The 288,358-nt window shown below is 40.7% G+C and overlaps 3 protein-coding genes, 1 long non-coding RNA gene and 1 other non-coding gene across 10 annotated transcripts in view; 3 read left to right on the top strand and 2 right to left on the bottom strand.

Moving 5' to 3' along the window:
- SGK1 (serum/glucocorticoid regulated kinase 1) overlaps nt 1-90,532 on the top strand; it is a 111,216-nt gene extending 20,684 nt beyond the window's left edge. Inside the window, exons 2-14 of one of the 4 annotated variants that reach the window (XM_061428036.1) lie at nt 23,074-23,289; nt 62,087-62,162; nt 85,248-85,323; nt 85,766-85,841; nt 86,251-86,355; nt 86,459-86,542; nt 86,644-86,775; nt 87,040-87,152; nt 87,493-87,616; nt 88,056-88,151; nt 88,600-88,755; nt 88,859-88,948; nt 89,344-90,532. In XM_061428036.1, coding sequence (XP_061284020.1) covers nt 23,074-23,289; nt 62,087-62,162; nt 85,248-85,323; nt 85,766-85,841; nt 86,251-86,355; nt 86,459-86,542; nt 86,644-86,775; nt 87,040-87,152; nt 87,493-87,616; nt 88,056-88,151; nt 88,600-88,755; nt 88,859-88,948; nt 89,344-89,511 — 1,512 coding nt within the window. In that variant the 3' untranslated portion in view covers nt 89,512-90,532. Of the gene's footprint in view, nt 1-23,073; nt 23,290-62,086; nt 62,163-82,195; nt 82,435-82,468; nt 84,194-84,953; nt 85,103-85,247; nt 85,324-85,765; nt 85,842-86,250; nt 86,356-86,458; nt 86,543-86,643; nt 86,776-87,039; nt 87,153-87,492; nt 87,617-88,055; nt 88,152-88,599; nt 88,756-88,858; nt 88,949-89,343 lie in introns of those variants that run through there. The other 3 variants (XM_061428040.1, XM_061428037.1, XM_061428038.1) reach the window with 3 other exon arrangements.
- Nucleotides 1,850-12,315, bottom strand: LOC133254048 (uncharacterized). Its single transcript, XR_009738541.1, has 3 exons — nt 11,934-12,315; nt 11,266-11,348; nt 1,850-3,633 (listed from the first exon to the last, which is right to left on the bottom strand). It is a non-coding gene; the product is annotated as an uncharacterized LOC133254048 (long non-coding RNA).
- Nucleotides 90,533-149,523: 58,991 nt separating the features above from the next.
- Nucleotides 149,524-243,710, top strand: SLC2A12 (solute carrier family 2 member 12). Of its 2 annotated transcripts, XM_061428034.1 has the most exons (8): nt 149,524-149,603; nt 164,873-165,241; nt 171,894-172,071; nt 172,913-173,397; nt 203,938-205,278; nt 225,294-225,416; nt 229,434-229,566; nt 242,356-243,710. In XM_061428034.1, exons 4-8 carry the CDS (start codon nt 173,283-173,285, stop codon nt 242,507-242,509), a joined length of 1,866 nt encoding a protein of 621 aa, XP_061284018.1. In that variant the 5' UTR covers nt 149,524-149,603; nt 164,873-165,241; nt 171,894-172,071; nt 172,913-173,282; the 3' UTR covers nt 242,510-243,710. The 2 variants fall into 2 exon arrangements, with proteins under 2 accessions (XP_061284018.1, XP_061284019.1); XM_061428035.1 differs by lacking the exons at nt 149,524-149,603; nt 164,873-165,241 and adding an exon at nt 166,871-166,959.
- Nucleotides 224,246-224,317, top strand: TRNAS-GGA (transfer RNA serine (anticodon GGA)). Its single transcript has one exon. It is a non-coding gene; the product is annotated as a tRNA-Ser (tRNA).
- A 2,480-nt stretch (nt 243,711-246,190) lies between the features above and the next one.
- TBPL1 (TATA-box binding protein like 1) lies at nt 246,191-286,241 on the bottom strand. 2 transcript variants are annotated; one of them, XM_061428042.1, is made up of 7 exons: nt 285,954-286,241; nt 253,432-253,610; nt 251,893-251,975; nt 251,670-251,733; nt 250,011-250,114; nt 249,824-249,918; nt 246,191-246,720 (listed from the first exon to the last, which is right to left on the bottom strand). In XM_061428042.1, exons 2-7 carry the CDS (start codon nt 253,564-253,566, stop codon nt 246,641-246,643), a joined length of 561 nt encoding a protein of 186 aa, XP_061284026.1. In that variant the 5' UTR covers nt 253,567-253,610; nt 285,954-286,241; the 3' UTR covers nt 246,191-246,640. The 2 variants fall into 2 exon arrangements, with proteins under 2 accessions (XP_061284026.1, XP_061284025.1); XM_061428041.1 differs by lacking the exon at nt 285,954-286,241 and adding an exon at nt 285,006-285,278.
- Between the last annotated feature and the right edge of the window lie 2,117 nt (nt 286,242-288,358).

The raw sequence follows: 288,358 nt of genomic DNA, 5'->3' as shown, positions 1-288,358 counted from the left end.
CTGGGATTCTCCAGGCAAGAACACTGGAGTGGGTTGCCATTTCCTTCTCTAATGCATGAAAGTGAAAAGTGAAAGTGAAGTGGCTCAGTCGTGTCCAACTGTTAGCGACCCCATGGACTGCAGCCTACCAGGCTCCTCCATCCATGGGATTTTCCAGGCAAGAGTACTGGGGTGGGATGCCATTTCCTTCTCCAAAGAGGGATGAGGAGTTACTATTTAACAGGTACAGCCTTTCAGTTTAGGAAGACTGGTCTGAAGATGGATGGTGGTGGTCACACCACAATGTGAATGAACTGCACATTTTGAAATAGTTAATATGGTAAAGGTTATGTGTATTTCATCACAATTTTTCAAAAGTAAAACACACTATATTAGATGGGAAATGTGCTGGAGAAAAGTAAAGATGGGAAGTGGGAAGAAGGAAGCCCTGAGAGAAAAGAGGCTGGGAGAGGCCTCAGAAGTATGGATTTCTTGCTTGTTTTTGCTCAGCGTCTGAGCTTCAAGCACAGACCACCTCTTTGGAAGAAGATTCAGAAAGACCTGACTCTTCTATATGATCATCAGCAGTGGATACGAAAGTAGAGGTTTTTTTTTTTAACATGTGTTGCTAAGTTCCCAAGAACTGGTTGCCTTGCATTCCCCTAATGCCTTCTGGGAAAAGCATACATTCAGTGAAAGAAATCTTTAGGAAGAATATTGGCATCTCTAATTGTTACTTGGACCTACCATTTATCTTTCTCCTCCATTTTTCAGTTTGACATAAGCACTTCTCTGCCGTGCATCATCAAAGAATTATGAGACCATTTGAGGAGGTGAATAGGATTCATTTTTGAAAAATCAGATAATTATATCTGATTTATGTCTCTTGTGTCCTCATAAATCACCTTAATATCCATGCTTCTGTAAGTTTGGTTTTATACTATTTATTTTTCTAACTCACGAAGATAATCAATGGGGAGTCCAAGTCTAATTGTAGTCTTTCAGTGAGTAGATTGACTTCTGGTTTTTTTTTATTAAAATACAGGCTTTTATTCAAGTAAATACTATCAAATTTTGAGGTTTAAAGGTTTGATTTCAAAGTTTGATCTACAAAATATCAAAACAACTGGCTATAAAGTGAAACTTCTATCCAGTCAAGGTTGTTCATGCTTTGCAATATCAACCACAGAGCCTAGTTGATTTTTTTAGGATATTCTGACAAATAAATAAACACAGACCTCCTAATACTCTTGTTTGCCTCTAATGTAAAATTTCTGCCATGCAAGGACACTGCGACCAGAAAAGTCTCATGAAACATTGTATCTACTACTCCTTTATAATGTTTTCTTATTTAGTTATGAAAATTGCTTAGGAGTTCAAAAAATTACAAATCATTGTCAATGAAATAGTGAGACTTTCATACCTTACTGGAAACTGGCAAATGATGAGTCATCTTGTCTTGCCTAGATCCTAAAGTACAGATTGCCAGAGCTGAATTCTTTAAATATTAAAAATATTCCTTCCTTCTTCTTACCATCTTCTGAGACATTCAGACAAAAAACATGGAGTTGAACTGAGAACACAACCTAGAAGCAAGCAAGTTATCTAATTATAAAAATGACATGTGACTTAGAGAACAAGCTTCTGTGATCATGGTGCTACCATTAATTTCCCTCTTTGGATCATTTTTAATTCTTTCAAATAGGAACCCGTTGACATTTCAATCATTGTGAAGATGTATTAGTACCACTTCTAACATTCTTAGAAAATGGAAATATTTAAGTGACTGCTAAAATCAGAATCCTAGACTGAATATGTTATCAGCTTCAGGGTTTTAAGGCCAGCAATGTCTAGTGTCAGAAACTTTTAAAAGTCATTTCTTTTATAATTTAGATGAATTCTGAATCCTTTTCATTCTTTTATCCACTTTCTATATCTATTTAATTTAACATAAAATAATCCATTCTCTTACAACATGTAGTCTATTCCTGGGCTTTATTTTCATAATGAAATTCATTTGTGCACAGTAATGAACCCCATGGTTTCATTAAAGGAAAAGAATTTAACTTGTCTGAGTCTTGCTTTCCTCATCTGTAGAATGGCAAAAGCTCTTATCACCTTAAGAGCATGATTTGTGAAACGATTTGCTCTCTTGGTGTAGTTTGTAACCAATGCACACACCCACCACTCTCCTTCAGCACAGAGCCCGATGAATTCTCATCCGAGCTCTTTCCAAAGACTCCTCACAGGGCTCTACCCTGCCTAGCTCTCTTCACTCCACAAACTATCCCACACATGGTTGAGCTGCAGAGAAACATCTCACATGCAAGAAGCAGGTGTGAAACTGGCTTGCTCCAGAATTTATTACAAACCCTTAAACCCAAGGTCCTCAGCAGCATGTCACCATGCTTTCCCACTTGTGTGTGCGCTAAGTCATTCAGTCGTGTCCAACTCTGCAACCCCATGAGCCTGCCAGGCTCCTTTGTCCATGGGATTCTCCAAGCAACAATACTGGAGTGGGTTGTCGTTCCCTTCTCCAGGGATCAAACCTGAGTCTCTTATGTGTCCTGCAACGGCAGGCGGTTCCTTACCACCAGCGCCACCTTAACTCTCTTTCCCACTTGCCTTTCTTCTAATCCTCCTCCTCCTACTCCCTCTCCCCTTCCTCTGTCCTTCTTCCCCTTCCTCCTCCTCCTCTTTCTTATTCTTCATGTTCCCTGCAATTGTTCATTTGGTCATTCAAATATATTTACTGAGGACTGATTCTCTGAGCAATTTGTAAGGTGCTAGAAACAGTCATGAGCCAAACCAAAGAAGTTCCAGGTAGGGCACTACTTATATAAAGACCTAGGTGAGAAGAAGTGAGGAATCTACGAGAAGAGGTGTATAGGCTGAGTGGCTGGAGTAGAGAGTCTGAAAGTAGGGGCAAGTTTGTGGAATAAAGTGAAAAAAAAAAAAAAAGCAATAGAACCTCACAGACTTCCTTAACGTTTTGTGTAGCTGCATCATTATTCTGAGCACAATGAGAAACTCCATTGGTTGAACAGAGCTGCGAGTCCCTGCAATCTTCCTTCCCCAAAGTTAGTGCTTCTGCAGTTTCTGAAGTGTGGACTACACTCTTCATCTCTCCAATTCATAAGCTTATCTCGAGGACTAATTTCAATAGCCATCTCTTCCATGGAAAGGTTCCTCCTCTCCCTAAACCAGATGAACTTGTATTGAAGCCATTTAGCTCCTTATCTCTTTCAAGTACAACACTTCTAGGGTCTGATATGATAGCTACTAGCTCCATGGGGTTATCAAACACCTGAAATGTGACTAGTCTGAATTGAGAGTAAGCTGACATACATACCAGAGGTTAAAGACTTTTATGAAAATAAATAAAGAACATAAAATACTTCATTGATAACTTCATATTGACTACATTTTGAAATGATAATATTTGATTATGTTGGGTTAAATAATTATATGTTCATGCTCAGTCGCTTCAGTCATATCTGACTCTTTGTGACTCCATGGGCTGTAGCCTGCCAGGCTTCTCTCTCAGTGGGATTCTCCAGTCAAGAATACTGAAGTGCGTTGCTATGCTCTCCTCCAGGGGTTCTTCCTGACCCATGGATCAAACCCGCTTTTCTTCTTTACCACCAGTGCCACCTGGGAAGCCAAATAATTATATGATTGAAATTAATTTCCTCTTTCATTGTCCTTTTTTTAATGCAGTTAGTGGAACGTTTTAGATTATTGATACTTATGTGGTTCACATTTTATTTCTAGTAAACAATACTCTTCTAAACTGTATACTTCCTGAATGGTGAATGTTTATTCAATTATGTATTTGTTTATTCCCCTAAGGAACATGCTAGCTCGTCCATAGTAAAGACTCAGTAAATACTGTTTAAATTCATTGCCATTCTCTAAAGTATTTTTTAAAAGTACTTTGCAATTTTAATACACTTGTCATTTTTAGAGATGTGTAGCCAAAACTCCCCAGTGAAAACAATGGGTGGGGAAGGCGCACGGGTTTTTTCCCCTTGGGCCCCGAGAAGGTTGATGTACAGAACATGTGGTTTGACCATGGCAGACACAGTGGGTCATGACGGATGATTCAGAAGGTTGCTGTTTCCAAAACAAGAATTTTTATTGCAGTATGTGGAAGGAGCATTAAGACAAGAGGATCCTTGTGGTTTCTCACTGTATCTGTGGAAAAAATCTGCGGTTAAGGTTTAAATTAAACTGACATTAAAAGAGCCTTTGTAGTTACAATGCGCATTTTAACATCTGTTGCTATAGCTATACCAACACTGAATATTGTGAGTGATGGTTTAGGAGTGGTGGAATAAAAATGTGGTTTCCTGCCTATGATTTTCTAGGGTTGACTTGGTCTTTTTTAATGATGAGACATAGACTAAGGAAAATTATTAAGCGCGTAGAAAAGAAAACAGAAAGCAAAAATTATTAAGATTCCAAGCACTTCTGGTATGAGGGGAAAAGTATTTAGGACTTCCCAGCACCACAGCTGTAATTTTATGGATTCTTTTGTTTTGGGCAGTTTCAGGTTTAGAGCAGTTTTCCTTATGGTTCATGGAGGCTCTCCCATGGCAACCCTGCACACACATTCTCCTCTCTGTTAAGGGACCTTTGAGGATGAACCAAAAACTATTTTTCATCATAAAATAGTTGGGAACACCTCTTAACCAATTTGTAAAACTGACTGCAAAGATATTTTGTTTTGCGCCCTGGTTAAGATGTTTCATTTTAGACTAGTTTTCGTTCAATTGATTATGGCCAATGGGAAAAAAACCACATTATTGGATTTTCCTCTGAAGAAACAGAGGGGGAGCTGCATCCAGAATTAATAAACACCTCTCTAATATACCATCATCATATGTAGTTATGGTAATGTTGTTTCTGTTTGTTTCTCAATAAATTTGAGTAAGCTCAAAGAACTTTTGCTGAAAATAATTTAATTATGCCAAACATACTGTATATGACAAATTCTAGGATAAAAAGGTGCTTGTATATTTGTGGTGGTGGTATAGTACATTCTGTGGCAAGGCAGCAAAAACGAGTAGATAGGATTCTGAAAAACGATGGACCTGATTCTGATCTTACTTGCTCTGTGACTTTAGGCAAGTCAAGTGGCCTCTCTGAGCCTTAGTATTTTTTATATATATACATAAAATAGGGATGATGTTGGCTTTGTGGGGCATTATGCATAAGAGGTGATAACTGCACAGTCCCTGGGACACAATAGTTCTTCAGTAGTAGAAAACTGGTTTTAGTGTATTGAGACATTATTGATGGAAACATTGGTGGAAATTTGACATCATTTTTACTGAAATAGAGTTTTTACTTGAATGAATGCTGAACATTTATGAATCTAGAGTAGGGAAAAAACATCAAACTCAGGTTCTGTAACCTCAGATATTACCTCACTCACAAATCATGACATTTTACATACTCACTGTTAATATAGGGCACCAAAAATTCAATAAAAACAAACAAAAACAACCTCTCAAATAATCATTTGAATTTTAGTGTATTTGATAGCATTTTTTTCCCCTCAGAAATCTAGTCTCTGAGAGGAAAGCAAGAAATTCTATGAAAACTGACTTTAGAAGGAACAGTTAATATTTTTCTTCTTGCTCATTTATATGCAGTAACCAAAATTAGTCATTTAATCACTGTTCTGAGATGATGATTTCTTTACCAGGCTAGTATATGTAGAATTCTGAAATAAGGTCTGAAAACCCAGGTTAACTAGAAATTTAATGTCAATTACACTTAAGTTTTAGAGTAACTTCAAATTCCAAATGAATAAACTTTTCTTCTAGTCAAGGACTAAAAATATTTTTTTCACCACATGTAAAATCTGGAAAATTTTAAATATGTCTGTTAAAAACATCTTCATTTCCAGGAAAATGAGAGAAAATAATTAAGAGCAACATGGAGATTTTAAAAGGTGAAAAATAGTAGTGAAAAGTATATTCAATTCTAAGATTTATGATTTCTCTTCAGCTCATTATAAAATAATACTCTTTTAGAAATTCCTTTTTAAAATATTTCAAAGCCTACATTCTTTTGAATTAATATAATTGCATTTAATTGAATGAAGTAAATGAGAACAGAAACAAGATTATGTTAACCACTATCAGAATACATACAATATCCTTCAAGATAGCTAGATATAGGGACTTTAAACAGGCATAATTTCTGTCTAAGAACTAATGATTAGAGTTAAAAGGTGTCTCATTTTAAATGAGAAAATCCATTATATTCATCTCCAGTGGTAAGCGATGATTATTATATTATAATTATATTCTATACTGGCTCCATATCTCAGCCAAAGTTGCTGAAGAGTAGGAAAAATAATTATAGCAAGAAATTCTATGAAGTGTACATCAAGGAATGTAAAACTCGAGGGAGAAGTCTTTCATGAGAATGGCTTGCATGTTGGCATCCGGGTTGGGTACACAGGGCACACATTAAATATGTATTTTGCAGGCTGATTTCTAAGTCACCTCCTAGCGTTGAAGTTATTTTCATAAGATTCCATCAGTAGTATTGAGAGATGCAGACAGTTGCGTTAGGCATTACAACATTATAATACCATTTGTGTATTTCAAAAATAGCTTTTTAAAAAATTCTGTATTCTATGCTTATCTATATAGAATAGAATTTGTTTTTCTGGCTACACTCTCATAGAAAAATTTGTGGAAATTGTACATTGTTAAAGCCATTTGGCTGAGAGGTTACCTAGTTTGGTAAGAAAAACTCTGCTATTTAAGTTTATAAGTTTCCTAACCTTCTCCAAGTCCTGATCTGTTACAGAATGGTTGGATAACTTCTGAAAAGCATCAGCTTTATATTTTGCAAAATTAGAACCATGTGAGAAGCTTTACTCAGAGGAAGAATATGCAGCTAGGATGTTTAAGCTTAATACAATGGTCCACAAATTAGAAATATTATTTAATGAACCACAGCAAAGTCCAGTAAGAACAGTTATAACAGCAAATAAAATTCCAAAGAATAATAAAAGAGCTGTAAGGAAGAGACTCATTTAATGCCTAGAACCAAAGAAAAAATCATCATTTGGGCACTTCACAGAATGAAAGATGCTGTCCAGGATTTGTGGAAAGCAAAGTCAAGTGGGCCTTAGGAACCATCACTACAAACAAAGCTAGTGGAGGTGATGGAATTCCAGCTGAGCTATTTCAAATCCTCAAAGATGATGCTGTGAAAGTGCTACAGTCAATATGCCAGCAAATTTGGAAAACTCAACAGTGGCCACAGGACTGGAAAAGGACAGTTTTCATTCCAATCCCAAAGAAAGGCAATGCCAAAGAATGTTCAAACTACTGCACAATTGCACTCATCTCACATGATAGCAAAGTAATGCTCAAAATTCTCCAAGTTAGGCTTCAACAGTATGTGAACAGAGAGCTTCCAGATGTTCAAGCTGAATTTAGAAAAGGCAGAGGAACCAGAGATCAAATTGCCAACATCTGTTGGGTCACAGAAAAAGCAACAGAGTTCCAGAAAAACATCTACCTCTGCTTCATTGACTACACCAAAGCCTTTGACTGTATGGATCACACAAACTGGAAAATTCTTAAAGAGATGGGAATATCAGACTACCTTACCTGCCTTCTGAGAAGTCTGTATGCAGGTCAGGAAGCAACTGACATGGAACAACAGACTGGTTCCAAATAGGGAAAGGAATACATTAAGGCTGTATACTGTCACTATGCTTATTTAACTTACAAGCAGAGTACATCATGCAAAATGCCAGGCTGGATGAAGCACAAGCTGGAATTAAGATTGCAGGGAGAAATATCAATAACCTCAGATATGCAGATGACACCACCTTTATGGCAGAAAGTGAAGAGGAACTAAAGAGGCTCTTGATGAAAGTGAAAGAGAAGAGTGAAAAAACTGGCTTAAAACTCAACATTCAAAAACCAAAGATCATGGTATCTGGTCCCATCACTTCCTGGCAAATAGATGGGAAAACAATGGAAACAGTGAGAGATTTTAAGGGTCTCCAAAATCACTGCAAATGGTGACTGCAGCCATGAAATTAAAAGACGCTTGTTCCTTGGAAGAAAAGCTATGATCAACCTAAACAAAAGTGAAAGTGAAGTCACTCAGTCGTGTCTGACTCTTTGTGACCCCATGGACTGTAGCCTACCGGGCTTCTCTGTCCATGGGATTTTCCAGGCAAGAGTACCAGTTTGGGTTGTCATTTCCTTCTTCAGGGATCTTCCCGACCCAGGGATTGAACCTGGGTCTCCCGCATTGCAGGCAGACACTTTACCCTCTGAGCCACCAAGGAAGCCCAAACAGCATATTAAAAAGCATAGACATTACTTTACCAACAAAGGTCCATCTTGTCAAAGGTCTGGTTTTTCCAGTAGTCATGTATGGATGTGAGAGGTGGATCATAAAGAAAGCTGAGTGCCGAAAAACGGACGTTTTTGAACTGTGGTGTTGGAGAAGACTCTTGAGAGTCCCTTGGACAGCAAGAACATCAAACCAGTCAATCCTAAAAGAAATCAACCCTGAATATTCATTGGAAGGGCTGATGCTGAAGGTAAAGCTCTAATACTTTGGCCACCTGATGTGAAGAACTAAGTTATTGGAAAAGACCCTGATGCTGGGAAAGATTGAAGGCAGGAGGAGAAGGGGACAACAGAGGATGAGATGATTGGATGGCATCACTGTCTCAATGCACATGAGTTTGAACAAACTCTGGGAGTAGATGATGGACAGGGAAGCCTGGTGTGCTGTGGTTCATGGAGTTACAAAGAGTCAGACAGGACTAAGTGACTGAACTGAACTGAACTAATAACATGTATACTCATTTCACATACTCACAGAGGGCTCACCTGCCTTCCTGTTACCATCATTTGTTGTCTTTTAATTCTTACCACTTTTTAGATAAGTATGATCATTACCTCTTAATGGATGGGAAAATACTCAAAAGTTTATTAGCTGCTCAAAATCACACTTAAGTCCAAGAAACAATACTTGAAATCAGATCTTCTAACAGTACTAAGACAGTGAGAAAAACATCAAAACTGACAAAAGCTAAAGCTGTGAATGGATACATGGATGAAAAAGTTGGATCGAGATCATAAAAGTATGATTATGGCCTCAATTCAAGGAAGGTGGAATAGAAAATGAGACTGTGAAATTTCCAAAAACTGGATCTACTATTTCATTCAGACCCCACAGGGTGACAGATAGTTACTTAGCAACTAATACAGCAAATATTTGCTGAACTTGATGCACGCAAGACTCTGCTTGGGGTGACAAGTGAAACAAAGATCTCTAAAGTGAAATCTTTATTCTTAAAAAATTTACCATTGAGTAAATGACACAAGTTAAGAAGTTAAGTTGCTGCTATAAGGCATCTATTCACCCCTTTACCCATATATTCATCTACAAATACTTAGACATTTCTATGTACCCTCAAGACAGTCATGAATAAGATATAGGTAATAAAATGATAATAGAAAATATCCTCTGCAGGGTAGAGATGTCTTTCAACAGAGAAAAGCCTCTGGAAGACTGAATGAGGCCTCTGGAAGACTGAGACTGGGAGAAACTCTTCACCTGGGAAAGCAAAATGATCAAGAACAGAGTTGAGGATTCCTAGGAAAATGAACCGAGCACACCAACCCCACACCTTTTCATGCTGGCTCTTATATGTTTCTGGAGGAAAATGACTAGGCAGGCAACAGCTATAATGAGAAGACAGTGATAAGTAAAAATATTAAAGCCTATGAATAAAAAGCACTTGGTGGTAAAATTATAAGTAAATCACTGATCACTCCCTAAGTCAAATAAATGTCAAAATCAAATAAATGTTGTGGAAATCACTGGTCCAAGGACCTGTTAGAAGTTTTAGAGTAGTTCTCAAGGTCTCCTGCAGTCTCTTAGAAAAAGGAATGGCAACTGGCAAAGAATCAGTCTTAGAGACTGAACCCTCAGGGGAATTCTGAGTATAAATGAAGTCCTCCTAGTTCATATACCCATGACATGTCATTTTCTCCTAACCCTTCTTGTGTGATATTATGGTGAAAAATTCTGTATTTCTCATAATCCCAAGAGAGGAATATACCTCATGGTAATCATCCATGAAAATAAATACTAGCTGGAATCTTTAAAGAGTGTATGAATCATGTTGCCATACAGTATACCGACTCATGTGAGAAGTTTGAAGTAAAAATGTGGGGTTCAAGGAGGAAGATGCTTCATGGAGTTGTAATGAGCCTTCATGAAGATGGTTTTACAGCCAGGTTTTCAAGATTGGATAAGATTTGACCCTGCAAAATTGAGAAGAGATGAAGAATAAAAGTCACTCCTATTGACAAGAACATATGAGAATCCAGAAGCTCAACAGTCAAAAAATGAAGGATCTGAAGATCAAATCATCTGTTTTGGCTGGTACATGGCAGAAAGGTAGGCGAATCATGGGGAATCAGACAGTAAATGTTACTTGGGCCAGAGCATGGAGAGATTCCAGGTAATAGCTAAACAAAGTGACTTGGCACTTATTCAGTAGAAAATAAAAAGTCATTGAAGGTACTAAGTAAGGAAGTAATATAATCAACACTATGTTTTAGGAAGAAGACACCAGCAGGGAAGTGTAAGGTAAGTTGGAAAGGGGCAAAAGAGAAAGGGAAATGAGCAGGCTGCTGCGATAGTGTTTAATCACCACTTAACCTATGACTCCTGGGTTCCTAAAGAACATTCCCTATGGGACTGAGGAGAGAAAATGTTCTATTGAGCTCACTGTCTGCTGACCACAGTTCTTATTTCAGTGAACAGTGTTTCCTTAATACTCAATTCACTAGAGGCAAGCCTAGAATTCAAATTCCTTGTTTTCATATACTCTGAATTTTTGTTTTGTTTTGGTGGATTTATTACCCAAAGTACCCACCAAAATCCATTTTAAAACTTTTATTTCACATTTTTGAAAGATTCTTTCCTATTTTTTGATTAATTAGGATTAATTTCTTTTATATCAGAATGTGTGCTTAGTTGCTCAGTCGTGTCCAACTCTTTGCAACCCCATGTACTGTAGCCCGCCAGGCTCCTCTGTCCATGGGGATTCTCCAGGCAAGAATACTAGAGTGGGTTGCCATGCCCTTCTCCAGGAGATCTTCCCAAGCCAGGGATCGAACCCAGGTCTCCCACATTGCAGGCAGATTCTTTACCATCTGAGCTTGCCAGACCAAGTATTTGCCCTATATTTCTTTATGAAATAAAACTATTTACCTTATTTAATCCTGGACATGGCCAGTCAAATGATTTAACACTTTTTATTATCTTCTGGCACGTGGTGGAGGGTTGAGAGATAGCTGGATTATGGAAAGAAATGAAATTTTGGTCATTATTGATTTCGGATATAAATAAAGACCCTAAAATCCAAACTGTAAGAACAATTTGAGTTCAAGCAATTGGACAGTTTTTATGCTATATACAATCTTCATCATATAGTCTGCTCTGTCATTTGCACAAAGAATAACCTGAATTCCATCTTCTCTTTCTCCAAACAAGGGCTGATGTTCAGTTGATATGCCATTGGCAACACATACTGATTCTGAAGTACTGAAATATTTCTATAAGGGTTAGTATAGCCACTATCCAGAGCCTTCTGAGTGTTTTCTCCCTCCAACCAACCCAGCTGTTCTTGCCTGCCCCAAAGGACTCTTCAAGAACTCTCTACAATCTAAAAGCAAAGAAGTGAAATTGGAACAGTAGGAGCCCCAGACAAACCTGCCTGGGCCCTACAGACAATGTCTTGTGCTCTGTGTCCCTGCTGTTCAACTGGTGAAATATTTTGAATTATATCTACCTAAAAGCAACTTTCTTTTCCCAGGGAATTATATTCCTTGCATCTAATTACAATAAAAGTAAACAAATTTTTTTAAAAAACTGCTTACTTTATCTGGAATCTGGGTGTGATGTGTCTCTGCTTCTCAGTTCTGCCTCTCACTAGGTGGATTATTATCTCAGGCTTTTTCATGTGACAAGAGATAGGCTGCTGGTATTTCCTCAAGACACTTCCCTGCTGCTGCTGCTGCTGCTAAGTCGCTTCAGTCGTGTCTGACTCTGTGCGACCCCATAGACGGCAGCCCAACAGGCTCCCGCGTCCCTAAGATTCTCCAGGCAAGAACACTGGAGTGGGTTGCCATTTCCTTCTTCAATGCATGAAAGTGAAAGTGAAGTCGCTCAGTCGTGTCCGACTCTTCGCTACCCCATGGACTGCAGCCTACCAGGCTCCTCCGTCCCTAGCATCTGCTATCCAAAAAGAAGAAAACTCTACCTCCCAGTTTCTGTATGAAAAGATTGCAGAGAAGGATCCTGATTGGTGCTGATTGGGTCACGTGCCAACTCTTGAACCAATCACCGTGGCCAGAGGCATGAGATTTTAAACAGTTGTCTTTGCCTGAAAGTTACATATGATGCTCTCCCCATAAAGCTGAAAAGTTTGCTATTTCCTTTTGAGTTTAATGAGGACCATATTACTATAATGCATTAATATGTATTTCTGGATTATATACTCCTTTCTCATTTACTTATTTTTCCTTCAACAACACTTCAGCTGATGATGCAAAGTATTGCTATCCTTTGGCAGATAACAGCATTTCTGGAAAGGGTGGGATCTCTAGGGATAATGTTTGCTGGACTCTCTCTGATTCTAATTCTTTGTTTTAATATTATTATTAGTTTTTTTCACATCCCCAGAATTCATCTGTCCTGAAAAAAAAATGTCTTTTTCTCCTTCTCCACTTACACAGATTCATAGTAATGATTATTTTCTTCTGTCTCAATTGTCCTGAGGTCGCAGTGAGTTTTCAGATTTCAGCAGTTTTCATAGGACTTTCAAACATCTGCAATTCATTCTGAATCCCTTCTCCCATCTCCCACAGTTTCAGTACCTCACAAAATTCTTGAACATAGTAAGAGACTTACTAAATATCTATTTATTAGCTTTGACTCCCTTCTTGTTTTCAGGGAACAGTTAAATCTTAGCATTTTCTTTATAAAACATGAAGTGAGGGAAAAAATAGAATACTGAAATAGAAACCATTACCAATGCAGCACAAGCATCATTTGGAGGAAAACTGTTTTTGCATAAAATTGAAACTGACTGTACTGTGCAATTTCTTTTATAAGAAGATTCGAGGAAGAAGCAGGAACATCAGGGAGTAGTAATAAGCCCCCATTTTGGATGTTAATCATCCTCCCTTTCATTTAGCACTTGCAATTTAATTAAGGAATGTACACTGTTCAAATAATGAGACTTTCATTCAGTCTGTATCATTGCAATTTAAATGGATTCCCTAACAACTGCCCTTAAGACCATAAGATTATTTTAAGAGCCCTGTGAGGTTGTTCTTTTTTTTTTGTCTTTTTTTTCCAGTTTATCTAATGGAGGTAATACAGTTGTGGATGAATGTGACTGGATTGGCAAGCAGAGAGAAAATGTAGTGGGTAAAAATAAATGTCACTTGATCATTTGTTCATTCAACAGGCTAAGCACAGCACACTGTAGAAGTAGGAGTTCCAGACTGTCGTAGCAGAACCCAATGAAGAAATGGCCTTGAATCTGTGATGTGGCTGAAAGGCACTGTGGGGCTTACCCACTCTAAGCTCTTCATTTCACAGATAAGGGCAGTGAAATTAAGTGACTTGCTCACATGAATGCAGAGCTAGAATGGGAATCCTTTTCTCCTAAATCAGTTCATTCATTTCTGTAGAAAACCATTTTTATATTTTAAATGTTTTTTCTGTTCAGTAAACTGTTCAGTAAACTTTCTCCTTGTGAAACTCACATTCTAGTAGGAGAAACAGACAAGTAAACCAGAGTGAATGGGTGTTTCCATTTGAACAAATAAATACCCTAGTGGGTCAAGGGGTGGTGAGAAGTCAGACAATAGCCGACTGTCCCAAGTGTGTGACACTTAGCAAGGCTGACCCAGATGGACAAGATGGGTTGGAGGGAAGAGTTTGTATACAGTTAAAGACTTAAGAAACCAGTCTTTAAGACATCTGCAAATTAATGACATGGTGGAAGAACTGGATGCCCTGGGGACGTGATGGCAAAGGAGAATCCAGATCTTAGGGGAATTGGTATCCCAGGCCAAGGAGTTTAGACTTTACCATTTAGATGAGTGTTCATCAATTTGTGTGTCACCTGTTAGTGGGTGATGAATCGTCAGTGGGTTGCATCATTTAATAAGCATTTTAAATGAATACATTAGAATAGAAAATGTCAGGGCATTTCATGTGAAAAGAGTAAGTTTGGAGGTAGATCAATTGTTTCAGTTATATCTCTCTACATTATTATATACGTGTATGTGCACAGGATTTTCTTCTCTCCTTTTTTCTCTCTCAGCTGCGCCTGCAGCTTGTGGGACCCCAGTTCCCCAGCCAGGGGTTGAACCCAGGTCATGGCAGTGAAAGTGTGGCGTCCTAACCGCTAGACTACCAGGGACTCTACAGGATTTTCTTACAGCACATCCACCCTTACCAAACAGGTTTGAAAGCCACTGCTGCCATAGTGGGGAAACCATTGAAGAGTTTAAAGCTGGGACAAGATCAGCTTTTGCATTTCAAAAAATGCCATGGTTTCAGTAAGAATGGATTAAAGGGTCAAGGCTATTTAGGACTTGGCTTGAAGAAATCAGATAAAGACAATAAAATCATGTTTCTCAGATGGAGAAAAGGCTGTAGACTTGAGAGCTGCCTGATAGAGTGATTTGCTGACTCATTCCCCGTTTTCACCTGTACTGCTACTCTTCTTTTTTGGCCCTTATCATTTCTTTTCTAATCAACGACTCCTGACTCATCCAGTTACTTGTGTCCTGCTGCTGCTGCTAAGTCGCGTCAGTCGTGTCCGACTCTGAGCCACTCCATAGACGGCAGTCCACCAGGCTCTCCCGTCCCTGGGATTCTCCAGGCAAGAACACTGGAATGGGTTGCCATTTCCTTCTCCAACTTGTGTTCTAGACTGGCTCAAATCATCCTTTGTACTGCACTGAAAGATAAACTGGACCAGGCCATTCTCCTGCTTTAAATACTTCAGTGACCACTCATCACCTCACGACCCAACCTTTCTATTAAGCTTCAGTTCCTGCCTCTCCTTTTGGCCTTATTTTCAATACATCCTGTGCAGATTCTTATCTCTGTGTTTTGGCTTTTGTCATCCTCTCTGCTGGAAGTGTCCTTCTTATTTCAATTCACCTGGCTTCCTTTAACTCAGCCTTCAAGACTCAGTTTAACCATCACTTCCTCCAGGAAGCCTTCCTTGATTTCTCCCAATGGGAGAAATGGGCCAAATACCTCCCATTTTTTTCTGTCATGGCACTTTACATAAAACTCTCTCAGGGCTTGGAACCATAATTATAATATTTAATATAGTAATCATGTGTTCACCCAGTGCCAAGCACTGAGTTTACTTGCATTATCTCATCTAGTTCTCACAAAACCCTGATGAGATTGGTATTATTATTATCTTCATTTTACAGATGTAGAAACTGAGCTTTGAGAAGGCTCAATCAGTTGCCTAAGCAGGGCTTTGCAGCCAGGAAGTGTGGTTCTACAGCTCATGTTTTTAACTATTTGCTACATTAACACACACTATGATGTGATAAACCACAGGTTCCTGGGGTTGTACCCTCTGAAATGCAAGCGACCGCACTCAAAGGTCACTCAAGCAATTATATTTCTTTGTGTCTCCACCAGCCAGCATAATGCCAGGCGGAAGAGTTGAACTTTTGTTAAAACCATTAAATGCTACAGAGTTTGCCAACCAGGTTAACTACTGAGAAGGACCCATTGGATTTGGGAATGAAGTTTGTCGGCATCTCAGTAAAAACTTGTGTTAATGGAATAAGACTCTTTGTCACCTTCTTCCCTTTAGTCCCAGAAAATATAAAGTGATCTATAACATTTGTTTAACGGATAAATTGCCATGGGTTGAGGAGTAAATGAAAGGTAAAGAGATGGAGATGGTGTTTTCATGCAGCTTAGCTAAGAAGGAAAAGGGCTGCAGTGGTGGTGAAAGGGTTTTTAGAACCAGGAGGTTGGTGGGTGAAAAGGTGGTCTTATATGTTTAGTTAGTTTGATGGTTTTTTAGAGATATTGCAAGAACAATATGCTAGGAGACAGTAGCCAAGAGAGAAGTAAAAAATCCTGGAACAGAGGACTGTCAGAGGAGCCAAAGCATGTGTGGGTGGGTTAGCTGTGGCCAGGCTAGCCAGGTTCTTTCCGGGGGATCAGCCCAGCCTTGCCATTTTCGCTGAGTCTTATTTTTTCAATTCAAAAAGCAAATGGCACATACTGTTCCTTACAGATATTACTTGAAATAATTCTCTTCTACTTCTTCGTTTTTCTTTTTGTCTTTTTTCTTTTAATTTTCTCAATCCAAGAAAGACTAATTCAAACTAAAATCTCAGTCCCAGAACTTAAAGGACTGAGAAAAAGTTCACCTCCATTTCCAAAGAATGATTAGGTCAGTGAATTCTGAGCTGTTTCTATTTAAAGTTTGGTGGGTGGGATGGGGTGGGGTGGGGTCCTCAATAGGGAGGAGGAGGAAGGGGATTTACAGAGCTGAAGTGTAAGGACTGTGTTTGGTGTTGAATCCTCACAACCTCATGCTGGTAGAAAGGGGAGGGCTGGCAGCTGTAGCAGGAGACGGATCTGAGGGTGTTGGTAACAGTGTAGAACAGAACGGTGAGATGTGGGCATTCTCATTGCTGCCTCTCCCCCCTCGCCCTCCCCACCACACCACCCCTAGCCTAGACCTGGGGAAACACAGGGGGAGACCCTGAGAATCTAGAACAGGATGCAGTTACCTTGGTCAGTGCTGAGAAGAAAGGACTGGGAAGTCCCAAGGGTGATGGCATGAAAGGATGGGGAATTCCAGAAGCCACTCTGTCTTCTCATGGAGTCTGCTCTGCAGAGCTGTTGCCTTGTAAGGGAAATATGCAGAGCATATGTGATTGAGGATGGTAGCAAAGTAGTGTTAAGATGTATAAAGGAATAAATATAGTTACGGTAAAAAATAATCAAACAATTCCTGTTTCTATTGCCTACTATTTGTAAGTCCTAAGGCTGGCCTCTGTGGAATCAGAAAGAAGCCTGAGATGTTGTCCTCACCCTTATGCTCCAGTTAGACAGATGACACAGGATAACAACCAGTGAGCATAAAAGTCCCATTTTTTTTTTATTAAAAAAATATTTATTTATTTAGGATGTGCTGGATCTTCTTCGTTACTGCGCGGGCTTTTCTCTAGTTCCAGCAAGTAGGGGTTATTCTCTAGTTGTGCACAAGCTTCTCATTACAGTGGCTTCTCTTGCTGAAGAGCACAGGCTCTAGAGTGCTCGGGCTTCAGTGGTTGTGGCTCCCAGGCTTCAGAGTGCAGGCTTCACAGTTGTGACACACAGGCTTAGCTGTTCTGAGACACGTGGGATCTTCTCAGACCTGGGATCGAACCCATGTCTTCCTCATTGGCAAGCAGATTCGTTACCACTGAGTCACCAGGGAAGCACCAGAATACCACAGTTTTATATAAGCAATAAACACTACAGATGTTCAAAGAAAAGAAAGCTAGATGATGACCACAGATAGCTGAAGTGAAGAAATCAGATTAATATCACTGACCTTGTCTCACAGCACTGTTATATTTTAGGACTCATGCTGGGAAGCAGCCCCAGGCACCAAAGTGAGAGGAATTTGCCTTCCAGGATCCTTCTCCTGAATTACATTAATGTCATAACCAGCCTGTTGGCAGGCACCCCTCTGGAAAAGGAATAGGTGCGGAGATGTCTTTTCATGATCAGTTGAATTATTCAAATAATTCTACTGGAAAATTTGCTTGAATATATCTGAATTGAAGGTTATGGTGGCACCATATAAACAAAGTCAGTTTTCTATAATAAAAAACACCCCTCCGGAAATTGCCAAAATCTGTGTCCAACATCAAAGTTTTCTTAGATTTAAAGGAAAAGACAGCTCTTCACTCCCAAAAAACAAAAGGAATGATGCTGCGCTGTGAATTCCTAGATAAGTACCTGAACACTATAATGGTTCTGCATCAGTTCACATCATTATCGGCTAAACATAGTAAATTAAGAATAATATCTGTTTACTATTTTGTAATGGGAAAAAAGCACTAGTGGAAAATCCTTCAAAGCTGGCCAATCTCTTTAATCCCATCTGGTGATTTTCTAGTCAGGGATTATTGCTTGTAGAGATTTTTTTTTTTTTTTTTTTTTCAAATAAAGAAATTAACAAAACCAGGACAGACTGATTTAGCTAAGAAATTGGCTTAATATTTTGCATGCACTGTTCAGCAAGAGTAGCTGGGAGGTTAAAAGGCTTTACTCTTTGACCCTGCTGTCTGGAGAGGTAATTGCTGCTTTAAAAAATCTCGTGCAGTTTGGAGAACAGGCTTCCAGAAACCCCAAGTGAGGGAGTTCTTGATTCGTCCAGGGTCAGAAGGATGTCTCACCCCCAGTGTGTGTTTGTTTACAAGGCTAGCCACAAACGGGTGTGTGGCTCTGAATAAAACCAGGACCAGGTGGCCTAGGAGCCGGGACGGCAGCCTGTATCCGGGCATTGATTTTTCTCACACACGCAGCTGCTCCAGTTTTCCGACAGCCATTGTGACAGGTCTCTGAGGGGCTCCCCAAGCCACTCGCTGTCAGCGACTCCCTCCAGCAGTGCCATTCATCGCCTGAAGGAACACAATAGGCCGCTTGTAGCTGGAAGTCCCTCGGGGCCTGGGGAGAGGTTCTGCACTCAGCAGTTTTGGAGGGCACCTTGCCTGCGTCCAAGGCCGGAGGGAGGGCCCGTGTAACTCACCCCGGTCCAGCCGTTCTCTCAGGCTCAAGCACACGTCATCAACCGCGTCATGATCAGGCCAATAAAGACCCCTTGGGAAGCCCCCAGAGCAATGAAACGTGTAAAGGAGTAGTGTGGAGGGACAGGCGGAAGCCAGGATGAGGGCTTAGCCAGAGGAGATAAACCATTTCTAGACAAAGCAGGCGATGGCTGCCAGTCACCGTCCTGTTACAAAATGTATTACTTTGTCTATTTTTGTAACACCTTTTCCCCTAACGGCTCTGGAGAAAGGTAATAGTTATAAACTTTCCTCTCCACATTCTCTGTGGAAAGAGAGGGAGGGTCCTAGTCCCGTGTCTGTGAGACTCCAAACGGGTTAATTTGTTGAAGGTCATTTGGAATCAGAGACCTTTCTAATGAAATGTCACCCACTACCTGCCCCCAGTGCGAGGGTTAAGTCTCAAAACACTCCCTCTGAGAAGAGTTGAGAAAATCATATATTCAGTTAGTTTACTTGAAATATAATAGATTCTAATAACCAAAGCCCCAGGAATATGACACATGCATCACAAGTAGATCCTGGCAAGTCACTGGGCTTTTTCCCTGGAAGGCTTCAGCAGAATGTGGCTATTGGTTTCAAGCTTCCAAATCATTCAGCTTTACAGCTTTAATCTTTCCCCAGAAATCCCATAAAATTAAAATTGAGTCCTCCCACCCACTATGAGCCTGATCATTCTTCTCTGCTTTACTTCCCCCCTTATTATTTATTTAAATAATTTATTCCCTTAATAAATAAATTTATTCTTTTAGTCATAAGTCAAGCTCCATGAGGGTAAGTTTTGGGGGATCTGACTTGTAAATTTTCGGTGACTGGATTATGCCTGACTCGTAGCTGGTCTCCAACAGTGAGTGATAAACCCTTGAGTGGAAGTTACTGGATTCTTTTTAAGTTAGATGATACCAAATCATTTTATATCTACTTCATAGCATTCTATTTCAAACATACTCTACTTGAAAGAATAACTTCAAGGGTCAAGCAGTGATCCTTGAAGGTGTAGGATATATTTGACTAGGGTTTTATTTGGGCACCATTGTTTGCTTGGGGGTTTTATTGTTTATTTGTTCATTTTTAAAATTTAAATTTAAGAACCCTTAGCAAGCATGAGCTCCTAGTTTGCCACAATCTCCAACACTCCCTATTTTTATACCCTAGTCTTAAGGCCTTACAGGTTTCCTGTTCTTGTCAGCCTCTGAAGGCGCTGAGTTTGCCAGCTTATATCTAGTCGAAGCTAGTAGAAATTGACTTGCTTAAACTAAGATGTGTAGTTTTTCCCACCTAATAATTTACATTGTGACTTTGGGCAAATTGCTAACATCTTTGGGTCTCTTTCAACTCTCAAATTATCAACCCTGAATATTTGTTGAACTGATGCTGAAGCTGAAGCTCCAATACTGATGCAAAGAGTCAGCTCATTGGAAAAGACCCTAATGCTGGGAAAGATTAAAGGCAAGAGAAGAAGGGGGCGACAGAGGATCACATGATTGGATGGCATCACTGACTCAGTGGACATGAGTTTGAGCAAACTCTAGGAAATGCTAAAGAACAGGGAAGTGTGGAATGATGCTGTCAGAGGGGTTGAAAAAAATCAGACTTGATTGAGCAACTGAAAAACAACAATGAATGGGTTGTTTGACAGCCTATGCTCAGTCATCTAAACCATTTTGGAAATTCTTAGCTGCTATCAAATAAAATGACAATCCTTTATGTGACTCTTAATCCCTATGATTTCTAACATACAGAAGTTCACAGATCATTTGTATTCTCTGAAGTGAGATGTCTCTAAATTCTTGTCCCTTTATAAACCACCCTCCCCCTTTTTTTTTCCTATAACTTAATGGAAAGTTAGATTCCATCACATGGAAATTCTTCCACTATACATTGAGCAACTGTAAGACCGTATTGCATAAGGCTTAGTCTAGATATCATGGTCCATAAATATGAAACTTTTATTTCAATACACCTAGATTCTTAGTAAGGTCATACAGATATTTATATGATGATAAATCTGTTTAAAATTCTATTCATAGTAACCCCTAAGTTAAATCTACTTGGCAAAAGAGACATGGAAAGTCAGCCAGAATAGATTGATATTAAAACACAAGATTGGCAACTAATCAGGAATGCTTACCAAACTTCAAGCTCAAATCTCTCTGAAGAAGAATAATAAAAAATATTTTCCATCTCTAATTTAATTTAGTACTTTTTAGATTGATCAAAAACACATTTGGTACCCTCATCAGGAAGAAAGTTTCTACTGTAGTCTTTAACTTTGAGAGTTTCATTTAGACTTTCATTAGTGAATCAAACAAACACTTTGAATGCACCTACTAACGTGCTTATGGGGCCCCAGATCACAAGAAATACTGATGGAAATCTTCCCAGTGTTAACATGAGGATAGTAAATGTAAAAAGATTATTTTAAATGGCATTTAAAAGATTACCTATACATAAAACAATTAAAAGATATGTATGTAACCAAAGGAAGAAATATGGTGACTTTATTTGTTTGAGATTCTTATATACTTTAAAAGAAATTATTCTTAAAAAAAAAGTTAAAGAACAGAACACTGTAAAAAGAAGGAGAACTAAGGCATCCATGATCCTAACAGGTAACATATCAGTTTCTATTTTGCCTGTTACTTTCTTGCTTTGTCTATAGCTTTGGCTATAGATAGTACATGTATTTTTACATTTGCAATTATAGTGATTGAACAATTTTGTATTTGGTTTTTTTCGTATAATTGCATTCTAAACATTTTTCATGTTGCCACAGGGTCTTCACAATATTTATTTTTAGTGATGGCATAATATTCCATCAAATTGCTTAAACATTCTTATGCTATTGCAATTTTAGTTTATTCTCAGTATTTTTCAAAAAAAATTTAAAAATCTAGTTGTGAGCGTTACTGACTAAAATTGAGTACTATGATTTTATTTTTTTCATCCTTTTAGTATACACTATTTTCACCAATTGTTTAACTATAAAAGAATCCTCTGGAGTTTCAAAGAACATGAAAAAGACATATTAAATCAGGATAAATTTCAAACACTTGATGACAAGTCATAACGTACTCCAGCACTTGTTAAAACTGCGTGCTTGTAAAGCAGTAGACTCTGGATTCAAGATGCTGGGTCCTGCCTTTGCTTGATACCAGTATTGTGTGTTGGGGAAACTTGCTTCATTTCTCTGTGCCTCTGTCTTCTCATCTGCAAAATGGGATTAATAATAGTACCTGTCATGTAAGACTATTCTGGGGATTAAACAAAACTCCGCCTGTTAAATACCTAGAACAGTGTCTTTCGTATTTAAAGTGCTATATAAATGTTATCCTTTAAAATTATTATTTTTTAAAATTTTGACAGTGCTGGGTCTTCGTTGCAGTGCACAGGTGTTCTCTGGTTGTGTGTGGGCTTAGTTACCCCTTGGCAGGCAGGACCTTATTTCTTCAACCAGGGATTGAATCCTCATCCCCTTCATTGGAAGGCAGATTCTTAACCATTGGACCATCAGGAAAAGCCCAATATCCTTTTGATGTTAGAATAGCTTTACTTTTTTTTTTTCCCTCTACTTTACAAGAATTCTACATGAAAGTAAGGGAAGTGGTGAGTTTTAAAACTTTAAGAAAAAAAAAAGTGAGATAATTTCCTAGCCAGGAGCAACTTTGTTTATAATCAAGCTTTTACAGTAGTGAAATATGTATTAATTCATTTAGCAGCAGTTAGACCCTAAGCTCTGGCATTAGTGTTTTCTCTGGTTGGTTACAATACCTAGCAACTCACCCTAGACATTTGTGACTATCATTCTGTCAACATAAACATAATAGTAAGAGTCAACGTAAAATTGGCACCATTTACTCAACACTGTGTGCCAGGCAAAACACTTGGACATTTTCAAACAGTTTAACATCTGGCTCAACAACCTCAGAGGAAATATTATTCCCCGAATCTTACAGTTGGAGAGACAGTCTCAGTAAGTTGAAATGATCAGCCAAAAACCACACACTCTGGGTGAGTGTGAGTAGCCAGCATTGATGGATTCGGATTAAGATCTAATAGAGAAGTGGAGAGACTCCTTTCAAGAGTGTCCATCCCACCAAATTTCCCACCAGTGCCCCATTAGACATCAAAGTAGGTAAAACACACTTTTTCTTTCCTTTGCACATTGTAGGTACGAAGATGGATCAAGAGCCCAATGGTCAGTGTGGACAAGCATCAGAGCCCCAGCCTGAAGTACACAGGCCCCTCGGTGGTGCCCATGCCACCAGGGGAACCGGACTTTGAGCCTTCCTTGTGTCAGACGTGCCTGGGAGACCATGCTTTCCAAAGAGGGGTTCTCTCTCAGGAGAAGGAGTCGTGCTCGTGGGAAACTCAATCTGGGTGTGAAGTAAGTTTGCTGTGGGTCCATTCTCCTGAAAGGATTCTAGGTCTTTGTGTGTTTTTTTGTATCCGTTCCAGAGTATGCTTTGAAATTTATTTTTTTTTAATGCACATTTGTAAAGCTTCTGAAGAGAACGTAGAATTGTGGCCTGTGTTAGCTCGTTGTACTAGCTATTTTTTCAATAGACTTTACTTTTTAGAGCAATTTTCGGTTCACAGCAATGCCAAGAGGAAGGTATAAAGATTTCCCATACATTCCCTAACCCCAGACATACAGTCTCTCCCACTAGCAGCTTCCCCACCAGAGTGGAATATTACAACTGATGAACCTACATGGACACAACATCACCGGAAGTTCATAGCTTACACAAGCGTTCATTCTTGATGTTGCACATTGTATGGGTTTGAACAAATGTATAATGACGTGTATCCATCATTACAGTATCATATGGAATAGTTTCACTGCCCTAAAAACCCTCTGTGCTCCACTTAAGCATCCCTCTCTTCTCCCAACTCCTGGTCAACCATGGATATTTTTGCTATCGCCATGGTTTTGTCTTTTCCCGGATGCCATCCATTGGAATCATCCAATAGGTTATCTTCATTTTTTATGCTATTTCAAGACTTATACAGCAACGTTTTGGTCAACTAGAAGTTGCTCCTAAGTTGTTTGATCACACAGAGATCAATTCTTATATGATGCAAGAAATATAACAGTTATCTAAAGTTTGTAACCACCACTGAAATATTTTTTGCTCAACATGATTTGACCCATAACAGAGAACTTTATCCATAAGTTTTCATATATACTTATATTTTTATTTTTCTATACCACTCCCTGAGGTTTTTTTCCAGGGTGGGGACGGGGGGTGGTATAATAATTTCTCTTCTTTAAGAAAGCCAAATACCTGATTTATTTCATAGTTCTAAGATTTCTAAGATTTAATATTGTATTTTTAACTTAAAACTCAATTAGTCTTATTTATTTTGACTTTTTAAACCACCAGATTATATATTTATATTATTACCAACTTACTGACATAAAAACATAACAGTAAGAAAACAGGACATATTAATACAAAGTACAATTAATTGCAAATAATCTTCCACTATATTATTTCAAGTTAGTGCATCATAAGATGATAAATGTTAATAACTCCTCCTTCCTTTTTTTTTAAAGTCAGCAATTTGCAGAGATAAAGAAATCAATTTAGCTGCTAAAAAATAAAGATAAAAAGGCTTGAATCTGAATTCCTTTTAACCCTGAGAAAGGCAGTATCTTTGAAACTGTTACCTCATTAAAAAGTAAGACCCTTCTTTCTAGGGTTATGGGAAATATCAGATGAGATACATATATAATATTTCATAATCTATAAAGTGCCATGCAAATAGAAATCATTATTATTTATGTTTGCTGATGTACATGTTAGCTAAGCCTGTAAATCTGTAACACTGAGTTAGACTTCCATGCATAGGTTCGAAGTTTGCTGATCTACTAACATTTATCACAAGGCATTATTGTTTCCCCTCATGAAAGAAATGGCAACCCACTCTAGTATTCTTGCATAAGAAATCCCATGGACAGAGGAGCCTGGTGGGCTATAGTCCATGGGGTCGCAAAAGAATTGGACAGGACTTACCAACTAAAATAACAACAACAACAAATCTGTTGTTTAGTTAGTCACTGGTTCAACTCCATGTTAATCATAAAAGGCAATAAATTGATTTTAAATGCAAGGATTGGCAAACTTTTTCTGTAAAGATTCAGAGAGTAAATATTTTAGGCTTTGTAAGCCATACAGTCTCTGTCACTCTGCTTTAGCTCTGCCCTTGTAGGAAAAGCAGCCATAGATAACACACAAATGAATGGGCCTGACTGTGTTCGAATAAAACTTTTATTTACAAAAACATGTGGCTGCTCCACCAGTCATACTTTGCAGACTCTCAGACTTTTAATGTCTAAAAAGACTTTGCCAGCTCCTTAGAGTCTAAAGAACTATTCATGACTCAAAGGCAGAGAGAGAGCTCTGCAAATCCTCTATAGAGCCCAAATGGCTAGTCCTAAATGTTTACTGGATGGCCTACTAAAATGCCCAGCTGTTGGGAGTAGAGCTAAGTTAATGAATAAATGAAATTCCACTCAAGAAGAAACAATAAACAAAGAACTGGGAGGAATTTTTCTTTTACTTTATCCAGGATTATAGGTGACTCAGTCTCCAATTTTCAATAGATTACCTGGGTTTGACTCGGGCTTCCCTGGTGGCTCAGTGGTAAAGAATATGCCTGCCAATGCAGGAGACAACAGTGGGTTCAACCCCTGAGAAGATCACCTGGAGAAAGAAATAGCGACCTACTCCAGTATTCTTGCCTGGGAAATCCCATGGAACAAAGGAGTCTGGCGGGCTATATTGTCCATGGGGGTCACAAAAAAAGTCAAACATAACTTAGAGACTAAAGAACAACAACCTGGTTTTGACTAGGTGGGTTTTTTTCTTAAGGTCATCACAAACCAAAGAGACACTTATATTTTGACAGTCTAAAAATGAATCTAGGTACTTCCCTGGAAGTCTAGTGGCTAAGACCACGCTTTCACTCTCAGGTTCATGGGTTCAATCCCTGGTCAGGGAACTAAGAGTCTACAAAAAAATAAAAAAGGTAAAGCTATACATCGTGTCCTTTCGGAATTAAACCATGAAATAGTTCCTTGAGAAGTCACCTCTGTCCTTTTAGGAAGTGGATATGTGTGCTGAGGAGTCGGAGAGGCTGTTAGACGCAGAGGCCTGGTAGTGAATATCTCCAGTTGTCCCCAACAATTCCTGATGTGGATTATTTTAAGCAAGTCATCAATTCATCCTTCCTGCTCAATGTCCCCTCCTATGAAAACTAGGATTATTCATGCTTGTCATCAAGATTCTTCCTAGGAGTTTTTTGGTACTTTGCAGATGAAATGGGGTTTAAAAAGACTTCTGTAAACGTAAATTTACATATAGTGTTCTGGAGTCAAGCAACCCATATTCTGCTATAGCTCTGCCCCAAGGTCAATATATGAACTTGAACATGTCACAAAAGCTCTTAAACACTGTATGATTGACCTAACCTAATTAACTCTAAAGCCCTTTTTAGTCTGAAATCTTGTGGTTGGAATTTGATGACCTATAAATGAGAAAAAACAATATTTGATGGATAAAGCATAGAAATCGAGGTGAGAAGATTTCAAATAAATAAGAAAGCAAACAAAGCACAAGTCTTTTATGCATAATTGTGAGGGTTTTTTTTTTTTTTCTGACTTTAAAAATAGTACAGTCTAAATGTTACCTTTAATGGCCAAAATATCACTAAAATATATACTGCTGTTAGTTTGTGCCAGGTCTTGCCAATTGTCTAGTTCAGTTCAGTTCAGTTCAGTTCAGTCGCTCAGTTGTGTCCGACTCTTTGCAACCCCATGAATCGCAGCACACCAGGCCTCCCTGTCCATCACCAACTCCCGGAGTTCACTCAGACTCACATCCATCAAGTCAGTGATGCCATCCAGCCATCTCATCCTCTGTCGTCCCCTTCTCCTCCTGCCCGCATCAGAGTCTTTTCCAATGAGTCAATTCTTCGCATGAGGTGGCCAAAGTACTGGAGTTTCAGCCTTAGCATCATTCCTTCCAAAGAAATCCCAGGACTGATGTCCTTCAGAATGGACTGGTTGGATCTCCTTGCAGCCACCCAGCCTGGCCCACCCACATTGTCTAGTTAGTAGCCTTTAAACATGTCTCTTCCATGGAAGAAACTGGGATATACGTACTGCCAGTAAATCACTCAGAAAAACAATATCGTGATGTTACTAGTAGTGCTATCTAAAAATGGACTGTTTATTAAACAGACCTTTCTGGGAATGCGATAGAAAAATGATAACATAGAGCTATGTATGCTGTTACTGAATTATGCATGCCAGAGGAACTAAAGTTGAAGTCAACTTTTAGTTCTTAGATGGAAACTATACTAGGTTTTCAATGGGTGCATGCTGACTAAGCATATTCATAAATTCTATTCTGCACTTTCTCTCTCACAGCACCTCCAATATCCAGACCATCCTAGCTGGAAAACAAGAAAGGAGTGTTTTGGTTTAGTTTTTCTTTTACATTTATTTTTATTTATTTATTTCTTTGGCTATGATGCATCTTAGTTGTGGCATGTGGGATCTTCAATCTTCACTGCAGCATGTGGGATCTAGTTCCCCAACCAAGGATTGAACCTGGACTCCCTGCATTGTGAGCTTAGAGTCCTAGCCACTGGGCAATCAGGAAGTCCCAAAAAAGGAGTGTTTTGGAGTGGCAGAGGGGAAGGAAATCTGCTGTGAAGGAAAGCATAGGATTGGATCAAGATGGCAGCCTGAACATTTAATGTCATCTCTTCTTCCCTTAAATGACAGAAAACACTCACACACACACACACATTATAATTTATAATAGTGCTAGAAAACAAGCTATGCCATTGTATGGATAAGAATCTCTGAAAAACAGAAGGCAGGTAGGATTGATAAGAAAGAGGTTGATGAGAAACTACAGTCCAAAAGGATCACATTAAAGACATACCTAACAGATTGGAATATTGTAAGCTTTTGTATTCAAAAGAATACAGTATGTTGAAAAAAGATGTTGATCCACACAAGACATAATAAAAGGAAAGCAAGGTTTCCCTCATAGCTCAGTCAGTAAAGAATCTGCCTGCAGTGCAGGAGAGCCGGGTTCAATTCCTGGGCTGGGAAGATACCCTAGAGAAGGAAATGGCAATCCACTCCAGTATTCTTGCCTGGATAATGCCATAGTCAGAGAAGCCTAGCAGGCTACAGTCTATGGGGTTGCAAGAATTGGACACAACTTAGCGACTACACCACCACCACAGTGTTAACAATATTAATATCAGAAACAAATACAATGTAAGGCAAAAAAATTTTGAAAGGAACAAAGAGGAATATTTCACATTGATGAAAGATAGCTATTAAGAAAAGAAAACATTCACCAACCTTTATGCACTTAGTAACATAACATGGAAATATTTAAAGCAACAAATAATAGAAAAATTCATATCATAGAAGAATATTTTTTTCATACTTCTCCCAGGAATTGCCAGTTCAAGAAGACTGATAATATGTGAGGATAGAGGACCTTAATACAACAATTAACCATATCTGATTTATGCTGAGATTAGTATCCAGTAAAGAATATACTTTATTTTAAGCACACATGGAACAGTTACAAAAACTGACCAAGAATTAGATCACCAAGCGTATCTCATCAAATTCCAAAAAGCAGAAATCACACAGGCCCTACGGCTAATTACAATTTGATAAAATTAGAAACTGAAAACAATATGAGAGTCACACTGCCATTCTCAGCCAACCACCCACCTGGAACTCACAAACATTCTTCCTATAACTCTGGGCTTACAGTAGAAATAAAAAAAGAAAACTAAAACTAAAAACTATTTTAAGTGCCTACAGTTCCACCAGGGAAATGCAAATTGAAACAATGAAATCCATTTGTTTTTAATCCATCAGATTGTCAAAGGTTGGAAAATTGATAATGTCATGGTAAAAGTATAGGCCAAAACACTAGTAGTGGAAGGATTTTTTAGCAATGCTCCTCTATTAAAATTTTTTAAATCTTGTGCCTTTTAACTTACCAAATCTATATCTCTACCATTACCTTAGATATGTACTTATTTGTGCTGATATTGGGGACAGACACAGTGATAGTCAATTAGAAAAGCAAATTAAAGATGAATATGTTTATAGCATCATCACATTTTTTTTTAATTTATCGTTTCTCTCTTTGTGTCTGTGTATGTGTATGTGAATCTATGAGTGTATGAGTGTGTCTATGTAAATGCAAACAAAATGATCTGGAAGTATATATATCAAACTGAAATGGTGATTACAGCTCTCCTGGGATTCAAATGGAGAGATGAGAGAGGGGAGAGTAATCAAGGAGTTTAGCTTTGTCAATATTGGTTGAACCTTTCAAGATCATATTAGTGTATTACCTGTGAGTTTGGAGAACATTACGCTCACTAGAAAACTCATTTGTAGAGAGGAAGTTGCACTGGTTGAAATTCAGGCACCATCACAAAGATGGTTTCACACTATGAGATCATTCCATCACTACAGCACAAAGAAAGGCATTGGAGGAAAATGAAAACATACAATGTTTGTGCTCCCACAATGGCTTACTTATCCTTCTGTCTGTCAATCATTTTCCCCCTGCCCTTTGCGATGTTTGTTAGTGTGCAATCCCCGCAATTTTTAAATCTTACATGTTCATTTTCCTGTCTCCTCTCTGGGTCTTGCCTACATACTCAAAGTTAATGTGCTCTTTTTTTTTTTCCTCTTTGCCTTTATTAGCTGAAATGGAAATTTTGTTCATGGAATTTTTTTAACATGAAAAGGAGAGACTAAGAAACTGTAGTCCATGCTGGTTATAAATCACTTACATTCCAGAGACACTGCATGCCAAGGGCTCATGACTGATTCTCATTAACTTCGCCCTCTCATATGGGATAGATTTGGCTGAGTGAGGATTTTGTTAGACTTCTCTGTCTGTCTTTCGATTGAAGATAGCTCTAAAGATGCTTAGTCAGCAGCCGACAACTGAATCCAGGGCGCTGTGCACAGGTTTTCAGACCCGGTGAAGTCAGTTCCCTGGAAAGAGCTGCCAACTTGGAGAAATTATTAACCACATTACCAACCCAAGAATTAACGTTGAGCTTTTGACATGATTAAATATAAGGTCACTGCCTCTTCTTCATCCTCAGCAAATCATCACAGACAATAATAGAAGGCACTTTTAATTAAGCCAACTTGACACAGTTCTGGGAGGGCATCTGCCTCATGTGGCTTTTTCAGCGTCTGGGATGCCTTCCCTCCATCTGTTAGGCTATTGTGGCTCAGGGAGGTACACCATTACCTTTATATTTCTTCTCAAAATGGCTGAGCTGTTCCTTTGAAGCTCAGGAAGCTTGGTAGTAAAATGATCAGCTGAGGAATAGTTTCCATACTGATTTACTTTCACATGGTCTTGAGTTTTTCTCATCTTTCTTAAGAAAAGGCTATAAACAATAGACTTGAGTCAGCCAGATGGCTTAATAGATTTCTGGTTTCTTTCAAGTTAAATAATAAAAATGGGTTTTTGTGAAGGCTTATAGGCAATAAAGTAATAGTCCTTCCAATGGCCCTCTTCCCCATTTTTCTGCTCTTAGCATGACTGATCATGGTCTCTGGGGTCGGGGGGTGGGGGGGGTGGGGGGCGTGTCTGGCGATTTCTAAGCTTATCACACACAGTAGTCTTTTTCTGCACCAAATTTTAAGCCATGTCATCTTTGAGAAGGTATTTATCACAAATAGCAAAAGATTAGACTAAAAAGGCAGGGACAAGAAAATGCCCTAGGATGTGATGGAGTGGATGGCGTTCTGTCTAGAACCAGAGAAGCTGGATTCTTCATGCAGCTCTACCACTGACAGGTCACATGACCATTCACATGCAACTTGATCTCCAGACTGAAGATAAAGCAATGCTGCCCACTTCACCTAGCTGATGAGAGGATGAGAATCAAAGGAGAGAGTCTGTGCAGAAACTCCTAAAAAAAACCCTCCATAAATAGCACTTGAAACACTGTTGCTGTTGTTTAGGCACTTAGTTGTGTCTGACTGTTTGCGACTCCAGGGACTGTAGCCCTCCAGGCTCCTCTATCCATGGGATTTCCCAGATGAGAATACTGGAATGGGTTGCCATTTTTTTTCTCCAGAGGATCTTCCTGATGCAGAGATCAAACCCATGTCTTCTGCATTGGCAGGTGGGTTCTTTACCACTGAGTCACCTAGGAAGCCCCAGTTGAAATATTGATATTATTAGTTGACAAATACACTTAAAGATAATAAAAGCTAAAAAGACTTTAAAACAAGTATGTCAGTCTTTTTGTTTTTTTAGATATTTGTTTATTTGGCTGTGCTGGGCCTTAGTTCTGGTGCTCAGGATCTTTAGCTGCTGAATGTGGGATTTAGTTCCTGACCAGGGATCAAACCTGCATTGGGAGCTCAGAGTCTTAGCCACTGGACCTCCAGGGAAGTCCCCAAATCAGTCTTAAGCAAAATGTTCACACATTTCCAAACTTTCCTAATAACAATAATCATAACAACAACAACAAAGAATGCTACCTGGAAAATAATATGTTTTAGGAAACATTGAAAATGACTTAGTTACCCTCTTGGGACAGTGAAAACTCCTATGATCACTATTGCCAATATTTATCTGAATATTATTGTTCTAAGACTGAGGCAGAATTGGAAAAAATAATTAGTTTTGGTTCCCCAAAAAATTGGAGTTTGTTTTTTCCTAGAAAAGCAACTTAAAAAAAAAAAATCTATTTCAGGCAGTGGTATATAAAATAGGAGAAACTCTGCTGGTTTCTTTTGGCAGTTTTTGATTTTTTTTTTCTCCCTTTATTCTATAGTAATTTGGAGTGTCCCAAGTAACTTACAATTCAAGCATTTCTCTTTGGCTAAGAACCAGAGGAAAGATTGCCTTGCTATCCTCACTAAGAGTCACTAGTTAGCTGAAATTTCCATTTTTAGATTTTAAATGTCTTTTACTATAAATCTATCTCTTTTCTGACTTTTCCCCATGATTTTCAAAAATTAGGTAAGAATTATCATAGTAACAATATTGAGATATTTAAACATAATTCCAGTTATTGTACATGTGCCAACTCTTTTTTATTTTTCTGTGTTCTCTTTCAGTTTTCCTCCTTGGGTACCTGGTTTACCCACGATTGTTATCATAGTGTATGTATAATAGTAAAGCTGACTTTATTCTACTTAACCTTTATCGAAAACATTTTTATGTTGTAACATAAATTTAATAATTATTATGGTTAATATTGCATCAAATTGATATCATTTAATGTAACCACAGACCTACCCTTAGGCCTTTCATTTTCTTTTTTTTTTTTCTGTTTTTGATAAGCCTGCAAATGATTTTTCCCTTCAATCTGAATGACGTTAGAATAAATTGGACCTTAGTATAAATCCAAAGCAATGGAGGAGAGTTTAAAGATGATTATGGTTCTTGGCAAAATACTTTCATGACCAATTTAGAAAAAGTCAAATAAATAAAAATGCCACCAGCATTATATGAATAAACCTGCTCCACAAGGGCTTTACTTCTGAAGGTAGTGACATGTTTTAATTTTTGTTCATTTAATGAAATGACACTTCAGTGATGTGATATGCATTTCTTTCATTAACAAAAAATTTAAGGACTTTTTCTAATTTTTTAATTCATTACTCCTAAGTCTTCATGGGAACTGTTTTGTTCTATCCTTGCCTCTTTATCTGTCAGAATTCTGCATTTATTTTTGTTAATTTAAATGAATTATTTCTATGTAGTTTGACATTCTCCTTCAACTTCTTTCAAGTCTATCTGTGGCAGATTTTTTCCCCCATTCTAAGAATTGGTTATTATAGCCACATAAATGAGACAGGCTTGGTTTTTGTACTATTAGAGAGGAGGTATCTACATTTTATTGTTGTTTAGTTGTCATACAGACTCTTTTGTGACCCCATAGAAAATAGCTTGCCAGGCTCTTCTGTCCATGGGACTTCCCAGGCAAGAATACTGGAGTGGTTACCCTCTCTCTCTAAGGGATCTTCCTGATCCAGGAATCGAATTCACATCTCTGGCATTGACAGGCGGATTCTTTATCACTGAGCCACCAGGGAAGCCCAATATCTACGTTAGTCTAAAGCTAAAATAAGCACACGCTCCTCCATCCAAAAAGGTACAGAGCAAGGCCCTGTTGCCAACAGAAGGGCAGCACATGAAAGACTGCCAGGTCCTGGGTGATTATGGCTTCCTGTCTGTGCCACATGCACCTTTTATGTCTGGCTAAACAGCCTGATAACCAGGACACCGGTTTCTCCTCTTCCAGGAGTACTTCTCTGTTTCCAGTTTATGTTTCCAGGGCTCTCAGAGCCACGAGGCCACCTTCATCCAACTCAGTGATTCCAGAGGCAAGGACCGGGAATCTGCGGGGGGCGGGAGTGGGGGGGCGGCTGTGGGTGGCGGGGAGGAACGTTCTGCAGGGACTGGAATACAGGAGGAGGCAGCATGGCATCCAGGTCACCAGCTTTCCCCTCTAGGCACTGACCAAAGGACTGCTTTCTCCACAACCTGGCACACACTTCTGCTGTATTTAAGGACATGAGTTAAGTCACAAAAATTATATTTGAGAGTCAGACTTTGGAATAAAACAAGTTTATGCCTGCATTCAGAGCTCACTTCATTTTGATTACCTAAGCTCTCCTATGAGGTACATCCCACCAATATGCCTACTTCCCAGGAGATTAGTCTGGAAAGGAATAAGGGAATCCATCCAGGCTATTTAGGACATAAAATATTCCAGGAAAGTTACTCCCTGTCTTCTCTGGAAATCTCTAGCCAGTGTTACACTTACCCTTGGGTTGGAGCATATTTCATTGGCTCTTGTTGTATGTAACCAAATCTATCCTGCTTCTAATTAAACTTATTCCTTTTAGTATAGTCCTTTCCCAGAAACCATATGGCTGTTTTCCACTATAATAATATCCCTTCTTAGTAGTTTTGAGACTTTAAAATTTCTAAAAGAAGTCTTTTTACAAACTACTAAAAATCTACAAGCAAGAACAGAATTTAAGGGAAAGCAAGTTTAACTGTATGCCATTTGATTTTTTTGTGTGTCATTATTTCTTGTTCCTCAAAATTTACACCTATATTTTTTCTTGGATTATTTATTGAAATGATAGAGTTTAATTTATCAAGATGTATCCCTTTAGTGTAAACTACCCTATAAAGAACAAGCTAAACAAAAATGTGAAGAATTTTATGAACGACTTACTGATAAGTTTCTTATAATGGTATACCTTAACTCTAAATGTTACCTTTGGGGACCTAAAAAGACTCTTCTTGAAAACCTTCTAAAGACAAAGGAAATAAAAATGATGAATATCACCTTGATATTTCCTATTCACACAAAGTAAATTGCTTCTCGTTCATTCTGTTTACACAGAGAGACTGGGGTAAACACCTAAATGTGCCAAGACACATTTGTCCATGTTGTTCACAATAAATATGTCATTCTATTTTCACTTGTCTTTGTGAGCCTGTAAATAAATCAATCTATTTCTAGGCAAGATTCTAGCAAAGCTCAATTTGGTGACATCATCTCTTTAGAGAATCATGACAACCAATAGAAGTCCACTGATATGTAAGTGACTCAGCTGTGTTCCATAAGAAGATTAAACTTTTTGTATCGACCTTGAGTAGCAGACATTGGCTGAAAATGTATTAAAAACCCCCTTGAAGTCAAGCCAAACTACAGCTTGCTATCGATAATTTTAGTGTACTTTTCCAATGTCCATCAGCCTTGATAATTATAAATAAACAATTCTGTCCTCAATTCACTTTTCTTGTGCTGATAGGTGGTTTTCTTTGTGAATAGATTTTATTTTATTTTTTAAACATTTTTTTTTGTATTGGGGGTATAGCTGTTTAACAATGCTATGACAGTTTCAGGTGAACAGTGAAGGGACTCAGTCATGTATATGCATGTATCCATTTTCCCCAAAACCCCCTCTCATCCAAGCTGCCACATAATATTGAGCAGAGTTCCCTGTGCTATATAGTTGGTTATCCATTTTAAATATGGCATTGTGTATGTGTCCATCCCAAATGCCCTAACTATCCCTTCCCCTCATACTTCTTCCTGGCAACCATAAGTTCATTCTCTAAGTCTGTGAGTCTTTTTCTGTTTTGTAAGTAAATTCACTGTATCATTTCTTTTTAGATTCCACGTATAAGGGATGTCATACAATATTTCTTCTTCTCTGTCCGAGTTGAGTTTAAAAACCCTTTCAAGAGATTCATCTAGATTTCTTCATGGGGGAAAACACCTCTGGCTGGGTGGCTCCCTAGTTAAGTAACACAGGGAGCAGAAGTTTTAAATCTTTGTAGAGTAGAAAATGCTAAATGCATTAACTTGGTAGAAGAAAAAAAAAATAAGAAAAGAAACATATGAACATTACTATTCTCTACTTGGCTTAGCATTGCCGTATCAACAGCACTGAGTTATTTTTTTAAAAAGCAGTCTGATATTAGCATACAGGCAGACTTTTAAGGCAGTGACTGCCTAAGAAGGATACTAGAATGTGGAATCTCCTCTCAGCCCATGACACAGTCTTGGTTTTTTTCTCTCAACTAGTGTTTATTGACAGCTTCTATTATAGGTCAGGCAATAAGTAGTATCTCACAGAGTACCTTCCAGGAGAGGGGAAAATACTAATAATTAACCAGGCAGTTATAGTACAGTGATACATGGTACCAAAGGAGAAGGTACAGATTGTACTTAAGAGGGTCTCATAGTCCATTGTTGATGGTCAATGAAGGCTTCAGCAGAATAGAAATGTAAACAAAAAATTGAAAGACGGTGTTCGTAGCAGCACTATCCACAACAGCCAAGACATGGAAGTAACCTAAGTGTCCATTGATAGAGATTTGGATAAAGACGTGATATATATGCATGTATGTGTGTGTGTGTGTGTGTGTATAAACATACATAATCGATATTGCTCAGCCATAAAAAAAAATGAAATAGTGCCATTAGCAGCAACGTGGATGGACCTAGAGGTTATCATATTAAGTCAGACAGAGAATGACAAATATCACATGATACCACTTATATGTGGAACTTAAATAAATGACGCAAATGAACTTATTTACAAAACAGAAATAGACTCACAGATATAGAAGACAAACGTGGTTACCAAAGGGGAAAGGTGACAGAGGGGAATTTGGCATTAATAGTTACACATTATATTTAAAAGAGATAAACAAGGACCTACTACATAACACTGGAAACTATATTTAGTATATTGAATAATCTATAATGGAAAAGAATCTGAAAAAGAATGTATATGTTTTGGCTTCCCTGATAGCTCAGTTGGTAAAGAATCTACCTACCATGCAGGAGACCCAGATTCGATCGCTGGGTCGGGAAGATCCCCTGGAAAAGGAAATGGCAATCCACTCCAGTAGTCTTGCTTGGGACATCCCACCAGCAGGGGCGCCTGGCAGGCTACAGTCCATGGAGTCACAAGAGTTGGATAGGACTTAGTGACTAAACCACCGTGTATATATACCATAAAGTGATTCAGTTTATACATAAGCTATACACCTGAAACTAACACAGCATGGTAAATCATCTACACTTCAATTAAAAAAAGAAACCCAGGCAGATGGGACAAGTTACCAAAAGCCTGGAAAACTCAAGTGGCATAGAGAATTTGGAGCAAGGAAAATGAAGCTGAACTGGGACACAAAGAGTTCGTATCATTATGGCTTTTCACAAGTCATTTTAAATAATTTATGACAATCCTCAGTAAACAAAGGTCCACTGAAATATTTCTATTACAACAGTGTTATCATAAGGCATAAAGAATGGATAGGAGAGAGTCAAATTCCAGAAATTCTTCCACTGGAGATTTATGGCTTTGGATTAAGGTTTATGGCTCTGACCCTGTTGTGGATAAATATGTTTGAGAATTAAGACAATAAGCTTGATTCTTGTTTTGCAAAGAAAAACAAGGATTCCAGACTTGGAAAAGGGTAACATTAACCAAATTACTAAAAATTTCCTCATTATTAAAATAGGGAGGAGGATAAAAAAGAAGAGTCTGAAACCATGAATGAACTTTGTCATTTGCCGAGTTTGTCGTTATTTAGTGACTGAAAAGGAAAGATGAAATTAAGATGTGGAAGAATTGAAAGTTTCAAAGTTTGGTAGCTGGAGAGAGTGGGAGACAGAAAACAAGAGAGGGAATACATAATGATCACAAGCTCTAAGCCATTTTGTGTTTGACCTGAGGAATCTAACTGCGTCTTGCAGAGGCAGAGTCTACGTGGACCAGATTTAGGGAGTTCTCTCAGTTGGGAGTGATTATAAGTAAAAAGCTCTAAAAGGCCAAGGAGAGTGGATGTTTTTAAAATGCTTCTGCATCAGCGTCATCAGTCTTTGTATGGGAAGATGACACCGTTGACCTTGTATCAATGGTGAGCATGGTTTCTAGCATTAAAGACTGGATTTGTCTTGATCTGTTCATACTCTCTTGCCTAATCTCACAGAAGACTAATAGAACAAATTTTCAGTAGACTTGGAGGGTTAATCTGACTGACCTTCCCTGGGCTTAAACAAGGGCCATGGTCTTATAGCACAATGCTCTAATCAGCTATACTAATCAGATCCATGGTTTACAATACACACAAGGAGAAACAAAATAATAGCATTTGAAGAAGTAGGGGGTTTTATAGTGATTTTTTAGCCACTGAAGAATGCAAAAGTTCCAATTTTCTTCATAATTGAAATCATAACAGCTGTGGGAACTTGGTTATTTATCAAAGATGCAAGGAGGAGTCATAAGGCTTTATTTCATGGATTAAGCCTAAAAGCTGTATGTACTTTCATGAAGTCTCATAATGGATTGGTAATGGTTATTATGGAGGATAATTTTTATTTCGACAAGTCAGAAATACTAAGTACAAAAGATGTTTAAAGCACAAACAGCATAGACTGCTTCACAAATGCACAGGCTGAAATTATCTATAATTTCAGTGAATGGCATAAATTGTATGACATAAAGTTGGCTCTGGCTTTCATTTTCATGGTAAGGACAGCTTGTAAATCAGTGGCATGACTCATGGGTCTCGGGGATGGTGCATCAACCCAGCACCTGCTTTCCCAATCAGTCAAGTTACACTCATATCAAAACACAAATAACCGTAGTCTTATTAACCTCAGCCACCAAAATTAATCTTTCAGGTTAAGAGGATATGCAAGTTTAAGCTCAGAGGGTTCATTTCCTCCTGGTGGCGTATACCATACACTTAATTCATTAAAAAAAAAAAAAAGTGCTATTTTTTTCTGTAGAGCACCACAGGGGTGACTGCCATTCTGGATTCCGTGTTTGTGGATTTGTGTGGGCCATATATAGATACATTTTACAAAAGGCCACAGCACATGTGACTTTGAACCGAGGCCATGTGACAAGCAGCAGCATGCCACCCTCACCTCACTTTGGGGAAGTCCAAACTTCACAATTACCACACAGGATGTCTCATCAAAGATGGATTTTCCCCCTCTCTCTGGAGGGAACACATTGCTTCCTTGCTCTTCCTCAATTCTACAGTACAAAAATGTTCTCAAAACAGTTAGTGATTTTCCCTGTCATGAGTGACAGGGAAAGGGGTGGGGTCAGGCGGTGGGGGTAGGGAATGAGGGGTGGGTGTTGAGGGTTACGGTGTAGAAAAGGCAGTGAGAACAAGACCTCCTAAGCACTCTGTTCAGCCCACCATGTCTCTGGGCATCCTACTTGATAGTGACAGATATTTAAAAAAGAAAAAAAATTATCACCAGCTCACGTTTGTATCCAGCCTGGTTTTATTGTCAGATCTCAGTTCAAAGCCCAGTGCTGACACTTAGCAGCTGTACTCCAGCTTCCTCATCTATAATATGGATAATAATACAAACTGAGTAGGGTTGCTGTGCAGTTTCAAGAAGAGAATATATAGACATGGATTCCATTTCTCTGTACCCATTCTCCCTCAAACCCCTTCCTAGTTTCCCAAGCCTAAAAGAAATTAAACAGGTCTAATAGTGAATATCATATGGTGATTTTGAATTATGTGTCATGAGCCCAGTGTGCTGTATCTCTTTACTTTGTAATTTGTGTGCATATGCTACTACACTTATTAATCAAAGGCTATGACCTATGTCTTTTTGTTCAGTAAAAAGAGAATTAAAAGAGGAAGTAAAGGTTGCAGAACAGCTACATTATTAAACAATCTTGTGTCCAGGTCACTTTTCTAAAACAAGTGAGCTTTTGACTAGTCAAGGTATCCTGTCAACTTATTTCTGGTGTCATTTCCAAATTTCTTGAATGGAACTGGTGGGAAAACTAGAGGAAAGATCATCAAGGTTGCTTTTCTTTAGGGCAAAATTTTTAGTATTCCCATCCCTGATTCTGAAGCCTGTGTGCTATGCTTAGTCATGTCCAACTCTTTGCAACCCCATGGACTGTAGCCACCAGGCTCCTCTGTCCATGGGGATTCTCCAGGCAAGAATACTGGAGTGGGTTGCCATGCCCTCTTCCAGGGGATCTTCCCAACCCAGCGATGGAACCCAGGCCTCCCTCATTGCAGATGGATGCTTTACCATCTGAGCAACCAGGGAAGCCCATAAATACTGGAGTGGGTAGCATATCCCTTTTCCAGGAGATCTTCCCGACCCAGGAATCGAATCAGGGTCTCCTGTATTACAGGCAGTTCTTTACCAGTTGAGCTACCTAGCCCAATTCTGAAGGCTAGGTCTCTCCTGAATACCTATAATGGACAAAGCTACACAGATTATTTGCTCAACCCACAATGTGACCTGAAATATTCTCACAGAAAAATAATATCACTGACAGTTTTTTCCCATTGAATTGCAGCTCCTTCCAGAAAGTTGGATTTTCTACATAATCTCAAAATCATCTCAAGCAGGTGTGTCTTTAATTCTAGGAAATAATTACTGCCTGGAAGACTAAACTATTAGGACCTAAAATATGAATAAAACCACAGCTCCTAGAGTTTTTAGATTGTTCTTTAGAGTTTTCTCACATTCAGTTTTAACCTTATCAAGACAATTTTTTTTTTGCCCATAAAGGTAAAAATGCAATAGAATGTTTAAAACATAAATAATAATTATCTATAAATTAATAAGCAGCATCCTAAGCTTTCCGAGAACAAGCCAGACAGTAGAATTCCTTTGTGCAGGGTTAATGGATGGCATAGATTAGAAAACCACTAGCAATTTAATTTCTTCAATGATAGTAGGTTAAAACTGTAAATTAGAATGAAAATAACAAGGCCATAACTCGGTATATAATGAATTGCCCCAATTATACTTTTGTAATGTACTTTTAATTTGCCTCCATTCAGGCAGTTTAGAACTAAAACTTAATCATTATTATGTTAAAGATGGCATATATTCTTTATTATTCTCATGGTCATCCATTATTATTGATTCTACATTTCTTATACCAGAAGGCAAAAACTAAATAGGAAAACTTATCAATAACAACACTTTAAAGTATTTTTTAATTTGGAAGATTTGAGAATCTTATTAAGGATTTTTATCACCAGTTGGAATTCAGACGATCACTATATAATCTAGTTTATACTCAAGGACAGGTTACTATTTTGAAAACAAAAAATTCTAAATGCTGGAAGAGCCATAAAGCTACACTGGATAAATTTCACATATTCAAAATAGCTCCACCACTGGCCCAGGCCACCTATCTGCCTCATTTTTATCCCTGATTTCAAAGTTCCATTTCAACACTGAGTGGAAGAGACATCTGTTAGTAGATCAGCAATCCATCTGCCTGCCTTCACATTCCTCTCACTGCTCCCCTCCTTCAGCTCAGTGATGCCTGAGTCCCAGCATCACAGCAAACACTCCAGCCCTCTCAATCCCTGTCTCAGTCTTCATCCCACTCATCTCTGGCCTGTTGTTTTTCTCAATCAGCAACACCATCAACCTCCATCACTTTCCTTTTCTTCAGCATCCTCTGGGACTGTTGTCAGTAAAGGCCATCATATCATCAATCAACTTTTTCCTCAAAACCCTCTCTCCACGTTCTTACCTTGTTATGCAAGATGGCAATATGTGCCATGTACTAAATAGGGTTTGTTGCCAATCGTGCTTTGAAAAAGCCAGGTTAGATTTCTCATCACTTCCATTTGGACAGTGTGCTCTGTGAATCCCCAAGACAGAATAGCCTGAATATTATCTGGATTCACTGGACCCAAAAATCTCCTATAAAGAAACATCCTTAGGAGAGTGCTGCCTTAGTTGTGGCTTGGCTTTCTACTGGAGATGACACAGCTTCTCCCGAACTCTTGAGCAGAAATGGCCTCTTTTCCAGCTTTTTCTGCCCAGAGGCCAAAAACTGGGCAGGTGCTCTCTAACAAAACCTCTGAGAAACTTCACCACCTTTGCTCAATAACAGCCTTATCGTCATCATCTACTAACCTCTAGGACAATTCTTCCTATTCCTTAATCACTTTGGTGGCTGATTAATAATTTTCTTGTCTACTCTTTCATAAGCAATCATTCTATGCAAATTCAATATTTGCTCTATGATTCAGCTAATACTAACAATTCAGATCCATTCCCTTCCTCCCATCGCCACTATTGCTCAGTCATGCCTCATTTTTGCAACCCCATGGACTGTAGCCTGCCAGGCTCCTCTGTCCATGGAATTCTCCAGGTAAGAATACTGGAGTGGGTTGCTATTCCCTTCTCCAAAAATAACAATGGTAGTAGTTATAATCACTGATATGTTATTTTTGAATGTCTTCTGGTCACCAATGAGAATCTTTAGCAGCTGACATGTATTATCTTATTTAATGTCCACAAGCATTGTGAGTAAAAGACACGCCATTGCTTCCAATTTACTGATGAAGATAATAGTATTGAACAAGTCCAAGTTTACACAGGGCATTAAGTAGCAGAACCAGGATTCAGAGCCATATTTAGCAGATCCACAATGTTCTCCCTGCTTTATAGCTATTCAAATTCTTTCATCAAAACTCTGTACCTCCACTTCACATCACCAACAGGCATGGACATTTGCTGCATCTTATGATTACCCTATACTGTTTCTTCTCCAAGGTTTTATATTCTGCGGTTCTCTCTTGACTAAGACTTTCTGTGCCCTCCCCCATCTCCTCTCTCTCTTTTTTTTTTTTTTTGGCCATTCTAGGTCTGCATTGTGGCACACAGGCTTTCTCTGGTTTGGTGCACAGGTCCAGTAATTGGTCCATGCGGGCTTAGTTGCTCCACCTCATATGGGATCTTAGTTCCCCAACCAGGGATTGAACCCATGTACGCTGCATTGGGAGGCAGATTCTTAACCACTGGACTACCAGGGAAGCACTTCCTCCCTCAGTTTCACTGGCTGTCCTTCTCCTCATCATGCCCTCCATCATTTCTCTTATACCCCCACTCTTCATCACAGAGATCTCATTTTTATCTGCTGAAATGGCAGGTCCTCTCTCTTAACTACCAGAGATTCCTACGGTGTGTTTGATGTGAGGTGGACCCAACAAGCGGGGCATGGTTTGTAGACAGTTTTGAGCAAATATAACACGGCAAGATTATAAAACACGTTTATCATTATCTGAGAGGTCATCTTCGAGTATCACCTTCTCCCCCAGTGATCTGGTGCCACTAGGGATCAAGCTCTCCCAGAAACAGCTTCACATGCTTGCTGTCATCCCTTACTTCTCCATAGCCCCTTCTCTCTGCACCCAAAGTATAGCCTCTAAAATCACAAATTTTGGGGATGTTGAGATTAGACGGGACCATAAAGTTCATGTAGCCCAAACCCTTCATTTTACAAATAAAGAATGGAGACCTGAAGAGGCCCACAAACTGATATTATCAAAAAGAAATTGCAGAAAGATTAGATAAAGGTAACAGAATGTGCTGATGTCCTTTAAAAAAAGAGATTTGCTTCCCCGTTACATCCCTGACTATTTTTTATCTGCCATGCTGTTGTGGGTTTAGATCTAAGTCTGTTATGAATCCCCCATGCACATATATTTCTCTTGCTCACTCACTGGTTGAGAAGCTCATATGTAATCAGAGGAAGAAGGGCCCACTGCTTTTCACAGCAGCACAATGAGGCTCTTTCTGTTGGGTGGGACACTCAGTCTAGATTTCCTTTGCACCAGATGGCTGGTCCCCAGAGGCTCCAGAGCTCCTGGGATCATTAGGATTCCAGATGTGCTTGCTACTGCTGATCTGGGGTAATATAATGCCAGTTCTGTTCTTGCCAAGTATGTTTTCAGCTGTTAGACTATATTCAGATATATTGTTTGGCATTCTCTTAATACATATGATAATTTTCATTTTCTGGTTTGATCCTCAAAATAGGCATTATTTAGTATTTAAAGATATTTAGAGTTTAAGTAGTTAACAAACACTGCTGTATGAATAGCGTGTTCTAGAAATGTATTAATGAATATCTGAGACAATCTGATTCCCAGAATTCCAAGATGTCTCCTTTCTTAACACATCGAACTTGTTCTGAATTCAATTATACTCTTTCCAATTTGCAAAATAACTCATTTTTCATGTTCCTCAGTAGGATGTACTTTGATATTAGGGGGAAAAAAGTTTTTACTTTAATGTGCTGCAGATTGAAAACCCTTATTAAGGCTAGTCTGCCTTATTTCCCAGTTGTACTAATTAAAAGTACTAATTATTTCCATGCTAGTATCTCAAGACCATCTTGTGATGCATGAAAGGTATTAAAAAAAAAAAAAAAAACTGACCGACTTTGGGAATCATATGAGAGAACTGATATTCTTTAGTCTCAATTAAAAAAATTTTTTACATCAGCCCATTTGACTTTCGTTCTTCTTTGGTTTCAGGTCTGTTCTGGATTTCTGCCATGTGCCATGTGGGAAGTAGTTGCCAGAATCCTTTTTCTTTATATAGTAGTTAGTGTAATTAATGCTGAAAGGAGACTCACCTCCCTCCTGAAGCTAATAGGCTTCTGAAAAGCAGTTTTCATACCGAATTCTTTTCATTTATGAAGGAGTTAAACCAGATTTTCAGGATCCTTCTTACATCTAAAGTCAGTGATTGTCTTAGACCTTAGGGTCATTTTTCTAATTCTTAAATCAACCCATTTGTTACTCTCATGAGAAATAATCCAGGTGTGCTTAGGCAGGAAGTCAGTTATTTACTTTTCTATGCAAAAGGTGGGAGAATGGAAGAAAGATTATCTTTCCAGCTGGAAGGCAATCCTTTCCCAGAGATATATATAATCTCTTAAAAAAATTTTTTTTAGATTCCAGAACAATTATACTCTAAATAATTATTAAGGCACATAAACTGAGGGAGCCTTCATATTGGGGGGTAAGGTTTCTATTTACACATTAACAGGTACAAAATTTTGTGAGTTATGTGAATTCTCTAAAGTATATGCTATGTGTGTGCTAAGTCACTCAGTCGTGTCCAGCTGTTTGTGACCCTATGGACTGTAGCCCGCCAAGCTCCTCTGTCCATGGGATTCTCCAGGCAAGAGTGGAGTGGGTTGTCATGCCTTCCTTCAGGGGATCTTCCTGATTCAGGGATCAAACTCGTGTTTTCTGTGTCTCTCTCCTGCATTGGCAGGAGGGCTCTTTACCACCAGGGCCACCTGGAAAGCCCCTTGTCCACAGTATACTATTCTCAATGGCAAGTTTATTCTATTTTAAATTCTCTGGGTTTGCAAACATGTTAACTCACTTGCTCCCTTCAGTCTACCTTTGCTTGAGAAAAGTGAGTATTTGGGGGCAGGCTGTTTCAGTAGATTCAGACCAGACAAGCAGACATAAAATAAAGTCAAACCTTCCTAAGAAGTGAGTGCATGGATAACTGGAATTGAGTTTATTTTATAAAAATAAGGCCAATGAAAATGAATCTCACGAGTGGAATGTGTTCACTCAACAATGACTTTATTTATAAATAACACAGCAGCATTAGAGATGCTTGCTGTAGGTGCTTGTTGTTCAGCTGCAATGATGTGGGAGGTGTAGGGGAAAACAGCAGCAGTGGCTTCTACCTAAATCCCATTAGCATTTGGGAGTTAATATCCTCCTAATTTTTAAGGAGAAAACTGGAACTCAAAAGGTAGCAGACCATTCCATTCTGCAGTTAGTATAATTAATCTCAAAAACCTTTAACATTCACTAGTTACAATATAGCTATTTCGGATATTTGAGTTGCTGGCAAGCTACTGCAGAATAGTCATTTCTTAATGATTTTTTAAAAATGACTTATCTAGGGCTATTGATAGAAACAGCTAACTCTGGGGATGAACCATAGAAGCTATTATAGGAAGAGAAAATACCCAATAGTATGTAAAATATGTTGGAACTGAGTCATATGTAAATTTTTTTTTTAACTTCTTTCACTCTTAAATTCTAGTTCCTGGAATCCTCTCTTCACAACTGACTCACAATTTATTTTGGGACAAAACTGCCAGTTCTATACCCTTTCACTATACATTAGAATTCACACAGAAAAGTCAGAGACTAATGGGATAATCAGATAAGACTGACTAAGGAGCCTTTCATATATGTGGCCGTGTGTTACCATGGAACATCTGACCTCCAAGTCCAGGCTGACCTAAACTTTCTGTGTGTGTGTGTGTGTTTTTTTAATTTTACATTTAAAAAATTTTATTTATTTATTTAGTGCCCATGTACTGTGGTATGTGGGATTTTATTTCTTCCTCCTGCAGTGGAAGCAGAGTCTTAACCACTGGACTACCAGAGAAGTCAAACTCTGTTTTGAAATTAAGTTTCATCATGGTTTGTTTGGAAAAATGAGTTGATTAGAAGTACTGAGCTCATAATTTAGGTGAAACACTTGATCTTTTACTTTATTTACAATAGTTATTGTTTTCTACTTCCTTCCTGTCAAAATCTTTCTAAACCTTTTAATAATGCATTTCATGATTTTTAAGTAATCCCTTTTCTTTTTTCTAAAAGGAGTTTGAAATTACGTTTTCATCTTTACCTTAATTGTTTTCTTTCTTCTCTTTGGTTTACCGTGTTCAGCTAATTTGGCTTCAGAGTGTACAGTAATTCCCTGGCTTGAAGAAGATTCTCTTCAGGGACTAGAATCTTTGTCCTAGAAGGGATGTGAGTATGTCGCTTCCCTTCAGAAAGAGCCAACCAAAGAAGATACCACACAATAATTATTTTTATGGTTCTACAGAAGATTGCCCAACCTCAACTTGTGTCTCATTTTAACATAGAAATACTCTTACTCTGTTTCAGTTCAGTTCAGTTGCTCAGTCATGTCTGACTCTTTGCGACCCCATGACTGCAGCACAACGGGCTTCCCTGTCCATCACCAACTCCCGGAGCTTGCTCAAGCTCATGTCCATCCAGTCAGTGATACTACCCAACCATCTCATTCTCTGCCGTCCCCTTCTCCTCCTGCCTTCAATCTTTCCCAGCATCAGGGTCTTTTCCAATGAGTCAGCTCTTCACATCAGGCAGCAAAAGCATTAGAACTTCAGCTTCAGCATCAGTCCTTCCAATGAAAAAAGTCAGGACTGATTTCCTTTAGGATGGACTGGTTGGATCCCCTTGCAGTCTAAGGGACTTTCAAGAGTCTTTTCCAACCTCACAGTTCAAAAGCATCAATTCTTTGGCACTCAGTTTTCTTTATAGTCCAACTCTCACATCCATACATGACCACTGGAAAAACCATAGCTTTGACTAGATGGATCTTTGTCTTCCCAACCAAGGAATCGAACCCAGATCTCCCACATTGCAGGCAGATTTTTTACCATCTGAGCCACCAGGGAAGGCCTTACTCTGTTTAACCAAAGCCTTTATACTTCAAACCCAGCCTGTTTACTCTTGTTTTATGCATAATGCAGATAGCCCACCACCTCCTAATAAAAAAGCTCTCCATACACCAAAAAATGTGATCAATTACCATCTGGACTTCTCTTCAAGAAAATGAATAACAGTCCTGTTTACTTGAATCATCTTGCTTTCTTCCTGGTTATCTTTTAAATAATTTCTAAGTTTTCCAATTAAGTCTCCAAACACGGGTTCCAGGAGTTCATGCTTTCGGGGTTATATTAAGATCGTCTATGACTCCTTCACATCATACTCTCATTTTACATTTATTTACTTTTATATTGGTCTTTTTAAATGTCTTATTATTAAAAACATGATTTTTGAATCTAGATTCATATTTGTTTTGAATGCAACTGATTGGTTTCAAGTATGAGTGTCTACATAGAGTAGAGGTTTTAATGCAACATAACATACATAAAATTTATCCAGGAAACATCTATAGAAATTATAACTAGAGCTAAAATATCTGTATGGTTTCTCTATTTAATTTTTGTTCCCAGTATTTCTCTCCATTTAATGTTGGATGAATTTTCCAGTTCTATGTTTTTCCAGCAAGTTTCTGGCCAAAAAAAAACCCCCAGAAACTAGCTGCATAATACCAATACAATAACCAGGCCAATTTAATTTGGCGTCAGTGTGATTATGAACAAATTTAGAGCCTTTTGAAATGTTTTGAGCTATTTCTGCACGAATTATATTTGAATCTCAGGTTTATTGTTCCCCCCGCCTTTTTTTTTTGGAAATTAGGCTGAAAATGATTATAGTAGATGCAAGTATGCAATTTGTAGTCCATTAATTTTGTTAATCCCTCTGAAATTTTGGACCTTCATAACTGGTAACCTTGACTGACACTGGCATTATTCGGCGTGGATCTTTGGGAAGTTCAATAAAATGCTGCCCTGGCATGTGTATTTTCATTTACCTTGGAAGAGAATCAGGGAAAAGTAGGCAATGGAAAAAATTATTTCCATGGGAAAGTAGGCAATGGAAATAATGGAAATAAAGTCCTAGAGCTTAAAGGAAAATCTTCAGAGGGGAACTTTGACACTCCCCATCCCCTTTTTCTCCATGACATAAAATAAACCTGTTGTGAATTTGTGCTAGAGGGCCTTGTCTTTGCACAGGCCCAGAGAAATCTGAGAACACCAAACTAGAAGAGAAAACTAGAGGTGAGGTACACATACATTCATATTTATCAATAACTCTGTGCTGAAGGAAGCATGAGATTATAGCTCAAAAGGCATATCATTTGTTCATTTATTGTTTTTAAAGTAACAATTTTTATCAGGGCCTTTTTTGATCATTAGGACATTCATTCCAATACTACACTCCCTAGATATGGACAAAGTAGTTCTATTTATGTTAAGATAAGCAGATAGATAGGTAGACATTTATAGATGTAGATGCTAGATAATTTTTAAATTATGAAGACAATATGATATTACAAAAAATCAAAGAAGAAATAAAAGAAAGCATCTATAATCCCACTACAGTAAAAAAACAAACATTGCTTCATGCACTGACCTGTCTATCCTTTGTACACAGTTGAAATACAATGTTATATTGTGATTTCTTTTATTTAACATAATATAGGTAACATTTCTCCATATCATCAGAAACATTTCAGAGGCACCATGTGAATAGTGGCTATGTCTTTCTTTACTCAGTCATTTCCTCGTTAAAAATTAGGTTGCTTCCAGTGTTCTGTAATTGTGAACAATGCTAAAACAGCTCTGTGCATATAATCATATGAATTATTTATTAAGGACAAATTACCTAAAATGAAGCAAATAAAAATATCAAGGATCTTAAAATTCTTAAAATAAATTATAATAGCTTTCAGAAAGTGTTATGAAAATTAAAATGAACAGCCTATGAGAATACTAGTTTCCTAAACCCTTGCCAGCATTCAATATTGCCATTAGAAATTAATCTGAATATTATTATGAAAACAATTATCTTTTGAAACCAAATACCAAATTCTAACCAAATACCATCATTGCTAACCTTGTCTTCTTACATAGGAAAGATTCAAATAAGTCTTATTGAAAATATTTGAGCAGGCATTTTCCACTAAGCTTTCCAGTGAATAGCTTGAATTATTTGAGGAGTGTGGTGATAAACCAGTGCATAGTCTTCAATTATAGTCTACTTGAGTAATCCTTGAGGCAGATTTTCCATAACTTCAAAAGCTAAAGTCTAATTCATCTCAGGAGAGTTACATAAACCAATGTGTTCTGAATGACTTTCTTCCAGCCTTACTCAGCAGTTTTAATGCAAGGTCAGATTCTGTTAATTATCACATCGTACTCTTATGCCCTGAACTAAATGCCTTTTTGTGTACAGACTTCTTAGTGGCTTAAACTGGGAAACAAAGTACTGGTGAAAGAAGTGTTGAGTCTGGAAGGAATTGCAAAGCTTCTAAGCAAACCTTTTCCTTTTTATTTGATTTCCCCATTTCTGACCCTAAGGCCGCATTCTTGCTCTTTTCTACAGGGAGCAAAATTTAGAGATGTATGTGTAAGCATGCATGTACACACACATGCCTTCACACAGAGGACATCATTGCAAATATATATTTGTGTGCATGTGCCTGGGCCTTTTCTGGAGGACCCATGAGAAACAGTTCGTGGTGTAGGATTGGGGACAGATAATCAGGAGTAATCCTTCCCCTTAATAATCAACTTAGTTAAGAAACGGATCACTTTCGTGAATATTCAGACAGACTATTCTTCTATCGCTTTTAAAAAACTAAGCATATGTGATCAATATAAATGGTCATAGAGTAAATGTAAGAAAGTGGCGTGACTTGAGCAGATTTTGATGTAGCAGACTGTTCCAATTCATTTTTCTTTATGCACTTGAATGCTACAGGTTTCCTCTTCCTTTTTTCTTAATATTTTAAAAATATATTTTGGCCACACCACACAGCATGTGGGACATTAGTTCCCCAAACAGGGATTGAACCCACACCCCCTGCAGTATAAGCATGGAATCTAAACCATTGTTCTACCAGGGAAATCCAGCTACTGGTTTACTCTTGTTAGGTTAAAATACTCAACAGAAAGCATAAGAGTTTGAGGACCAAGTCAAGGTAACTGACAACCACAGTATACATGAAACCAAGCCTTGTCATAAATCTACCCCTCAATCTCTCTCTTCTGTGACTCCAGTGATTTGTAGCAACCAACCACAGCAGGTATAAGTCCTGAATTTTCCTTCTGTTTGTAAAGAGTGTTTGGAAATCACCATGGGAAACACTTGGGATACACAGAAAATAAAGTAACATGAGCAATCACCTGTATCTATTTGCCTAGGACACAACTCTGTTTTGAGAAAAACTGAGTAATAAGATATATTTAAAAGTAAAACCACAGTTTACCATTCCTTTATATACGAAGTTATCAGTTGATTGCCTACTAAGTTTGATGCTAGTATGCAACTATGCTATAGCACTGGAAACCCGTAAATAATTCAGAGCACAGTCTTTTTTCTACAGAGCTTATAACCTAGTAAGATCGAAATTATAAGTAATAAGCAATAGAAAAACTCCTTTTTGTTCAGGAAGGATACTTCTTGTGCTTTGTTTTGCTTCCTCTCTCTCCCTTTTTTGTTTCTATTTCCTATAAATGGAGAATTATCCTTACTTAATTTTTTAGGATTACTCTGTGAACAGGTATCATCTTTTTTGTTGTTCCATCACTAAGTCATGTCCAACTCTTCGTGCCCCCATGGACGGCAGCACGCCAGGCTCCTCTGTCCTCCACTGTCTCCTGGAGTTTGCTCAAATTCATGTCCGTTGAGTCAGTGATGTTATCTAATCATCTAATCCTCTGCTGCCCCCTTCTCACTTGGCCTTCGATCTTTCCCAGCATCAGGGTCTTTTCCAGTGAGTCAGCTTTTCGCATCATGTGGCCAAAGTATCGGAGCTTCAGCTTCGGCATCAGTCCTTTCAATGACTATTCAATATTGATTTTTTTTTTTTAGGGTAAAAAAATGTCATCTTTAATTTCCCCACAACAAATTAATGATTGAAACCATAATATATTTTATATCACCTTTGAAGAAAGTGAACACTGATGGTACTGAGAATGAATTTCATTTGTTCTTCTCTTTCAAACAGCTTAAAAAGGGAGATATAAAGCCCCAATTTCCAAAAAAAATAAATTTCAAATTTTCAAATAAGATTTTATTAATATACTCGTGTGTAATAGCTATAAGTCATTTGACTTCAAGTACCTATATATTTGAAGGCAGTGTGGTATAACAGTTAAAATGGGCTTGATAGCTGCAATTACCTTTTCCAAGGTACCTCAGTTTCCTCATCTATAAAGTGGGGATAGTGATAATAATACCTTTCTCATTGGATGCTGTAGGCATAAAGCAAGTTAGTGGATGTGAAACACATAGAACACAGTGCGTCTTCTCCTTTGGTTTAACTGTAGTCCTTTGGCCTGGAAAGCTACAGCTTATTTATCTCCTTACAAGGTTTTCCAGCAACATCTGCCATTTTTCTGAACTGGTTGGGGAATTATCGCTTTGCTTCAGCCCTTACATAACTCCCGGACAAGTTCCAAGGGACATACATTCAGCAAGCAACATACCGTCTGAGACCAGGGACTAAGAATGTGGGCTGTGGGGGCTGGGGGAATTCCGACTCTTCAAATTGTCACTAAACTGGGGTGGGGGTGGAGTACAGGCAACTAAAAACGTTACAAAGCTTTCTTATAATTTTTAACTTACTCCTTTTTGATTGTTTTATTGTTTTTGATTACAAACCTTTGACTGTTTTCCAGAGTTTTAACAAATTTAGTTGATAATTTTTGTTTACTCTTTGATGTTTCTGTCAGGGTCAGGAGCTTAGAGGTGCGTGCTCTGCCATTTGGCTGATGACACCTTCCTAGATAAAATTTTGAAGGTTAGCTTGTCCATACTTTGTTCTTTCCTGCAAAAAAGACAAGAATACCCAGAGGTTGTTCTGAGGCTAAACTGAGTAATGAGGTAATTAATGTGCCTGGCCCATTGTAAACAGTCCTTTTTTTTTTTTTTGTTAGTAATTATTATACTGAAATAAACTGACTTGAAATGCTTGATATTCTAAGTTAAGGAAAATTTCAATACCAGGTTGTAGTAACCTTTACTTCCCTTTTAAGATAGCTAAGGGTAGCACTCTTGCTTCTTCAATAGTAGTCTCTTGCCTTTAAATAACTGGAATGTCTATTTGATCCTTGGCCAAACTCTGGATCCACAACTACATTTCATAAATATTATAGGATCTCTATAAGAAATGATAAAATATGAACTCAATTCATCTAAGGATTTCCTAGAGCCCACTGAAGAATAAATAGAAAAGAAAATATAGACAGAAAGAAAAGGTAAAAGTAAAGCTACATGTGGAATACCTGCAAAGGGAAACAACTCATGCAGGATCTCCTTGGGATACTCAGACTCATGCTGTTATTCTGCTTACTTCCCAGAAGTTAGAGCTCAAGTGATCTGGCTGGGATCAGAACCTTGCATCTCTTAAAGTTGAAATTTAGTACTCAGTAAAACTATCCACTTCTCCACATGTTATATAGATGTTTTTCATTCCCTGGACATTCTCCTACTTATTTCTCCATGGGCCTAATGACCTACCCACTGAATACCGAAGAGATGTGGGATAAAGAATCATTGTCAAGATGTATGATTAACTTGGCTAAACGTTAACACAGTTTTGCAATGAAAACCTTCCATCTCTGCCATTCAAAACTTTGTAAAAGATGTATTTATGGTGGTTTTGCTTATGCAAAAACTGCATTTCATAATTGTCAGTATTATTTTTAACATGTGTTTCATATCAGATACAAGAAAGGTCAAATGAGAGCTGGAAAAAAAAAAAATGTTGGCCAAATCTGCTGTGAGTGAGTCTTCCAGCACATCTGGGAAACTCTGTAAAAAATTAACATTCTGGACTCATGGGAGGGCAAGATTATTAACTGTTTTTGCAGAAGCAGTCTATGTAAGCCAAAGCATATAAGAAATATTTTTAGATCTGTAGACCATTAAATATTGTACAGTTAGTCCACTGCATGAGAAAAACAGTGGGCACTTAAATGACGATGTCTAGTTCCATTCACAGAGGAAAAAAAAAAGAAAAAAAAAAATAAACTGTGCATTTGTTGGCAATTGCATTTGACAGTTTAGATTCTATGGTTAAAGTGTTACTAGAGAATTGAATATCAGACTTTTTTATTAAAAGAAAATTGAACATTAAGAGTTATAGCACAGAGCAAATTATAATCATATTGGCCTTGAATCTGACATAGCTTCTGTATAGAGAAGCAGTAGAAATATTTCTCCTAGAACCTCACACAAAGTCTAGATCCAAATTTCTATTTTTTCTTCCCCTCCTGTCAAATACCTTTTTGGAGGTAAGCTCAAGGAGAAAATTACTAAGAAATATATTTTCATTTGCAATGAGATATTCAAAACATTTGTTTTCCCCAGAAAGCCTAGGTGTGGATGTTTGTTCATCATTTAACTTCAGTCTGGGAATCATTCTTTATGTTACCTTTAGAATGTACAATGACCTTGAAATAAGCATATTTAGTTTCTTCCCTGTACCCAGTAGATAAATACAGCTTAATCCATGTTATTTCTGTTTGGTTGAAGTTGGTTTAAGCATGTTAGAGATCCCTGGGGAGCTTAAAATTATACTGACACTTTAGTCTCCTCTCTTCTTGCCTGCAGCTCTGACACTGGTGTTTATTTTTTAAGTTCCTCCATGACTGAAAACCACTGGAAAGCATGTGCTTAGATGGAGGAAAGAAATCTAATCAAGGGCTAGACATGGATCAGCCATGGACAAATCCAAATGATTTATCAAATGGAGTCTGAATCTATACAGATAGTTTTGAAGATTACTTTTTCCCAGCCACATAGTGTGTTATTATCACAGACAATAATCTGAAAAATGAAAAGCCAATCATTAATAATGTTTCCAACAAATATATTCAGTAATGGAGTATAGCCTATACAATTTTCTGCATTTATATGAAAAGAAAAAAAAAATGGTTTGGATGGCAATGTCAAAAACTAAATATCAGGTCAGCCTGGGCTGGGGAACAGTGTCTTTCACTCCTAATTATTTATGGGAACATCAGCTACTCTGAGTTGACCCTACTCTAAATCATTTCAGTCCCCCAACACTAAGAATTCAGAAGGGTTAAAGCGCTAGGGGAAATAAAGATACGTGTTAAACCACATTATTTTGGCATAATGACTATCTTTTTAATTTGAATAGCTTGAGTGAGATTTATAGTCCTTATTTTTAACTGTTTAGAGATTAAAAACTCAACCATTCAGCACGTGTTTGTTGAATACCTACTGTGTGCCAAGCAAACCTTTATGACTCATGAAACTTATAAGAGACCATTTTAAAAAATGAAGACAATTACATATGAAATGGTGTTAAGTGCCATGGAAAAATACAAAGCAGGAAGGGGAAAGAAGTTTTCATTTTAAACAGGGTATCAGGAAAGGCTTTGCAGAGAAGGTGATGTGTAAGCAGAAACCTGAAGGAGATTAAAGTTATGCAGATATTGAAGTAGAGAAAGTTCCAGTTTCAGTGCTCAACAATCACAGTGCCTAGAAAGAAGTATTTTTACTTTTGCCAATATTATTTGTACATAGGTAATTCAGTTAACACAGTAAACTTCTTCTATCAAAAGATTTTCTCTTCCACCCTCCACTTTAACATGATATTCCTATTAACACATTTGACTGTATAATTGTGGACAATAACTGACCAATTATTGAAACCTAGAAGAAGCTAAATCTAACCCTAATTTTAACTTTGCCAATTTTTCCAATAAGGAGACAGAGCGTAAGAGAGATTGTGTAACTTGTCCAGGGTCACGTGCACAGTCACGTGTGGGGCTGCCATGTTTCATCCAGGTCTGTCTGACTCCAAAGCCCATGATCTAAACAGCTATATCTTATTATTTCTGTCAACTTTGATCTAAAATAAATAAGACTTCCCTGGTGGTACAGTAAACAGGAATCCACCCACCAGCGTAGGGGACATGGGTTCAATCCCTGTGCCAGAAATATCCCACCTGCGGTGGAGCAGCTAAGCCCATAAGCCACAACTACTGAGCCTGAATTCTAGAGCCCACCCGTCACAAGTAATGAGGCCCATGAGCCTAGAGCCTGTGCTCCAGAACAAGAGAAGTCACCTCAATGAAAAGCGTGGCACGGCAACAAAGAGTAGCCCCCGCTCGCAGCAACTAGAGAAAGTCCACGAGCAGTAACGAAGGCCCAGCCAGCCAAAAATAAATAAAGAAATGAAAATAAACAGTAAATGCAAGGAAGCTTCTCTTAACCACAGTGGATGTATTATAAACAATATAAATAGCTTTTGTATCTTTTTCTGTAAGTCATTTTACCTCCTTCTTCAGAAAACCATTTTCCCATCTGTTTAATAAGAGGCTGAACTAAGTCATTTGTTAAATCCTTTTTACACACAAAATAATAGTATTCAGTGATATATTCACTGTGGTCATTTTAACATCTTTTGAATCCTACCAAATCTTGGAACTGGACGTGGAACAACAGACTGGTTCCAAATAGGGAAAAGAGTACGTCAAAGCTGTATATTGTCACCCTGCTTGTTTAACTTATATTCAGAGTACATCATGAGAAACGCTGGGCTGGATGAAACACAAGCTGGAATCAAGATTGCCAGGAGAAATATCAATAACCTCAGATATGCAGATGATACAATACTTATGGCAGAAAGTGAAGAAGCACTGCAGAGCCTCTTGATGAAAGTGAAAGAGGGGAGTAAAAATGTTGGCTTAAAACTCAACATTCAGAAAAGTAAGATCATGGCATCTGGTCCTATCACTTCATGGGAAATAGATGGGGAAACAGTGGAAACAGTGGCAGATTTATTTCGGGGGGCTCCAAAATCACTGCAGATGGTAACTGCAGCCATGAAATTAAAAGACTCTTACTCCTTGGAAGAAAAGTTATGACCAACCTAGACAGCTTATTAAAAAGCAGAGACATTACTTTGCCAACAAAGGTCTGTCTAGTCAAGGCTATGGTTTTCCCAGTAGTCATGTATGGATGTGCGAACTGGACTATGAAGAAAGCTGAGTGCCAAAGAATTGATACTTTTGAAATGTGGTGTTGGAGAAGACTCTTGAGAGTCCCTTGGACTGCAAGAAGATCCAACCAGTTCATCCTAAAGGAAATCAGTCCTGAATATTCATTGGGAAGACTGGTACTGAAGCTGAAACTCCAGTACTTTGGCCACCTGATGCAAAGAACTGACTCATTTGAAAAGACCCTAATGCTGGGAAAAATTGAAGATGGGAGGAGAAGGGGACAACAGAGGATGAGATGGTTGAATGGCATCACCAACTCAATGGACATGAGTTTGAGTAAACTCCAGGAGTTGGCGATGGACAGGAAGGCCTGACGTGCTGCAGTCCATGGGGTCACAAAGAGTCAGACATGACTGAACAACTGAACTGAACTGCACTGAAATCAATGGCACAGTCAATACACATGTATTGATTGCCTTTTCAGAGCTAGGCACAATCTACAAACACCATGACCCCAAATAATTTTTACTTAAGAATTTAATTATATGCTTTGGTATGGAATTTATAAAGGTTTGACCTGGATTCCAGTCAAACTAACTCTGTGTGCCTATTTTCCTTTGTGTTTTAATGCATAATTGCAGATGTGTTACTGTTTATTCTGGCAACATTATTGAAAAAAATATGTAAGAAAATGGACTACCTTAAAGCACCCCAAATAATCATATATTGCTGTGCTCCCTACTGATTTCATCTTATTTGTTACCTCCGTGATGCTCATCTCAATCACCAGCATTAGAAAATAAGTTCCACGAGGGCAGGGACACATCCATTACCCATCTGTGCATGTGGCTCGTATTATTGTACCTACTATACAATTGGTTATCCACAAATATTTATTGAATGAAGTGGGTAATTAAATTAATTTCAAAACTGAGGATAGGTCTAAGTTTTAAAAAACCTGTATCAGTTCTCCACTGAAATGTTAACAGTGGAGACTTGGACTCCAGCCCTCAATCTGTCACTAACTTAAGCTATGCAGCACAAGTACTGATCTCATGCCCTACAGCCTGAATGCTACAACTGTACTGAAGCCCACATGCCCTAGAGCCCGTGTTTTGCAACAAGAGAAGCAACTGCAGTGAGAAGCCTGCACACCACAACTAGAGAGTAGCCCCCACTGGCAGGAATTAGAGAAAACCTGAGCACAGCAATGAAGACCCAGTGGAGCCAAGAATAAATAATTAATTAATTAAATAGAAAAAAGAAACTGTGATCTCTGATGAGATTCCTCGACCAAGCTCTTGATCAGACTTCTACTGTCCTTGTCCAAACTGTCATCTTTATGAGGGTGGAGGTTCGTGATACCGGATCTGCTGGACTGTGGGATGTTTGCTGCAGTGAGACAGTGTGAGTGGATTCTAATCCTGCCCTGTGTGAGGTGGAGGATTGTAGCCCAGGGGTGGAAGCCAGAGAAACCTACCTGCTCATGACTTTGTAAGTTGAAACCTTACCACTAGATACCCAAAGGGGTTGTAGTCTGAGCAAATTAGAGATAAAGCAAGTGCTCCTAGGAGGACTGAAGACCCAGTACACACACAGGGGACCACTGGGGCTTGGCAAACCTGCCATGCATGCTAGCTTAAACACAGTGCAGATGGTCCCTTTAGCTGCCAGAGACTGTGGACAGCTGAGACCACATTTGACCATCCTCCTGGTCACCAAGTTCCGAAGTTCTGCAATGTTTTGGACTCCTCTATCTTCCCTCACATTTAGCCTCTCATCAAGCCGTCCCAAATGACCCCAGGCCCCTTCATAACTATCCCTTCCTTCCCATAGTCACAGTCCCCATTCCCAACCTGCTGTCACCCACTACCCTCTGATGGTACAACAGCCCCCTAATCTCCTCAGTTTGGGTCTTGTCTGACTCTGGCCTCTCACACAAACTGCCAAGGCTCTTGAATTTCCTCAGGGTGAAGGTCTCATTGACATTCAAAGCCTTCCACTATCTGGCTTCTACCTAGTCTCCAATCATTTCTCCCAGGAGCCTTCTACTCCCATGAAATTGTTCAACCAATTTGCTAAGACACCCCTTGTTAACTCGTGCTTCCACGCCTTTGTATGGTTCTGCCAATTTGCACACTTTTCTACTGCCTCCCCACCAATCCAATATTGCCAGTAATTTTTTTTTTTGGCCGTGCCACACGGCCTGCAGGATCTTAGTTCCCCAACCAGGAATCAAATCTGTGCCCCCTGCAGTGGAATCATGGAGTCTTAACCATTGGATCACCAGGCAAGTCCTGTCACTATTCTGAAAACATGTCAGATCTTCATCACTGAAGCCTTGTTTGACAGCTTTGCTCACGCTGTTGCCTCTTCCTTTAAACTGACCAGTTTTAATAACCATGCTACATTCTTCACATTGGGTTTGGAGGTACTTAATATCAGGCTGCATATGATTTTGTGGTTCTCTATGTGCTGTTCCCAAATCAGAACATAAAATCCAAATGATCAAGTTTCCTTTGTGTTCTTATAAACATCAGGGTTGCATCTGGGATTTAAATAAATGATTAATAAATATGCTTTGAATGTAATAAACCTACCCAAGAGAAAAAGATCAAGGAAGGGTTTTCTTCCTCCCAGATACACAGAACTGAATTCAAAATTAATGTTTGCAGGATGGTTTTACATCCTGTGGTAGTATCCAAGGGACATTTCTAAAGCCTTACAACAGCAATTTGAGAAGAAAAATGTCATTTCTCTGAATATAAAGTTTTCTTGCTTACTTTTGAACATCATGTAACCTAAGATGGGAAAGAAGGAAAAAAACCAAAGAGCCTATTGTGGATTTATCACTACTTCAGCCACTTATGACAGGTCTTGTGAAGACTCAGCAGGACTGACATCTGATATAGACTTTTCTCATTCTGTGAAGTACCTAAAACTATGGGAATCAGTTTCAGAGCATAACTTATAAGCAATTGCAGTTTATATAATTATGAATGAATTTGCATAAACGTGTGCTAAAAATATACTCCATGAACTCTATAGATACCTTGTTGTGGGTACTTTGGTGCTTGGGAATCATGAAAAATAGCATGTTCTTCTTACACAAAGAGCAAGAAGGCATTCTTGATAACTCTGAGTTTAACAGAAGCAGTGATAAAGAATTATTCATAAGTAAATGAGATTTCAAGGAATGATGTCTGACACAAACACCACAATTACAGCTGAATGCAGGAAGAATGCTCATACATGGCAATTTTCCCTAATGGGTCCATAGTTATAAAATCAATTAGAACCTTTCAAGTAAAGAAGTATCAAAGTGTGGATAAGTCACAGTGCATTCTTTACTTTCACAGTAATTTCAATTTACAGGTTCTTGGGAAACATTTTAGTTACTCACATTTGGAAATAATGCTTGTAGTCCTTCCCAAGTTGTTCCTCAAAACCAGTTCCTTATTTCTGGTGCTATTATCTGGCCCTGCCCTGAGAGCTCCTAAGGAATTAGCTCGCAGACCTGAGAGGATTTATTCTGGAGTAGAGTGATCTCAATAAAGAGACTTAAAACCATTTCATGTGGAACATTGGAAGGAAAGAGCATCAACTAACCTGAGAAGGGAAGGTTAACATGAAAAATATTATCTATTTTCCAATATTCTAGGTATTATATTATCAAAGAGAGAGTAGATCTCTTCAATGTAACTCATGGGTGAGCTAGAACCAGTGAAAAAAATTTCAGGTATCCAGATTTCAGTTCAATTTGTAAAGAATTTTCTAACAAAGGGAGAAATATTTCAGTGGAAGATGTAATTCCTTTGAAGGAATTTAGACTGGGGCTGTTTAGTGAAGTTTGAGGAGGGTTTTTGTTTTGCTGCTCAAAATGTTATCCATGGAATGCTGCTGATCTGATATTCTTTTTTTCCCCCTTGAGATTTAAATTTTAATGATAATTTTCACCATGATTTGACTTCTAAAATTATGGTTCCTATCAATTAAAAATGTACTACATTACCAGAGACGTTACTTTGCCGACAAAGGTCCCTCTAGTCAAATTTATGGTTTTTCCAGTAGTCATCTATGGATGTGAGAGTTGGACCATAAAGAAGGCTGAGCGCTAAAGAAATGATGCTTTCAAACTGTGGTTTTGGAGAAGACTCTTGAGAATCCCTTGCACAGCAAGGAGATCAAACCAGTCAATCCTAAAGGAAATCAACCCTGAATATTCATTGGAAGGACTGATGCTGAAGCTGCAACTCCGGTACTTTGGCCACCTGACTCATCGGAAAAGACCCTGATGCTGGGAAAGATTGAAGGTGGGGGGAGAAGGGGATGACAGAGGATGAGATGCCTGGATAGCATCACCCATTCGATGGACATGAGTTTGAGCAAGCTCTGGGAGATAGTGAATGACAGGGAAGCCTGGTGTGCTGCAGTTCATGGGGTTGCAAAGAGTCAGACACACAGGAGCCACTGAACAGCAACATTACCAGAAAATTCCATTAATGTAGACCATTTATGTACTTATGTATGAAATATTTTGTGTGTATATCTGATGCACTAACAGACATAGAATGATGATTTATTAGTAGATGTTTTTGTTGTGGGTGGGGTTAAGAACACAAGAGGGGTTAAGAAGTCTACCCTCTTAACAAATTTTTGTGTGAAATAATGTTAACTATAGTCACAATGTTGTTAGGCAGATCTCTAAAACTTAAACTCCTTATATAACTGCAACTTTATACACATGGTATGGCAACTCCTTATTTCCCCTTCCCCCAGACCCTGGCAATCAACATTCTACTTTCTGCTTTTACGTTTCACTACTAATGCCTCTAGTAAGTAGTATCATGCAGTATTTGTTCTGTGTCTGGCTTATTTCACATAGCACAGTGTTTTGAAGTTTCATTCATGTCATTGCATATGGCAGGATTTCCTTCTAAGTCAGAATAATATTCCATTGTATGTATATACTACATTTTCTTTATCCATTCATCTGTCCATAAGCATTTAGATTGTTTCTACCTCTTGGCTATTGTGAGTCGTGCTACAGTGAATGTGGGGGACGCAAAGAACCCTTTGAGATCCTGATTTCTACACATCCCCTGATGGTAATTCAGAACAAGAGAAAGAGTTTGTGCCAAGTTGTAAATGAACACACCGCTTCCTTCTTTGATAAAGACTTGCTCTGGAAAGAAAATGCCAACAGAACTAAACAATATAGTTAGTGACAGTCTTGCTGCAGTAGAAGGTGTATTTTGACTATCTTGAGAGTACTTTGACTATAGCTGGAATGGAAGAAATTTATCCTTTAAATAATAAACACTAGGGAATTTTCACAGTAATCAAAATATCACATTGCGATATATATATATATATATATATGTAACTTCCACTTTAACACTAAGATTTGTATTTCCCCAATTGAAAATATGTTTGAAAGCTAAACATCACAATCATAAAATCGCGCACACACACACAAAAAGTAAATAAAATGATCATTGCATGTCTGCAGTTCTCTGGTATTTATTGTAAAAAGTCTATTAGTTGAATATGCATTAGGCAGTCTTTAGGTTAAATAAATAATATATATTGCATATATGCATGTGCTACTATTTTAAATACAGATTCTGTTATAATGATAAAATAAGAATTCATTTTAAAATGCAACTGGATTAAAAGTAGCTCTTCCTTATTATGTGTTTTCCCAAGCATATATAGTGAAAGTACTATCTCTATTATATAGAAGTCCAAAATGTTTTATAAGTGATATCAGAATATACATTACATAGATACATTCGCTAATCCTGGTGGGGAGGGACTTCTGCATCCAGGCGTGCAGTTTGCATACCACAAAAGGCACAGGAAGAGGGAGAAAGTGGGAGAGGAACTCTAGTTCCCAATACGCTTTGGCAGTAAACCACATCAGGTCTGGGGTCACCATCCATCCCAGTTTGTCCAGGACTGAAGGGTTTGCCAGCATTTGAGGCTTTCAGTGCTACAAGCAGCATAGTCCTGGCCGAACCAGGAGGGTAGGTCACCTTAATCAGGGCAGAGATGTGCTGTATGTGCAAACTTCAACCTTGGAATCTTGCCCATTGATCTGTAGGCCTGAAACAGTGAAGCCATTTTTTCACATCACTTCTTTCCTCCTTATGTTTTCAAGGTGAAAGAGCCAAGTAATCACGCCAACATCCTGACCAAGCCTGACCCAAGAACCTTCTGGACTAATGATGACTCAGGTATTTTTGGAAAAGTACATTCTGGCCCTATGCTCTACAGGAAGTATGCTCTAGTAATAACCCTACATAAAGGCAAGGTTGAGGAAAAATTTTGGCTTTACTTGCTTTTTTCGTTATACCTAGTGCAACACTAGAATGTACCTCACAATCACTTTTTTAAAAGTCCCTTTATAAATCTTTTTTTTTTCAATATCTAAAGCATGTATACCATTAAATACAGCTTGATGAATTATGTATATCCAAGTGTTGAGGGAACAAAGCAACGAGTCTATTTCATGGAGTACAGGACAGAGAAATAGAACAGGGTGGGCAAATACAGGGGTTCCAGTGTCTCTTCCAGGGTGAGGAAAGATTTTAAAAACCCTAAGTGAAAGTGAAAGTCGCTCAGTCGTGTCCAACTCTTTGTGATCCCATGGACTATATAGTCCATGGAATTCTCTAGACCAGAATACTGGAGTGGGTAGCCTTTCCCTTCTCCAGGGGATCTTCCCAACCCAGGGATCGAACCCAGGTCTCCCACATTGCAATCTGATTCTGTACCAGCTGAGCCACAGGGGAAGCCCATTAAAAACCCTAAGGCAAGTCGTATTCCAAATACTCAGTGGAGGGCAGATGTGACTTGTGCTATCAATCCCAAACTATACATCTAATCAGAATCAGAGGAATGCCACTTTCTGAGTTTGGGGAATATGCTTCTGTTGTATAATTAAAAACTGCACTCCGACCAAAGGTGGAGTGTGCTTTTACAGGAAATTGAAGACGCTTTTTCATTCTTTTTCACAAACACATTGAGCCGTGAGGCCTAATGACATGAAGTAATGACACTAGAAATGAGAAAGCAGCAAAATAATTAAGACAGTGGTACTAGAGCTTTCACCTTCTCTATTTAAATAGGGCCTAATTAAATGGAGAACAGTGGTGACACCTACTATTTGTATTAGGTCTCCTGGTTTTACAAAGTATGCTCGCAAAAATCCAATTCAAGGTTTGGGCCAACCCTGTGAAATAGGAAGGGCAGCCTGTCCTTACACCCATTGTGTGAGAGATGAGATCAGGTGCTGAAAGAGGGTAGCTGACATCCAAAGCTAATGAGCAGAGAACGCCAGGGCTGGTGGTCGGATGGAGAGCCTGCATGCTCGGTTCTGCATTACTCTCCCCAGGAAGAAGTAGCTCTCCTTTGAGAAGCAGCATGAGCTAAATTGGTGCTTTAATCTTTTATTTATAAAAGATTGTCAAAGACCATGCCTATTTGCAAAAGCGGGAGGGGTTGAAGAAGAGAGTGAAAAACTCTCTGCTGTCTTTTTTTTTCAAAGACCAGGCTTATAGTCTAAACTTGTTATCAGTTTAATCTGTCAAAAAAGATGTTCTGTCTTTTATGTCTTTTGAAGAATGATGAAGAAGCATGAAAGTGAATTGGCCTGTTTATGCCATCATTGCAGTCCATTAATAATAGTATAGCCACAAAATAAACAAACCGTCCACTGGCTAATACTGCTGTTAAGATCTACAGCACTTATGTTGTAAAGAAGCTATATTGAGCAAAACATTACAATCAGAATATAAATGATTCTTAAAGTTAAGTAAAGAGAATGAGATGAGAAGAGAATCTTTACAGGCCAGATCAGAAAATGATGCTCAGGCACTTTTTGGAGATGAAGAAATTATGTTACAAGAAAAATGAATGCAGGACATGTACAGAAATGGTGATAAGAATCATTCAGAACTACTCACCTTAGAAACTCTGAAAACTGTTTGTGTCATCAGTGGGGTTACAAAGAGAGTATCCCTTCTGTAGTAGCAGGTCATCTAGTAAAGATTCTTTCCAATAATCAATTCTGAGACTCAGGTCTATGCCTAGTGCTTTGGTGGGGGGAGGTAGTTTTTCAGTTACTGAGACATGGGTATTAAAATCTCTACTTGTAGTCATAGAATGATCTTTTGCTTCTTAAAATTCAGTCAATTTTTGCTTTATCTATTTTGAAGTGCTAATATTAAGCACATACACTTTTATAATTGTTATAATTTCCTGATGAATTGTATTCCTCTTTACCTCTGGTAAATCTTCATTTGAAGTTTTTTTTTTTTTTTCCTGACATTAATATAACCAAGTCAGCCTTCTGATGCCTACTTTTCACATGGTATATATCTTTTCTATCCATTTACTTTCAACCTATCTGTGTCTTATAAAGTTCTTCTCTTACAGACCTCATATAGTTAGGTTTTCCTTTTAAAGATTATCTGACAATCTCTTCTTTTTACTTGGAAAGTTTGGACCACTTCAGTTCAGTTCAATTCAGTTGCTCAGTCGTGTCCAACTCTTTGCGATCCCATGAATTGCAGCACGCCAGGCCTCCCTGTCCATCACCAACTCCCGGACTTCACTCAAACTCACGTCCATCTACCCAAACTCATGTCCATCGAGTCAGTGATTCCATCCAGCCATCTCATCCTCTGTTGTCCCCTTTTCCTCCTGCCCCCAATCCCTCCCAGCAAGTCAACTCTTAGCATGAGGTGGCCAAAGTACTGGAGTTTCAGCTTTAGCATCAGTCTTTCCAAAGAACACCCAGGACTGATCTCCTTTAGAATGGACTGGTTGGATCTCCTTGCAGTCCATGGGACTCTCAAGAGTCTTCTCCAACACCACAGTTCAAAAGCATCAATTCTTCAGTGCTCAGCCTTCTTCACAGTCCAACTCTCACATCCACACATGAACACTGGAAAAACCATAGCCTTAACTAGACAGACCTTTGTTGGCAAAGTAATGTCTATGCTTTTTAATATGCTATCTAGGTTGGTCATATGGAGAAGGCGACGGCACCCCACTCCAGTACTCTTGCCTGGAAAACCCCATGGACGGAGGAGCCTGGTGGGCTGCAGTCCATGGGGTTGCGAAGAGTCGGACACAACTGAGCGACTTCACTTTCACTTTTCACTTTCATGCATTGGAGAAGGAAATGGCAACCCACTCCAGTGTTCTTGCCTGGAGAATCCCTATGTGTCTATGGGGTCACACGGAGTCGGACACGACTGAAGCGACTTGACAGCAGCAGCAGCAGGTTGGTCATAACTTTCCTTCCAAGGAGTAAGCTGGACCACTTAACTTAGTGTGATTGTTAGATATAACTATACCGTCTTAGTATTTGTTTTCCTCATGTTCCTTCTTTTCTTCATTTGCTGTTCTTCCTTTTATGACCTCTCCAAAATCATTTGAGTATTTTTAGAATTCAATATTAATTCATCTACTGACTTAGTGGTGGCTCTGAGGATTAATTAATAATTTTCAAAAACCATTATAGAAAACTTGCTATCCCACTCATCTTCCCATCCTTTACATTATGATTCACATATATATTACTTCTACATATGAAATTAAATCTACAGTATAATAGATTTAAAGGAAAACAAGAGGAAAACTATTTTTTGTATTTTCCAAGATATTTACTATTTCTGATGTTCTTTATTTTTTCTTGGAGATCCAGTTTTCCTTGTAAATAATTTCTTTTTAACCTGGAAAAACTTCTTTTAGCATTTCTTATGATGCAGTGATTCTCTAACAATGATATCTCTCAGTTTTCTTTTATCTTTATGATATGCCTTTATAAATGAAAATATTTTTATTTAATTCTTAAAGGATTTTTTTATAGGTATAAAATTCTGAGTTAGATGACTTTTTTTTTCCTTTTATCGTTTTGAAGATTTGGTCCATGGCCTCTGGTCTCTGTAGTTTCTGATGAGAAGTCAGTGATGATTTAAATTATTGCTATTCTGATTATAGTATGCTGTCTTTCACAGGCTGCTTTAATTTGTTTTTAATCTTTGGTTTTTATCAGTTTGTCTATGATATATCTAGACTAGAATCAATGTTCTTTAAGATGTAGATCTCTGAAGTTTAGAAAGTTAAACATTCTTCTAGTCTATTAGCAGTTTTGTTAGAATTTGGATCTGAGGCATGCAATTTTTTCAGTTGTAGTTTCTACACCATAGCGTGCCCCTTCTTTATCAGGACATCAGCACCCCAACTAAAACTTCTCCTAGATGCCTTCAATTCTGTGAGGTGTAAGCATAAGCCAAAGCAACTCTGCAGCTGTCCTTCTGCAACATGCAAATTTATGAGCCTGCAAATGGATTCTTTACAAAGACAACATTCTAGGTCCAGTATGAATTTTATTAGGGTGTATGTGTGTGTTAGTTGCTCAGTTGTGTCCAACTCTTTGCAACTCCATGGACTGTAGCTCACCAAGGCTCCTCGGTCCATGGAATTCTCCAGGCAAGAATACTGGAGTGGGTTACCATTCTCTTTTCCAGGGGATCATCCCAACCCAGGGATCAAACCCAGGTCTCCCTCATTGCAGGCAGATTTTTACCATCTGAGCCACCAAGGAAGCCCTTTATTAGGGTAACTTTTACCAATTCCTAAAATAATGGTGATGAAATGATTCCACCATTTCCTCCAGAAAATATATATCAGTGAATGGAATATTTCCATTCAAAGCCACCCATAATCAGAGAGTATTTTATTTTCATTTAATCTAATGTACAGTCTCTTGATGTACTGCTTTAAGTGGAGTTCAGTGTTGAAGATAACTAGTCAAGATGGTTTGATAGAAATAGAAGTTAAATTTAAAAATCTTTTGTTTTGAAGTAGGGAATTACTGAGGGTTAGCTTGCCTTGAAATCTGGTGAAGTGGCCTTAATTTTCATACTCAATATCTTTTTGCATGATTGCCAGAGGATGGGGCTGGTGTGCTCAGTTGCCATATACATATATGGTGATGGGAGAAACAAAAGTAATTTTTAAAAGCTTTTTTTAAAAAAACACATAATATAAAAGTAGTAGCATATGTTCATTATAGAAAAGAAATGGAAAATTCACCACCCATAATCTTCCCACCACACTTCTTTCATTCTCTCTCTCACTCATTCCCAGCATTTGTTCTGACAAAAAACAAACAGGCTGTACAAGTTTAGGCTCTTTCCTATTATCTTTGTTTTTAAGCTTTGAAACCTGATTTATTTGGTTTTGCACACCTTTGTTTTTCAATCTCTGGTCCTGCAGTATCCTGTAACATCCTCTTAAATGAGAATTTCAAAGTAGGATGAGTTTCCCGACACTTGGAATGTGTGTTTTTCCAGGTATTATTATTAACAACACAGATAATAGTCTTTACTTAGAGGAAGTCAGATAATGAAGTGGTTAAACAATAAAGTTTCTTTTGCAAGGGCCATGATTTTAGTGGGCACCTGTTTTGCCAGGTAGGAAAATATAGCTTCTTCATGTTCTCCCTGGGTTCTTCCTTGAAGTCACCTTTTAACAAAATGCAGTTCTACCTTTGGGATGTTCAAAATGTCTAGATTTCATTCAAGCAAAAGTTAAAGAGCAAATTTCATTATTATATAAATTTTTCCCAGATGGAAAATTAAATTTTCCCTTTTATTTTCAGGATTATCATTATCTCTTTCTATTTTATAGTGATTCATCACATTTTAAAATTAAGGGCAAATTTGGGGGGATGTACAAATCAAAATAAAGAGGAATATTCATATTTATTTGGGAGCAGTAATATTTTCTGCACCAAATGTAGAAGTGAAATGATTCATAGTTTAGAAACATATGGACTACAGAAATATGTCAGTGTTTCAGAGAATACATAAAATTAGATCATTGAATTAATATAAGGAGAAGGAAAACTTCATTCCACAGATCTTTTAAAATGAAGAAAACATAATTTCTAGATTGTTTTTCTTAAAAAGCATAACACTCTCATATTTAATATCTAGGAGTTGCTTCATCCCTCAAATATGGCATTATCTGATGAGAATGTTAAATAGATTCTCAAATATGAGAAAATATGAGAAAAGTTAAACACACTCTGCTACAATGGAAACCTTCTATCTGATACTTGTTGGCCAGTGTAGACTTTGTTTCTTGCTATTAGAGATAAACAATTTAATAAAAATCTGTGGATACATGAAGATCTCAGGTAGACTGACCTCATTTACTCAGTTCCTAACTAAAAAAGGTAGCTATCTCAGTGAAACTCACCTTACCCACAGCACGAAATTCCAAATAACACATAATGTCACGGATGGGAAGGGCTTTCCTGATGGCTCGGTGGGTAAAGAATCTGCCTGGAATGCAGTAGACACAGGAGACGCAGGTTTGATTCCTGGAAGATCCCCTGGAGGAGGAAATGGCAACCCATTGCAGTATTCCTGACTGAAAAATCCCATGGATAAAGGAGATTGGTGGGCTACAGTCCATGGAGCCTTAAAGAATCAAACACGACTGAGTAACCGTGCACATGTTGACTGGTGGGAGCAAGATGATGCTAGGCTTTGGAAAGGACAGGGGCATAATCATAAGAACTCTGCATTCCTGGATGCTTTTGACTTCCCCTACCTCTGCAACTCAAACTTTTCTAAATCACACTTGGTATTTATCCCTGCCCCCCCCCACCCCCCATCTTTGATAAGAAAGCCACAGTCATCCTCAGTTTCCTGAACCACATCTCTTCCAGTCAACTGGACTCACATCACAGCTGACCGGCAAACCATCTGGTCATGCCTCCCAGTGAGCCATGCGTGGATCAGCAGAAAACTGCTCAACACTTCACCTTCTGCTGTGGTTAGTGTTGTGAGCTCTTGAGGAAGGCCTCCTGAGTTTGCCACTAAGTTCAATGCTTATTACCTGTGTGACTTTGCACAAATGATTTCATGTGCAAAAATAGAATATTATAATAGGTCATAGTTTTTGTGAAGGCTAAAGGAGATAATTCAGGTAAAGTTATTAATAATTTACAGCTCTGTCAAGCATATGGTTAGTGGTCAATTTATGATGACTCTTCTTATTTGGAGAAAGAATTACGTCATTTCTACAAACCTGAAAACTCATCCCCCTGCCGTATATAAGGTCTGCAAACTATGGGTTGAAAGAAGAGTACATTTTATTTTGTCATTACTCAATATTCCATACTGTTCTCAATCCATTGCTTGTTTATTCTTTTATTTTCTTCTCCCTAAACTAAGAAGCTCATCATCCATGTTATCACACATAGCACTGATAAGCCTTCTGAAAATAAATATATGGTTGGACTGAAAAGAGCCCTCAAACTGAAAAGAACCTTAGACATTGCTTTGTCATTTATATAAAATATCACCTTTGTCAGCAAGAATCCGTATATAGCAAAAAAAAAAAACACACAAAAATGTTTAGTTTTGCATAACTTTAACCATTTACACTGATTTAGAGGGTTCTAAGTTCAAGGACTGCTTGTTTAGTACTGTAAATAAGTGAGTAACAAAATGTCATTTCAAAAGTTTTCTGTTTAAGGATACTTAGAGTCATGGGCATCTAACATTTAAGTTTGACAGCAAAATGTTATCAAATCTGATCTCATGACAGTCCTGCTCCCTGGTGTGTGAATGAATAAGGGTGTGGCTATAGACTCAGCCAGTTCAGTCCAGAGAAACCCCCTCTCTCTCCCTTGAATTGTGTCAATTAAAGTTTACAGTTAGAGCAAAGTCTGTTTCTCTCCTTGTTAAACTCATGATTTTCTCTTCCTCTTGATTATGGCCAAAATTATTATACTTGTTATTTCTGCTGTTTGACTCAAGGCTGTGCATGCTCAGCTCAGTCGTGTCTGACTCTTTGCAGTCCTTTGGACTGTAGTCTGCCAGACTTCTCTGTCTATGAAAATTTTCCAGGCAAGAATACTGGAGTGGGTTGCCATTTCCTACTCCAGGGATCTTTCCAACTCAGAGATTGAACCTGTGTCTCCTGTCTCTTGCTTTGGCAGGTGGGTTCTTTACCACTGTGCCATGTTGGAAACTCAAGGCTACACTAGCAATTTTTTCACAATGGCTAATTTTTCTGATTCCCTAACATTCTTTTAAAATATTTACACATCATAGTATTTCCTTGTGCCCATTTTATCCAAATCATTCTTTTCATGTCTAAGATCTTTGATTTCCATAGTATTAAAAGACATTACATTGTGGTCAACAGATGGAATGGTATCAGGAAATTCCCTCACTTAAAATAAATAACCAAAATAGATTAAACGCAACTTAATAATTTTAGTGAAGTTATTTTTCTCATATTTTAATAAATCTTTTCTCATTTTATAAGTTTATACCAGAGTGATGTGATAGTAGATTTTTAAAAAATCTAGTGGATTTTAGTTACAGCTAATGTTAAAATGCCCTCATGCATTTTATTATTTTAAACATGCTGAAATATTCAGCTTTTGACAGCTTTCTTTTTGCCCAAGAAAGTGTCCTGCAGTACATGATGCATAGACATGAGATAGTCGGGAGGTAATATGTATATCATAGGAAAAATAAATGAAAAAAAAAAGGTTTTTTTAAATTTTATTTTTTTATTGAAGTATGTTGATTTACTATTTTGTGTTAGTTTCATGTGTACAACAGTATGATTCAGATATATACATATGTATTCTTTTCCAGATTCTTTGCCCTTATAAACTATTAAAAAATATTGAGTGTAGTTCCCTGTGCTATATAGTAAGCCTTTGTTGGCCATATATTTCTGTCTTACTGGTGTATATGTTAATCTCAAACTCTTAATTTACCCCTCTCTCCACGCTCCCCTTTAGTAACTTTGTTTTCTGTGTCTTTGAGTCTACTTCTGTAAGTTCATTTGTATCATTTGAATAAAGGGTTTTGGACTGTTTTATCATAATAACAGAAATATTTTAGCCCCATCAAAGATAGACAAAGCTTACAAAATTTGAAGAAAAATGATTTTACAACTTTAAAATTGTACATAAGAAGAATAGGCCAATGACAATAATGAAAACGGGTTTCCCCTGGGATGAAATGGCCCACAGAGAGGGGTGGGTGCAGGATTAGGGAGTGAGGGTACAGGAAGAAAGGGGTAGGATGGATCCAGTTGAAACTAGGAAGAGGGAGGTTTATGTAAATCGGGATACTCAGAGATGAAAATAGAATTAAAATTTAGGGCAAGGAGACCCAAGCAAACTCATTTGTAAAATGAGAGTCTATTGAAGTAAATCCATTCTAAGATTCTTTCTTACTTTGAAGTTCCTTTATTCTATGAAGGTGTGAATTTGAAAATAAAAAGAAAATGCAAGAGGATTTAGGGGAAAAAATGGTTTAGACAGGGCTGGGGCCTTTGGAATAGACTTCAATGAATGTAGCACTGAGAACTCTGACCTTTTCTCCTCAGAAACATATGGCAATCAGTTCTTTATTAAAATTTTGGCTCTTAAAAGAAAATTTTATGTTAATATTTCAGCTACACTGTTCTTATAGGCATTAAATTATATAACATACTTGAGTTATCAAATTGTTCTCCCATACCTAATCTTATCTTTCCAATCACCCTGAGGGATTAACTATAATGAATGGGTGTTAACCCTGAGGACACTTAAAAGAAGTTAAGTGCTCTGCCCAAAGCTAAATATTAAGTCATACATTCTAAAACACTGAGCTGGAAACTCAGATCTCCTGGAAACTCCTCCAATTCTCTTTCTACTGCTTCAAAAGGGTAAGTGGGGAGCTTTGTTAAGGAAAGTAGTTTGAATGTGAACACAAGTGGCTGAGGAAACAGCAGTCAAGGAGGAGATTCTAAGTGACCTGTGAGCTTGCCATTGGGTGGGGCACTTGTGAAAAGGAGGAAATTAAGGCAAAGAGGGGGTTTGTTTTACAGAAATTAGATATACTGTATCTCTTTCTGCCTGGCACTCTGCTAGGACAAGGAAGAGTGCCTGTCACTCTGGACAAGGAAGCAAGAGTTTTCTGCCTTGAAAGCTTAGGTAGACAGACTAGACAGTCACTGGTAGGCTATGAATAAAATAGTGTAAACACAAGTTAAAATCATGATAGTTGCCTGCAGATGAAGGATTGGTTTTTAAAACAGAGAGGCAGATTGTTTTACTGGTTAAAAGTAGAGCTTTTGGTATCAGAACCTACACTTGCATTCTGGTTTTGTTTTTTTTTTAATTTATTTTTGGCTGTGCTGGGTCTTCAAAGCTATGCGTGGGCTTTCTCTTCATTGCTATGCTCAAGCTTCTCACTGCGGTGGCTTCTCTTGGTGCACCAGAGCACAGGCTCTAGGTGTGTGGGCTTATAGCTGTGGTGCAGGGGTTTAGTTGCCCGTGGCATGTAGGATCTTCCCTGTGCAGTGAAGTGAAAGTCACTCAGCCGTGTCCGACTCTGCGACTCCATGGACTGTCGGCTACCAGGCTCCTCAGCAGACAGTCTGTGGAGTTTTTCAGGCAAGAGTACTGGAGCGGGTTGCCGTTTCCTTCTCCAGGGGATCTTCCTGACCCAGGGGTTGAACCCGGGTCTCCCGCATTGCGGGCAGACGCTTTACCTTCTGAGCCACCAGGATCAAATATGTGTCCCTGTATTGGTAGGCAGATTCTTAACCACTGGACCACCAGGGAAGTCTCCTGGTTGTTTTGTTTTGTGGTTTTTAAAATTTTTTATTCAACTACGGCTGATTTATAATATCATGTAAATTTCAGGTATACAACACAGAGACTCATTTATACATATATATATATATATATATTCTTTTTCGGATTCTATTCAGTATATAATAGAGTATAGTTCCTTGTATTATACAGTAGGTCTGGTTTTGCCAATACTAGCTACTGTTGTTTATCTCTTTAAGCCTCAGATCTTAAGAATGAATAAGGGGTTTATAACAGTTTTTCATAAGGTCATTATGAGGATTAAATGAGAAATTGTATAGAAAGCACTAAAGCATAATATCTGCCACTTAGTATAATGTTGGCTATTATAATAAATGCCCTAAACTGTGGAAGTTACAGGGAGGAACATGTTCATTTCTGCTTATTAGTATGTTAGCATCATCTGGCTAAGTGCCTGGCTTTAGAACATGCAGGAGAACTATTCCTTAAAATAATTTATAAGGATATTTGAACATAGTCTAAGAAAAAACTCTACTAACTGATGCTAGTTGACAATGGTAGAGATAGTCTTGGAAGTAGAGGAAAGTCTAGTGAAAAAGAGAAAACTGAATAAATGGTTATTAGGAATATCATAGGGAGGTTCACAGTCCCTAGGATCCTTTTAACACCAACGGAATCTGTTCACAATTCTATGAATAGCATGAAATGAGGCTGGAGGTGCTGTTCAAATAAAAACTCCAACTTTCATATATATACACAATGGTTTCAAACTTTAAAACAAAGAGAAAAGGAGCATTTAATGTGCTGGCTATGAACTCTCCTATCCTTCCTACGCATGGCCTATGAATACAGTAGATCTAAGGTGAGTAGTGGTGGGGTTATTTTTGGAAATGGCAATGGGTCTATAATGGTCCAGACACATGCCGTCACCCAATCTCTTTGTGAGATAAACGATCAGAAAGCAGACTGTGAATATCAGAAAAAAATTGCTCTGTGAAGAAAAATAATTGGTTCATCTGGGGAGGGCAATATGTTAGACCATGTTCTAACACGACTACCTGTGTTAGAAACTTTTACTATTATTCCTGGAAGTACTCTACTTATATCTGATATATTTGTTCTTTTTTGACCTCTTTCTGGAAATGTACTTTCTAGTGTTTTTTAAATTCTAAAATTTTAACATTTAAATAATATTAATATGGCATATACTGTATATTACATATACATGTACATAATTATCTATAACTGTTTTAAGAAAAGAGATGGAAAAAGAATAGTCATTTTGGAGTATCTTATAAGGTTCCTGTTAACCTTATAGAAACTGATGATCTTAAATAATGAAAGTTGTAAGAAAAGAATATGGAGAGTGGAAAGAGATAGAAAGGAGGTACAGGAAAGTGGTAAGTGGGGCTTAGACAGAAATTACGTACATTGGGCTCCTTTCTGCTTTTTGGTTATTTGTTATAATTAAAAGGAAAGTCAGAAGGCTGTGGGCCATCAGTGTTGCTTACAAGAGCAGCTGTGGATATAAAAGTACAGTATTTACAAGGAGGTAAAGAGAAAAAAGGAAAATGCTTTTACTTTTAAAAGGTAAATTCAAAGACTTATTAAACAGAACTTGGCAAACTGGGTTTATGTTGGTACATAGAAACGACATGATTTGAAGAGTGAATTTCAAATAGGTTTCTCATGATGATCTATGTTTGTGTTCTAAGGCTTTAGATTTTTAAGGAATAGTTTATGAATTGTGAAGTAGAATCATTGTAGATATTAATGATAGTAATAGTCTGATATCTTTTAAATCTTCTATAAATGAGGATAGAATATAAGGCAGTTTTAAGCATAAAATTCTATAAACAAATAATACCATAGTAACTTCTTCAGTGACCATATTTATTTAGTGTAGAAAGGGAAGTATTATTCATGATTCCTATCTTTTGCTCACATCTGTTTAATTTCTTCTCTGTAGTTTTCTTGTGATCTTAAAAGAAAGCTTATTTTTATTCCTTTAGATGTTATTTATACCTTTTGTGAAGTAGTGATTATGAAACAACATGGAAAAATAAATAAAAGAAGTAGTTAATATACCTGAAACATCTGGCCGAACCATCAGTTTCCTTTTTTTTTTAAAGTATTTATTTATTTGATTGCGGGTCTTTGTTGGGATATGTGGGATCTTCCCTTGCAGTGGTCGCTCAGTTGATGCTGCTTAGGGGTTTAGCTGCTCCACAGCATGTGGGATCTTAGTCCCCAGAAAAGGAGTCAAACCCATGTGCCTCATGCTACAAGGCAGATTCATAACCACTGGACCACAAGGGAATTCCCAAACAGTTTTATGTCTGAGTGTGTGTGTGTGTGTGTGTGTGTGTGTGTGTGTGTGTGTATGTGAAAGAGAGACAGAGATAGAGACAGAAAAATAACTAATCTTGTTAAAAGCATTCAATAATCCCAACTCCGAAACAAATGAGTGCTATCAAAATTATCTGATGTGATGACCATATGCTCTTAGAAAATTAGGCTCCAATGGTTACCTGGAGAAGGGCATGGCAACCCATTCAGTATTCTTGCCTGGAAAATTCCATGGACAGAGGAGCCTGGCAGGTTACAGTCCATGAGGTGGCAAAGAGTTGGACACACTGAGCAACTAACACTTGTACTAATGGCTAATTGTGGATGTTCTGATCAAGGAAATAATAATAAAAATAAAAATAAATTTACTCTTATTAACAAATCTAGAATAAACATTTCTCACTGAAATGTATAATCTAAGCAAACAACTGAATATTTTAATGTCCATTGTAGGGTTTTAATCTGAGAAATAAAGATAAGTAGGAGAAATTATGTTGGGTCCAGCAAAGAGATTTATCCATCAAATATACCCAATATTTATTGAACACTGATTGTAAGCAAGGCATATGTTTGGAAGGAATGAAAGACAATTACACAAAATAATTCTGCTCTTCAGTGTCTCAAGTTACTAGAAAAATATAAACATGTACATGAATTCCTAAAATTCCTGTTCAGCTGAGGGAGCCATTGCTAGTGGTGACAAGATCAATGAGATTATTGGTCTCACAGTTGGGGATGAGCTTTAAAACTTTAAGAAAAGCTGTTGAGAAATGGGGTTCCTGCCATAACTTCTGCAATTCTAAGAACAGCCAATTACAGAGATATAATGGGCACCTCCCAAAGTAGCAGATCAAGAAGAAGTCAGGGCTTTTTAGGCATCAGAAGGTCTAAAGATGTCATACCCTGACATCTGGAGTATTTGCCTACTTCTCATTACCAAGTTGTGCTGCCATTGAGTAAAATATAATATGTACCTTAGGTGACCTTCTGAATGTCCCACAAAAATTGTGTAGTGTCAAGACAATGCCTTCCATACATTTACTCAATATTTTCCAATTATATTAAGTAGATGTCAGATAGTATAATTAGCACATCACAGTGATCTTTCTTGGAATTTTTGCTCGATGGACTGTTGCAGTGCCCAATTTTCATAGGCTTACAAAGAATATTATAAATTATTAGCTAAAAAGAGAGTGGGAGGACTACAAAACAACAGAACCCAAATAATAAAGTCAGCCAGGAATGTTTTAAAAATAATGAAACGTACCCAAATCTACCAAACACTAAGAAAAAGCAAATGGAGATGTAGAAACCTCAGGAAATAGAAATCCAGGTGCTCAGTATCGAGTCTGTGGGTTCTTGCGTTTTCGTATCACGGTGTGAGATGATTGTGCCCTACCCTCATGTGATAGAGGACGCCACAGAGTTCCTGGCAGAATCAGCGAGTCCTCAGCTTTGATCACAAAAATGGATAGCTCCAATATGATACCCCTTTTCCAGGACATAGCTGGGGGCCAGTAGTGAAGGAGAATTCTTTCTGTGTGCAGAACTTAAGAGCAGTGCTCCTGGTTCCTCGTTTTGCTTGGAAGGAGACATGGGATTATAAGATGAATTCGTGTTCAAGAAAAACAGTCAACAACCTGCAAGGACTTTGCATCCTCTTCTAAGCGAAAGGATTAGTAGGATTTGGGTATGCAGGATAGTTGCATCATGTCAGGTAGAAACATGACCTTGTCACTGTCCTTTTATAGAGATTAAGTGAGATTTAAGGAGATGAATATGGGTCCAAGTTGACAAGGGCTGGGTTGTTGGTAGTTTTATGTGTCAATTTCACTGGGCCGTAGTTTCCAGGTATGTGGTCAAACACTTCTAGATGTTTCTAAGAGACTATTTCTTGTGCGAGATTAACATTTAAATCAGTGATACTCTGCAGAAGAGATAGGTACTATCCGTGGCTCACAGAGACTACTTTTTAGTTGGGGGAGACATATAACAAATGCTCAAAAAGTCAGCTAATAAAACTAATATGCAGGTAACTGAAACAGGGTGAGTGACGCTGTGTAAGTGTTGTTGATTCTGAGAGACAAATGTCAAGAAGGATCCAGTCACGTGAGCATCCAGGGAGGGAAGCATTCCAGGTGAAGGACACGGCACAAGGTTCTCTGAGCCAGATACAAGCTTGGTCTGCAAGAACAGCTAGGCTAGATGGCACAAATCTGGAAGGGAAAGGGGAAAGAAGGATCTAATAGGTAATAGCTAGACAGAGGAGCAACATGAATTGTTTGTGTTGCCTGGTCTTCAAGGAACTCAAAGCCCAGAGAGACACCTGAGAGTTAAATAAGACCCTTGAGATTTAAATAACTAACAGCACAAAATCTTTGACAATGGAGGGAGGGGAGAGGCGTGCAAAGGATTAGCTGACTATGGAGCATTATTAAAATAAGCCACATGACATGGGCCTTCAGAAGCTCCTTTTTAGATTTATCTTTTCCTAGATATCACAGAATTGTACAGTATGAGAGTTGCAAGAAAACTTCCTGCACATTCACTTGAGAAAGTAGATAATCGAAAGGGTTCAACATGCCCAAGCCTGTATTGTAATGGCATTAAGGCATAGCAGGGCCTTAGGAAAAGCAGAAATATACATAAGCATACTTGTGCTTTTGGGAAAGTGCTACTCAAAATTTAACAATTTAAATACAGACTTCGCCCTCCCTGAGTATAGCAACACTGCTCATCTCGGGCATCCTTGTTAGATCCAGGACTTGGCACAAAAGAGGTGCTCCATGGAGGCCTGAAGGATTAAAGAACAGGCCACCATTGGCTGGAGTTTGTGCCTCTCTCTGTAACTGAAGGATAAAGCTAAACAACTAGAAGATGTATCTTTTGTGCTGCTTGTCTTCTCTCACCTGCTTTGATTGATTCTCCTTTCTCAATGGACCCATATTTATGTTCTATTATCTCCCATCCAGCTTGAGCAAGCAAAAACTCCCTTGGTTTAGCTTTTGGCTTACTCTCTGCTTTTTCCACCTTAAAATTTAGCTTTTACTTCAAACATTTGGTAGTAAGAATTTATTCTGTTATCATGGCATTTAGTTTTTTTATTGCCTACTCTGGAACATTGTGTGCATGGAGACCAAGGGAGGACAAAGGACTTTGAAAAACAAAGAGGGTAACCTTGTCAAGCCTTTGAAGGAGTTCCCATCCAGCTGCTCTGACCTTGACCCAGCAGATTAAGTGGCCCGTACCAGGTGATGCTAGTGGTAAAGAGCCTGCCAATGCAGGAGACATAAGAGACTCAGGTTACATCCCTGGGTTGGGAAGACGCCCTGGAGGAGGGCATGGCAACCCACTCCAGTATTCTTTCCTGGAGAACCCTTTGTACAGAAGAGCCTGGCAGGTTACTGTCCATAGGGTCACAAAGTCAGACGTGACTAAAGTGACTTAGCATGCACACACGCCTGCTAGATTATAACTATGCTTGTCAAAATTTTCACTCATCCGTCTTCCAACTACATAAATTTCCCCACTCTAACTTCCAGCACTTCTTTATATCTGCTTGTGTATGCAAATTTGCTCATTTTCAATGAGATGGGGTAGGGAAAAAAGCAAGTATCCTTTTAAGGAGTGAGTGATAGTTGAGTGATCAATCACATTTTGCTTTGAATTAACTTTTCAAAACACATTGTAATGTTTTGCTACTTAAAAGGGATTTTCCTTGGTGGCTTTTAGATCTATTCACAATAGGACTCAATCTACCTTTGAAGGTAATTCTGCACCTGCCCCCTACCAGGTGAAATCATGTTTACTACTGTATCTCCTGCATCTAGCACAATGTCTGATGCATAGTTCTAGAAGAATCTGTGGATGAATGAATCAATGAGTTCCACCATGCCTAGAGCTGTATCAGATAGAGAAGTGCCTCTGCAGACTAATAATCAGCACTCCTTCAAATGAATATGTTTTCTAAGACATTATTAATTCCATATTATTGGAGAGGGGTGGGGTGCAGTGAGAGGAAGAGGGGAGAGGCAGCTAAGATATTTTTTATTTCACCTGAAAGTGCTATTTTCACACTTTAGCAGTAGCAGCAAGAGGGCCATATTCATTTGCTTGTGTGTAAGGTTTGACTAAGGACCATATTTCCAAATTATGCAGAGATTCTACACAACACCTGGAAGTTTGGTGCTCACACTATTTCCTCTGCCTAGATTGACTTCTCTCTTTTGTACCTGGTTGGTCTTTCCAGTATCAAACCAAATGTCACTTCTTTGTGGAGACCTTCCTCAACAATTCTGAGTCTACTGCCCTCCCCAGTAGAAAATTCCTCTTTGTTCCATGGCAGATTTCTCAAACTCTTTTGTCTTAATAGTCATCATGTCATATCATAATTTATGTGTCTATCTCCCCACTTAGAATGAGTGCTTAGAAGTTAAATAACCATATTACTCATATTTATGTTCCTTGATCTTAATATTGGGTTAGCCAAAAGTTCATTTGGATTTTTCCGTAAGATGGTATGGAAAACCCTGAAAGAACTTTTTGGCCAAACCAGTAGTTTTGCTTACTTGATACATGCTTGCAGGAATGAATAAATGGAAAGGAAGGAGGCAGTGGGGGAGGAAGGAAGGAAGGAAGAGATGAAGGATGGATCAGTTCAACATCTCCTGTGATGATTAGCTGAGAGCAGGGCTTTACAGCAGTTGGCATTGACAGGAAGGAGATAGGAGGCAATATTTTAGACTTTGGGGGACCACAGGCTATGCCACTGCCATGGGTAGGAGGTGGAAGAGGCACAGAAGTCTACTTCAGTGACAAAGGAAGGCTACTGGAAGGAGATAAATCTTGCCTTCAAAGCAACTATTGTTACTTCACAATTGTGCCTATCATCTGTCCAACTCAGAAGTAAAAGAACTTGCTTAATCCTTAATAAGGAACAAATGCTGATAGAGGAAACAAAGTAAGGTCTGCAGACTAGACAGCTACATGTCCATTATTTAACAAAACTCTGTTCCAAGGATCTTACAGTGCATAGTCTTGTTTATTCAAAACCACTGTCTAAGGGGAAAAGATAAGCCCTGCATAAATAAAGCCTGTAGTTTTGTGGGTTTTAATAACTCAACACTATTATTCTAGATAATGTGTTCTCTTAGTTACCTGCTGTATCACATTCCTAACTCCTTTATGCATGTCAATTTTGACAATTACGAACAGGGAAGGTAATAATCACTATAGAACCTGTGTTCTATAAATAGACTTTGATTTAACCACCATTGCTAATAATTCAGTTCAGTTCAGTCGCTCAGTCCTGTCCGACTCTTTGCGACCCCATGAACCATAGCACGCCAGGCTTCCCTGTCCATCACCAACTTCCGGAGTCCACCCAAACCCATGTCCATTGAGTTGGTGATGCCATCCAACCATTATTACTATTACTATTATTGCTAGTAATAGCTATCTTGAATAGGCTCATTTGTCATCATCATTTTCTATTTGATGAATACAATAAAAAAGACATGTACTAGGTGACAACCTTCAACAAAAACTAATCCATTTTGTTGCTCTCTAGAGTAATAATTATGTTTTCTGGATGTACTCTCTTTGGTGATGTTCCAAGGAATAGATTTTCTATGCACTAACCAATAAACCAATAAATATGGGACCCTAAACTGTGCACAGGATTGTTCTAGAATTTATGACACTTTGAGCAATATGAAATAATTATATTGCTCTATTATCAATGGAAGATATTGTATCTAAGAATGAGTGATTGAAGACTAACACAGCCAATACATTAAAGAAGTAACTCAAGAGGGGAACTTAATTATTTTGCATGTTTGTAAATTGTAGTTGTATTAAAGTGGGGGAAAATACCATATCTTTTTAAATCCCTAAGATTTGTATGTTTTCATATTTAGACTTCTGAAAAGAAGATAAATCATTTTAGAAATCAATGTCTGTGTCTGAAATTTGCTAGTGAAACCATTTTTTAATTTTATATTGACATTAAAACACTTTAACAGTAAAAAAAAAAAAGTTAAGTCCTTTTATGTTTCAAAATACTTTCTCTAATATGTTGAGAAATACCAAGAATTTGTTTTCTGGGCCTTTAAATTAAATGGAAACAGTCAAATCTCAGTAAAGCTCTCAGGTTGCAGTATTTGTAATTCACCAATCAGGAAAAATTTTACTTACTAAGAAGAAAAGCTAAAATAATTTTCGTATTAAGATACACATATATTGGGAAATGTTTTGTTTCAGTGCAAACGTTACGTCTTGGTGAATAATTCCCGTTTGGGAGTTTTGATTGCAGTTTTCCCAATATGAGGAATAAATGCGACGACTGGCATGGAGGAGTGGGGAGGTGATTAGCGTATCTCATATCTAGCCTTCTATATATTTTCTTTGCGTGAGATGTTGTAGAGGAATTACCTGGAACTGATTAAGCCCCAGGAGAGAAGTGGGGGAAACGCTCCTTCGGGAGTTCTTCTCCGGGAGAACGCGAGCGCCCTCTAGACTATTTACGGACAGATTCTGGTGACGCAACCGTGGCCACTTCACCTCCACGGAGTGGGAGGGAAGGGGCCGGATTCCTCCCGGTGGGAGCACTATCTGAACCAAAGAAAGAGGCTGGCGACGGGAACGAAGAACAGATCAAGCGTCGGAACAGTGGCCACAAGACAACCTAAAGCCTGTGCAGAGTTAGGTGCGCGTCACACACAGTTTCCCCGCCTACCTCCCCCCTACCCCATCCACCCGCCGCCGTGTGTCACCTTCCTGTTCGGAAGTCTTACTAGGTTGCTGGGACAGAACAGGGGGCGCCTGCTCCACCCACCAGGTATCCGGTTGGAAGAAAAGCCAGTCTCAACAACTTGATTCTCCCCGTTAAATGATAAGTTTAGCAGACCGTCTGTCTCCAAAGGTTGTACATTAGGGGAGGGGGAGGGGTGAGCACATCAGAGGAGGCCTTTCGGTTCCAACCACAAATCATATGGTTGTGCCTCTTCTCTATTCCACTTAGAGCCCTCTGACTTAAATTCCTCGTTCCTCCTGGAATGCGGGAAAGAGCGTCTTTGAGAGAAAATGAACCCTGTGCATGTGTTTTGAATTTTTTCTGCTCTGATTTGTGATGATAATCAGTCAGGTTACATTTCTTGTGTGTCTTGCTGGGGGTGTAATAAACCCAGGACACTGATAACTATAATTTTCTGGGTGATGTTGCAATGAAGGGAATAAAGTGGCCCAGTGGTGAACTTTGTAGCTTGTTCCCTTCCTGTATGGAAATTGCCTTTATATATAGTGGGGTTCATAACAAAGCTGGGACAGTCGCCTCTGAGTCATGCTCCCTTGTTATCCCAGCTTTCAGTCTTAAGGCACATGGCAGGGAGGCTACTGTAGCCATAACTAAGCTCTACCTCCAGCCTCCAGAAAGGAATCCCCAACCTTCATATCCTACGCAACCTGAAGAATGAAAGAGGAGGCTATAAAATCCCCTTTGAAAGGTTTGTCAGCTTTTATTACTATCATTTGGATGGAATGGATAGATCAAAGATGTTGCAGAAGATGTGGGGTTACTTGGCATGGGGAGGGCACAGAAAGTGAGTCTCTGGAAGTTTCTCAATGTTTAAAAAACAAACTGGCAGAAACTTTGGTGCAGTTTGGTGTTTCTGGGCATTCTTCAAATTTTGACTTTCTCAAAGGGGGAAGGAACCTCGTGGGAGCAGGCCCCAGGCTAGACTTGTTGAGGTGCAGCATGGGCTATGGGGGCACGGGCAATCATATAGTCATGTTATATGATTAATCCATGGAAGAGGAAGCAGAAACAGGGCAGTTTCTGTGATTTGGAGTTTCCTAAAAACCTTGCTTTGGGTTGGAAGTGTCCCTTTCAGGCAGTAGTTAAGTGCTTTTTAAAGAGTCGGTGCTAAGCAAAATCTCCCAGCCAGTCTCCAGGATGTGTTGTTTTCTTCTGCCAGTTTCGGGCTGTTGTAACTGAACAAACCAAAAAGCAGCTGAAGCTACAGATCACATTCGGGCAAATGAGGTGGTTGTGCCTGCAAAACAAATTCCTACCCAAGACTAAAGAAAAACCCCTTCACAGGCTATTCTTGGTGTGACAGCTGGTATTTCGGAGTGTGTCCGATCCAGTAGGCAACTTTAAAATGGCAAGGCCGTTGGCAAGTAAGGGGTCATGGCAGGGCAGCCGCAGCAGACATCGCTGACCAGCGCCAGGCGCTCGACCCTGCGAACTTAATAGCTTGCAGCCCCCTCCCGGCTCCTGGCCCAGTCGCTATGCTCCTGGCTTCCCTGCCGGCGCTGGCGCGAGTCCTCGCACCGGCGGTCAAGCTGCAGCTCCCAGGCATCTCCGAGCGGCGGGGTTACTGAAAGGCACCGCACGGCGGTTCTGCAGCGCTCCTCTCCCTCCTTTGCTTTTTGGAGCGGAGGAGGCGCCCGGCCAATGTTTCAGGAGTCACAGTTACCAGGGACTCTAGAGAAAGAGCAAGGTGGTAAAACTCCAGGGTGTGCCCTGAATTAAACCGGAGGAGGGCTAGGGAAGACGAGTACAAACTAAGACTATGGGGTGCGACCTAGCGGAGTTTTCAGTTCGGGGAGCGGGAGAGGGAACCTTGGGAGTCGATGGTGCCCGCGGTGCCGGCTGCGCATCAATCCGGGGTCACGCCAGGTCGGTCCCCTAAGTTGCCACCTCCTCACGTGTTCTTAGCATGGTGGGGATTAAAAATGCAAGGGGAAAAATTACATGCGGAAAGGACAGAATGTTCCCAAAGATTACATTAGGAAAAAAAAAAAAAAGTGAAATGCAGATTTTTTTTTCCCCTTAGTGCAGAGACGAATTTTATTTCCGCCCCCTCCCCTCCACATTCCTGACCTCTCTCCCTCCCCCTTCCCTCTTTCTTTCCTTCCTTCCTCCTCTTCCAAGTTCTGGGATTTTTCAGCCTTGCTTGGCTTGGGCCAAAAGCACAAAAAAGGCGTTTTCGGAAGCGGCTCGGCCGTGCACAAGGGCCATTTGTTTGTTTTGGGACGCGGGGCAGGAAATCTTGCCCGGCCTGAGTCACGGCGGCTCCTTCAAGGAAACGTCAGTGTTCTCCTGTCGCCCCAGTCCTCTGCGCGCCCGGCCGCCGCTGCCCATGGGGGAGATGCAGGGCGCGCTGACCAGGGCCAGGCTCGAGTCCCTGCTTCGGCCCCGCCACAAAAAGAGGGCCGAGGCGCAGAAAAGGAGCGAGTCCTTCCTGCTGACCGGACTGGGTAAGCGCCGCTGCCGCCACGCGGGGACTTGCCTTGCGCACTCTTCCACTAGTTGCTCGGATCGGGAAAGAGGGGCTGGGTATCTGGGGCTGCACTGAGGATGGGACCAGGGAAGGAGGGCGGCGGGAGCCCGGGCACCACGCTGTCTCTGAAGATAAGGGCGTGAGGGGCCGCCCTCCCCCGGCGCTGCCGCTCTGCGCCTGAGATAACTGTTGATGGTGCGCTGCACGCCCGGCGAGGGCTCGGGAGACTGCCTTGTGAATTACGGGAGAGGATCAGAGTCGGCGCCGGGGCAAGGGGTGAATCCTAACTGAGGGTTTGAAAAACCAGAGTGGGCACAGAGCCACCCCGATCGCCGCGCACGGGGCAGAAACCGCTCTGATTTCCTGATGTGCCGCGACTCTGATTTCCTCGCAAGGCGGAATAAATGAGAAAGGTGGAAAATTACCCCGGCTGCTCCCTCCCTCCACCCCCTCCGCCTGCGTTTTTTCCCAGTCTCCGGCCCGGGAGCCAAGGGAGGCGGATAACGGTGCCCGGCCGGGCCCTCCCGGGGCGGTCCACGAGCCCCCCAACCCCTGCTCCCGGCTGGCCCTCTCGTCGGGGCGGAACCGCCCGCAGCCGACCGCTTTGCCGCCAGTCGAGCCGCGCGGCATCTGGGGGCGGGGCCGGGGGCGGGGCCGAGGGCGGGGCCGGACAGCTCTGCTTACTCGTTGTCGCGTGGGTCCCGCCCCCGCGGCGGCACAACGCTTATAAAGCAGGAGACGTGGCCTGAGCGCAGTGTTGGCTGAGCCGGTCTCCCTTTTGTAACGACTCCCCGGGCTCTCTCTCTGGCGATGACGGTGAAAACCGAGGCTGCGAGAGACACCCTCACTTACTCCAGAATGAGAGGCATGGTAGCAATTCTCATCGGTGAGTGTAGGGATACGGCTGGACTTCTAGGTTATTTCTAGGTTACGCGAAGTGGAAGTTTTTGAATGCCCCGGATCAGATTAGTGTGTGTGGCGTTGGATGTTACAAAGCCTTTGTCTAAACGTTTCTCCTCTCTAATTCACAGCTTTTATGAAACAGAGAAGGATGGGCCTGAATGACTTTATTCAGAAGATTGCCAATAACTCCTATGCATGCAAACAGTAAGTTTCGGGGGAATTGGGGAAAATAAAAATAAGTAGTGAAGTTTCCATTTACCAGCAGTAAAGATATACTTCCCATTAATATATTGATCAGGAAGCCAAAGACTTTCCACGAGTGGGGATCCCTTTTCTCTTTAAATTCTAATTATTGAAGACATTTAAAATATTAAAATTAATTTGCTGGTTTGGCTTGCACTAGAGATGCAAGATAAAATTTTCATGTTTTCCCCATTCACCTCCTCTCTCCCTTAAGAACAACCCCCATCTCTGTGTTTAACTGGGTTTATTATTTTAGCTACTGTTTTCTTTAACAGTAATTGATTAGGGTGTTTTTAGTTTAAACGCTGAATCTTCCGGAGTTGAGCCAGAAATTCACTGTTGGTGTTGTCTGCCCCCTTGTGGCGAGTTAGGATGTTCTAAGTTGTTCCTTTCCTCTCTGCAGCCCTGAAGTTCAGTCCATTTTGAAAATCTCCCCACCTCAGGAGCCTGAGCTTATGAATGCCAACCCTTCTCCTCCAGTAAGTGTTCTCTGTTCGTGATACATCAATGGAGGGATCTTAGAAATGAGTCAGTTTCCCTACGTGGATGAATTAAAATAGCATTTTAGTTAGTATCAAGGCAGGAATGCCTTGTTAGTTCATAGCAGACAACTGACATAAGCACTTAAGTATGAATCAGTGGAGCATTTTGAAAGACATATTTCATAAAAGTGTTACCTGCTAAGAACAGCACGATTGTGTATAATTTCCATACTCTGTTTTGCAATATGCACATGTATGGACGAAAGGTATTTTGAAATGTGTTTATAGATGTCTGGGGACCTGCCTAGACATTTGCAGATATCCCATCTCTTACATGGCCTGTACTTCACTCGCAATCTTCCTTTGAAGCAAGGAAAGGATTAAAGGAAAATCTTTTATTTTCCAGCCAAGTCCCTCTCAGCAAATCAACCTGGGCCCATCATCCAATCCTCATGCTAAACCGTCTGACTTTCACTTCTTGAAAGTAATTGGAAAAGGCAGTTTTGGAAAGGTAATTTCATGTCTGAAGCTTTCATTGTTTATAGTCTTTCATACGCTAATTTTACATTCTCCCTGGATGTGAACAGGAAAATGATTTTTAATTTAAATTTCAGGTTCTCCTGGCAAGACACAAAGCAGAAGAAGCATTCTATGCAGTTAAAGTTTTACAAAAGAAGGCAATCCTGAAAAAGAAGGAGGTATGAGCTGGGCTTAGAGATAAGACATTCACTAAACATTAAACTGGAATCTTGGCGCCAAGTTGAAATTTGCTACTAAATCTTCATTGTCCTTTTTCTAGGAAAAGCATATTATGTCGGAGCGGAATGTTCTCCTGAAGAACGTGAAACACCCTTTCCTGGTGGGCCTTCACTTCTCTTTCCAGACGGCCGACAAACTGTACTTCGTCCTAGACTATATTAACGGTGGAGAGGTGAGTGAAGGGGATGGGAACTGACCCCTCGGAGTCTGGGCATAGCCCACTTCATTTAATTTGAGAGGAAACTTTGTAAAAGATAGTTAGGAGAAAATTACCAGAATTAGCATTTCCCTTAACCTGCCAGCATTCAGATAGTTAATAGACTATTTAGGGCTGCTTCCTGCCATTGTCCTCTTTAGTTATATATATGTCAAGACTGATTCAATGCATTGTCCTCTGGCTTGGCAACCCAGGCTAACTCTGTTCTGTCTTCTACAGTTGTTCTACCATCTCCAGAGGGAGCGATGCTTCCTGGAACCACGGGCTCGATTCTATGCTGCTGAAATAGCCAGTGCCTTGGGTTACCTGCACTCTCTGAACATCGTTTATAGGTGAGTTGAAGAGCCCTTAAGGTGCCCTTCTGGTGTAAAGGAGACCATAGGCCAAGCTTTGACAGCACCTTAAAATAATTTGTGTTCAGGCATAATTTGTTCACCTAAAACCAAATCTCCAGCATGTGACTGGTCTTGACTCCCTTCCACTAGGCAACTAGCCAATATGGATTGTGCCTAATTCAGAATAGATTAACAGAACAAGGACTCCCTTTTAGATTTACTAACACAACTACAGTGAATATTAAGTGCTTCTAACAGCCCTAGCAATGATCTTTACAGGAATTACTCATGCAGTGAAATTAATTTATGTGACTACTTTTTTTTTTTTTTTAAACAGAGACTTAAAACCAGAGAATATTTTGCTAGATTCACAAGGACACATTGTCCTTACTGACTTTGGACTCTGCAAGGAGAACATTGAACACAATGGCACAACGTCCACCTTCTGCGGCACGCCCGAGGTAGGCACACTCTTGATTTGGTGCCTGGTCTACCCACTCCTCCAGGAAGAGATCATTGCACTAGTGCCTTTAACTACTGAAAGAGTATTCTTAGAAGTGTTCTAGTTCAGTTCAGTGCAAGTAAAATGCATTTACTCTTGGAGGCATAAGAAATTCCATAGCCTCATGTTGCTTTAATTAAAATGAGCTGTTGATAAGATCCATGGTCATAGAAGGTTTCTAAATTCTCAAGATAGCTGAGGGGTACCCACTAGCTTTCTAAATATCAGGACATATAAGTGGACGGTCAGCCTCAAAGGCATCAATTTTATCAGGAAGTAGTCTAGAGAAATATATCCTCCAAGTAGACCCAGTGTGTCTCAGCCCTTTGAAGGCGCACCCATGGTCTTGGCAGTGCCTGGTTTCAGGGGCTCTGAACTCTCTTTTCCTGGTCTTTCAGTATCTGGCGCCTGAGGTGCTTCATAAGCAGCCCTATGATAGAACCGTGGACTGGTGGTGCCTGGGGGCCGTCTTATATGAGATGCTGTATGGCCTGGTGAGTAGCCCATTGAGAATTGGGGAATATTGCCCTGGGTTGATACATTTCTCCCTCTAGATTCATCTGGGCATACAAACCCTTTTGCAGACTTGATCATCATGTCTCTCCCTTTATCAGTAAGCTTAACAAATGCTGATGTGACAGGCATATTGGTTAAATTATTGGTGTCTTAAGATAAACCCTTACCTGGTGGATTTTTCTAAGTTCACACTTTACTAGGTTTGACCACACTTAATGTATGTAATGTATGGCTTATTAGCATCTACTCCCACCCCCCATCAGGGTGGCAAAATACAGACACTGAAAAATCCAGGGCAAAGAAAACCTATCAAGTGATAGACTTTGTCAAATCCAGCTTCATGCATTACAGTCTGAGTCTTTACTGGTAATGAGTGCTCTCCAGAACTTCCAGTTGACTAGTGAGTAATCCTCCCCCTTCTTTCAGCCTCCCTTTTATAGCCGAAACACAGCTGAGATGTACGACAACATTCTGAACAAGCCCCTCCAGTTGAAGCCAAATATTACAAACTCTGCAAGACATGTCCTGGAAGGCCTCCTGCAGAAGGACAGGACAAAGAGGCTGGGTGCCAAGGATGACTTTGTGAGTCACTTTTCCTGTCCTCCTGGGCTGTCTGGGTAGAGCACTAGATCTCACTACCCTTCTTGAATTTTAGGCATCTAAATTCATGTTTCTTTCTCAACAGATGGAGATTAAGAATCATGTCTTCTTCTCCCTAATTAACTGGGAAGATCTCATTAATAAGAAGATTACTCCCCCTTTTAACCCAAATGTGGTGAGTAGCTCTCTTGGGCATATATGGAAACCCAAGGGCTTCTCTTTTAAGGCAGAGTTGATGGCACTGGTGGGGGTGGGGGGCCCCCCAAGGAATAAATTGGCAGATATTTTATTCATAAACCATTATTTTACCCACAGAAAAAGTAGAACTTCTATCTCAATGAAGCTCACATAATTTTTCAACACATTTATGAATTAAAGTAGCAAAAGACAGACAGAAAACATGACCTTCATAGTTTAAACTTTACATGGCCTGTGGGTTTTGTGCTTGAAATGGTTTGTGATGGTCTCTATATAGCTCCTAAAGCTTGCACAAGAATTTCCCTGCCTTGTCTCCACTGTGAATTCTTGACATGGAGCATGTTTTGTTTTGTTTTCCTCTTCCTGCAACAGAGCGGACCCAGCGACCTGCGACACTTTGATCCTGAGTTCACTGAAGAGCCGGTCCCCAACTCCATCGGCCGGTCCCCGGACAGCCTCCTTCTCACAGCCAGCGTCAAGGAAGCAGCTGAGGCCTTCCTGGGCTTTTCCTATGCACCTCCCATGGACTCTTTCCTCTGAACGGTCTTAGGGTTGGTTGCAAAGGATTTTTTAGTTAACCTTTTGGCAGAGCTGCCAGCTGACAGGACATCTTAAAAGAGAATTTGCACATCCCTGGAAGCTTGCACATCTTGGCAGTCTTATTGCACACTGTTTGCTGGAAGCTTTTCGAAGAGCACATCCTCCTCAGTGAGCTTGTGAGATTTTCCTCTTTATTCTTCCTTCCAATGTGGTGCTATCTCTGAAATGAGCAGTAGAGGGCCGCCCGAGACAGATGCAGTGGTCTCATTGGCAGGCGGACGCTGTTTTGAGAAGGAGCTTCTGGAGGTCTGTCCGGGCCACGATAACGAATCTTATGAAATGTGCCTTTTCTGATGAGATCGTGTTAGCTCCAAAGCTTTTCCTGTTGCCGAGTGTTTTCGTTCTCTGTTTCTCCTTGTGGACTCCCTGTGTGATCTGCCGTATGAGTGTGGTATGCTTGCTCACAGAAGGACTCAGTTATAGGCATCAATGTGACACTTGCAGGACACTACAACGTGGGACATTGTTTGTTTCTTCCATATTTGGAAGATAAATTTATGTGTAGACTGTTTTTTTTTTTTTGTAAGATATAGTTAATAACTAAAATTTATTGAAAATGGTCTTGCAATGACTTGTATCCAGATGCTTAAAGAAAGCATTGCTGCTACAAATATTTCTATTTTTAGAAAGGGTTTTTATGGACCAATGCCCCAGTTGTCAGTCAGAGCCTGGTGTTTTCATTGTTTAAAATGTCACCTATAAAATGGGCATTATTTATGTTGTGTTTTTTTTTTTTTTTGCATTCCTGGTAATTGTATGTATTGTATAAAGAAAGTCTGTACATTGGGTTATAACACTAGTATATTTAAACTTACAGGCTTATTTGTAATGTAAACCACCATTTTAATGTACTGTAATTAACATGGTTATAATATGTACAATTCTTTCTCCCCTCCCTACCACACACCTTTTTGTGTGTGTGATAAACCAACTTTGGTTTGCAATAAAACCTTGAAAAGTATTTACAGAAATTGTGTCCTGTGCATTATTTTATATATTTCAGTTCAGGGAACAATAGTAGATACATTTAAAATAAAAAACCAGGGAAATGCTGCTGTGATTGACAGTGACTCGCTTCCTCCAGAAGCATCAGCCTCTGACTCCAGAAGAGAATAGGGCAGTCTTAAAGTCTCTCTCTTTTTTTTTTTTTTTCCGGGCCACACTGTGCGGTTTGCAGAATCTTAGTTCCCCAACTAGGGATCAAACCCATGCTCCTGGCAGTGGAAACTCTTGAGTCCTAACCACTGGACCACCGGGGAATTCCCTAAAGCCAATTTCTATCTGGGGGCTTTACCAGCATTCTATGATGTCAGTCATTATCCACAAATCTATCCAAACAAATCCTTGTCCATTTAACTGCCTCAAGGACAGTCATGAAGTAATGTTCCCTATGTTTATTGCCTGCCCTGTGAAGTTGGCTATTTGTCCCGACCTTTGTCTTGTCTGAAGTAACAGGTAATTCTTTAACAAATACTTGAATGCCTTCACTGGACCAAGCTCTATTCTAAGTACTGAAGATAAAGCAAGAGAAAAGCTGACACATCTCTGCCCTTACAGAGCCTGATGGGAAAGGCAGACTTGGTCAATAAAGCAGTTTGTTGAAATGGAAATCTAGATAATAGTCTGCAAGTCTAGGAGAATGCCACTAAAGAGGATGAGGATAAGTGGCTATGTTCCCAAAATGCTGAGCCGACAGGACTCCTGGTTCCTGAGAGTAACCAGAGCCGAACTGAGTCCAGTGTCAGCTCCGAGAAGGAGCCTGAAGAGACACATCCCCGACTTGGATCAGAAGCCTCTGGAGCTGGTATGCATCCGGCATGGCGTGGGCCCACCTGTACTCGCCCCACTGGAATAGTTGCTGTGGGAGAAGGAAAAAGAGCATTGTGGGAGATCATCATCTTGTACACAAGTTGTTTGGACTTTTTCTCTTTTCTAGGCCTTCCAGAAATTCCTCCCATACACAGGATCCTCCAATAGTTGGTCTTGCGACTGTAAGCCTGCTGCACATCCTTTATCTTGACCTCTCAGTTTGCACAGGGATTTCCTTGGGGACAGTCATTTTCCCTTTTATCATGGCTCTTATATCTTGCTTAAGATATAAGATCAAGCTCTGATCAAGCTCTGCATTTGAGTTACTGCTCTTCCCTCCAGACACTAGCTGCATTTTAAACCCCTTACCTACTACAAATGCCCAAATCAACTACATGCTTGCTAAGTCACTTCAGTTACGTCCAACTCTGTGACCCCATTGACTGTAGCCCATCAGGCTCCTCTGTCCATGGGGATTCTCCAGGTAAGAATACTAGAGTGGGTTGCCATGACCTCCTCCAGGAGATCTTCCCCACCCAGGGATCAAACTTGTGACTCCTCTGTCTCCTGCATTGACAGGTGGATTCCTTATTACTAGCGCCACCTGGGAAGCTCAAAAGTCAACTACAATGATAAAGAAAATCTATAAAGTCCTAGTAAAGATTGATCCTAGTCCTGACAAAAGGCTTTCTGTGTGTCTTCCCCTCATTCTCATGATGAATAACAGTTAAGAGTCCCTCTATGAACAAAAAGTACTTAAAACATTTTTATCTGAACTTGGGTCTTTCAGTTGGCATTCTCCCATCTAATTAGACATTAGGAGCTAATCATGGATTACAAAGCATTTTAATCTTTTGAGGGTATAAATGTGGCTTCTGGCTTCAGTCAGTTGCTATGTAAGATCTGATATACATTGCTGGAGAGCAGATAAGAGCCAGAGGAGACCCGAGTGTTGTCACACAAACAGGAGGAGATTAGATCAAACACAAGTGGGTGGGAAGGGAACCGGGCCAGAATAGGGAAGTCCAGAAAGAACAAAGGATCAATATATTTAAATTTAAAAAAAAGCAAATATTTACTAAACACTATGATGTCGAGTAGTACATGTGCAGAAGTATCTTTTATCTAGGGGTGTGGGACACATCTTTGTCAGCATTTGAAACTACATTTGAGCATGATGGTGGATAAAAGGAACAATTCACTTCTCCATAGGTTTTCAGCTGTATAGCTGCTCAAATATGGATTTAGGGGGAATGTGTTCAACTAAGATTCCCACAAATTGAAGTGGGACTTTGAAACCACTGCTACCATGAAGATAACTCAAGTACCATGCTTAGGGAATTTGCCATCTACTTGGGGCACCCACCCATGGTATAAGGCTGGTGGAGAATGAGGGCTAAAGGGAACCTCATAAGTCTAGAAGTTCTCTGTGGAGTTGGCTGCCTAGGGGTTGGCTGCCTAGAGCAGGCTTCTAAACTCTCTAGGTTACTAGAATCTCCCTAGAGATTCTGTTTCTAGGGAGTCTAAAAGGATATACGCCTTAAGAATTAGACAACATGAACAGTTAATACTATAGAATTCGTACTACATGCCAGGCGTTGCTCTAAGTACTTTATACAAAATTCATTGACCCCATGATGTCAAAGTGAAGAAATTAGCACAGAAAGGTAATTTGTGGGGACATGGTGAGGTTAGAAGTCAAATCATGATAGTCTGGTCCCAAAGCCTATGCATGTAACCACTACCCTATTCTGCATAATGTCACTTCTTAAGTGACAAGAATATAGAAGCCAACACTTCTGTGCTTGTTAGTCATTTACTTCCTATTTCACTAGACTTTTATTCAGATACTTTCTAAGTGTCATGCTAAGGTAAGGACAGAAAAAAGAGAAAGTGGGGTGGGGAGGGAGAAAGAAAGAATTTTCAGTTATAGAACTTCCCTGGTGGTCCAGTGGTTAAGACTCCGTGCTTTCACTGTGAGATTATGGGTTCAATCCCTGGTCAGAGAAGTTCCGTATGCTGTGTGGTGTGACAAAAAAAAAAAAAAGAATTTGCAATTATAACATAGACATTTATAAGTTGTTGATGAAGATGAGATGCAGCTGGAAATGCATATTGCAGTGAGTATAAATCAGTACAACCATTTTGGAAAAATGTTTGGTATTTTCTACTAAATAAAGATGAATATATTTATAAATTATGACCCAGTAGCTTCACTCCATGGTATATGCACCCCAAAGAGTGCACATATATTCAATAAAAAGTTTGCAATGATATTCACAGTAGGACTATGTATATGAGCCTCAAAATGGCAACAATTCAAAATGTCTCCCAACAGCAATATAATTAGTAAAATGAATAGATATAATGTAATACCATATTATAATAAAAACAAATGGATAATTGCTATATATGATAATGGGGAATAAACCTCACAGACATAGAAACCGTACTGAATGATTTGATTTATATAAAATTTGAAAGCAGGCTAACAAAACAAAGCTGTATAGAAGTCAGGATCTGATTGCCTTTGGGGACGGGAGAATGGAGATAAAAATTAAGAGGGTAAGCGAGGGGGCTGGTCTTCTGGTTGCTTGCTGGTAATTTCTTGATCTTGGTGGTTTCAGACTTGATTTTGCTTTTTGATATATCATCAAGCTAAATACTTATGTGACTTTTCTATATGCTTGTTATATATCAATAAATATGTTTATTTAAAAATATATGGAATTTCCCTCGTGGTCCAGTGGTTAAGAATCTGCCTGCCAATGCAAGCTACAAAGGTTCCATCCCTGGTCCAGGAGGATTCCACATGCCACACGGTAACTAAAGTCAGTGTACCACAACCACCGAGCCCACACCTGGAGCGCGTGCTCTGCAGTAAGAAGAGCCACCACAGTGAGAAGCCCATGCAGCGCAACCAGAGAGGAGCCCGCACTCACCACAACTAGAGAAAGCCCGTGCTCAGCAACAAAGACCCAGCATAGCTAAAAGTAAATAAATAAAACTGAAAAACATATGATGTGATAAAAATAGGATGTTATGGGAACCCAGAGGAGGAACATCTTATCCAGTTTGGGGGTCAAGTAAAGGGGTTACATTTTCAGGGAATTTGGGACAGAGAAGATTAGGGAGATCCTGAGGGTCCAGATAGGTTGTCTTAGGAACTGACTCTTGAAGTTGAGGCAGAAAAGAGGGCATTCCAGGTCTGGAGAGTTGAGGTGGGGGTGCCAGAGGGTAAGCTGCATAAGTACAATGAATGGAATATTGGAAAAAGGGTGGGGCTCAGAAAGACCTAGGTCAGACTCCCAGCTCCCCCAACCCACTTTGTTGCACTGGACAAGTAGTAACTTGGGCAAACACCTCCTAATTTCAGTTTCTTTAGGGAGGAAACATGCATCCCCTGCCTGTTTTTTCAGTTATGCAATGAGACAAGGCCAGAAGGAACTGGAATTTTAAAATGCTAGTTAATTTCATCTTTGCCCACTCATTACTTTTCTCGATTTCCACTTCTCTTTAGCAGATTATAGGGGGGAAATGTATTAAAGAGTGGCAAGAAGTCATTTTGAATAGGGAGATGGACCTTGTGACTGATGTTCCCGAAAGTCTTGTGAAGTTTAGGTTTCACTAGGTAGTAAAATGAAACACTTGGAGGTTTTCCATGAAGAAAAGGCATGATCGAAAGGCACGTTCTGGTGATTCTTGGCAAGAGCTGTAATTGTGGGGATAGCTTTGGGATTAAAAAAATAATAAGGAAGCCACTTAGGAGACTTCTGACAATCATTCCATTGCTGGCGGGAAAAAAAGGACAGAGAGAGATTTTGAAGGCCTCAAATCAATGGAACTTCGTGAATTGATGGGAATGAAGGAAGAATAAGGATGTATTAATGTAGTTTATTTCTTTAACGTAATTGACTCCACTTATTGGAGTGGTTGTCTCAGCTGCAACAATACCATTTAGGACAAAAACCACCCACTAGTTTCTCCAATATCCCCAGGATGTGATGAATCAGCCAATAGATAATCAATCAGTGTACTTGGCAAGGCAAGATGTTACTCATTGTACTCAATCTCTACCCCATCCTGTTAAGACATTTCTCACCTCATCCATCAAAATGCTCCTAAAATCCTACTCTATATGCCTCAGGCCTTGTCCTGGGAGCAGAATGATGTTAAACCTAACCTGCTGTGAATCAGAACAACACTTCTATTAAGAAAAACACACTCACCCACATTAATTAAACCCAACTGGAGAAACCGGTTAAATGTGTTTTCACATTGCTGAAAATTGTTAACCAGTCAATAAAACTAACAAATTATTATCTCTTAGATTTCATGTGGCTGACCTAGGATCTTTCCTAGTTTGCTTTGGCCACTGCATATCTGCTCTATAAGAACACGCTTCACACACACACACACACACACACATACACACACACACATGTTTTGCTTGCGTTCCACACCTTTTCTGTGAAGGACTCTTGCAGCAAGAACAGAGTGGTCCTAGATGCTTATTCAGTGTTTACCTATAACATTATGTTTGTGTGTTTGGACAGCTTGGAAACCGTGGACGCTGACAGGCAGGGTTCTCGGTTTCCTCCTTTCGGTGTGATTTGTTCTCTGCCCCACCTACTGTACCAGAGCAGGCATGATGACGATGCTGTAACAACAATATAGAGGGTACAGACTGTTCACAAGAAAACACATGGACAGATAATCACCCTGGTCAACAGCAGAACAAGGATTATGAGCATGAAGACATAGTGTCACTTTATAGACACATACATAAAACAGATGAGTGGCTGCCAATTTGTTCGTGACATCCGGTTGGTTTTAACATGGTTCTGCTCAACCTTGTTTTACTGCCACTTTGGCATTCCAGAGGCCAAAGTCATCGCCTTCCCCAGCCAGACCTAAGCCATCTGATTTCAAGTGTGTGGCAGTGTTGCTAGTGAAGGTCAGGACAAATCTATTTGTTTTGGTGGTAATTAATTAGAGTTCACTTCATTAGATTAATTAGGGTTAATCTGGAAACAACTTGGAGTCCGAATTGCAAACAATGATTATATTTTCCTCTGAAAGATCATGGAAAAGGGACATACAGAAAAGATCTGATGCTTGAATTAGATTATATGCTACCTAATAATAATGGACAATTTGGGATAAGTTTAGAGAAAATACAGTCTCTCAAACATATGTGACAACTATTAAAATCACAGCAAACAGAAGAATAGATAATTAGGGAGGAGGAAAGAATGTGAAATACATGATGCTTCCTTAGATTTTCTTTTTTTTTAGTGTGTAAATGGATAACATGCTGTTGTTAAAGTAAATAAATAAAAACTTGATGGGTCAAAAGAAGTAATAATTTCACAACTGTCTCGATGCTCAACAATTCCCATCCCAATTTTCGCTTGTTGGAGATAACCAATAGTAAGCTTTTTTGTGTGTATTCTTTCAGAAATTTGATGTGCATAGGCAAGCAAAAGGCTTCCAATAACACAGAATTAGGATTTTAAAGGTGGGACAGAGGAAGTGTCTTGGTTGCTGGTTGATTTTTTTTTTAAGTTGTCCTAATTGTTCATACTTTTTAAAAGTTCAAACTCTCACTTGTGTGAGTCTAGGGCTTAAAACGTTTCTGTGTAATGCAACTCTTACAGCTCTTGTCGACTTTTTCATCTGGTGAAATGAAGACACAGCAATCTGGTTTCATGTTGCAGAACAAACAAAACAGTAAGCTCACTGAGACAGGGGACTTGACTTTCAAGGTTGCCCTTTGCAGCTGTGCATGACTTTTGCCTGGTCCACAGTGCTTAAAACCTAACAGCTCAGCAGCTTCACTCTGGCTACACTCTTTCTAACACAGCTAGGAATCATCTTGATTTTCCAGCTGTTTCGTGCCTACAGCATACCTGAATGTTTCCATAAAAGTGACCTGAGGAGGGGGATAATACTTTCCCTTCCAACCATGCCCACATTCCTTCAAGTCATTCTTTCTATCAACTATCCTGTCCTTTCCAATATCATAGAACCATAAAAATGTCAGGACATGGGAGTCACTACCAGCTCCAGGGGTCATAAACTCAGTGCCTTCAGGAGCCAGGGCTGTAAATCCGATTCGATTAAGACAAAAGAAGCCATGAACATGCTTTTTCTCTTAAAAGCATTGAAATTAAAATCATAGTTATAATCAAAACGAAAAACCACTAGTTGGCCAAGTGAAATGAGTCTGCGACCAGAAACTTCTGCAAGTGTTATAGTCTAATGTCATATGCAATTATGTAAAATTCAATGGGCCATCCTTTCTTTTGCATTCTTGTCTCTTCATACAGGAGCAACACACCTATAAGCAAAATCCCAGAAACCAAGGAGTGAAAGCTCTGCTTCTCCAAACCGGGCAGCAGCGGGAAGGAAGCTCACGTGGACACTAGTTTGGCATCGTGCTGTGCGTGCTCAGTCGTGTCCTGCTCTTTGCGACCCCATGGCCTGCAGCCCGTCAGGCTCCTCTGTCCATGGCCTGCAGCCCGCCAGGCTCCTCTGTCCATGGCCTGCAGCCCGCCAGGCTCCTCTGTCCATGGCCTGCAGCCCGCCAGGCTTCTCTGTCCATGGGCATTCTCCAGGCAGGAATACTGGGATGAGCTGTCATTTCCTCTACCAGGGGATCTTCCCAACCCAGGGATCGAACCCGTGTCTCCTTCATCTTCTGTAGTGGCAGGTGGGTTCTTTACCACTGAGCCACCTGGGAAGCCCAGTTTGGCATTAGATAACACAAAATCCATCACTCCAGCTTGACAGAGACTGTTCTCAGCTTCTAATCATTTGCACACACCTGGTGGCCCCAGTGTCCATCAGAATTTCATCACCAGCTTTGGAAAGGAAGCGGAGAGGCTCCCTGGTTTATGATCCAGGAATATTTAAGGCACCTTCTTTAGAGCAGACCATTCATTGACTCATACATTATTTATAACCGTCTAAAAATTTTAATATTTTCTATAAAAGAACATGGAAAAAGATGACCAGGCTCTCCTGGGCCCCAAAGAACAGGAAGCCAAGAGATATGTTGAGGGACAGCAGTGTAATAAATTAGGAAAATCTCTAATTGTTGAAACTCAGTCTCTCTGAGCCTTGGTTTCTTTTCTCCCAAATTAGGACTAAAAGCACTTCTCTTGTACTGTAGAATATCTGAGGTAACATGTCAGAGTGCTAAAAATGTATTTTAATTTAACAAGACAGTAAATAATGGTGCTGTTGGTACTTGCCCGGGGAGTGAGGAGCTGGGACGCGAAGACCTGTCTGTAAGTTTCATAACCTAAAACGTGGCTTCCAATCAGCTCCTCTAACCGTGTGCCTTTGGAAGCATGGAGAGCAGTCTTGTGTGCTCAGATTCCCAGGCATGCCACACTTCCAGCCGCAACCAGTAAATTGTAGGCTCTTAATTAACAACAACAACAAAAATTACTAAACAGAAAATGCAAGTCTCTATTTCAATATTTTTTAAACTCTGTTTAAATGAAAATCCCACAGTGAAGAAAGGGACAGAGAGATAGAGAAATAGAGGGAGAGAAAGTGATAAGAGACAGAGAGATAAGAGAAAAGGAGAGTCTGATAACATGAATCCTTGTCATTATTCAACATAATCCACATAGTTTTCAAGGTCCCAGCCATGCAAAACAAATAAAACTAGAAAAAGACGTAAGAAGTTTAAGAATCAGGAAAGAAAAGACAACATTGTCATGGCTGCACAAATTATTTACACAGAAATGCCAAAGGGATCAACAAACTATAAAACCTGTTTGGAAGCTCATCAAGAATGCCTCATCCAGTATCTACCTATACAAATCAGTGTTTCTCTACCAGCAATAAAAGTTCTAACTTTTAGTACAGGAAAAAAATTTTTTTTTTTTTTGTTGATAGAGAAAAAAAAAATAGCTTTATTATGTTATGTATGTTATGTTAGTGGACCGGATGTCATAATTTTGCAAACATATTGATCCTCCCAAAATTTATGTTCAGTAAATTTCCAGTGTAAATCTAAAAGGATTTTTCTTGGAGAAAACAGAATATTTACTAAATGATGTTAGGAAATTTAGCTCATTATTTGCAGAAAAATAAATTAGATCTCTGTTTCACATGACATTTAAAAACAAACATCATTTAAATTGAAAAAGACCTAAATATGAAAGATAAAACTATAAAGGTAATAAAGTGAAGTCGCTCAGTTGTGTCCGATTCTTTGAGACTCCATGGACTGTAGCCTATCAGGCTCCTCCGCCCATGGGATTTTCCAGGCAAGAATACTGGAGTGAGTTGCCACTTCCTTCTCCAGGAGATCTTCCCGACCCAGGGATTGAACCCAGGTCTCCGCATTGTAGGCAGACGTTTTACCGTCTGAGTCACCAGGAAAGTCCAATAAAAGAAAATACCAAAAAAAATATACTGCTATTGATTAGTTAACTAATGATCAGACACAGCAAGCTGCCACCTTCGGGTTTGAAAGGCTAAGAGAATCTTCAGTATGGGACTCATCATTTGAACATCATTAAAGAATGGGAAGAATTTTCATGAAAATGGAGTAAGTTTCCACAGAAAGTAATGAAAACCTACATTTACAGAATGCTTCCCACCATTACATATTAACTCATTTTATGTTATTAGACTAGTGAGGCAAATGGTAAAAAATTTTCCATTCCCTTCTTGCAGATGCTAAAATAGAACCTCTAAAAAGTTTACATTAATAAATGCCCATGGCTCTGACACCAGACCTTGGGGCGCCTTGTGAGTACCCTGGTATCTTTACTGAGCAGTGAACCCCACCTCAGCCCCAGGAATGTGTAGCCCAGCTATTTCAGTCTCCCTTCCACAGAAACTGTCTTTTTGAGACAGACACTTGAAAGTGGAGAAAGGAACCAAAGGTTACCAATAAATAACTTTGGAATAAGCAGCTCAAAAGTGAATGGGCCATTTTAAAGAGAAAATCTCCATTAACATGTATTACAAATCTCCAGAAAGGCAGTTTCTAATGATTAATGGTGTCTAAAGTCGGTGTTTAAGGGATAGGAATACACAGGCTACATTCCTCATAGAGCTGTTTTAAGAATAAAAGGAAAGAAGAAACTTTTACATACAGGCGTAACTTTAGAAATTTTCTGACACTCTTTAAGTGGTCAGCATCAGTCTGCAGCGCCGCCCAGTGGACGCAATGATGCCTGACTCTTACGTCTCTTCCCCTCGTCTGGGGTAAATATCACCTTTATCACATGTCTGTTACTGAGGCATTTTGTTCACATTCTGTAGATTTCTCTCAGATTTTTTATTTATAAATATTGTTTATATGAATTATTGCCAGTGAATTTTATTTTGATAAGTCAAGACAGAAAGAAAAAAAAAGCCAAATTTTAGGTCACGAATTCATATTTCACTCAGAATGCTTCACCTTTCTCAGTAGTCCTCATGAGAATTACAACCCCGGTGTTTGATAAACAGTCAGTGATTTAACATGAAGAGATAAGCTGGGAGTGTTATTGGAACCATCCTATTCCTTCTTGACTTGCCCATAAGTTGTGTTTAAAATTGCTGAGTTCACACCTGAAGCTTTTCTTGTTATATTTCGCTCATTCATATGCAAAGCACTGCTTTAATTATAAACAAAAATTATTGAGTATGTTTCAGTGTTAGGCAATGAGCTTAGTGCTGGTGATAGAATGACAAGCAAAAAGGAACAAAGGTCCCTGCCTTCAGGGAGTTTTCAATCTAGTCAAAGACCTACACAATAATTAAAATAATCACACTATCAACTGAAAAATATAAAAAGCACAACCTAGAAGTTGAAAATTATATTTTGTTCAGCAGACAAAATGGAAGACTTAAGCCCAAGAGGCAGCCTCTCGGATAACTCTGCTCTGAAGAGGTAAGGGAGGAGCCAGGAGTTTTTGCCACAAAGTCTAGATAGTCAGAGCTTCAAATGATTACTGTTAATTAAAGAAAACCAGATATCTTGAGTTAATGAGTTTAGCACTTTTCCCTGTTTGGGAAGATGTAAGCGGCTGGGATCGTTGAAATCATTCCTTTGACTGCACCTCAGCCACCTTAGTCAGTATCCTGTTCTTTTGCATCTCAAGTGCCCTCTGGGTGCGTCTGCGGGCGTGGGTGAGGGCTTGCCAACGAGAAACCCATTGTCATCATCCTCAGTCCCCTCAGGGGTCACCGTGGTGGGGGGTGAGGTGGGGGGTAGCAAGTAGTGACTTGCTGGCTGCAACATCCTCTGTTGCCAGATAGGCAGGCAACGTTTTTAGTCACAGTACAAAAGTTATTGCCTTACTTAGCTCAGGAAATGAGAATATTTGTTTCACTGTGGTTTTTAATGCTGTTGTTGTTGTTTTTAATATCAAGAGTCTAACTTTTCTTCTTATACATCTGGGTGTTTGGGGGGCAGTGGGTTTGCAGTGGAAGACATTAAAGCTCTTTTGTTTAAATTCATTCTGACAATCAGCAGGAAGGGGTGTGCTCTCCATGTTACAGGATAATTGTGTGAAGCTGTGAAATGTCAAGTCGGAAACACCAAATAAAGCTGTGTTCTCTTACTAGCCTTGTGATCTTAATCAAATGATTTTATCTCCCTGATACTTTTTCTTTTCTATAAATTGGAAATAATGATGATACCTACCTTGATGAGGGAAAGCCATGAATATTACAGTGCACGATACATAATATGTGATTAATACTTTGCCTAAAATATCATCTAATCAAAGGTCCCATGATTATTAATGCATCACTCATATTTCACTGGCCCCTAAAATGGTACAAAAAATTTAAAATAATAAGAAAAAATGTAAATGTGTAAAAGCAGGCAGAAATTAGTGTTTTTAAGAGCATGGTATACAACATTGCTGTCTTTGAATGCAAATACAAGTTACTCACAATTCCAAGACATCGAGTGAAATACTGAAATTCTTATTTAATAGCCGAAGAGTTGGGCTTAGACAGATGTTCAAAGTCAATTGGTCTAATGAAGGCGGAAGCAAAACTTAATTGGTTATCTTAGGTCTCATAACTAGTTACAAGCAGAAATGGAACTAAAACACAGGGCTCTTACTTCTTGGCTTGCCTCTTTAAACACCATCAGAAAGAATGGCTACTTCTGGATATCCACACAAGGTGAACAGAGCAGTCTCCTCAACATTGTTGGAAGGCTTGCCTTGCAGACAGATTTTCAGGTCATTCCCCCTTATGTATGAGCAGAGGAAACGTGTCAAATGCTGTTCCAGTTGTAAGAGAGTTTTCTGTCCTACTGAAAGTATACACAGTCCTGGACATAACTCAAAATAGCTCAGAAGGGAGGGAAAGATGAAAGAGCTAACATCTGGTGAAACCTACCTATGTATTAAGCACTGTAGATACATTATCTTATTTCGTCAGTTAAGTACTGTCATTCCTGAGTTATGGAGAAAACCTGGGGCTAGCGAGGGCAAATAACATTTCCATAGAGAGTAAACAGCAAAGACAGGCCTCAGGTCAGTCCTGCAGACCCCAGAGATTCTGGTATTTCCACTGCTTCCAGTCAGAAGAGTGACAGAGGAAAACAGAGCATGTTTCACACTGACCTGAGTATATTTCCCTCTTTATGATATCCAGTCACCCAGCTGTCATGGACCTTACTCTACATGGCATCAAGAAATTGCAGGCTGCTAATGTCAGTTTCTTCACTTTTTACAGAGGAAGTTAGGGAGGTTAAAATCCCTCTCAGAACATTACTAGAATTAAAGCAGTGCTGTTAAAATAAGTACACGTGATTTTCTACTGTCTGCTTGGAGGAAATCCACGTAGACTGAGTTTTTATTAATATTTCTCTTCTTCTGGAGCTCTGACTCCATATTTTTGCTATTTTTCCCTCTGCATCATGGACTTTTGAGAAAGGCCCACAGGGTGGGTCCTCCTCAGCTCGTGTCCTCATCGTCAAATATGATGTGGGGAAGAAGGAAAACTGGAAGTCAGAGCTACCTGGGCAAGAGCCTGGTATCATGAGACCTCGATATTAATTTTCCAGATGACTTTGCTGCTGAGTTGGCATAATATCTCTGTGACATGAGAAGACTGAAAGCAGGTAATAAGGTTAGAAATCTGCCTGCAATACAGGAGCCTCAGGAAAGTGAAAGTGAAGTTGTTCAGTCATGTCCGACTCTTTGCAACCCCATGGACTGTAGCCTACCAGGCTCCTCCGTCCACAGGATTTTCCAGGCAAGAATGCTGGAGTGGGTTCCCATTTTCTTCTCCAGGAGATCTTCCTGACCCAGGGATTGAACCCAGGTCTCCCACATTGTAGGCAGACGCTTTACCGTCTGAGCCACCAGGGAAGGAGCCTCAGGGGACCCAGGTAATAAGGAATCTGTCTGCAGTGCAGGAGCCTCAGGACACCCAAGTTTTATCCCTGGGTCGAGAGGATCCCCTGGAGGAGGAAATGGCAGCCCACTCTAGGATTGCCTGGAGAATCCATGGACAGAGGAGCCTGGCGGGCACAGTTCATGGGGTCGCAAAGAGTCGGACATGACTAAAGCGACTTGGCAGCAGCCATAAGGTTAATGGAAGGACTGTGTCTGCAAGATCCCCCGAGTCCTGTGCCGCGAGAGCAGTGCACCACCATTGGCACTGACAGGCACACGCACACGGAGCTCCGACAGTCCCGGAGACCTTTCAAAACCTATGCATTGTACCTGGGCCTGCTCAGCCTGTGACTTCAGATTTCACATACTCTTTCAAATGGAAATGTCCCGTAAAAAGGTCCATTAGAGAGGCATCCCACACTCTCCTGAAGAGGGCTGGTGAGCTGCTGGTGTTCTCCACTCAGGGCTGTGTTCCAGGGAATGGCTCCTCCCTGCGCTCTGATACGTGAAGTCAGGAGCAAACCCAAGAAAGTCAGAACAGGACAGACAGAGACCAAACTAGATCATGCATCTCAGCCCTGGATATACTGGTCAAGGTCTTTCCTGTCTCAGGACTTCCCGTTTGCTCTTCTCTCTTCCTGTAAGGCTTCCCTGATAGCTTAATTGGCAAAAAATCCACCTGCAATGCAGGAGACCCTGGTTGGATTCCTAGGTCGGGAAGATCCTCTGGAGAAGGGATAGGCTTCCCACTTCAGTATTCTTGGGCTTCCCTTGTGGCTCAGCTGGTAAAGAATCTGCCTGCAATTCAGGAGACCTGGGCTCGATCCCTGGGTTGGGAAGATCCTCTGGAGAAGGGAAAGGCTACCTATGTCAGTATTCTGGCCTAGAGAATTCCGTGGACTGTATAGTTCATGGGGTTGCAAAGAGTCAGACACGACTGAGCAGGTTTCACTTTCACTTTTCACTTTCTTCCTGGAAGGCAGCCTCACCTGCTCTACGTTTTGGTGAAGATGTGTTCTCTCTGTTCTGTCTAAAGCAGCTCCCTTAGAAATTATTCTGTCTCCCCACCGTGTTTACTTCCTTGGTCATACCATGCTCTGCAATTGTTTATTTATGTCTCTTTGTAGAATGCAAGCTCCCTGAGGGCAGAGACTTTATCAAGTGGATCTCTTTGGAATCCCTAGTGCCTAAGCCTGGCACACGGTAAGTGTTCATTAAGTGTTTGTTGAGTGAATGAATGAATCATTCATTTGTGCAATACTTCCCATACATTTAAAAAACATCTCTGTGTTAGAAAAGCAAGGAGGATAGTACTTACATCAATGACAACTGGTCAATTAGTCAAAACAAAGAAATAAACAACAAAACAAATGAATGAACAAAAAAGTCAATAGCTTGAAATTCAAACTTGAGACAAAAAAGGAGCTATAGCATGCTATATGAGAGAGTTAGAATTCAGAACAGTTATTGAATCACACGAGATGAAAAATGATTATAAAATATAGAGAGAGTTTCAGATAAAATTTGAAAGAATCAACTTCACAGCTATTCAAACAAAAATGTTGGACTGAATAGCACATGGAAAGACTTCCCTGATGGTGCAGTGGATAAAAATCCACCTGTCAATGCAGGGGAAATGCATTCGATCCCTGGTCTGGGAAGATCCCACATGCCGTGGAGCAACTCAGTCTGGGAGTGGCACTATAAGGAAGAGTAGCCCCAGCTCGCCACAGCTTGAGAAAGACCACACAGCAGTGAAGACCCAGCATAGCCAAAAAATTAATTAATTAAAAAAAATTGTACATGTGAACATTAGCGAGTTTAATTGCTATGCATTTTCACATTTTCAGTATGAGTTAAGTGCAAATGAAGCTTCCAAAAATCAAATTGCTCTTAACAGAAATATTGTGTCCAAAAAAAAAAAAAAAGCCAGTTCTCCCCTCCACTTTTTTTAACAATAAATAATACCAAGAGAAGAAAATTTTGTTTCTATTGACAGCAAGGTATTCCAAGAAAACCATTCAGATGGAAAGGAGCAAGATGGCAAAATTAGTGAAAGCAGGTTCCATAAGCAAATATAGCAACTATCTAGCTGGGAAAGGAGGAGTTTGGGGAGACACTTGGTTTGAGAGGGGAGTAAAGGGGATATGCAGATGGACAGCATGATTGCTGTCTACAAAAATTTTGTGCAGAGCGGAATTAGTCATGTCTTGTCATGCTGTGTGGCAGGACAGAACTAGAAATGGGTGGAAATCAAAGGGAGGCTGATGCAATCTGAGGAGACAGCGAAATCTTGGTAGTGATCCCAGAGCTATTAGAGTTCCCCAGAGAAACAGAATCAATAGGACATATATATAAGAAGGCTTCCCTAGTGGTTCAGCAGTAAAGAATCCATCTGCAATGCAGAAGCCACAGGAGACAGATTTGATCCCCGGGTTGAGAAGATCCCCTGGAGGAGCTCATGGCAACTCACTCCAGCATTGTCGCCTGGAGAGTCCCCATGGACAAAGGAGTATGGCAGACTACAGTTCAACAGGTCACAAAAAGTCGGATACAACTAAAGTGACTTACCATACACGCATGCATATTTATATATGTATGTTACGTATAAAACGCACACACACAGACACACGAGATTTAGTATAGGATTTGGCTCACATGATAATGGAGGCTGAGAAGTTCCACCCTCTGCCATTTGCAAGCTGGAAAACCAGGAAAACCCGTGACATAATTCAGTCCGAGTCCAACGTCCCTGAGCACCAAAGTCAGAAGACAGGAGATGATGGATGTCCCAGCTTAAGCGAATGGAGCTTAAGGATACACTCCTCCTGTATCTTTCTGTTCTCTCCAGGCCCTCCACAGATCAGATGATGACAATCATTAATGAGGACTCACATTGGTGAAGACAATATTCTTTATTCAGTCTACCAATTCAAATGCAGGTCTCTTCCAAAAACACCTTCACAAACACACTCCAGTATCACATTTTGCCAGCTTTCTGGGCATCCTTGAATTCAGACAAGCTGACACATAAAATTAACCATCACATTCTACAACTGTTTTGGGGGGTGGGAGCGGGAAGTGGTGGGCAATTTGTACTGGAAATTCCTTCATCAGGTAGAGACCTGGACAGGTAACTCCTACATTCCCTTCTAGTTCTAAATATTTCACACTTCAGATAATCTCTCAGAAATGTCAAGAATCAAATAAACCCATTTAGAAGTATAGCAAAGTGCTCTACAGACATAAATCTATTATTTTTAGCTTCTATTAAAAATTTCTGCTGACATTTTATAACTTAAACCCAAGTTTTCATGCAATTTATTGAAATAACTAAGAGTCCTAGAATCAGATTATGACCAGGAAATGAAAAAGCCGTTCAGCTGACTATTTTAAGTGATCATGATATAGAGGTACCACATCGGTAGTTTACTTGCTGGGACAGACTACTTCCTGCCAAAACAAGGGGACCACATCCCACTCTCTTAGAGGCTTGACTAGAGTTACATTTATTTCAGCCTCTGATGTTTCACAAAAGAATCCTCAGGGAAATTAGAGTTAAGGAATTATCTGGGAAAAGCCTCATAATATTTATTTATTTTGAACCAGTATCACAGCAACTGCCAGAACAGCCTGGGACACGGCTTGGACATAGACATCCCCCAGGCTCCCCACTTCATTCCCCAATCTCCAACCAAACTCTCACAAGAGAGTATACGGCTCATATCACAGATTTCCCCATCAGTGTGGGTTGTGAGTTAGTGTACAGGAGGCTGAACACAAAAGCCTTCCTTAGAAGTGATAGTTAAAAAATACTCACTTGTTGGGGGGCAATTTAAAGCAGTCACTGAGAAAGATCACTTTGTGCAATCCAGATTGTCCAAAACACACCTGCTTCTCACCTGCATCATGGATGCTCAGGTAAAAGGGACACAAACCTCGGATCACACGGTTAGGATAAAATAAGTCACTTCAGAAGCAGAGCTGTGCTGACGAGGATGCAAGGCAGTTACTAGGCTCAGATGGAGATCAAGTCTGCTCCGTTTGCCAGCATGTGAGTATGTGGCAACTTCATAACATTCTTTCTGGAGGCGGTTCGTGCCAGTTCTTGTGCTTGCCTAAAATTACAGACCAAGTGCACTGAGTCACATCCAATTTCTAGATAGAAAAATTAAAATGAAGTGTGAGTAACCCTTAACCGATGAGAAGCAGCTTCCAAATCCAAACCTGGAGCTAATTTCCAGGAAGAAACTCCCAGGAGTCTAGCATCATTCCTGAGGGTCAGGGAGGGACAGAGCTAGCAGACACACTGAAGAGACTGGCTATTTTCCCTCAAGCTCCTCTTTTCTGAGACCTACTGTGTATGGATTGTTTCTGCTTCTCATGGAAGCCTTTGGCTACTGGCTTCTTCTATCCCATTTTCTCCTTAGAGCCCATCAGAAAAATCTGGCATCCTGGTTGTCTCCAATTTTTGCCAACTCCTGAACTTCAGGTCCTTTTAAATCCGTCCTATGTTAAGGCATTTGAATAAATGGATATAAGCACTGTGTTTTCTCTTTAGCCAAAGCTTTTAGTTTTATGAGATCGGGAAAATTGTTTTATATTTTTTTCTCCACCTTCAAAAATGGCAGTGGTTTGATTTTGAACTTTCTGTGGCTTCACAGTAAAAATGCAAGCAACATAAGAAATCGTATTATATCCATTGCATTTGGCACAAATACTGAGATCAAATAACCAGTAAAAATGTTATTAGTTTAACTTTTTCAAAGAGAGGCTATTCCTGGTCCATTATCCCACTGAGTAATGCAGATGCATTTTCTAAATTTTCTTTTCTTTTTTTTTTTTAATCTAAGAGTTAGAAGTGCTTTGTAAGTGGGGCATTGGGTTACATGTGTTGGTGCTATTATCATTCCCACTTTACAAGTGGGAAAAGTGAGAGGTTAAATATTCTAGAGCTAAGGCATAAGGGGTCTCTCCAGCCCGGATGTGAGGCCCTGTTGTTGTCAGGGGAGATTTTACCGGCAAGGTCACCAGCCCCTCTTCCTTGCTACAGATGAACTTCTGGTGCTGGTGCAGAAACTGCAGAAGGGCAACTGGTGGAAGCTCCCTGTCAACATGACCAGGTCCTTGCCTTGATTCTTTACCACCACATGTTTACTCGCCATTCTGAAGCATGTATTCAGAGAGGCAAAGCACACAGGGGTGAAAAGGTCTCTCTGAGAAATCCAAACCTGGTTACTTCCAAAGGTCATTCAACACAACCACCCCCAGCGAAATGAAACCTTAACTAGCCCAGATCTCCAAGCTGTAACAGCAGTAACAACCGAGAAGAGCAAAGAAAGAAATTGTCACCTTTCAGCTAATGCCACAGGGCTCATAGCGCCTTTTACCCCTCCCCCCCCCTTTTTTATCACTCCAGACTGGTGTCCTTTCCCACCAGGCTAGAGATCACCTGGGAAATGAAGACAGCTTTTATTCTTAGTCTCTATAGAACACCAAGCTGGAAATCAGCTGGAGACAAAGTCAACAAATAATGTTTCTTATCTTCCCAGGGGAAAATACGTTGAATTTCCTCTCCAGCTTAATATTTTGGATCCAAGCACGTTGTTCACTTCCTTTTATGACGCTAATCAAAAATTGACCATGTGCTTAAAAGAATACAGAAATGCTGGAACATGATTTTTAGTACCAACCTTTAATTATGTAAATGATATACAGTCATTCTTTTTGTATAAAACTAACATTACCCATAAGCTGAATTCTCTTTGATCATAATTTTAATCTAGTTCCTTTCCTTTGAAGGTAAAAAATTTAAAAAGGTAACAGTTTCTTGTATGATCGGTTTTGTTTTAGGTTTTATGTGAATTTATGTAGACCCACACAAATATACAGCATTATTTAGTGTACTTTCAACCTAAATATCATATCATAATACTCCACAATAGGTCATGAAGGCATTGTTCTTTTAATTGCAATGTATAAAATTGTGGTAGAATATGTCATGATGATTGTATTCATCTTAAACCTTTTTGCAGATTAGAATACTAAGACATGGGAGGAGTAAGTGACCCTAGGACACATAACTAGGGAGTGACAGAGCTAGGATTTGGTCTCTGGGGGTCTCCTTCTATACTCTGGGCTCTTTCTTATCCAAGACACTCTCTTACTTACAGCCTGGTTTTATTCTTTTCTAACTTATTTCCATTTGCCACTTAAAAAGTGGAAATCTACTTATTTTGGGAATAACAGATCTTATTAAACTGTGTGCAGAGATTTAGTTCAGATTGGAAAGCTATCTTCACAGTATTAGATGATCATGGTCTAGCCTTAGGCAAAGCAGTTATAACTTAGCAAAATAAAGAAAAGAGAAACTGTTTCGCTGTCACCTGTGAGACACAGAATGAAGTAAGGAGAACCTGAAATATAGAACCTGAAAATACATCAGGTTTGAAGCTTTGCAGAGAAGGGAACCCAAGGCAAATCAGATCATGAGCAAACCAGTCCTCACTAGACAGCCTGACTCTGTAGTCTTTAAAACCAGGCCCACGTGGCACTAATGGTTAAAAAAAAAAAAAAAAATCTGCCTGCCAATGAAGGAGATATAAGAGACTTGGGTTCTATCCTTGGCTGGGGAAGATCCCCTGGAGTAGAAAACGGCAATCCTCTCCAGTGTTCTTGCCTGGAGAATTCCATGGACAGAGGAGCCTGGTGGATTGCAGTTCATGGGGTTGCAAGAGTCAGACACAACTAAGCAACTAAACCCTCACCACCAGTTAATCTATGAGACTGAGCCATTCTACTTTAATATTTTTGAGACGATCTCAAACTAAGAAAAATTTCAGTACCAAAAATTTTTTCCTGAATTACTTCAGAGTGACTAACGTGTTGCCTCTTCACCCCCAGCTTTTTTAGTGTCTATTTCCACAAACAAAGCTATTCTCTCACATAACCACAATCAACCATCAAAATCAGTAAGTTGATATTGATAACATTACTATCATCTAACATATCCTTGGACTTCAATTTAGCTTTTCCATTTGTCCAATGTCCTTTCTAGCAAAAGTGCAGAATCATGTCTTGCATTTAATTGTCACAGGTCTTTAGTATCCTTCAGTCTGAAACAATTCTCCATCTTTCCCTTGATTTCATGACCTTGACGTCTTAGGTTTCAGCCCAGGTGTTTAGTAGAATATCCTTCAGTGTCAGTTGTTGATATTTCTTCATGATCTATTCAAATTACACATCTTTGGCAGGATTGTCACAGAAACAATGGGTTTTGCCTTACATTCTATTCAATGACACAGAATTTCAAATTGTCCTAATCCCCATAATATTACCTTGGACTGCTTGTTAAAATGGGTGTGATAGACTATAAAATTACTCTTTATTCCCTATACTTGATAAATATTTGGTCTTGTGCACGTGTGCTAAGTCACTTCAGTTGTGTCCAACTCTTTGCGACCCTACAGACTGTAGCCCTCTAAGGGGATTCTCCAGGAAAGAATACTGGAGTGGGCCGCTGTTCCCTTCTGCAGGAGATCTTCCCTACCCAGGGACTGAACATGTCTCCTACGTCTCCTGCATTGGCAGGTGGCTTCTTTATCACTAGCGCCACCTGGGAAGCCCCTGTGAGTGTCTTGTGACAGGAAGGAACTGAGACAGTGTAAATAAACCATTCTTCATCAAACTTTCAATTGACTCATTCCTTCACTTTTTTCAATATATACTCATTTCTTACTTTATTTAATAGGTCCTAATGCCATTATCATTATTCTAGTGCTCAAATTGTCCCAAATTTGGTATGTGGGGACCTCTCTAATTGGATTTCTATGTACTTTAATCATGTCACCATATTTTTTTAATGCTGAAATGATGTTGTTTATTTAAATGTTTGATGACACTTGGTAAGAACATAATAAGTATAGTTAGCTGCTAAGTCGCTTCAGTCGTGTCCAACTCTGTGCGATCCCATGGACTGCAGCCTACCAGGCTTCTCCGTCCATGGGATTCTCCAGGCAAGAACACTGGAATGGGTTGCCATTTCCTTCTCCAATGCATGAAAGTGGAAAGTGAAAGTCAAGTCGCTCAGTCGTGTCTGACTCTTAGCGACCCCATGGACTGCAACCTACCAGGCTCCTCCATCCATGGGATTTTCCGGGCAACAGTACTGGAGTGGGGTGCCATTGCCTTCTCCCAAGAATAGTTAGAGCCAGGAATAAACCATTCCCCATATTATTTGAACACTACTTTCTGGCAAAAGAGATGTTAATCTAGCCCTGAAATCAGCCATTTATCCAAAATGCTCTTGTTCCTTTTAGTGGAAAATGGTATTTAAAGACCAAGGGTGTTAGGTGCGCTTGTCGCTTTACTTAGTCTTGGGGTGTCACTGCTCCCAGGATTTCTCTGGGACTCTCTCTCTCTGCCCCCTCTCTCTGTGCCCACTCCCTCTCTCCCTCTCTGTCTCTGCCCTAGCTCTGTATCGCTCTTATCAGATTAAAGAGGAAACTTACATCAGTTTTTCTAATTCCAATTCAGTTAATTCTTGTCTTCTCTCATGATTGTAACTCCTCGTTTCAACAAGAGAAACCTGCTTTCTTTATCATTATCCTAGCACCAGGGGAACTTGGGCATATGCCAATTGGAGCAAATAAAACGGCCTCTCTGTGAGGTGGAAAGGGCCTCTTTCCTGTTCCTGCCACCCCCTTCCCTGCGTGGGCGTCCTCACACATTTTTCTGATGACCTGAGCTGAGCTACCCTCCTCGAGTGACATCTGTCTACCCTGCCTCCAACTGGTCCTATACTGGCACCAACATTTCATACCAAGATGCTACTTCTTCACGTGAATGCACTTCACACATGGTCACCATGACCTGTGTGAACACCTGCCTTGCTCCACCTCCACCTGATTGATTTGAACAAAATTGCTCAAATAGCAGAAAGGAAGAATAAGGGTTAGTTGTGTGCCATTGTGGGTTTGCGTGTTATAATTTTTGGTTACCTATTTATATATTTATGTATGTATGTGTCTATTTTTGGTTGTGTGAGAAAAGCTGGATTTAAGTTTAGTTACAAATGATCTCTGGTATTTTGAATTACCTTAATTATATTAATTTATTAATTAATTATTGACTCTCTTTTTGGACTCATGGACCTTCTGAAATAGTAACAAGAATAGCCCCAGGCAATCCAGGCAATCCACAGTTCACTCTATTTGTATCTCTGTGGGTTTTTCAGAATCTTGCTTCCTGATGTCTTTATTATAAATATTTTCATTTTCCCATGGAGGTAACTTTAGCTCCTTCCACACTGCTCTGTTCCCAGCATTTCCCAAGCTCCGTTCCTCTCAAAGCATTTCTAAGAACCACACAGCCTGTTTTCCAGAATTCGGCTTTTGTGTCCCCCTACATAAATGTTCTTGTAAAGCCACGTATTTCAGAAAGCACAGTTGCATTGGTTTATGGAGTGTTTGAGAAATGTAGGACACTCTGTTCCATGATTCACAGGGAAAAGCCAGTAACTCACTGTTTATAAGAAAGAGAGAGTCTTTTGCATTTTGGTTGCCCTTTCCACCTCACAGAGAGGCCCTTTTATTTGCTCCAATCGGGATATGCCCAAGCTCCCCCAATGCTAGGACATCTGGCCTCTCCAGCATGGCATGTGCATCTCCGAGGACAGCTGTGGCCCACAGCTCCTCACCCCCAATATAAAGTGCTCATGGTTTTCAATGCCCTCCCCACAAAAATCCAGTCAAGAATATGAAATGATTTGATTCTGTGCCATAACTATGAAAAGAAATTAGAATGGAATCATCACCACCAGTCTCCAATAACTGAATGTTGCATTTGGAAGAATTTGGCATGAATCTGAGTTATGCCGATGATTTCTTAAGAGTGAGCTCGTGGGTTGATAACTCTGCTGGCTGGTTTCTGATGCAAAAGAATGATTTTCTTATGATGAATATTCTTTTCTTTTCATGGGAACACTACATGAGACAGAATCACAAATATTTTCAAATAACTTGCTGATACATTTTCTTTAAGTGCCACATGTTTTAGAGGGAGAAGGATTTGAATGAAAATAACTGAAACATGTAAAATCTGTGAACTCATTGCATCTGAATGCAGGGAAGGTATGCAGTTCTTTGACGAATTTGCTCCAAGAGGCTGGGAGATAAGCCTGAAGAGAGTAACTGAGGTCATTTGGGAAAAATGAACAGCTCTGAGAGGGAGTAGAACTTTCATAGAAGATACGGTGAAAGTGAAAGTGTTAGTCACTCAGTCGTGTCTGACTTTTTGTGACCCCATGGACTGTAGCCCATCAGGCTCCTCTGTCCGTGGAGTTCTCCAGGCAAGAATACTGGAGTGGGTTGCTGTTTCCTTCTCCAGGGGATCTTCCTGACTCCGAATTGAACCTGCATCTCCTGCATTGCAGGCAGATTCTTTACTGTTCAAGCCACCAAGGAAGCCCGAAGATACCTAGGAAACAGTTATTTAGATCAGCGGTCATTTTTCTATAAGGAGCGGGGAAGGGTGTGTATTTCTGTGTTTAGAGCAGGAAAGAAGGAAGAATGAAAAGAAGAAAGATCTAGTGGGGCCACAGCAGGATGGAGGAAATAGCTCCACATCCTCCAGGGACACTGAGGATAGTTTTGTGCCCCATGTGAGAAGAGTCACAAGGACTTTGAGCTAAAATTACTGCTCTTACTTTAAATTGGCCTCTTCACCTCAGACGGCGTTCAATTAAGTTCAGTTCTCCCAGTGCTGCCTGAGTACCTTCTCCCCTTGGGATTCCTTGAGAGACTGTCTAATGTTCCCAGAGCCTTCTTTATATAACAGACCAGTGCTTTTCAACCACCTTCCCTCCACTCACTGCTTTTGAGAACTTTTCTTCCTTCTCTTTGGACAAGTTTTCAGTGTTACTACAGGAATGAAGTGAAGTGAAGTCTCTCAGTCGTGTCCGACTCATTGCGACCCCGTGGACTGTAGCCTACCAGGCATCTATGTCTATGGGGTTCTCCAGGCAAGAATACTGGAGTGGGTTACCATTTCCCATGATGTGATAACTGTGTTAAGGGGATTTAGGCTGCTTGTACTTTGAGAAATCTACATAATTCTGCAAATCTTCTTAGAGTTCCTTTTAGACCATTACTGTTGTTCTACCAGCCAGAAACAGATGCAGCCTTTGTCTGCAGGAGAGGAACAACCAAACATTCTGCTACCAAGATGGCTTTTGGTATTTGCCCCTTCTGTGAAATACTGCTGGGTACTTTATACATATTTAGTTCTCAGTAGGGATTTTTAACTTATTTATTGAGGGGTTGAAGAGAATGGTGACCCACTCCAGTATTATTGCTTGGAATATTCCATGGACAGAGGAGCCGAGCAGGCTACAGTCTTTGGGGACACAAGGAGTCGGGCATGACTGAGTGACTAACACTTTCACTTTCTATCTTTACAATGGACCTGAGGTGAAACCGAAGAATTTTTGACTCCATAATTAAATATGTGGTGAATGAAGCCATTATAACCAGCTTTTTCATTTCATACAAGGCTGTTCCCCCAAACTTAAATATTTTATAGAAATCTTACTTAGACACAGTGATGTAGTTCCAACATATAAATATCCTTTAATTTTCTTTTTATTTATAAATGAATTACCATAGGTCAATGAATATCTTCTCAAAATTAGAGATGCACAGCTTTTGACATGACTAAGGATTTACATGTTTTTTCCAAATACATTATAAGACCTAACCTTTTTTGTTTATAAACTGATTTCTGGACTTTTATATTTTCATTTTCCAATTCATTTGTAAAACAGTAAGTTCTGGTGTAATCAAATATTTTAGAAATTTATTTACCCCTCTGCACACACACCAGGGCTTCTCTGGTGGCTCAGCTGGTAAAGAATCCACCTGCCATGAGAGAGACCTGGGTTCGATCCCTGAGTTGGGAAGATCCCCTGGAGAAGGGAAAGGCTACCCACTCCAGTATTCTGCCCTGGAGAGTTCCATGGACTGTAGAGTCCATGGGGTCGCAAAGAGCCAGACCCGACTGAGGACTTTCAGTCACTGCACACACACATTGCAAGGAGACCACACTGACCTACTGGCTGAAAGGCAGGAACCCCATGCAGAGCTCAACATGTTTTTTCTCAGCTGAGTGTACAACTGTCTACAAGCAGCACTCCCACGTGACAACTGAGAAGAGTAGGATATTGCCTTTACAGAAAAAGGTATCATGGCAGTCTTCCAGATGGAACAAGGGAAAGAAAACACAGCTGTGTGTTGCCCTCTACATATCAGACACACCTACAGTGGTAAAACATTTCCAATTCACTAAAACTTTGAGGGATAAGGTTTTCTCCATTTTTTTAAATGAAAAAAAGTTTAGGCTCAGGGAAGCTAACTAACTTGCCCAAGGTCATATAACTAATAAGTGCATAGCAACTAGAAGTATTTAGGTTGAGAAACTGTCCTCTCAAGAAGAAACAATGTACCATCTCCCCTTAGTAGCTTTGAGGAATTGGTTCCAGGACCACCCCCACCCCCACAAATACCAAAATCCATGGATGCTCAAGTTCCTTATATAAAATGGCCTAGTATTTGCATATTTGCATATAACCTGTATGGACCCTCTCATCTACTTTAAATCAACTCTAGACTACTTATGGGCTTCCCCAGTGGCTCAGGAGTAAAGAATCTGCCTGTCAATGCAGACGACATGGGTTCAATCCCTGGATTGGGAAGATCCCCTCGAGAAAGAATATCCCACTCCAGTATTCTTGCCTGGAAATCCATCGGACAGAGGAGCCTGGCGGGCTACAGTCCATGGGGTCGGAAGAGTCAGGCACAGCTTAGCGACTAAACAATAAGACTGCCTATAAATACCTAATGCAATATAAATACTATGTAAATAGTTGCCAGCATGTGGCAAATTCAAATTTTGCTTTTGAAAAATTTCTGGGATTTTTAAAAAACACTTTTGATGTTCAGATGCAGAACTCACTGAAACAGAGGGGTAACTGTATGCTAAAGCAACTCTAGCCTCCTAAAATGACAACTATTATAGAATTTGCTGCTACTGCTGCTGTTACTATTATTATCATCATCACTATTACTATTTAACTGACTACACTGAGGGACTTGGGGTAGACCAGTTGCTTCGTCACTCCACACATTTAAAAAAAATAAATCTCTGGTAGCTCTAAACACAAACGTAAGTTATTAGAAGATGTGAAATCCTTATATCAGAGATTAGCCATCTAGGCCTTTGTAATATCTTTTTGACGGGTTTTCTGGCTTTAAATTTGATCTTTAATAGTTGTCAGACAAACATTGACATGAAATACATACAAAAGAGAAAAGTCAAGGAGAGAAATGAGGTATTTGACAGAAAGGGCAATTTTTAGAAACCTGTAAATGAAGACACACAAACCAACAAAGCTATTTCTCTTCATTATTGTTCATTCTTGTGAAAGCATTTGGCTGATGAATCATCTTAGTAATGCTTTTTTAGAAACCAGAAATGTGCTGAGCTGGCTTTAGAGCTGAGCTAGTTATGGTCAAATTGGCTCTAATTCTAGCTGATTCCAAGAGTTTCTTTTTAGCCAGTTGTTATAAATTAGGTCACTTAACATTAACACTTGGAGCAAATCTTGATACTTGAAGCCCCTGTCTGCTTGATTAGCTAGAAATCTAATCTTTTCTCTGGGTTTGCCTCCCCAAATAGTTCGAAGAGTACCTAGGTGTTAAATGTGTCTGTGATTCAGTTTCCTTTGCCACCAATTTGGGAAATGAACAATCATAGTTTGCTCTTTAAGACCAGACTCCTTAAGGCCTGATGCTATTGGAAACTTCTGATTGTCCTTTTATTCAGTTAGGTGCACAAGTCGTAAGTGTACAAATTAGTGAACGCACACATGCACACACACACATGAAACCACAACCATGGTCAAGATATACAGTGATTTCAGTGCCTCTGAGACCTTTGTGAGCTTCTCCCATTTAATCCACCAATGATAACCGCTATAGTGAGTGATGTCTGTCACCAGAGATTCCAAGTACAGCTTGGAGCTGAGAGAGAAGCTTTGGTTTTGAAGTTTAAAAGCTCAAGCATCCTTTTTCTCTAGTTTCCCTGGGTATCCCCTTGTATATAGGAATTATACATGGGTACTGAAAAATGTAGCAATCTAATGAGTATAAGAGATGCTTATCAGAAAACTTGAGGGGCATGAGTCTGTCCAATTTAAAACATATATTGTTTGTGGTAAACAATCATAAAGGCACTCAGGTTAAAATTTTAGTAAGATTATGTTTACAAGAATTGTGTAATGACAGAAGAAAAGCTTAATGACATCACGCTAAAATTGTCTAAACGTCTGGGTTTGCATTCTGGTTCTGTCACTTTGCAGCTATTAAAAAAAATTTTTTTATTACATTGTGTAATCTCCTGCAGTCTTCTCTTTAGTAAAATGAAGGCAACGTGAGTTCCTACTTCAGGGGGGTGTCATGAGTCTTTAATGAGGTAACATATGTGAAGTGCTCAGCCCTGTACCTGACACATAATAAGCACTACAAATTTCAGTCATTATTATGACCATCATCAGCATTTGTGAGTCCAGCAAACAAAAAACGATGCATCGAACAAAATGGAAAGGAAATTCACAATTTGAGACTAGTCAAGGAACAACTCCTAACAGCAATGAAAAAGAAATTCTAGAAATTTATAATAATATGAGGTAGACCTTTACCGTGACAGTTTAATAGCTAAACTAGTCTAACATTGTAGCTAAAACTAAGGCTTAAACACCTTAAATGTAGCGACATCTGCTGGCATAAAGGTGAATTGCTCAGCTTGTGTAGTGTTACCATGCTAACACATTCAATTCAGCAATTTTATTGAACATAAATTTGGCATCAGATGCTTTGCTAGAGTCTGTGGACAAGGTGCTTCATTCCCATGCTCAAGAAGCTTAGAGTCTAGCAGATCAGTTGTAAACTGCCTGTGCCTGAGAAGGGAAAAAAATCAGGACGTTGTCACCACAGACATTTCAGTTTTGTTCAGAAAATGAAGTCTAGCACTAAGAAAAAATTAAATGGCCATATAAAGTGGGTGTATGGTCAAATTCAAAACTTAAAACTCAATAGTAGAGCCATAGGAGTGTTGGGAGGGATGAAATCAACTAATGAAACACTTGGACACTTATTCAAAGGAGTGAGTCTGTAATTTCTTTTAAAGACAGAGGGCAGAGAGGCTCTGAATGTTTTTGAGCAAAGAAATGATAATAAAACTGGGAGGAAATAACTTCAAACAAAACAACTGACAAAAGATCTCCAAAATATATAAGCAGCTTATGCAGCTCAATATCAGAAAAACTAACAACACAATCAAAAAATAGGCAGAAGACCTAAACAGACATTACTCTAAAGAAGACATACAGATGGCCAATAAACACATGAAAAGATGCTCACATCACTCATTACTGAGATGAGAGAAGTCGCTCAGTCGTGTCCGACTCTTTGCGACCCCGTGGACTATAGCCCACCAGGCTCCTCCGTCCATGGGATTCTCCAGACAAGAATACTGGAGTGGGGTGCCATTTCCTTCTCCAGAGGATCTTCCCAACCCAGAGATCGAACCCAGGTCTCCCGCACTGCAGGCAGACGCTTTAACCTCTGAGCCACCAGGGAAGCCAATTATTAGAGAAACTCATTATTAGAGAAATGCAAATCAAAACTTCCTTGTGGTATCACCTCACACTGGTCAGAATGGTCATGATCAAAAAATCTACAAACAAAGGATGCTGGAGACGTTGTGGAGAAAAGGGAATCCTCTTGCACTATTGCTGGGAATGTAAATTGATTCAGGTACTGTGGAGAACAGAATTGAGGTTCATTAAAAAACCAGTGGTAGGACTTCCCTGGCGGTTCAGTGGATTAGAATTCACCAGGCTGTGCAGGGGACAGGGGTTCCGTCCATGGTCTGGGAGGATTCCACATGCTGTGGAGCAACTAAGCCCAGGGGCCACAAGTACTGATCCTGTGCTCCGCAACAAGAGAAGCCGCCACAGTGAGAAGCCCATGTGCACAGCAACGAAGAGTAGCCCCCACTCACTACAACTAGAGAAAGCCCATGCAAAGCAACAAAGATCCAGCGCAGCCAAAATTTTTAAGTAAATAAATAAAAATTTAAAAACAACTAAGTTTAAACAAACAAACAACAACAAAAACCCCTAGGAATAAAACTACCATATGACCCAGCAATCCCAGGACTGGGCACATACCCTGAGGAAACCACAATTCAAAAAGACACGTGTACCCCAATGTCTGTTGCAGCACTATTTTCAATAGCCAGGACATAGAAGCAACCTAGATGTCTACTGACAGGTGAATGGATAAAGAAGTTGTGCTACATATATACAATGGACTATTACTCAGCCATAAAAAGAACTGTTGTGAATAAGTTGAACTGAGGTGGATGAACCTAAAGCTTGCTCTACTGAGTGAAGTAGGTCAGGGAGAGAAAAACAAATATCATATACTAACGCATATATATGGAATCTAGAAAAATGGTACTGATAAACCTATTCGCAGATAAAGAATGGAGATGAACACATAGAGACTGGATTTGTGGACACAGGTTGGGGGAGGAGAGGGTGGGATGAATTGAGAAAGTAGCACTGGTACATATATATACATTACCATGTGTAAAATAGATAGCTAATGGGAAGTTGCTGTATAATACAAAGAGCTCAAGCTGATGCCCTATGATGACCTAGACAAGTGGGATGGGAGGAGAGTGGAGGAGGGAGGAAGGCTCAAGAGGGAGGAGAGATATAGTTATGGCTGATTCGTGTTGTCATACAGCAGAAACCAATGCAACATTGTAAAGCAATTATCCTTCAATTAAAAAATACATTTAAAAATAGAATAAAGAAATCATTCCATTAAAAAAAAAGAAACTAGTATTTTAGGAAAATTAATCTTTCAACATTGTACAAAATGTATTGGCTTGAGGGTTAGACTGGAGCAGAAAGAATTATTGAGATGTATTGACTATGCCAAAGCCTTTGACTGTGTGGATCACAATAAACTGTGGAAAATTCTGAAAGAGATGGGAATACCAGACCACCTGACCGGCCTCTTGAGAAACCTACATGCAGGTCAGGAAGCAACAGTTAGAACTGGACATGGAACAAGAGACTGGTTCCAAATAGGAAAAGGAGTACATCAAGGCTGTATACTGTCATCCTGCTTATTTAACTTATATGCAGAGTACATCATGAGAAACGCTGGGCTGGAGGAAGCACAAGCTGGAATCAAGATTGCCGGGACAAATATCAATAACCTCAGATATGCAGATGACACCACCCTTATGGCAGAAAGTGAAGAGGAACTAAAGAGACTTTTGATGAAAGTGAAAGAGGAGAGTGAAAAAGTTGGCTTAAAGCTCGACATTCAGAAAACTAAGATCATAGCATCTGGTCCCATCAGTTCAGTTCAGTTCAGTCTAGTCACTCAGTCGTGTCCAACTGTTTGTGACCCCATCACTTCATGGCAAATAGATGGGGAAACAGTGGAAACAGTGTCAGACTTTATTTTTGGGGGCTCCAAGATCACTGCAGATGGTGATTGCAGCCATGAAATTAAAAGACGCTTGCTCCTTGGAAGGAAAGTTATGACCAACCTAGATAGCATATTCAAAAGCAGAGACATTACTTTGCCAACAAAGGTCCGTCTAGACAAGACTATGGTTTTTCCAGTAGTCATGTATGGATGTGAGAGTTGAACTGTGAAGAAAGCTGAGTGCTGAAGAATTGATGCTTTTGAATTGTGGCATTGGAAAAGACTCTTGAGAGTCCCTTGGACTGGAAGGAGATCCAACCAGTCCATTCTAAAGGAGATCAGTCCTGGGTGTTCTTTGGAAGGAGTGATGCTAAAGCTGAAACTCCAGTACTTTGGCCACCTCATGTGAAGAGTTGACTCATTGGAAAAGACTCTGATGCTGGGAGGGATTGGGGGCAGGAGGAGAAGGGGACGACAGAGGATGAGATGGCTGGATGGCATCACCGACTCGATGGACGTGAGTCTGAGTGAAGTCCAGGAGTTGGTGATGGACAGGGAGGCCTGGTGTGCTACAATTCATGGAGTTGCAAAGAGTCAGACACTACTGAGCGACTGAATTGAACTGAACTCAAATATTAACAACCAGGATGATAAAAATCTTGACCCAAAGTAGGAGAATCAGTAGTCACTTTGGCAAATGTGACTGTATCAGACTTTAATTTTGAGATACACACGTGAAGAAAATAAGTGTTTTTGTAAAAATGGGCAAGTGAATATGGGTGCCCATAACCAACTTCTTGGAGAAGGCAATGGCACCCCACTCCGGTACTCTTCCCTAAAACATCCCATGGACAGAGGAGCCTGGTAAGCTGCAGTCCATGGGGTCGCTAAGAGTCGGACACGACTGAGCGACTTCATTTTCACTTTTCACTTTCATGCATTGGAGAAGGAAATGGCAACCCACTCCACTGTTCTTGCCTGGAGAACCCCAGGGATGGGGGAGCTTGGTGGGCTGCCATCTATGGGTTCACACATAGTCAGACACGACTGAAGTGACCTAGCAGTAGCAGTAGCAACCAACTTCTGCTTCTATGATCAGGCAAACTCAGTCACTCCTTTAAGTATAACTCAGCTGTTATGAAACCACACTTTCAAGAACTTTTATCTCTACTTACAGAAAAATTGCCCTTCTGAATATAAAATGAGTTCAAAACATTGCAATTAAACATTTTAAAAATAACAAGAATCAGATATGTATAGTTCCAATCTCATACAAAGACCGATCAGAACAGAATTTTGACCCCCTACCTACAAATGCAATGGACACAGTCGGCAGAAACATGAACTGAAATGTTCAGAGTTGCTCTGATCGATTGATCTGCTTAACAAAGATTCAAATCTTTTGATTTTGAAACTTAGAAAGTAAAAGTGTTAGTAGTCAGCAATGCCATCTAACCATCTCATCCTCTGCTGCTCCTTTCACCTTTTGCCTTCAATCTTTCCCAGCATCAGGGTCTTTTCCAATGAGTCAGCTCTTTGGATAAGGTGGCCAACGTATTGGAACTTCAATTTCAGCATCAGTTCTTCCAGTGAATAGTCAGGGCTGATTTCCTTTAGGATAGACTGGTTTGATCTCCTTGCAGTCTAAAGTATTCTCAAGAGTCTTCTCCAGCACCACAATTCGAAAGTGTCGTTTCTTCAGTGCTCAGTCTTTTTTATGGTCCAACTCTCACATCTGTACGTGACTGGAAAATGCATAGCTTTGACTACATGGACCTTTGTTGGCAAAGTGATGTCTCTGCATTTTAATATGCTGTCTAGGCTGGTCATAACTTTTCTTCCAAGGAGTCTTTCAATTTCATGGCTGTAGTCACCATCTTCAATGGTTTTGGAGTCCAAGAAAATAAAATGTCACTGTTTCCACTTTTTCTCCTTCTATTTGCCATGAAGTGATGGGACTGGATTCTTTGATCTTAGTTTTTTTAATGTTGAATTTCAAGTCAGTTTTTGTGCACGTCTGCAGATTTACCTCAGCAGTAGAAGGGCAGCCCATTCATTACTCTGCTGCCTCAAGAAAAAAAAAAAAAAAGAGTGTCAAATGAGACAATCAGTGTGAGAATGTATGAAAATTATAAAATGTTACCCAAGCAGAGTCACTGCTAAGGGAAAGTAGAGGCAACGGGACCCATGGGAGCAGACATTGTTGATCTACTATTCGGGCAAGGCAGGCTCAGCCTGTCTGTCGGCTGATGGTAGTGAGAGCTTCCTGGCATCACTTGAGTGAAAGTTCCTGGCTGTGCAATTAGGAGGTGGTTTCAGTTCTGCTCTAGTTCCTAAGACATGAAGGCATACTCAGGGCATCTCAGTTTGCAGGGGGCTTGCTGTGAGGATGCATTGAGAAGTGAGAGGGACAGGAAACCCTAGGAGCAGGGGCGCAGCCAGGTCTCCCATGGATGGACCCCCTCACTGAGCCCACGACAGAGATCCTACCTGCTTCTTGTGCTCTACCTGGTTCCCTGGAGCCTGGAGTAGCTCCTGGCCACCTCCCTTCAGAGGCAGGTGCTAGTAGCTTCCTGTTTCAACGTTTTGCTTCAGCAGTTCCTCTCCTGGGTGCTTCTCCTGCTCCTCTGGTTAATGACTGACCCTTGTTTATTTGTGATTTCTACCCCTCTTGGCTTCTAAATAACAGCTGTTTCTTTGTGTGCATCTCTTCTATGTCACTTACTGTATCCATGTCTGAATGTCTCCCATTCAGGCGCTTCAAAGGAGGAGCTCTGATTGGCTGAGGTTGTTGCCATCTATTGCAGAACCTTCCTGCCTGGGCAGAGCTCTGGTGCCAACTGTTTTAGTGGTGATGAGTAGATAATGTTGTTGTTGTTCAGTTGCTCAGTTGTGTCCAACTCTGAGACCCCATGGACTGCAGCATACCAGGCTTCCTTGTCCTTCACCATCTTCCAGAGTTTGCTCAAACTCATGTCTATTGAACTGATAATGCCATCCAATCATCTCATCCTCTGTCGCCCCCTTCTCCAATAGATAGCTGCTGCTGCTGCTGCTGCTGCTAAGTCACTTCAGTTGTGTCTGACTCCGTGAGACCCCATAGATGGCAGCCCACTAAGGCTCCCCCATCCCTGGGATTCTCCAGGCAAGAATACTGGAGTTGGTTGCCATTTCCTTCTCCAGTGCATGAAAGTGAAAAGTGAAAATGAAGTCACTCAGTCAAGTCTGACTCTTAGCAACCCCATGGACTGCAGCCTACCAGGCTCCTCCGTTCATGGGATTTTCCAGGCAAGAGTACTGGAGTGGGGTGCCATTGCCTTCTCCGAATAGACAGCTGCTTAATGCCAAGTACTGATTCCTGATGTAGGGATCATATAAAACCAATCATTTATGTGTTAGAAAATCTTCAGCTCTTTGCCCTGAAGTGTGGTCCTTTTTGGTAGAACTCAAAGTGTTTCATGTTGCATTAATTATTTTTCCTGCATGAGTCAAGTTAATTTTATCTCGTTTATTTTACACTTCTAAGGCTTTCATGGTTTTGTGTGCATGTTCAGTCTCTTCAGTTGGATTCAGTTGTTTTCAACCCTATGGACAGTAGCCTGCCAGGCTCCTCAGTCCATGGGATTCTCCAGGCAAAAATCTTGCAGTGGGTTTCCATGTCCTCCTCTAGGGGCTCTTTCCTATCCAGGGATCAAACCCATGTCTCCTGCATTGCAAGTGGATTCTTTACCACTGAGCCACCAGTCTTAACAATATTATATTCCCCACATAATTCATAACACCTAAAATGATCAAACAGTTCACCTTTGAATATGAACACTCTTTCTTTATAAAACAGTACAATGATAATTATAACTGAGTTCCTACTCTACCACACGTTTTACATACATTCTTTTTTCATTTAATTGTCACAACATCAGTACAAGGTAGATATAATTAACCTCTTTTGCCTATGAGGAAAGTCTTAAAGAGATTATATAACTTGTTTATAGACATAGAATTACAATTTCAACTCAGCTTTGAGTCCCAAGCTCATGCAATTTCTTCTTTACTCATAGTATTTATCTTACCTTTTCGGTCTCATTTCTTCTGAGATTTTTAAAAATTATTGTATCAGAATATATGCAGTGCTATAATCATACTTCTGATATCTTGATTCAGTTGAATAATAGCTAATACATTTTTGGTGTTTCAATCTAAATTTCTCGATTTAAATTTTAGTACAAAAATATTCATTATCTATTTTATCTCCTCCTTTACCTCGATCCTTAAACTACATCCTCTTAAGTCTATAGGACACCTGGGAGAACACTTCTAGGAAAAATTCTGCTTGAATTCTGCTGGTGGCACGTGCACAACCACCTTCAACTCTGAGCCAGCCACTCTTAGTGTCCACAAGACTGTAAGAATCTTCTGGATGTCTTCCAAGTCCTGGTCATTTGGCCTGTGGTTGCAATGCTACCAGGCCTAGTTGAGAGGGAATTTGAGGAAGCTAGTTTTACCACAGAAAGGTCATCTTAACACTACATTTTATCATCCCTTCAGGAGATGCTAAGGTAGGAGATGAGGGAGGTTTAAAGTGAAATGTAGGCTCCCCAGCTGACAAGTATTCACTGGTTATCATTTTTTAATATATCTTTAGAAACCTAAATCAAACTGGCTTAACTAGTGTGTTTGGAGGGGGACAAAAAGAGAATTTCATGTAACTGAAAAAAACCTCATCAGATAGGGCTTGAACCAAAAGCTTAAAGAATGTCTTAAGACCGAATCTCTCTAACACTGAGCCCTGCATCTAGCTGTAAGGGGTTTATTTTAAGCAACATCTCTTCGAGTGTGATGGAGATTCAGGGTTAATTGCTTTGAGCTCCAGGTGCAGAGAAAGGAAAGAACTTTTATTCTCCCAAATGCAAACAAAAGTCTGGTTCCAATTGGTCCGTATTGCCAGCATACCAATGAGAAAATTGCTGCAGCCAGAAATTTTGATGGCTTAAGCAGGCACTTCTCTTGGCCTCTCATGTTGGCTTGCAGTATATATAAAAAGGGGGCAATGTGCAAAATATAGAAAGGCCATGAAGCCATCCTGAGAGATAACATTAACTTAAAAATCTCCTTTAATGTTCTCTCTCAAGGTAGGCATATGGCCTTTGTACAGAATGGTCTTCAGGGGCCCCCTAGGGGCCCCACCAGGGGACAAACCATGGGGCTTGGGTTCAGCAGGAGGACGTGGAACTTGGTGGCTAAGCTTTAGAAGGTCCTCTGAGCTTCAGGATGCTTTGGAGACAATGGCTGAGCCAGCGAGTGTAAACTAATAGCTGTACCCTAGAGACTACAATGAAAGCTGTAATAATATCCTGTACCCTAGAGCCTGCAATGGATTGAATTGCATCTTCTGTCAAATTCTATAAAATTTTAATACCCAGTACTTTTCAGAAAGTGAACTTATTTGGAAATAGGGTCATTGCAAATGTAATTTGTTAAGGTGAAGTTATACTGGAGTAGGGTATCCCCTAATTCAATATGACTGGCATCCTTATGAAAAGAAGTTTAGAAATAGATGCAAACATAGGGAGGCTTTACACACATGAAGACTGGAGTCATGCAGTCACAAGCCAGAAAAATACCAGGCCCAGAGCAGAGTCTTCCTTATGGCTTATAGAGGGAGCACGGCCCTGTCAACCCCTTGATTCTGGACTTCTGACCTTCATAACTATGAAATATCCATTTCTAAGCCACTCAATTTTGTGGTAGTCTCAGGAAACTAATACAGAAGTCAAAGTTGGGGCACCTCTGGGACCTGTGAGAGACTGAGATTTGGAATCAGTGGGCATCACTGCCTTAGAGGACAAAGGTCCTGTAAACCATGCAGGATTGGAGCTTCACAGATAAACCCTGTGGCAGTAAGAAAATCTATGGTACCTGTGGGCTCACCATCACCATCTGGCATTTGAAAAATTGATAGCTTCTTTTACAATGAATTAAAAAGGAAAGTGATTATATAGGATTACAGTGCTAGTTGGGAAAATGCTTTCCTTATTCATCAAATAATTTTTGAATATCTAATATGAATCAAACAATTTTCCAGGTCAAGAATATAGTATTGAACACAATCGATAAGGTTTCTGCTCTGGTAGTGCTTAAGAAATGGAACCTTATTTTCCCAGTAAATTATAAGGTAGGTGGTATGTTACCTGGATCCCTCCAGCTCCATAGCTTATGGGCCAAGAGAACTGTAATTATCTCGCAAGCCTAGTCATATGACCTCAATCATAGTGGTATGTGTTCAAAAGTAAAATCTGATTTGAAAAAACAAGAATACTGTATGGACTGTGAGGAACAGTATTGGTTATTGATGAAGGTATGAACGTATAGCTCAGATTTCAGCAAAACAATGTTTGGGACAAGATGATCACCCAAGAAACTCTTTTGAGTTTGATATTGGGAATTTTACTCCTTTGGCAGAAACCAAACCAAAATGCACTAACATTATAGCAAAACATTTATATAAAAAATAAACATTCATGCCAGGTATTATTATATATCACTTAGGGGATAAAATACAAAATCAAGCAATTAAAATTATAGTAGATGTGATGAATAAAACACTTTTGATATTTTATTCAAAACAGTGTAGTAAAAATAACATAATATATACATGCTGTGTGTTCAGGCCTTCAGTCGTGTCCAACCCTTTGTGGCCCCATGGAATGTAACCACCTGGTTCCTCTGCTGTGGAATTTTCCAGGTGAAAAATACCAAAGTGGGGTTCCATTTCCTACTCCAAAGGATCTTCCAAACCCAGGGGTTGAGCCTGTGTCTCCTGAATTGGCAAGCAGATTTGTACCACTAGTGCCACCTGGGAAGCCTCTATATACATGTTAAGTATTGTTAAATTGTTTTAGATAAACAGTTCTTGATATAAGAAAGTCTTATAATTCAGATGATTATGTTTGGATTTGTGAATTCAGTTCAGTTCAGTTGGTCAGTCGTGTCCGCCTCTTTGCGACCCCATGAATCACAGCACGCCAGGCCTCTCTGTCCATCACCATTTCCCAGAGTTCATTCAAACTCACGTCCATCGAGTCAGTGATGCCATCCAGCCATCTCATCCTCTGTCGCCCCCTTCTCCTCCTGCCCCCAATCCCTCCCAGCATCAGAGTCTTTTCCAATGAGTCAACTCTTCACATGAGGTGGCCAAAGTACTGGAGTTTCAGCTTCAGCATCAGTCCTTCCAAAGAAATCCCAGGGCTGATCTCCTTTAGAATGGACTGGTTGGATCTCCTTGCAGTCCAAGGGACTCTCAAGAGTCTTTCCCAACACCACAGTTCAAAAGCATCAGTTCTTCAGCACTCAGCTTTCTTCACAGTCCAACTCTCACATCCATACATGACCACTGGAAAAACCATAGCCTTGACTAGACGGACCTTTGTTGGCAAAGTAATGTCTCTGCTTTTGAATATGCTATCTAGGTTGGTCATAACTTTCCTTTCAAGGAGTAAGTGTCTTTTAATTTCATGGCTGCAGTCACCATCTGCAGTGATTTTGGAGCCCAAAAATATAAAGTCTGACAAAGTGTAAAAATGTCTGTATTTGAACATTTGGAGAATTTTGTCCAGTAGATAATAGAATTAATAATACGATATTTTGATGTTCTCATAATTGCTTCAAGTTCAGCGATGCTCTAGAAAGACTCACCAGACTCAGTAGCAGATTGTGCTCATGAATAAGGTTTCTTATAGCAGTGAACACAGAGTCAAATCAGCAGGGGAAAGTGCTGCCCTGGTGGAATACAGCTAAGCTAAGAGGGGCTTCTTGAGTCTTTGCTCATCTGAGACCACACAGGTTGTGCCTTTTCTCTGGTGGAGAACTGCAGTGAGACATGCGCAGTGCCAATGTTCAGGAAAGCTTGGTAAAGTCTCAGAACCTGAGGCTTTCATGGGATGCTGATCACACAGGCATATCCTGCTACTCAACCAGCCATGGAAACTGAAACTCGGAGCCCCAATAGCGAAAATAGGCATGCTTTATCAACCTTGATGTTTGCGCAAGGCAGCTTGACAAGCTGGTACAGAATGATCCATTAATCCAGATGGAAACAACAAAATCATCAATCACCAGGCGAAAGAAACCCCCCACCCCAAGGGCTGCTTTCCCAGGGGTTGGCCAAGGGTCAGTCACCCTTTCAGGTTTGCTTGGAAGCACGCAAGAGTAAGCAATAAGATCTGCAATAACTTGTTCCTCATATTGTAGTCATACATGTGTGTGTGTGTGTGTGTGTGTGTGTGTGTATGATAAGCTGGAAATAAAAAACAAATTCCAGCAGGACATCTCTTTAAAATTATTGATTTTAGGCTACAATGAAATGATAGATTGTATGTAAAAACACTTAACAGACATACCTTTGAACACTTTATGTAAAACACAATTGGCAAATCAACACTGAAACTCAAATAGTGGCACTATGTAATGATCTTTTAGAAATTATTGATGTATTAATAGGTTTTAGAATACAAGCAGAAAATAACATTTGAAAAAATGTTATTCAATTTATTTTATCTGTTTTAATTTTACATGCTATCTTAAGTGAAATTAGCATCATAAGTAAAAGAAAACAGGCAACAAGATTCAATGTAATAAAGACTTTGAAATCATCAAGGGTACAAGAAAGTCTTTGAAAAAATGTTATTCAATTTATTTTATCTGTTTTAATTTTACATGCTATCTTAAGTGAAATTAGCATCATAAGTAAAAGAAAACAGGCAACAAGATTCAATGTAATAAAGACTTTGAAACCATCAAGGGTACAAGAAAGTCTTTGAAGAAAAATAAATTGTGTTTCTGAAAAATGGATGATTAATACTAAATAAATGACAGGGTACATTGATATTAATGCCAACTTTACAAAGAAAACACTAGAAATACTAGGAAAATTTATCTCAACTGTAACTTACAAGAGCTGTCTGTTCTATCTATGAGCCAAAATTAAATTTTAAGATTAATTCTTTTCTTATATTGAATATAACAACACTATCTTTGAAAGAAAAGGTCACTGAGTCAAAAGAATGTCATGACTTTAGTGATGTCCAATGACCAGAGTAATTTGCAGAACTATTATACCTATGTAAACGCTTCCAATTTAAACGGAATGCTGATCATAGTAAGGAAAGTGCTATTGATGGGCAGCCATGTATAGCTTTTTTCCCTAAGATCTATTTTAAGTCTAGTAATAAAGCCAAAACAATTTAATTGAGTTATATTTGACATAAAACATTATACAAGCTTAAGATGTACAATCTATTGGTTTGATGCATTTATATCGCCTAATATAGCAAAATTTTAAGGAATAATTTTCTGGATGCATTTCTTAAAACCTTCTTTTATTTTTATAGAATGTAACTTTGCCAAAATTGGTCAGCAGTGAAGAATGTAGCTCCTCAAAATTAAAATGAAAAAGTGACATAATGTCTACAGTGTCACATGAATGTCCAATCTAGTAACCATTTCTGTATAAGAATAATCTTGGAGCAAATAAACATTGACCCTATCAAAAAGAATGTCCTTTCTATGAAAGGAATATATGTAATAATTTTATAGCAAATCACCATATTCTGGTGGGACTTTGAGTCCCTCCTTATTGCAAATAAAATTTAGATTTTCTATTAATTGACTTTATTTGCATAAGATGTACAGAATGACTTCGTGGGGTTTTGTGATTAATATCATGTCTTCCTCCAGCCTCTGGTCCTCACTTTCTATGCTCACAATCATGGCAGCTCCAAATTAATTCTTTGATGCACCTAATCTTTCAAACTAAAAAGGATAGGGTTTTCTTCAGCAAAATTCCTAGAAAATAAGGATGTTTAAGAGTAGTTTTGTGTTCAGGAGTAGTTTTGTGTTTGTTGAGAAGTTCAAGTGTAGTTTTGCTCCACCGCTCTAGGAGGCGGTGCAGAAGAACATATCTCTTAGGAACCAGAGCCTTGATTTTTTCCAAGTGGTAGCAATAAGGGTGGAAAACTACTGTTTCTTCTTTTCATTCTGGTACAAAGAGCACTGCTGGTTATCATGGAACCAAGATACTTGGCTTCACTCCCTACAAAAATGCCATCAACACAACAGAAAAAAATAAGAACACAATAGAAAAAGGGTATTTCTGTTCAATGGAACAGAAATTTCAAGGAATTTCTAAAAGATAGAAATCAGTTGAGCTTACATTGATGAAGCGCTTAGTGAAGAGAAGCCACGAAGCAAAATAGATGTAGTTATGAGAAAGAGCATCCACGGAGATTGGAGCTGTTTTTCCAAAGAGCGCCCTGGGGGAAGCAACAGCTCCCAGCCCCTGTGGACAGAGTTAGGTACAGCAAAGGCATGAAAGAAGCCAGCACTGGACAATCACCTCAACCTACTTCTCCACTACCCCGAGAGACAATATTTAAACGACAATGAGCAGATCATATTTAAAAATAGAACTCTGGCTCACAGCCTGCAACAACCTGCCTGGAAAACCAACCCCCTTATCTGCAGTGACCAGCCCAGAAAGTCAGTCTGCTAGATGGCAAATTTGGAGGCAGTCTGACTACTATCTCTAGTAACAATCCAAGAAGCTAAACAATAACTTCTGAACAAATTGGCCCCAAATGGCCATGACTTAATAATTGACCACTTCCCTAATTTTTGTCTTACTTTCAACTTAGGACTAGCTAAAGAAAGCCAAATGTGCACCCTCAGCCAGTCACATAGGATGCCCCACTTCTTGTTAGCCTGCCTACAGCCCCCAGTCAGGGCAGATCTGCAGCCTTCTCTTTGTTCTATTACGAAGCTCTCCCACTCCTCTGCTGGCCTTAAGTCTCACCCAAGACGCACATGATGATAACTGACTTTCTTGCAGCTCTGAATAAATAGCCTTTGCTTTCCTCATTGGTTGGTCTTCATTTATTTCCACAACCCAAAAATAGCTCTCTAAGAGAAGTGGGTGCCTGCTTCAGAGAGCTCTCAAGTGGAGATCAAGAGATGCAGCAAAAGCCCAAGTTAACCTCCAACTCTCTCATGGTTATTATGTAAACTGCACTGTGTTCACTGCAATTTATGAAATATGTACATAACATGGAAGCATCCTCTACTAGCCTCCCCATGACCGTCTGAGGAGGATTCTGAAGGGCCCTACGGCTCTCTTAGAGGGTCTTTTTGATATTGATGAGGGTAATCAAAGAAGAGAAGAGTTGGCAGGAACTGAAAAAAGAGAGGCCATTTTATGTCTCCTGTCTTGGCAGCGGGTTCTTTACCACTAGCACCACCTGGGAAGCCCCATAGAAAGGGCAAGAGGCTACAGAATAAATCTTAAAGGGAAGAAAGCGGACAAGATGGCTAACAGGAGGAAAGAAGCCATGTGAAAATGTCACAGTGGTGCTCAGTGGATTTCCAGTCTGAGACTGCATGGAATGCCCCCTGTTTGCCTTCTGTAATAATACCCATATTCTAGGACTTCCCTCGTGGTCCAGTGGTTAAGAACCTGCCTGCCAGTGCAGGGGACATGGGTTCCATCCCTGGTCTGGGAAGATTCCACATGCTTTGGGGCAACTAGTCCTGTGCACCCTAGGGCCCATGCTCCACGGCAGGTGAGTAGCCCCTGCTCACTGCAACTACAGAAAGCTCTCTGCAGCAATGAAAACAGAGCACAGCCAAACTAAATAATTTTTTTAAGTCTATATTTTAAAAGCTGCTCTTAGTTAAGTAGAGGCTGCATTTCCCAAAGCATTACATATTTTTATTTGTTATAGTTATCTTTTTAAAGTTTTGTCACCATGATTAATTGGGTTTACATAAAAGTGTAAAAAAATTCAAGACAAAACTACTCCCATTAAAAAAAGAGGCTATTTTCTGGATGATTCTCAATCAAATATATTTCAAGACTGAAAAATTTCAAGAGATGGAAATTAAAACTTCAGGGAAGACTTTCCACTATATTCTGCCATTGGGAGTTGCTGCTACTACTAAGTCGCTTCAGTCGTGTCCGACTCTGTGTGACCCCAGAGACAGCAGCCCACCAGGCTCCACCGTCCCTGGGATTCTCCAGGCAAGAACACTGGAGTGGGTTGCCATTTCCTTCTCCAACGCATGAAAGTGAAAAGTGAAAGTGAAGTCGCTCAGTCATGTCCGACTCCTAGCAACCCCATGGACTGCAGCCTACCAGGCTTCTCTGTCCATGGGATTTGCCAGGCAAGAGTACTGGAGTGGGTTGCCATATTCTGTCATTGGGAGTTACTGAAACATAAAAACAAATGAATGGGACATATCTTAAAATGAGGAATGTTCCTAGAAAATAACTGGGAAGCTTTCATTCAGATATGCCTTAAGAAGGAAATAATAAGAGCTAATATTCATTGAACACATATTGTATTCCTGGCACTGTGGCAGGCACATCCATTTATAGATGAGAAAGCAACAACCCAGAGAGCTTAAGTCACTTGCCAAGGTCACACAGGTAGGAGAGAGCTCAGCCAGCCAATCACTGGCTTAATCACTACATCAAATTGTGAACTTCTTTCAGGAAGAAAAAGAAACCCTCTCTTTCCGGACCCATTCGAATAAAATTCAAAACACAAACCAAAGTCAAATAAAAAACAAAGCCTTCACCAATCACCAACCAAAATTTCATTCTGCTAGATACTGTCATAATTTTACCAATAGATGGCAGTGTTGGCTGGAGAAAGTCTGCCCAGCAGACGACTTGGGATCCTTACAGAAAACTCTGGCGCTGTACAACAAACAGCTCTTTATGGCTTTTTAGAAGAGGAGTTTAGCTGTTGCTTACTCCAACTTTCAAGCATTAAATTTACTCTTGGAGCAAAAGAAAATTCTAGAAACCTTAAATTCACAACAGTGCTGAAGGACTTTTGTTGGATTCACTTTATCAGAGAGAACAGTGCAAGCATGAAAATATAATTTAAGCATGCTTATATACCTTGTTGGAGAAGGAAATGACAACCCACTCCAGTATTCTTGCCTGGAGAATTCCATGGACAGAGGAGCCTGGCGAACTGAAATCCATGGGGTCACAAAGAGTCAGACACGACTGTGTGACTAACACACACACATATGTGTACCTTGTGTTAGCTGCTCTATCATGTCCAGTCCCATGGACTGTAGCTCTCCAGACTGTAGCTCTCTCCATGCTGTCCATATGTCACTTCAAAAACTTAAATATTTATTTTTATCTTATTTACTTGAAAAGAGAAGCAAAACACATCTTCCCCAGAACTGAAGAACTACAAAGTCAAAGGTTTTTAAAGCTAGAGGGTAATTAAATTTTAAATCCATCCATTATTGCAGACTTACTGAGGTGAAGCATCACAATATAAATAAAAGCCTTTGATAGAAAATCCCTTAAATCTTCTGTCTTATGTAAATATGGTTTGTAAATATTTACTCGCCTGATTTTCCAATGGTACTTGATTTTATTCAACCTATGTTTTCTAATAGTGGCTAAAATCACTTTGTGTTGAATACATGTCAACACTGTTACAAAGGCTGACTATTTCAGGGAGCTGCTACACCAAAATCAAAGGAAACTTCTCTAAGCTGCTCTTAGGGCTCAGATACTAATTTATATGGAATTACTTGCTGTTAATGCCTGTCAACGATTTTTTAAATCATGAACAAGTTTAGACAAGAAATATCTCCTTTGACATTTTGCTTGTTGTTTAGTCTCTAAATCATGTCTGATTCTTTTGTGACCCCGTGGACTGTAGCCCACCAGGTTCCTCTGTCCACAGAATTTCCCAGGCAACAATACTGGAGTGGGTTCCCATGTCCTGCTCCAGGGGATCTTCCTGACCCCAGGACTGAATCTGTTTCTCCTGCATTTGCAGATGGATTCTTTGCCACTGAGCCACCTGGGAGGCTCCCTTTCACACAGAAGTAATTATTTTTTTGTCGATTGTACCTATTTTGAGGTTAAGCATTCTGGAATTTTAGTTGTGTTGGTGCTTCAGTGACTGTACATCACCTTGTCAGTTTCTAAATACAAATAATAGGAACCGGAGCTCTACTAGTAAGGAATTTATGGTGGCTCAGCAGGTAAAGAATCCACCTGCCAATGCAGGAGACACGGATTCGATCCCTAGGTCGGGAAGATCACCTGGAGAAGGAAATGGCAACCACTGTTTTAAGTGGTGCTTTAAGTGATACTTTGGTGCTTAAAGTACCTCTTAATGGCTGCTTTAAGTGATACTCAGATCTTCACAATTAACTTATGAACTTGGTACTAATTTACATCAAGGGAATAGTGAATTGGCTTGATATCTGAAGAGCAGAATATATTGACCTTGGCCGTGGGTATGAAATTCCTTCCTCAGTTGCCAAGAAATGCCAACTGGATAATCAGGGATTATCTATGATTTAGAGCAAACTGATTTTGTCTATCAAAGAAAATCCATTGAGCAACTACTGTATGCTGATACTATGCTATAAATTAGTTAAGAAATTTGAATTTAGTCTCTGCCCATAAGGAATATATACTTTGGTTATATCACTCTATTCATTTTTAATCCGTAATTTAAAACAACATCTGCTGAGGAGCCTCTTACCTGTCTCTGCTTCTTAATAAAATTCCTAGGAAAAAAGAAACATATGAGGAAAGAAAGAAATTTAGGAAAGCTCACAACACTGAAAATTAAGAGTCTAAGAGAAATTTTCTTAACTCTAATGTACAACCTGGATGGAAACAACTAGCCAGTACTGTGGCGTGGGAAACTGCACAACCCTAGGCAATGCCACCCCACTCCAGTACTCTTGCCTGGGAAATCCCATGGATGGAGGAGCCTGGTAGGCTGCAGTCCATGGGGTCGCTAGGAGTCAGACACAACTGAGCGACTTCACTTTCACTTTTCACTTTCATGCAGTGGAGAAGGAAATGGCAACCCACTCCAGTGTTCTTGCCTGGAGAATCCCAGGGACCAAGGGGCCTGGTGGGCTGCTGTCTATGGGGTCTCACAGAGTCGGACACGACTGAAGTGACTTAGCAGCAGCAGCAGCAATGCCTTGCAAACCATCAGCTCCTGGCCAGGAAATACAAGAACTAGGGTAAAAAGAAAACCGGGCGTTTCTCCCCCGCACTCCCCCCGCCCCCACACCCCCGCCGTGACTGTCGCTTTTGTAGGTGCAAGATTGCCATTCCCCTGTCTCCCCACCATTTCTGTGCGACTTTTATTACCTTTCTTCTTACATCCATTTAGGGATGCAACTTGAGGAAGACAATTGGACAAGAAGCAGGAAAGGCACTGAATCTGGGGATATGTCATTTCCATAACTAAAGTGGGACAGTTAGAGAATGCCAGCTCTGGAGGGAATCGTCTTTCACTGTCTCTTTGTGTTCAGTGTCAGAAAACTGGTAGAGAGGGCGGGATAAAATCCCACTGGTGCCACAGAACAAAGCAAGGTGAATGTAATTTGTTAGCTGCTAGAATTTGGGTTAGGAGCTGGATATACTAACCTATTAATATTAAAAGCTACAAATGTAAAGAGAAATTCAGCTAGCAGCCAATTGTCAGAAAATAAAATTAAGGGTATACATTCACCCAATTTGGTAGATTCTAGATACATATAGTCATCTCTATCATGGGACAATAAATTTGCAAGCAAATGAGAAAGCATAGCATACCATTAGCTAATATTGCATAACAAACAACCACAAAATCTTGGTGACATGCAACAATTAATATTTATTCCCATGGATCTGTGAATCAGCTAGGGATTGCTGATCTAGTTGGGACTTAGTGGATATATCCCTTCACAGAGGTGAATTTTTTTAGCGATAATCTAACTTACTATATACACAACCAACAGTATAGAGATTTTGAAAATGATTTACAGAACAAGAGACTCAAAAAAAAGACTCATGATGTTAAAAAATTTTTAAAGAGGAAATCTATAAAAAATGGTTGATCATAGAAGCCAGAAGAAAAAACAGAAAAAACTGTATGAAATTTTCAATAAAATTCAAAATGATATGGCCTTTATGAAATAAGACCAGAAAGTTATAAGGAGAGAAAAAGCTAAAATTGAAGTGAAAAAAGGGCACTGAGACAATGAAAGTAGAAAGATAGTAAAGCAGTTCAAATGAACTTAAAGATGTAGAAACAATCAAAAAATCCACTTTTGAAGTTGATTTGTTATGGGATAAAATCCAACCAGTGATGTGTAGAAACCTTTTTGCCATGTTGAAAAGATGGTAGAAGATAGGCATCCTTGCTATGAAATTAAGGTTTCCCAGAGTGGGGCAGCAATGGCACCCCGGACTCCAGTACTCTTGCCTGGAAAATCCCATGGACGGAGGAGCCTGGTAGGCTGCAGTCCATAGGGTTGCTAAGAGTTGGACATGACTAAGAGACTTCACTTTCACTTTTCACTCTCATTCATTGGAGAAGGAAATGGCAACCCACTCCAGTGTTCTTGCCTGGAGAATCCCAGGAACAGGGGAGCCTGGTGGGCTGCTGTCTCTGGGGTCACACAGAGTCGGACACGACTGAAGCGACTTAGCAGCAGCAGCAGCAGAGTGGGATGGGAGCAGAGGAAGTGACTAAAGCAATTGAAACAAGCAATAATTATACACATTTCTGGGGGAAAAGAACATTTCCTGAGTTGTGTCAATGCCTTTCAGCCAAAGGTCACCAGAAACACAATTGTAGTTAAACAGGTTGGTTTTATCAACTTACTGTAATGAAGGAAAGCACAGACAGCATGGAGAACTGTGTTAAGAGGGTGTGAGTAAAGACTTTAGGATTTGGGCTTGTGTTAGGTGATTTTTGGCTTCCCTAATAGCTTGGTTGGTAAAGAATCTGCCTTCAATGCAGGAGACCCTGATTCGAGTCCTGGGTTGGGAAGATCCTCTGGAGAAGGGAGAGGCTACTCACTCCAGTATTCTTGGACTTCCCTTGTGGCTCAGCTGGTAAAAAATCCGATGGCAGTGTGGGAGACCTGAGTTCCATCCCTGGGTTGGGAAGATACCCTGGAGAAGGGAAAGGCTACCCACTCCAGTATTCTGGCCTGGAGAATTCCATGGACTGCATAGTCCATGCGGTCACAAAGAGTCGGAGATGACTGAGCAACTTTCACTTTTCACTTCAGGTGATTTTCAGCAGAGTTCAAGGAAGTCAGGGACACTTTGGATACGATGCTGCCAGGAAAAAAAGAATCATTCTGTGTTAGAGTATGCATTCACTTTCTAGGGCTGCCAAAGAACCACAAGACAGTTGCTTTAAATGAGAGAAATTTGTGATCTGAGAGTTCTGGAGGTTGGAAGTTTGAGATCAAGGTGCTGGCAGGGCCATGTTGCCTCAGAGGGCACTGGGGAAGTCTCTGTTCAGACCTCTCTCCTGGCTTCTAGGTAGTCCCTTGGTTTGTGGAAGCATAATACCAATCTTTACTTGAAGTTCAGCCTGGATGCATGTCTGTGCCCAAATTTCCTGTGCCTAAAAGGAATTCAGTCACACTGGATTAGGGGCTCATGCCACTTCATCATGATCGCATCTCAACTGTCTCTGTGTACAATGACCACTTTTCTAAACAAGGTCACATTCTGGGGCACTGAGGGCAAGGACTTCAAAAGCAGGTATCTTAGTGAATCTTATCTAGAAAGAGAGAATGCTATAATTAGTAAGGAAGCAGCAACCGTTTCTACATGCCAGGCTAGGGGGGGTGTTTGGTAATTTTGTTGTTTTGGCTCAAACAACATTTACCTTTTTGTCTGTGCTCAGGCATGATTACTTCGTGAATTTGTTTTTGTCCTGGTCCATCATGGTCACAGATGGTCTTGACTGGTGCTGATGTTCTGTGTTTAACATCATTCTGATGTCTTCGTTTCAGAAAACTAAGATCATGGCATCTGGTCCCATCACTTCATGGGAAATAGATGGGGAAACAGTGGAAACAGTGTCAGACTTTATTTTTCTGGGCTCCAAAATCACTGCAGTTGGTGATTGCAGCCATGAAATTAAAAGACGCTTATTCCTTGGAAGGAAAGTTATGACCAACCCAGATAGTATATTGAAAAGCAGAGACATTACTTTGCCAACAAAAGTCCGTCTAGTCAAGGCTATGGTTTTTCCAGTGGTCATGTATGGATGTGAGAGTTGGACTGTGAAGAAAGCTGAGCACCAAAGAATTGATGCTTTTGAACTGTGGTGTTGGAGAAGACTCTTGAGAGTCCCTTGGACTGCAAGGAGTTCCAACCTGTCCATTCTAAAGGAGATCAGTCCTGGGTGTTCATTGGAAAGGACTGATGATCAACCTGAAACTCCAATACTTTGGCCACCTGATGCAAAGAGTTGACTCATTGGAAAAGACCCTGATACTGGGAGGGATTGGGGGCAGGAGGAGAAGGGGACGACAGAGGACGAGATGGCTGGATGGCATCACCGACTTGATGGACAAGAGTTTGAGTGAATTCTGGGAGTTGGTGATGGACAGGGAAGCCTGGCCTGCTGTGATTCATGGGGTCGCAAATAGTCGGACATGACTGAGCGACTAAACTGAACTGAACTGAACTGATGTCTTCGTTTAACAGAAAAAGACAAAACTCAGCTCTGAATGCTAGCAAAACCAAGACCTAAATGATAATATCGAGCATCTTCCTGCTACCAAGGTCTGCTTTTCTTACTCTCTGTCTACAGTTTTGATGAAGGGTAAATGAAGTCAGGTCACAGGATCTTAACCCATGATTTCCAGGTTGTCACCATAGCTGAAATGTTGCTGATCAGGGGGACTGTCCAGAGAACAGAGTCCCTATTTCTGTCTTTGAACTATTTAAGCCTTCAAACTTAGTTCTTATATAACTCTCCTTTGTGTGGAGTTCTTTTTCAGTCCTCCCTAAAAATGCGAATTTTACCCTAGTTTAAAAACTGGCAGTAGAAAGGCAAACTAAAAAATGTACTTCCAAAACATATGAAGTAGTCAATCCCTCTGTTTTATATATAGAAAGAAAAGCTGATTCCATTCCATGGAAAGTCAAGGGCAGAGAGCTAGACTTCTAAGTCTCTTGGATATGTGGAGCTTTCAAAAGCTCCATATATTTTTGTTGCATTAAGAAGGTTCTGAATTACTGTGATAGTAAGAATTGTTTCCAGTGTTTCAGCAAGGGTGAATGAGGTTGATGCCAGGTGTGGTCATTACTGAGAAACTTTGAAGTTAAAACCATGCAAAGCTCCAGATTTATAAGTAGCCAAAAAGGATATATAAATCTATTAGAAATCAGGATTGGGAGAATGGGTTTTATTTTATTACTAAGTGCTGAATCTGCTGAATCATCATTTTCAGCTATAGATTGAATCATATAGCTGAATCATATTGGATCATATGTTTGAAATTTATAGTTTCAGACAGACATTCTCTGATTCTATCATGAGATTTATCAATATGGAACATTTTATGAACAATAGAAAAGTTTAGGAAAGGACATTCACAATCAGGACATTGTTTCTAGAGTAAATTTCATTGTTTTGTTCTGTTGTACTTAGTATTCCCTTAAAATATGTAGCTAAAGTGAACTTCATTAAACTCTGAAAATCAGTTCCCAGACTTCTTCCCTTCTGTTGTATTCCTTTCACATTATTGCTGATTAAGGACCTGGTACCACTTTGGTAAAGATGTAAAATCAAGGCTTGTCTGTATAATTCCAACCTGCTAAGGCAGTTCTGTAAAGGAGTTTCAAAATCCAAACTACTGTTATTTGTACTTCTGTGGCTAATAAATTTAAATTCCAAAGAAACAAAGCAAAATTCTGTAAACTCTGCCCTTCATCACCCCCTTCTCTTTTGGGTTAAAAACTTTTTATCAGCAATTGGTTTACAATCCCCAAACTGATAGCTTCATTTTACAATTAATCTAAATTAAATACAGTATCAATGGTTAATATTCTTCAGTAAAAGCTTTTTAATCATAATATACTTTACACCTTAAAACAAACAGTTTTGCTTACAATAGCTAGGACATGGAAGCCACCTAGATGTCCATCGGCAAATCAATGGATAAGAAAGCTGTGGTACATATACACAGTGGAATATTACTCAGCTATTAAAAAGAACGCATTTGAATCAGTTCTAATGAGGTGGATGAAGCTGGAGCCTATTATACAGAGTGAAGTAAGTCAGAATGAAAAACACAGATAGAGTATATAACACATATATGGAATTTAAAAAGATGGTAACAACGATCCTATATGTGAGACTGCAAAAGAGACACATATATAAAGAACAGACTTTTGGACTCTGTGGGAGGAGGCGAGGGTGGGATGATTTGAGAGAATAGCATTGAAACATGTATATTACCACGTGTGAAATAGATGACCAGTCCAAGTTTGATGCATGAAACAGGGCACTCAAAGCCAGTGCACTGGGACAACCTGAGGGATGGGATGGGGAGGGAGGTGGGAGGGGAATTCAGGATGGGGGACACATGTACACCCATGGCTGATTCATGTATGTCAATGTATGGCAAAAACTACCACAATATTATAAAGTAATTAGCCTCCAATTAAAATAAATAAACTTTTTTTTTTTTTTAAGAGAAACTGTCAGAACTTAAAAAAACAACAAGCAGTTTTGAACTCTGTTAAGGGTAATGGCTACCCACTACAGTATTCTTGCCTGGAGAATCACATGGACAGGGGAGCCTGGCGGGCTACAGTCAATGGGGTCGCACAGAGTCGGACGTGGCTGAGCATCTAACAATGAGGGTAATGCTGAGTGATGTGATATAGCTGGAAGAACATGTCCTTGGTTCAGACTAGGCTTCCATGCTTTGCGGTGTCTCTATGGACTTAGATGGACTTCCTTGGTAGTTCAGCTGGTGAAGAACCTACCTGCGAATGCAGAAGATGCAAGGAATGCAGATTTGATCCCTGGGCAGGAAGATCCCCTGGAGAAAGAAATGGCAACTCATTCCAGTATTCATGCTTGGAAAATTCCATGGACAGAGGAGCCTGGAGGGCTACTGTCCATGGGATTGCAGAGTCAAACATAACTGAGCACGCACGCACACACATACGTGGCCTCAGATAATTTTTCAGATATTCAATTTCTTCATCTATAGAGTGGTGATCAAAAGATAGTTAGTGAGACTATCCAATGAGAGAGTGGGTGCCAAACATCAAATATTACTTTTTAGTTTTCTGCTTTTTTTGTCTTCCTTCTTTACCTAGGTGTGGACTAGCTATATCAATCCTCTAAAAGAAAACACTTAAATAGTGCACATTGTACTAGGCACTGTGAAATATACATATTTCATTTACATAGTCAAAGGTCTAACAGTAAGTGTAATGCTGAGCAATACGATGTAGCTGGAAGAACATGTCCTTGATTCAGACTGCTGCTGCTAAGTCACTTCAGTTGTGTCCAACTCTGTGCGACCCCATAGACGGCAGCTCACCAGGCTCCCTCGTCCCTGGGATTCTCCAGGCAAGAACAGTGGAGTGGGTTGCCATTTCCTTCTCCAATGCATGAAAGTGAAAAGTGAAAGTGAAGTCACTCAGTCGTGTCCAACTCTTCACGACCCCATGGACTGCAGCCTACCAGGCTCCTCCATCCATGGGATTTTCCAGGCAAGAGTAGTGGAGTGGGGTGCCATTGCCTTCTCCTGGTTCAGACTACACTGAACCTAAAGGAAGGGGATGGAAAGGCCCCTGAATTCTGCTTTCCCGTCATGTTTTTGCTTAACTTCCCTATGTTCTCATTCCCTCCTTTTTCAGGCTGAGCCTCCTCCTATTCTGTCTCAACCAGATTCCTATGGAATCCATGCGCTCTTGGCCCATCGTCTGGTGGCGTGGTAAGTCACTTCAGTCATGTTCGACTCATTGTGACCCTATAGACTGTAGCCTGCCAGGTTCCTCTGTCCATGGGATTTTTTCAGGCAAGAGTTCTGGAGTAGGTGGCAGTTTCTTTCTCCAGGGGATCTTCCAGATCCAAGGATCACACCCACATCTCTTACGTCTCCTGCATTGGCAGGCAGGTTCTTTACCGCTAGCGCCATCTAGGAAGACCCCATCCCCTGATGGAGTGATTCTTAAGCCTTGGATGTGATGGATCAACACACCTTTTTGTTGTTGTTGTTGTTAAATAGGGACCATAATTAAGTTGTCCTGTTTTTATTTCAAATGGAGAAATAAATGGAGTTGAAAGCAACTACTATTCCCACCACCATTTGTGTTTTTTAAAGGATATTTGAACACCAAAAATAGTTAGAAAGGCATAATCTCCAAATAAAGGAAAGCCTTTTAAATTGAGTGATTTTCCTTCATGAAAAACTCCCTGGATGGTTTTTATTTCTCTCATTTTGTTTCAGTCTGATAAAAATGTGGGTGCAAAGGCTGGCTTTTAAAATTCCCTTCTGTTTTTCTTTCATCTTTTTTCTTTCTCTCTCTCCTTATCAAAATGTAACTATCTTGTGCTATGTTTCCTGAAAGCCTGCCTAGTGACAGGAATTAATTTAAAAAGTCAAATTTATAATAACAAATAGCCAAAGATGCTACTACTCCTTTTAATTTTTTTCTACCTACTAATGGCTTAAATAAGAAAGATGTCTGATTAAATAAGACAAATAAGAAAGATGCAGTAGGATTGCTTTGACTTGTAAGTTCAAAGATGTCATTAAGAATTGGCGTCCCTCCTTTTATTATTCTAGCTGCAAAAATCTGGCTCCCCTTCATGTTCACAGGATTGTGGCAAATGCTGTCTGCGTGATTTGTTTCTTCAACCACACCCAGGGAGAAAGCCCGTTCACACTTGTATTTGTTTATTTATTTGGCCACATGGCACAGCATGTGGGATCTTAGTTCCCCAACCGGAGATCAAACCCATGCCCCTACAATGGAAGCATGGAGTCTTGATCACTGGGCCTCCAGGAAAGTCTTGAGAGTCCCTTGGGCTGCAAGGAGATCCAACAATCCATCCTAAAGGAAATCAGTCCTGAATATTCGTGGAAAGGACTGATGCTGAAGCTGAAACTCCAATACTTTGGCCACCTGATGCAAATAACTGATTCATTTGAAAAAACCCTGATGCTGGGAGAGATTGAAGGTGGGAGGAGAAGGGGACAGCGGAGGATGAAATGGTTGGATGGCATCACCGACTCAATGGACATGAGTTTGAGTAAACTCCGGGAGTTGGTAATGAACAGGGAGGCCTGGCGTGCTGCAGTCCATGGGGTTGCAAAGAGCTGGACATGACTGTGTGACTGAACTGAACTGAACTGGGGGGAGCGTGGTGGGTTGCAAAGAGTTGGACAAGACTTAGTGAATGAGCACAAATGAATGCTTACCACCAGGAGAGAAGCATCATTACATCAGACAGCATCATTACATTTTGATGCTGGCCTTCCTGGCAGCAAAACTGTTTTGAAAGTCATATTGAGTCAGACATATCTTTTCATCAAGCAACTGCGTGTACCACCAGAAGGTCCATTTTAAAGAATAATGTTAAGAATTGACTATTTTGTAACTGGCCAGAGTCCCATCTTTCCAAAAATGACTTCTTTCTAACAAGGTATAAAGCCTGAGTTCCTGTGCTCAACTTTCAGTGACATACTCAGGAAGAGTTAAATTTTACCTTATCTTTCTTTCTTTTTTTTTAAACTTGTTTGTTTGGCCAGCCAAGTGGCATGTGAGATCTTAGGTCCCAGACCAGGGATGGAACCCATGCCCCCTGAAGTGGAATCACAGAGTCTTAGCCACTGGGTCGCCAGGGAAGTCCCTGTGTAGTCTTTCTTCTCTTTTATCAATGATGAATTTTAAGTCAATCCACTGAAATGCCATTCCCTTAAACTGAAATGCTATTTTAACAAGATGAGAGGGATAAATTTTGGCATATTTATTTGCATTTTATTTTTAATTCTGTAGGAAAACTGAGGAATGAGAGTTGTTTTCCCTCCTCTCACATCCTAAGAAACTAAATTCCAAGTGCTCCTTTGCTTCCGGGATATTTTTATTGCAGAACACAAGGTGGAAGCCACTCAGAATAAGCTCTTTCTTGCCCCCACGTGCCCTTCAGTTCTGGAAGGATAGCCCACTGAGAGTGGAGGAGCCAGGACTGGCCAGGCAGGGATGCTGGGAGTATTAGGTCCAGAGCCTGAAAAAGAACAGGTGGTTTGAGGTTCAGGATGGGTAGGTGCCTGAACCCCAAGAGGATAAGACGTCCATTATGAAGTGGCTCAAAACTGGTAGAGGAACTAAATGCTGGTGTATGGGGATTCCACTTATTCCTTTTCTTGATGATTCTTCTCATATGGCGAGGCCACCACAAGAGTCAAACAACTAACCTCTCTCCATCCATAACTCTCTGTGCTCAGTGAGAAGAGAAACAACCTTTCTGATGAATGAGTGAGAAAAAGGAATTAGGCCTGCACATTCTAGGTCTTCTCCATTTTTCCTTGCTCTGTTCTACTGTCAGTTTTCCAGAATTTGCTGTAATAGAGGTAAATTGCAATTGCCTGGATCAGCCTTGGCTGGGTGGGTGAACCAGTCTAACTGGATGGGTGAGCCCAGCCTCGCTCTGGAGTTTAGTGTTAGCAAACCATTTGGCCATTTTTCCCAACAGCTTTATCACTATCGTAAGTGGTACTTTGATCTCCATCTGCACTGTTTCTGCATTTATTTCTCAGTTGGTCCTGAGCTTTAAGCAGGAGGCAAAAGAGAAGGCTGTGTATTAAGCCCTTCAGACACCAACAACTAAGAATCATGGCCCTGGACACCTAAGGAACAGATCTTCCTGTCCACTTTGAGTAATCATTCATTCACTTATCTCACATGCTAGTAAAGTAATGCTCAAAATTCTCCAAGCCGGGCTTCAGCAATATGTGAACCGTGAACTTCCTGATGTTCAATTTGGTTTTAGAAAAGGCAGAGGAACCAGAGATCAAATTGCCAACAGCTGCTGGATCATGGAAAAAGCAAGAGAGTTGCAGAAAAACATCTATTTCTGCTTTCTTGACTATGCCAAAGCCTTTGACTGTGTGGATCACAATAAACCGTGGAAAATTCTGAAAGAGATGGGAATCCCAGACCACCTGACCTGCCTCTTGAGAAACCTATATGCAGGTCAGGAAGCAACAGTTAGAAATGGACATGGACCAACAGACTGGTTCCAAATAGGAAAAGGAGTACATCAAGGCTGCATATTGTCACCCTGCTTATTTAACTTCTATGCAGAGTACATCATGAGAAACGCTGGATTGGAAGAAACACAAGCTGAAATCAAGATTGCCGGGAGAAATATCAATAACCTCAGATATGCAGATGACACCACCCTTATGGCAGAAAGTGCAGAGGAACTCAAAAGCCTCTTGATGAAAGTGAAAGTGGAGAGTGAAAAAGTTGGCTTAAAGCTCAACATTCAGAAAACGAAGATCATGGCATCTGGTCCCATCCCTTCATGAGAAATAGATGGGGAAACAGTGGAAACAGTGTCAGATTTTATTTTTGGGGGCTCCAAAATCACTGCAGATGCTGATTGCAGCCATGAAATTAAAAGATGCTTACTCCTTGGAAGGAAAGTTATGACCAACCTAGATAGCATATTAAAAAGCAGAGATACTACTTTGCCAACAAAGGTCCGTCTAGTCAAGGCTATGGTTTTTCCAGTGGTCATGTATGGATGTGAGAGTTGGACTGTGAAGAAGGCTGAGCGCCAAAGAATTGATGCTTTTGAACTATGGTGTTGGAGAAGACTCTTGAGAGTCCCTTGGACTGCAAGGAGATCCAACCAGTCCATTCTGAAGGAGATCAGCCCTGGGATTTCTTTGGAAGGAATGATGCTGAAGCTGAAACTCCAGTACTTTGGCCACCTCATGTGAAGAGTTGACTCATTGGAAAAGACTCTGATGCTGGGAAGGATTGGGGACAGGAGGAGAAGGGGATGACAGAGGATGAGATGGCTGGATAGCATCACTGACTCGATGGACTTGAGTCTGAGTGAACTCCAGGAGTTGGTGATGGACAGGGAGGCCTGGAGTGCTGGGATTCATGGGGTCGCAAAGAGTCAGACACGACTGAACGAATGAAATGAAATTAACCCATCATGTGCTAGGCACAGTTCTCAGTAGTAGGAATATAACAGGTGGGTGTCTCAACCACAACAGTGATGTGGTGAAAGCTAGAAACTTTTCTTGTTGATGCACCATATGAGTCTTCAGATCCTTCAGACAACACCCACCCTCCCCCTGCCCCGCAAAACATAGCTGATATATTTAATTTAGAATAATTCAGTCTTCCCCACATGTAAATACTGTAGCTCATATTCATATCTGCTACTAGTTTGTTTGTTTTGAAAGAGTAGCTGTTATTGAGACATTTGGAGGGTGGGATAGGAAGTAGAAAACTAAGGCCTTCCTTCAATCTAGTTACATGGACAATGTAAAAGTTGATCTTTTTTTTTTTTTTTTTCCCACAAAACTATTCTATTATTTGGGCAAAAAAAAAAAAAAAAAGAAAGAAAGAAAGAAAGAAAATCCTAAACTGGAGTCGGAGAAGGCAATGGCACCCCACTCCAGTACTTTTGCCTGGAAAATCCCATGGATGGAGGATCCTGGTAGGCTGCAGTCTATGGGGTCACTAAGAGTTGGACGTGACTGAGAGACTTCACTTTCACTCTTCACTTTAATGCATTAGAGAAGGAAATGGCAACCCACTCCAGTGTTCTTGCCTTGAGAATCCCAGGGACGGGGGAGCCTGGTGGGCTGCTGTCTATGGGGTTGCACAGAGTCGGACACAACTGAAGCGACTTAGCAGCAGCAGCAGCAAACTAGAATAAATGAGCCTCAAAGAGAGGAAACTTAAAATACTAAATAATGGGAAAAAATAGAAATGAAGCAAACAAAAATCAGGCTTTTCTAACAACAGCCCAGACTTCTAAATAATTTTTTAGAAAACAAACCAAAAAAGTTACACAGAATGTTAAAATAAAAAGCTAAATGTAGCCTTCTCTTCTCTCCATACAAAAATTGTTAAAATTGTTGTACAGAATGTGTGTGCACTAAGTCACTTCAGTTGTGTCCAACTCTTTGCAACCCCATGAACCGAAATCTGCCAGGCTTCTCTGTAGGATTCTCCAGGCAAGAAAGCTGGAGTGGTTCCCATGCCCTCCTCCAGGGGACCTTCCCAACCCAGGGATTGAACCCGAATTTATTTATTTATTTTTTTAAATTTTATTTTATTTTTAAACTTTACATAATTGTATTAGTTTTGCCAAGTATCAAAATGAATCCGCCACAGGTATACATGTGTTCCCCATCCTGAACCCTCCTCCCTCCTCCCTCCCCATACCATCCCTCTGGGTCGTCCCAGTGCACCAGCCCCAAGCATCCAGTATCGTGCATCGAACCTGGACTGGCATCTCCTGCACTGGCAGGAGATCTTTACCACTAGCGCCACCTGGGAAGTCCATTGTACAGAGAAGGAAATCCAAAAACGTTCATTTAAGGGTGGTCCGATTTAGTGTAAATAGCTGGATGAGCAAAACACCATATTTCTGAAGAGTGAATATTACTTAATATGACAGAATAAAAACAAAATAATTATCTTCCTCAAGACTTTTGAAAAATACATTACAATCCCTATTCCTTACTTAATTCAGAACTCCAAGAAAAAAGACTTGAAGATCCTAAAATCATAAAAATTATTTTTATTGTCACTTCTAATTCTTATGTTTGACTAGGGCCAAATGCCAAAAGCATTTAAAACTTTTCCATTTTCTCCTCATTTACCATAATGTTTGCCAAATCTAAAAAGGGAGTGAGAAATAATTTTAGTTTAGTTTTTTTTTTTGTTTTAACATGTGGAGGAAAAAAAAGGCATATGACTATGCCAGTTCCTACCATGCTCTAATCACAGAATGTTGGGTTTAATTTGCATAATAGCTGTTGCAAAACTTGTCCCCTAGCAAATAACTCTGACTCAGCAAAGTCGTGAAGTGAGCAAATAGTCTTCTGGCCCAACCTTTTTATGGCCTGGGCCCCTCTCTGCCCTTCTTCCACTGTGGTCTCTGTATTTCCCTACTAGGAAATTCCTAATTTAGGGTTAGTGGATCTCCCAAGCAAATTTTTATTTTGAAGATATGCAAATAAGAAATGCAAATGAGCAGCCTGAGTTAGGAGAAGATTTCTTCTATATAATTCTGTATCTATGTCTGTATTATGAGGTCACACTGTGCTATATTTGTTTGTGCTTCTGACTCTCCCATTGGACTAAAAATTGTGCAGCACATTTGTAACCCTTGTCTCTAGCTACAGCCCTGGAGCATAGTAGGTAATCAATTTATTTTTGATGAATTAATAATGAATCAATGTTTTCATATTTGGACACGTTGACAATATATGTTCTGTCTTTATTCATCTCAACTGCTATCTCTAATTCTATTTTCATCTTTCCTCAAAAAGTACATTTGAAAGTTGGATCTGAGTAAACAAAATGGAAATGTAACTTCCACAGAGTATAAGCAGAAAGCAACTTCATTCTTCGTCTTCATTGCCTTTCAAACCTACCCTGAGGAGGTATTCCTTCTCTGTCTGTTGAATAAAACTTAAGGGAGGTCCTAAGAATCTTATAATAACTCTCAGGAAATTTTTCAAAAAGAAGACCTCTAGTTACTTCTAAATATAGGAAACAGCTTTATTTTAATACCAATATTTTTTGTTCCAGGTACAGTAAGAACTCCAAAACTATTAAGTGAAGGCTTCTTCTTTATCCAGCTCAAGCTGCCCTCAGGCTGGAAACTTGCAATGGGGAGGAGGGGCGTGGTCATAGAGTTTCCTTTCTATTTCCTTGAACTTCCATCTCCTCTCTACCAGCTGATCTGGGGCTGTAATTGGGGATGGGTAGTGGAGGTTCCTGGAGAAGGCAACCCACTCCTGTATTCTTGCCTGGGAAGTCCCATGGACCGAGGAGCCTTTCGGGCTACAGTTCATGGGGTCACTAAGAGTCAGACACAACTGAACAACTGAACAAAAACAATGGAGGTTCCACGCAGACAGTTTTCTTTGAGCACCCTAAGGGTTCTCAGAGGCCCCTCGTGAGACCTCACATCCAGCCCTCTGATGTGGATGATGTATATTCTAAATAAACAGTTGTGACAGCCACTACCCTCAGCACTGACCCAGAGGGCTTCCCTTGCCCTGATACTGATAGGATTACATCACTGGGTTAATCTCTTGTGTAGACTGCTTCCAGATGGATTTAGTTACAAACCTCACTGTCCACTTGGTCCAGAGTATACTCAAGCATCCTTGAGTATACCACCTGTCCCTATCGCAGCCCTCTTCCCTTTCCCTGTCTTCACACATGGCTTCAGCTTAGCCTTTTAGCTTTGTCTTCTTATGTATGGCCCCAAAATATTCCCACACACTAAGAAACACTCATCAAGCTTTGCAAATGTGTCTCTGAAGCCTTTCTCACTAGGCTTGAGTAAAGAGGAAGTAGTCCTCTCCTTTCCATATGTCTGGTGTCAGGGGAAGAAAAGAGACTTGGCTTGACAGCATTTTTTTCAAAGGAACTCTCTCTTCCGCCTTACCTTTTTACACCCTCTGGTGGATGTTAAGATGGAAGGGTCGCAGAAATAGCTTTCTAAAAATATATATTTATTTATTTTAATTGAAGGATAATTATAATATTGTGATGGTCAGGGAGGCCTGGCATGCCACAGTCTGTGGAGTCTCAAAGAGTCAGAAATGACTTAGCAATAGAACAAAAAATTGTGATGATCTCTGCCACACATCAACATGAGTTGGCCACAGGCATAGATGTGATCCTTCCCACCTCTCTGCCCATCCCATCCCTCCAGGTTGTCACAGATCACCAGCTTTGGGTTCCCTGAATCATACATCAAACTCTCACAGGCTATCTATTTTACATATGGTAATGTTTATGTTTCAATGGTATTCTCTCAAATTATCCCACCCTCTCCTTCTCCTGATCATCTTCCTTGCTAGCCCCATATAAGAGGTGCAGCACCTCACTGAGGAATGTGGGAATATTTGCTACCTATGATATTTGAATCAACCTTTTGAAGCTGTAGTCAAAATTGAGAGCAAAAGTGCCTGTTTTAATTAGTCACTCAGTTGTGTCCAACTCTTTGCTACCTCATGGACTGTAGCCCACCAGGCTCCTCTATCCACGGGGATTCTCCAGGCAAAAATACTGGAGCGGGTTGCCATGCCCTCTTCCAGGGGATCTTCCCAACCCAGGGATCAAACTCAGGTCTCCCGCATTACAGGTGGATTCTTTACCATCTGAGCCACCAGGGAGTACAAGAATACTGGAGTGGGTAGCCTATCCCTTACCCAGGAGATTTTCCAAACCCAGGAATCAAACCGGGATCTCCTGCATTGTAGGTGGATTCTTTACCAGCTGAGCTATCAGGGAAGTCCATTTTAAATTCTATCCAAACACAAATGACAGGGTTTACAGTCACCTGTTGTTTCAAACCCAGACTCTTTTTAAAATAAAAGGATTAGGTTTCTGGTTCAAAATGTTAAGTGAGTGTATGAGTTACAAATGAAGAAATAGAGGAAGGGAAACAAGAGGCAAAGAGATTTTAGCTGATTTCTGGAATACAGAAAGAAGACTGGGGTTTGAACACCATGCCAGTCTGAGCAACCTCAGGAGAAGGTGATGGGCGAGGTGGCAGATGTTCTTTCAAGCTTCAGGGAGGCTAAGCTCAGCATCAGCAGGTCCAAGGCAGGAGTGGGAGGCAGGAGGCAGCATTCCCTGGAAGGCTTTCAGCAGAACGTGGGCTAGTGGCTGCCTTTCCATCTGTCTTCCCTAACCTCACACTTAACAAGCCACTGGCCAATACTCTCGCTAATGCTAGGAGAAAAAAAACCCCACACAGATGTGGTATCTAAAGAAAGGGGTGACTTATCACACTGGGCTTTGGGTTAACAAGAGTAGACACTAGCACATAAGAGTGAAGCCCTAGCCTTTTTGCCAACAAAATTAGCTTAAATGTCCTCTGCAGAGTTTCCACTCAAAGGTAAACCCTGTCATTCAGTGCATGTGTGTGTGTGTGTGTGCACATATACACACACACCTCCTCTACAGCATGCTGGTTTCAGGAAGAGCCTTGATGGGAGAACAGAGGTACTCAGTGCCTTTAGAAACTGTGTCAGTCACCTCTGTTCATCAGTCTTATCCTTCATAAAGAAACAAGAAAAAACACCCTAGGACAAGCAAAACACAGCCAAGGGGATCTGGGCAGCCCCCAGAGGCTGTCTGTGCTGGAAGCAGGAAGAACCCCAGTCTCTCATCTTGTAGAGAGGCCTGCTTGGTCTGGGGAGCAGCTGAACACATGGTGGGGCATCCCAGCACAGACACCCTGACTCATTTTTCTCATCCTTTGTATAAATTGAGCACGATGATGGTCTTGAATGTGAAGAAAAAGAAAAAAAGATTGGCCTGGAGTACTGAGAAGTCTGAACTTAGAAGCAGGTTTTTTAAGAGCCTTCTGACCAATGCCAGCTGTCCACATCTGGAGAATTTTGGGGCCTGTTAAGTGGGAAGTTGGGCTTCCCAGGTGGTGCTAGTGGTAAAGCATCTCCCTGCAAATGAAGGAGATGCAGGTTTGATCTCTGGGTCAGGAGGATCCCCCAGAGTAGGAAACGGCAGCCCACTCCAATATCCTTGCCTGGAAAATCTCATGGATAGAGGGTCCTGGTGGGACTCTTTGTCCATGATGGTACAAAGAGTCAGACATGACTGAGTGACTGAGCATGCACTAGTAAGTGAGAAGTTGAGTTTGGGTACAAGTCCCCCACCCCAGTAGAGGCAGGCAGAGCACTTGACTACAGAGGAAATTTCAGGCTCTGCCCCTAAGAAGAGTGAAGCATCAGGCTCACTGTTGAGCTAGCTTGTTGCCAGGTAACCAAGAACAGCTTCCCAAAATTAGTTATCAAGAGAGAAGGACCAAGAAAAATAAACAGAATGACTAATTCTAGAGAAATTGAAGTTTACCCAGGGAACCAAAGAGACTTAAAAAAAAAAAAAGCTTTATTGTGCCCACCTTCCCACAGCACCATTACCCACCTACTTGCCTTCAGAGCAGAAGAGTTGAATTGTCAAAGCTGACACATTCGAATCACAGATCTCATCTAGCACCAACCTTCACTAATAACTCAAAGATTACTGGCAAGAAGCAGGGACAGACATGGCACTTCTTTCAGGAGAAGCCCCCATCTGTCAGACACAGCTTTTTAAAAGGTCTCTTTCTCCCTCCAAAGAATGCATTTTTTTTTTCAGATTTCTAAACAAGGTATGTGGCATAGTTGTGTCTTGTCTATTCCCCAATCAGTCATCCTGCATAACTCCATAAATCTCATGGTTTTTTTTACAATCTTGACTTGATATGTTTCCTCCCTGGGATTAATTTTGAGTTTTACTGAGATAAATCATCAATACTTTTTTCAAAGAGTAAATGGTAGAACACTGTCTGAGAATGCCTTTATTTTGCCTTCATGTTGGAGTAATGATGTAGATCATTATACAGCTCTAGGTTGTCTTCCCTCTTATGGATCACAGCCTTGGCGTGGAGGAGGGGCTTGTGTAAATCAGTGACGCTGTGAACCATGCCTTTCAGGGCCACCCAAGATGAACAGGTCATAGTGAAGAGTTCTGACAAAACGTGGTCCACTGGAGGCTGGAATAGCAAATCACTCCAGTATTCTTGCTGCGAGAACCCCATGAACAATATGAAAAGGCAAAAAATATGACACCAGAAGATGAATACCACCCCCCTCCCCAGGTCGGAAGGTGTCAGGTATGCTATGGGGGGAGAGCAGACGGCAATTACTAATAGCTCCAGAAAGAATGAAGCAGCTGTGCCAATGTGGAAATGATGCTCAGTTGTGGATGTATCTGGTGGTGAAAGTAAGTACTTTGGCCACCTCATGTGAAGAGCCGACTCACTGGAAAAGACACTGATGCTGGAAAGTATTGAAGGCAAAAGGAGAAGGGAGCAGCAGAAGATGAGATGGTTAGATAGCATCACTGACTCAATGGACATGAATCTGAGAAAGCTCTGGGAGATAGGGGAGGACAGGGGAGACTGGTGTGCTGCAGTCCAGGGGGTCACAAAGAATTGGATACAACTTAGTCAATGAACAACAATAAGGTTGTCTTAACTGACCACCTGAATTGGCTCCCCCCTGCCTCTGTCTGACAGTAAATATCATTAATATGTTTACAAGAAGGTCCAGTCAAGATCAGTGGACATGTAGGACATGACGCTATTGTGACACAAACATACCTATGTCACATCTCCTCCATCACAAGTGTCTTATTTTCAGGAAGAACAGACAAAGAAGAGGACATCTTCCAGAGCATAGATTAAAGGGAAAAAACATTTAAAAATAAAAATTGTGTGTGATGGCTTCAGGGGGTTTGACTGAGATACTTGGGATTCAGCAGACAGACTCTACGGTGGCCCCCTTCATGACCCCTCTACCTAGTGTTCACACTCTGGTATAATCCACTCCCATTGAGAGTGGGCTGGACTTTTAACTTTCTCCTAGTGAATTGGCTACAATAAACGTGATGGCATATCACATGTAATAAGGAACTACATTACCTTATTCAAGACCTTCTGTTGTTAGAAGACTAGTGTGCAAGGCTCTCTCTCCCTAGCTGGCTTTGATAAAGAGCCATATTGGAAGGTCCATGTGGCAAGTATCTGAAAGGGGCTTACAGGATTTAAACTCCCCCAAAACTGAGAGGCTCTCAGACTAACAGCTGAAGGGAAATGAATTCTTCCAAACTTGGAAGCAGATCCTTCCCCAGGGAAGCTTCCAGATGGGACTGTAAACCAACTGACATCACCACAGCCTTTTGAGATCTTGACCAGAGAACCCAGAGAAGCTGTGCCAGACAATGGGATAGTACATGTTTTGAGCTGCTGTTTAAGCTGTGATAATTTGTCATGCAGCAATAGCTAGCTAATACATGATAGACCAAACCAAAATCTGGTCCATAAGAGTTCCAGAAATAGAAATATTCAGTTCAGTTCAGTTCAGTTCAGTCGCTCAGTCATGTCCAACTCTTCGTGACCCCATGAATTGCAGCACATCAGGCCTCCCTGTCCATCACCAACTCCCGGAGTTTACCCAAACTCATGTCCATGAGTCAGTGATGCCATCCAGCCATCTCATCCTCTGTCGTCCCCTTCTCCTCCTGCCCCCAATCCCTCCCAGCATCAGAGTCTTTTCCAATGAGTCAACTCTTCATATGAGATGGCCAAAGTACTGGAGTTTCAGCTTTAGCATCATTCCTTCCAAAGAAATCCCAGGGCTGATCTCCTTCAGAATGGACTGGTTGGATCTCCTTGCAGTCCAAGGGACTCTCAAGAGTCTTCTCCAACACCGCAGTTCAAAAGCATCAATTCTTCAGAGCTCAGCCTTCTTCACAGTCCAACTCTCACATCCATACATGACCACTGGAAAAACCATAGCCTTGACTAGACGGACCTTTGTTGGCAAAGTAATGTCTCTGCTTTTGAATATGCTATCTAGGTTGGTCATAACTTTCCTTCCAAGGAGTAAGCGTCTTTTAATTTCATGGCTGCAGTCACCATCTGCAGTGATTTTGGAGCCCCCAAAAATAAAGTCTGACACTGTTTCCACTGTTTCCCCATCTATTTCCCATGAAGTGATGGGACCGGATGCCATGATCTTCGTTTTCTGAATGTTGAGCTTTAAGCCGACTTTTTCACTCTCCTCTTTCACTTTCATCAAGAGGCTTTTGAGTTCCTCTTCACTTTCTGCCATAAGGGTGGTGTCATCTGCATATCTGAGGTTATTGATATTTCTCCCGGCAATCTTAATTCCAGCTTGTGTTTCTTCCAATCCAGCGTTTCTCATGATGTACTCTGCATAGAAGTTAAATAAGCAGGGTGATAATATACAGCTTTGATGTACTCCTTTTCCTATTTGGAACCAGTCTGTTGTTCCATGTCCAGTTCTAACTGTTGCCTCCTGATCTGCATACAGATTTCTCAAGAGGCAGGTCAGGTGGTCTGGGATTCCCATCTCTTTCAGAATTTTCTACAGTTTATTGTGATCCACACAGTCAAAGGCTTTGGCATAGTCAATAAAACAGAAATAGATGTTATTGGCTTGGCCCAAAAGTTCATTTGGGTTTTTCCATAATGGAACTTTTTTGTCAACCCAGTATGAAGACAAAATTCTGAAATATAAAGAAAAATCTAACTACTTAGATTGAAAACTGTTGTGTGGATTAATGTGTGTGTGTGTGCTCAGTCACTCAGTCATGTCCGACTCTTTGCAACCCCATGAACTGTAGCCTGTCAGGCTCCTCTGTCCATGGGATTCTCCAGGCAAGAATACTGGAATGGATTGCCATGCCCTCCTCCAGGGAAACTTCCCAACCCAGGGATCGAACCCAGATCTCCCACATTGCAGGCAGATTCTTTACTGTCTGAGCCACCAGAAAAGCTCATGTGGAATAATAGGCGGGGATAGAAAAGATTCACCAATTCAGTTCAGTTCAATTCAGTCGCTCAGTCGTGTCCCCCATGGACTGCAGCATGCCAAGGCTCTCTGTCCATTACCAACTCCTGGAGGTTTCCCAAATTCAGGTCCATCGAGTTGGTGATGCCATCCAACCATCTCATCCTCTGTCATCCCCTTCTCCTCCTACCTTCAATCTTTCCCAGCATCAGGGTCTTTTCAAATGAGTCAGTTTTTTGCATCAGGTGGCCAAAGTATTGGAGTTTCAGCTTCAGCATCAGTCCTTCCAATGAATATTCAGGATTGATTTCCTTTAGAATGGAATGGATGGATCTTTTTGCCACCCAAGGGACTCTCAAGAGTCTTCTCCAACACCACAATTTAAAAGCATCAGTTCGTTGGTGCTCAGCTTTCTTTATAGTTCAACTCTCACATACATACATGAACTACTGGAAAAAATTCATACCAAAATATAAAAATTCAGGATACCAGGAATAAGTAAAACAGCTTAAAAGATTTTAAGAAAGGGAAAGAAATGCAAATTTCTCTAAAAGGAAGGAAAATTAGGTAGACATCCTCTTGCTGGATACCTTCAAAGTTCTTATTTTAACCTAGTTATATATTTACTCGCACCATTAATTCAACATGCAGACAAAATAAAAGTATTCTTAGACTGCAGAGTTCAAATAGTTTTCTACTATTTACCTTTTTGAAAAAAATACTGTGACTATACCTCAGGAAAACTTAAAATGAATCAAATGAAGAAGGTATGAGGTCAAGAAAGAGGAAAGTAAACTATGATGAAGAATATACAGTGGATCTGGAAAAAAACCTGTTCAAACTAAAACAAGTCAAAGAAGGTGAGTGGATTCACCTTGACAAATATTATTAAGAAGCTCGATGACTTTAGTGAGAAGGTAAAGGTATATGCTTCTTTTAGTGAGACTACAAAGTAGGCAAAATTACAAACTAAAAAAAAAACCTATAAAAAGCAATCTAAAACATGGTATGATTTTGAGCACTTAAAGAATAAGACAGTAAATTATTTGATTTTAACATTTGGACATGTTTTTTTCTCCTTGTGTCACAGCTTTTAGTGACATATGAAGACATTTCTTTACGTTTCCTGTCTTATTACTTCACTTAGCTCTTTAATCTTTAATGAATAGTATATTCATAATCATCATCTTATAACTGCTGTATGGTGAATACCAGTTTTAAAAGTCACTCTATATATTACCAAGGCTGTTGCCCCAGAATCACACGCCTGCCTCTCCCTTAAATGGAAACCAATTACTCTTACTGAAGTTTTAGGAGGAACCTGCAAAGAGAAAAACAAGAACTGGTTAGTACCAGCTAGGCCCGAGATGGTGGAAGATTTGACTTCCAGTAGACCTTGAACCTCATTATACCCTCCTTATAATACATCAGCATGCTAAATAACACAGCAACCAGTGCCATGAAAACTACCATGACAACAACTGGAAGAGCCCACATGAGGAATGAAAAGGAGGGTTGCATCAGATCTGGGACCAAACCACTCCTCTGTTCTTGGATATGTCATGAATATTCCTCCCACTCTTGCCAACTCCCTCCTTTATTACTTCAATCATCATGTACATTTGATATCTCCACCCAAATTGGGTTGAGAAGCTGATTTGTGAACTAGGTTCCTGCTTCTCCATTCTCTGGCCATTAAATAAAGCTTGTGCTATTCCAGTCTCAGCATTGGTTTCATTACTGGCTGCACAAATCCACTTAAGAGAAACAGCCTTCCTGTCCAAGACAAAGGGTCTCAGCAGGGGTTCGGACCCCAGCATGGGTCCAGTCCACCAATTTGGTAACACATAGACAAATTATGAAAAATTAATTAGAGCTGAAGACATTAAAAACATAAACCCTATAAATATTGAGAATGTAAAAATTCATTGGGTTGTAACAGTTGAGAGGTGCTCTAGTGAGAATCACAGGCCTGAGGAAAAATCCAGTAGGAGAACTAAAAATAACTCTAATGAACTGGGTGGTAAGAGGAGGCCTGAGGAGCTTTGTGTTTGTGAAAGAGCCATTGGGGATTGAAATGAATGCATTCTGTTCTCTGCTGTCTTTGAGTAAGCTTAGGGAGTTGGTGATGGACTGGGAAGCCTGGCGTGCAGCAGGCCACGCAGTTGCAAAGAGTCGGACACGACTGAGCGACTGACTCTCTGCTCACCAACACCCAGTATGAGAGGGACAGCTTGGGGCAGCTCTGTCTAACTTCCAGGAAGAACTAGGTGAGGAGGAAAGGAACGATCCCTCTGGGTGAACCTAGAATCAGTTCCTCTCAGATTCTGCCCCCAAATGCTCAAGATTGTGAATATGTCAGGGTGAGGAGTGCTGCTTCTCTGGCTGTGGAATCACAAAAGCCCCCTCCACTCCCCAGTTCTGGAGGGGAGCGCGTCCCTTCAGGCACTTAGGTCTTTCCTACCCCGAGCACTCACTCCATTGGCTCTCGCTCTAAGGCAGCACAATTCCCCGGGATCAGCCAGGCCCAGGCAACACAAAAGCCAGGAGGAGGGGTGTCTTCTGGGTGCCTGGCAACCGCTCCTTCCAGCCTCGCCACACAAAGCGGCTGCCGGGAACATTGGGGCCTGGCTGTCTTCTGGAATGGGGGAGGTAAACACACAGGAGCAGCAAGACGCAAACTGCTATTTTCAAACAATCTTATCATTCTCCTCTCTCTCTTACCTTCTTGCACAATCCGGAGTCTCTGAAAAGAAAACAGCATTCCCGGCTTTGTCATACCTCCCAGGGGCCCAGGTCTGTTTCCCAGCATGTTAGCTTCTCCACTGGAAGCAGCTTTATCAGTAGGTGAGGGTTCAGGACTCCTAGACTTGAAGCCTGGGTCTGTAGCCAGTGGATGGGGAGGCAACTTCCCAGCTCATCATGAATCTCAGGTTTAGAATTTTCTTTGCCCAGTGAAGCCCCAAAAAACCTGAAGTTTGAGGGAGTGATGTTTGGCTTAAAGACAGCCAGAAAGGAAGAGTCCAGTTTTGACAAACCCAGATCTTGTCCCTAACTGGGGACTGGGCCCTCTTCTTCCTCACCATTCTTCCCTTCATTGTGGGGGGTCGCTGTAGGGTGGAATAAAAAAGAACACAGAAAGAGCCAGCTGAGCCTAATTTCTTGGTGTGTGGAGCTCCCCCACTCCTTGCTTTTCTCCATAATTTGCTGAGATCACTGCAAATGCACCCGAGTTGCCGCTGTCAAGCTGCAAAGTCATTCTCGTGCACCATCTACCACAAGAGAAGGAAACACGAAGCCATTGGGCTTCCCTAATCCCTCAGTGGCTTTCTCTATATCTTCCCACACTGGGCTAAGCAGGGCCCTTGGTCTCCACTGGGGCCACTAGGGCTTGCTCCATGCTGTGGTCTCTTCACTTGGGTTCCAGGCCCCTCCTTCAAGGACCAGGTTCTTAAATGGGGAGGGATGAACCAGGCCAGAGGGTACTCTCTGTGGCTCAGCACCACCCCATTCCAGGGGACCCAGGCAAAGGATATCCACCATAAGATCCCCAAAGCCTGCACAAGAGCAGTCAGGGCTTTTTATTGCTTTGCTAAATTCCCATCTGCCACAGCAGGCAAGATATGGGCTGCTGAAGTCAACTCATCCATGTCTCGCTCCAGTTTACATGGAAGTGAGCAATTGGCTCCTCATCTCTCTTCTCCCTCTTTCCTTCACCTGGTTCAATGGATAGGAGAGGATTTGGGGAGGGGGAGGGAACACAGGTTCAGTGAGGGTGGACATGCAGCAGCGTGAGGCACTCAGCTGCGTGTGTGTGCACGCCCAGTTTAAATGAGCAAGTTCTGAGCTACAGGTATGTATCTCCCAGACCAGACACTTCTGTACCAAAGACTCTAATTCCAGTTTAAATACAGACCTCAACCTTTTCAACAGCCTTCAAGAGTGGACTTAGGGAATTGATCTGCAGCATCCTCTGGCTTTCAGTTAACTTTAAATCCTTTTCTGAAGTTCTCAGACATTCAGGCACAATGTCTGAAGAAAGGTTTCTCCAAGTGGGGTCCCAATTGTACCCCACTCCCCTAATTCATATATTAGAGGCCTAATCCCTGGGACCTCAGCATGTAACTGTATTGGAAATAGAGACTTTACAGATGCAGTTAGTTAAGGAGGTCATACGGGAGTAGGATGGTGTCCTTATGAAGAGACTTGTGTTGTTATTAATCCAATATGGTTGGTGTCCTTATAAAAAGAGAATACATAGATGCATGCACACATAGGGAGAATGCCATCTGAAGATTGAGGTTATGCATGGCTCTGCTAACAGCTTGATCTCAGACTTGTAGCCTCCAGAGCTATGAGACAATTAAGTTTCTGTGTCTAAGCCGCCCAGTCTGTGGTACTTTGTTACAGTAGCTTTGTTAGTCTGCTAACTAATACACCTAGGATGTCTCATCAGTTGACATCACTTCTGGCCTTGGAAATCTGTCAATGTGGCACCATCTACTTAATGCTCCCACTTTTCTCAGCCTGGGACCTATAGTCACTTATTCCCTGATTAATTTCCATCATGGACTCCCCTCACCCTCAAACGAATTCCAAAAGCTTAGCCTGTAACTCGGGCTCTCTGGTCAGGCTGGAAGATACAGGGGTTGCTCTTGTACTCCTAGAAAAGATTACTTTTTAAAAGAAATTCAGGGCTCCTTTATATCTTTTCATGATTTGAGAGTTCCAGTTGTTTTTTTTTTTTTTTTTGCAGCTTTTTCAATATGAGATGGGTGTTGGGCCTGCCTGTTCCTCATGCCAGCTTCAGGTCTCAAGTTCTAGCTTATGCAAACCTCCCTTCTCTCCAACTCTTATCTATCTATTTTAGAACAAGAATTCAAAAAGGAGATGAGTGCCATAAAAGATACACATTAATGTGGTTATTTGAACTTAAAAATGAGTTTAAATATTTCGTGATGAAAAAATAAGTTGTTATTCAACCAACTAAATCTCCAGTACTTTGGCCACCTGATGTGAAGAACTGACTCATTGAAAAAGACCCCAGTGCTGGGAAAGACTGAGGGCAGGAAAAAAAGGGGACGATGGAGGATGAGATGGTTGGATGCCATCGCCGACTCGATGGACCTAAGTTTGAGCAAGCTCTGGGAACTGGTGATGGACAGGGGAGTCTGGAGTGCTGCAGTCCATGGGGTCACAAAGAGTCAGACATGACTGAGCGATTGAAGTGAACTGAACTGATTCAACCATTTGATTTAACAGTAATGCCTATAAGAAGCCTGGATCAAAGGTCACAGTCTCAGAGAACCATGTCTACACAGTCTCAGAGAACCTAGAAAGGAAGAGTATTAGAGTCAAAATGAAGGTCAGGGCACAGGTACAAAGAACGCAGTCAGATCAACTGGAAAGGTCTTGAGTTCTTCTGGTTGCATTCATTGCTCCACCTCATCACCATGCATTGGGCTGGGTGCATCGTACATGACATTTGTGAGAACGGGTGAATGAGTGTTTGAAAGAACACCTACATTCCCTTTACTCCAGGCAGGCAGGCAGGCAGCAGGAGCAAGCAGCTTAGCAGACCCACAAAACTGCACACAGCAGCTGACAAAGGCAACTCCCCCATCAATGTGGTGCTCTCTTTTCCCAGCAGACATTGGCAGCTACTGTTGCAGTCTCCAGGGTCCTTTAGCCCCTTGTAGCTGAAAACCTGCTTTTCCCTCTGTCTATCAAAAGGGGGCAGCAGAGAAGAGTAAATTCAGGGGCATGGGCGGTTGTGAGCAAAACCACCCCAATCCCACCAGCATCTGCATACAGATTGTCCAAACTGTGTCCTCCTAAAAATTAATGATTTTTTTAATTAATTTTTTTTTTGTGGAGAAAAGAAGGATTAAAGTTAAAGAAGTTAGGGGAAATCTACCTTAAAATTAGATTTCCCCTAACACGATTCTCAGAGGCTGAGAATCTACCTTTAAATTATTTTGTGTCTATAGTGAAAATTTTCTTAAATATAAAATGTTTCTTGGTGTCCTAAGTACAGTATGGTCTTCCCTGAGTGACTTTCACTTTCTTTCTAAGTACAGTATATCATATAGGGAATTTCTCAAACATTTTGGACAATAAAAGAGCCCCCTCATTTTTCAGTTCCTCAGAATGTCTGTTAATATCTCACACCTCTGTAGAAGAGGAAATAGGAAGTACCACCCTAGCCAAGAGAGTTTCCCAGGTGGCTAGGAGAGAAAAAGAATCTGCCTGCAATGCAGGAGCCGTAGGAGACGCAGGTTCAATCCTAGCCAATCCATTCTTATCTTAACACCAGAGTTGATTCTCTCCACTTTAAGGTATTGATTCTCTTTACCAACAGGGAAAGAAGGACTGGGACGTTGACCCCTGCCATTTCATAGAGTAAGCTCTCTAAAAATGGGGCTTGAAAGATGGGGCCTGATTGTTTCTTGGCGCTGTCTCTTCTCCCCTTCTCTCCTGGTGGTAAGCATTCATGTGTGCTCATTCACTAAGTCTTGTCCAACTCTTTGCAACCCCATGGACTGTAGCCCACCAGGGTCCCCCCAGTTCAGTTCAGTTCAGTCACTCAATCGTGTCTGACTCTTTGTGATCCCATGGACTGCAGCACACCAGGGCTCCCTGTCCATCACCAACTCCAGGAGTTTACTCAAACTCATGTCCATTGAGTCAGGGATGTCATCCAACCATCTCATCCTCTGTTGTCCCCTTCTCCTCCTACCTTCAATCTTTCCCAGCATCAGGGTCTTTTCAAATGAGTCAGTTCCTTGCATCAGGTGGCCAAGGTATTGGAGTTTCAGCTTCAGCATCAGTCCTTCCCATGAATATTCAGGACTGATTTCCTTTAGGATGGACTAGTTGGATCTCCTTGTAGTTCAAGGGACTCTCAAGAGTTTTCTCCAACACCACAGTTCAAAAGCATCAATTTTTTGGCATTCAGCCGAAGCTCTCCTGTCCGTCGGATTATTTGGCAGGAATATTGGAGTGGAATTCCTCCTCCAGGGAATCAATCTTCCCAACCCAGGGATCAAAGCTGCATCTCCTGCAGCACCTGCATTGGGAGGTAGATTCTTTACCACCCAGCCACCTGGGAAATTCTCTGGTCATGAGAGCAGGCCCCAGATTCGTCTGAGAGTTAAAGATCTCACTGGGTCCTCCAGTTGGGTGTGTGGCTCTGTGAAATGTTGAGTCAGGTCATGCTATTGTAGAGGCTGGAGATGCGTGGACTGTTCTAGTGGACTGTTCTGGTTTATCACCACTATATCAGTTGCCACTCTACTGTCATATGGAATATCTGCCCTTATTTAGAAAGAGCTCCTGATGTTGTATGGATAAACAAACTGAGCATTAACTTGATTCTCTTCTATGGTTGCTACTGCTATTGCATTAGTGGATAAATTTTATTTATATAGCACCTGAACAGTTTTCAAAGTGCTTTCAAATATTTTCTCTGATTTTTATCTTAACCACAGTCCTTTGAGATAATTTTTGCTAAGGAATCTTTGGACTCTGGTCAACAGTAGCCAAAAACAAATGTGTTGCTGGGCTTTGACTGGTTTATAGGACTGCAGGAAAAAACAGGAAGAACGAAGTCTTGGGAGAAACCAGGAAAATTCTGGAGAAATAGGTAATAGTGGGTGATGTTTTCTGTTCTGTCATCAGGAATGAGTGACTGTTCCACTCAGGTATTGACCTGTGTCACCTCTCAAGACTCACATTCCGGGGATAGAACATCTGCTTGTTGTGGCAGGCATTAAAAGCCTACCCCTTGGCTAAGGGATGGTGCATATTAGTTGGCAGGTCAAAATGGCATGTCATTTCCCAACAGAAAATTACAAGGTTTTGCCAAAAGGAGAGAGCTTAGCTGCATGGCAAAAAAATTTATCAGCTTTCGGCAAAGCAAGTGTATGTTTTCCTATCTTAGAGATAAGGAAATAGCCTAGAAGAATCATTTGAATGGCTTAAAGTCAAGTAGATAATAAACAAAAAATACAATAGCATTTATATGATCTTACTCTTGAATCGGTTTGTTTGTTTTTTTCCTAGACTTACCTGTACTTCCATGGAGCCCCTTGGATTCAACAGCTATTATTTATTGAGGGTCACTGTGGTTGGATTGGAAGGACCGATGCTGAAGCATTGGAAGGACTGATATTGAAGCTGAAGCTCCAATACTTTGGCCACCTGATACAAAGAGCTGACTTACTGAAAAAGATTCTGATGCTGGGAAAGGTAGAAGGCAGGAGGAGAAGGGGAGGACAGAGGACAAGATGGCTGGATGGCATCACCGACTCAATGGACATGAGTTTGAGCAAGCTTTGGGAGATGGTGAAGGACAGGGAAGCCTGGCATGCTGAAGTCCATGGGGTCACAAAGAATCAGATGTGACCAAGCAACTCAACAACAACAACAATGGTAGGATACTGTTCTAAATACTTTCTTTATATTAATACATTTAATCTTCATAAGAACTCTAAGAGATGGGTGCCCCTAAGAGATGGGTGCTATTGTTATCCCATTTTAGAGATGAGAAAGCTGAGACATAAAGAGGTTCCTGAGTTAGTAAGTGATGCAGCCAGAATTAAAACCAAAGCTAGTCCTAGAACCTACTTTCAAAGTGATTTTATAAGGAAGCAATACAAAATCAATTTGAAGTTTTATTGTTCATCTCTATCTTTTTCTCCTGTGTTCCTTTATGCAAATATTTAGTGAGTGACTCAAGGTTTCAGCCACCATGCTAGACTCCGGAGGAGTGGCAGGGAACATGTGATCACAACTAGCCAGGTGGGCACAGTGGTTACAGTCTAGCAGGGAGAACAATTTAGGAAATCATCATGTCAGCACTGCACTCTATGCCATGGGAGCAGGGAGTGGGGTCCTTGGCCCAGCTTTTGTAAAGAGAGGACAGAGAAGACTGAGGCATCTGGCAGAGGGAGATGGGGAGGAAGTGGGAAAGGAAGGAAAAGATCATACCTCCCAATTCCTCCAGTATTGAAGGGCAAGTATAGAGCCCAACCAGACCTCATAGAAAGCCAAAAGCCAAGACCATTCTCCTGGGGCCTGACCTAAGAGTTCCACCTCTCTGTTTGACTCTGTGATTTTTCATTCTCTTGTTCCCTCTCCACCCAGCTTTCTCTGATTTTGCACATCTCCTCTGCTGCCTCTACTATAACTCTGGCTTGTACAGATTTTGGCCTGCCATGGCCTGCCATAGCTCTGACCCCAGGCTTCACTTCATATTAATCCAAACATTCACCCACCATTGGTGGATACAGTGGAATGGCCCTTTCAATTTCCATTCCATCCTTCTTCTGCTTGGCTAGAGTAGAAAACTACACTTCCCAGAGTTCTTTGCAATCAGGCTCTAGACATCAGTTGGAAGTATCTGCAAAACTGCAAAATGGTAGGAAAAAAAAAGAAGAAGGTAGATATGATGGGAGGCTATTTTCTTTGCCTCCTTGGGAGTTTCCACTAGCCTATGAGATTAAGTGAATGTGAGATTTTCCTGAGGCAGTATTTGACATCCATAACTTCTTGGAGAATGCAAATGTGGGGTGTGTTGTGCATGCTCAGTCATGTCCAACTCTTTGTGACCCCATGCTCTGTGGTCTGCCAGGTTTCTCTGTCCATGGCATTTCGCAGGCAGGAATACTGGAGTGGATTGCTGTTTCCTCCTCCAGGGGATCTTCCTGATCCAGGGATCGAGCCCGCATCTCCTATATCTCCTTCATTGGCAGGTAGAGGTAGATTCTTTACACTGTACCACTTGTGAAGCCCACAGTTGTTAGGGTTAGGGTTAGTGTTAGGTTTAGTATTTAAAACTGAACTCATTGCTCCATTAGGTAGCCTTAGACATAGGAGCTCAGCTGATGAGTCTGCTCTGTATTATTCTGGGAGTCATTTCTCAATGATTGGAATTGAATCTTTCAGGCTTTCCAATGATTTTATAAGCCCCCAGCTCCCTGTGTCAAAGTCCTTCCTGTTTAAAATTCCCAAAGAGAAATCTGACTGACATATAACCAATCTCTAATTTAGTTTAGAGAGTGAAGACCCCTGAAGAGAGGATCCTGGCTCATCCCTTTGGCTCCCTAAACATGGGAACTCTATTCCTAGTTTGGACAGTTGTGCTGGAGGTGAGCCTGAGGCGACTACAGTGAGGAGTGGGACAAGAATGTCTAAAAGCGTATGAGGTCAAGGAGGCACTGGCCCATCATAAAGTCCAAGATGGGACTAGATTGCAGAGTTTCCAGTGAGGAAGCAGCAGGAGATGCATCCAGAGAAATCAGCTGAAGCCAGATCATGCTGGGCATTTTAGGACTCATTAAGAAATGTAGGCCAGTCCCAAGAACTGTTGGCAGTTGGTCAAAGGTTTAAAACAACTGGAACCATTTAAGGGTCTGGATTTTAGACAGAAGTCTTGGCTGTAGCATGGAAAGTGGGCTTTGGGGATCAAAGAATGCAGTCAGGTAGACCAGTTGGAGGTCACTACAGCTGTCCACACGGGAGGTGGAGAGTATTCGGGATTTAGAGAGTGACAGCAGAGATGGGGGTGGGTTCCCTGGTGGCTCCGATGGCAAAGGATCTGTCTGCAATGCAGGAGACCCAGGTTTGATCCTTGGATTAGAAAGATCCCCTGGAGGAGGAAATGGCAACCCATCCCACTATTCTCACCTGGAGAATTCCATGGACAGAGGAGCCTGGTGGGTTAGAGTCTGTAGAGTTGCAAAGAGTTGGACACAACTGAAGTTACTTAGCAAACATGCACAAGACTCTCAAACCAAATATTTATCAAGTATGGGGAGTAAAGAGTAATTTTTTTTTTCTGCCATTATGGCATAAAAAGAAAGATAACCTAAAGGAAAGCCTTGGTGATTGAAAAACTGTGGATGCTGCCATCCAAAAAGTTCCGAGGAAAATTTAAAATTAAGAATAATTTAATTGGAAAAATAGGTAATAGAATGGAGAAGGGTGCGCATAGAGCTAAGCAATACAAAAGCAGATATAGGTTGAACCAACAGATAAGACATTGCAAAGCAGAGGAAGATTATAATTTGAACAGCCCCATTAATTGCCCAAATGGATCTTTGTGCAAATTACATTTTAACTTTGATTTTCTGGAAAATCTGTTTTATAAATAAACAAATTTCTGTCTAAGTGAATGAGAATGACCCACCTATAATTGTGCGATGTACGTATTGCACAACAGTGTATGGCAAACCTAATTTGAAGCACTTTTCTTCAGATTTATACTTATTAGATAGACACTATTATAACAACATTAAGAAAATATTTCTTCAGAAAATACTTTTAAACATGGTTTACCCATGATTAGGACTAAATTCATATGGAGAAGGCAATGGCACCCCACTCCAGTACTCCTGCCTGGAAAATCCCATGGACAGAGGAGCCTGGTAGGCTGCAGTCCATGGGGTCGTAGAGTCGGACACGACTGAGTGACTTCACTTTCACTTTTCACTTTCATGCATTGGAGGAGGAAATGGCAACCCACCCCAGTGTTCTTGCCTGGAGAATCCCAGGGACAGAGGAGCCTGGTGGGCTGCCGTCTATGGGGTCGCACAGAGTCGGACACGACTGAAGCGACTTAGCAGCAGCAGCAGCATATGTGACCTAAGATTACTCTGTCAGTGTATTTGTTATTTTCAGTTTTTCCAAATCCCCTTCTAGTCTCTGCCAATATTCATACTTTACAAAAAAAATTATTACGGTGGTAATCAGCATGCAATTTTCTACTCTGATTTTTTCATTTCAAATAATGGAAATACTATTTTATTATATTGCTATACTATCCTTCTTTTAACAATTCATTTTATAATTTTATATCAAATGGACATAGAATGAATTTAATCAGACTTCTTTTTTAATCTGAGGAAATTTAATCAATATGTTATAACTATTAATATTCTACTCATTAAAAATATTGAATACCCTTAGAAAAAGTTATTTGGGTAGTATGAACATGTAAAATAATAAATATTCTTCCAAAAAACTTCTACCAAGATGAATATTTTATTGGAGTATAGCTAAAAAGACCTGCATTGGTATCTGGATATTTTTGTCCAGTGATCATATTTGCCATTTGTGTTTATACTGTAATGCACTATTTTAGGATAAAAACTGGAGGTACATTTCACAAAACCAGAGGGCAAGGGGATGCACCACAGAGAAGCAACAGGGTGTAGTGGAAAGCATGTGAGTTTTGGAATGCAATGGATTTGGACTGCTGTGCTTTGAAATGGTATGTTCTGCAAAAAGACTTGCAGAATGCTCATAACAGCTTTATTTATAATAGCCCAAACAAAACAGCCCAGGCGCCCATCAGTAGGAAAATGGATAAATAAACTGTGATATATTTACCCATGGAATACTAGTCAGCAATAAGCAGAATAATCTACTAATACACACAAACATATGGATGAATGTTACAGTTATGGGCAGTGAAAGAAGCCTTACACAGGAGTATATACTCTTTGATTCCATTCTATGAGGAGCTAGAACAGGGAATGGTTACCCATGTGGAGAAAATCAGAACATTGGTTGCTTCTAGGGGTTTTGATGGGAAGTTACTCAGAAAAGACATAAAGGGACTTACTGGATGATAGTAATGTTCTGTAACTTAGTAGAGGTTTGAAGTGGACATATGTATGTGCATCTCTGAATTTATATAATGTTACACATGGGATTTGTGCATATTGTTGTATGTAAAATGTCTCAAAGAAAAAAAAAGAACCTAAACAATTATTGGACTCTAGTTAATGACATACATACCAAAGTATTTCAACCTACTTTGAAATGCATAAAATCTAAAATGAATCAATGGATGGATAGAGGGATTAAAATCCAGATACACAGGTGAAAGAGCAAGCCATAGTAAAATGTTGATTATTGGAAAGTGTTTTTTTTTTTTTTTTTGATCTGTGACATGTTTCACAAACCTCTCAGTTTCAATTTCTGCCAAATGAAGGCAGTAGTCTTTACTTCACAAAGTTGTTGCAAGGTTTAAGAAAAATCATCATAAAAGCAGACCTGGAGGATACATAGCAGAGGTGATGCTGCTTACCTTCTCCTTCATCTCCTCTTATTTGCCTTGTCAGTTTATAAGCTGTCATGTATAGTTTGGGATTTGGTCGCATTAACTATGAGCAGGTGGTCTGAAATGGTGGTTGCTGTTGTTTAATCCCTAAGTCATGTCTGACTCTTGTAACCCCATGGACTATAGCCTGCCAGACTCCTTTGTCCATGGATTTCCTAGCAAGAATATTGGAGTAGGGTGCCACTTCCTTCTTCTCCAGGGCATCTTCCCAACCCAGGGACAAAACCCCCACTCCTGCATTGACAGGTGAATTCTTTACTACTGAGTCATCAAGGAAGCCCAGTCTGAAATGGTATGTAGCAAAATTATTGAAATTACGGGATATGAACTGTCCATCTGTTGATTATATCTTCCTTAAGTGGAGGAACAGTTTTTAAGGATAGTAGTGGCTCAAATTCCACTAAAGAGGGACAGCCTGTGGCGATACTTGCTTTAAAGAGAGTACCAAAAAAGAAAAAAAGGACAAAGTGTTTCAGAAAGTAGTCAAAGGGGTTTTTAGAAACTACATAGTTAATCAGGTCATTCGTGCTGCGATTCATGGGGTCACAAAGAGTCGGACATGACTGAGCGACTGAACTGAACTGAACTGAACTGAAGAGCCCAATATGTGAGCAGTCACTTATTTAACATGTATTTATTGAGGGTTTGCTGCATGTCTGGCACTATGCTTAGAGCTAGGGACACAGAGATGAATGAATGCTCAGGGTAGACATAGGGGCCTGCCCTCATGGGGCTTACATTCAAGTCATGCTAAAGTTAGTTGGATTTACAGGAATCAGTCTGTCATCCAGCAAATATTTACTGAGTATTCACTCTGTGCCAGGAGCTTGGAATATCCATAATGAACCAAACAGACACAGTCCATTGTCACAGAGCCTGTGATCTAGCAGAAAAAAGGAAGGTTGAATCAAACTGCTGTTGTAACTATAATGAAACTGTATCACGGTAAGTGTACAAAATTCTATGAAGGAGAAGTACAGTGTTCTTCAGGAAATTTCGTCAGAAGAATATTTCACATTAGTCTGGGAGAAAAGACTTTTTCTCCTAAACTTTACTCTGTTTAAAAGAGAGAAGTGAGCACAGACCAGAGCTGGGGAGAACCAGTGGCCTGCACTGGGTCAACAGTGAGATAAAAAACAGAATTAGAGGTACCGGGAGCAATGTGGTCAGTCACATTGTGTGCTATTCCTTTGCATGTCTCCTTGGTTTCTGCCTTAGGAGATCCTATGCGGTTCGGCTACAGAAAGCAAATTGAGAATTGCTGAATTGCTCTTCACCATAGTAAGGGATTCTGGAATTAGGTTTATCTTCTACTTGGTCAAAGACTACAGAAAACACCCCCAACACATCCATGGTGCCAGGAAGCTGCTGGAGACATGGGGCCTGAGATCATTAAACAAAAGCAATTATACAGCTGATCCATCGCAAGAACATGTCCCCAGCCGAGGTCATGGATTCCCAGCAGAGAGAAGACAGAAGCCAAGAGAATACCAAGAGCTGATTAGAATACGTGTGTCTTGAAGATAAAACAAAACAAAACAAAAAACCTGTTGCTCCTACAATGATAACACATCCTGGGAACAAATACAAGCCACAGCATCACCGTACCACACATTCTATAGTGGGGACAGGCTAATCTGCTGCAGTCTGAACCACTCACCTCTGAATCAGAAGAGGGCTGGGTTACACTCAAATAACTAATTTTCCAGCACTAGTAGCTGACATATAATAGGTGCATGATAAACACTAGTTGAATCAACACAGGTTTGTTTCCATTTGCTGCCTGATTCTCTGAAGGAAAAGAAATACATGGAAACATCTAATGATGAGCAAAGTAAATGTATAAATTACAAGTTAATTTAGAGGTGTGTTAGGATCCAGCCAAAATGATGAAAGTGAGTTCTTCACAGTTCAGCTTCTGCCTCTGCAAGCACGAACTTGTCTCTCTGTCCACAGGAATGACAAGGACCAAAAGCTGCAGTTCATCTTCTTCAGGTAAAGAAGTGCTCAAAGTGGCAGAAACCAAGAAAATCAGAGAAGCACAAGGCTTGAAAGTTAGCATATAAGAGTTATGGCATTAGATCACCTGGCTTCCTGGTCTCAGCTACACCACAGGCTAGCTGCTATTTTTGAGGTAAGTTACTTTGCCTCCATTTTCTTCTCTGTAGTATGGGTACCTGCCTCATAGTTTCTCCCCTCCCCAAAAAAGAATCATTTGAGTTAATGCCCTCAGCATAATTTCTGGCTCCATTGCATTAGTGCTCCGTAAATTTTAGTTTTTACTCTTAATGATTTTCAAAATTGATCCCAATTTCTTCTCTAAGCTTTTTCAAGAAATATGGTTTGCTAAGTATATAACTAAAGGTAAAATGTCATGACTTTATAAGGCCTTTTATAGAAATATAGTCACAAATCAGGGTGGAAAAAAGTCCTTCTCAGGTCCTGATTTTGCTCCAGATTGGATGATACCACAGCCACACCATGGACCATAAAGTCTAGCCTCTTGGAATTGGAAATGCCCCTCCTTCTGCCATCAGGCTATCAGGCAACGCAACAAGAAATTTAGGGTCGGTTTCTCCTTTAGACAGCTATGCATAAATAAACTGGATTATCTTGCCGTAACCCCAGGATGCAAAAAGTCCAAAGAATCTGTGCATTATGACTTTGCCTACGCTTGGTCTCAGGCCTTGATTTGTCTGACAAGCCTTGGAGAGAGTGAGTATGTATGGTGTTTACCTAGGGTAACATCAGGTAGAAACAATGACTATGCTTCATGCTTTGTTGACTTCTCTAAGTGTCATGACTCTTGGAACAACAGTCTTGTAGAAAAATTGACACACTTTCCTTTCTGGTGTGTCTCTGCATAAATTGTTCCTCCCTCTGCAAGATTAACTAATACCATCTGTGAGTATTCCAGGCCCTCCCTCAGTTTGCACTTGGATCTGCCTGTTTCTTTTCTCTGCCTCTTTTCAAAGGTGCAAGAAGAGGAGAGCTCCCCACCACCTAAGGGTCAAATACTGTCAGAGCTCAGGTTCCCAAGCCTTGAAATCCTTTGCTTCTAACTCTGCATCTGCAGGCAAAAACAATCCTCCGGAGATTCGGCCCTCCCACTGCCTGTGATAGGCTGCTTGGAATAGCAACAGCCTGTGTCACCGAAAAGGGCAAAGCTTTCGGAAATAGAAACAAAGTTGGTCACAAATCACATTGGCTTTGCTCGAAGTTTTTTTTTTTTTTTCTTCCCCACCTTTCTTTAGCATGCAACTATGGGAAAAGTGACCGCTCGTGTCAGTTGGGGAAGTCGGGGTGGTTTGGTGCCCAGGGAACGGCTGTAACTTCTACGTGACCATGGTACCTGTTGAAAACGCAGAGGGCCCCAGTCTGCTGAAACCGAAGGGGCGAGCGGCGGAGACTGATGGCAGCGACAGAGCCAGCGGCGGCCCGCATCCTCCCTGGGCGCGAGGTAAAGCGAGGCAGCCTGGCTGGGGGACCGCGAGAGGAGCGCGCTGGACGCGTGTCTCACTCGTGTGTGTGCGTGTGCTTGTGTGTGTCCACGTGAGCGTGCAAGGTGCCTGGAGACAAGGGGACAGGATCTCGTGGGAGAAGCGACAAGGAGCTCTAATGTGAAGACTGAAGTCTCACTACTCCTAAGCCGGGTCCCCTCCTCTGTGTGGGCTGTATCAGGGATAAATCTCTTTCATTTGGAGAAATTGACTGGCAAGATAATCGCGCCGATGAAGACACCCCCACACACCCCCACATACACATTTTTTTTTCATTTCTTGTCACACATGGATAATCTGTAACAATTGGACATTCTAACCACCATTTTAAAAACCAGCATTTTAAGGAGGCTTCCTAAAATTATTAGTTACATAATCAATAAATTCAACTTTCTTTTTAAGTGCCCAGCGTCTTTTTGTAATGAATTTGAGCATTGTTTGCAGTCTAAAACCTCTGCTTACTTGCTCCTGCTTTCTTTAAAACTGGCATTTTAGACTGAGGTTTGTTTAATACTTCTCCTTCTGGAGGTGAAATTTGGAAAAGTTTTCATTCATTTCAGTTAACTTTGCTAAATCAAATGCCTTTCTTCACTTCCATATTTACAATTTTCACAAACACACTGCCACATGTAGTTGCCTCTCCCGATCAGTTAGTCTTCAAAGGAATAGGAACTCATTGTAATATGAAATGAAATCAGACACAGATAATACCCCCTTCCCCTGCTTCTCTCAGCTCTGCTCCCTCTAATCATATAATACATTCCCAGGCCATATATTAGAATTTCATGAATAATCCAAACCACCAAATAAATACAAAAAGCATTTATCTTTCATCTTGGGATGGATCTGTATACTTAGTTATTTTTTTAAACAATTGTTCTTTTAAAAGAATTTTGTTTTAATTTGATTTATTTATTGCATGCAGAGTATTAGTTCCCCAATTCCCTGATGGAGTCTTAACCACTGGACCACCAGGGGAAGTCCCCTATATGCTTAGGTTTGCATGGTGGGATTGTCTGATCTTGGAATTGAATCCACATTGGAACTGAGGCACCAAGCGACCCCTCCTCATAAATGGAGAAGCTCTCCTTCTCCCCTGCCCTCTTCCAGCTTAGCCCTCTTTCTAGTCAAGAATTCCCTCCTTCTAGTCAAGAATTAATATCTGGGGTCCCTCACACTATGGCCCAGTCCTCTCTTCAGCAGAGCTGCCACTTTCTCTAAGTGTGAGCTAAGTCCAAGAACAAACAAAAGAAACTTGTATTGGGGAGTAGAGAAAGAGTGGCGAAGTTCTCTCTGAATTCTCGCAAGATTGAGCTGGAGGGTGAGTTGAGGTGGTAATAGCGACAAAAGCAGTAACTATATAGAGTCAGTGATAAATGTCGCAAAGAAGTTGAAAACAAACTTTATGCTAGAGGGGCCTCCACAGTAACAATAAAAAACTATTTAGTTTTGATATGTCTTTGAAAGCACAGTGTCCTTTTAATAGGTCAGATTGTCCAAGTTCACAATGGAAAGCAAGAATGTGTGCTTCTAAAGACTGAACACACACAACTTTCAGTTTAAAGTACAACTTTAAACTGTTGAAAAGAAACACTAAATGAATAAACACCATCAATTGCCTTTTACATTTAACTTTAAATGAATCTTTATCATGTAGAAGAAGAAACCTAAATGCTTTTCTTAACTCCTTAATGAATACAGCTTTGATGGGTGCTATATGTAGCTTATATTTAGACAAATACAAACCTTATTATTACTTTCATAAATTTTCCTAAATTGTCTTAGGCATTCTTGGTACCCAAAGGCAATTATACAGATCTACATATATAATGAACACATAGCACGGACTTACTCAGCTGTTTTGACAAGTTAGTTTGTCTCTTCTATCGGGGTTGTATTTTTGTCTGATTTACAAAGATGTCAAATGAAATATTTGACAAAAACTTCTTTCAACTTCTTTATATTTTAAACTTCCGTAGCTTCATGCAGGAAACTTCAAGTGTTTAAAATATGCTTAATTATCCTTCTTTTCCTGCATTTGAAGGTAGCAAGTTGTTCTATATTCCTAGATGAAAAACAATGTACAAAGAGGAATGAGTTATAAACCCCGGATAAGGTAATTAAAGCATTTGAGATACTGAAAAATGAAACAAACAAACAAAAAAACCCCTGTGATTGCACCCTTTAATGCTATTGTCCATAGTGAGAAGGGTTGGCAGGTTTTCCTTGGCCAAACCCTCTAAACTGGAAGGAATGCTTTGTTCCAGTGGCTAGAAGCTAATGAATTTAAATTCATTTTCAAGAAGTTATGGCTTAAGTGGGTACATTTTTAGTAAACATTTCAGCTTTCATAGACATGTTAGAATTGACCTCGTAGGGCAAGGTTGAGCTCAATTTGAAATCTTGGTACTTAAAGCCAGCAACAGATATAGATGAGGTGAGAAACGTGATGGCTAGAGCACCTCACACAAGGAGAACAGGAGTCCAGAAGATGTGTGGTTGGCCCAAGTTCAGGGGGTGGCTGATCAAGGCGGACCCTGGCAGCCTGTTGCCCAGCGGGGCCTGCTTCTCCACCTCAGAAGCTGGGTCTCCCAGGCTCCTCTAATTCATGATTCAACAACTGGTTAGGAAGAGGGTTTCCTTAAGTCCTCCTTTACCCGACTCGCTCTGCTTTTCCACATCAGGTCTGCCCAAAAGGTCAGAAACAGAACAATATTTATGTGAGTGCATGTTTTCCACACCGCAGATCCAGCTGCCCCATGTACTGGAACCCAGATCGCTGGAACTAGGCTCACTGAATCAGCGACACTGACGGCACTTCATCCCCTCCCAGACCCTTCTAAGCCTGAGCTGCCACAGTCCCGCAGTCTGAGATTCATGAAATGCACACCTCTGCTAGTGAGGCGGCTGCACTATGGCAGTTGTCCTTAAACATGTTTAAAGCTGCAAACTCCTTTCTGCAAATGGAGTCTGAGTAGGTGGTCAGTATGTGAGGCAGGTAAACATGGCACTTATTTAGTGGAAAGGGGGCAAGTGTAGAAAGAAAGCCCTGTGGCCTGGCTGCTTCTCTGCTCCCCTCGCATCCCCTGTGGCCCTGAGCCGGCTCTGGGGTCAGGATCACATTAACAAACCTCAGGTCCATCACTGCTCTGGTTATGCAGGTCATGTTTTTGAGGTTGGGGCATATTTATGGTGCTCCTACTGTGAGCCTTGGGCCCTCAGAATGAGCCTAAACCAGTCCTTCTTGAATTGAGTCAGGCTTGGCCTTCTCAGGCTTCCTCAGACAGCTCAAGGAGAAGTTTACTTGTAAGATAGACTGAGAAGACTTTGGGGAATAGACTTGTTATCAGAGAAGAGAAGGTCAGACTGACCACCTTGACCTGGTAACAGAGCTTTGACTGTGAGACCAACTTTGGGAAGTTACTTTGGGAAGGCCCAGACCTTGACCATTCCCATGTTCCCAGGCTTTCCACATATTAAAAAGTGACGTCTGAAACGAATATAATATTATAAATCAACTATACCTTTAAAAAAGCAGGGAAAATTATTTAAATAAACCATATACAGTATATATGTATCAAAAGAAAAAGTGACAAAACCCGTGATGAAACTTGTGCTTTTAAAAGCATGTGTATCTAACAAGTAAATGGCAGTTACAACAGCAACAACAAAAAAGTTGTGTATGGCTTGATATTCCCAAGGAAATGGCAGAATTTAGAGACATTTGAATTTATGAGGGACTATAGATGTTTTTGTCTGAAAATATGACCAAATTTAAAGATAACCATCTCCTCTTTCTCTTCAATCAGCTTATCTCTGGGTCTGTACATTTCACCTCATTTGGAAATCATATCAAAAATCTAAATTTGAGGGGTTTTGTTACAGTGAGACCTGGGTAAATGGCTTCTCTGGGACCTGTGGTGGTGGTGGTGTAAGTCATGTCCGACTCTTTGTGATCCCATGGACTGTATGTAGCTCCTCTGTCCATAGGATTTCCCAGGTAAGGGAGAAACCTCTAAACAAATATGGCGGGAGCTGTTCCTCTGCCAGCTCTGGGTGGGTGGTGTTTGACTCACACAGCAGGGATTTTTTCCCCTTTAATATCATGTCACCCCGAGAGGTCAAGGAAGATTGCTGCTTGTCACAAACCACCTCTAGGCTGCCACCACAGCAGCAGACATGCATTGATGAGAGCCTGTGGTGGCAGAGCTTGGCAGACAAGGAGCCACCAACAGTTCCCCTGACCTGGAGGGCCTGAAATTAGCCTGTGGATACCAGCGTGCCCGAGCAGGCTTAAAGCTGATGTCTATTTTGATAGGACAGTACCTTGGTGCGGTTGTTAGGTATTTTCAACATCACCCTTCTGTCTAGTAAGATTGCTGACAGGACCTGAGTAAGTTCTTAGGAACAAGCCTGGTGAATAGCTGGAAGGACCCTACTGGGAGCCCTCAAGTATATTTTTTATGTATTCTCTAGGGAGTACGTTTTAGTGGTCTAGACCCTGTAGTAGCTGAGAAAAACAGAACTCAAAATGCAATGAGTCCACTCTGGAGGCGACTATGGAAAATAATTTCCATGTATGTATTAAAGGTGAATCAGCCAATCTTAAAATGCTATAGATGTGTGGGATGATATTTTGTCATTGAAGAATAGTTAGTTCTTTTTAAAAAACTGATTAATTTTTGGCTGTGCTGGGTCTTCACTGCTGTGTGCAGGCTTTCTCTAGTTAAGTCGGGGCTACCCTGCCATGCGGTACTCCAGCCTTTCACTGTGGTGGCTCCTCTTGTTGCGGAGCACAGGCATTTAAATTGAATGGAATTAAGGCTCCCAAATTCAGCTTTTTCTCATGAACAGCCTTCCCCAGGTGGATGAGTTAGCGAATAAAATAAGGCAATGAAAGAAAGTCACCTAGAGTTACACCAAGTCATGGTGTGAGAAAGGAGAAGAGTTGAAACGGGCTGCTTTCCAAGTGGCTATTTGACCAAATGCCAAATGAGAATAATTCCCTATCCTGTCTTCCCTCAGAAAGTATCTGCTGCTGCTGCTGGTTAGTCGCTTCAGTCATGGCAGCCCACCAGGCTCCCCCGTCCCTGGGATTCTCCAGACAAGAACACTGGAGTGGGTTGCCATTTCCTTCTCCAATGCATGAAAGTGAAAAAATAAAGTGAAGTCGCTCAGTCGTGTTCGACTCCTAGCGACCCCATGGACTGCAGCCCACCAGGCCCCTCCATCCGTGGGATTTTCCAGGCAAGAGTACTGGAGTGGAGCAGAAAGTATCCAACCTCTGGAAATTCCAGAGCAGTCCAGTGGTTAGGCCTCTGTGCTTTCACTGCTGAGGACCTGCGTTCAATCACCAGTCAGGGAAAAGGATCCCACAAGCAGTATGGCAAAAAAAAAAAAAAAAAGACACAGAACCTGAAATCCCTCCAAGTATTTCCCAGCTGAAATGTTGAGCCAATATACTACCTTTATAGTAAACGTAAAGTCATATGAGTTTTTTTTTTCTTTTTTTTTCTGTCTTGGCTCCTTGGGAAAGCTGTTCTTCCTGTATCACAGCATGCTCATTTATCCATTTGCTAATGGTTATGATTCAGTGATATACTAATTTTTCTATACAATTTAGGTAGAAGTGGTCAGATCAGATCAGTCACTCAGTCATATCCAACTCTTTGCAACCCCATGAATCGCAGCACGCCAGGCCTCCCTGTCCATCACCAATTCCCGGAGTTCACTGAGATTCACGTCCATCGAGTCAGTGATGCCCTCCAGCCATCTCATCCTCTGTCGCCCCCTTCTCCTCTTACCCTCAGTTCCTCCTAGCATCAGAGTTTTTCCAATGAGTCAACTCTTCACATGAGGTGGCCAAAGTACTGGAGTTTCAGCTTTAGCATCATTCCTTCCAAAGAAATCCCAGGGCTGATCTCCTTCAGAATGGACTGGTTGGATCTCCTTGCAGTCCAAGGGACTCTCAAGAGTCTTCTCCAACACCACAGTTCAAAAGCATCAATTCTTCGGTGCTCAGCCTTCTTCACACTCCAACTCTCACATCCATACATGACCACTGGAAAAACCACAGCCTTAACTAGACGAACCTTTGTTGGCAAAGTAATGTCTCTGCTTTTCAATATGCTATCTAGGTTGGTCATAACTTTCCTTCCAAGGAGTAAGCGTCTTTTAATTTCATGGCTGCAGTCACCATCTGCAGTGATTTTGGAGCCCCCAAAAATAAAGTCTGACACTGTTTCCACTGTTTCCCCATCTATTTGCCATGAAGTGATGGGACCGGATGCCATGATCTTCGTTTTCTGAATGTTGAGCTTTAAGCCGACTTTTTCACTCTCCACTTTCACCAAGAGGCTTTTGAGTTCCTCTTCACTTTCTGCCATAAGGGTGGTGTCATCTGCATATCTGAGATTATTGATATTTCTCCCGGCAATCTTGATTCCAGCTTGTGTTTCTTCCAGCCCAGCGTTTCTCATGATGTACTCTGCATAGAAGTTAAATAAGCAGGGTGACAATATACAGCCTTGACGTACTCCTTTTCCTATTTGGAACCAGTCTGTGGTTCCATGTCCAGTTCTAACTGTTGCTTCCTGATCTGCATACAGATTTCTCAAGAGGCAGATCAGGTGGTCTGGTATTCCCATCTCTTTCAAAATTTTCCACAGTTTATTGTGATCCACACAGTCAAAGGCTTTGGCATAGTCAAGAAAGCAGAAATAGATGTTTTTCTGGAACTCTCTTGCTTTTTCCATGATCCAGAAGATGTTGGCCATTTGATCTCTGGTTCCTCTGCCTTTTCTAAAACCAGCTTGAACATCAGGAAGTTCACGGTTCATGTACTGCTGAAGCCTGGCTTGGAGAATTTTGAGCATTACTTTAGTAGCGTGTAAGATTAGTGCAATTGTGCGGTAGTTTGAGCATTCTTTGGCATTGCCTTTCTTTGGGATTGGAATGAAAACTGACCTTTTCCAGTCCTGTGGCCACTGCTGAGTTTTCCAAATTTGCTGGCATATTGAGTGCAGCACTTTCACAGCATCATCTTTCAGGATTTGGAATAGCTCAACTGTAATTCTATCACCTCCTCTAGCTTTGTTTGTAGTGATGCTTTCTAAGGCCCACTTGACTGCACATTCCAAGATAGACTAAAATAATTTATCACCTTATTCTCACCTTAGGAACATTCATTCTTTTTGACCGTGACTCACTTTATACTGTTGTACTGAAGTATCAGGGAGAAAAATGCAATCTTTTGACTTAGAGGAATATTTTTTTTCCCCTTAAGAAAATCAAGTATTATTTATATTGTAGAATTGTGCATCCCTTGGAAGTAATCTCCAACTAGTCCATCCTAAAGGAAATCAGTCCTGAATATTCATTGGAAGGACTGTTGCTGAAGCTGAAACTCCAATACTTTGGCCACCTAATGTGAAGAACTGACTCATTGGAAAATACCCTGATGCTGGGAAAGATTGAAGGCGGGAGGAGAAGGGGATGACAGAGGATGAGATGGTTGGATGGCATCCCTGACTCAATGGACATGAGTTTGAGTAAACTCCGGGAGTTGGTGATGACAGGGAGGCCTGGCGTGCTGCAGTCCATGGGGTCGCAAAGAGCCGGACATGACTGAGCAACTGAACCGAACTGAACTGGAAGTAATTGTTTCTCAAAAACAATCATGATGAAGGTCTGCCTGCCATTATTAGGCTCTGTGGCAATTAGCTGCATCCATATTATTTTATTTATATTACTGTTATTTTATAATGTGTTGCCCCTGTATGCACTTGTTTCCACATGCTTTGTGCAAGTTATGAGCCATGTGCAATGCTAATTTATATATGGCCTCTCAGCCTCAGAAGTGCAAGGCTTTTTAAGAATAAGAGAGAGACTTTCCTGGTGGTCCAATGATTAAGGCACCGCCCTTCCACTGCAGGGGCCACAGGTTCAGTCTCTGGTTGGGGAACTAAAGATTTCACATGCCCTGTGGCATGGCCACAGGGCATGAAATAAAATAGAGATGATAAATAAAGAATAGGGGGAAAAGTTGTAATTTTAATCAGTTAGTCTTGTGAAAGAACATCCTTAGCTAATGAACGTTTCATTTCTATTGGGAAACAAAATTGTGGAAAACTCAAGGCAAAATCACAGGAAGAATTTTTCATGATTTAAGTCCCATTATTGCCAAAAAAAAAAAAAAAAGGAATTCAGGAATGTATGAAAAGGCAGAATTCTTATGCTGGAAACAAGGTATCATTTTACTTCCTTTGCTATCAATAAGAGATTGTTTCAAAGTTTTACTTACTTGTTAGAGAGATTTCACTCCATCAGTTCAGGTCAGTTCAGTCGCTCAGTCGTGTCCGACTCTTTGCAACCCCATGAATCCCAGCACACCAGGCCTCCCTGTCCATCACCAACTCCCGGAGTTCGCTCAAACTCATGTCCATCTAGTCGGTGATGCCATCCTCTGTTGTCCCCTTCTCCTCCTGCCCCCAATCGCTCCCAGCATCAGGGTCTTTTCCAATGAGTCAGCTCTTCGCATGAGGTGGCCAAAGTATTGGAATTTCAGCTTCAGCATCAGTCCTTCCAAGGAAATCCCAGGGCTGATCTCCTTCAGAATGGACTGGTTGGATCTACTTGCAGTCCAAGGGACTCTCAAGAGTCTTCTCCAAAAGCATCAATTCTTCGGAGCTCAGCTTTCTTCACAGTCCAACTCTCACATCCGTACATGACCACTGGAAAAACCACAGCCTTGACTAGACGGATCTTTGTTGGCAAAGTAATGTCTCTGCTTTTCAATATGCTATCTAGGTTGGTCATAACTTTCCTTCCAAGGAGTAAGCGTCTTTTAATCTTATGGCTGCAGTCACCATCTGCATTGATTTTGGAGCCCCCAAAAATAAAGTCTGACACTGTTTCCACTGTTTCCCCATCTATTTCCCATGAAGTGATGGGACCAGATGCTATGATCTTCATTTTCTGAATGTTGAGCTTTAAGCCAACTTTTTCACTCTCCACTTTCACTTTCATCAAGAGGCTCTTTAGTTCTTCTTCACTTTCTGCCATAAGGGTGGTGTCATCTGCATATCTGAGATTATTGATATTTCTCCCGGCAATCTTGATTCCAGCTTGTGCTTCTTCCAGCCCAGCGTTTCTCATGATGTACTCTGCATAGAAGTTAAATAAGCAGGGTGACAATATACAGCCTTGACATACTCCTTTTCCTATTTGGAACCAGTCTGTGGTTCCATGTCCAGTTCTAACTGTTGCTTCCTGGCCTGCATATAGGTTTCTCAAGAGGCAGATCAGGTGGTCTGGTATTCCCATCTCTTTCAAAATTTTCCACAGTTTATTGTGATCCACACAGTCAAAGGCTTTGGCATAGTCAAGAAAGCAGAAATAGATGTTTTTCTGGAACTCTCTTGCTTTTTCCATGATCCAGAAGATGTTGGCCATTTGATCTCTGGTTCCTCTGCCTTTTCTAAAACCAGCTTGAACATCAGGAAGTTCACGGTTCATGTACTGCTGAAGCCTGGCTTGGAGAATTTTGAGCATTACTTTAGTAGCGTGTAAGATTAGTGCAATTGTGCGGTAGTTTGAGCATTCTTTGGCATTGCCTTTCTTTGGGATTGGAATGAAAACTGACCTTTTCCAGTCCTGTGGCCACTGCTGAGTTTTCCAAATTTGCTGGCATATTGAGTGCAGCACTTTCACAGCATCATCTTTCAGGATTTGGAATAGCTCAACTGTAATTCCATCACCTCCACTAGCTTTGTTCATAGTGATGCTTTCTAAGGCCCACTTGACTTCACATTCCAGGATGTCTGGCTCTAGGTGAGTGATCATAGCATCGTGATTATCTGGATCATGAAGCTCTTTTTTGTACACTTCTCCTGTGTATTCTTGCCCCCTTTTCTTAACATCTTCTGCTTCTGTTAGGTCCATACCATTTCTGTCCTTTATCGAGCCCATCTTTGCATGAAATGTTCCCTTGGTATCTCTAATTTTCTTGAAGAAATCTCTAGTCTTTCCCATTCTGTTGTTTTCCTCTATTTCTTTGCACTGATCGCTAAGGAAGGCTTTCTTATCTCTCCTTGCTATTCTTTGGAACTCTGCATTCAGATGCTTATATCTTTCCTTTTCTCCTTTGTTTTTCACTTCTCTTCTTTTCACAGCTATTTGTAAGCCCTCCTCAAACAGCCATTTTTCTTTTTCACATTTTTTTCTTTTTTACATTTTTTGCTTTTTCATGGGGATGGTCTTGATCCCTGTCTCCTGCACAATGTCACGAACCTCTGTCCATAGTTCATCAGGCACTCTGTTTATCAGATCTAGTCCCTTAAATCCATTTCTCACTTTCACTGTATAATCATAAGGGATTTGATTAGGTCATACCTGAATGGTCTAGTGGTTTTCCCCACTTTCTTCAATTTCAGTCTGAATTTGGCAATAAGGAGTTCATGATCTGAGCCACAGCCAGCTCCTGTCTTGTTTTTGCTGACTGTATAGAGCTTCTCCATCTTTGGCTGCAAATAATATAATCAGTCTGATTTCGGTGTTGACCATCTGGTGATGTCCATGTGTAGAGTCTTCTCTTGTGTTGTTGGAAGAGGGTGTTTGCTATGACCAGTGCGTTCTCTTGGCAAAACTCCATTCAGACCAAACAAATCATTATTGAATGATTATTGTGGGTAATTCAATGAAGTAACATTACCCCTAGTTGACAGATAAGGAAACTGAAGCTAAGAGATCAAAAGCTAATAGTTACTAAGCACTTACTAGTGTGCACCAGCTACTTTTCTATTTCATTTATTCTCACAACTTTATGAGGTATGTGATATTATTATCTTTACCTTAGGACACAGAGGAACAGAAATATTAAACTAGACATGTCAGAGTCTAGCTGCTAACTAACCAGGTATTCTGATTCCAAACTGTACCTTCAGTGTTAAGCCGAGGTACCTCTGGGAGAAAAGCAAATTGCTCCATGTAACATGGATAAGAGCCTAGAGAGCTAAACCTCAGTGTTATAAATCTCTGGTGGCTCAGATGGTAAAGAATCAGCCTGTGAGGCAGGAGACCTGGGTTTGATCCATGGAGAACGGAATGGCTACCCACTCCAGTATTCTTCCCTGGAGAATTCCACAGACAAAGGAACCTGGCAGGCTACAGTCCATGGGGTCGCACAGAGTCAGACACGGCTGAGCAACTAACACTTTCACTTTTCACATTCTAAATCCACGCCAGGGTTTTGCACTTGAGCAACAATACTATCCAACACTGATGTCTCTACTTTCTGCTCTGTTCCGTGTTCTGATCTGTGAATTTGGGTCCCCATTACACTTGTTTCAGAACTTCATTGCATTTCATTTTAACTAGTTCCCTAATTTTCCATATGATATGTCTTTTTCTATAAGATTATGAATTTCTGGGTTAAAATATATATTTTTGAATCTATCAGATCTCTGAGCTAGCTGTTTAGAAAGTACCATATAGCTCATATGAGGTAGGAACTGTGCCTTTTCCTCTGTATTACCATCAGGGATCATGTGCACATGCATAAGTAACGCCATCTTGTAGCCTAGGAAATGTGTCAGCACGGTGCTCAGTGCGCCCACCTTGATGACTGCACTGTCCATCCAGATGAACCTGTCTGCCCTCTGTGTCCAAGATGGTATTGCCACGGAGTACATGCTTAATTGTTAAATCAGTGAATGAGTGAAGTGTTTGTTGAGTTAAACTAAAGCCCATTCTAATTCTGCAATAGTTATTGACTATCTGTGTAAGAGGTACAGTGCAAAATACTTCAGTGTAAAAAATAAAAATATCTAAAATATTGTCTGGGTCCATAAGTTTTACCAACTCATCAGACAGATAAGAATCCAAATAATGACAATCATTTAGCAAATATTGAGCATCTTCTGGAATCAGACATGATGCTAGAACCTGGGTCCAGTGGTAAACCAGGAACATCTGTGCAATGCAGATGCATATTATCAATGGGCGATGAGAGAGAAGAGATCAAGAAATGTAGACAGGAGGAGGTGACCAGACACTATGCCTTGGTAGTACACAGGGGATCCTAGAAGACAGTATGGCTAAGCTGAGTCAAGAAAGTATCACTGAAGCCAATAAGTTTACAGAGAACATTCTAAGCAGAGAAAATAGCTTGTATATGAGTTTGGAGAAGAAAGAATGGCACATTCAGGGAACTACAAATATATTTGTCTGATGAAAGCAGAATTCAAAGAAGGAGAAAGAAGGTTGTGAATGAATCTGAAGATGATGAGTAGAGACATGTCATGAAACCTTTGTGTGATAAGTAACATGACAGAAGGAATTGTTGAGAAAAGATCTTATTGGTTTACAGAAATCAGGAAAAGTTTCTTAAAGTGATGATAGTGGTGATGGAATTAGGGGGTCTTGGAAAACTCTTCCTGCATGCCTCTAAACCCTTACCATTCTTTTATTTTTAATTTTTTGGTTGCACCTCAGTTTGTGGTGCAACCAGGATTGAACATGGGGCCGTTGGCAGTGAGAATAAATAGTCCTAACCACTAGTCCATTCTAAAGGAGATCAGCCCTGGGTGTTCTTTGGAAGGAATGATGCTAAAGCTAAAACTCCAGTACTTTGGCCACCTCATGCGAAGAGTTGACTCATTGGAAAAGACTCTGATGCTGGGAGGGATTGGGGGCAGGAGGATAAGGGGACGACAGAGAATGAGATGGCTGGATGGCATCACCGACTCGATGGAGATGAGTTTGGGTGAACTTTGGGAGTTGGTGACGGACAGGGAGGCCTGGTGTGCTGCGATTCATGGGGTCTCAAAGAGTCGGACACGACTGAGCGACTGAACTGAACTGAACTGAACCACTAGATCACTAGGAAAGTCCCACTATTCTTTTAACAGTTAAACAAAAATAGCTCCAGCTCCCATAAATTTAAAATCACATACCTCTTTGTTTCCCAGCTCTGCCCATCCTCAACCACACACAGTGTACTGGTGTGAGTCTTAGGATCAGAAAGTGGTTTCTGATCACTTTTTGCACCAGCTTCCTATTTATCCTGGTTTCTTGCCCTTTGCTTCCCAAAGCTGGTCTTTTCTCTTATCCCTTTTCTAGTCCATGCATGGATTACAATCCTTTCCTTCATATATTCAAATCCCATTCACTCAAGTTTTTGGTAGATTCTTACTAACAATCTGAAGAGGGCTATAGTGCAATTAAATATTAGGTGGACACATTCATACAATTCTCCTGTCAAATCCACCTTAGGGACTTTCTTGTCAACTAATTTTTGCTAGAAGCTACAAACCTCTTATACTATTTTTCTCTTATCTTCATTCCTCATCCTTACCCATCCTCCACAAGTTGACAAATTCTCCTGACTTTTTTTTTCATTTGTCTTATTTCTGGGTTCTGTTGGCCTTTCTTTCTTGAGCTCTGGTGTGTGTGTGTGTGTGTGTTGTCTCTCTCTCTTTCACACACCACACACACACACACACATACAAATTCGTGCTTCTTAGCATTTTCTCCCTTTCTCTCTCTTCCTCCCATGGCTCACCTCTGTGTTATCAACATGACCCATGGCCTTTTCCCTTAACCCTGAGGTGGCCATCCAGGTATTCATTTTTAGTAAATAAAGTGCTCTTCCTAAGAACTTTACATCCACAAGCTTTACAATATTATTTTCTCCCCATTCATTTCCTTAATTAAAGAATTTTTAAAGCACTGAGGATGACTTTCAACCATTTTGAGTCCCTGGATTCATTTTTAAATAGAAAAACAATTTCAAATTCTCATATAATAGTTTTGACAGTTTTACATTTAATGATTAGAAAATATAGAATGGCAGGCAGATACTCTGCATTCACTCACACTTTGAATTAAAACCTTTTATTTCATCACATCTACACATATGTATGGAATCTTGAAGGACAAATGTGTATGTTACTATTTTTCCTAATGTTTAGTAAGCATTGATGGGATGAAGATCCTTTTTGAAGACTTTATCAGTTTTCAAATGTCCCTCACTTACCATAATTCACGCAGATTGAGAATCTCCTTCCTGGAGATGTCAGAGGTCTCTGGGTGAATGGCTGTTGGTTTGTTCTCCAGAGTCACCCCCTCTTAACTGTCTATTGAAAGTCCTCTTGAAAAGATGGGAAGAGATGCAAAATTGCAATAACATTAAAGCCAGGTATACTTATCAATGGGTTAGAACTTGTGCTGTGCTTAGTTGCTCAGTTGTGTCCGACTCTTTGCCACCCCATGGACTGTAGCCCGTCAGCCTCGTCTGTCCATGGGATTTTCCAGGCAAGGATACTGGAGTGGGTTGCCTTGCCTCCAGGGGGTCTTCCCCACCCCGGAATTGAATCCACATCTGCTGTGGCTCCTGCATTGCAGGCAGATTCTTTACTCCTGAGCCACTGGAGAAGCCCAATGTATAAAAACAGGGAGTAATATTTTAGCTTTCCACAAACTGTCACTGAGCATCCCTGCTGAGAGAATTTTCATCGATCAAAGTATGACATCTCCACAGACCTCTTGGAGCTGCTTTTTTGAAAGGGTCAGAAGGTTTTGCTCCATAGTCTAATTCTTCCCACCCTATCCTATCACCATCCCTTCCCATTCTATATCTCTCCAGTTCAGTTCAGTTCAGTCGCTCAGTCGTGTCCGACTTTTTGCGACCTCATGAATCACAGCACACCAGGCCTCCCTGTCCATCACCAACTCCTGGAATTCACTCAGACTGACCTCCATCGAGTCAGTGATGCCATCCAGCCATCTCATCCTCTGTCGTCCCCTTATCCTCCTGCCCCCAATCCCTCCCAGCATCTATATCTCTTAGGGGCTACAATTTCCAAGATTTCAGCAACTCTGGCTAGACAAATGAAGGACAGTGGTATTCTAGAATGTGAAAATCAGTGTTAAGAAGAGACAATGCTCAGATGAGCCACTGGAGTGGTATATTCTAGATGTTGTAGTTTTACATGTACTGTTTTTGACAAGCAAAAAAAGAAAGTTTGCTTTATACAATGCAGAGATGTTATCCCCTGTTCACAGTCAGGGGACAAAAAGTAGAAGGGAAAAAATTCCTTTCTCAGTTCAGTGGGGTCCCACCAGAAAAATAACTTACAGATACCAGAAATGTGGCTAGTGTCTGTGCACATTAACTTCTCCTTCAAGTCTAACTAAGAACATTTCCAACTGCAACTGGGTGGTTATAGTAAGATGTGTCAGACACGGAAAACTTAATTGCTATCCCAACTTCCTTTTATTTCTTTGTCTTTTCCAACTAGGGAACTAGAAGATTCAGATTCTTATTCTTATTCTCTCTTGCAGCCAAGTTTGACTATGGAACACACTGGTTCTGGTCAATGAGACATGAGGATAAGTCTTTGTGGGGAGGTAAAAAGGTATCCTCAGCCTTTTTAGGGTCTGTGACTGAGTCCAAAAATTAAACCAACAAAGGCAGATTAACACAAAAGCATCCATATTTAGTTAATGTAAGTTTTATGTGACATGGAAACCTTCATAAGGAAATAAAAGCTCAAAGAAATGATTAAGCCTGAATATTTTTATGCTTTATTTGTTATGAAAATATGACAGGAATATGAGGTAAGTGTAGTAAACCAGGGGAAACTTAGCAAGTCTGTTCATTCAAGTTCTTCTTGGTGCCCCTTTGCTTTCTGAGATAAGGATGTTCTTTTCCTCTGGGTATAACAGAAAGTACCTCTCACATGAAATATTCAACATGCCAAGGTGTTGAATTTTGGGTTAGCATGTTGTGAACGCCATCATCTTTCAAGGTTCTGCTGGAAAGTTCCCTCCATGATAAGAGGAAAGAGGCACATGGGGATAACTCCTTGCCCTAAGCCTTCTCCACTGTGAATCTGGTTGTGAGAGCATCTCACGCCTGGAGCTGTGACAGCCACCTGGCACATATGGTGACAGATTGGGGACAAAAGCCAGCCCTCTGTGCAGGCAGGAACAGATGGATGGGTAGAGTGTGAATCCTTGGAGACACCAAATTCAACCTGGTCTTCTCACAAACTAAACAGTAAATGCCCTTGTTTTTCAGGTTTTTGTTTTCCTACAGTCAAAAATATCATAACTGATTTGGGGGCTGGGTAAAGAGAATGTGGCAAGCCAGTTACTGTCAAGTACATTTTAAATACAAAGGCAAAACATGCATTCTAAGGTTTTTCTTTACAGGAAACACATATATTTTGGACAGTATCTGATTTCTGTTGTCTATAATTTTAAAAAAATGGACTCTGGGGGGAAAAAAAATGACATGCAGGACAACAGCTGGTGGTAAGAGTAAATTGAGGTAAAGATGGAGCTCTTGAGAAACCTATATGCAGGTCAGGAAGCAACAGTTAGAACTGGACATGAAACAACAGACTGGTTCCAAATAGGAAAAGGAGTATGCCAAGGCTGTATATTGTCACCCTGCTTATTTAACTTACATGCAGAGTACATCATGAGAAACGCTGGGCTGGAAGAAGCACAAGCTGGAATCAAGATTGCCGGGAGAAATATCAATAAACTCAGATATGCAGTTGATACCACCCTTATGGCAGAAAATGAAGAGGAACTAAAAAGCTTCTTGATGAAAAAGAAAGTGGAGAGTGAAAAAGTTGGCTTAAAGCTCAACATTCAGAAAACGAAGATCATGGTATCTGGTCCCATCACTTCATGGGAAATAGATGGGGGAACAGTGGAAACAGTGTCAGACTTTATTTTTGGGGGCTCCAAAATCACTGCAGATGGTGATTGCAGCCATAAAATTAAAAGATGCTTACTCCTTGGAAGGAAAGTTATGACCAACCTAGATAGCATATTCGAAAGCAGAGACATTACTTTGCCAAAAAAGGTCCATCTAGTCAAGGCTATGGTTTTTCCAGTGGTCATGTATGGATGTGAGAGTTGGACTGTGAAGAAGGCTGAGCTCTGAAGAATTGATGCTTTTGAACTGTGGTGTTGGAGAAGACTCTTGAGAGTCCCTTGGACTGCAAGGAGATCCAACCAGTCCATTCTGAAGGAGATCAGCCCTGGGATTTCTTTGGAAGGACTGATGCTGAAGCTGAAACTCCAATACTTTGGCCACCTCATGCAAAGAGTTGACTCATTGGAAAAGACTCTGATGCTGGGAGGGATTGGGGGCAGGAGGATAAGGGGATGACAGAGGATGAAATGGATTGGATGGCATCACCAACTAGATGGCCATGAGTTTGAGTGAAGTCCAGGAGTTGGTGATGGACAGGGAGGCCTGGCGTGCTGCAGTTCATGGGGTCTCAAAGAGTCGGACACGACTGTGTGACTGAACTGAACTGAACTGAACTGGAGCTAGTTGAGATCAGAGATGCAGATAGACCTAATATGAAATGTGTGAAGTGTCAGAGTCTAAAACTGCAAAAGCAGAATTATTATCTGAAATCTGTGATGTGGAGGGTAAATAAGAGAAGCTACTACGAATGCACATTAAAAAAAAAAAAAGACAAGAAGAAAGAGACGAAAGAGAAAAGAATATGAAGCAGGAGATAGATCCACCCTACCCCCACCCATGGTAAGCAATTCAAGTTGGGTCCTTGTGGATACAAACTCCAAAATACCAATAGGAGGACAACTGAGAGAGGAACTTTGGCCCTGTCTGGATAAGAAATAAGAGACCACATATTTCTCTATTTCTAAAATGGAAGGACTGAACCTGTTGCCTCCTTGGACTGTTCAATCACTAAGTCATGTCCAACTCTTTGTGACCCCATGGACTGCAGCACACCAGGCTTCCATGTCCTTCACTATCTCCCAGTTCAGTTCAGTTCAGTTCAGTCGCTTAGTCGTGTGTGACTCTTTGCGACCCCATGAATTGCAGCACACCAGGCCTCCCTGTTGATCACCAACTCCCAAGTTCACTCAGACTCACGTCCATCGAGTCAGTGATGTCATCCAGCCATCTCATCCTCTGTCGCCCCCTTCTCCTCCTGCCCCCAATCCCTCCCAGCATCAGAGTCTTTTCCAATGAGTTAACACTTCTCATGAGGTGGACAAAGTATTGGAGTTTCAGCTTCAGCATCAGTCCTTCCAAGGAAATCCCAGGGCTGATCTCCTTCAGAATGGACTGGTTGGATCTCCTTGCAGTCCAAGGGACTCACAAGAGTCTTCTCCAACACCTCAGTTCAAAAGCATCAATTCTTCGGTGCTCAGCTTTCTTCACAGTCCAACTCTCACATCCATACATGACCACTGGAAAAACCATAGCCTTGACTAGATGGACCTTTGTTGGCAAAGAAATGTCTTTGCTTTTGAATATGCTATCTAGGTTGGTCATAACTTTCCTTCCAAGGAGTAAGTGTCTTTTAATTTCATGGCTGCAATCACCATCTGCAGTGATTTTGGAGCCCAAAAATAAAGTCTGACACTGTTTCCACTGTTTCCCCATCTATTTCCCATGAAGTGATGGGACCAGATGCCATGATCTTCGTTTTCTGAATGTTGAGCTTTAAGCCAACTTTTTCACTCTCCACTTTCTTTTTCATCAAGAAGCTTTTTAGTTCCTCTTCATTTTCTGCCATAAGGGTGGTATCAACTGCATATCTGAGTTTATTGATATTTCTCCCGGCAATCTTGATTCCAGCTTGTGCTTCTTCCAGCCCAGCATTTCTCATGATGTACTCTGCATATAAGTTAAATAAGCAGGGTGACAATATACAGCCTTGGCGTACTCCTTTTCCTAGAGTTTGCTCAAACTCATGTCTGTTGAGTCTGTGATGTAATCTAACCACCTTATCCTCTGTCGCCTCATGTCTCCTACTACTATCAATCTTTCCAAGCATCAGGGTCTTTTCCAGTGAGTCAGTTCTTCCCATCAGTGGCTGAAGTCCTTCCTGGACTAAAAAGGTCTTAGTTGCAGAGGCGTAGAAAAGCTAAGGCAATTGGTAGTTGCACGACTTAGCGACTAAACAACAAGTTGCACCAGTCAGGATCATAATTAAATTATCCAGCATGGGCAGAGAAGTTTAATAAAGGCCAAGAGTGAAGGTGAGAGGAAAGAAGACAATAGTTATCTAAATATACCAGAGCATCTCAATTAATCGGTAAGTAGATTGGAGTACCAGAAGGCAAGAGGAAGATAGTGGCTACAGGTACTTGGCAAGAGGCTAAGAAGTCTTTTTGTCCCTTCTGAATAAGAGCTTCAAGTCTTGGAGTGGCTCACTCATCCACCTGGAATTTTCAGTCTGTTCTGAGTCCCCCTGATCCTGTGGAGATTTGGAGAAAGGGATGGATTCTCAGGGATGGCTGGAATGTGGGTCTTCAGGTTCATGTAATGTATCAGTGGAGACAGGTTTAATCCTAGACAGATGAACCCAACTGGTGACATCCTGGAGTTTAACTGCTGTAGGGTTGCTCAGAAAGACTGGTAAGAGCCCTTCTGTTTTGAGAGAAGCTGGTCACCGGGGACTCATTTTTCGAGGTCTTTCAGGGATTACAACAGGGTACCTGGGACTATCATCTGGAGCGGGCTGCACTCTGTTGCCGTATTCTTGTATTGCCTTCTGGACCCGGCCTAGGTTTAAAATGTATTTAAGTTGAGCCTGGGTTTCTGGATCAGTTAACATGTCCAGAGTAAGGAATGGCCTTCCAAATATCGTTTCAAAATGGCTTAACTTGGTGGTTGCTTTAGGAGCTGCCCTGACCCTTAAGAGGGCTATTGGCTGCAGGTGATGCCATGACTCAGACATTTCCTGATGGAGTTTGCCCAAGATTTTCTTTAGCCTGTTCTACTTCCCCTGAGGACTGAGGTCTCCAGGATGAATGGAGGTGGTATTTATTTCCTAAAGCCCATGAAAGCTGTTAAGTGACCTTTGCAACTGAAGGCCAGTTGTCACTCTGGAGGTGATGGGGCAATCCAAATCTAGGAATAATTTCCTCTAGGAGAGCCTTAGCCACTTCAGTTGCCTCCTCTGTTCTAGTGGGGGAAAGCCTCTCTCTATCCAGTAAAAGTATCCATAAAGAGTAATAAAAGTTTGAAGTCCTAGAAAGAGGGCATCTGAGTTAAATCTATTAACTTAGCTAGTCCTGTCTCCTGGGTAAGTCCCACCACACTGGACTGGGCTTAAGAGGGGAGGCTTGAGGTTATCTCCTGGATTATGGGTGGCACGGAGGGCACAGGCCCAAGTAACTCTTTTAATCATCTCTGGGAGCCTTTTCCCTGTAAAAAAAAAAAAAAAAAAAGTCAGAAAACAATCATAGACATTGCATCTCTCCCCAGATGGAGAGAATCATGTAACCCTTTAATAATTTTTTCATTGGTCAGAGAGATATATGAGCAACTTCTGACCTACATGCCACCAGCCATCTGTTCCCTCAGGTCCCCCCTCTGTCTCATGCCCAGATCTCTGCTAAAGTCCAGTGCCTGGGTATAACATTAAAAGGGATAAGGGGTGGGATTAATGCCTTTTTGGTTTTGGGTATCTGGGCTGCTTCCTTTGCTTTCTGATCTGCCCCACTGTTTCCTTGGGAAATTTGAGAAGTTCCCTTTTGATACCTGTAGCTGTGGATGACAGCTGCCTGTTTTGGTTTTTGAACCGTCTCTATGAGATGTAAAATCTTAGCCCCATATTTTATAGGGGAATTTCTTGCATTTAGAAGTCTTCTCTCTTTCCAGGTAGCTGCATGGGCATGTAAAACAGGGAAGACATATTTTGAATCTGTATGTAGATTTACAGCCTTTCCTTTCCCTAGGGTTAAGGCTCAGGTTAGAGCTGTCAGGGTTTTGCTTCTGTGATGCTGTGGCATACCCTCCCTCTTGACTCCATCTTTAATGAAACTGCTGCCATCAGTAAACCACTCTTCCTTTTTTTCCCCACAGCTTCATCTGCTAGGTCAGACCTGCAGGCATTCGGTCAACGGTTTTGAGACAAGAATGTGTTAGCTCTGAGTTTGCGGCAGACATTAAGGAGCGAGATTAAGAGGATGGCAAGTTTTGAAGGTTAGCTCTGGGAAGTCAAAGAGCAAATCCTGGTACTTAATAAGGCAGCCTTCAGTTAGCCAAGAGTGGCCTTTTATCTCTAGGATCCCTTGCACTTGATGAGGGGTCTGGACTTCCGTTACTGTCCAAAGGTAAGCTTGTTAACTTCTTCCACTAATAAAACTGTGGCAGCTACTTCCCAGAGGCCCCCAGGCCAGCCTCAACCATGGAGTCTAGTTGTTTGGAAAAGTCTCCTATAGGCTGAAGAACTTCCCCTAGCTTCTGTATAAGGACCTCCAGAGCTGTCTCCTGCTTTTCATCCACATAGAAGATGAATGGCTTCTTCAAATTGGGAAGACTGAGAGTCGGGACTCTGGTGAGGCCCTACGTGATACCATTAAAAGTCTTTTCCTGTTCCCTGTTCCAAAGTAACAGTTCTGTATCTGGTCCTTAAACAGCTTTATACAGGGTCTTAGCCATAAGCCTGAATCCTGGAATCCAAATTCTACAAAATCCTACCATGCCCCAAAAGATAGAGATGTTCCTTTGTCTCTGGAACACTTAGGCCTAATATAGCTTGTTTTCTATCTGGAGATAACTGTCTACTTCCAAGGTTTATAATATATCCCAGATAGTTAACTTGTTTTTTTGGAGATTGATGCCTCTGTCTGAGAGACTCTCTAACTCTGGATCCCAAGGAAATGAAGGACTTCAATGATATTTTGATCTGAGCCTCCATGGAGGGACTTCATATTAATAGGGCATCTATGTACTGTAGCATAGCACCCTCTTTTGGGTGTATTTCCCTTATTTACTTTACAAGGGTCTGGGCAAACAAGTGTTCAGTTTAGTTCAGTTCAGTTGCTCAGTTGTGTCCAACTCTTTGCAACCCCATGGCCTGCAGCATGCCAGGCTTCCTGTCCATCACCAACTCCTGGAGTTTACCTAAACTCATGTCCATTGAGTCAGTGATGCCATCCAACCATCTCATCCTCTGTTGTCCCCTTCTCCTCCTGCCCTCAATCTTTCCCAGCATCAGGGTCTTTTCAAATGAGTCAGCTCTTCGCATCAGGTGGCCAAAGTATTGGAGTTTCAGCTTCAACATCAGTTCTTCCAATGAACACTCAGGACTGATTTCCTTTAGGATGGACTGGTTGGATCTCCTTGCAGTCCAAGGGACTCTCAAGAGTCTTCTCCAACACCACAGTTCAAAAGCATCAATTCTTCGGTGCTCAGCTTTCTTTATAGTCCAACTCTCACATCCATACAGAACTACTGGAAAAACCATAGCCTTGACTAGACGGACCTTTGCTGTCCCGAAACCCCTGAGGCAATATTGTCCAGGTATATTGTTGCCTTTGGCCTGAGTCAAGGTTAGTCCACTCAAAGGCAAACAGATATTGTGATGATGGATGAATTGGGATGCAAAAAAGGCGTTCTAGAGATCCAGCACAGTTAAACCATTTAGTATCCTCAGAGATCTGGGCTAATATAAGGATTGGCCACGAAGGGATGTATAGGGACCATTACACAGTGGTGACGCATTTACTGCTTTAAGGTCTTATACCATCATATATTCCACATTTGGCTTAACAACTGGCAGAATAGGAATATTGCATGGAAACTGTTAGGGCAGCAAGATATCTTAAGACTTTATCCACGGGGGTTGTAAACCTTTCTTCACTTCCAACTTTATGAAGTATTGTCTCTTGTTAGGATAGGCAGCTTCTGGTCCAAGACTAATCCTTACAGATTGAGGGTTTATGGAGCTTCCAAGGTTTCCTTTGTCCCACATTGAAGGAGCCACTGCTTGTACAATATGACTGGGATGAAGACTTACTCCTCTGGCTGTTCTGTGTTATAGTCAAGATAAGAAACTGCTCAGGGCCTCCTAACTGGAGTATTGCCTGAGGGAGCTCAGGTCTCTCCCCCGCAGAGGGTGGGACACTTAGATATAACTAAAAGGACACGTGAAATCAACCGCTGCTCACATTTGCGAGAGGCCCTGTAAAGGAATGGCTGTGAGGCTTTCTGTCCACACCAGTCACAGTACGACTTTTGGAGGAAAGAGGTCCAGTGTGAATTTATTTATTCACTCAACAGATATTTATTGAAGACTGCTCCTGTGGAGAAGGCAATGGCACCCCACTCCAGCATTCTTGCCTGGAAAATCCCATGGGCAGAGGAGCCTGGTAGGCTATAGTCCATGGGGTCGCTAAGAGTCGGACACAACTGAGTGACTTCACTTTCACTTTTCAATTTCATGCATTGGAGAAGGAAATGGCAACCCACTCCAGTGTTCTTGCCTGAAGAATCCCAGGGACGGGGGAGCCTGGTAGGCTGCCGTCTATGGGGTCACACAGAGTCAGACACGACTGAAGTGATTTAGCAGCAGCAGCAGCTCCTGTGCCAAAGACTAGAGGTGAGAATACAGATGTTAAGGAAAGGAGAGTTCTTGCCTCAAAGTCTTCCTGTGTGAGAGGGGAAGACAAACAGGTCAATAAATAAGTGACTTACTAATATGCCTTCATATGTCTGGAACCCCATATTCTGTGCACAGTGGGAGTCCAGAGGGGTCGAGGGTGGGGTAGCAGAAGGTGACAGAACAGGCCAGTCACTCTGGGGGTGGTGGCACTTGAAATGACTCTTGAGTGATGGGTTGGGATTACAGGTGTTCGGGAAGGAGGAGCTGAGAGCAGGGAGAACACAGATGCAAGGCCATTTGGGGGCCACTGCAAGTTTTTCTCAAGCAAATGATGAAGTAGGAGGTCTTTTCAATGTGTGAAACCTTCACAGTTGGTCAAGCTGTATAATGACCTGGCTGCCTGCCAAAAAAAGAACCTGTGTGTGCACGCTTTCCAGTTTGCTGTAGAAGGCAGTCTTCCGCCAAGTGTCTGTTGTGTGTTCCATTATGTACTTATGATATAATAGGCATATGGAGAAGAAAAGGAAATAAAAAAGTGGGCACAAAGTCAAATATTGTGGAAGATGGAGTGTTCGGGTGCAAGCCAGTTAAAGTTGTGGTTTCGTCTGAGTCACCGTGAGCGGCAGACAATGCGGCTATTGTTGTGGAAGTGGCTGCAGCTGCCTAGCCTGTGGGAGTTGGCCGCCCTTTGTGCCAGGGATGTGGGTCTCAGTGCTCATTTGCATAAAGCCTCTGGGTTGTGATCACATCTTCAATAGGAACAGTTTTACTTTATTATCTTATTAAGGAATTATCCTTGCTCCAAAGGAACACGACTGGTCTATTACTAACAAAGCAGCCAGACTCAGAGTGTAGGCATGACCCAGCAGCCTGTGGGTACCAGTTAGAAGTTTCTAGATAGTTTCTACTTCTGTGATGTCCACAAAAGGCTGAGAATCCCCTATGGCACCTTTAGGGGGACACAGGGATGTAGAGAAGGGCTCTCGTGAAGCAAATCCATGGGCAGAATGGCCAGGAATGCTAAACTTCACCATGAACTGGAAGTGCGGACTGACTTCAGGGCTGGATGTTTGTTGAAAAGGCTCTAATTATGATTCCTCACCCTCCTCTCTCCTTCAGCGCTGGCTGCTTCTCCTCTGTCCACCCCAGACTCTGTCCTGCTCCAGACTGCCATTCATGATTAAGCAGCCATTCTTTTTCTTTCCTCCTGGTCTCTGTCAGATTTTTTGGGAAAGTTATCTCTGCTTTCTGGCATCCATAGGGTAGCATCCTGCTTCTGTCATCAGCAACCAAAAGGTAAATACAGAAAAAAAGAAAAGAAAAAACAAACCCTACTCTATGTCTTTCTTCATTTTATTTGTATGGTAAAGTAGCACCAGGAAAATTTCCTGTGGGGAAGTCCTAAGGTGTCACAGGGCTGAGATCTTGGAAGACTTGGGGACTAGCCTTCCACCCTAAATTAAAATTCCAAATCTTGAATGGGCAGCTTGAGGACCATAATGGACCTCAGCAGTAATAAGTAGCAGTGAGATGAATGGGGAAACTAGTTTGGAGCAGTAACCCTTAAAGCATATAACAGGGAAGATATACTCTTCCAATAAAATTCAGACAATGAAGACCTTAGCTTAATTCTGTAGCATATAACCTATGTTGGTATCACCTCACTCATGTGAGAATAGGGTCATGGAGTGCAAAAATTTTTTAAATAATTAATTTAATTTATTTATCAATGGCTGTGCTGGGTCTTCATTGCTAGGGGCTTTTCTCTAGTTGTGGTGAGCAGGGGCTCCTCTCTCGTTGCAGTGCTCGGCCTTCTTGTTGCAGTGGCTTCTGGTTGCAGAGCTTGGGCTCTAGGGTGTGCGGGCTTCAATAGTTGCAGCTCCCAGGCTCTAGAACACAGGATCAATAGGTGTGGCGCACAAGCTTAGTTACTTAATGGAGTGTGGGATCTTCCTGGATCAAGGATTGAACCTGTGTCTCTTGCATTGGCAGGCAGATTCTTTACCACTGAGCCAACAGGGAAGCCTGGGATGCAGTTGTTGAAGGCAAATTGCCTAGATAGATAGGTGATTGTTTTGTGTGTCTCCAACTTTTTGCAACCCCATGGACTGCAGCATGCCAGGCTTCTCTATCACCAACTTCCAGAGCTTGCTCAAACTCATGTCCATTGAGTTGGTGATGCCATCCAACCATCTCATCCTCTGTCATCCCCTTCTCCTCCTGCCTTCAATCTTTCCCAGGACCAGGGTCTTTTCCAATGAGTAAGTTCTTTGCTTCAGGTGGCCAAAGTATTGGAGTTTCAGCTTCAGCATCAGTCCTTCCAATGAATATTCGGGACTGATTTCCTTTAGGATTGACTGGTTTGATCTCCTTGCAGTCCAAGGGACTCTCAAGTATCTTCTCCAACACCAGAGTTCAAAAGCATAACTTCTTTGGTGGGACAGCCACGGCCCAGGGCATGTCATCCAGCCAGGGCCCAGGACATGTCATCCAGCTATGCATCGATAGATAGATAATATTGTGATATATAATTTTTAAAAATTTGTGATTTTGTACAGATAATTTTTTATCAATTCATATAGAGACAATTTTATTATATCTCTGAAGAATTGTACTGAGCACTAGCTGCTGGATATCAAGAGGGCCATTGAAAAACTGGGATGGTTTCTAGACCCTTTGCATATACCCTAGTCTGTCAGTGTCCTATGAACTCTGAATAAAAGAACTAGGCATATGAAGTTAAGTCCAGAAAGCTGAAGAAAAGGCTACATCTCTGTTCTGTTAGGAGCTTTTTTCCCCAGACCACAAGAAGCTGGGCCTGGGACTTGTACCCTCCTCCACCTGCTTTCCCCCTTAATCCACCACCTCAACTCTCTCTAAAGTAGAATAATAGAGCATCAAGGAGTATCTGGATGTATCTCAAAGGGTCTTTCTTTCTGCTGCTGCTGCTAAGTCACTTCAGTCGTGTCCGACTCTGTGTGACCCCGTAGAGGGCAGCCGATCAGGCTCCCCCGTCCCTGGGATTCTCCAGGCAAGAACACTAGAGTGGGTTGCCATTTCCTTCTCCAATGCATGAAAGTGAAAAGTGAAAGGGAAGTCGCTCAGTAGTGTCTGACTCTTAGCAACCCATGGACTGCAGCCTATCAGGCTCCTCCATCCATGGGATTTTCCAGGCAAGAGTACTGGAGTGGGGTGCCATTGCCTTCTCCATTCTTTTTGCAGGGAAGCACTATTTCCCATCCAACAAGAGAGAGAAACTAGGGAAGGGGAAGGAGAAGGACAATGTGGCAAAGACATCTGCTGCTGCTCACACAGCTCTGGCATCTCTTCCCCCAGGTCCTTGCCTCAGTACCTTCATGCAGCCTTCTGTCCCTCTAAATCCCCTCTGAGGGGCCTCATGCAACCTGTTCCCCAGGTGCATCACTCTCCAGAATCACTTATTTCTCCAATCCGAATATTGGAGATGAATCGACGAAGCACACACCCTAATCAACACATCAGACTTAGCTAAAATGAACAATGACAAGAAGAGATACAAAGCAATACAATATTCTTATCCTAATATGAAAATCTGACCCAAATCTCCTTTTGGTAGAAGAATCTGCTGAGAATTTTAAGATTATGTGGGGAAATAATTTATGTGGAAACTGAGGGCACGAGAGTGCTGTAAACTGATTTTGCACATGAAAATTAAAAGAGATATGATAAATAATAGAGATATCACTGGAATGTTAAGTTTCTTGGAGGGCAAGAACCACATTTGTTTTGATTCATTATGTTACATATAAATAGATAACACCTGTTGTGTAGGGATTTTACATATCTGTTTTCCAATTAGCTGGATAAGTTGCTGATGTAGTTTCATTTTAATGGTTTGTGTTCACAATGCTCATGCTGCTGCTAAGTCGCTTCAGTCGTGTCCGACTCTGTGCGACCCCATAGACCGCAGCCCACCAGGCTCCCCCGTCCCTGGGATTCTCCAGGCAAGAACACTGGAGTGGGTTGCCATTTCCTTCTCCAATGCATGAAAGTGAAAAGTGAAAAGCGAAAGGGAAGTTGCTCAGTCGTGTCCGACTCTTAGCGACCCCATGGACTGCAGCCCACCAGGCTCCTCCGTCCATGGGATTTTCCAGGCAAGAGTGCTGGAGTGGGGTGCCATTGCCTTCTCCGACAATGCTCATATATCAACTTTATTTTATTGTGGATTATTGCATTTTTATTTGTTCCTCCATCTAAATAATTGATGCTTTTTAAATTTTATTTTTGGAGTCTTTCGTTTTCCTTATGCCATCAGGATCCCAGAGATGTGAAACACCTTGGATACTTGTAGCGGGGGAAAGTGGTTTCAGATCACCTTTGTTTGACCTGCTCCTTTCACCAAAGCTAAACAGCATTTTAAAACCGTATCTGCTACTCCAGAATGGCACAATCTCAGCCCTAGCTCAGCCTGGGATAACTGTGTGTCCAAGTACACATTTCTAGTCCATTTCACACATATCTCAGTTCTGCTTCTCCATTGCCTTTGCTGTCGTCTCCTCTTCTGAATGCTGGTGTTCCCAATATCCTCGTCTTTCGTCCTGTCTCTCCTGCTACTCTGTTCTGTCTCCCAAAGTGATCTCACCCCTTCCCATGGCTTTAAATATCATACACACATTGCTGAATCCCCAGTACATCTCTCCAGGCTTGACTTGTCTCTTAAGTTCCAGATCTGTATACTCAATCTGCTACCTGATATTTTAATCTGAACATCTTACAGGGAAAACAAACATTTTAGCAAGTCTAACGTGGAACTTCTGATTTCCACTTCTCCTTTCACCCCCACCCATAGCCAGGTCCCCTGGCCTTCTTCCCTAGGTCAGTCTATTGCCTGTATAGTATAATACGTAAGCCCATGTACAGGGTACTATTATAAAATCACCCAACTGACTGCTCAAACCAGGGGGCCATCTTGGGTTCTGATCTACTTCCTTACCCTCCAACACCAATTCATGAGCAAATGTCATCATTTTTACTTTCAAATTAACTCTTGAATTTGTCTGCTTGTCATCAATTCCATTCTCCACACCCAAATGCAAGCAAATGCAAGCTGGCACTGTTTCCTATCAACACCAAGGTTACAAACTACCCTCCCCTGCTACAAGTCTGGCCCCTTGAAGAACTAGTCTCCACACAAAAGCAAGAAGCTCAGAATACCTTCCCTTTTACTGGTCAGTAGGCATGCACACTGGAGAAGGCAATGGCACCCCACTCCAGTACTCTTGCCTGGAAAATCCCATGGATGGAGGAGCCTGGTGGGCTGCAGTCCAAGGGGTCACTAGGAGTCGGACACGACTGAGTGACTTCACTTTCACTTTTCACTTTCATGCATTGGAGGAGGAAATGGCAACCCACTCCAGTGTTCTTGCCTGGAGAATCCCATGGACAGAGGAGCCTGGTGGGCTGCCGTCTATGGGGTCGCACAGAGTCAGACACGACTGAAGCGACTTAGCAGCAGCAGCAGCAGTAGGCATGCACCCTCTGTTACTGGGAATACAATAAAAATTGTCACTGTGATCTGCCAGGTCCAGCATGAAGTCTACGTGTCCTCTCTACCTACCTATGCTCACTGACACACACCCCCTCTGCCTCCCTATCCAAGCTCAGGCTATGCCCCATACATCCTGGCATCTGATAGTTCCTAAAACATGACCTAAGCTTCCTTGTGCTCAGACCTTGGAAGCTACTGCTTCTTCTGCCTGCAGTACTCTTCCCTGGCTTTTTGTCTTTTTTGTTTGTTTGTTTCCTTTCTGTTGTGACAAGTTGTTGTTCAGTCACTAAGTCATGTTGAGCTCTTTGTTACCCCATGAACTGAAGCACTCCAGGTTTCCCTGTCCTCTGCTATCTCTCCAAGTTTGCTCAAATTCACGTCCATTGAGTCAGTGATGCTATCTAACCATCTCATCTTCTGCCGCCCCCTTCTCCTTTTGCCTTTAATCTTTCCCAGCATCAGGGTCTTTTCCAATGAATTGGCTCTTCGCATCAGGTACCCAAAGTAAATTACAAACATGTAACAAACATCGGTGTACCTACCACTGAAAATGAATGACTTAACATTTTGCCTGTTAAAATGAATTTGAGCAAACTCTGGGAGATAGTGGAGGATAGACAAGCCTAGGGTGCTACAGTCCACGGGGTCACAAAGAGTCAGACCTGACTTAGTGACACAACAACAATAACATTTTGCCATTTTCCCTCAGATATTAACCTCAAAAGAATGGGACAATACAAAGCCTCTTTTGTTCTTCTTCTCCACCCCTTCTTTCTGACCCAGCCCCGACTTTGTGAAGGCACTCACACCCTGGTCTTCCCCATCACCCTCCTGTGTTTCAGCAAAGCCAGGGGTGGCTGAATTTTGGCCAAGGAGACATGAGGGCAGGTTTCCTGGACGCTGTGCTTTATTTTCCCCCAGATTCCACACTGGGCAGACTGAGGCCCTTCCAGAGACTGCTTCCCTCTGTATCCTGCTCTCAAGGGTTTGCCTTAGACAGCAGGACCTGAGGAGCCAGGTGTTCTGAATTTCCAATCCAGCACCAAGACAGGAACAAAACTGTGTTCTTGCTTGTTCAGTCCCCATCATCTGTCATCTGTTTATCTCACATATGGGTCTGTTCAAAATGAAAACCAATATCACATCACACACACATACATACAAACAAAAACCATGTAAATGCCTCCACTTCCTCCTCACCAAAAAAGAAAAAAGGACTTTTCCTTCTTTATCTAATCATGTTTTGGTTAGTGTATTATTTGACTGTAATTATATGTGTTTATGGTTCTCCCTAGTTGCTCAGCTGGTAAAGAATCCGCCTGCAATGTGGAAGACCTGGGTTTGATCCCTGGGTTGGGAAGATCCCCTGGAGAAGGGAAAGGCTACCCACTCCAGTATTCTGGCCTGGACAATTCCATGTACTGTATAGTACATGGGGTTGCAGAGTCGGACATGACTGAGAGACTTTCACATATATGTGTTTATAATCAGTGCTATGGAAAATGTACTTAGACAAGGTTGAGTCTCCATCAGATGCGACTCAGAACTGACCTGTTTCTTCTCTCTGCTCGTAGGTTGTGGCATGTATACTCTCCTGTCGTCTGTCACAGCTGCTGTCAGTGGCTTCCTGGTGGGGTATGAACTTGGAATCATCTCTGGGGCTCTTCTGCAAATAAGAACCTTGTTAGTCCTGACCTGCCATGAGCAGGAAATGGTGGTGAGCTCCCTGCTTATCGGGGCCCTCCTGGCCTCTCTAATCGGAGGAGTCCTGATTGACAGGTACGGGAGAAGGGCCGCCATCATTTTGTCCTCCTGCCTTCTCGGACTTGGAAGCCTGGTCTTGATTATCAGTTTATCTTACACCACTCTTATAGGGGGGCGCATTGCTATTGGAGTTTTCATTTCACTCTCCTCCACCGCCACTTGTGTCTACATCGCAGAAATTGCTCCCCAACACAGAAGAGGCCTTCTCGTGTCACTGAATGAACTGATGATTGTCATCGGCATTCTTTTCGCCTACATTTCAAATTATGCATTTGCCAACATTTCCCATGGCTGGAAATACATGTTCGGCCTTGTTATTCCCTTGGGAGTTTTGCAAGCCATTGCAATGTACTTTCTTCCTCCAAGTCCTCGATTTCTGGTGATGAAGGGACATGAGGAAGCTGCTAGTAAGGTTCTTGGAAAGCTGAGAGCTATCTCGGATACAACAGAGGAACTCACTGTGATAAAGTCTTCCCTGAAAGATGAATATCAGTACAGTTTTTGGGATCTGTTTCGTTCAAAAGACAACATGAGGACCCGAATCATGATAGGCTTAACGCTGGTATTTTTTGTACAGATCACTGGCCAGCCGAACATATTATTCTATGCATCTACTGTTTTGAAGTCTGTTGGCTTCCAAAGCAATGAGGCAGCTAGCCTCGCCTCCACCGGGGTTGGGGTCGTCAAGGTCATCAGCACCATCCCAGCCACCCTTCTCGTAGACCAGGTTGGGAGCAAAACCTTCCTGTGTATCGGTTCCTCTGTGATGGCAGCTTCGTTGGTGACCATGGGCATCGTGAATCTCAACATCCACATGAACTTCACCAGTATCTGCAGAAACCATAGTCCTATCAACCAGTCCTTGGATGAGTCTGTGTTTTATGGACCAGGTAACTTGTCAGCCAGCAATGACACTCTTAGAGAATCCTTTAAAGGGATGACTTTCCACAGCAGAAGCTCACTGAGGCCCACGAGAAATGACATAAATGGGAGAGGAGAAACGACCCTGGCATCCTTACCAAATGCTGGACTAAGCCAAACTGAATACCAGATCGTCACAGACTCTGCAGATGTCCCCACTTTTTTGAAATGGCTTTCTTTAGCCAGCTTGCTTGTTTACGTTGCTGCCTTTTCAATTGGTCTAGGACCAAGTAAGTATTTTAGTTTTTATTCCTTCCCTCTCTTGCCTTATGAATGTTACCAATTACTTTTGACCAGTCAGAACATCCTACTGCTGTAATACTTCATACGTGGAAATACTAGAAGCAAGCCAGGAATAGTATTGGCCACCTCATGTTTCTGGTAATGAGGAAAATACACCTGTCTTATATCTGCTTTGTGAAATGTGCTGGGCTAGTATCCAACCAATGAGGAGCTTCCCGTTATCTGTCACATGAAGATGCTTTACTATTAATTAATTGGGAAGGAATCAGACCTCAAAAGATATATTGCTCAAGAGAATATATTGTTTTATGAAGTCTAAGTTTACTGGGACATTTTCTTCTGTATAATTCTCTAGTTTCTTTGAAGGTGGAAGAAAAAAATTGTGTTTAGATTTTTTCAAAGACACAATAATGGATTCATTCCAGTAATAATGAAGAAGGGAATTAAGAAGGCATTATTTGGGGAAGGATGATATTTGATCACTAGAATAACCTCCCAAGACTATACTCTGTTAAATGGGTGAATGGGGGTCCATGTATTCCCATTGAAAACAGTGCAAACAGTCTACAGGGAGGTAGCTACAAGACTGTTTTATTTGATATAGTTGGTCTTTTGCAATGACAAAGCTTAATTACTTCTCTTGAGCAAACTTCATCTAGAGTTTGCTAGCATAGGTTGGTTGTTGCCGTTCTTTAATCTTTTAGCTTCTCATCCAAACTCTAAACCTCTCTGCAGAGAAGTTGTGAAAGCTCTTTTTTTTTTTTTTTTGCACCTCATTGGAAAAGGACGGGCTTAAAAATCAAGGGCGGTCTGTCCCTACCACCTTTAGCTTCCATCTGCATCTCTCTCTCCCTTCTCATTCTTCTCCACCCCTCTTTCTTTCTTCCTCCTTTCTTTCCTCATTTACAGAGTTGATATTGAAATGTTTATTTACAATGATCAAGGAGCAGATATACTTGCTCCAAAAAAGGAAAGTGCTGGAAGCTCAGGAATAATAAGAAGATGTAGGCTGTGTTGAAGGAGAAGGAATTTCATGAACACATGCAGCTGCCAGACACAGGATAGTGTTTCTGGAAAAGGGCTTGACCTAGTGATCCACTGTTAGCTCTTCATTGAAATAATGTAGATTGAGTGACGAATTGTTTTAATAGCCAGGAACTATGAGTGATAGGGAAACAGTAATGAGCAAGACAGATATTGTCCTGTCTTCAAGGAGGTTTTTGGTTCAATGGATTGAGCTATGCTCCCTGTGTCTGCTTCATTCTGTTCAGCAATCAGCAGCTTTGGCCTGCTTAATCTGAGTTCATTAATGACTGGACTTGCACATGGCCAATGTGGCCTTTCCTTCAATTCTCTGCTTCCTCATCTTTTAGCTTCTACTCCTACTTCTTTGTGAAATCAATCTCTAGATAGTGATTCATTCAGATTCCAGAGAAGGAATCTGATCTACACTGCTCTTTGCTATGCCGAGTCATAACTGGCTGTTCTGGTATAAGCAGCGATGGCTAGATTGGATTGCATGATCTAAAGCATTGATGTCCTGAAGCTGGCCCTTTCTTTTGCAACATGGGTAGGCAGATTTCCCCATAAAGGACTGTGCTTAGGAAGAAGAGGAAATACTACAGTACCATCAACCCTTGATCTCTCTGACAGATTCCTGGACCCTGGTACTGCTTCTTAAGGCTGAAAATGATGAATACCATTAACGAACAGTTTCCTGGAAACAAGTTTCTACCATTATTTCAGGATTCAATTACTTGGGTGTGTACCTGTGAGACGCTTGTTTTAATCAGCTTGGGTCGCCATGGCTTAGAGAACAAACATTAATTTCTCACAGTCTGGAGGCTGGGAAGTTCAAGATCAAGGAGTTAGGAGATTCAGTTCTTGGCAGCTCCCTCTTCCTGTGTTGTAAAGGCAGACTTCTTGCTGTGTTGGAGAGAGACAGAGAGAGAAGTAGCTATATCTTTTGTGTCTCTTATTATAAGGGTACTAATTCCATCATGGAAACTTCACCCTTATGATCTAATTACTTCCCAAAGGCCACATTTCAAATATCATCACAATGGGGTTTAGGGTTTCAATATATGAATTTTGGGGAGCCATAAAATGCAGCAATAACAATGCTTACATGTCAACTCTGATACATACAGCTAATGAAATAAATAAGTAAGCACCTTTTAAAAATTATTTTCAGAAACTCATTAAAGTCTACCGGAAGAGCAAGATATGAGTGCTAGCTTTTACCAAGGAACAACTTAGCCTTGTCTACGGACCTTTCTATATTAATAAGTACAATAATCTTTGCTCACTTGATAAACTTGAGGTGGTATTTATTGCTCCGTTGATTTCCTCTGCTGGCATCTTTTTTTTCTCTCTGTGCTTAGATGCTCAGTCAAGTCCAACTCTTTGCGACCCCACGGACTTTAACCTGTCAGCTTCTTCTGTCCATGGTGAGTCTCTAGGCAGGAATACTGGAGTGAGTTGCCATGCCCTCCTCCAGGGGATCTGCCCAACCCAGGGATCTAACTCAGGTCTCCCGCATTGCAAGCAGATTTTTACTGTCTGAGCCACCAGAGAAGCCCTTTTCCACCTATATATTTATCATAAAACTAAAAATATTTCCTTTTTTGCATCAGTTTTCTTGATCCAGTCTTTTGAAATATCACAGATCAACTAAGAATCTAAGAAAAGAATGCCTTTTTTTTGTTTTGTTTTCATTCAGAGAACCTCTCAGATTGGAAGAGATTAATACATGCTACATATTATAATATGAGAAACTGATTTTAAACTTCCAGAGCCAACCTGTTCATTATAAGAATCTTCTTGAGCACATGCTACACTTCTTCTCTTTAGTTTTTGGATAACTTTGTAAAGTGCAGTAATTCTTCAGTTACACATATATCATTTGATACATTACTGTATTAGAGCAAGAGTTTTCCTTTTAGGATGTTCAGTCTGACTTTGGGGGAACTTATTGGAGGCTGTTTATTATTTACCTTCTGCTGCTGCTAAGTCGCTTCAGTCGTGTCCGACTCTGTGCGACCCCAGAGACAGCAGCCCACCAGGCTCCCCCGTCCCTGGGATTCTCCAGGCAAGAACACTGGAGTGGGTTGCCATTTCCTTCTCCAATGCAGGAAAGTGAAAAATGAAAGTGAAGTCGCTCAGTCGTGTCCGACTCTTAGTGACCCCATGGACTGCAGCCTACCAGGCTCCTCCATCCATGGGATTTTCCAGGCAAGAGTACTGAAGTAGGGTGCCATTGCCTTCTCTGATTTACCTTCTAGAATTCCTCAAATATTATTCTATACTAATTTTAAATATATATATAATTTAAACTTTAGAGTCAACTAATATTATGTCAAACACTGCTCTAGGAATTTTTTACATGTTTTGGAGGTTTCACCACAAGCCTTGGAAGAAAAACATTCACTAGATTTTATAAATGAAGACACTGAATCTCAGAGAAGTTAAGTGACTTGCTCACATGAAAACATGTACTGTTTATGAAATGGACAAGACAAACAGACAGAACTGTATTGGTCCTGATGGTAACAATTAATTGCTAGTTCAGTTCTCTCCTTGAAGATGTATTCAGCTCAGTTCAGTTCAGTCGCTCAGTCATGTCTGACTCTTTGCAACCCCACGAATCGCAGCACACCAGGCCTCCCTGTCCATCACCAACTCCTGGAGTTCACTCAAACTCACATCCATTGAGTCGGTGATGCCATCCAGCCATCTCATCCTCTGTTGTCCCCTTTTCCTCCTGCCCCTAATCCCTCCCAGCATCAGGGTCTTTTCCAATGAGTCAACTCTTCGCATGAGGTGGCCAAAGTACTGGAGTTTCAGCCTCAGCATCATTCCCTCCAATGAACACCCAGGACTGGTCTCCTTTAGGATGGACTGGTTGGATCTCCTTGCAGTCCAAGGGACTCTCAAGAGTCTTCTCTAACACCACAGTTCAAAAGCATCAATTCTTTGGCGCTCAGCTTTCTTCACAGTCCAACTCTCACATCCATACATGACCATTGGAAAAACCATAGCCTTGACTAGATGGACCTTTGTTGCCAAAGTAGTGTCTCTGCTTTTGAATATGCTATCTAGGTTGGTCATAACTTTCCTTCCAAGGAGTAAGCATCCTTTAATTTCATGGCTGCAATCACCATCTGCAGTGAGTTTGGAGCCCCCAAAAATAAAGTCTGACACTGTTTCCACTGTTTCCCCATCTATTTCCCATGAAGTGATGGGACCAGATGCCAGAAGATGTATTAGAAATAGGAATAAATGAAACTTGTGTATTATTATCCATTGCATGAAGTCATTAAATAAGCCACTGCATTTTATGCAAGATAGAGGTAGTCTCTTTTTCTGAAGCTCTGCTAGGTAAGTGAGCATGTACATTTTTTATAAGATTGAACTATGGGCTAAAAGAGAAGGAAAATAATGATAAAATGAAGAAGGTTTTGACATGCATTTACCTGAATAACTAAAGAATTAAGATATGTTTAGCATGTATATTGGTTGAAATTCAAGGTCAGCTCCAAAAAAGACCAAAATAAAAGTAGCTTAAGCAAGATAGGTGTTTCTTTCTTTCTCAGTTAACAGCTGGACCTGGGTAGTTCTGGGCATTATGGAGGTTTCCAGCTTAGTCACCAGTAGCCAAATAGTGTGCTTAAACCTCATGGTAGCCCGAACTTTGATATTGGTTTCCAGTCTATCATGAGGCCTATTTAGAAATATTAAAATGCATTTAAAAATTTCATCATCCTTTTCTGATAGCTGATGATCCTTTGAGAATAAGTGAAATGCACAAGTAGTCAATTAAAGGGAGGCTTGCTAGACAAAGGCCTGGTGAGAAGACACTGTGAGAAATTCTATAAGAAAAGGTAGAACCACTATGAGTGATATGAGATAAGGAATTTTCCACAGGGATTAGACATCACATAATTGTGGGAGCTGCTGAGAAAGCACAGATCTGGAAGGGACAGTTAGAGGAAAGAGAGAAGATCACTTATCAGGGCCTCAGAGGAAAGCTGGTAGAGTCTGGGAAGCCTGTGCCCTCTGCATCTGGATGCTGCCTGAAGTTTCTGCAGGTCAGCAGGGCAGGTGGGAGGAAAAGCTGCACTTGGAACAGGGGCAGCAAAGACCAGGGGCCCTGCTAGGACAAGCAGGAATCCCTGAGGAGAAATGGGAACCCACATTTGTCTCTCACCACGTCAATTCTGATAATGCAGGCCACCTGCAGGAAACCAGTGTCCTTTTTCACAGAGCCCTCACATGTGCCTGGCCTGGTACTTGAAGGTGAAGGAGGAGATCTGGGTGTACTGGCTGCTCCTCCATGCCAACAAGGACAACCAGCATATCACAACAACTTATACATCCTGCATTGATGTCCAGGGCGCCAGCCCCCAAGCACGGGGCTCAGTGTCACCTTGGCCTTCCAAGTCTCAGGCAAATTTCTCTTTTGGCCAACCCTCACCCAGAACTACATGGGGAAGGGAATTCTGGGAAATGTAGTTCCAGCTTAGCTAAATTGGCACAGGACAAAATTGTCAGGTAATAAACTCGACTAAGAGAATAAATATGAATCTGGAAAGAAATATTTCAGAGGGTCAAAGGCTCTGTATTCTGTCTTCTGTGTAGACATTTATTTCTTTTAATTGAACATTACTTGTTAAAATATATGACTAGCTTCCATTCCATCTAGTTCTAAAAAAGAGGTTAGGTCATTTCATTATTGTCTCTTGGCTTTTGTTTCTTTAGCTATAAAACCAAAGGCACTCTTTTGCTAATGCATGATAAAAGCTTTCATATTTATTTTCTCAGGAATGTTAATTGTCTCCCTTGAGCTGACGATCGTCACGTATCTCGAGTTCCATCACCTCACATGACTTCTTGTTCCTTTTTTCCCAACGAGTGCTGGACTTTTCCATTTTGATGCTTCACTGTCAGCTGAACACAAAGAAGCTGTTGCTGAATTCTTATTCCCCTTATGCCAAGAAGACATGTCTTTGTTTTCCATGGAATAGTCACTCTGCCAGTCACTTAGTTCTAATGCTCTGGGACCATTTCCCGATGGAGTCAATGATCAAAAGTTCTTGGATTTTCCCTCAAAATGGACTCCTCTGTTCATATTGTCCCTCCCTTTTCTGCCATCCTCATCTATTCTTTATGGTCTCATCCTGAGATTACTGGGAAGCCCTTCCTGTGGTTCTTTCCCCTTCCAGCCTTTTCTACATACATACATCCACCATACCAGTATTCCCTAAACAACCATGTTCCTCATGTCACCACAGCTCACAAATCTACCATGACTTCCCACTTTCTTCCATATCAGAAAAGTCAAATCATTTTCAAGATGAAAAGAAGACTAGAAATGCTCCACTCTACATTTCCCTTTTATAAAAAAGAAACAAGAAATTCTGAGAGATTGAGATCACAGAGATTTAGGACTAGATCTCTGGGTATCTATCTGAAGCCTAATTCCATTCTCTTTCTACTATGATATCACACATCTTGGAAGGAAAGGAAGTGTGATTTTCAAGGCCCTCCATGATCCACCCAACTCCATCAGGGTGTCTGCATGACTCCAAGGGAACCATTTACATCATAGTCTATAGATTTTTCTTCCAGGGCTACCATTCATATAGAAATACATTTAGGTTCTTGAGGATACGAAGAGTTGTGACATGAGGCAATACTTTGCTCTCTGTGCGTTTTATCTTCCACTGCTCCATACCCAGGTCAGGAGACAGAAAGCACTTGTTGTGACCTCTTTTCCTTCTGCCTCTAGTCTGCCCAAATCCCTCCTATCTTGAAAGCTCAGTGAAAGTCTTATCTCCCCTATGAATTCACTCCATTTCTTCAAGGTCTTTATTCATATGAACTACCAGTTATTTCTAGCGTAGAGTAGTTCAGTTCTGGGCTACAAAGAGCCTGAGTTTGAAATCAGAAAACTTGAGTTCTAATCTCAGTTCTTCTGCCTACTGGTTATGTGATTTTGAGTCATTTATTTTCTCTGAAGCTGTTTCTAAATCTATGAACTAGGCATAATAATACCTGTCCTACATCACAGAGTATAGGTGAGTATCAAGGGAGCCAATGCATAGTGTTTGGATCCTGGAGTGTACGATGTAAATGAAAAGTTACCACGTGATAACAACTGAGTCCTTAATGAAACAGTGTATTGCTTTTGAGTGTTTACTGGTTTATTAATCAGAATGTGGTTACTGGATTGTAAGCTCTTGGAGGGAAGACATGACATCTCATATTTTTTCCTTCTATCCCTTGAAGTCGTGCTGAGTGCTAAGTTGCTCAGTCTTGTCTGACTCTTTGTGCCAAGAGTAGTCCACCAGCCTCCCTGTCCATGGGATTCTCCAGACAAGAATACTGAACTGGGTTGCCATGCCCTCCTTCCGGGGATTTTCCCAAGCCAGACTCAAACCTACATCTCCTTTGTCTCCTGATTGGCAGGCAGGTTCTTTACCATTAGCACCACTTGTTTGAAAATGATGCTGGGGTATGTTCATGTTTCTAAGGAGGAGAGCAAAAGAACTTTAAAACAAAGATGAATATACAGGAAAATCTCGGACTGTGTTTCTTTATCTGTGTCAAGCTATATCTAGTTGGTAGGATAAGTACTAACAAAGCTAGGGTCACTAGGTTGCCACAGAAAAGCCTGTATGTCCTGAAACCATCAAGTTTTTGCAGAACAATCCATCACTTTGCAATCACACACCTCAATTTGGGACTCAAACCCACAGTCTTCTAACCTCACTCCTTTGGGTGGGACTCCAATCCAGCTGCACTTCAGATGGTACTGGAACCCACAATTTCTGGCTTAAGAGGGGCCTTGAACCCACAGTCTCCCAGCTGAAACCACACACCTGGTCACAGGACTTAATGGACCTCAGGTTATTTATGTCTTGCTGCAGAAAAAAATTCAGCAAGAGGCATAGTGACAGGCAAAAAGTAGGTTTATTAATATAGGACACTTGTGAAGGATATAAGAGGGCGGGCAAGAGGAATCTGCTCTGAAAAGTAAATAGGAAAGCAGGTTTATTTAGGGAGAAACACACTCCACAGACAGAGTTCAGGCCATCTCAGAAGGCGAGAGGCCCCAAAATATGGGGGGGTCGCACAGAGTCAGACATGACTGAAGTGACTAAGCAGCAGCAGCAGCAGCAGTTTGTATGAGCTGGATAATTTCATAGGCTAATAAGTGGGAGAATTATTCCAACCATTTTGGAGAAGGGGACTGAGATTTCCAGGAACTGAGCCACTGTCCACTCTGACCTTTTATGGTTAGCCTCAGAACTGTCATGGTGCCTGTGGGTGTGTCATTTTGCACATGCTAATATATTATAATGAGCATATAATGAGGCTAAGATTCACTGAAAGTCAGTCTTCTGCCATTTTGGGCCTAATCTGTTCTAACCAGCCTTTATCATACCCTCAATGGCCTTGTCATTCTTTTAAAGGTTGTGCCCTGCCCCCTTCCCTCCCGTCTCAATTTGGGCATGAGTTCTAAAAATCTTTTTCTCTTGTGGTCTCTAAGAAAAGATGCAGGAGAGTTAGCAGTGCTCAGAAACAAGTAGTTGGAAGCACTTAGGGCATTTGTCAAGTCATAAAGAGTTATTTGGGAATTTCAGACACAAAGTATCTAAAATAGTACCAGATTTTTTTTTTTTTTTTTTGACATCTCTGCTTTTTACTCTCACATGGAGAAGAGTCTTTCAGAGCATTTCTTAGAACAAAAGCAAAGCTAATGAGATGAGAATCTCAGGTTTGAAGGAGGTTTGCATTTGGGAAAGGGAAATAACCCATCATCTCCTGATTTCTTCCACTTGCGATTGCTGTTTCAAGCACTGATTCAGATATTCACACCTGAGGCTAGAAGGCAAGCAGTAGGGGACAGAATGTGGTGGTGGTTTAGTTACTCAGTCTTGTCAAACTCTTGTGACCCCATTGATTGTAGCCTGCCAGGCTCCTCTGTCCTTGGGATTCCCCAGGCAAGAATACTGGAGTGGGTTGCCATTTCTTTCTCCAAGGGATCTTCCCAACCCAAGGATCAAACCCGAAGATCCCCTGGAGAAAGAAACGGCAACCCAACCAGTCCATCCTAAAGGACACCAGTCCTGGGTGTTCATTGGAAGGAATGATGCTGAGGCTGAAACTCCAAGTACCTCATGCGAAGAGTTGACTCATTGGAAAAGACCCTGATGCTGGGAGGGATTAGGGGCAGGAGGAGAAGGGGATGACAGAGGATGAGATGGCTGGATGGCATCACAGATTCAATAGACATGAATTTGGGTGAACTCCGGGAGTTGGTGATGGACAGGGAGGCCTGCGATTCATGGGGTCGCAAAGAGTCGGACACGACTGAGAGACTGAACTGAACTGAACTTTACTGCTGAGCCACCAGAGAAGCTCGAATACATTCCCTTTAAGGAAAACAAGCAGTTAATTTACACTGATGGCTTGAGACTATCAATACTGCTAGAGTTTTTAGAAGAGATCTGAATAATTCTCCTTTTTTTCTTGCTAAGAGTTAGTCATTTATGTCCATGTTCATATTGTATTTAATTTTTTCTTTTCCAAAGAAACCATGCCATAAGAATTCCAATTCAATAACCAAAATTGTGTTCTAGAGTATTGGCACAAATGATTTGAAATTTAAAGAATCTTTTTATTAAGAGCAAATTTTCATGCCAGATCATGAATGCATCATAAAACTTATTAACCTGATGCGATTACTGCTCAGGTATTTCATTTAAAGAGTTTATTACTTGTAATAGAAGCAAATCCTTTGTGTCAACAGGGGCATAAAGGGAAAAGTACTTGCTGTTCCAAAGGAAACTCAAAAGCAAGATTAAATCATCTTTATTAAATCTTTTAAAATATGGGTTGGCTTAGAACAACATTCCTTCATTGTATTAGATCACAACATAGTTTCTCTTGTCAGAAAGTATTTCTATTTTTAGGCTAAAGTGTATGCCCTACATTATTTCACTTTCTGGTCCTCTGTTTGCCTGAGTCTAGAATAATTGGGGTACTCTGGAATCTAGAATTCAGAAGGGGGCTTAAATTTGCAACCAAGTAATCTTACATATTTTATTTTGTACATTTAAAATATTATTCTATGGAGGAATCCATAGGTTTCATGAGCCTGCTGAAGGGGTTCATAGAGGTTAAGAACTTCTGCCCTCCTGTAACTCATACTAAAACTCTTCCATCAAATAAAATCACAATATATACCCCACTGCTTTTATTACTTTTATGAAACATTCTGTTTTCCACGACTCATCTCTCCCTTTAAAATATGTTCAAAATCTTTCCTTGACTCTCCACTCTTTCTGGGGTGATTCTGGTCATTTTAGCTCCTTCTAATAATGAACACTTTTCTATTGTAGTTCAAGCTTCAGGGTAGAACCAAAGATCCCTGACATTGTGAGGATATAGAGCCACATAGAGATTTGTCTTCTTCTTAGGCTTCAAAAGTAAAGCAGAAATGAGTCCAAACCCAAAGCATAAAGTTATTATCTCATGAGTTCATTTGAGGTAATACTTGTGTAGCCGCCTTCCTTAAAATAGCCTCTGCAACTCAGAAAAATGTGTGTGACTGTTCTTTTCAAAACAATTATTAGGGCCTTTTTTTGAAATCCAAAAACTCCTATGTCCATTAATTAATTAATTAACCTCTTCTTCTTATCTCATGACTAATATCTTTTCATTAGAGCAGATTGAAGGAATTTGTCCATGGTCACATATTAAGCTCCATAATGAGGCTATAACTGTTATCCTTTATCTGCCTTTGTATTCTCAAGTTTAAACAGAACTTTACCCTGAAGATTGAATGACAGATGACACCAAATCACCTCCATCTCTTCTTCCAAATAGGCAGGAGCTCCAGCAAGAAAGCATCTTGGAGTGACCCGGAAGAGAGGAGAGGGGCAGAAGGTGGTGGGGATTCATCTGGTCACTCACTTGTCCAGCACATGTGAATGGCTCAGTCATGACCCATTGGGCATGGGGCCCATTGATGGTGACTCAGGGATGGATGAGTGAAAGCCACACCTCCCCTGCATGGAGCTAGTGGTGGGGACAGGCAATAAAACAGAAAATAAATAGATGTATAATACAGCTTCGAGAAGAGAGAAGTGTCAACATTTAAGTGGAAGTAAGAGTGATGAAGAAAAATAAAAAAGGATCAGGGATAAGATCAATGGCCTTAAGGGGGTCACGCAAGGTTTAGGAGAGAAAGAAAGCCTGCAGAGGTTGTAAACAAAGTGCATGAATTCAGACAAGACATTGGCATCAAGCTTCCTGACACTGAATTGCAGTTCCATGGTGTAGGACTCCAGACAAGTCAATCCATCTCCCCAGGATTCAGCTTCCTGACCTACCTCACAATTTAACTGTGGGGTTGAACAAAGCTATTTGCATGTAGTATACCTAGTGCATTGCCTGGTGGGTGGCATGGACTCAATACACTTAGTTATTAGTGCTATTAAACATCTGGGTACAGTCTAGACATGAGATGGATGGTTCCAGTAATGCCAAGCGCTGACCTCAGCTGGCATTTTGCTTAAGCCATTTCAGGAGACATAGCAAATGTTCCATAGCCCCATACTGAATTATGATGCCATGGTCCTTCTCACCTCCCTTCCAAGCATCATTCCAATTAGGTCAAGACTAAAGAAAATACATGTATTGCTTGAAGTATGGTTCAGTTCTGCATTACCTACAGTCAAGAGAGCCTTCTTTTATAGTATATCAGACAGATGTTACAGAAAATTCTGAGGCTTTGGTGAAAGGTGTGACTTAGGCTGAGAAATAACCAATTTCTTTGTTATTCTGAGTTGGCACAACTAATTTAGACTCTGTCTTGGATGTGCACAGTCCGTCTTGTTCATTGTTGTTTCCTTGAGCCTAACCTCGTGCCTGGCCCACAGGAAAGGCTCAAGAAATATTTGTTAGATGAGTCCAAAAAAGTTTCTGGAACTTTTTCAGCTTCTGTGATGTAGGGGTGCTGTCTCTCTAGTCAGGTGTTGACATATCCTAATCTCCTCTAGTATGAATTTGTATCAATATAGAGGGCATCAGAAATAAAAGTGGTTTGTGTGGAACCTCATACACGTTTGACCAAAAGTTATGTCTGAGTAAAGCTACTCAATTGAGGATGTGGAGCCATCTCTACTTCATTTGGTGACTTAAGAAGTTTCATGTCTTAAAGTTACAAAAATTAAGGTCATAAAAAATGTATGGTATTAGAAAATATTTATTTCTATTATATTCTCCAAATATAAGATTCAACCCTTCTCCTGAAGTGGAAAAAAAGACTGAGATTAGCCATATCATGGGATAATAATTCCTATCTTGGTTTAGTAATTGAATGTTTTAAAACTTGACACTTTCCAAAAAAGTGTTGAGATAATTTCTTCCCGGTTTTCCTAGCAGAAATATACAAAAGTCTAAGTCTGGTATTTGGGGGTTGTTTTTACTTACTTAATTAGTGTTAGAGCTTATAGAAATATTTCAATGGATTATCTGAGGCTTAAGAATCATGTAAAATTTCTCAGATGTAAGTGGGAAGTCTAAAGTTAATAATGGTAATAAAAGATCTTTTTTAAAAATTCATACCATAGCTACAAATAATCAGCTCTCAAGAACTATAAACTGGCTGATATTTGAGCCCACTAGAAAGCTTACAAATTAGCCTGTCTCAGTTTCATGGATTTTGGCAAAAGACACTAGACTTTTTGGTCAGAGACAAAAGACAGTTATTACTCTTAGCAATAGCAATAGCAATAGCCAGAGTTAACCACATTTGCATGGTTCCCCAAGCCCTAATGCCTTGACATCATGAACCAGGCCAGATGACACCTAGACACATAGAATGGGTTATTTTAGAGGAGAGGAATCCCAACCTTGGGGAACCCAAGTCTTTTATAATAGACAGTAAACCGACCTGATCTTTCCCTTGGAGGGAGACATTAATGTAAGCAATAGTAAGCAAACTTTTGCCCAGAGGAGACACTCCATCTTCCAAGGCTGCTTGTTATATGAACATCCTTAGAAAGACAGTCTGGAACAAAGTCAGTGCTTTTCTCAGGAAACATACTGAAATGCAAGACCCATGAAAAATTGCTTTTCAACTCAAATATTCTAAAACATATTAAACAATGTTCTGTTTAAAACAAAACACTGAAACTTTTTAAGGCACAAAGATTGTAGAGCCTAGCTTTGGTTGTTTGGTTTTGTGGCGTTTAAGCAGCCTTTTGGAGGATAGGTATCAGTAGTAAGCATATGACTCGTCTGCCATAACATTTAATCTAAAATTTATAACTAAATAATGAGCTCCTCTAAAAGAAATTGTTCATGTGATGTTTGTATAGTTAAAGATGATAACAATTCCAGGGATGTGGAACAGCAGGTTCTAATTTGGAAGTTTACTTAGCTGCTCGACTCCAAGATATACAGGGTTTAGAACAAAGGCTTGCAGACCAGAATTTCATCAAATGTTTCCAAAGAGATTTTGATATTCTTTATATTTCCTTCTAGGCTCCAGGCCTCTAATATTCAAAACCATTACAGTCAAAGACTTTTTTAGTGCTCAATCTTTTCTTTTCCCTACCATTCTTATGGAATAATACATACTTTTAGAGAAAAGGCATATTGATTCAATTATTATTCTTTAAACAAAGAATTTTATTATCAAATGTAGCCATTATACAATCATATTCACCCAATGGGTTTGTGTTAAGTGTGTCTACCTTTAAGATCTTCCAAATATGTTTTTTCTTTCAAGTTTTATGTTTCAGTTATTCAAAATTCATACCAATACTGTTCCTCCTCCCCCCAAGATAATTAAGTTAAAAGATATTTAGCTTGATTAAAGTGGTGATTTATTTGGTCCTCTGGTGTTAGTCATTACAGTAATGCAAAGTAAACCAATAATAGTATCTGAATGGTTTTATACTAAATTTGCATCCAAGCAAAAGAGGAAAAACTTAAAGAAAAGAAATATGTGCCCTTTGCTAATTAAATTTCACTTTCCTCTTTGGAGTTAGATGATGCACAGTGGTTCCCAAAAGAACCAGAGTCTGAAACTGTATTTTTGTAGCACAAACACAGCTAAACACAGAGAAATCGCACCATTTATTACATTGCCATCAACAACTTTTCACATAATATAATACATTGGTGTTTAACTTTCCTCTCTGACCTGCACTATGATCATTGTCTCATGCCCTTAAAAATTATGACTATCAGACAGTGAAAACATTAAAGAAATAAAGATTTTAACACTATCTTAATAAGCACAGTATGCACTTGTTACTTTATTGTTCTTCAGAACATGTTAAGCATTTTTCCAAAGAACACTTGCAACATTAAAAACTATAATACTTTTTATTATATTTTTTATTATGAATACTGAAGCATCATTCATAAGAAAAGTACAACATAAAATGTTACGTGTGAAGCACTCCATTCACATCATACTGTAAACCAGAGTGGACTAGTTTTTTGTAACTCCTTCCCTTTTTTTTGTTTTTCATTTTGAATTCTAGTTCAGTGATCTGCAAATTGGGATAAGCATACTCCTGGGGGCTACTTTCTGGAATCTTCCTTCAATGATTCATTAAAGGAAATCAATTTCTTGATCTTTAGGAAAAATCTGTTTCCTAGTTTCTTCTTCCTTATCTTCCCACTAAAAACTATTCTTCCACTTAAAAGAAAGCACATCTATTACCTTCCAGAAATCTTATTATGACAATATATCCCCAATTATAAAAACCTGAGGAACACTAATCAAAAAGGCAGTTTGAGATATTGGTGTAGGTGTGGACTAGAAAAATGACTCTAATGACTATATAATAATACTTCTTAAGCTTAGATATTTCCAATAATTTTCTTTCAACAAACCTATAGGCTGAGCTAATCAAGTTATCAACTGATTTATCATTACAACAAATTTTTTTTGTTAATTTAAAGAATGTAGTGACACTGCTATTATAAAAAATTTTCAACTCCCCATCAATTTTTATTATTCTTGAGAATATTTCATCTATTTAAAAATGTAAACTTTATATTAAATGCCATATTGCTATATTTTTAAATGGACGAAGATGAATATCAAATAGAGATGGTATTTAAATTCCACTGGAACTATTTGAGTGATATAAATATTCTCTATTATAAACATAGATTTTAAATGCCATCAAAAATAAATAAATAATCATTGAAATTGCATATTTTGCTGTCATTTAAATTTATGGTAAAAAAAAAAAGTGAGATGTTGACTTATAAATGAAAGAAAGTACTTAGCTTTTCTAATTATTTTAAAGGCTACACAAGCATTAAAGCTTGGAGACCCTGCCACAGTTCTTATTCCCAATTGGTACCTGCTCACAATAGGGTTCCATCTTTAACTCTGGAATTTTTTTAAGGATTTACAATTTAATCCAATTAATCCACATAATCCAATTTCTCCTAAAATATTTTAGAAAATAATTTCTGATGGATTCTGACTAGAAATCATTAAAATAGAAAGATTGGGGAACATTGAGGCTTTATTTCATTGCTTTTCTTGGTTTGTTAAGATTCTTGAATAAAGTACCTATTTTAAAAGCGGCCAGGAGTGAGCAAAATTCAGAGAGACTGAGAGAAGGGAAAATACAAAAAATAAAGTAAAAATATCATTGCTGATGTTGTGGATGGTGGTTTGCTGTGCTGTGCTTAGTCGCTCAGTCATGTCTGACACTTTGCTACCCCATGGACTGTAGCCAGCCAGGCTTCTCTGTCCATGGAGATTCTCCAGGCAAGAATATTAGAGTGGGTTGTCATGTCCTTCTCTAGGGGATCTTCCCAACCCAGGGATCGAACCCAGGTCTCCTGCATTACAAGTGGATTCTTTACCATCTGAATCACCAGGGAAGCCCAAGAATACTAGAGTGGGTAGCCTATCTCTTCACTAGTGGAACTTCCTGACCCAGGAATTGAACCAGGGTCTCATGCATTGCAGGAGAATCCTTTACCAGCTGAGATACCTGGGAAGCCTGATGGTGGCTTATGGAGGAGTATATTTTTAAAGGACAAGATTTTCCCACTCAAGGCACTTATAAGATCATAATTTAAACATCTAGTTGGAAGGAAATGAGCATACTCCCTTTCAAATTCACATTTTAAGTACCTCTTTACAGTGAAAGGAGAGCTGGGTCTGCTGCACATTGCCTGCAAAGTCAGTAAAAGCCGTAGGATTTGGCTTCACTCCTACAAAGTATAGGACACTGGCTCCATCAGGTTGTTGGGAACTCTACAGCTTAACTGTAGAACTTCCTCCAAATTTCTAGGAGTTCCCTAAGAGTTTCAAGGTAAGGTAAGAGTTTCAAGCCTTCCATGAGTCTTTCAGACCTGAGGCTGAAATGCTCAAGCCAAATGGAAAGCATGCCTGAAATGCTGCAGGGTTTACATCTGAAAGCACAGGGAGAGAAAGGACAGCCTCAGTGGAAAAAAATGTTCAGCAGTGGCAGAAATATAGGAGGAGGGGGAGATAAGCATGGCTGCTGACGTGGCAGAGCTCAGCTGTTTCCACTGATTGGCTCTATTTATCCAAGTTTGTGTCCTCTGCTGCACACAGAGCCACTTCAACGAGTTTGTCCCTCATGGTCGTTTTATGGCACTCTGTGCAGCCATAAACACCACAGATTTCATCTGGATCAGGCCTGTTCTGACAGGCAACCTTGGTGATTACCATGTGAAATATGAGTCTCAATATTTGTGGACAATCATCTCCCAGCAAGTCCAAAATTTTCTCAATCCTTGTAACCTGGAAAAGACTTTAAAGACTCACGCAGACGTTTATAGAGGCACATATGTCAGGGGTGGTCCTGGAAGAGTAGGGTAAAAGGTGAAATAATAGATGTCAAGGAGAATTGTTGCAGGGCCTGCTCACCTGCAGTGAATGGCTGCACTCATTGTGGAAGAATTATTATATCTCTGACTACTCCAGAGACAGCCACCACTTTACTGCGGCATGTGGCAATAACTTGATTTTTGGTGGTGAGAAATTAGGCTCTCTCATTGGAAAAACATTTGGGATTAAAAAAAAAAACAGACTTCCATCTATTATTAAATATCAATATATTAAATTCCTGTGATAGTTTATACCTCTTTGCTCTTTACTTACGACTTGAAACAGCTTCTCCATTCCCTCTGCTCTGGGTACTCACAGCCCTTTTCCAGAGAGTGTGGAGACATAAAATTGTGGCACCATCTTGCACCTAAGACTGCCATGGAGGGACTTTACCCTTTCAGTAAGTTCTATCTTGCTGCAAATGGCACTTTCACATTTTTATTTCACTCTCTATGGATCTGAAAACCTGTACTTTTTATGATTCTGAGATCTGTTAAAGCTATTTTAACATTGTCGTTGTTGTTCAGTCGCTAAGTTGTGTCAGAGCCTTTGAGACCCCATGGACTGTAACACGCCAGGCTTCCCTTTCCTTCACTATCTCCTGGAGTTTGCTCAAACTCATGTCCATTGAGTCGGTGATGCCATCCAACCATCTCATCCTCTGTCATCCCCGTTTCTTCCTGCCTTCAATGTTTCCCAGCATCAAGGTCTTTTCCAATGAGTGGGCTCTTTGCAACAGGTGGCGAAAGTTTTAGAGTTTCAGCTTCAGCATCAGTCCTTCCAATGAATATTCAGGGTTGATTTCCTTTAGGATTAACTGGTTTGATCTCCTTGCAGTCCAAGGGATTCTCAAGAGTCTTCTCCAATACCACAGTTCGAAAGCAGGACTCCTACCTGAATCAAATACCCATGGCAGGAAGGAGCCCGGGGGGACTGGTCTTTGGCATAGGTGATTTGTCTTCAACAAAGTGAACTTACTTACTTTTATCTTGTATTTGCTCAAGGACAGCCTTGTTACAAAGGCTTCACCAAAATTACGCAGCTATCACTCTTCTCAGAGCCAGATCCTCAGTCTGCAAAGCTCAGGGCAAGGTTACCTGATCTTTGCACTGGTCTCCAAGGATATAATCTGCAGGAATCTGGTGAAGGACTTTGGGGCACAGAGTGGAGGGGAGGGCTCTGGAGTGCTATTTTGGAATTCCTTATTAATTAGAACAATAATCATGTTCCTTTGCTTGCGATTCTCTTCCATACCCTCAAGGTAACTGTATGTAGATTCACTTGGAGCAAATAATCAAGGGGAAAAAAATGTGTTTGCAGCCCTCTTCTGTAATTTAAATATTTTTCTTTGAAACAGCAAATTTACTTTGAGCAGATGTTCTCTCTACAGAGCGTGATCCTGCTACGAGAGGTAAATTTTCCGTCAGAGACCCAGGTGACAGCCCCATGATTCTGGCACAGGCAGCCCGAGTGGTTGCTGGTCAAGGGGGTCCCTCCTCAGCCTCTTGTTTCTTCCTCCTCCGGGGTAGGAGGACGCAGCTGGGCTGGGTATAAACACTGGGTTTGCAACACAAGGTGACTTGGCCAGCACTGAGCCAGGGCTGGGGCAGCTCCTAAGCCCTTCTTTCCTCAGCATCAGAAGTGCTTATACTCCTTATCTACATGCTCATTAACAAATCTTTATTGAGCCACTCCCAAGAGCGCACCGAGATGAAAAAGTGTGAGATCCAGAGATGGTCGGGCTCCATGCCCCCTCCGAGCTCTGTTAGTGTTTAGTCGCTCAGTCATGTCCAACTCATTGTGACCCCATGGAGCCTGCCTGGCTCCTCTACCCGTGGAATTTTCCAGGCAATAACACTGGAGTGGGTTGCATGCCCTCCTCCAGGGGATCTTTCCAATCGAGGGATCAAACCTGCATCTCTTATGTCTCCTGCATTGACAGGGGAATTCTTGACCACTAGCGCCACCTGGGAAGCCAGTGTTGGGACCTTGGCAAATTATGAACTCCTTTCAACCTCAGTTTCCTCTACTTTTTGGCGTCCCTGGTGGCTCAGAGGTTAAAGCATCTGCCTGGAATGCAGGAGACCCGGGTTCGATCCCTGGGTCGGGAAGATCTCCTGGAGAAGGAAATGGCAACCCAGTCCAGTACTCTTGCCTGGAGAATCCCATGGAGGGAGGAGCCTGGTAGGCTACAGTCCATGGGGTCACAAATAGTCGGACAACTGAGAGACTTCACTTTCACTTTCCTTTACTTTAAAAGAGGGGAAGAGTAATGTTAGTCCCTAATGAGGAGGGATTCAGCGAGGATCCAATGACAACAAGGTTTGTAAAGGGCTGAGTCCATTGAAAGAACTTGTAGCTATTAGGCAAACTGTTTTTGACGGGCTGTGAGCAGAAGTCAAGTAATCCCATCAGGCAGGTCCTATAGTGGTCTGTGTCACTCTCAGATCACAAAATTCCTCGGATCAGTTCTTGTGCCAAGAAGAGTCTCCTTTCAGAAAGTCAAATATTTGATATAAAATCAAATCCTACAGCTCTGTTTAATTGAGAGCTTCTCTGCACCCAGCTTGCCACAGGCCGGGAAGCCCGAGTGGGGGAAGGGAGCGGAGCCAGTCTCCTCTTCCATTCTCCTGGCTCTGTCTCCTACCCACTCCGTAGCTGTGATGGTGGACTTCTCCAAGGTTAGGGGCAGAGGAGATTACAGGATAGGGCCCAGAGGACAGTGGGGAGAGCCAGCGTCTGGCACTGAGGCTCTGTGCTTGGCAGAGCCTCAGAGCTGCCTCCTGTCGTGGGCAGGCGGCCCCAGCCGCCGCGCTTCCCCTTTGCAGTTCTCAGGCAGTGTCACCTGCCCCAGCCCTTTATGTTGCTCCCCCTACTTCCAGGGGCCCTTGTCAAGCTCCCTCAGTTTCTCACTTGACTGGAGAGAGAAGAAAGCACATCCCTCCTCCTTCCTCATGTAGAAGGACACGGCCCTGCAACCACAAATCTTGCAGAGGTCAGTGGGGCAGAGGTCAGTGAGCTGGCTGTCAGCTTCAGTGGATTTTCCATCATTTTGCTGTTCCTCGTCCACTCTTCCCTTTCTTCCAGTGCCCTGGTTGGTGCTGAGCGAGATTTTTCCCGGAGGAATTCGAGGACGTGCCATGGCTCTAACTTCCAGCATGAACTGGGGCATCAACCTCCTCATCTCTCTGACATTTTTGACGGTGACGGGTAAGAACTTGCTTTTCCCTAAGGCCTTTTATGCTCTTAGGACAGGTGTTAGGGAAGTACATCACCTGAAAAATACTTTCTTGTCAACATTTTCAAACACTCAAAAGTAAAGAGGATGGTCGTGAACCTGGTGTACCAACCACCCAATTTAAACAAATATCAATCCTTAATTCAGTCATGACCCCACTTGTTCTGCCCACAAATTACCTTAAGTCATGTTCCAAACACATCTCTAAAGTTTCAACAGAGACCTCTAAAAGATAAGACATTTAAATACTGTGACTACATAGCATTTTCACCCCTAAAAAAAATACTACTAATAATCCCTTGGTATCAAGTATCCAGTCTGGGTTCACATCCTTTCAATTGTTTTATAATTATTTTTTATACCTTATTTGAATCAAAGTTCAAATAACTGATTTACAATTGATTGGTATGTCTCATAATTTACAGGTTTCAACTCTATGTTTCTTCCCTCCACACACTTTATATTTTTAATAAAGAAGCTGGGTCATTTGTTTCACAGACTTTTTCCCAGGCTGGTTTTGCTAATTGTAGTCATATCATATGACCTCCTGTCCTTTGTGTTTTTCCTATAAACTGCTATTTATCTGTGAGTGCTCAGTCACTCAGTCATGTCTGACTCTTTGTGACCCCATGGACTGGAGCCTGCCAGGCACCTCTGTTCATGGGATCTTACAGGCAAGAATGCTGGAGTGGGTTACCATTTCCTTTTCCAGGGGATCTTCCCAACCCAGGGATCTAATCCGAGTCTTTTGCGTCTCCTGCATTGGCAGGTGATTCTTTACCCCTAGAGCCACCTGAGAAGCCTATTTATCTGTAGAGGCTAGAAAAGATTTAGCTTTTCTTGTTTATTTGCAAACCTCTTCCCAGGTGATGGCATGTGTCCTGCTATTAGAGGCATGTCCTGTCTGTCTCCCACCTTGTCGTGTCTGCACCTTTGAGGATCATTGCCCAGATCCATTATTTTCCTTCCATTATCCCTAAAAGACCCTGATGCTAGGAAAGATTGAGGACAGGAAGAGAAAGGGGCGACAGAGGATGAGATCACTGAATAGTATCATTGACTCAATGGATATGAGTTTGAGCAAACTCTGGGAGATGATGATGAAGGACAGGGAAGCCTGGTGTGCTGCAGTCCATGGGGTCACAAAGAGTCAGATACAACTGAGCAACTTAACAACAACTGAATTTTTATCAGCAGTATTTCTCTAAGGAGAAAATTCTTCTCATTAGTTTTTTGCCTGCCCTGAAGTATGGATCATATACTAGATTCATATACTAGCAAGATTAGTGTTTGAAACTTTCTCTTTATTTTCTAGTTTTCAAAATAATAAGGTGGTTCCCCAGCATCCTCAAAAACTAATGAGTTGAGTTTTCTTTATTTTATATGCATATATATATAAAATACATAAATTTTAAATAGTGTGTATATATATATATACATAATATAGAGATAATATATACATTTTCAGAAGTGGTTCATGCGTGCATACTTAGTCTCTCAGTCATGTCTGACTCTTTGCGACTCCATGGATTGTAGCCCACCAGGCTCCTTTGTCCATGGGATTTTCTGGGTGAGAATATTGAAATGGGTTGCCATTTTCTTTTCCAGGGGATGTATACTCAAAAAAATATATATCTAGAGGGAAAAACAAGAGTCTTTGAACTCATGTACTTCTGAATCTTGTTGACCACTTTCTTTTTTCTTTTTTAGTACATCTACTTTTGGAAGTGAACTTTTGGAGTTATTAATTAAACTTAGCTTGTGTTTTTAATAAAATTTTTAAATATTTATGTCCCACATTTTTGGAAATAGCCCAAGATGAAACAAAGGAACTGGTCATTTGCACCAGCCATACATCTCCTGCTGAGATCACACACATAGATCCATGCCCTTCACCTTCTCTCTCTCTCTCTCTCTCTCTCACACACACACACACACACACACACACACTTACACGACATTTATATAGAGAAAGAGAAATATAAAAGAAAGAATGGAAATGATGGAGGACAAGTAAAGATGACACAAATCTCTGGGAAGGATGGCTAATATACAGGATGAGCTGATGAAGACTCAAGTTCTGAGTGGACTTTTAGAACAAATGTTTGGAAAGCATATTCATTTATTAAAAAAAAAATCCTGGTATGATCTCAGACCTGTAGATGATATTTCATTGGACTAAGTTTGAAATTCTATACTTCTTTTCAAAAATCAGTTTTCCAAGTAAAAGATATAAGGGTTCAGCTTGACAGCAAGCCCTTGGGCACTGACTTTTAGTGCAATGTCAGCTGTACCAATAAAAGAAGAATGTTCTGGAGACACAGACATACCCTCCTGTGGTCATAATACAGCTGGGTACTGCTTTCAGCTCTGAGTAAAATATTTTTAGAGAGTTTCAGTGTGTCCCCCAAGGAGGGCACCCTGGGTGACATGGGCACATGACCTATGGTCTGTGAAGAACAGTTGCAGGAACTCGGGGTGTTTGACTTGGACAAGAGGATGCTCAGGAAGGGATGGAGGTGCATTCAAATATTTGCGGCATGTCTTGAAGAAGGAATGAGAAGGTTGATGCAGAGAACAAAACAGAGCCTCTGAACCCAAATTCCCAGAAGGGAGACTTGGCTTTAGAAATGAGTGAGAAGTATGTTTGAACAGACAGGGCTGATTCACAATGAAGTGTACATCTTTGTAAGTGGTGAGCTCCCTGTCACTGTAAGTACTCAGACAGAAAAGGGGACAAGTTTGATGAGATGAGCTTTCCCCAACCACCACCTTCTACATTTCTGATTTTATGCTCCAGAGAGGGAAGGAGGACCAAATCTTTAAACTCTTTATTAAGTATTCGCTTGGGGGAAACCATGCATCAGGAGCAAGAAAGGCAAGAGAGAGCAGACTTTAATTAAAATTGCCAGGAGAACTGCAGTGCTGGTCTTTTTTGCCTCTTGAACCCTCCTCAGCACAGCTGGCCTACAAGTGCTTAATATGTGTAGATCCTTCCACTCTGCATTTACCAAACTGCCTTCTTGCATAATTGCTCAGTCAGTGTTCCTGACTGACTAGCTGTGATTTGTGGCCACTCCAAGGGCTATTTGCACTGTTTCAGTCTGTGGCTGGTCTGAGCCAGGCTCCTCGTCTCGGCTCCTGGCTACCCTGGACTTTCTGTTGTGCACAGGATGCCGCAATACAAGGTCAGACTCAAGTGCATTGGGGGCCGCCTCTCACTAGCTACCTTACCTTGACCTTGGTCAGTACTACAAAGGGACAGTACCTCTGGCAAGAAGCCGTCAGAGGAAACACTAGGTTAGCAGATAAGATCCATCAAAACCTGGAGGATCCTGCTTCTTCCTGATGCTTCTTAGCAAGTTAATATCCTTCATTCAAACCATTATCACTTTTTTTCCCTCTGAATCCAGGAAGCAGCATTGCAAATACAGTGCCAGCTACTAAAATGATGAAATGCTGCCAACATGAAGTGATTTATTCAAGTCAGAGTAAAGAAGGGGGAGCTCATTCCAAGAAGAGTCCATTTGTATAAATGTCTTTACAAATGTCGACCAAATAGAAACCAAACTGCCATGGCAGTGATTCCCAAGAGAGGAACTGTAGGGGGTGAGGAGAGAGGAGAGTGCCTACTTTCTGCTTTATGTGTTTCTGTGTTATTCGAGGTTCTTTTTGTTTGTTTTGCAACGAACATGTCTATTACCATTTTGAAAACAAAAAGTATGTTCACCAAGAAAATGGCATTGAGTTTAAATTGTGATCCTTACAAGACTGTTATTCACTTCACCAGAGAGAGCTGGGGTTGTTTGTGAAAATGAACCTTTCAGATGCTGGCTATATTTTTAATTTGTGATTGCTATTTCTCTGGCTACTACTGGCATGTTTGAAAATACATATGTTTTTATATGTGTCCTAAGAAGCATCTATCCACAAATAGAATGGAAGCCACACAAAATGCATCTCTAACTAGTTTCTTTTGTCTCCCCCAGATCTCATTGGCCTGCCATGGGTGTGCTTTATATATACAGTTATGAGTCTAGCATCCCTGGTTTTTGTTATTGTGTTTATACCTGAAACAAAGGGATGCTCTTTGGAAGAAATATCAGTGGAGCTGGCAAAAGAGTGAGTATTGTGTGCGTTGCTCTCTGAACAGCACTCTTAGCTCAAAAATTCAGCTTTTATATACAATGAAATGATAATATCTGAAATTATTTTAGGATATATGCTTTGGTGGGGAACCATATCTCAAAAAATAATTCTAGTTTCTCTGCTATGTGTTTAATTTGCATAATTCACCTAAGAATTTAGAATAAGCATGGTTTTCTAGTCTTCTAAAGCTCTTTTCAGTAATGATAGAAGAACCTCTCCCGTCTCTGTGCCTCCCCCTCACAGGAGTGGTTTTTTTGTTTGGGGGTTTCAGATTGGTCCCAGAATGACATGCTCACCCTGTGCTAAAATAGTGGGCTTCAGCCTTCTATATCACACTGGTAGGTTTCTTGAAGTTCTAAACACCCATTAAGGCTAAGATTACCAAGAAAACTCTTGGGCTTAAATGTCTAGAATTATTCCAAATATGGCACAAAGTATGTTATGCAAGATGAAGAGTTTCCTAATGAATAGGCAATTAGAACAAAGGTTAAATAAAACTCACATGGAGAGATTGCTTAAACAATTCAACACAGCAGTGGGCTGCAGAAAACCCCTGTTTTCTTTAGGAACAGAACTCACAACTCTGAGTGATGAAACTGGTCTGCGGGAGGAGGTGATCAGTGCACAGAGGTCAGGGATGAAAGGGAACTTGCTGCTCTTCCTAGCTTTTAATCATTCTACTTGAAATACAGGAATACTTGTGCTTAGGCTGTAACATGACAGGAGGAAAATATATATTTACAGTTTGATTTTCTTCTAAAAATACTTCCAGTACACTAGAGAGAAATGTTATGATGGCTAAAGAAATTTGTAAGCACAGTGATTCTTCAGCTTTTGTCTGAAGGAAGAATAAACCTGAGGGCTGAACTGACATCCACTGACAGGTACATGTGTGCAAATATATAGACCGAGTTTTTAATCCTGGTTTAAAAGTATTATATAATAATTATTTGTTATTATTATTTTAGGGTACAAAGGAAGTAGGAGTATGGACGATTTTTACTTTGTACTTTATATACTTTATTTATTTATTTTTTTGTCTTTTATTTTTGTTTTACAAGTAATTATCTGGTCCTTCAGTAATTAGGACTCAGTGCTCTCACTGCCAGGGCCTGGGCTCTATCCCTGATTGGAGAACTAAGATCTCATAAGCTGAGTGGGGCAGCCAAAAACAAACAAACATAAAAAGGCTTACATTTTAAAGACATTTCCTTTTAGTAAGCAGAAAAACTTTTCTCTTAATTCAGCATAAATATCAACTGTAAGGCTAATTTTTGATGCAGATAAGGCCTTATTTTATAAGTATTCAATGAAAATGAAAATTATTCACTTACAAAAAAAAAATATATATATATAGTTGTCATGAAAGCCAGATATCCCCTTGGCCTGGTCAGAGCATTGTCTGGCTCTATACAAGTTAAAGTCAAACAATTGGATTTCTTGGTGAGCGCAGAATCTGAACAAGACAATTAATTACACATACATGATTTACATAAGGAATATCTTCAGACCTTAATAACACATTCATCTGTAGACTGAAAACATGTCTGACAGAGGCAGGCCTTTTCCAGAACTGAGATGCCAGGACCCTGTTGACATCCACCTCTGTTGGTCACCCTTTACTTCTCATCCTTTCCTAAGAGCTTGTTTCACATCAGTGGTCTGTTTAGATATAAAACCTTCTCCCCAGATGTAGTGGCTTGAAATACACTAGTTGCTATTTCCCATGATTCTTTGGTTTGGCTGGGTGGGGCCCCTGCTCATTTCACCTGAGCTCAGTCATGTGACTCCAGCATCAGCAGGAAGGGCAGCTGGTGGAAGATGCTGACATAGAGGGGAGTTTCAGTTCTCTTCAGGTGGCCTCATCCTCCATGAGGCTAATGTGGCTTCCTCACCTGTCAGACTCTGGGCAGCATTCCCAGGTAGTGGAGGCAGAAGCTGCAAGGTTCCGTGAGGTTTCCATTCTGGAAGTCCCGCTACATCACTTTCATCAATTTCTATTGTCAGTACAAGTCCTAAGGCCAGCCCAGATTCACAGAGAGTGACTTATGTCTTGATGAAATGAAGGGCAAAGGTCTTTTGTTTGTCACATTTAACCTATCACATCTATTCTTTCTTTTTTTTTTAAGTCATTTATTTATTTGGCTGCACCAGGCCTTAATTGCAGCATGTGGGATCTAGTTCCCTGCTGCTGCTGCTGCTAAGTCATTTCTTGGTGAGAAGTAGTGTCCGACTCTGTGCGACCCCATAGACGGCAGCCCACCAGGCTCCCATGTCCCTGGGATTCTCCAGGCAAGAATACTGGAGGGGGTTGCCATTTCCTTCTCCAATGCATGAAAGTGAAAAGTTAAAGTGAAATCACTCAGTCGTGTCCAACTCTTAGCGACCCCATGGACTGCAGCCTACTAGGCTCCTCTGTCCATGGGATTTTCCAAGCAAGAGTACTGGAGTGGGGTGCCATTGCCTTCTCCACTAGTTCCCTGAGCAGGGAATGAACCCAGGCCTCCTGCATTGGGAGCTCAGAGTCTTTGCTACTTTGGACTGTGATGGAAGTCCCACCCCTACTGTTTCTTGAAAGTCTTTTACCTCCTGCATGCATGCTAAGTCACTTCAGTCATGTCCAACACTTTGCAACACTATGGACTGTAGCCCGCCAGGCTCCTCTGTCCAAGGGATTCTCTAAGCAAGAATACTGGAGTGGGGTGCCATTTCAGTCTCCAAGGGATCTTCCCAACCCAGAGATCGAACCCGCATCTCTTACTTCTCCTGCATTGCAAGTGGATTCTTTACCACTAATGCCACCTGGGAAACCCTTTTACCTCCTAAGAAACAATTTTTCCCCCTGGGGCTTCTTCTCCTACCTCATCAACTCTTAAATCCTTCTTTCTCCTTCTACTCCTACATGATAGTTATCTTTGATATCTTAGCCATACATCCTTTTGCCTTAAGGCCAAATCTTCATCTTCAAAGCCTTGAGTAACCCTAGCCCTGGATAGTATTCCTTTCTCCTGGATCTTCAAGATTTTCTAGTCCTAGTTTCTTTTTATGTTGCCCTAGCTAAAATTCTTGTGGTTTCACTTCCTTAAGTACGTTATAAAATTTTGGTTTCCAGGGATGGTCTTGACCCATTATCTTTCTTATGTAACATCTACAGTGCCTAGATTAAAACTGATTCCTAGTGGATGACTGAAAAACATCCACCATGTGGTCTGTCGATTCAATGCTGAATTCACTGTATGTGGGTATTAAATTGCAGGCAACAATACAAATCATAACAGGTTTTGATCTGTGGATCATAGGATGAGATTTAATCTATGACCTAACAGTCATAGAGGAGAAAGAGGTATGTGTTCAGAAAAGGGAGATGAATGGGCTTCACCATACTGCTCCCTTCCCACAACTGCAGAGATTACTCATTCAGCTCTTTGTTGATGATCTACTAGGGACTAGACACTGTATTAGGAAAGAACTGAAGGTATCCAGAGTTCATAACTTCCTTATTTGAAGAGGCAGACCAGAAAACAGACCATTGCAATACACTGTGTTGGCAAGTGCAAAGGAAGGTCACATGTGTTGGGGAAGAGAATTCCTTTAAAGGTAAGGGTTCGTTACCATTCTGGTGAGCAGTATTAATTTAAAAAATTGAAGTAGGGAGAAAGCAGTAATGAATGAACTGAACAAGACTATGCATCACTCATTATTGCACTCTCTTTTAAAAAGTCTGAAAGCAGAATGTTCTCAATGAATTAAAGTTAAGAAACTTTTAGATCTTTCTTTTTCATATGGGACTGTCAGAATGTATCAAACTTCAAACCAAATGAAAATTTGAAGACAAAAACTTAAGAAAAGCAGTCTTTCTATCCAGTAGACCTTCAGAATAAGGCATTCGTAAGAACATAGTGATTTGGGTGGCTAAAATTCAACAAAACGTATGCATTAGAATTGAGGGTAGGGAAGAAATTCGTCTAAATTAGCAAAACTCTGCATTATGAAATGTTTTTGAAAGAATCACATTTCTGTTCCTTTTGAGTCAAACAATTACTCAAACTTAAATCCATACAAAACTGGAAATAGAGCTGCCTTATGATCCAGCAACCCCACTGCTGGGCATACACACTGAGGAAACCAGAAGGGAAAGAGACACGTGTACCCCAATGTTCATCGCAGCACTGTTTATAATAGCCAAGACGTGGAAGCAACCTAGATGTCCATCAGCAGATGAATGGATAAGAAAGCTGTGGTACATATACACAATGGAGTATTACTCAGCCATTAAAAAGAATACATTTGAATCAGTTCTAATGAGGTGGATGAAACTGGAGCCTATTATACAGAGTGAAGTAAGCCAGAAGGAAAAACATAAATACAGTATACTAACGCATATATATGGAATTTAGAAAGATGGTAACAATAACCCGGTGTACGAGACAGCAAAAGAGACACTGATGTATAGAACAGTCTTATGAACTCTGTGGGAGAGGGAGAGGGTGGGAAGATGTGGGAGAGTGGCATTGAAACATGTAAAATATCATGTAGGAAACGAGTTGCCAGTCCAGGTTCGATGCATGATGCTGGATGCTTGGGGCTGGTGCACTGGGACGGCCCAGAGGGATGGTATGGGGAGGGAGGAGGGAGGAGGGTTCGGGATGGGGAACACATGTATACCTGTGGCGGATTCATTTTGATATTTGGCAAAACTAATACAATTATGTAAAGTTTAAAAATAAAATAAAATTGGAAGAATAAAAAAAAAAAAATTATTAAAAAAAAAAAAAAAAATCCATACCCTCTCCAAGAAAGTTTTACATCGCAAATTAGGAGAGATCCAAAAGCCAAAGGCAGACTCTTCTTGTGCCAGGAGGTTGATGTAGAACAGATACAGATAATGGCACAGGTGTGAATTATGAAAGATGAGTTGGCAAAACAGTTCTGCATTTTGAATTCATTTCTAGTAGCAGCAAGCAGCAGTATCTACCTGGGTTGCATTCTTGCAGAGAAGCCCAGCACCTGAGGGCAGAAAGGAAACAGTTGCTTTCAGAAATCTTGGTTAACTGATTTCTACAATACCAAAGAACCTGGGACAAGTCTTAGCTTGAAGCAGCGGATTGGCCAATGCTTTAAAAATTAAGAAGCAAGCAGCCTGAATGGTGTAAATTGACCAAAGTTATGTATGAAGTATGGGTGTTAAACAAGGTTCCCAGGAGGGAAATGGTGGAGACAAAACTAGAAGTAAAATACATAATTTTATTGAAAATGTATTGAACTAGCTAAGTGAATATGGGGTGGCAGAAAGCCCCAGGGAACTTGAGAGGACATGAAAGTTGAAGAAAACTTGAAGATGGAGGAAGGCCACAGCTGAGCTAAGAAAGTCTTTCTGAACTTAGAAGTTGGTGAAACAAAGAATCAACTTTTGTTACCAGGGAAACACAGAGTTCAGATGTTATGTCCAGTGATTTTCTAAGCAAGAAAGGAAACTACTTATAACATCGAATTAACTTCAAATTTGATACTCCATTCCACTTAATATTTTCGTTTCTCATATTTAGAGCTGGCTTCTTTTCCTTCTGTTTCTACAAGACTGAGAAAACACATCTTCTTCCAAAGTTGTTAAATTTTTTGTAAGATAAACAATGACTCAGCGGAGAGGTCAGAAAAGATCTCACTAATAATGTAATTTGAAAGGATTTTATTTTGAACTCGTGCCCTGCCAGCTACAAACACAAAATGGGACACTTGCCATGTGTGCTATTTCAGCTGTGACTTTCATTCTTTTCCTTGATTTAAGTGGAAGCAATTAGAGAAACACAAGTTAATGTTTTGTAAATATTTTAGCTCTGAGGCTTAGATTATTTTTCACTTTTAGCAGCTAATTTTATGTGGCCATTCCTTCATTCATTCACACAAATTCATTTATTCTCTGAATATTTACCGAGCATCTGTTCCATGCCACACACTGCTCTAAGTGCTATAACGTTAATCAGTGAGCAAAGTGCCGTAAGAATTAAGATAGTAAATGTGTGTGTGTGTGTGTGTGTGTGTGTGTGTGTGTTGGGTGGGTACTTTGAATTGGTGATCTGAGAAGATATCCTGAAAGATAACATTTCAGATAAAAACTGAGTGCTTATAGTCAGTCCTGCAAAGAGAGAGGGAAAGAAAATTCATGCAGAGAGAATAGCTAGTGCAAAGGCTACAGTAACATACTTGACCTGTTCTAAGAGCTGAAAGATGCCCAGGAGGAGGCTGCAATCTTTGAGATTCAGTGAGAAAGTCAGTGGAAATGGATGTGACTGAGTGTGGATTTCATTCTAAGTGCAATGGGAAGCTACAAAAGTACTTTAAGCAGGGAAGTGACGTGACCTGATTTACTTTAAGGTGTGCCGAGCTAGTGTCTGCAGGCACACAGCTGCACAGGGCAGAGAAAGCACACGAGAACAGGGCTGGGCCCCAGGTTCAATCCCCCTCATACCTCCAGGGCCCCTCCCATGCTGCCCGGCCATTGCCCACGTCCATTGTCTATGAACTGCCTCTCCTGGACAACTGCTCAACACCAACTCCTCTCTCTGGGAACTTCCCACCTCCTTGGTGGTGGTGGTTTAGTCCCTAAGTCATGTCCAACTCCTGTGACCCCATGGACTGTAGCCTGTCAGGCTCCTCTATCCATGGGATTCTGGACAAAAATACTGGAGTGGGTTGCCATTTCCTTCTCCAGGGGATATTCCTGACCCAGGAATTGAACCTGGGTCTCTTGCATTGCAGGAAGATTCTTTACCGACTGAGCTATGAGGAAAGCCCACCTCCTTAGCCCTCCTCATTCCTGCTGACAGCCTTGCTTCTGACTCCATGGAGGCATGCGTGCCCATTCACTCAGTTGTGTATGACTGTTTTGTGACCCCACGGGCTGTAGTCCACAAGGCTCCTCTCTCCATGGAGTTCTCCAGGCAAGAAAACTGGAGTGGGTTGCCGTTTCCTTCTCCAGGGGATCTTCCTGACCCAGGGATTGAACCCAAGTCCCTTGTGTCTCCTGCATTGGCAGGCGGATTCTCTACCACTGAGCCACCTGGGAAGCCTCTACTTCTGACTTCACGGAAGAAATGAACACAATCAGAAAGGAAACTTCCCTAACCTTCCGCCTCACCCTCATCTCAGTGTCTGTATTGAAATATAGTACCGTCCCTCTAGGTTCTACCTTTAACTTATTGCTACATGAAGGTGACCACTTCACACCCTCTTCCCTTCCCTTTTCCAGAACATTCCCCAGCAGTACTCCTGGTCCACCCCATCCATGTCTCCCTTCTCTCCTGGATCTTTCCTTCTCATCAGCAGAAAGATCTTATGTGATTTTTTCCCCTATCTTAAACAAAAAAGTCTTTTGGTCCCATTTTCCTCTCTAGGTTTTGCTCTGCTGTCATTTATTTTCATGTTTTCTTTGCCATTATTTGTAGCAAAGTTCTTCCAGAGTTGTCTCTATTCCCTGTCAGCAATTCCTCTCTTCCTCTTCTCTCATGAACCTGCTCCAGTGAGCAGACTTTTGTGGCCACTACTCCACTGACATTGTTCCTTTTAACATCCAGGTTACTCCGCATTGCTAAACCCAGCAGTCAGTTCTCAGTCAGCATCTTAATGGCTGGGATAGTGACCATTGCCAGCATGGACTGGGGTGAGCGTGTCCTTCTTTCCAAGACCCTTGCTTCACTGCCTTCAGGGACCAACCTCCTGGTTGTCTTCTGCCACTCGCTCCTTCTCAGCATCCTCTGCTGGATCCATCTCATGTTTCACTGTCTTAAAGTTGGCGTGCCCTGGGGCTTCATCCTCTGATCACCTCTCTCCCTCACTGGCTCATTGATCTTGAAGCCATGGTGCTTATACTATCCATATGCCACTGATTTCAACATTTATACCTCTAGCTTCAATATCTTCCCTGAATTCAAGTCTTGTTTATTCAACTCTTTGCTCTACACCTTTTTTCAAATGTCTAACAAATCTTTCAAACTGAGCATGATCTAAATTCAACCCCAATGCCCCCCAAACCTACTCCACTCACAGACATCCACCTCACTTGAGGTCAGCCTTATCCTTCTACTTGCTCTGGTCACAGACCTTCGAGTCTTCCCTCTCCTTCCCTCCCACTCCATGTTCAATCTTTCAGAATATAGTGTTGGTTCTTATTTCAAAATACATCTAGAACCTGGCCATCTTCACTGTTCTTTCTTTGATCTGAGTCACTATGCTCTCTCCTGTATTACTGTAGTAACCATCTGTGCATGCTCATTCTCTTCAGTCATGTCCAACTCTCTGAAACCCTATGGACTATAGCCCACCAGGCTCCTCTGTCCATTGGGATTCTCCAGGCAAGAATACTGGAGTGGATTGCCATGCCCTCCTCCAGGGGATCTTCCCAACCTGGGGATTGAACCCACATCTGCCTTCATCTCCTGCATTGCAGGTGTATTCCACTGAGCCACCTGAGACCCACCTAACTGGTCCTGTTTTCAGACTCCATCCCCTCCAGTGTTTTCAGCATAGCAACCAGTGACCCCTTTAAATGTGATCAAGCCATTGCTTTGCTCAACTCTTCCAGCAGCTTTGATGGCCCATGTTCTTCAGTTGCCAAGTCACATCTGACTCTGCAACCCCACGAGCTGCAGCACACCCAGCCTCCCTGTGCCTTACCATCTCCCGGAGTTTGCTCAAATTCACGTCCATTGAATTGGTGATGCCATCCAACCATCTCGTTCTCTATCATCCCCTTCTCCTCCTGCCTTCAATCTTTCCCAGCCTCAGGGTCTTTTCCGATGAGTCAGCTCTTCGCATCAGGTAGCCAAAGTATTGGAGCTTCAGCTTCAACTTCAGTCCTTCCAATGTGTATTCAGGCCCATGCAGGTCTACATATCCTACCACTCTTCCCCACTCTCACTCTTACCAGCTGTATAGGTCATTCTGCTGTATCCCAAACACACCAGGAAATGGTCAAGACTCAGGGTCTCTGCCCTAGTTTTTGTATACTTAGTTCACTGTAGTTTCCCAGCACCTGGAATAATTTCTTTGCATATAATTGAAGCACATTATTGAAAATGAATGGATGAATGAATGAATTCAATATAGGAGTAAGGTAATGGAGTAGTGGGGCTTCTCCAGTGGCTGGGCAGTAAAAGAATCCGCCTGCAATGCAGGAGATGTGGGTTCAATCCCTGGGCTGGCCAGATCCCCTGGAGAAGGAAATGGCAACCCACTCGACTATTCTTACCTGGGAAATCCCACGGATGGAGGACCCTGGCAGCTACAGTCCATGAAGTTGCAAAAGAGTTGGACATGACTGAGCAACTAAACCACAGCAATGAAATAGTCAGGATAATAACTAAATTTTTAGCTTGAGAAGCTGCATGGATGGTAAAACTGGGGAGCCTGAAAGAGAACTTGGTTTCAGAGCTGGAAAGATTTCAGAGATGTCCATTTGACATCAGATGGATGTGTATTCATTGGCAGCTGGATACATGAGATTCTGGAGACATTCAGAGTCTGGGTCAGATTTGGGAGTAAATGGTATGTAGGTTATGGAACCAGATGAGATCATCTAGTCAGAGAGCAGAGCAAAGAGAATGAGATCCAGGACCAAGCCCTAGTTTATGCCAACATTCAGAGAACAAGCAGGGGAGAGTGAGCATGGAAAGCACTGAAAAGGAGCCAACAGTAGGGTTGGAGAGGAGCCCGGAAATATGGAATCACTGAAGCCAGAAGGAGTGTTGTGGGAAGGTGGCACCAAATGATGTTAAATGCTGCAGAGTGGCCAAGTACAAAGGTGGGTGGTGACTACGGGTTGTTGGGTACAGTCTCAGTGGGGTTGGGAGGACAGAAGGGACCGAGGAGGCTTGAGAGTGGAAGTTTGTGAAGACATCAGCTACAGTCCAGTTTTGCTGGGAATGGGAACAAACAAGATGATCACGGTCTTGACTGTCTTAACCCATCACCGCTCCTTTCATAAGCCTCCCACGCACCCTCGGACCACTCTGCATTTCAGCTCACTCTCTCAAACACCTGCCAGGACTGGGAATCCACTGAAGAGTCATCGTCCACTTCCTTTCTTACGTTAGATTCCATGCACCACCCCTCCCTTTACCTTGTCCCCTCTCCCTTCATTGTTCAGGCAAATCTTAGTTAAGTCTATTCTTAATCAGGCAAATGTGATTAAGTCTGTTCTTAGCCTGTTTTTTCCCTGCATCTGAGGAACTACACATGGCTGGAGAAAAATAGCCAACTGTGCTAGGTAAGTTCAGTTTTGAATTGCTGAACGTAAATCTCAAGTAGGTTTCCAGGAATGTCCTTCCGCAGTTGGTCTTCCTACTGTCCTAGATGGCAACCTCACACTCTGTCACCTCTCAAACCTCCAGCATTCCGTCCCACTTCCTCACCCCCTGATGATGGTCTTGGCTTTTTAGTTCACACACACGCAAAAAGAGAGAGAGAGAGAAATAAAGAGCCCACCTCATGTTCTATGCCATCTACTAAATTACCTACATCTATGCCCGTTTTCTGCGTCTTGGTATAAAGGCCAATTCTTCCATTTGTCCTGAGTATGTCATCAATTTCCCCTTTCTATGGGATTATCTGGAGAAGGTGATGGCATCCCACTCCAGTACTCTTGCCTGGAAAATCTCATGGACGGAGGAGCCTGGTAGGCTGCAGTCCATGGGGTCGCTAGGAGTCGGACATGACTGAGCGACTTCACTTTCACTTTCATGCACTGGAGAAGGAAATGGCAACCCACTCCAGTGTTCTCACCTGGAGAATCCCAGGGACGGGGGAGCCTGGTGGGCTGCCGTCTATGGGGTCGCACAGAGTCAGACACGACTGAAGGGACTTAGCAGCATGGGATTATCACTACATACACACACACAGCTACAGTACTTCCCATCCTAAACAAAATACCTCCCTAGACCTCAAGTCTCAAATTCCCCTCAGGTACCACCCACTCCTTGCTCTCACTATTCAGTTACAGAGTATTTTGTTTGCTGTCTCCACACCATCACCTCTCATTCAGTATTGAACTCACCCCACTCAGGTTTTCTTTCCTGCTTTCTTACTCCCCATGACTTCTGCTGTTACCAAACCTGTTACGTTCCCGTTATGTGACTCTAGCAGTATGTGCCCAGTTCTCCATGCTCCCATCTTTAAACACTTTTTCTTCTACTTATCTTCTAGAATATTGTACTTTCTTGGTTTTCCTCCCTCATCAGTGACTCCCTGGTCTCCTTTGTTTCCCTTTCCGTCCCTCCTTCCTCCCTCCCTCCAAATACCATAATGCCCAGAGCTCCATCCTTGATGTCCATCTACACTCACTTCTTGGGTGTATTCCCCTGGCTTTATAAGCCATCCATAAATTGATGATACCCAAGTGATTTTCTCTGGTCTCTGACCTTTTACCTGATTTTCAGTTCCCAAATCTGTCTACTTGACATCTTCGGTTAGAATGTCCATAGGCATCTCTAATTTAACATGACCTGCACAGAACTCTGGATTCCCAGTACCATTGACTACCCTTCTTATATTTCCTCCACAAGTCTTTTGCTTGGGGGAACCTCTGAGGCCAGAGGCTTAGGACTCATCCTAAGTGTAAGGAACAGTGTAATGTTCCTTACACTGTCAGTCTTGTTAGCTGTGAACATGCGAATATACACTTTCTACCAGTACTATTCTAACTCCAAGCCACCATCTTTTATCTGGACTAACCTCCAAACTAGTCCTCTTTCAACTTCCACCTTCTGCAGTCCATCCTCCATACAGCAGCTAGATGGATCTTTTAAAAATATGTCATTCTTCAGCTCAAAATCCTACTACATTTCAAATAAAATTCATGCTTCTTAATTATGGCTGCTACCTACCCCTCCAGCCTCACCTGTCATTCACATACTCGCCATGTTCTAGCCATGCTGGACTGTCCATAACATGGTCCTTAGTTGCAGTCCTTCACATGGTTTCCTCCCTAACTTCACTCCAGTTTCTGACCAAACGTCACCTCATCTTTGGAGATGCCAGCAGTATGACAGAGTCCTCCACATCCCCACTAAGTCATTCTTTTCCCCTTTCTTGGTTTACTTTTCTCATTACACTCTTACTAGTTGAAATCATATGCTTATGTGCTTGTCTCCTTTGTTAAGATGTAAGATCCTTGAAAGCAAGGTCTTTATCTACTCCAACCACAGAACACCTGGAATGTTATAGCCACTCAACGAACTGGATAAACCATAGGACAGTATATTTAAGGGGAGAGAAAGGTTCGAAGGTGGTCTTTTTAAAAGTAAACATAAAATATTGGAGCATGTTTCTATGCTGATGGAAATAATCTTGTAGAAATCAATTTGTTAAAGCAGGAGCAAGAGAATAATGCAGAAAGCAGAATGTGTAGACACAAATATAGGCATATTGGTAACCAGTCTGAGAAAAGGGGGGAAAAAATAAGAGGATCTTGGTTGTAATCTGCACTCATTCTACGTAAGACTACCCTTGGAATCCTTCCTTGCAGACAGGAATGCCATGGTTGTTCTGAGAAGACACCCCACCTTACCCTTTGCATGAGATCGATCAAAGGTCTGTGGTGCCCAGAATTTCGTGACACATGGAAACTTTGCAATAAACATTGGTCTTTTTTGCACAGCTAAAACATTAAAGCCCCAGGGTGATTTTAAAAAATGATAGCCTGCACATTTTTTCCCCTCAAATACTGTAAATTAAGAATGACATTTTCATTAGTGCCTCTTTCTCTTTCAGGAACTATGTGAAAAACAACATTTGTTTTATGAGTCATCACCGGGAGGAATTAGTGCCAAAACAGCTTCAAAAAAGAAAACCCCAAGAGCAGTTCTTGGAGTCTAAAAAGCTAAGGGGTAAGGGACAGCCAAGGCAGCTTTCTTCAGAGGTCTAATAGCCTCAAAACTCTTCAAGTGTTGATACAGAAAGAGTACTTACGGTGTCTTCCTATCAATATGTGTTAGCCACGCCTGTGTTTTCTTTTCAGTGTCATAGAGCTAGTTTACAAAGGATATCCTGAAATTATAGTCTTTACTCATTACCCCACCCCCCAAAGGAGCCATGAAAGGTATTTGAGGAACAAGGTCCCAAGTGGTCTCTTTCTTACTCTGAGCAGGACACCAGGATAAAAATAATACCAGCTGGTTCAGTATTTTCCACCTTCTTCACAGAGGAGCCTTTGAAAGACGATGAACTAGTGATGAGAGCAACTTTTATCTTAAGGTTTGTTATGCACAGAGGCCTGTTGCGGCTTTATTATTCAGACACATAAGTTGTCCGAACATAAGCTTGCAGTTCTTTGCCTACCAAGACACTCCCCACACTAGGTCTTGTGTAAAAAAGAACCAAGACACAATACAGACAATTGCACACATGTTCTAGGTTAGGATGGGGTCCTGGTTAGGACTTCAGTGATCATCTCTAATTATAGTTCAACAACTATAAGGATTATCCATCTTATTTTATGAATCATGAACTACAATGTAATTCAAAATACTCTTTTATGAATTTGATGTTAGTATTACCAAGTATTAAAAAAGAAACAACTCTGCAATAGTTGAGAAAGATAAGCATTTTTCTATCCATTAAAAAATATGAGTAGAAAGGATACTTTCAAAATCGTGGGATCATATTTATTTAGTAGTAGTTGTTAGTAAACATGAGAAAAGGAGTCAGGTCATTAGGTTATTTATCCAAATCTGTAAGTAATTAGGTTTGAGTTACTAAGTTAAGCTTGCACACGTCTCTCTTTGTAAGGCTTTCATAACTTAGATCCATAGTTTCCTGCAGTTCTTCACACGCCTCAGGAATATCACTACCTCAAGTTACAGCCTATGGGCTATAATTGATGCTGACTTTCAGATGCTTGCAGACATAATAAATGACATCTGGACACTGGGACAATTCCCTCACTATGTTCTTTTCTATGATGAAACAGAGATCACTGACTGTACCAAAAACTTGGGTTTTCACCCACACAGTAATGGACTGCTCTTTTCTGTACTGCACCAGTTGAATTTTAAGATGTGGGGAGGCATTTTACCAATACATTTTGGTACACTGGTAGAAAATCTACAATAAAAAATCTCAAACCATTTATGCAATAATCCATTAAATGACTTAAGCTATGGGAAACACACACAAAATATATTGAACAACCTAAGTTGAAAAAGAATACAAAAATATGATTACCCTGAAGAAAAGAGAATCCTCAGAGTCAAAAGCCCTTTTCAATTAGCCTAAAATTTTTGTATTGGCCCGTAACAAACTGTCCCAGTTTTATATAAGGAAGTAAGATCTACTGCAGCCCTTTATAATGAAATGGTCAGACTTCAGCCTCTGTAAGCAACAGTAAAACTGTATTATCAGAAACTCAGGAGAATGACTAAAAGCCCTGGTGCTGAAAAACACTATCTACATTAAAATTGGCAGGGGAACTTATGAAGAAAGATCTGCAACCTCCATTCTGCACAGTACATTTCTCACGCAAGTTAGAGCATGCATTGTTCATTTGTTCTGGAAGAAGGGAAAGTATGTTCTGTAGAGGTAATCGATTGAAGAAATTTATTAAGAACCTTCAGTGGAATTATATGCTGACATTAAAAAAGGTCAAGACAGGTAATTAATCAGTATGATGTTTTTTTCTTTGCCAAGCATCACAGATTGTAAGATACTAACAAAACTGTTAAACTGTGCAAGTTCAAATACTGTATCCATTAGCTATTTCATGGCTTAGCCATGCATTATCAATGGGCAGGAAACTGTTTATAAACTTAGTAGGTTTATCATTGTGATTTCAACTTCAGTATCTTAAACATTCTATTTTTCTTTTATTATTCAGAATCTGTAATGAAACAATTCTATTTTCAAGCTAATTTTTACCCAATACAACCCCAACTACAGCATTTTCACTTTCAAAAATAAAAAGGGGGAATACTTACACTTTTTATGTATATATTTACAGTTTTTATTTATAAAAAAAATGTACAGCACTTGTGAAAAGCCAGAAGACATCAGACACACTCATTTCTTACCAGCTTTAAGTCTAGTGGGTCACACCCATGGCACTTTGCCAGGCGACACGCGAGCAGCAGCCCTGAAACCAGACCAGTCGGATTGTCTTTCTTCCACTTTTCTGAGAAAGCGTTTTGATGAGCTACTGATCTACCTAGTTTTCAAGTCACTCCAATACTGAAAAATCTTAGAACATTTGGATCTGCATCTTGGCTATATCATCATGTTCCCCTCCAGCCCTCCTTCTCTTTTTCTTTGTCTGTGAACACTGCAGAACAGGAGATCACTTAATTACTGTTAATTAAGTGAAAACTCAAATTTTTCAAACAGTCTGCCCAGAACCTATAATTTTCATTGAATTTTATTCTGTATATATTTTATGAGGCTACCTAAACACAAACGTAAAAAGTGAGAAAGAAGTCTGAAAATCACAATTAAGTCTCTCCCAAGAGAGAAAATATAAAAGTTAGCCCTTGCCTCCAACTTATGAAGAGTCAGAGGAAGGGCAGGGGAAGGTATTGAGAAGACAAAGATAAACATAAAATAATATGCATTGTTCAGTACAGTTTTCAAGATTTTAGAACATGGTCGGGAAAATGTACTAGAATATAGAGGTTAAAGTGTTCCAATTTTTCACAAAGGTTCCAAAACATTTTGGAAATTCAAGGTTTTAGTGGAAGACTATGTTGTATTATTATCTCTGTTAATGTTAACTGAGAACTAATATGACTCTCCACTTAGTTTTATTTCTAGGTAAAATCATTCTTAGTTAATACTCAATTGGTCGAGCACCACTACAGCTTGATACTGTTATTACCATTCCCGGGCTCATGGGTGAGCCAGAGTCACTGGTTCACAAATGCGTATTTCCTGTTAACTTTAAAGGCGCAATCCCATGTATTGAATAGTCACTCTTTAGCTTCATTCAATAAGACACAGCAAGGGGAAAGACTTATCTTGCAAAATGGCTTTCAAGTTCAAGTTGAACTGCAGTATTAATATAGTCACACTGGGGCACTTCTTGTTAAAACAGCACGTTTCAACTTCTGACAAGACTCCTAATATACAGCCTTGAGTATCAACCTCAGATTATTCTTTTCCTATAACCAGAGTTGAGTCTTTCCAGAATAACAAAGGTACATATGAGGTACAACCCATCACAGCTTTTCTTGTATTTATCTTGTAGGTAATAAGAGGTTTCTTTTTTTAAAACTACAACTCTGCAACTTTTAAAAGATGGTTAACATTTTCTACCATGTTAAATTAGCAACATAAAACATTATGCTTAATCTATAAAGTTCTACTCTGGTTCCCTACAATTTATATACAGGTTTTCATTTCTAATCTTCAAGAAAAAAAAATTCCTATTTGATATTTGGTAACAGAGCATTAAAAGATACTATACACATATGGCATATTTACAAAATACACTTCAAAACGAAGCTGACACACTTTAGCAAAAGTCTAAGCTTGCATAGATTAAAAAAAAGAATTATGAATACAATTTTTGTTAAAATAGAAAAATGGGGAATAAAAGTTATAGAATGGATATGAAGAGAGATCTTTTCCAAACTTTTATTTGTGCACATTCAATTGAAAAAGGTAACTTTTACAGGTTCTTTGGTGCCCATATTCAGCATACAAAAATGTAAAAGACTATTCACAAATAAAACACATTAGCTCAAACTGGAAAAAAATAATGACAACAACAAAACGATCTGCGGTAGTGCACACGGTGACAGCTCTGCTCACGGGGACATGAAAATTACTGCGAAAATAAATAGAAATGTCCTTTTGTAAAAGCAGCAATGTCATGTCTTGTAAACTTCCTTTTTATATTACAGCAAGGTTTGAAATAAAATCCAAAGGGCCTGGAGCTTACACTGTAGCCGTGAAAGAATAAAAGAGTCTATTTCCTCAGTTACTGTTGGTCCGATTTTCCTTTTGAGTCCAATGTGCAGCAGGTTTTAAAAGGTGCTCAGTTAAGGATTCTAACCAATTAAGTGGTGAATTATAAAATCTCTTTCCTGCTTTCAAACACAAATGGGTAAATCTGTTCCACAGCAGTAGCAACAGCCTTTACATTGGGTCCTGCAACAACACAATGGAGGAAGAGGTGAGAAGAGGCAGAAGAAAACTAGGAAAAGCTGATTTCCCAGAATTACAAAGAACTGAGTACTTTAGAATATCAGGTTGTTCTTTTAAAAATCTACACTTATATAACTGTACACATAGTAGGAACCAAGAAATACAACTTTTTACGAACAATTAAAGGGAATCAAACATAAAATGACGTTATTCATCTTGGTTTGGGCACCGTTGTGAAAATAAAGTATATTAAACACACACACATACAAAGTCACAGAGGAAATACGAATTGCTAAAATATGCTCATTAAAGGAAGGGAAAACAAACGGAACTAGACAACTATTAATAATATTATCCTTTTGGTCACTGTAGCCTAGCTTCTGGTTAGGCTACGACTAAAGCTCATCACAGGAGTATCAAGGAACCCAGCAGAAGTAAACAAAGCTGCTACCAGAGTTGGGAAACCAGAGGGCTGTTATAAACTGCACAGTCTGAACATCCCCACAGATTTACCACTATCTGGTATTCACATCTTTATTACTAATCTGGTCATTCACCCTTACAGCTTACATCCCTGGTGGCTCAGTGGAAAAGAGCCAATGCAGGAGATGCCAGTTTGATTCTTGAATTGGGAAGATCCCCTGAGAAGGAAATGGCAACCCACTTCAGTATTCTTGGCTGGGAAATCCCATGGACAGAGGAATTTGGCAGGATACAGTTCATGGGGTCCCAAAGAGTCAGACATGACTTAGTGACTGAACAATAACTGCCAATTAAAAACAAAAAAGCGCCAGGGGATGGGTGATGTAATATATTTATTAATCCATACACTGCTAAGAATAACTTTAAAATAAGTAAGCTTTCATCTAAATAGGTAAAAATATATATAGAAAAGAAAGTGAAAAATAGTTTCATAAAATCTATTTTGAATAAACACATGTATTTCCCCCCACTAACATTTACACTTACTTTTTGAAAGATCCTAAAAATGTACATATGCATCCACTGGGAACCCTTTCCTGACTCACCTCAGTCCCTCCAGAGACTAGAGCTCTGCCTGTCGGGACCACTCAGAATGTGTCCACTGAACCAACAGATCAGAGGGTATTCCAGATGTTAATATATAATGCATAATAGGTAACCAGGTCAATGGTCTTCAGTTTGCCATTGTGTTAATTATCTATTAACTTAATATATATATTTTACATAAGCATTATTTTATTCCATACTTCTTGTTGTTTTGTCACTAAGTCGTGTCTGACTTTTTTGCAACCCCATGGACTATAGCCCACCAGGCTCTTCAGTGCATGGGATTTCCCAGGTAAGAATACTGGAGTGGGTTGCTATGTCCTTCTCCAGGGAATCTTCCCAACCCAGCGATCAAACCGAGTCTCCTGCTTGACAGGCAGATTCTTTACCACTAAGCCACCAGGGAAGCCCAAGTCTATACTTAGCAAGGACTTTATATATTTTAGAACCTCTGTGAAATCTGAGCTCTAAAGTGTACAAACCCAAAGAAGGAAAGAAAGAGACTTGTTCCCCATGATCCTGGCAAGAGCCTTTAAAAGTCTCCAAGGAAGATGTGAAAACCCAAGGATGAATAAAAACTAAAGCCTTTCTATTGAAGGTTTATAGGTATATTTTCCTTTAAGGATTAATGAAATAAAAAGAAAATTCAAGGACCTAAAGAAATTTTCCTTAATTTTCCCAAAGGTTGGACCTGACTCCAAAGTACTGTCTGCTGATGCTGCTAAGTTACTTCAGTCGTGTCCGACTCTGTGCGACCCCATAGACGGCAGCCCACCAGGCTCCCCCATCCCTGGGATTCTCCAGGCAAGAACACTGGAGTGGGTTGCCATTTCCTTCTCCAATGCATGAAAGTGAAAAGTGAAAGTGAAGTCACTCAGTCGTGTCCGACCCCCAGCGACCCCATGGACTGCAGCCCTCCAGGCTCCCCCGTCCATGGGATTTTCCAGGCAAGAGTACTGGAGTGGGGTGCCATGAACAATTTATAACCACAATACCATTAAAAAAAAAATCACCCTGCGTGCTAAATGCTACCCTTTGACATCTATGCCTACTCTTTTGAAATCACCTCTTCCAAATAATTAAAAAGACTCGAAAGATATAACAAAATACACATTACAAATAGATACCAATTATATTTGAATATTCTGCTCATGTAAAACCTCTATGAAGTTCATAAAATAGGCTTCTCTTGAGTATTTTAAATGCAAGACATCATAAACTTAAAAACAATGTATAAAAACACATACTAGAATATTCTTAATTCCAAACTGAAAACCCAAATGCCCATGGAACAACAGATTCACACACTGGGTACTAAACAGCAATAAGAATGACTGATCCACAACTATGTGGAACAATACAGATGAATCTACTAAGGTAATGAAGAAGATAAAGAAGAGAGACATAAAACTGTATACATAAGATTTCAAAGTAGTATATAAAAGCAGGTTAAACTCATCTACTGTGTTTGCCAACAAAGGTCTGTAGAGTCAAAGCTATGGTTTTTCCAATAGTCCTGTACAGATGTGAGAGTTGGATCATATGGAAGGCTGAGTGCTGAAGAATTGATGCTTTTGAACTGTGGTGCTGGAGAAGACTCTTGAGAGTCCCCTGGACAGCAAGGAGATCAAACCAGTCAATCCTAAATGAAATTAATCATGAATATTCATCGGAAGGACTGATGCAGAAGCTGAAGCTCCAATACATTGGCCACCTGATGTGAAGAGCCGACTCATTGGAAAAGACTCTGATGCTGGAAAAGATTGAAGGCAGGAGAAGAAGGGGGCAACAGAGGATGAGATGGTTGGACAGCATCACTGACTCAATGGACATGAGTTTGCGCTAACTCTGGGAAATGGTGAAGAACAGGGAGCCTGGCGTGCTATAGTCCATGGGGTTGCAAAGAGTCAGACATGACTTAGTAGCTGAACAACAACAACTGTGTTAAAAATGAGGAGACTGGCTCTCTGAGGAGGGCAGAAGGGAAAAAGCACACTTTATCTCTATTTTGGTATGAACACCTCCTTATCTCATTCAATCCATAATTGACAAGCTTGGTTTCAATAAAATAAAATACCTGTTACTGTGATACTTCCTGTTGAAAAAATCTGTAATGTAGCTCTTAGCGATTTTATCCGATAGCACACAGCAGGATGAAGCTCAGGTTCGTAACTATACCAAGAGAGCCAAAATTAATATAAATATTTATAGACTGACAAGTAATTTCAAATTTGGTAAGTTATGTTGATTCTTTGACGACCTACCTGGCATGAGGTCTATTGTTCTTTGTGAATTCTGGCAAACGGATTTCAAACGGCATGTTACACACTGCCAAAACGTTAACAACCTTAAAATCTGTAAATATTACCTTTAGGAGAGAAGTAAAACCAATGAATTATTTTGAAACAAACAAAAAAACCTCACTCATCATGGCGATCTTAATTTTAAATCTTAAATTTTAATCCTTAAAAATAAGAGCAAACAAGATAAATAGAAACATTTCAAGCATGGTTTAATATTTGAAGTTACCAGAGACTCCTTAATGCTGTAATTAAAGCGGGGAGGCGGGGAGCTCAAAAATTTTATTAAAAAATAAACAAAGCCTGAGATAACTGCATGAATAAAACAGTACATCTGGGTCTTCTGAATCTTATTTTAAGACTGTACTTTAAACGGGATATTTAATCTACCGGTGTTAAGAGGGAGAACAGTGAGGAAACATTAAAGCAGATTCCTCCAAAAAGAGTCAAAATGGAAAAGCTGTCATTTCAAACTCAAAAAGCAGTGGACACTGAGCTCCAAAGGCCAGACTTTTTCTTATACACAGTAAGGTAGAATCACGTTTCTGCAAATTTAGTTAGATGTTTGCTCTTTTGGGGGGACAGAATGAGGAACAGAGTGACAAAACTGTGTCTTTAACTCACTGGGATTTCTTGCAACATCTCTAATGTAAAAGAGGCTCCAAGGCTGAAAATAATGTCCTCTCAATATTAATAACTTTAGCCACTTCTGCCAATGTTTTAATGGTTTTACCCTGTTATCCTTTCAACTGTTCCTAGTAAAACCACAAATCTGGATGAACTAACTATCCTCTAACTCAGCACAGCCACAAAGCAGTGAGAGAAAGTCAAGAGACGTGCCCAGTGGCCCTGCCATCAGTCTCGGCTCTCTACTGTACTCCTGGCCAGCACCAACACCCCCACAACCCCCAGCACCTCGGTGCCTGCTTAGCACCTTCCACCTCAGGGGAGACTGCAGTCATCAGAGAGAAACTTGACCCCCATCCCCTCCCACCCAAATCCCAAACTGCCTAGGCCCATCTCTTTTTCTTTTACTTACTCATCATTTCTAAGTGACCCAGCGAGTCCAGGATACATATTCATTTTATTCAAAGTTATGCCTCCAGAAAATTATATTTTATAAGGCTGACCTGCTAGAGATGGTCACCTTACAAGGCTGAGAGCCTGCTAAGCAGTGTGTACATGTCAACAGGGTCCTGTGGCTCTCGCTCATCATCCTGACACAGCATTCTTGTGATGATCAAACACAGATTGTGTGTGTGCATGTGTGTGTGAGAGTGTGAATGAGAGAGAGAGAGAGAGAGAGAGAGAAGTGAAAAATGTAAGGAGTTGTAAAGCAGTTAATGTATAAGGAAACACGTCTCTTTGGGAAAGCAATTTGTGAAAAAGCCAGGATCCCACACAAACATCCACGTGGGCAAAGTCTGCCACTACAGTTTTGAGCTGAAGGACAGAATTACACAACTTAAAAAAAGGTCAATCATAAGAGGGGACTTCTTCAAATCATTAAATAAGATATATATATATATATATATATATATATATATATATATATATATATATAAAATTTACAGAAATAAATTTTTGGATATCTGCAGCTTGGATAGCTTTTGAAAACATTACCTGAAATCCTAGTTTCTGGAGACTACGGGCTAAACGTCTGGCACCAAATTTAGCTTCTTCTTCACTATGGTTTGAAAGAAAGAAAAAGATTATCAGTTACACAGGAAACAAATTGTACACTGAGGAACACAACACACTGTACATGTGATTTTGTTTTCAAGTCTGGAAAAATATCTTTCCCATGAGGGGCAAATTAAAAAGTAAAAACCCAAGTAACATTTACCTTGTTGCTCCAGTGCAAATAATTTTTCCTGAGGACCAAATTGTAGCTGTAATTCTAGGCTTTCTAAGCTTCATTAATACTTTCTGCAAAAAGAAAAGAAAACCAAAAACCCAACAGCTTGGTTAATTTCCACACATGGTTCTACTCTGTGTGGCCATTTTACGTTTAAATACTACTTCAAGCTTACCCAAGACTGAAATAACTGTTCTCCAAACAACCCACTCTGAAATCAAGAACCACACTGAACATAAAGAACATATTAAGTCAAAAGGACATTTAATTAATAAAAAATTCAAGGCCTGTATATATCTCTCACTATATACTTGAAATCAATGTACTACAAATACACATTCCAACTTCTCACTCTGCTCACATAACTGGAATTTGCAATTTCCATGGATTCTCGAACATGCCAAATTGTGCATGCCTTAGGACCTTGGCATAGCTGTTACTTTCTTCTGGTATTCTCTTCCTTCAGTGTTCTCACTTCATTCAGGTCTCTCACCAGATGTCATCTCTACAGAGACCTTCCCTGACCATTTCACCAAAACACCCATCCCTTCACCCCTCTGTGACTTCTAACCCTGCTTTTCTCTGCTTCATGGTGCTTATTACTTTCTTCTGTGTCTTACAGCTGATATGCCTATTACATATTCATGACTGATGTGCAAATCTTGAATGCAGGAGGAAGTTTGGAGCTGGAGATGTAATTTTAGATTCCTTAGAAATGAAAGGCACTTAAAGCTATGGATTTGGACTAAATTATCTATAGTGTGAGTGTAAATAGGTCAGGGACTAAGATCCAAGATAACATGTGAATTTAAATTTTCATGGCAACTTTTCATTTATGGCAATATTTAAGAAATGGCCATAATATATAAAAGAGCTAAATGTTTTACTGAATATGAAACAAAAAAAGGAATTGGACATTTCTTCTTAATACTCTTGACATTTTGAGTTCCTCTCTTTCTCTGTCATATATTATTAAACTACAAAGCTAGTAAACCTGGGGAGACCCAATTTATCACAGGCTCAAAATAAAATTTGAGCTAAAATAGATTATAAAATTTCTTACCTAAGTGGCTGAGAAACAGAGTTTTTTCTTTATTTAGTTGTCTTTCACTACCAGCTTGTCCATCGACTCAAGACATAAACCTTCCCAGGAATAATGACTTGTCTGCCATATGGCATGCTCAAATTTCAATGCAGCATTAAGCCTGTCCCTCTCTTTTTAGCAGATTATTTACTTCTTTTTAAAAGTGAAGATGGCATTATTGATGAACATGAAAATCTTTAATTGTGACTCACTGAAATTTTTAATTGAATTCATCTGTACTTCATTTCTAGCCTGAAGAACTAATGCAAATTTACCAAGATATACTGGCATCTAATTTTTAGAGCTTCAGCAGGGCCTTCATACCCATTCTTAATTTTTATAATAAATGTATAAGGTATTGTCCTCATTCTTTACTTAGTATGTCATTCACAGCACTATACAATTAGGCTATGTAGCACACATGACAAAAATCAGATACTTACTCCAACATCACGCTTATAAATTACGTTTGCTCCCTCTAAAGCAATCTTCCTTAAGTTCAAATGGCATCTTGTTCTAAAAACACATACTACATTTGTAATTAGAATGTCCAGTGCAACATCACTGTCTGCATCCATTGGGGTAGTTTAAAAACTTGGCTTCCCACCACGAAGATCACATCCTGAGAAATAAAAACAAACAAATAATTGAACTCAAATGTTCTGTTACTGTTAATATTTTCGTCACAAGGAATTGAAAACTAAAATGCAAGAAGTAGATCTCTATTTTTTATTTTTCAAATGTTATTCAAATCACGTCCTTTCTTTTCCCCATGAAAAAGGTCACTTTCTAAAAGATAACGTGTCATAGAAAGTCTTTGAAAACCTGAATCTAACTTTTATTCCTTAAAACCAATCAGTAACTTTTACATGCCAGGAACTTGCCAGACTTAACTCTCGCAACTCGCCTTTACAGCCACCACTTTCCAGGTGTGTCACGGCTACGGTGATTCTCCAAACACACCATGTTCAAGGGCTGGACTCTATGCGGTCCCAATGTCCAACCATTAATGGGACTAAAACCCACCTCATACAACTTGAAAGGGCTATATAAAGAATGACCTACTTTTTCTCTATTCTGGTAGGGCCACTGACTTTCTTAAGTTTTAAGACACAGCAATGTTAATAATAACATTCATTAACAGACTTTCTTCATTTACTAGTCATTCATTCATTAATCACTTACTGAAAACCTCTACACACTGAAGAGACTGGAGAAAAACAGAAATAAGGCAAGGCCTTTCGTCCTGAAGCAGCTCACCAGGCTGTGTACCTACGGGGAATCTCTAACAAACAACTGCTCAGCACAATACCACTTTTACCAAGATCCCAACCTTACAGAATGCCCATCTTTTCAAAACAATGCCAGGATCATTTCCAAAAGCAAACGAAAATGAGCCTAGTTTTTACTAAGTACACGATCTAAGTCTGGCTAAAATATTTTCTCTTTGAGTATCCACATCTTAAAAAATAAGCAATGGTAATTCAGTTGACCTATCCCACAAAGAGAAAAACCAGAAAATGGTAACAATGCTATTATAATTATCTTTATAATTCCTTGAAGCACAATATGAAAAAGAACTAGTATTCTTTATAAGGATTCAAATTATATGACTAAAAAATGAAGCCAAGAGTCCAAATTTAAAAAAAAATTCTACCTTGTTTTTCTGCCTTTTAGTTTCTGGTAGGACACAATGAGAAGTCAGGTGGAGACTTTTAGCATCTCTGTAGGATCCTACAGCATTGAACTCTGTATCATTTGAACCCCAACTTCATTCTATTTTCTTTCTTCTATTTAGTTCAATCTACCTATCTTTTTGTTTTTCTGTTCTTTGTGCTTGAGCAACCTCAAATGATTCTTGGGTACAAGAGGTGGGGACAGGGGTGGCAGTGGCATCTGAGGGATAGATACATAGGTGGACAGATTAATAAACAGAGGACGGAAGCAGTTATAAGTGACGATCTTTAAGTGCACATTCAACGTTCGACTCACCACTGACTATTCGGAGGACACGGGCCAATTATACCATCTATCTGTGTCTTGGTTTTCTCACCTATGCCATGAAATGGACAGTGCCTAACAGAGAGTGCCATGGGAATTACATAAAATGTATGAAAAGTACTTAACACATAACACATATACTTGGAAAATAGTAACACAAAAAATAACAGTGATTAGGGGTAAAAGTTTAAGTCCAAGTCCACAGGTAGAGCAGAAGTTTCTTAGCCATCACTTTGCATGATTATATCATAACCCAGATATTGCTCCACTTGCTACTTTCCTATTAGAACTCTGAAATAACTGAGGCAGAGGCTCCTGACTGCTCACCCCAACACCCATTTCACCCCTCCTTCACAATGAACAGAACCCAGATGTCTAGCTGGATACATTGTGGCAGGAAAAAAAAAATTCTATACATTTTAGCCTCCCTGGCAACAGACATTCCCCAAGAGGACACAAGCGCTGCACTGTCAAAGAAACCTAAAACACTATGGCTTCATGACTTTTGAGAAGCCTGCTCAGAGGGACCGAATTAACCAGAAGACCCTTTTGCCTTTCTGCTCTTCTTCACTCTTGCTGGATGGAGTCTGGATGTGAGGGCTGGAATTCAAGAAGCCATTCGGGATCATGAGATGGGCTCGGAAGAACAGTAAGAGAAGGAGCCTGTGACCCTGATACTGTGAAACTCCTTGTCACCCCCATCATTTTCTAATTCTAGACTTTATGAATGTGAGGGGGAAATCAATTTCTATTTTAAGCCCTCCTGGTAGACTTTAGCTACATGCAGCCAAATCTAATCTGACTGATACACATCCCAAGATAAGAGGCCACAAAAAGCATGACTTAAAAGAGAAATTACATATTAAGGAACTATGTTGAATTTACCGCCTCACACAGACTTTTTACATCAAACAGGCTACAACAAATGATTCAGATCTCCTACTCTGAGTATTAACTGCTGAACTGTCTGGAAAGACTACAAGGATAACATACAAGGTAAAAATAAGTCAAGAAACAAGGGGGAACACAAACTTTGAGAATGCAAAGAAGCCTTGAAATTAATCAAAATTTGATGATAGTTTCCATACATTAGCAACTTAAAATCTAAAAATAAAGTCATGGGCATAGATAAGTTAGCAAGTATTCATATTTTAGATAAGCATCCTAGCAAACAGTCTCAGAAGATATATCATTGATTTAAGAGGTTTTAAATCAAGAGTAAAATATGAGAAAGTCATTACTAAGGAAAACAATGAGGCAGGAATACTACATGAAAACTCCAGATTTTAAAAGCAGTACTAAAAAAGAGATGAATTTGCAAACAGTTTATCTATCTTGTAAAACAAGAGTAGTACTGAGTATTAAAAAGATTCACTTCTTACAGCTAAGCACTTCATATCACTTTTAAGTAGGATAATTCAAATGGCAATCTAGTGAAAGAGACAAATCTCAATTTCTACAGAGCATCTGACAGCCTATCATAGTCCTTCCAATTCTGAATGAAGCTAAATCATTTATCAATGTGTGAAAAATTTTACCTGAGTAAACTTAACTCTCAGCATTAAAGAGGAATGAATTGATTACCTCTAAAATTAGTTCAGAAGGCTTACATTATTCCTAAAACATACACATAACTTTTTTATTAATTAATTTAAATCACTGCAGATGGTGACTGCAGCCATGAAATTAAAAGACGCTTGCTCCTTGGAAGAAAAGCTATGACAAACTTAGACAGCATATTAAAAAGCAGAGACATTACTTTGCCTACAAAGCTCTATAAAGTCAAAGCTATGGTTTTTCCAGTAGTTATGTATGGATGTGAGAGTTGGACTATAAAGAAAGCTGAGCACTGAAGAACTGATGCTTTTAAACTGTGGTGTTGGAGAAGACTGTTGAGAGTCCCTTGGACTACAAGGAGATCCAACCAGTCCATCCTAAGGGAGATCAGTCCTGAGTGTTCACTGGAAGGACTGATGTTGAAGCTGAAACTCCAATACTTTGGCCACCTGAAGTGAAGAACTGACACACTGGAAAAGACCCTGATGCTGGGAAAGACTGAAGGCAGGAGGAGAAGGGGACGACAGAGGATGAGATGGTTGGATGGCATCACTGACTTGATGGACATGAGTTTGAGCAAGCTCCAGGAATTGGTGATGGACAGGGAAGCCTGGTGTGCTGTAGTCCATAGGGTTGCAAAGAGTTGAACATGACTGAGCAACTGAACTGAACTTAGTTTTTAATTGAAGGATAACTGCTTTACAGAATTTTGTTGTTTTCTGTTAAACCTCAACATGAATCAACCATAGGTATACATATGTCCCCTTCCTCATGAACCTCCCTCCCATCTCCCTCCCCATCCCACCCCTCTAGGTTGATATAGAGCTCCTGTTTGAGTTCCCTGAGACATATAGCAAATTCCCATTGGCTATCTATTTTACATATTATAATGTAGTTTCCATGTTACTCTCTCCATACATCTCACCCTCTCCTCTCCTCTCCCCATGTCCATAAGTCAGTTCTCTATGTCTGTTTCCCCACTGCTGCCCTGAAAATAAATTCTTTGGTACCATCTTTCTAGATTCCGTATATATGCATTAGTATACGATATTTATCTTTCTCTTTCTGATTCTGTATAATAGGCTCTAGGTTCATCCACCTCATTGGAACTGATTCAACGGTGTTCTTTTTTATGGCTGAGTAATATTCCATTCCAAAAACAATACCCAGCTGTGGATGTAACTGGTGATAGAAGCAAGGTCTGATGCTATTAAGAGCAATATTGCATAGGAACCTGGAATGCCAGGTCCATGAATCAGGGCAAAATGGAAGTGGTCAAACAAGAGATGGCAAGAGTGAATGTTGACATTCTAGGAATCAGTGAACTAAAATGGACTGGAATGGGTGAATTTAACTCAGATGACCATTATATCTACTACTGCGGGCAAGAATCCCTCAGAAGAAATGGAGTAGCCATCATGGTCAACAAAAGAGTCCGAAATGCAGTACTTGGATGCAATCTCAAAAACGACAGAATGATCTCTGTTCATTTCCAAGGCAAACCATTCAATATCACAGTAATCCAAGTCCATGCCCCAACCAGTAACGCTGAAGAAGCTGAAGTTGAATGGTTCTATGAAGACCTACAAGACCTTTTAGAACTAACACCCAAAAAAGATGTCCTTTTCATTATAGGGGACTGGAATGCAAAAGTAGGAAGTTAAGAAACACCTGGAGTAACAAGCAAATTTGGCCTTGGAATACGGAATGAAGAAGGGCAAAGACTAATAGAGTTTTGCCAAGAAAATGCACTGGTCATAGCAAACACTCTCTTCCAACAACACAAGAGAAGACTCTACACATGGACATCACCAGATGGTCAACACCAAAATCAGATCGATTATATTCTTTGCAGCCAAAGATGGAGAAGCTCTATACAGTCAACAAAAACAAGACCAGGAGCTGACTGTGGCTCAGACCATGAACTCCTTATTGCCAAATTCAGACTGAAATTGAAGAAAGTAGGGAAAACCAATAGACCATTCAGGTATGACCTAAATCAAATCCCTTATGATTATACAGTGGAAGTGAGAAATAGATTTAAGGGCCTAGATCTGGTAGATAGAGTGCCTGATGAAAATGAGGTTCATGACAATGTACAGGAGACAGGGATTAAGACCATCCCCATGGAAAAGAAATGCAAAAAAGCAAAATGGCTGTCTGGGGAGGGCTTACAAATAGCTGTGAAAAGAAGAGAAGCGAAAAGCAAAGGAGAAAAGGAAAGATACAAGCATCTGAATGCAGAGTTCCAAAGAATAGCAAGAAGAGATAAGAAAGCATTCCTCAGCAATCAATGCAAAGAAATAGAGGAAAACAACAGAATGGGAAAGACTAGAGATCTCTTCAAGAAAATTAGAGAAACCAAGGGAACATTTCATGCAAAGATGGGCTCGATAAAGGACAGAAATGGTATGGACCTAACAGAAGTAGAAGATATTAAGAAGAGGTGGCAAGAATACACAGAAGAACTGTACAAAAAAGATCTTCACGACCCAGATAATCACGATGCTGTGATCACTCACCTAGAGCCAGACATCCTGGAATGTTAAGTCAAGTGGGCCTTAGAAAGCATCACTACAAACAAAGCTAGTGGAGGTGACGGAATTCCAGTTGAACTGTTTCAAATCCTGAAAGACGATGCTGTGAAAATGCTTCACTCAATATGCCAGCAAATTAGGAAAACTCAGCAGTGGCCACAGGACTGGAAAAGGTCAGTTTTCATTCCAATCCCAAAGAAAGGCAATGCCAAAGAATGCTCAAACTACTGCACAACTGCACTCACCTCACATGCTAGTAAAGTAATGCTCAAAATTCTCCAAGCCAGGCTTCAGCAATATGTGAACTGTGAACTTCCTGATGTTCAAGCTGGTTTTAGAAAAGGCACAGGAACCAGAAATCAAATTGCCAACAGCCGCTGGATCATGGAAAAAGCAAGCGAGTTGCAGAAAAACATCTATTTCTGCTTTATTGACTATGCCAAAGCCTTTGACTGTGTGGATCACAACAAACTGTGGAAAATTCTGAAAGAGATGGGAATGCCAGACCACCTGACCTGCCTCTTGAGAAATCTGTATTCAGGTCAGGAAGCAACAGTTAGAACTGGACATGAAACAACAGACTGGTTCCAAATAGGAAAAGGAGTACGTCAAGGCTGTATATTGTCACCCTGCTTATTTAACTTATATGCAGAGTACATCATGAGGAACATTGGACTGGAAGAAACATAAGCTGGAATCAAGATTGCTGGGAGAAATATCAATAACCTCAGATATGCAGGTGACACCACCCTTATGGCAGAAAGTGAAGAGGAACTCAAAAGACTCTTGATGAAAGTGAAAGAGGAGAGTGAAAAAGTTGGCTTAAAGCTCAACATTCAGAAAATGAAGATCATGGCATCCGGTCCCATCACTTCTTGGGAAATAGATGTGGAAACAGTGGAAACAGTGTCAGACTTTCTTTTTGGGGCTCCAAAATCACTGCAGATGGTGACTGCAGCCATGAAATTAAAAGCCGCTTACTCCTTGGAAGGAAAGTTATGACCAACTTGGATAGCATATTCAAAAGCAGGGACATTACTTTGCCAACAAAGGTCCATCTAGTTAAGGCTATGGTTTTTCCTGTGGTCATGTATGGATGTGAGAGTTGGACTGTGAAGAAGGCTGAGCGCTGAAGAATTGATGCTTTTGAACTGTGGTGTTGGAGAAGACTCTTGAGAGTCCCTTGGACTGCAAGGAGATCCAACCAGTCCATTCTGAAGCAGATCAGCCCTGGTATTTCTTTGGAAGGAATGATGCTAAAGCTGAAACTCCAGTACTTTGGCCACCTCATGTGAAGAGCTGACTCATTGGAAAAGACTCTGATGCTGGGAGGGATTGGGAGCAGGAGGGGAAGGGGACGACAGAGGATGAGATGGCTGGATGGCATCACTGACTCGATGGACGTGAGTCTGAGTGAACTCTGGGAATTGGTGATGGACAGGGAGGCCTGGCGTGCTGCGATTCATGGGGTCGCAAAGAGTTGGATATGACTGAGCGACTGAACTGAACTGAATATTCCATTGTGTATATGTACCACAACTTCTTTATCCACTCATCTGTTGATTGACATCTAGGTTGCTTCCATGTTCTAGCTATTGTAAACAGTGCTGCAAGGAACATTGAGGTCATTTGTCTTTTTCAATTTTGGTTTCCTCAGGGTATATGCTTAGGAGTGGGACTGTTGTGTCATATGGTAGCAGGGCAGGGGGCACTGAATGCAGCAGAGCATGCAGGGGACCTTTGAAGGAAGTTGCTATTATCTTCATTACCTTCACCATAGTTTGCCTCCAGGTCAAAAAAGAGCCAGAGAACACTGCCTCCCTCATCAGCAGAAAACTGGATTAAAGATTTACTGAGCATGGCCCTGCCCATCAGAGCAAGACCCAGTTTCCCCCGTCAGTCTCTCCCATCAGGAAGCTTCCATAAGCCTCATTATCCATCAGAGGGCAGACAGAATGAAAATCACAATCACGGAAAACTAATCAAACTGATCACATGGACCACAGGCTTGTCTAATTCAACGAAACCATGAGCCATGCCACGTAGGGCCACCCAAGATGGATGGGTCATGCTGGAGAGTTCTGACAAAATGTGATCCACTGGAGAAGGGAATGGCGAACCGCTTCAGTATTCTTGCCTTGAGAACCCCATGAACAGTATGAAAAGGCAAAATGATAGGACACTGAAAGAGGAACTCCCCAGGTTGGTAGGTGCCCAAATTGCTACAGGAGATCAGTGGAGAAATAACTCCAGAAAGCATGAAGAGACAGAGCTAAAGCAAAAACAACACCCAGTTGTGGATGTGACTGGTGATGGAAGTAAAGTCCAATGCTGCAAAAAACAATACTGCATAGGAACCTGGAATGTTAGGTCCACGAATCAAGACAAATTGGAAGTGGTGAAACAGGAGATGGAAAGAGTGAACATCGACATTTTAGGAATCAGTGAACTAAAATGGACTGGAATGGGTGAATTTAACTCAGATGATCATTGTATCTACTACTGTGGGCAAGAATCCCTTAGAAGAGATGGAGTAGCCATCATAGTTAACAAAAAAAGTCCAAAATGCAGTTCTTTGGTGCAATCTCAAAAATGACGGAATGATCTCTGTTCGTTTCCAAGGCAAACCATTCAATATCACAGTAATCCAAGTCTAGGCTCCAACCAGTAATGCTGAAGAAGCTGAAGTTGAATGGTTCTATGAAGACCTACAAGACCTTCTAGAACTAACACCAAAAAAGGATGTCTTCTTCATCATAGGGGACTGGAATGCAAAGTTAGGAAGTCAAGAAACACCTGGAGTAACAGGCAAATTTGGCCTTGGAGTACAGAATGAAGCAGGGCAAAGGCTAACAGAGTTTTCCCAAGAGAAACCACTGGCCATAGCAAACACCCACTTCCAATAACACAAGAAAAGCCTCTATGCATGGACATCACCAGATGATCAATATCAAAATCATAATGACTATATTCTTTGCAGCCAAAGATGATACAGTCAGCAAAAATAAGACCGGGAGCTGACTGTGGCTCAGATCATGAACTCCTTATTGCCAAATTCCAACTTAAATTGAAGAAAGTAGGGAAACCACTGGACCATTCAGGTATGACTTAAATCAAATCCCTTACAATTATACAGTGGAAGTGACAAATAGATTCAAGGGATTAGATCAGCTAGACAAAGTGCCTGAAGAACTATGGACGGAGGTTGGTGATACTGTACAGGAGGCAGTGATCAAGACCATGCCCAAGAAAAAGAAATGCAAGAAGGCAAAATGGCTGTTTAAAGAGGCCTTACAAATTGCTGAGAAGAAAAGCTAAAGGCAAAGGAGAAAATGAAAGATATAGCCATTTGAATGCAGAGTTCCAAAGAATAGCAAGGAGAGATAAGAAAGTCTTCCTCAGTGATCAATGCAAAGAAATAGAGGAAAACAATAGAATGGGAAAGACTAGAGATCTCTTCAAGAAAATCAGAGATACCAAGGGAAGATTTCATGCAAAGATGGGCTCGATAAAGAACAGAAATGGTATAGGCCTAACAGAAGCAGAAGATGTTAAGAAGAGGTGATAAGAATACACAGAAGAACTGTACAAAAAAGATTTTCATGACCCAGATAACCACAATGGTGTGATCACTCATCTAGAGCCAGACATCTTGGAATATGAAGTCAGGTGGGCCTTAGGAAGCATTACTACGAACAAAGCTAGTGGAGGTGATGGAATTTCAGCTAAGCTATTTCAAATCCTAAAAGATGATGCTGTGAAAGTGCTGCACTCAATATGCCAGTAAATTTGGAAAACTCAGCAGTGGCCACAGGACTGGAAAAGGTCAGTTTTTATTCCAATCCCAAAGAAAGGCAATGCCAAAGAATGCTCAAACTACTGCACAATTGCACTCATCTTACACGCTAGCAAAGTAATGCTCAAAATCTTCCAAGCCAGGCTTCAACAGTATGTGAATCTTGAACTTCCAGATGTTCAGATTCTAGATTTAAAAGAGGCAGAGGAACCAGAGATCAAATTGCCAACATCCGCTGGACCACATATAAAGTAAGAGAGTTCTAGAAAAATATCTACTTCTGCTTTATTGACTACACCAAAGCCTTTGACTGTGTGGATCACAATAGACTGTGGAAAATGCTTAAAGAGACTGGAATACCAGATCACCTTACCTGCCTCCTGAAAAATCTGTATGCAGGTCAAGAAGCAACAGTTAGAACTGGACATGGGACAACAGACTGGTTCCAAATTGGGAAAGGAGTACATCAGGCTGTATATTGTCACCCTGCATATTTAACTTATACGCAGAGTACATCTCTGCATATAAGTACAGAGTGAAATGCCAGGCTGGATGAAGCACAAGCTGGAATCAAGACTGCCGGGAGAAATATCAGTAACTTCAGATATGCAGATGACACCACCCATGGCAGAAAGCAAAGAACTAAAGAGCTTTTTGATGAAAGTGAAAGAGGAGAGTGAGAAAGTTAGCTTAAAACTCAACATTCAGCAAACTAAGATCATGGCATTTCGTCCCATTCAGTCAGTTCAGTTCAGTTCAGTCGCTCAGTCGTGTCCGACTCTTTGCGACCCCATGAATCGCAGCATGCCAGGCCTCCCTGTCCATCACCAGCTCCCGGAGTTCACTCAGACTCACGTCCATCGAGTCAGTGATGCCATCCAGCCATCTCATCCTCTGTCGTCCCCTTCTCCTGCCCCCAATCCCTCCCAGCATCAGAGTCTTTTCCAGTGTGTCAACTCTTCGCATGAGGTGGCCAAAGTTCTGGAGTTTCAGCTTCCATTACTTCATGGCGATTAGATGAGGAAACAATGGAAAGAAACAGTGAGTGACTTTATTTTTTGGGGCTCCAAAATCACTGCAGATGATATAGCCATGAAATTCAAAGACACTTGCTCCTTGGAAGAAAAGCTATGACAAACCTAGACAGCATGTTAAAAAGCAGAAACATTACTTTGCCAAAAAGGTCCATCTAGTCAATGCTCTGGTTTTTCCAGTAGTCATGTATGGATGTGAGAGCTGGACTATAAAGAAATGAACTGTGGTGTTGGAGAAGACTCTGGAGAGTCCTTGGGACCACAAGGAGATCAAACCAGTCAATCCTAAAGAAAATCAGTCCTGAATATTCATTGGAAGGACTGATGCTGAAGCTGAAGCCCCACTACTTTGGCTACCTGATGCAAAGAGCTGACTCACTGGAAAAGCCCCTGATGCTGGGAAAGACTGAAGGTAGGAGGAGAAGGGGATGACAGAGGAGGAGACCGTTGGATGGCATCACGGACTTGATTGACATGGGTTTGAGTATGCTCTGGGAGTTGGTGATGGACAGGGAATCCTGGGTGCTGCAGTCCATGGGGTCACAGAGTTGGACATGACTGAGTGACTGAACTGAACTGAACTCATGGTGGTTTCTGCCTTATGGCAGAAAGCGAAGAATAATTAAAGAGCCTCTTGATGAAAGTGAAAGTGGAGAGTGAAAAAGCTGGCTTAAAACTCAACATTCAGAAAACAAAGATCATGGCATCCAGTCCCATCACTTCATGGCAAATAGATGGGGAAACAATGGAAACAGTGGCAGACTTTATTTTCATGGGCTCCAAAATCACTGCAGATAATGACTGCAGCCATGAAATTCAGACGCTTGCTCCTTAAAAGAAAAGCTATGACAAATCTAGACAGCACATTAAAAAGCAGGGACATTATTTTGCCAACAAAAGTCCATCTAGTCAAGGCTATGGTTTTTCCAGTAGTCATGTATGGATGTGAGAGCTGAACCATAAAGAAAACTGAGTGCTGAAGAATTGATGCTTTTGAACTGTGGTGTTGGAGAAGACACTTTCGAGTCCCTTGGACTGCAAGGAGATCCAACCAGTCCATTCTGAAGGAGATCAGCCCTGGGATTTCTTTGGAAGGAATGATGCTGAAGCTGAAACTCCAGTACTTTGGCCACCTCATGCGAAGAGTTGACTCAATGGAAAAGACTCTGATGCTGGGAGGGATTGGGAGCAGGAGGAGAAGGGGACGACAGAGGATGAGATGGCTGGATGGCATCACTGACTTGATGGATGTGAGTCTCAGTGAACTCCGAGAGTTGGTGATGGACAGGGAGGCCTGGCGTGCTGCAATTCATGGGGTCGCAAAGAGTCAGACACGACTGAGCGACTGAACTGAACTGAAATGAATAATGAGTGATATTTAGCATCTTTTCATGTGTTTGTTGGCCATCTGTATGTCTTCTTTGGAGAAATGTCTGTTAGGTCTTTTTCCCACTTTTTGATGGGGTTGTTTGTTTTTCTGATATTGAGTTGTATGAGCTGCTTGTATATTTTGTAAATTAATCCTTTGTCAGTTGTTTCATTTGCTCTTATTTTCTCGCATTCTGAAGGCTGTCTTTTCACCTTGCTTATCGTCTCCTTTGCTGTGCAAAAGCTTTTAAGTTTAATCAGGTCCCACTTGTTTACTTTAAAACATACCCATAACTTTTAAAACACAGTTTAAACACACACATACACAGCTACAACTATAAAAAAGATGGGGAGAATTAACTGAACTGAACTGAGGGGAGAAATAGACCAAATTGCTTGTAACTATGGTACCTATAGTTCCCTATGGTACCTTGAAGTTCCCTGATAGTTCCCACAGTAAAGCGTCTGCCTACAATGTGGGAGACCTGGGTTCGATCCCTGGGTCAGGAAGATCCTCTGGAGAAGGAGATGGCACCCCACTCCAGTACTCTTGCCTAGAAAATCCCATGGACAGAGGAGCCTGGTAGGCTACAGTCCATGGGGTTGCAAAGAGTCGGACATGACTGAGCAACTTCACTTTTCATGGTACCTATAGTTAAACATCTATTTCACTTATTATATTCTGAAGGTTAAAGACTACATCTTAAACTCACATTCATGACTTGGCACCATATCTCATACATTGAAAATGTTCTATTACTATTTCGTGAATAAATGCTACAAAATCCAACAGTTCAATCTTCAGGTTAAATTAAAATTCTCATTAGCTAGAATCCCAAACTACTATTTTTTTTAATATTGGGTATGGAAAAAAAAAAAAGCAAAACTAAAAGCTCCTGAAGAAAGTGCTTCAGGTCAAGTCCAGCCTGCTTTAAAGTCAAAATGGAACCATCAATTTGAAGCAAAATGAATCCAAAACAGAGTGAGTGCCACTAGTCTACTAAATCTCAGAATTGAGGTAAACTAAACATAATAGTGTTTACTTGATGATAATACATAATTATTAAAGAAAAACAACATGTAACAGAAAGAAAAAAAGAAACTAAAAGCAAGCCTGAAATTTCAGTTCCAAAGCCACTCATTCTCATTTAAATGAAGAAGAGCTAAGAGTCTTTTTCTTCCCTACATGCCCCTTAATATCCATGAAAATGCATATGTAGTGTTCTTTACTATATTTCATGATGGCTTACACATTTAAAACTTTTAAACTTGTTTGCATGCATCCAAGGGAAATAGGTCTCAGCAAATCCACAAAAAAGAACACCATTTTAAAGTGGCATTTAAATTTACAAAGCTGTTAAGCCTGCTAACACTATAGCACAAAATACTTAAGACAACATAAATGACAAAAACAAACATCTATGTTCCTACCACCCAGCTTAAAAAATATAATTTACAATACAATGGATGTCTCCCCTCCTGCTCTTCTCCTAGATAAGGTCCTCAATTCCTTTCTCTGGAGAAAACTCTATTCTCACGGAACTGTTTCATCATTCTCATATATTCCTCTTAAGGTTATGACATACACACTGTATCCTTGGACCCAATAAATCATTAAAAAAATACATTAATGGATTTGGCTTGCTAATACTTCATTTGGGATTAATACATCTATTTTTGTAAGCAGAATTTACCTATAATCTTTTCTTGGACTTTATCTGGTTTGAGTATCATTCATGGTGATACCACACTTACTAGACAAGTTAGGTTGCTTTCTTCTTTTAAAAAAAAAAAAAAAAAAATCTCTGGAAGACAGTTTTAGAAGACCTTATTTGAAAACTATCTTGACCTGTTTCTTGGTTCCTTTTTTTAAAAGGTTAATTCAATGTAAGAGTTTTAAGACATTTGATATCTTCTATTTCTTCCTTGATCAGTTTTCCCAAATTAAATTTTCTTGGGAAATTTTCCAGTTCTTCTAAAATTTAACATTTTATCGCATATAATTTTTCGTGGTTTTCCTACAAATTTTAAAAACTCAACTTCAGTATACTTATCTCTTCATCATAGTATCATTTATCCCTGATTTTTTTTTCTATCATCAATCTTGCTGAAAAGTTTTTCTATTTTTTGTTTGTTCAAAGGACAAACTATTGGTAGTTCGATCCTCTTTATTAAATTTTTTTTTTTCCTTGTGTTCTTCCTTCTACAGATCTACTCTTTTCTTGATTTCTTATATTGGAAAGTAAGCTGGATGCTTAATATGTCAGTTTTGAACTTTTTCTCTTTTCTTGTATGAGCATTTACAGGAGTGATAACCAAGTGCATTCAGTATTTCTGAAGTTGGATATATAATGTTTTCACTATCCCTTGATTCTAACAATAGTTGCATTTCCATTATTATTTTTCTTAAGACTACTTATTAATTATTTATCTTTAGACATATATAGCTTTAAAATCACTAGCAATGAGGAAGTGCTAACTTAAAAGAATGAGATACCACTACTCATACTGGTAAACATCAAACATTGCTGATGAATGCATCTTGAGAAATTATTCAACTGAGCAAAGTATAAATAAAGATATACTGCAATTCTGTTAATAGCAGAAACCTACGTGCCAATGCAGAAGGGGTTGGTTAAATAAAGTATAGCCCAGTCTAATAAAACAGACTACTAAACTGACTTTACAAATTATAACTACATGGATATAGACAGAGGTTCATAATGTGAAAACAAACATACATTTGATAGAGTTCATTTTGGTTTATATATCTACGTATGTACTAAAAATGCCAAAATGTTCACAATTATTCTATTCAGAGAACTGGCAACAGGGTGACTTTGGTAATTTCCCCACTGTCCAAAGCCTAATAGTAAGACGTGATTTAACAAGGCGTTTTGTCCTGTTTCTCAAGTAAATGCCAAATATGAGTTTGTCAAGTATTTCCTTCTAATAAAAAGCAAAGTTGAAAGTTGAAGCTGTCCTACTTCAGGAAATAACATATTTCTAGCATTGTATTAAGATACACTACTGAGTTGAAGCAGATTTTTATGGACAAGTTAGGTCCTCCTGGTGGTATTCCAACCACAACCTTAAAGCATCAACTGGAAAACATCGCCACCTCCTGGTTTTTAAGACAAATTACATCCAACACTGCTACATTTAAAATTTCCCACTGGAGGAAAGAAGGAAATGGCAACCCACTAGTCAGTGTTCTTGTCTGGGAAATGGCATAGACATGAAGGAGCCTGGTGGGCTGCTACAGTCCATGGGGTCACAAATGAGTCGGACAGGACTTAGCAACTGAGCACACTAGGAAAGATATTTTAAACTAAAAGGGCACAATAAGCATTGTTATGAAAACAAAGCAAAAATAGCCCTAAAATCTAACCAAAAGCCAAAAGAATAAAGTAAAATAAAACTGAGAATACAGAACAGTAGATTCTGGCTACTTTTAAGTGTACTTAAGTTGGATCTGAGGATACGGCAGGCAGGTCCTCTAAGGTTTAACCACAGAACTACTCTCCATGATTTGAGAAATGGCAGACAGAGGCAGACTGGACACAGTCCAGCTGCAAACACAGCGTGAGCCCAGGTGGTGTCCTGGGGGTCGTTCTTTTCTACAAACAAGACACGCCACCCAAACTAACTGCATATTCTTTATAAACTTCCCAAAATAGCAGTTTAGGAAAGAGACATTTTGTGTTCCTGATTCCAACAGATTACTCAACCATCTCTCAATACACACCTGTGACCGAGATGGAGAAAGGCTAATATTCTGCCTGTTACAAAGAGGGTCTTCTTTCACATAGATTTAATATTAATAGTACACCATAAACCTTATAAAACAGGGTGCTGACCTAGTGTTCACATTTAGGTATGTGACACTGGGTAAGTTACCTAACCTCTGTCTTAAGTCCTAATTTTCTCTTCTCTTCTCACCCATCTTACCTCCCAGGGTATTTTTAAGAAGTAAGGACTAATTATCTGTGTCAAGTACACAGCATACTGTATGTATTCACTAAATGGTAACTATTGCCATTTAATGGATTCACAGGTAGAATATTGCAACCAGATGGTATTAAGGAACTGACACAAAACTTGAGAACAATCATAGTGATAGAAAAAAACAAACAAACAGACCATAATAGGTTAGGCAGGGGTCAGTAACATAACAATCCGTGGGCCAGGCCCTGATTTTTTTTTTTTTTTAAATCTTACTGAAACAGTCATGCTCATGTGTTTACTTAATGACTATGTGGCAGAGCTGAGCAGTTGTTAAAGCGAAAGTGAAAGGCACTCAGTGGTGTCTGAATCTTTGCTACCCCATGGACTATACAGTCCATGGAATTCTCCCGGCCAGAATACTGAAGTGGGTAGCCTTTCCCTTCTCCAAGGGATCTTCCCAACCCAGGGATCAAACCCAGGTCTCCTGCATTGCAGGCGGATTCTTTACCAGCTGAGCCACAAGGGAAGCCCTAGCAGTTGTGACAAAGACCAAAAGACCCACAAGCCTAAAGTAGTTACTATATGGTCCTCTAAGAAAAAGTTTGCAGATCCCCGGGCTAGTGCAATGGGGCAGTATCAATAAAATGACATCTAATGTAAATAAAGTTTACATTTTTATTAAGATGAACAAAACATCTGTATACCATGGTCCCTGATTGGCTCCTGGTTTGAACAAAACAGGTGTTAAGATCTGAATACGATAGATAATTTGAGTATATTAGATAGTATTAGGGAACTGCTATTAATTTTCCTAGGCCAAATAATAGAGTGGTCATACAGACGATTATGCTTATTTTTTAATATGCATATTCAAATAGTCAAGGGAAAAATGCCATGTCTGGAATCACTATCTGAACTCAGTAACAAACAGATTTGGTAAAGTTTCAGATGATCCCCTCAATATCTAGCATCTTGCCACAGGAACCAAACAAATTTGGACAATTTGAGTACAGAATAGATCTGGATCATAGGTATAATTTTAAGACAAAGAAATGCCATATTACTGCCTCAACTCTTAACAATGATTAAATCTAGGCGAAAGGGTATAAGGGTATTCATCACACTGCTCTCCCTACATTTTGGTCTAAAAAAATGTCCATAATAATTTTTAAAAGCTGTTTAAAAAGAAAAACAAATTTCCTCACAAATAGGCCACACTAAGACAATGTGGGCATTAATTATATATATATTTTTTAAAAGAAAAACCAGATCAGATAAGAGTATTCAGAGCAAAGAAATTACTAGCCTCTTTGCTACTAAAACATCTAGAATATCCTGACCTTATCATTTAAAGAGGCCACCGATATCCAGATATCCAGAGGAAAGTAGGGTGGCGTGAGATATAAAAATACTTGTGAGGAAAGTCTCAGGATATTTAGCACAAGACAGGAAAGACAGCAGTTGCTTTCAGATGTCTGAATAAAAAGGAAACTGAAAAATCCAAATGAAGGCCCAGAGGAGACCTGATGAAGCCACACCAAAAACCAAATACCTGCAACGCAGTAGGCTCCATGGAAGATAAGTGGCCAAAAAAACGGAGGCAGGGCAAGACGAACTGGAGTGTTAGAGAATGAGTTTTTTATTCGGTAAAAGATGTGACTAGATGGTTTCTAAGATGCCCATCTAACTCTCAAATCCCAGGATTCCAACATCTTAGATGAAGACATACTCTAGACACATCTAGGAATTACATACTAAATTTCAATTTTCAGTCTAGAACTATTATGTAGTTTAGTTAAATTGACAACCCATTCTGAACTCCCCACTTTTCCTACAACAAGCACTTGCATTCAAATGGACAATACAGAGAGGAAGTTAGACGCACCGAGGGCCAACAGCACAGGCAGATGACCAAACTGCAAAATCCGTCTGACCTGGTGACATCGCATCGTGAAGACACTTCTGTGTGTGGCCCAACAGCTTATACTTTATACCAACAGTTCTTGGTGTTGGCGTTTTTGTGTTCTAGCCACATGCAGAAAATTTTATTAACAATATGCCTGACCACAAAAATCCTTGTATATTCTAAAGGAAAGGATTCTGAAGGAAAGGATCATATAGTTAAAAAACATATTATAAAACTATCATATAGTTAAAAAACATCATATAAAAAACAGTTAACAAATGCTTAAGTAAAAGAGAAAGTATGTACAAAACCGTAATTTGTTGTTGTTCCATTGCTAAGTCTTGACCAACTCTTCGTGACCCCATGGACTGCAGCACGCCAGGCTTGCCTGTCCTTCACTCTCTCCCAGAGTTTGCCCAAACTCACGTCCATTGAGTTGGTGATGCCATCCTCTATCTTCACTACATATGTATCTACCTTTTACCTTTGACTTTTTCTAAATACCAATTCTGAAGACTGGTGTATCAGAATAGTTATTACAATTTTTAAAAATCTACATCAAGAAAATTACAAATACTGTTTTTCTCTAGTTTTTATTTTACATTGGAGTACAGTTAATTCACATGTCGTGTTCCTTTCAAGTGCACAGCAAAATGATTTAGTTACACATATACATACATCTATTCTTTTTCAGATTCTTTTCCCTTATAGATTATTACAGAGAAAGGTACAGGTTTTTAAACAACTCTGATGGTTGCCAGCAACCATCTATTTAAAAAATCAGTAAGGAGAAGTATATTTTATGTTTCAGTCAATAAAAATATCTGTAATGATGCCTAAAAGGCGGTGGAGGAAGATTTAAACAATGCTGATTTTCAGAATGAGTGCTTAAGTCACTGGTTTACACTATCATAAAAAAGTTCCAGTACAAAAACAAATCCGCCTGCAATGCTGGAGACCTGAGTTTGATCCCTGGGTTGGGAAGATCCCCTGGAGGAGGGCATGGCAACACACTCTAGTATTCTTGCCTGGAGAATCCACATGGACAGAGGAGCCTGGTGGGCTACAGTCCATGGGGTTGTAAAGAGTTGGACACAACTGAGCAACTAAGCATTTTGCAATTTGAGAATACATAATCTAATACTTACTTACAATGTTTAAACAGTAGCCTGTTAAAGGATTTCACTATTTTAATAAGTACTAAAATGTATCTGTGAAGTAAAAAAACTTGGGTGTTAAGGTGTGGACTCTAAAATGGATGCTATGTGACACAAACTGACTCTAAACTGTTCTTACCTTTATATGCAAAATACAAACAACACTATTTACTCACCATATGACTGATTTGAGGGATTAATGAGCACCTCACAAATTATAATAGCGTGGGGTTTAGTCGCTAAGTTGTGTCTGAGCCCTTGACACCTCATGGACTGTAGCCCACCAGGCTCCTCTGTCTATGAGACTTTTCAGGCAAGAATACTGGAGCAGGTTGCCATTTCCTTCTCCAGCACAAATTATAATATGCTCTATTAAAGTAACATTACACTAGTCAATGCTAACATTAATTTTAACTAATGTACTATTATAAGAGGATAAAGTATATTTTGATGAATACAACTTGAAATTTGGGGATTCAAATTCAAAGATGAAGAAATCTGGCATAGAGATTCCTTACTATGTAAAAGAAAAATTTATTTTGGCTAGATTTCTTAGTATTTCAAATAAGTGGTCTTAACATATGATTTTTAAAGATTATATGTCATTTTCTGATTACATAAGAAATATTTAAAGAAAAAAGTCATCTATAGTCCCACCACTGTGATAATTACTACTGTTTTTCTATGCTCATATGGGCACATGTTTTTAGGCTGCTAAGTCCACATACTTATTTGTATATACTAAACAAGGTTGAGATCATATGCATATGCTGTTGCATCTAGTCAACAAAAGATTTTGTAAAAATATCTGCAACTTTTGCTAAGAAAAACAGCAATATTGAATTCATTAATTTTCCTTGAACACTAATGAAAGTGAACTTTTCAAATATTAATAGTTATATTTACTCTAGGCTAATTGCCTCATATTCTTTGCTCATTTTCCTTCTGAGATATCCTACTGATTTTATAAATGCTCATATGTAAAGAAGTATCAGTCTTTTGCCTGCTTATGCTATTTCTTCAGCTAAAAATGATTAATGCCTATTTTTACACCTGGCTTATTCCTACTTGTTCTACAAGTTACCTTCATTCATAATCAGTTCTGGAACAATAAACGGTAATCTAAGCATCAAGCCCCATCCTAGTGGATGGGGATCCAGTAGTGAGGAAGGCTTGGCAGAGGGGACAGCAGGCCTTCTTAGCTCTGAGAGGAATGTGAACTGTTCAGACGTGAAGAAGGGCCAGTCTGGCTAGAGTGGGAAGAGGGAAAGGGGCACGAGACCAGGCTGGAGGTGCAGGGAGGGGTTAAGTCCTGCCTTCCAGACCATGTTAAGGATTTTCACATTTATTCCAAGAAACTGGTGGACTAAAGAGAAGCAAGAAATGACATAACATATTTGCTTTTCATGAGACTCTATCATTGCCATTTCTTTAACAAGAGAATGGGATGCAAGGCAAGAAAGGGCAGAAAACTCAGTCACGTCCACCGCTGCGGTCCTGGTGAGAAGGGACAGTAGTGGGAGCAGGGTGGATGAAGAGGCAAAGCGGTAGGTCAGAGAGAGACTTCTTTAGCAGTCAGAGGGAACAGAACTTTGCGACTGATACGGAGAAGAGGAAAATGGAGATGGAGTATGCCTCCAGGTTTGTGGCCTAAGACGCCGTCTACTGGGACAGACACACTGGAGGCAGAGCAGGTTTGCAAGGGGGTAAGGATTCTGATTTTGACCTGTTGATTTGAAGGAACTTGTGAGACATCCACAAGGAGAAACAATCAGGTAAGAGTCCACTGCTCAGGACAGGCCTAGGTCTAGACTGCAGGTGAAATCTTAGAAACCCACATGTAGAAGGTAATTAAAACCATGCTGGATAAAATAAGAAATCAAAGGTACTAAGACCTCTGGTCTCCAAGACTGAGCCAGGGCATCCATTACCATGATGGACACTCTGAGACCCATGACCATGCTGCCCGGGGACCCACTACACAGCACTTGCTCACACTACAGTGGAATTTCATATTTCAGTGTCTCCGTGATAGACAATAAGCTCCTCAGAAGAATGATCAATTCTTACTTATTTCTGTACCCAAGTCTTGGTATAGGTCCCAAGGCATGAAACACATTCAATGAAGTGTCTGTGAGAGGTTAACTGTTAGCTTGAGATTATTAAAAAGCAGTATCTCCAAACACGCACAGAGAAACAAGTTTTAAGAGCCCAGGCCCGGGAGCAGATTACTTGGGTTAAATCCAGACTCTACCACTTATCAGTCATATGGCTTGGGAAAGTTATTTAATGCCTTTGTGCCTCAACTTCCACATCCATAAAATAACAGGTAACAGCATCTACCGCCAAGTGTTGGGAAAACTAAAATTTCATGCAGACCATTTAGCATAGTACTTGTACATGATAAGCATTCAAATTTAGCTATTCTTATTGTTCTATTATTATATTCTTTCTTCATCTTCCATAGATAGAGAAACGTGCAAAAATGGAAAGGATTTCCAGTTATTCATTGTGGTCCTCCAGCTTTGGAATGCAAAAACAGATCATGTTGTTTCAGGTCTAAAAGCAAGGGTAAAAATAAAACAACTTTGATGTATCTGGTAAATGATATAAGGATTTAGAAAACAACTAAATTTAACAGTGAATTAAAAAAAAAAGCCCTAACAATAACAAAATCATCTCAAACCAACACAAAAAGTAGTTGTTGACTATGTCAGGTGTTTTTCTGGAGGGGGCAGTGGAATATGGGGGAGACGGAGACAGGAATAGACAAGAAGACAGAGTCTGACCAAGTCTACAACAAATTACAAAACAGACATTTTGCTAATGTTTACTTAGCTAGGTACCTGGAAAAATAGGAAAACCTCATTTAAAAAATCAGCAAGTTTATCTCTTTATACAGAATCTTGATATCTGCCTTAAGTTACCCATGATAAGTAACTACAATTTGTGACTAATCTCATCATTATGCTGATGCTATTAACACAGCAGACTCTTTTAAGATTATCGTTTTCTTTGCAAGTAAAAATGTTAATTCATGAGGTTGCTAACAAACTGAATAAACCCTCTTCCAGCTTGCGGCTGGTGTCAAGGCTGGCATGCATAAAGATCATTTTTCTCCATATTCTAATTTTTATTTCAAGGGTGTGAATGCAGCATTCAAGCTTGAACTTCTGACAGCTCATCAAGAATTTAATCCAGAGAAAGCACTGCAAGGTGAAAACACAACAGGCTGAATTTCGTATTTTGACAGTTTCCTTTCAACCACTTTTATAGGCTTACCTTTCATATGAAATGTCTGTTTTAATGGAGACAAACTGTTTAAGGTCTGGGTCATGTATGACTGCCATTTTAAAAACAGGAAGGTAAGATTATGAAATTAGCTATTTGGAAAACAGTGTACAGAGTTCAAACTTTTCTAGTTAAAAAACTGTTTTTGCTATTTAGTGAAAAAAAAAGCAACATTTAAATAAAAGCAAACAGGACTACAGAGTGAATACTTTCCACATGTTGGCACCATTAAGAATTTCTTGTTTTACTCAGAAATGGGCAGATCTTTCACTGATTGAGGGCTGTATCATCCAAAGAAGACATATGTGTACAACTCGGCTAAAGATCAGAAGAAAGCCACAAAAAATATTTTGAATTAGAAATTCAAATTCAATGTAAAAAGGACTACAGGGAACTGATTTAAAACTAGCATGACAGTAAGGTAAGTAACTGATGATAATGTACAAGAAAGTGTTCTAACACAGAATACACAAGAGTGATAAGGAGGTTTTCTGATGGGTACACTGGTTCTTAATTCTAAGAAAAAGCCAAAACAAAACAAAATAAAAGCTATAAAAGAGGCACAAGCCCCAGAGATATTGATTAACTAACCTTTGCACGGCCCTGATTTTAAAAACATTTCCAAGTTGTTTCTAATGGGGCAGTCAGTTGAGAACCACTGGGCTGAAACGCCACAACAGGTCAACAAAATGATGGAACTTCCCTCTCAGTAGGTCCTTAAAATGGGTTATAGTCTCACACCAGGGCTGTTTATCATAGAGAACATCAAGATTTCTGCACTGTTTCCCATGTGTGGCTTCCTTAACTTGGATTCATGCCTTAAATTGTCACAATCTGCCTTCTGCCTCTGCCTGGGATAAAGTGTTACAAAAAACTGCTCCTTGCTGAATCCAGTGTCACCACTGACACTTCTTTTTATTGGACTACTCCAGAGCATAAAGCCGAAGAAGGTGCTGGCACCCCACTCCAGTACTCTTGCCTGGAAAATCCCATGGATGGAGGAGCCTGGTAGGCTGCAGTCCATGCGGTCGTGAAGAGTCGGGACACGACTAAGCGACTTCACTTTCACTTTTCACTTTCATGCATTGGAGAAGGAAATGGCAACCCACTCCAGTGTTCTTGCCTGGAGAATCCCAGAGACGGGGGAGCCTGGTGGGCTGCCGTCTATGGGGTCACACAGAGTCGGACATGACTGAAGCGACTTAGCAGCAGCAGAGCTTAAAGCACTGGGAACCCCTGATTCCCCAAATTCTTCCTCACTATTCCCTATCCTTGGCTTCTGAGGCACCTTTCCTAGGTTCTCCTCCTATCTCAAATATTGCTCTGTCTGCCTCTTAAATCATAAATTCTTCAGGGAAGTCAGTGACATTCCCTTAAAAGGTCAGCAACGGGTTCTAGAGGGCAAACTCCCTTGGAATCATATCCACACTAACCTGGATACGTATCTGAGGAGGCCATTATTTTCTTCATATTTTCAAAAGGATTTAAGATCTTTGAAGGTTATAAATCATTGCCTTAAATACTTTTTAATTTAAGCTTTCCAGGCTTCAATCACTATCCATAAATTTAGAGGTCTTACTTCAATATTAACCTATCAGAGACTGAATCCAGATTCCTATCTGTTAGGCATATTCATTGAGCTAAACCAATGTATCCAAAACAAATAATTAATCCCCTCAGAAATACTTGCTCAGAATAAAATGGTCAGGTAAGGAGCCCTCCTGACAGTTGTCCTCCAGTGGAAGAAACAGACGACAAGCAATGAGAATAATTAGAGAATGTGATCTATGTTATAAAAGAAATGGCATGAGAGAAACTTCAGAGTGATCCAGGAAGGCCTCTTAACTTCCTTAGAAATGAAAATTATTTTTAAAATGAGATCTTGAAGGTTAAGGAGGAGCCAGTTATATGAAACACTGAGAGAAGAGACTCCAAGTAGAGGGCACAGCAAGTGCAAAGGTACTGACTGTACTTAACTGTCTACTAGACTGTAGGCACTGTGATCCTTAAAGAGAACGATTTAATATAAATGTGTATCTTTGGAATGTGGGTTAGTAACTGGTACTTGGTCCTAAACTCAATAAGTAGTTGCTGAATTAAATGCAAAAGGACAACTGAAAGAAAGAATTATGGAGTTGGGTGGCTGCTAAGTGGGAAGGGGGTGGGGGAGGAATGGATTGATAATAAAGCCATTATTCCTCTCTTTATAAAGTGAGAGTGAGGATACAATACAGATAAATTAAGAACATAGTTTCACAGATTTGAAACTCTTCCAATTTAACAGGCCCCAAACAAAAAGCCTACTAAGAGTAACTTTAAAGGCATGCATTCTTAATATATAGACAAATTAACAATTATCCAAAGTAGGTTTACACTATGCATTGAAGTGGAATTTTCAAGATTACAAGATTTATACTGGCAATATGCTGCTGTGATGATGGAAAAAAGCATTATTCATAGATTAATATGATTTTTTTTTAAATCAGTTGTGAATTGTTGAACCATGTCACATCCTTTATCTCAGCTTCTCCCCCACCAACAAAAAAGAGGAGAGAACTGAATTAAGAAATCTGGCAGACTTTTGAGATGAGCACACCAAGTTTGTTTCAGGAAGGTCCAATGAACTGGTGACTGTGTCTTCTACATAGCTGTGGCTCCTACCATCACCCTAACCTGCCACATCCTGGGATGTGGCCAACCCACAAGCAATTAAGGGAGGCTCATTACCACCTCACTAGGCTGCACATGCATACAAGAAACTACAGATATACAAGATGCTCACCACAGCCATAAGCAGGTGACAGAAAAAAGGTTTTGGGCTCAACAAAAGTATTTGGCAAATTCAAAAGAAAAGGTTCTTGTTTCATAAAAGCTGCAGGTTCCTCATGAACCTAAACAGAGGTTCAAACAACGACAGTGTTGGCCGTATTCACAAACCAAACGCCCATCTTCAGATCTGCACTTTGGGGTTACACACTGGTTTTATTATCTTCACGTCTGAAAGATGGCAACACCTGTCCCTGAAAAAGAGTGATGTTGAGAACACCAGGGAAATATTAACCATGTGGCAGAATAAAACACCTAGCTTTTATTCTGGGCAATAGTACTGACACCTTGAAGACCTGTTGTCATAAAAGTTCCCAATACAGTTCTCAGAATATCTAAAATTAAAGGATATATGGATGGAGGAGCCTGGTAGGCTACAGTCCATGGGGTCGCTGAGGGTCGGACATGACTGAGCGACTTCACTTTCACTTTTCACTTTCATGCATTGGGAAGGAAATGGCAACCCACTCCAGTGTTCTTGCCTGGAGAATCCCAGGGATGGGGGAGCCTGTTGGGCTGCTGTCTATGGGGTCGCACAGAGTCAGACACGACTGAAGTGACTTAGCATACATGTGTATGTATACGCGCGCACACACACACACACACACACATATGAGAAAATATATATATGAAACAGCCAGGATCATTTCTATGCTTATTTCAATATTTTTTAGATCTGGACTCCATGATGGTTATAGGCATTATGTTAACAATATTACATCAGTACTTCCTCTATTGTGGCCAATGTAGTTATCAGTACTCAATGAAATCAACAGTAGCAACTAGATGTCACTCTCTTCAAAAAGGAAAACAAAAGTCACGCCTCTAAACACAAACATATTTACCAATCTGGGGGAGGGAGAGTTATAAAAACCAACTAAAACAAAAATTGCACAATATGGAAGAATTATAAAATTTTACCCCTGTATATTGAAAGCAAAACATACTTTTAATAATGTGTTTTATATAAACTTCCATATGTCTTATAAAAAATATTATTTCATCTAAAAACTAAGACCTATACATTAGCCAAAAATAGAGAACAGTTTGCAATTTATTATACTTAAGCAGAAATAGTCATTTTCTAGTCAATAATTTCAAAGGTCCATATAACTAAACTAAAACATTTGGACTTAACATTAAAAAAAATTAGCCATTTCAACAGCAGTCTAATAAAGCTATATTTATCAGGTTACTCCCTGATTAGGCAGTCTCAGTATTTGGAGTCAACCTTATCATAAACAAATAATCTTGCAATCATATGCAGTCATTCCTGAGCTACTTGTATTATCAGAGCAGAGCAGCAGTTTCAGGTACATCTAAAATGACAAGAAAGCTACTATGAAGAGCACATTTATACTGACACAAAAACCTCAAGCTAAATGGTCTGACAATGACATCAGCAAGTTTCAAGTTTACCGTCACCTACGGTTATCCAAGTAAAAACAGTGTATTCTACAGAAAGACTAATTCTGCTAAATGAAACCACTGGGGTCTATTCCTTTTATTCAGAAGTACCATACAACTAAACAAGCAGTCAAGTCCATAGGGAAATAGCATTTCAATAGCTGCAACATGGTGCCAGACCAGCCTTTGTTGGCCTTCCTTTTCCAAGAAACAGAGATGTCTCTTTTTACTGAGTCCATCTGCCATAAGTGATAACCAGATGTCTGTGTGACGATTCAAAATTAAAACAAAAGTCCTTTCCCCTCCGAAGACCTAACAAGCAGAGATGAGTCCAACAGGCAGCATTACAAAGAGTTTCAATGTTTTAATCGCCTCCAACTGAAAGAAAGAAAGTTAACCGTGCCACCGCAACAAGCACCAGCCAGTATCTTTTCAGCTAACTTCGCACAACACTGTGCTAAGTGCTTTACACTTCCTTATCACGGCAACCCTATGAGGTGGTACTAACATTAACCCCATTTTACAGCTAAGAAACTGGGGAATGAAGGCAGTGAAAAGACTTGTTCAAGGCCATACCGCTAATAAGCAGCATCGCCACCACACTGAACACAGGCAGCCTGTATCCAGAGTCCATACAAGCGCTATACAAAGCCTAGTCTCAAGAAAGTATAACAGATTTTGATCAAAACTGATTTTACAATGAAAACTGTAATTTATTAGAGGGAAGAAAGTTAATGCCTGATTCTTTGAAACCATTTCATTAATAAAAACAAATTCTGACTTCTTTTAAAATGTTCTCAGTTCTCACTTACTGAATTACAAAACAAAGGTGTATCAGGTCTCAGTGTCTATGAACAGCAGTCTATGATGGTAACGATGACAATTAAAATACAAAGAGTCATCCATATAGGTCCTGAGAAAACCATCCATAAAGATGCAATCTGATTTTCAGTATTCTTTCTTGACAGATGAATATTTGCATGGTCAAAGTCGCCAGTCAAAGTTTTATGGTGCATTTTTTGGGGGTGAAATTTTAAATAGCTTCATTATGGACTCACACATGAAGGCTGATTTGAACTGTCCCAGAATTCACCTTAGTATATTATGGTTTTTGTTTTTAGTATTTAGTGGGATCCCCAAGCAGCACACTTCGCATTACAAAACAAGCCATTTAAACCAAATTGTGAATTTTATCACTCGTTAACCACATGAAAAGACCAGATGGGTACAATTTTTGATACGACCTGAACTGATTCCTTTCTACTATGACACAGTTCTGGAATCTTGTTTTTTCACAACTATACAAACATACTCCATTTTTCTTCTAAATCAAAGGTTGTGTCACAATACAAGAATCAAATTTGTCTACATGGCCTGGGAAGACCTCAGATAAATATACTCTTTTACCCTTTTGAAATTACTCAAAGTGACAGTCATGGGACAAGAGCAAATACTGTATCAACTCAAAGCAGTAAACCATTATTTTTATTATTTGAATTGGTTAAAAAAAAAAAGCCCTAATCATGTTTGAGAAATTTTGTTGCTTAGAATATACAGCCAATATAAAAGTTTAATTTTAGGCATCAGGATTAGATTCCTAATTAGATTAGATGTCTAAAAGTTCCCTTCATCTACTAGATAAGTCCCTGAAAGGAAAGAAATAAAATATGTATATCCTTTAATTAATGTTAATCTTCAAAACACACACACACAAACATACAACAGGATGGCAATTTACAGTCGTGATCCCCAAGAAACTTCTAATTTACCAGGCATGATGAAATCCGTACACCAGTAAGTATAGCACCAGGAAGCATGTAATAAAGGCTTTAAAATCCAGATTTGTGTTTGTCATGTTTTGGTCTCTACCTATGTCATTTCCCTGCTATCTACAAGTGCACAAAAACGCACCTGATGAGAGACACCTTTAATACAGCTTTACACACCATGGCATCAGACATATTAAAGGTACAACAAACATGGGTGTAAATTTCAGGAAATCTTTATTAATTCAAATGCCACAATACAGCTAAACTGCCAAAGCACTACAGGTTTTGAGAACACTGTGGAAACATTCTACTATTATCAATTCTAAAATCCATTTAACAATTATTCATCACACGGGCTATGATGCAACAGAAAGAAATCAATCACTAGGTAATTATAGGCCTCCTTCACCAAAAAACAGCACTGATACCCACTTAACTAAATTATACAGTATTTGCTGATTTTTAAATAATGTGCCACGTTCATGCTAAGAAAGAACACTCTCCAGAAGTTTTCAGCTGTAAATTTCCTATTTATTCATACTACTTTATAGCAAATTCTATACATTCTATATATACACATCTATAAAAATTTTGATATGACAATTTCCCACACATGAAAAAAAATTATGGGACTCACTTAGTTTTCCCCTCTAATTTGGCAAAGCATAATTTCAGTCAAGTACTCAGATGCAAAATGATCTGAAAAGTTGGATGTTAAGACAAGGTTTTTAGAGTACAAATTTTGAAAATCTAAGGTTCAATTAAAAACAGAGAGGGCTGTACTATATCTTTTATCTTTTTTTTAAAAAAGTGACTACATCTTCAATTATAGTGTTACTAACTGGACTTCTGTAACACCTTTTATTCCTAAAAGTTCAAACATTTTTACATGCCTTATTTCAGTACAGTCTTGATTCTCAGCATAAGGCTCTTACCTGTCATATCATACAACCAACAGTTGTTGGTTCAGAATGAATAGAGAACATCTGACATGAATACTCCATTCTCAATATAAGCGGAGGGATACAGAAGGAAAATGCAACAGACAAAGTAACGTTAATGAAAAGGATACACAGGCCAAGGACATATGTTGAAAACTCCCTAAGAAACAGAAATAATACAAACAGCATAAGGAATCATTTTTGATTGGGACATGATTAGGTGAAGAGAGGAACTAAGACAACACGAAATGCTGCAAATATTGGAGCAGATGGCAGGGAAAGCGGGGATTGTTAATAAATGAAGAAGCTGAGGTAGCTGGGGCTTAAATCCTTTTCCTCAAACACAGAAGGGGTAAAGGGAAGAGGCAGCAGCAATTAAGATCTAAATGAAGTGAGTGTGACGGCAGCCCTGAGGCAGAGGGAACTCACTGAATCTCACATGAACCAAGAACATCCTCCAGCACCTCAAGTGCCATCATCCCCCAGCACAACCTCAAACAAGAGAGTAAGCCAAAGTCCTTGACTCACTAATCTACAGACGACAATATTAGGTTTTTCTTCTCAAGAGGTTTAAAATGCAATTTTAAGTTTCCCAATGTTTGTACTTCCCGGGCATCCCAGGTGGTGCCAGTTGTAAAGAATCTGCCTGCCAACACAAGATGCGGGTTCGATCCCTGGGTTGGGAAGATCGTCTGGAGGAGCGCACGCAACCCACTCCAGTATCCTTGCCTAGAGAATCCCATGGACAGAGAGGCCTGGCAGGGTGCAGTCCAAAGGGGTGCAAAGAGTCAGACACGACTGAAGCAACTTCACACACAATATTTATATTTTGCATCTTTGTTAAAAGTATCTTCCCACCTCTTAGCACATATATGAAATTGGTTTAACAAGAGATACTGTACCTCAATTCCATGAAAATACCCGAGTCAAAAACTCGATTCTGACATCAACCAATCAAGAGCACAGAGCAGCAGATCATAATAGTCTCGGAGACTGACTTTGAGGGCAGAGTACAAAAGCAGGGGTTTGGGGGAGCAGGATGAAACGTTTTTACTTAAGACAAGCCAGACTTAGGGGAAAAGTGAGAGGGAAAAAAAAGTAAGGGACAAACAGAAACCATGGTTGACATCATTGCTTCTGTGATTTATCAATTTTCTTTTCATCTTTAATCTTCAACTAAAGAGCTTTGTTCCCGCTGGACACAAAAATAGTATTACTGTAGCATGCGTATATGGCCATTTCAGTATGCCACAGGAAAACCTCATTTACTGACCTAGAAAGGTTTGGGAAGCATAAAACCATTAAACAGAGGCCTAAGGCCTAATGAGATGGCACAAACTGGTAAGCAAGATATCAGCTGTGAATAATTCTTTCAACTAGAGTGATGATAAAAGTCCTTTTTCGATTTAACTGCCATTTTCTCAAACTTTCCAAAAGACTGCATGCAGATTATGCTAAAATAGCTAAACCTTCTCATATTTCTCTTTTTCAATTTCCCCACTGAAAATGTCATTCTTTCTGCAAACAAAAATCACACCAAGCTCGTTTCCTTTTCTTTCCTTGAGCCAATTTTAAGTCACTCTCCTTAACTCTAAATACACAAGCCCACGCTGGTCAACTGCCAGTGTCTCTCTAGAACTGCAGGTGACAGATGCAGTCAGAGAGCTCACAGACGTGGATTGGCTGCGGTCTGAATCCTATTGCAATGAACACACTGACAGAGCCCGCAGAAGCACATCTCGGCAGAAGGAGAGAGTTTAAAAACCGTCATTTCCAATCGAATTTACTTTTAGACCTCTTACTGGCTATTATCCTCTTACCCCGGTTCTCAACCTTGCTTAGCCCTACGTCCTACCTATTTTATTCTCCTCAGTTCCAGATCCTTCATCAAGCCTAATTCTGGTTAATACTACTACTACTAACAACAACAAAAAAAAGGTGGGGGGAGGTGCTGCAGGCATTGCCAAAAGTAGGAACCGACCAAGGTGCTATTTGGGAGCCTTCCCGCCGCGGCCGAGGCCGCAGGAAGTTTTCTGGGAAGCAACGGACCCTTTTAGTATCTTTGCACGATTTCCCGTCCCCTGGGTGAGGGCTCCACAGAGAAAGATGGGGAATTTCCCTTCTCCAGTCTTCCCCAGTGGTGGCTAACCCAATAAATAAAAATATATCTTTTCTTATCCTACATCCCGCGGGATAACGTTCCCAGGCAGTGACGCCCCACCCCCACCCCGTTATCCCAGACGAGATCCCCAAATATCACCCCGTCCTCCTGAAAGCTGGACCCTCCCTCGGCCGCTGGACCAATTTTCCGCATCGGAGCTGCTCTCCCCCCAGCCCCGGCATCCGCCCCCGCACACTCCATCAGGAGCACGGCCGCGGCTCCGCACAAGCCCGCCCCGCGCCAAGACGCCCCGCAGCCGGCACTTGGGCAGCCCCGAAGACCGCGCTACCCCCCGCCCAGGGTCGCCGACCGGGTTACCGTGGGAAGAGCGGGCGGCGGCAGAGGACGCGGCGGCAGCGCTGCTGCCGGTTGCGGCGGACGCGAAGGATAAGCTGGAGGATAAGGATGATGATGAGGCGAGCGCGCTCCCCAGTCTCCATGGAACTCCCGCCCCGGCCGGTTGCTAGGAGCCCCCAAGGCTCGGGCTCCGTCTTTCGTGCTTTGTTGTTCCGGGTACAGGGCGGCCGCTGCTTCCCCGCGACAATAAATAGACCAGACGCGGGGGAGCATAGAGACAACGCGCGGCGGCTAGAGCGCCGCCGGACAGGGCCCTGCTGGGTTCCTCGCTAGCCAGTCATATCCGGCTCTCACTGCTCCCGTCACTTTCCCCCGCCCTTTCCTCCACTTTCCCTTCCTCCTTCCTGGTGTCCGGGTCGGCCCGGCCTGCCTAAGGGCTTGACGAGGTGGGGCTAGTGGGGAAAGGTGTGGAATAGGCTAGACTTGTTTTGCTTGAGAACCGCCTGGAAAGATTGCGAAAAAACTGTGCATCCCTTGTACATTTTTAGCTAGTAGTTACACATGAGTACGTAATTTCTGGCATACAGTGTAATATAAACGGACTTTAGGGTTTTTATTTTGAGGGGTGGGGGTGGGGCAAAACCTTGCCACTTCTGTTAGTTCATTCAATTCATAGAAAAGGTCCACCATTCAATATAGTTAGCGAAGCTGGTCCTCAACAGCTAAAAGTTGTTTTCTAATTCTGACGAATACATTTTCTGTCTTGAAAAAGTCCGACTTCGCTTTTTCGGTTAAAACAAACGCGTTAATTTAAGTGATCAAGCTCTTGTGAAGGAATGCTAATCCTAGTCCTAAAATACAGTGATAGGATATGACAGGTAAAAGAATGGATAGATAGATAGGTGATAGATCATGCAGGGGGGTTAGGTGGCATTTCTGTCGCCTGTCCCTTTGGCAACCATACTCAACTTGGGTTTGCGGTCAGGACTCTGCCTTGGAAGCCGGGAAGCACTTGAGAGGCTTTTAAGCCGCGTAGCTGGATCCAAGAAGGATGGGAGGAGGGAGAGGGCGGCTGCACGCTGGGACCGGGGTGCTGGGCAGAGGCGGCGGCGGCTCTGCTCACACGGAAGCCGGGCGCCTGAGGACTGAGGCCCTTCTGCAGCTCCGCGCCCAAGTGGCCCTGGAATGACCCGGGGGACTCCGAGAGGCGCACACTTAGCCAGTTTGAACGGCTGCGCTTGGGCCCTCGGGGCCCCTCGGGGGCCACTTGAAGGGTGCTGCCTGCGAGAGCGAGACGGGACTAACGGTCCGGGAGCTCCAAGCAGCGGCGCGAACACCCGCCGCGCCCCCAAGTCCCACTCCCAGGCCGGCCGGCGCAGGCCTCTGCTTAGAGTTGGGCTGCAGTTAGAAACCTCCCTGGATGAGGCCAGTGGGCAGCTCTAATTTTAATAAAAGGCCCGAAGGGGCTCATGAATACCTGGCCGCTGGTTGGTGTGCATCCAGCATGAATCATGCTAATACCACAGTCCTTTTTGAAAGAGATGACTTGGGCTGACTTCTGAGGGGTTAGGGAGTAGGCAACCATTTGAGTATTTCACTACTTATGGGGTCTTCAAGGATGGCTATAGATCTTTTCCTTCCCACTCTGAATATTCAGTAAAATATGTGAGCATTTAAAGGCACTGTAGAATTATGGAACTTTGATCTGTTTCAGTTTGTGTACTCATTTATTCTTTGAACAGTATTAAATAATTATAGCTTGTATTAGGTGTAATGAAGACAAACAAGCTATCTGAATGGGAATGGAAGGGGTGCCCAGTGTTCCAGGTGGAGGGAACAAGACAGGCTAGAGCTATCTTTGTGGGAGATTGCAGCCATGAAATTAAAAGACACTTACTCCTTGGAAGGAAAATTATGACCAACCTAGACAGCATATTCAAAAGCAGAGATATTACTTTGCCAACAAAGGTCCATCTAGTCAAGGCTGTGGTTTTTCCAGTGGTCATGTATGGATGTGAGAGCTGGACTGTGAAGAAAGCTGAGCGCCGAAGAACTGATACTTTTGAATTGTGGTGTTGGAGAAGACTCTTGAGAGTCCCTTGGACTGCAAGGAGGTCCAACCAGTCCATCCTAAAGGAGATCAGTCCTGGGTATTCATTGGAAGGACTGATGCTAAAGCCGAAACTCCAATACTTTGGCCACCTCATGCGAAGAGTTGACTCATTGGAAAAGACTCTGAGGCTGGGAGGGATTGGGGGCAGGAGGAGAAGGGGACGACAGAGGTTGAGACGGCTGAATGCTATCACCGACTCGATAGACATGAGTTTGATTGAACTCCAGGAGTTGGTGATGGACAGGGAGGCCTGGCGTGCTGTGATTCATGGGGTCGCAGAGTCGGACACGACTGAGCGACTGAATTGAACTGAACTGAGTAGCCTGGATGGGGCATCATGATCAGTGCAAGGGGAAGCGGACATGAGGCAAAGTTGACAAGAAACTAAGGCTTGAACCTTCAGTGCCTTGCAGACCATGTGTAAGAGAGTTTGGATTTTCTTTCAAATGCTGGGGGAAGTGAAGGGTTTTAAATGGTAGAGTGGCATGGTCTGATTTACCAAGGAAATGGCAGGAGAAAGGCTCTATTCCAATGATCACTGCCACTGTGGATAAGTCAGCTTTACAGTAACCATGACTAAGGTCTTTACGTGTCACCTTCCTTATAGGAGACCAGCAATATAGCTGGTATCAAGCATGTCAACTGCTTTGGACTCCCCTTTTGTCACAGACAGTTCAGGAATTTGCCTCATTATAGTATTTCCTCATTCTGGAATTGGGTTTGATTTTACTGCAGGCACCATTCTCTATAGAGAAGGAAATGGCAGCCCATTACAGTATTCTTGCCTGGAAAATCCCATGGACAGAGGAGCCTGGTGGGCTATACAGTCCATGGGGTTGCAAACAGTTGGACCTGGCTTAGCGACTAAACGATGATAACCATTCTCCCGACGATGACCATTCTCCATAGACTTGTTGAGTGCTTTAGCTGAAACACCATTCTACTGACCAAGGAATTCATTTTAAGATGAAAGAAGACAATGAGATAAAGCCCATGGGCTGCACTAGTCTTATAATGTGCTCCATTTCCATTAGTCAAAATCCAGTTAAGGCTATAATATTATTTATTATCCAGGTGCCAGGAAAAGTTAGAATATACAGCATATGTTCTAAACCAAGACTCTTTTTTTAAAATATATATTATTTATTTATTTTAATTGGAGGCTAATCACTTTACAATATTGTGGTGGTTTTTGCCATACATTCACATGAATCAGCCATGGGTGTACATGTGTACACCTCCCACCTCCCTTCCCATCCCA

The sequence above is a fragment of the Bos javanicus genome, chromosome 9, assembly GCF_032452875.1.
Source record: "Bos javanicus breed banteng chromosome 9, ARS-OSU_banteng_1.0, whole genome shotgun sequence".
Lineage (NCBI taxonomy): Eukaryota > Metazoa > Chordata > Mammalia > Artiodactyla > Bovidae > Bos > Bos javanicus.
Note: the sequence above shows the minus strand (reverse complement) of the source record. Positions and strands in the feature narration are given on the sequence as shown.

Excerpts from the sequence above, each read along its gene's own strand:
- SLC2A12 (XM_061428034.1), top strand. The coding sequence starts at position 173,283 with ATGGTACCTGTTGAAAACGCAGAGGGCCCCAGTCTGCTGAAACCGAAG. Across the intron at positions 173,398-203,937 it reads GCATCCTCCCTGGGCGCGAG|GTTGTGGCATGTATACTCTC; the intron begins GTAAAGCGAGGC and ends CTCTGCTCGTAG. Across the intron at positions 229,567-242,355 it reads TCAGTGGAGCTGGCAAAAGA|GAACTATGTGAAAAACAACA; the intron begins GTGAGTATTGTG and ends TTTCTCTTTCAG.
- TBPL1 (XM_061428042.1), bottom strand. The coding sequence starts at position 253,566 with ATGGATGCAGACAGTGATGTTGCACTGGACATTCTAATTACAAATGTA. Across the intron at positions 251,734-251,892 it reads ATTTGCACTGGAGCAACAAG|TGAAGAAGAAGCTAAATTTG; the intron begins GTAAATGTTACT and ends TTCAAACCATAG. Across the intron at positions 249,919-250,010 it reads AACAATAGACCTCATGCCAG|TTACGAACCTGAGCTTCATC; the intron begins GTAGGTCGTCAA and ends CTCTTGGTATAG.